The 288,358-nt window shown below is 37.3% G+C and overlaps 9 protein-coding genes, 3 long non-coding RNA genes and 3 other non-coding genes across 24 annotated transcripts; 4 read left to right on the top strand and 11 right to left on the bottom strand.

The window, feature by feature from the left end:
* Positions 1-43,905: 43,905 nt before the first annotated feature.
* lmo4a (LIM domain only 4a) lies at positions 43,906-57,546 on the bottom strand. The gene is made up of 4 exons (XM_051894921.1): positions 57,149-57,546; positions 51,389-51,634; positions 47,351-47,447; positions 43,906-44,070 (listed from the first exon to the last, which is right to left on the bottom strand). The coding sequence occupies exons 2-4, from the start codon at positions 51,625-51,627 to the stop codon at positions 43,906-43,908; spliced, it is 501 nt and encodes a 166-aa protein (XP_051750881.1). The 5' UTR covers positions 51,628-51,634; positions 57,149-57,546.
* Positions 57,547-62,394: 4,848 nt separating this feature from the next.
* ccn1l1 (cellular communication network factor 1, like 1) lies at positions 62,395-67,998 on the bottom strand. The gene is made up of 5 exons (XM_051895439.1): positions 67,781-67,998; positions 66,993-67,206; positions 65,572-65,919; positions 65,139-65,341; positions 62,395-63,511 (listed from the first exon to the last, which is right to left on the bottom strand). Exons 1-5 carry the CDS (start codon positions 67,886-67,888, stop codon positions 63,200-63,202), a joined length of 1,185 nt encoding a protein of 394 aa, XP_051751399.1. The 5' UTR covers positions 67,889-67,998; the 3' UTR covers positions 62,395-63,199.
* A 12,107-nt stretch (positions 67,999-80,105) lies between these two features.
* pole3 (polymerase (DNA directed), epsilon 3 (p17 subunit)) lies at positions 80,106-81,848 on the top strand. Of its 2 annotated transcripts, XM_051893120.1 has the most exons (5): positions 80,106-80,289; positions 80,485-80,565; positions 80,726-80,811; positions 80,896-81,014; positions 81,122-81,848. In XM_051893120.1, the coding sequence occupies exons 2-5, from the start codon at positions 80,500-80,502 to the stop codon at positions 81,295-81,297; spliced, it is 447 nt and encodes a 148-aa protein (XP_051749080.1). In that variant the 5' UTR covers positions 80,106-80,289; positions 80,485-80,499; the 3' UTR covers positions 81,298-81,848. The 2 variants fall into 2 exon arrangements, with proteins under 2 accessions (XP_051749080.1, XP_051749079.1); XM_051893119.1 differs by having other exon boundaries at positions 80,106-80,565.
* Positions 81,849-82,470: 622 nt separating this feature from the next.
* rpl12 (ribosomal protein L12) lies at positions 82,471-85,985 on the bottom strand. The gene is made up of 7 exons (XM_051893118.1): positions 85,799-85,985; positions 84,288-84,361; positions 83,933-84,031; positions 83,765-83,846; positions 82,994-83,080; positions 82,601-82,713; positions 82,471-82,517 (listed from the first exon to the last, which is right to left on the bottom strand). The coding sequence occupies exons 1-7, from the start codon at positions 85,833-85,835 to the stop codon at positions 82,512-82,514; spliced, it is 498 nt and encodes a 165-aa protein (XP_051749078.1). The 5' UTR covers positions 85,836-85,985; the 3' UTR covers positions 82,471-82,511.
* Positions 82,796-82,922, bottom strand: LOC127513738 (small nucleolar RNA SNORA65). Its single transcript, XR_007930492.1, has one exon. It is a non-coding gene; the product is annotated as a small nucleolar RNA SNORA65 (small nucleolar RNA).
* LOC127513736 (small nucleolar RNA SNORA65) lies at positions 83,555-83,681 on the bottom strand. Its single transcript, XR_007930490.1, has one exon. It is a non-coding gene; the product is annotated as a small nucleolar RNA SNORA65 (small nucleolar RNA).
* LOC127513737 (small nucleolar RNA SNORA65) lies at positions 84,099-84,225 on the bottom strand. Its single transcript, XR_007930491.1, has one exon. It is a non-coding gene; the product is annotated as a small nucleolar RNA SNORA65 (small nucleolar RNA).
* Positions 85,981-99,700, top strand: lrsam1 (leucine rich repeat and sterile alpha motif containing 1). 2 transcript variants are annotated; one of them, XM_051893117.1, is made up of 25 exons: positions 85,981-86,118; positions 86,452-86,609; positions 86,759-86,815; positions 86,971-87,015; positions 87,106-87,183; positions 87,277-87,345; positions 87,874-87,958; positions 88,201-88,322; positions 88,464-88,554; positions 88,691-88,800; positions 88,912-88,941; positions 89,026-89,148; positions 89,750-89,889; positions 90,030-90,074; positions 90,984-91,054; positions 91,290-91,389; positions 91,740-91,827; positions 92,021-92,095; positions 94,522-94,602; positions 94,885-94,980; positions 95,483-95,581; positions 95,668-95,799; positions 95,904-95,973; positions 96,060-96,223; positions 96,662-99,700. In XM_051893117.1, the coding sequence occupies exons 2-25, from the start codon at positions 86,538-86,540 to the stop codon at positions 96,782-96,784; spliced, it is 2,166 nt and encodes a 721-aa protein (XP_051749077.1). In that variant the 5' UTR covers positions 85,981-86,118; positions 86,452-86,537; the 3' UTR covers positions 96,785-99,700. The 2 variants fall into 2 exon arrangements, with proteins under 2 accessions (XP_051749077.1, XP_051749076.1); XM_051893116.1 differs by having other exon boundaries at positions 86,062-86,231.
* A 2,192-nt stretch (positions 99,701-101,892) lies between these two features.
* Positions 101,893-113,587, bottom strand: fkbp15a (FKBP prolyl isomerase family member 15a). Its single transcript, XM_051893114.1, has 24 exons — positions 113,451-113,587; positions 112,669-112,775; positions 112,469-112,547; positions 112,306-112,375; positions 112,128-112,202; positions 111,921-112,019; positions 111,602-111,751; positions 109,227-109,295; positions 108,477-108,614; positions 108,245-108,375; positions 107,689-107,737; positions 107,473-107,592; positions 107,289-107,379; positions 107,102-107,181; positions 106,565-106,649; positions 106,320-106,426; positions 106,137-106,235; positions 105,951-106,045; positions 105,770-105,824; positions 105,415-105,586; positions 104,426-104,562; positions 103,686-103,751; positions 103,501-103,608; positions 101,893-103,383 (listed from the first exon to the last, which is right to left on the bottom strand). Exons 1-24 carry the CDS (start codon positions 113,495-113,497, stop codon positions 103,255-103,257), a joined length of 2,358 nt encoding a protein of 785 aa, XP_051749074.1. The 5' UTR covers positions 113,498-113,587; the 3' UTR covers positions 101,893-103,254.
* A 1,523-nt stretch (positions 113,588-115,110) lies between these two features.
* crata (carnitine O-acetyltransferase a) lies at positions 115,111-122,551 on the bottom strand. Of its 2 annotated transcripts, none has more exons than XM_051895010.1 (14): positions 122,384-122,551; positions 121,466-121,744; positions 121,245-121,363; positions 120,104-120,157; positions 119,809-119,974; positions 119,470-119,644; positions 119,010-119,188; positions 118,320-118,420; positions 118,093-118,212; positions 117,877-117,999; positions 117,615-117,750; positions 117,184-117,246; positions 116,924-117,061; positions 115,111-115,869 (listed from the first exon to the last, which is right to left on the bottom strand). In XM_051895010.1, exons 1-14 carry the CDS (start codon positions 122,408-122,410, stop codon positions 115,654-115,656), a joined length of 1,896 nt encoding a protein of 631 aa, XP_051750970.1. In that variant the 5' UTR covers positions 122,411-122,551; the 3' UTR covers positions 115,111-115,653. The 2 variants fall into 2 exon arrangements, with proteins under 2 accessions (XP_051750970.1, XP_051750971.1); XM_051895011.1 differs by having other exon boundaries at positions 122,286-122,427.
* A 410-nt stretch (positions 122,552-122,961) lies between these two features.
* On the top strand, positions 122,962-240,480 carry ptpa (protein phosphatase 2 phosphatase activator). Of its 6 annotated transcripts, none has more exons than XM_051892916.1 (11): positions 122,962-123,113; positions 124,583-124,692; positions 126,945-127,031; positions 127,148-127,273; positions 127,537-127,654; positions 129,615-129,714; positions 129,933-130,057; positions 130,615-130,715; positions 132,221-132,328; positions 150,358-150,514; positions 240,389-240,480. In XM_051892916.1, exons 1-11 carry the CDS (start codon positions 123,089-123,091, stop codon positions 240,463-240,465), a joined length of 1,134 nt encoding a protein of 377 aa, XP_051748876.1. In that variant the 5' UTR covers positions 122,962-123,088; the 3' UTR covers positions 240,466-240,480. The 6 variants fall into 6 exon arrangements, with proteins under 6 accessions (XP_051748876.1, XP_051748880.1, XP_051748878.1 ...); XM_051892918.1 differs by having other exon boundaries at positions 123,093-123,113; positions 126,942-127,031; XM_051892915.1 differs by lacking the exon at positions 122,962-123,113 and adding an exon at positions 123,120-124,310.
* Positions 138,845-141,161, bottom strand: ier5l (immediate early response 5-like). Its single transcript, XM_051892921.1, has one exon. It carries the CDS (start codon positions 140,979-140,981, stop codon positions 140,073-140,075), a length of 909 nt encoding a protein of 302 aa, XP_051748881.1. The 5' UTR covers positions 140,982-141,161; the 3' UTR covers positions 138,845-140,072.
* On the bottom strand, positions 182,564-188,794 carry LOC127512213 (uncharacterized). Of its 2 annotated transcripts, XR_007930154.1 has the most exons (4): positions 188,664-188,794; positions 188,496-188,567; positions 185,474-185,612; positions 182,564-184,116 (listed from the first exon to the last, which is right to left on the bottom strand). It is a non-coding gene; the product is annotated as an uncharacterized LOC127512213 (long non-coding RNA). The 2 variants fall into 2 exon arrangements; XR_007930153.1 differs by lacking the exon at positions 182,564-184,116 and having other exon boundaries at positions 184,724-185,612.
* Positions 240,481-243,084: 2,604 nt separating the features above from the next.
* Positions 243,085-271,493, bottom strand: LOC127512215 (uncharacterized). Its single transcript, XR_007930156.1, has 3 exons — positions 271,096-271,493; positions 244,349-251,139; positions 243,085-244,239 (listed from the first exon to the last, which is right to left on the bottom strand). It is a non-coding gene; the product is annotated as an uncharacterized LOC127512215 (long non-coding RNA).
* On the top strand, positions 253,942-258,470 carry LOC127512214 (uncharacterized). Its single transcript, XR_007930155.1, has 3 exons — positions 253,942-257,751; positions 257,832-257,897; positions 258,170-258,470. It is a non-coding gene; the product is annotated as an uncharacterized LOC127512214 (long non-coding RNA).
* Positions 271,494-288,358: the final 16,865 nt, after the last annotated feature.

Here is a 288,358-nt window from a genome sequence, read left to right as displayed (position 1 = left end):
AGAAAAATGTTGATTTTATCCCAAATACATTTTATAATAATATTCAGAGAGCTCCCATAGTGTCCATAACTTAAAACAATGACCAATAATAATAGGGATTTGATGCCTAAGATGGGAAAATGTGTTTTTTTCTGGAAGTTAAATATGTCATTAGTGTTGTGGGGTGTTCAGAAAAGTAATACATTTTGGTAAAAAATCTAAAAATGTGTAAGTCTAAATCATACCGGTTTGGTGGAATGACTCATTAATATAAACACCACATATCTGTTACAGTCAAATATTTAGATTAAATCAAATTTCGTAATGGGCATTGAATTTATTCATTTGGCAAACGCTTTTATCCAAAGTGACTTACAGTGAATGGTGGGCCTATACATTTTTAACAGTTATTTCCTGGCAAACTAATCGATGACCTTGGCGTTGCTAGTGCTACTCCACTGTTTTAGCTACAAAGATTAATATATATATATATATATATATATATAAAACTTCAGACTGCAAATATGAGAAATTGTTTATTAATGCAGAAATGTTACTTTGCTGGTGTTTCACATTTCAATTGATCATTCAACATTAAACACAATACTTCAATGTGAAATATAATTCCCTTTACATGGACCCTTTTCACAGACTGTGATGACGCGTTTTCATGTGTTGTGCAACCGAAATAAACATTTTTCAATTATTTTAACGGTCATCAATATCGTAAATAAAAGTTTTTTATATTTTCATTTTTTTTTAAAAACGTATGTACATTTATAACACTATACTTAGTATTATATTACCTTTGCATCAAATTACAAAAAACTAGTTAACGCTGCTGTGAGGGTGTTTCTAATTCAGCGGCTATGGGAGTGATGGTAAAAATGACATCTTTCTCTTTTCTGACTGCCATTATCAATCGCTCTCTATTTTTTTTCTCTTTTTGAAAGTTGTGAAAACACTATTGTGGAGTTTTTCTTTTGCTATTTGAGCAAATGGAAACACAAAAAAAATATATTTAATGTATTCTCTCATTCGCCGCTATACAGGTGCTGGTCATATAATTAGAATATCATCAAAAAGTTGATTTATTTCACTAATTCCATTCAAAAAGTGAAACTGACTGACACAGACTGATATATTTCAAATGTTTATTTCTTTTAATTTTGATGATTATAACTGACAACTAAGGAAAATCCCAAATTCGGTATCTCAGAAAATTAGAATATTGTGAAAAGGCACCTGGTGCCACACTCTAATCAGCTAATTGACTCAAAACACCTGCAAAGGCCTTTAAATGGTCTCTCAGTCTAGTTCTGTAGGCTACACAATCATGGGGAAGACTGCTGACTTGACAGTTGTCCAAAAGACGACCATTGACACCTTGCACAAGGAGGGCAAGACACAAAAGGTCATTGCAAAAGAGGCTGGCTGTTCACAGAGCTCTGTGTCCAAGCACATCAATAGCGAGGCGAAGGGAAGGAAAAGATGTGGTAGAAAAAAGTGTACAAGTAATAGGGATAACCGCACCCTGGAGAGGATTGTGAAACAAAACCCATTCAAAAATGTGGGGGAGATTCACAAAGAGTGGACTGCAGCTGGAGTCAGTGCTTCAAGAACCACTACACACAGATGTATGCAAGACATGGGTTTCAGCTGTCGCATTCCTTGTGTCAAGCCACTCTTGAACAACAGACAGCGTCAGAAGCGTCTCGCCTGGGCTAAAGACAAAAAGGACTGGACTGCTGCTGAGTGGTCCAAAGTTATGTTCTCTGATGAAAGTAAATTTTGCATTTCCTTTGGAAATCAGGGTCCCAGAGTCTGGAGGAAGAGAGGAGAGGCACACAATCCACGTTGCTTGAGGTCCAGTGTAAAGTTTCCACAGTCAGTGATGGTTTGGGGTGTTATGTTATCTGCTGGTGTTGGTCCACTGTGTTTTCTGAGGTCCAAGGTCAACGCAGCCATATACCAGGAAGTTTTAGAGCACTTCATGCTTCCTGCTGCTGACCAACTTTATGGAGATGCAGATTTCATTTTCCAACAGGACTTGGCACCTGCACACAGTGCCAAAGCTACCAGTACCTGGTTCAAGGACCATGGTATCCCTGTTCTTAATTGGCCAGCAAACTCGCCTGACCTTAACCCCATAGAAAATCTATGGAGTATTGTGAAGAGGAAGATGCGATATGCCAGACCCAACAATGCAGAAGAGCTGAAGGCCACTATCAGAGCAAACTGGGCTCTTATAACACCTGAGCAGTGCCACAGACTGATCGACTCCATGCCACGCCGCATTGCTGCAGTAATTCAGGCAAAAGGAGCCCCAACTAAGTATTGAGTGCTGTACATGCTCATACTTTTCATGTTCATACTTTTCAGTTGGCCAAGATTTCTAAAAATCCTTTCTGTGTAAGTAATAAGTAATATTCTAATTTTCTGAGATACTGAATTTGGGATTTTCCTTAGTTGTCAGTTATAATCATCAAAATTAAAAGAAATAAACATTTGAAATATATCAGTCTGTGTGTAATGAATGAATATAATATACAAGTTTCACTTTTTGAATGGAATTAGTGAAATAAATCAACTTTTTGATGATATTCTAATTATATGACCAGCACCTGTATAATTTTACCCAACTATACCGCTTCTCAGAAAATGTGAAAAGGGTCTATAGTGTCGATTTTCTGTCCTCACCAGCAGGTGGCGCTGAAAATTTACTGAAAAGGTCGCTCATGAGATTTGAGTGTTAGATGAGGGCAGAGTTGATGTGACTGGTTCATAGATAAAAGATTAAAAAAAAATCCTGTGATCTTTAAAAACCTGATTTCTGTTGGAATATTTTCTCTATAAACTTGAAAGGTATGTGAGCCACATTTACACATGTATTATCTGCAGTATGCAGGCTATACATGCATAGAGACAATATAGCGTGATATGAAACGCCTATAACGCTACATAAAGTTTTGCAAAACAGTAGCAAAACAACTCTACTAAATCGCGTCCACACCTTTCTTAATATTAGATTAGATTTATTGAGCTAAATGTCATATAAAATCTTGTCACCAAGACGGTCTAATTATTAACTTGAAGCTCTTTCAATGCAACGAGGATTACATTAATTAACGTGACACAACAATCTGGCCCAATTTCATGGAACATTGAAGGAAGGAAGCTCCGAGTTGAATTGCAGTCGACACCAGAGCAGAGGGGGAAGGAACATTAATTGAATCAACTAGCTGTGTTGTGAGTTGAAGATCGCAGAGGAGGGCTTCATTTACTGCGTAATGGTGTCTTCAGTTTACAGTGTCTAGAAGCTTCCAGTGACCATTGACATTGCTTTTCTTTAAATCAACTTACTGTAGTAGGTTAGGTTGACAGACTCATACTTCATACGTCTACAGGCGTTGCATTAGTGTCCATAATCCCTGTCAGCTTATTCTAGGGATAGGAAGTGTATACCATATCTGTTTTTAGATTTATATCGACCAATATTGGATATTTAATTTTGCATGCTAATTTCTCCTACTTTTACATTTACATTATCTTTACCATCATTTAACACCTGAAGTTTCACACTTTAAGTTAATCTTTCAAAACATAAATTTTCTAACACTGTAAAATGTAATCTTCAGAAAATTTTAAAATGAATATTTATTTGTCATACTATTTGTTTAATGCCTAAAAACTGTAACATTAAAAATGACTGATTTTAGTTTTACAGCTGTTTTTAATACACTGCTCAAAAAAAATTAAAGGAACACTTTGAAAACAGATCTCAGATCTCAATTGGGAAAAATATCGTGCTGGATATCTATGCTGTTATGAACTGGGTAATGTGTTAGGAACAAAAGGATGCCACATCGTTTGATGGAAATGAAAATTATCAACCGACAGAGGACTGAATTCAAAGACACCCCAAAGAAAAAATGATGCAGCAGGCTAGTCCATTTTGCTGAAATTTAATTGCAGCAACTCAAAATGGTACTCAGTAGTTTGTATGGCCCCCACGTGCTTGTATGCATGCCTGACAATGTCGGGGCATGCTCCTAATGAGACGACAGATGGTGTCCTGGGGTATTTTTCTCTCAGATCTGGACCAGGGCATCACTGAGCTCCTTGACAGTCTAAGGTGCAACCTGGCGGCGTCGGATGGACCGAAACATAATGTCCCAGAGGTGTTTTATTGGATTTAGTTCAGGTAAGCGTGGGGGCCATTCAATGGTATCAATTCCTTCATCCTCCAGGAACTGCCTGCATACTCTCGCCACATGAGGCCGGGCATTGTCGTGCACCAGGAGGAACCCAGGACCCTCACCGTAGTCAGCCGGATCCGGGCCTTATCCAGGTGAGATCGAGGACCTGCGCCTTGACGCGACGACAACACAGCCCTGAAGTGTCAGCAGAGATTGAGACAAATTAGATCATCCACTGTGAAGGCTTCATCGACACGACAGCCAGTGGCACAGTTCCTCAACAAACCGTCCATACCGGCGTGACAAATACGATCCTCAACTGGATGGAACTGGAATAAATACTTTGATTGTTGCGATCCCAATCGGACTTATGAAAGCTGCCTGAATCATAATAAAGCACTGTTCGCTGTTGGCCAGAGGAGAACTGGCCCCCCGACTAAGCCTGGTTTCGCCCAAGGTTTTTTTCTCCATTTTAACACCTGTTTGCCACCTGATGTCACCTTTTGGAGTTTGGGTTCCTTGCCGCTGTCGCCTTTGGCTTGCTTAGTTGGGGACACTTGACATTTTATATTTAACAATGTTTTGATCTGCCTGCATTGACATCATTGTATGCGAACTGAACTGAGCTGAATGATGACATCACTGTTTACTCCAGTGCTGGTATAGATAAATTAACTAAATTAATAACTATTGATTCTTACATTGGAATGAATCAATACTGAATTTACTTAAGATGGATAATGACACCATTTTCTTTAAGAGCTGCTGTGCAGCCAAAATTATATACCAGTTATCACTGTAAAGCTGCTTTGACACAATCTGCATTGTAAAAGTGCCATATAAATAAAGGTGACTTGACTTGACTTGACCCACTGGACCAGCGTAGGGTCTGACAGTGGGTCCAAGGATTTCATCCAGATACCTAATGGCAGTCAGGGTGCCATTGTCTAGCCTGTAGAGGTCTGTGCGTCCCTTCATGGATATGCCTCCCCAGACCATCACTGACCCACCACCAAACTGGTCATGGTTCTCCACGGCTTCTCCAGTCAAGTCAAGTCAAGTCACCTTTATTTATATAGCGCTTTTTACAATGTAGATTGTGTCAAAGCAGCTTTACATTGATAACTGGTACATTGTTTGGCTGCACAGCAGCTCTTAAAGAATAGTGTCAATGCAGGCAGATCAAAAGCACTGTTGAATATCAAAATGTCAAGTCAAGTGCTCAAGTCCAGACCCTTTCACATCTGTCACGTGCTCAGGGTGAACCTGCTCTCATCTGTGAAAAGCACATGGCGCCAGTGGCGGACCTGCCAATTCTGGTGTTCAAAGGCAAATGCCAACAGAGCTCCACAGTGCCGGGCAGTGAGCACAGGGCCCACTAGAGGACGTTGGGCCCTCAGGCCACCCTCATGAAGTCTGTTTCTGATTGTTTGGTCAGAGACATTTACACCAATGACCTGCTGGAGGTCATTTTGTAGGGCTCTGGCAGTGTTCATCCTGTTCCTCCTTCCACAAAGGAGCAGATACCGGTCCTGCTGATGGGTTAAGGACCTTCTACGGCCCTGTCCAGCTCTCCTAAAGTAACTGCCTGTCTCCTGGAATCTCCTCCATGCTCTTGAGAGCAAACCTTCTGGCAATGGCACCTATTGATGTGCCATCCTGGAGGAGTTGGACTGCCTGTGCTGTGCAAACTCTGTAGGGTCCAGGTATCGCCTCATGCTACCAGTAGTGACACTGACCCTAGCCAAATGCAAAACTAGTGAAAAACAGTCAGAAAAAATGAGTAGGGAAAAAATGTCAGTGGCCTCCACCTGTAAAACCATTCCTGTTTTGGGGGTCGTCTCATTGTTGCCCATCTAGTGCACCTGTTGTTAATTTAATTAACACCAAAGCAGCTGAAATTGATTAACAGCCCCCTCTGCTACTTAACTGACCAGATCAATATTCATGGAGTTTAACTGACTTGATGCTATTCTCTGATTAAAAAGTGTTCCTTTAATTTTTTTGAGCAGTGTAATTTATTTATTTAGACAGAATTGTGTAGGTAATATCCACTATTTATCAGGTATCGGTCATAACATGACAATAATTATCAGCATACAGAATTTTTATAATGGTGCATCACTTATTATTTTGTAGCAAATATTTGGTAAATCTGACTGAATACTGAAATCGGCTTCTGGAGTGCATGTGCTTGAAAGTACCAGGGTCCAGAACCACAGCAGTTTCTTATAAGAGCTCAGTTCTATTTTAGAATCTCAGTAATTCATATCTTGTTCAAAAGTGGTAATATAAGCACAATACAATAAAATGAAATATTCCTGATCAAAAGACTACAGCAATGGCAAGACTTTCATACCATGAAAAAAAAAAAACAGAATCGGTTTTGTGAACGGTTTGAAACAGATTGTATTCCTCAGTCTGATACTGTGAGCACAAGCTCATGTAAGAGCTGCTAATGTGATCTTTTGTTGTCTCAGCTTTCACAACCTAATGCATGCATGTTATTCCTTTTAATTGGTTTTTGTGATTTTATACCTCATCCATATGGCACCAGAAAAAGCTTCTGTCTGAGCAACATAAATCCTCTCTGTTTTAGCACTGCTATGTACACAATGTTGATGAAGCGCTCTAAACAGATGATGGATTGCTCTTTAACAGCCAAAGCAACTTCACTGTCACTGCCACTGAAAAGAGAGATGGGGGAAAAGAGAGAGAGAGAGAGAGAGAGAGAGAGAGAGAGCATGTGCTATGAGATAGTGTGGCGGCAGCAAGAGGTGTGAAACATAAATTAGGATGGTTTTAGGCTGCACAGATGGGCCTCTGCCACTCTATACTGCATACAAATGCTTAGAGCCTGAGGAGCATCTCTTCATACAAACAGATTGAATGGGCCACCCGTATAAGCCAGTCCACAATGACACAGACAGTTGACAAGATAGATTTAATGAAAATGTGCTCTATGAATCTCACAAATTCAGTTAAGTTTCCTGAATAGTCTTTTATTTTCCTCCTGAAATTTCTGAATGTCTTTTTGACTTTTGACAAGAGCCTTTTGGAAACCCAACCAAAATCTATTAAATGTGTATCAAAAAATGTTTTTATAAATATGAAGAATGAAATCTAATAATGATAATAAGAAGCAGGTTAATTAACTGCAGACTTAAGTTCCAAATGAAACAAAAGGGGGGGAATTTATAGGAGGTGTATTCTAACAAATTCATTTTTTTAAATATCAAAAAATGGTTTTGGAGAAGACTAAAGGAGAATGTAAGGCAAGGCAAGTTTATTTATATAGCTCCCTTTCAATTAATGAGCTGAATTAATTTGAATTGAACTGACCACACCCCACAGAACGTTGAATTATAATTTGATTTGGAATAACAGAAAAATAAATTACTGAATTGCAATTCAATGCAGGTAATGCATTCTGAGCAATAGAAGCAAAGGCTATAGATGGTTCAGTCCTATTAGTTATGAATGGGAAAAACTGCAATGCGCAATATGGCGAAATAGGTCCCGCCTTCTAAGTAAAGGAGCCAATCGCTGATTGATAAAGTCATTGCGTCACTGCAGCTGCCGTTAGAAGCTCCGGTTCCCATAGACACCTGAGACTTGCACTTAGGACATGCTCATTGGCTCATCTAGCCTGAAAATTAAGCTTTTTTAACACTATTTGAGCATAAGAAACAACATTTATTGGGCAGTTCATGTCAGATTTTGTTGCTGATTTGAAATATGTTATTTAATGGTGAGTTCGCCAAGCAGTTTTTGAGATTTCAGGATTCCCTCATTCAAATAGATAGGACTTGGTCTTAGATGCCCGAAATAGCTGCCCGGAGGCGTTGCAAATATGGCCGCTGAGTGAACAGACTTTCCTTGAAAGGGACTAAAATTGTGTTTTATATATACAGTACACTACACTTCAAGAGTTAAGGCTCAGTACATTTCTTGAAGAGTTTTTTGAAAGAAGTTTCTTAAGGTGCAGTCAAATTTTCTGTTGTTTGCTGAAATTCTGTGAGCGAAATCCAGTGATTTCAATAGGAATCCATGCGATCAGAAGTTTCACGTGAAGTTCCCCTCAGATTTTGCATGTTCAAGTAGGTCATGCAAATTAACCACGTTGACCATCAGAAAGCAGCTTGGTTTAAAATTGACATCTGTTGAATGGTGCTACAAGCATCGCTAAAATATTGACAAGGACTGTACCATTATGCTCACCAAGCCGGCGTTTATTTGATGAATACAGTAAAATGTAAATACAGTAAAAACAGTAATGTTGCGAAATATTATTACAATTTAAAATTACTTTTCTATTTGAATATATTTTAAAATGTAATTTATTGCTGTGGTGGCAAAGCTGAATTTTCTGCAGTCATTACACCAGTCTTCAGTGTCACACATTCCTATATGCTGATTTGGCGCTGAAGTAAAATTTCTTATTATTATCCTTGTGAAAAACTGTCTATGAGTCATATAAACTTTTTAAAACCTTTAAACAAGGCTTTATGAAGCCAATATTCAAAGTTTGCCTGGACAAACTTTGCTTTTTCAGCTAAAAATTACGGTTATATAAGTTTTTGTTTGTGAATTTCAGTTCATTTTAAATCTAAAATCTTAAATCTCTCAGTCTAGTTCTATAGGCTACACATTCATGGGGAAGACTGCTGACTTGACAGTTGTCCAAAAGACGACCATTGACACCTTGCACAAGGAGGGCAAGACACAAAAGGTCATTGCAAAAGAGGCTGGCTGTTCACAGAGCTCTGTGTCCAAGCACATTAATAGAGAGGCGAAGGAAAGGAAAAGATGTGGTAGAAAAAAGTGTACAAGCAATAGGGATAACCGCACCCTGGAGAGGATTGTGAAACAAAACCCATTCAAAAATGTGGGGGAGATTCACAAAGAGTGGACTGCAGCTGGAGTCAGTGCTTCAAGAACCACTACGCACAGACGTATGCAAGACATGGGTTTCAGCTGTCGCATTCCTTGTGTCAAGCCACTCTTGAACAACAGACAGCGTCAGAAGCGTCTCGCCTGGGCTAAAGACAAAAAGGACTGGACTGCTGCTGAGTGGTCCAAAGTTATGTTCTCTGATGAAAGTAAATTTTCCTTTGGAAATCAGGGTCCCAGAGTCTGGAGGAAGAGAGGAGAGGCACACAATCCACGTTGCTTGAGGTCCAGTGTAAAGTTTCCACAGTCAGTGATGATTTGGGGTGCCATGTCATCTGCTGGTGTTGGTCCACTGTGTTTTCTGAGGTCCAAGGTCAACGCAGCCGTATACCAGGAAGTTTTAGAGCACTTCATGCTTCCTGCTGCTGACCAACTTTATGGAGATGCAGATTTCATTTTCCAGCAGGACTTGGCACCTGCACACAGTGCCAAAGCTACCAGTACCTGGTTTAAGGACCATGGTATCTCTGTTCTTAATTGGCCAGCAAACTCGCCTGACCTTAACCCCATAGAAAATCTATGGGGTATTGTGAAGAGGAAGATGCGATATGCCAGACCCAACAATGCAGAAGAGCTGAAGGCCACTATCAGAGCAACCTGGGCTCTTATAACACCTGAGCAGTGCCACAGACTGATCGACTCCATGCCACGCCGCATTGCTGTAGTAATTCAGGCAAAAGGAGCCCCAACTAAGTATTGAGTGCTGTACATGCTCATACTTTTCATGTTCATACTTTTCAGTTGGCCAAGATTTCTAAAAATCCTTTCTTTGTATTGGTCTTAAGTAATATTCTAATTGAGATACTTAATTTGGGATTTTCCTTAGTTGTCAGTTATGATCATCAAAATTAAAAGAAATAAACATTTGAAATATATCAGTCTGTGTGTAATGAATGAATATAATATACAAGTTTCACTTTTTGAATGGAATTAGTGAAATAAATCAACTTTTTGATGATATTCTAATTATATGACCAGCACCTGTACTTCCCTATAATCAAATCTGAATCCCAGTTCTGCATCCTGTTTGCTCAGGTTCAGGAACTGAATTGGGACATTCTAAATTGAATTCTGAATGTCTCAAACCCTCTGTCACAGGCCTCCAAATGCTCCCCAAACCAAGTTGCTTTGGAAAATATCCCATTGCCCTACTTGCTTTGTTCTTGACAGTTCACTTTGACGTGAGAAGATTGGCCAAGCGGCACTTCTCCTCTATTTCCTCCCTCTCTCCAGTCGCTCTCCTCCTTGCCTCAGGCGTGTGTGTGTGTGGTTGTCATCATGCGTGTCTATGTGCGGAGCTGATGGCTTCCGTCGTGCGGGGTGCCACACACGCAAAAGGGGTCCTGTCACTCACTCAGAGCGGCCATATGTGTGCCTGCGTGAGCTCAATGCCAGCGGCAGAGGCTCCCGCCAGAAGACATTAGGGGAGCAGTGGGGCGTCATTACCCAGGCACCATGATTGATTAACCGTGAATCAGGAGCACCAGGGCCCCCCAAAGCCCCGTGCTGATGGGAGGAGGGAGCCCCCTGCAGATGTGGGGGTGTAATTGCATCAAGGCTTGGCAGGAGGAAAAGTAGGCAGGGGAGACAAACACACAGATGAGTGCCCTCATTAGTGGGGGAATGAGATCAGTGTTTCTCCTGATGAAGCCGGTTGGATATGTGGTAGGGATCGTTTAAATATAGCGGTTTAGATGGGTGAGCTGAAATCTCACTGCAAAAACATGAAATCAAATAAGCAAATAGCAACTGAGGCTTTTGATTAAAAGTTAATTATTTCATGTGTATCCACATTTTGGTCCAGATTCATGAGGTGTCACAGTGAGCAGCAGAGCTGATCAGAAACTACTGAAGAATAAGGAATTTTTTTTTTTTCTTTTTTCACCTCCTCTAACACTCTGATCCTTAGCGGTAGGGAAGCTCGGATGAGATGATGATCCCTTAATGGCCCCCTGCCCTTCCTCTCCCTCTCTGCCTCTCCCTCTTCTCCATGTCCCGGAGCCATGCAGCGCATTTGTGTGCTGTGGAGGGGTGACTAATGAAATCCAGTGAGAGGCAGCCAGCCCTGGGAATCCGACGCTAATGTTTTGTTTGGTATTAAGATGCGCAAAGGCAACTCAAACTCCCACTGACTTGGACGCGAAAACATTTGGAATGGGCTCATCAATCAAGCCCCACCACGCTGGAACTGTCTAATCCTGGGGTGCGTCACGCGCCGTGGCGACAATTCGTACACGGAGCGCACACACATTAGATGTCATTCACACATGTATGAATTTAAAGTTGAAAAAGTGACTTACAAACTGACATTAGTGGAAAAGTCTTTTGGTGCTTGGGTTTTCCCTCTGGAGTTTGTGCTCTTCTGAGATGCTGGGATTACTTTCATTTAAGCTTTGTATAGCTTCATCATTTAATGAGATGATAGTATGTGGTTCTTCAGTAGACCGTTAACTATATGAAGTCTGTATGCATATATAGTTGCAAGAAAAAGTATGTGAACCACTTGCAGAATCTGTGAATAATTTTAACAAAATAAGAGAGATCATACAAAATGCATGTTATTTTTTTATTTAGTACTGTCATGAATAAGATATTTTACATTAAAGGTGTTTATATATAGTCCACAAGAAAAAAATAGCTGAATTTATTAAAATGGCCCCGTTGGTTCTTAATACTGTGTGTGGTTATCTGGATGAACTGTTTTTTTGTTTTGTGATGGTTGTTCATGAGTCCCTTGTTTGTTCTGAGCAGTTAAACTGCCCAATATTCTTCAGAAATATCCTCCAGGTCCTGCAGATTCTTCGGTTTTCAAGCATTTTTTGCATATTTGAACCCTTTCCAGCAGTGACTGTATGATTTTGAGATCCATCTCTTCACACTGAGGATTATTGAGGGACTCAAACACAAGGACTCCAGAAGGAAACATGATGCATTAAGAGCCAGGGGGTGAAAACTTTTTGAATTTGAACATCAAGGTAAATTGTACTTAATTTTTCTACTGGAAAACATGCAAGTATCTTCTTTTGCTTTGAAGGGCAGTACCTAATGAAAAAAATGATATTTAAACAAAATAAGAAAAATTTGGACATCTTCACCCTGTTCAAAAGTTTTCACCCCCTCGGTTCATTTATTCTTTTTTTTTTTTTTTTTTTTTTACCAATTTTACATTAAGTGGTCTAGAACCATCTCATTATTTGCCTAAAAAATCTTCTCTTAATGCAGTAGTCAATAGTGCAAGCCAGACGATGATTAGAAAATTGAAAAAGTAAAAAAAAAAAAAAAAAAAAGCTGCATCTCATTTGGAAGGCTACTTCCTTCAGAAGTCACATTTGAAGTCTGCATATGTCATTGATGCTGTCTCATTTAAGAAAAGTAACCGTTAGATTGCAAAGTAAGAACGAAATTACAGTATTTTACACCTCACGAGGAATAACAGTAAATTTTATTACAGTTACTTTTCTTAAATAAGACATCCTTGATGAAGTATGCAGACTTGAAATGCGACCTCGGGAGGACACAGCCTCCAAAATGAGACGCAGCTATAGGTTAAGATAGCAATTAATATGGAAAAAAAATCTACCAAATCTACCAATAAAAAAGTATTAATACTTTATAGTATACTCTATATATTAGAACTCTATGTTGTAAGAAAGTAATTCTTTCTTTACATCTTTATAGCACAGTCTGCCTACTTGTAAATGCATTAATACTTGTGAAATTCCTCAAAGCAATCAGTCTCTCACCGGTTAGTGAGCGAGGGTTGGCGCTTCCTTTGAACCTCAGTCAGCTGAGATTAGGGCTCGTGATGACAGAGATTTAGGTAGACTGGAGCACACACTGTCACACCTCTCTGTGGTGGGCTTTAATCAGAACAGTACACATCACTAATGGCATACATTGATTGATGAGTGAACGTTCTCTGGAGGCTTTTCCTCCTGATTGTGTCTCGCAATACAAAACTGACTTTGTTTTTCACAATCTATTCCACTTTCTTTCACAATATGGTGTAACGAGGACATGATTACAGCGAAATTCTGATTCACATTTTTTGAAGTAAAGTGATTTGGTCAGGGTAGTGGACTTCTTTGGGAGATGTGTTGGTGTGTGTGTCTTGAGACCGTATCTGAATGTCTGCACAGGCCTAAGTGGAGCATGACTCTGTTTCTTTGTTGTTCTTGGAACAGTGCTGGATTGCTGGATTGTTGGTTTGTAGGTCGTGGCTGAAGTTAGGCATACTGTATGTTCAGAGAGTTTATTAGGATTTTTTTTTAATTCTTATTTTAAATTCTATTAAAAAAACAAAAAAACACTCTTATCAGTGGATCATTTTTTAAATACCACAGCCTCATCGTTTGTCTTTACATGCTTATTGCTATCTAGGCATTTTTTATCAGTCTATATGATTGATTATCCCCTGATAAATTTATTAGAAAAACAAAAGTAGATGCTTAATGGACCTTGTTGACAGATACGACTTTGAGGTTGCATGATTTTAACCACCAGGAGGCAGCGGCAGGCAACCACTGGAGCAGGCTGTGGCACACTCTGCTTTTGGTGTAAATTAGCCAGTACTAAACACACCTGGAAAATGATCTGTTCTGGGTTGTTTCTCTTTAGCATGCCCATTTTATAGCAGGGGAAAATTTATATGCCTACGTGCCAAGAATCCTCAATTGCAACCAGCACACAAAACATACTGAGGCCTTCAAAATACTGAACTCATGTTTTAAAAAATTTGTTCAACAGCTTGTAGGAATGCTGTTAGTAAAACCATACCATTTATTGTTTCAGAGATCAAATTTAAAGTCAACATAAATAAATTTACCATGTACATCCTGACGTTGCAGATATGAGTTGGTTTGACCTGTTAAAAAGTTGCTCTAAAAGGGAAATTTTTTTTAATTGGAAAATGTTTCTGTTACCAATTGACGTAATCCAACTGTCCACTTATTACAGTATCCTTGAGAGTTGCTGTGCGTTCAAATGGAAGTAGACACATTTTGGTTTGTAATCAGTTGGAATTATGGGAAATGTACTGTAGGTTGGTCACACAGGTCTGCTTTCTTTGTAATATTTTCTGGCAGGCATTATCATTATTAAATCTTTAAAAAATAATTTACCCTCTGGTTATTATGACTGGTGACTTTCATGTGCAGTTGTCTCATAAATGTGATCATTCCAATATTAAACGCACTGTACCGTTCAAAAGTTTGGGTTTTTTAATGTTTTTTAAAGAAGCCCTTTGTTCACCAATGCTGCATTTATTTGATCAGAAATGCAGTAAAAATGGTAATAAAAACATTTTAAGATATTTTCTATTTTAATTTGGCAAAGATTGGATTTTCAGCAGCCAGCAGTAAAGGATCATGTCACATGATCCTTCAGAAATCATTCTAATATGCTGATTTGGTCCTCAAGAAACAATTTTTATTATTATCAATGTTGAAAGTTGTGCTTAATATGTTTGTTGAAACCATGATACTTTTTGTCAGGATTCTTTGATGAATAGAAAGCTCAAAAGAGCAGCATTTATTTTAAAGAGAAATCTTTTGTAACATTATAAATGTCTTTACTTTCACTTTTGATCACTTTTTTTGTCACTTTTCAAATTTAATAGAATGTAAATACTGTATGAGAATGTATACTACTCTTTCTACATCCTTAGTTTCAGAATTCAACACCTTTATCCTGATAGCCTCAGTGTGTTTCACTTTAACCTTCTCAAGGGTCCTTTGTGTATAGAAAAGTCTCATCTAAGTCTGGTTTCTCATCTCCACTGCCTTCAGACTGTCCAGGGAGAGCAAGAGCCTCATGGGTGAAAACAGAATAATAAAAAAGAGGGATTTTGGCTATTTGACTTCAGTGGCAGCCTTTAAGATACTGCACCAAAGAAATGTCAGACCAGATCTTATCAGTGTAGTGATAAGAGGACAGCGCCCCCTAGGTGGCACTTTTTACTGAAGGTCAGAACGGGGTCAGGCTGGCAAGGCAAAGGGAGATCCAGGTCCAGGACTGGCCACCCACTGTGTAATATCCAGTTTCCGTTGAGGGATGGGAATAGAGGAGACACAGAAGGGAGAGAAAAAGCCAGAGTGAGGGGGAGAGCAGACAAATCTGAAATCATGGAGCATCTCTGTCCTGTATCCATCCATGGAGCTCTATCTCTCTCGCTTGTCTCTCTCTCTCCCACGCTGATTATTTCCTGGTCTGAAGCCCCTGTGGTTTTCCAAATGATTTTAAAATGGATTTCATTTCCTGTTGGTGGGGGAAGGGGGCAGCGATAGTAGTAGGACAAACCCGAATGCTAGTTGTGTGGGAGAGAGATGAGGAAGGGAGATGGAGAGGAGAGGATGTGAGAGAAATAAAGAGAGAGGGGGCTTTTTTCCTGCATATGAGGTTTTGAGTTTTGCCCTCAGGCCTCAACACCACACAGCATTCTGTTACAATGCTCATTTCCTCTCACAGACCCTGGAAGACTTCTCTTCTTTGGCACCATTCTTCTTTCTTACTTTCAGTCGCCTGTTTTTTCTCCATCTCTCCATCTTTATTTTTCCTCTTTTTCGAAGAATTGCCAGCTTTGATATTCCTTGGCTGCTTTAAAGTTTGTAAACTCACTTTGAAGCCACTTAATGGGATAGTTCACCCCAAAAATGAGAAGTCTGTCATCATTTATTTACTTTAATGCTGTTCCAAACCTGTATGATGCACTTTCTTTTTTGTGGGACACAAAAGTTAAATTTGTTTTGAACCCCACTGACTTTCTAAACATTCTAAATATCTTTTTTTTTTTTGTATTTCTGCAGTAGAAAGAAAGTAATTGTCATAGGTTTAGAAAAGACATGAGGGTGAATAAATGAAGAAAGAATTCTCAGTTTTTGGGTGAAGCCAGAATAAGGTTTCTTTTCAGCAATCTGTATTTTGTGAATCACTATCTACTTCAACAAGCAGATGAAGATACAAACGCAATGCATGCACTGTTTCCCAATTCTTTCTCAATCTATTGCTTTCATTCCTTCTCCCACAAGGCCCGGGGAATCGGCATGACATAAGCGCCTTCCCCTCGAGGCGGAGGTCGGAAGACAGAAGGAGAGGAGGAAGAAGGAAGAGAGAGAGACGGGGCTCGATAAGAGCCGCTATCAGAACGCACCCAAACACAGCGTCCGGCTGTTCTCCCTTGTGCACGCGGAGGAAAACAGATACAGGTTTGGGCACTTTTCCATGCTGTCTCTTCCCTCTTTTGTCACCCATTTCAATAGGTAGGTCTCAGAGAGGATGTCTGTTAGGATGTTCGTGACAAAGAGTAAATACGGCAATTGTCTTCCGCGCAAGAGGCTTTATCGTGTGTGAACCTCTACAAGTAAGCTTGGGAGAATAAAGGATTGTTTAGTACATGTTGCTGGCTGTTTTAGACAAGTTGAAATGATAAAAGAAAGTAAAGTAAAAAACAAGGGAAGGAAAATGAAGAGCAAGCATGTGAGCAAATACAGGTGTCATCACCTTCTTGACTTAGACCTTTCTTCAGCTTCACCTATCCCGATTTCCGCTCATCCTGTTTCCCTCACTGAGCTATCACTTTCCCGAGCCCCCATCTCCCCATCTTTCCTAATGAGCAGAGACTTTTTCTTAACCTGAGCCACCATCTACTTACGTCTCACTGCTAATTACCATCAGCTTGTCACAGCTTATGCAGATGAAGCTCACTCATTCCCTTCAGGTATAGCACCTCTCACAAACTAGTGTGAAACAAGGCAATGCTACTGTGTTTGGTAGATATTCTTTTTCCAAAAGTTGTACTTGTTTACCAAGTTTAAAATGTCAGCTCCACAACAGAACAGATGTGGTAGAAATGACAGTGTACTGGAAATGTTAATGACTTTCTTGGTAAAAGGATAGCATTTTAAAAAATGTGTTTAGGAGGGTTTAAAAAAAAGTGCCCATAGTTGAAACACCCATGTACAAAATACACAGTGGTAGCCATTTTGCTACATTACTCCATATGATGAACCCTGGCATTAATTATTGTTTCAGATTATGTCTGACAGTGGAACTCTGACTGTGTGTTAATCAACCTGGGAAATTTCCCTCCTCTATGGCCAAAATCTTGATTTGAATCAGAGTGTACAGCATCTAACCCCCATAGCTTTAACACAGGAAGTAAGGCCACCCTAAAAGTGCCTCTCAAACAATAGCCAGGAGGGCCGTGCACTGGCCAGATATTTTTATATGGGGAATTAGGACTTCTGTTGATGGAAGGAAACCCAATTGGGCATCAGACAGAAAGGGAGAGAAACCTTAAGAGAGGGACATACAGCAAGAGCTAGAGAGAGAGAGAGAGCTCATGTGTGACCTTGACCACCAGCATAAACAGTAGCATCCTGTGAAACCGGATTGCATTCACAAACCGGATCGCATCAGTGGTCAGCAGGCGACCAACCGGAGGTTCTTAGGTTCAGCTTTGTTTATGAAAAATTAAAGGAAAGCAACACCTTTACTCTCTTGTGATCTATGCCTTATGTTCACTCCTTATCAACAGAGATAATGAGCAAGTGAGTGAGAGGAACACAAGCTGTTTTCTCATTAAAGGAATATTCCAGGTTCAGTTGAAAGCACTAATTTCCACTTTTATAAAAAGTAAAAATCCGGGTTAAACTTACAATGGAAGTGAATGGGGCCAATCTGTAAACGTTAAAGTTTTCACTGTTTCACAAGAATAAAGCTACAACTTGTAAATAATATGTGTGTTGACAAGTTTTTAGTGTAAAAATATCCCTTACTAACTAAGTTATGTCAATTTTTTTTAACAAACATATATATATATTTTTATACAACAGTTCTTTCTGGTTCTCGAATCTGATTGGCTGATAGCCGTGCGATATTCTAGTGATAACAGCACTCTTACCTTTTCACCGTTTGTATCACTCCGCTTGAAGTGACCGTCATGGCGGCCGAGCAAATCCACTGTAATTTTTGCGAATACTACACTTGTTGTACCATGAACTGTAGTTTTAAGAGTTTTTTAGGTGAGAATGTAGTTGTTTAGACCTGAATTATGTTACTTATATTTAATCATAGCGCCTATTTTACAATTTGTTTAGATGTTTTTGGAGATGCGAGCTCCAGGCCGTCAACGGCCGTTCAGGGGTCATGTACGTGCCGAGAACAGCTTCATCTCAGCCAGTGCTTCTGGGATTTGCTGCTGGCTCTTATTCTGGTTAAACATGAGACATAATTCATTTTGGGTACATAAAACAGGCAATCTTTGGTCTAATTAATCTATTACTTGTTCCAGAGCAAGTCAAATTGTGCTACTCGTGTGATATTGCTCATATATATCCTCCCACGGAAAAATCATTGCCAAGAAAATTCTATCTCATACGCGAGAGACTGCCCATGAATTTTCTTGGCAATGATTTTTTCGTAAATATATATATATATATATATATATGTATATATATATATATATATATATATGTATGGTAATCATATATGGTATACTACTTATGTCGTCAATTGAGCTTAACTTGTACACTTTTAAAAAAATCGTTGGTTTAACTTAAAAAATTAAGTTACCTGGTTGCCTTAAAATTTTGAGTTCATTGAAATTAAAAATTTGAGTTAATACAATTAAGACGATTGGTTTAATCAACAGAAACTCAAAATATTATATTATCTGAACTACATTAATTATTGAAGTTGATTTAACAAAAGATAAAATGTTGTGATAACAAATCATAAAAATATTTTTTTATTGTGTATATAACCCAGAATATTCCTGTAATTGCAAAGTGCTTCCTTTGATTTCCTCAAGGTGGAGCAGGCGATGGGAAGGAGAATCTTGCAAATGCACAAAGAATTCAGTCAGTAAGTAGGAGGTTTCTGGGATGGATGAAGCCTGTTTGGGGGGGTGGGGGAGTAGAGGGAGGGAGGGATGGGGTTGGCCTTGGCTCCGCTCGGCGGGGTTTGATCAGCCTGGCTCAGGGCTAATCACACTCGCGTTGATTAACAAGCTGCGCAAACACACAGGGCATGATTGAGCTGCCCGGGTAAAGAAAATAACCGGCAATCTACGAGAAGCCCAGGACACACATGCCTTTCACTCGTCTCTCCCAAACAGCCTCATACATGCACACATCAGAAAAAGCTCTCTTCTTCCTTTAGTACCTCTGGTCAGACTTTCAGAAATCTTTCTGTCCTTCTCAATCATTTTTCACCCTCACTGTTTTGTTTTGCTTAAATGTTCGCAGCACAAAGCGCTGAGGTAATCACATATTCTCCATAGTCTATCATATGGCTATTTATAGAGGTGCTCCCTCTTGACTTTTTCTCAACATTGTTGACTGTAACTTGGCTTGTCTAAAGCTCACTGATCACTTTGGGGCATTGCTGTCTGGACATACTCCCATACATGCACTAGATTTCTACTTAAGCATAGTGTTTAGGCACGTGTGGGGGGTTGAAAAAAGGGGGTGCACCTCCACCTCCTCACTCTCCTTCACACATACACACACACACATACCCTCCTGCTTTTGCAAGCTGCAAATGAAACCAGATGGACTCATTTATTGCCAATTAGCTCCAACGCTGTAAGTGAAGCCTCACCTATACAATTTAAACTTTTTTATTGAAACCTCCCAGCACCTCTAACACTGCATCTCAATAAGAAGGCCTAACATCTTTATAACCTCCACCTCCCACCAGTTCCAGGAATCTTTGAGGTTTCCTTCCAGGCAGATGTAAAGATATACAGTGAAAGAAAGAACGATAGGAAAAAAAAAAGAAGAAAAAAAAATATTGAAAAAAAATACTTTTTTTTCTATATATATATATATATAAAATTTTATTATTTATTTTATTATTATATTTATTATTTATTTTAAAATGTAATATATTCCTGTGATGGCAAAGCTGAATTTTCAGCAGCCATTACTCCAGTCTTCAGTGTCACATGATCCTTCAGAAATCATTCTAATATGCCAATTTGGTGTTGAAAAAAATTCTTATTATTCTCAAAATGAAAACCATATTCTTATGGAAACCATGAAACTTATTTCAGAATTCTGTGATGAATATAAAGTTTAAATGAACAGGAATTATTTGAAATAGAAATATTTTGTAACAATATAAATAAAATTAATCTCAATTCAGTATTTCATTTCTACAGATGTTATTTATTTTTCTGGTTCATTATTCCTTACATATCTTTAATTGCTCAATATGTATTACCTTCCTAAAGAGTTTTGTTTTTTAGGATTTATATATAAACACATCAGACCTATTTTGTGTAAATTATGTAATTCAGAAATGAAGAACATGGGGCAGCACTGACGACTCAAAAGGTCTTTACGCAACTTCACGGCCACATTATTGAGCCAACAAGAAACGGCTAAAGAGGGGTGAACACATGTCATTAATCCATGGAGCCACACATTTGGAGGTCCCAAGAGGAGGATTTCCCATTAACATGACTTTTTAGTCATTTAGGCCAGATGTACACTGTGACCTCCATACCGGTCTCAGACAATAATGCTTTCTTTTCATTCTTGTGGCATACTACTCAGTTAATTTGTTAACTGTAATGACGTTAAGGTTGAAGTGTAGACTGTTAGTGTTTCTTTAATCTGAGGGCCATCTGTAGGTGTTCATGTAGCTCAAACAGTAGAGCTTGGTGCTAACAACACCAAGGCTGTGGGTTTGATTCCTAGTAAATTCATGTACAAATTCACAGACAAAGCAATAAAGTCTGAAATTTTGCACATGTGAATATTGCCCCTTGTGTGTTTGCTTATTAAATATTTGGGCTTAATTGATTATGCATTCAGCTAACAATGAGTGTAGTCAGCTCTGTTTAAGACATTTTATGATGCTTTTGTCCATTTCCCCCCAAAATCAGCCTGACAAATGTGAAAAAAAGGACTCATCTTCACTTTTCAGGTTTCAGTCTGGTTGTGGAATTCTTGCTTCAGTACTTAGGGATGACCTCTGCACAATGTACATGCTCCACATACAATCCAATTTGTAATACCTATGAAACCTCATATCTGATACACGTCTCATGACCTTAATTAAGTTGCCACATAACTCTGATTGACTCTCCCTTTAACAAATCATATACTCGTCCCACTTGTTTTCTCCGTTCTAAATGTGTGTTGATGGACATGAACCATTAGCCTCACGTTCCATGTGACTTCTCTTATGTTTTATTTTTCTCTCCACCCTCTCTAAGCAAAGCCATATGTCTGCTGACTTGCATGTCACATGATTCATTGGCACACAGCCCCGCCCACCTCTTACCATGTCCTGCCCCCTTTCTGCTTTTCTCCAATCAGTTTGCTGCTAACTCAAACCACATTCAATCGATACTAGTTTTCTTGTCCATATTTTAATGAATGCTACTTCTTTTGTTAGCAAATATATGTGCTTAAAGAGAGAATGGAAAGTCTGTCATGTGTCATCCTTTACTCACCCTCATGTAATCAGAAACATTAAAAACGACCTACACATGGAAGATCTTTACAGGTGCCCAAATAATCCAAAAATGTTCTGTGAGGGAAGGCACATGGATGAAACTTTCACGTTAATTATGTCTAGGCTGATGGAAACATATCCAGTCAATTTGTGTGTGTGCTGTTTCAGTGGACTGAAAATGATGAGGAAGGGGTTATTTTCAGTACTGCTCATTGAGAGTGGCGCTAATTGTCCCTGCAATGCTAATCAGTTCCGCCAATCCCAAGTGGGCCAGAAAGAGAGACCAATTTTCCTGTTACTGATCTCATGAGGGTGTGTGTATATGGGTGGGTGGGTGAAAGTATTTGTGCAGATGTGTACAAATATATATGTGTGTCTTCACATTTACAGGTGCTGGTCATATAATTAGAATATCATCAAAAAGTTGATTTATTTCACTAATTTCATTTAAAAAGTGAAACTTGTATATTATATTCATTCATTACACACAGACTGATATATTTCAAATGTTTATTTCTTTTAATTTTGATGATTATAACTGACAACTAAGGAAAATCCCAAATTCAGTATCTCAGAAAATTAGAATATTACTTAAGACCAATACGAAGAAAGGATTTTTAGAAATCTTGGCCAACTGAAAAGTATGAACATGAAAAGTATGAACATGTACAGCACTCAATACTTAGTTGGGGCTCCTTTTGCCTGAATTACTGCAGCAATGCGGCGTGGCATGGAGTCGATCAGTCTGTGGCACTGCTCAGGTGTTATAAGAGCCCAGGTTGCTCTGATAGTGGCCTTCGGCTATTCTGCATTGTTGGATCTGGCATATCGCATCTTCCTCTTCACAATACCCCATAGATTTTCTATGGGGTTAAGGTCAGGCGAGTTTGCTGGCCAATTAAGAACAGGGATACCATGGTCCTTAAACCAGGTACTGGTAGCTTTGGCACTGTGTGCAGGTGCCAAGTCCTGTTGGAAAATGAAATCTGCATCTCCATAAAGTTGGTCAGCAGCAGAAAGCATGAAGTGCTCTAAAACTTCCTGGTATACGGCTGCGTTGACCTTGGACCTCAGAAAACACAGCGGATCAACACCAGCAGATGACATGGCACCCCAAACCATCACTGACTGTGGAAACTTTACACTGGACCTCAAGCAACGTGGATTGTGTGCCTCTCCTCTCTTCCTCCAGACTCTGGGACCCTGATTTCCAAAGGAAATGCAAAATTTACTTTCATCAGAGAACATAACTTTGGACCACTCAGCAGCAGTCCAGTCCTTTTTGTCTTTAGCCCAGGCGAGACGTTTCTGACACTGTCTGTTGTTCAAGAGTGGCTTGACACAAGGGATGCGACAGCTGAAACCCATGTCTTGCATACGTCTGTGCGTAGTGGTTCTTGAAGCACTGACTCCAGCTGCAGTCCACTCTTTGTGAATCTCCCCCACATTTTTGAATGGGTTTTGTTTCACAATCCTCTCCAGGGTGTGCTTATCCCTATTGCTTATGCACTTTTTTCTACCACATCTTTTCCTTCCCTTTGCCTCTCTATTAATGTGCTTGGACACAGAGCTCTGTGAACAGCCAGCCTCTTTTGCAATGACCTTTTGTGTCTTGCCCTCCTTGTGCAAGGTGTCAATGGTCGTCTTTTGGACAACTGTCAAGTCAGCAGTCTTCCCCATGATTGTGTAGCCTACAGAACTAGACTGAGTGACCATTTAAAGGCCTTTGCAGGTGTTTTGAGTTAATTAGCTGATTAGAGTGTGGCACCAGGTGTCTTCAATATCGAACCTTTTCACAATATTCTAATTTTCTGAGATACTGAATTTGGGATTTTCCTTAGTTGTCAGTTATAATCATCAAAATTAAAAGAAATAAACATTTGAAATATATCAGTCTGTGTGTAATGAATGAATATAATATACAAGTTTCACTTTTTGAATGGAATTAGTGAAATAAATCAACTTTTTGATGATATTCTAATTATATGACCAGCACCTGTATATAAGTGTGTGTGAATCTACAGAGTCAAAGTGCAAAACACCTAAAGAGTTCTCATGGGAGTTTCAGTATAGGTGTTTGATTAGTAAGCCTAGCTCTTGTGCTGTTGACATGTTTGTCATTTTTATATTAAATTTTACATTTCACAAGCTCACCTGCCTATTCAGTCTGAATGGTTAATGGTAAAACAAACTTGGCTTGCTGTCCTCAAAGGAGACTCAAACCCGAGGCTTGGCTCGAGCTGCGAGTTAAACCCCTTTATAACTTCAGCAGAGGAAGAATAAAGAAATAGAGGAGGAGGAGGGATGCTGGAAGAATTGTCGCTGGGATGACGCAGTGACTGCTGCTTATATATGCTCGTAATGATGATTGACAGTACTGAATGTTTAGGCTCCTCCCAAACCTACGTTTGGAACTAAATTTAAACCCTGACAGCAACATAGTGTCAGCCCAGGTTTGGCCCATATCCGGTCTGCATGTAATCCACATGTACCAGATGTAGGCTGGATCTGGGCTGCATTATGTTGCTGTCTGGGAAGTGCCCCTATTATGCTTTTTCGAATATTAACTTTCATGTAGGGTGTAATATAGCTGTTTGTGTAAAATGTAAAAAGTTCTGCAAAGTTTCCAAGATCAAAGTTCACGAAAAGTTATTGTCTCCCAAAAGAAAGAACTGCTTCTGAACTGCCTGAAATGAGTCATCAGTAATTCCAGTCTCACTGTCTCTAGGAACCTAGGCAGGTTGTAAAAAAATTGCATATTTTCAGCCTGGTCTTCATTGGCTGTCTGTGAACATCTGCTTTGACCCGCCCTCAAACACTGTAGTTGTAGCTGGAAATGTTTGGTTCATGTTGTCAACATGTTGAGAAGGCAAGCAACATGCTGTTTTCTGCGTTGTGTAAGCAAATCCGGTACGGTGAAACAGACACCATCATTACTGTTCATATCACTGTGAATACAAGTACTGAGCAAGCCTCTGAAGCTTCCGAAGGAAAAGAGGCGTTTAGAGAGACTGAATCCTTGATCAAACCGTTTCAGGCACTGTGAAAAAAGAGATGCTGCTGCAATGTATATTATGAGAAATATATATATATATATATATATATATATTTTTTTTTTTTTTTACTTTGGATGCATGTAAACCTATTGTAGGAGACGTCCAAAACAAAATTTCAAACTTTAAAATAGCATAATAGGGGCATTTCAAAGTATGTCAGCTGGTAGGAGTGTGATTTTCATCAGCCTTTTACAACCCATTTTAATGTCATAAACTAATTCTTAATAATGGCCAATCGGGGATTAACCTGATCTAAGAACTAAATTGTTCTGTGGTGGTACTGAATAGCACATGACCAGATGGATGAGATTATTTCTGTTGTGTTTACAGTTTCATTTGGAGATTGTGCATGGGTGCAGCTAACATTAAATACTTTAAGTGTGGGTACACCATAGCGGCAATTTCAATCTGGCCAACCAGCTGGATTCTCCCTGGAGGATTTAGCCTGGCAAGTGCAATTTATGTCTGACAAACTATCACAACACATTACATTTGACTATGTGGTGCTACACAACACGCCCGGTGGCTACTGCACAGATGTTAGAATCACAATGGAACTTGTATATCTAATTTTTTGTATTCAGTCTTTATGAAGTCCCTTGAGTCATACTAAGATGAATAGTATGGCTTGAGTATGTTAACAACACAATCAACTAACTTAACATTTAAATAAAATTTCTGCCTACTACTGTAGAAAGATGTAAACATCTTGCCTACATTCCAATATTCTCATACTTAATTACTCATAAAAATAGCAAATAAAAGTTGCCTGACAGATGGTGGAAATGAGACCTAAGAATGGGCAATCATTAACAGACTGGATTTCTTCACTTAAATGTTTTAAGAAGCAAAACATAATGCTTACATTATACTGATACTCTAAACATTTGGAGTGATGTCTGGGCCATTGGAAATAGCATCTGTGTCCTTTATTTCTTTAATTTGCTAAATTATTTCAAATAGGATCTACTTGTGTGATGGTATTTAAAAATCACACTCTTTTGGACACTTTATACTTATATGGGCCAAATTTAAGATCTAGATTTTGTGATTATTTGCTCTTTAACCATTATTTACCTTCATGTTGTTCCAAATCTGTATTCATTTTGCATTTCTTTCTTCCGTGGAACACAAATGACAGTGGGGTCCTGTGTTGACTTTAATTTTATGGACAAATACTGTTCTTTAAACATGCTTTTGTGTTTTGCAGAAGAAAGAATGTCATACAGGATTGAATTTTCATTTTTTAGTGAACTAAATGAAAGAGTCAAAGTTAAGCTCTGCTTTATTCAAGTGTAAAGTGTATCCATTTCATAATACAGTGTGTGGCGTAATATCTTCTCAGAAGCATATTTATAGAAGCAGTGTATATAGAAAACTGAAACAGGTGATGTGATCTCAGCAGGACGTTTAAAGTGCGACGTCTGACCAGTCTTTTCTGCCAACAGTAGCCTTTTCTGGATGAAGAGCGCTATGGAAATGTGGGAGGGGTGGAGGGCTGGAGGGGGTGTCAGCAGCCCTAATCAACAAATGACTGTAACACTATTGTCAGCTCCAGCCCCCCTCATTAAAACATTCCCCAAACTGCCCACGTTGCCCGTAAAGTCCCCTCTTTATTTTTAGGTGTCTAATTAGGGGCCTTTGGCTTAGGCTTCTCGCACTCTGTGTCGACTTTAAAGGGGTAATTAGGGAGATTATGTCTAGGCTGCTGTGAGAGTTTAGGGAAAACAGACCAAATGGATGGATGGATCAGGCTGGAAGTTTGGAGCAGGCAGAAGAGCATAAGGTTGCGTTTCTATTCGGCACCAGCTTGGCATTGTGAGGCTGGCAAGTCAAACATGTCTCATAAACCAGACCCAAAAGACAGTCTATTGAATAACCATGTTTTCCTTTACAGTTCTTGAAAATGAGGTAGCAATCGTTTTCACATAAATCATTTATATGATAAATTGCTTGTGATGTGCCTAAGTTAAATATAAATACAAAATTTTGTAAATTTATAAAAAAAAATTTTTTTTAAAAAGTAAAAATATTAGTGCTGATTAAATAAATCAAACATTAACATAAAATCAGTAAAATAATAAAATATTTTTCTTATTAATGGATTAGCACATTCAGTCACTTTTTTTAAAGGAAAAAAATAGTTTTGGATTCAGCAATTTGTTTGGATGACACTTACAGCATAATATGTGTGTAAAGACTTTCTATGGAGGTGATATGATATGATATATGATATTTATTCATCTCACTTACACTCCTCCAAAACAATACAATAGTATTTCCTTTTTTTTTTTTCTTTTTTTTTTTCCTTTATTGCCCATGCTAAGTTTGAGAAGAAGCTGATTGAGGAGTCTGTTTTCCCTCAAAGTATTGATTTTTTTTTTTTTGTCATTAATATATATTTATTGAGCCATTATAATATTAGCCATTTTCACATTAATGCAAATGCAGAAGATATCCAGGATGCATTTCCGGTGTCAGTGAATGAATTACTGATGGAACTGTATAGAAGAACATGATACAAAAAAGGTTTGGAAAAAACTGTGATATGTGATATTGAAGGTATAATTAGCAAATCCAGTAGAAATTCCTGGCTTGTCTTAAACAGCATGCATGCTGTTTTCAAATAACCAGATAAAAATTCCTAGCAATTTCCTTTAAATTCCCACAGGGATGTCTGCGGAGGCACTCATTACAAACGCATACACGGACGTTATTTAAGAGACAGCTGAGTCAGGCTAGATTTGGTGCAAAATCTGAAGTCCATTTCGTTTCTAGCTCTAGTCCTTAGAGAATGAAACTATTCATTATAAATAAAACCCGGTTCTGGCTTTAGGATGGAGAGAATCGGTGCGAGAGACAGACAGAAAAACAGAGGGCGATTTGGGAGGGTGGCACTGGACCAGCGTGGTGTAATGGAGTTGGAAATGTCCTTAATTACACATGTGGCTCTGTGACTATGTAAGTGTGAGGTGAGTGAATCTGCTTGAAAGAGACATAGACACACAGGCAAAAGATAGCACAAAAATCCAAGTATCACTTATCAAAATCATACAAAACATCTAAAAAATGAAGAATCTAGAAAGAGAAACACAATGATTCTGTAGGCAGACAGAAAAGAAAGAAGAAGGAGATAAACAGGGAGGGAGGAAGAGAGAGCAGTGCTGCTTGGTGTGGGCCCCGTGCTGTAAATTGCATCTGTTCCTAATTAGGGAGTGCTAATGAAGGCCCGTGTTCGTCCCGGTCCCACCGAGAGACGGGCTGGCTCACAGCCTTCATCACAGAGAGACTGAAAAAGAGAGTGAGAGAGATTTTATATCATTTGGTTACTTAGCACAGTACCAACTTTATTCTAAATGAAAGACTGAAAGGAAATATGTCTGTAACTGCAGACAAATTCAGCTATTTGGATGCAGATTCCTACAGAACTACTCTAGTGACTGTGTCTTGTGTCTTTTTAGGCGTACGCACTTGGCTGTGTCAGTGTGTGCGTGCACGTTTGTAAGCAGCAGGCGTAATTAGCAGGGATTTCTCAGATAACGAGTTTTTCCTCCAGCAGCAGGGGACGCGGTAAGGTCAGGCCGAGTCGGACATTCCCACACCCTGCAGTGAATACAGGTGGCCTTCCTCTCCACGACGTGCACATGCTCGCTCATTTTTGTTGACCACGAGTCCAAATTCACCATCTCACACAACTTTTACAGGAGGTCCATTCTAGTCTTTCCACTGTAAAACTGAACAGAGAAATTAAAGGGATAGTTCACACAAAAATGAAAATTTAATGTTTATCTGCTTACCCCCAGGGCATCCAAGATGTAGGTGACTTTGTTTCTTCAGTAGAACACAAATGATGATTTTTAACTCCAACCGTTGCGGTCTGTCACTCGTATAATGCATGGCAATGGGAACCTATAATACACCACTATGTCCAACTGCCTTGAGCATCCGGTGTGTGAGGTCTGAATGCACTCTGACAACGGAAGTGATGTCTCGCACTCATTGAAGTATAAGCGCGAGAGATCACTTCCGTCGTCAGAGTGCGTTTTCAGACCTCACATACCGGATGCTCAAGGCAGTTGGACATAGTGGTGTATTAGAGGTAAAAAATGATATAAATACTGTTCGGTTTCTCACACAAACCGATCGTTTGTGCGAGAAAATAATACATTTCTTTGTACTGAAAAGAAAATATAAATGTGAACTCAATAATTTATATTAAGTTGAACTTAAACTGAATGAGTTGCAGTAGATTTCTAGTTCCCAGCATATGTTGCATCAGTCTTTGTGTATTTTTCCACAAGATTAAAATCAACATGAAATCAAAATGGATAATTCTTATTTTTTTATGGAATATTGCAGTATTTATTATACATGATTGGTCTTTGCACATCATTATTTTTTTTCATTAATGTGCCCTCATAAGGGTACATAACAGACACAGTTTCCACCAATCTCATGTTAATCTTGAGTACCTATAGAGTAGTAGTGCATCCTTCATATCTCCAAAAAGTCTTTAGTTCTATCATATTTATAAAAGATACCAACTCTTTCCAAAAGAAGCAGAGCTCCTGGAGGCGTGCCTGTCGTGGGCAGAGCTAAAGAGTCACGAGTATGCGCATCTTTTGTGTAGCGATCATCTGCAAGCTGTGACATTATAAATAAAAAGGGAACAAAAACGTTTGTGTTGTTTGCATTATATGCACTTGCGCGCCGATTGCCAACAAAACGCAGACATTTGATGCAGTTTTACTCACCACCTGTGGTTCTGACTCATGACCGGGATCTATCGCTGGGACTCCGATCTGCAAATTCAGCATCGAACTTGTTCCCGGATTTTCGTCACCGAAATTCCGGGAACAAACAAACATACGTGCATAACACCATTGCTGCCCTGGAAAAACAAACTGCATCCACTGTTCCCTTAATGCTGGGTTCTTTGGGAAGCTGAAAAAGGTTATCTTTCCCTCACAACCAAAAACACACTTCTTTGGTGACATTGTCGAAAAATCTCTCGGCTTCCATAATCTGAACGAAGCGCGTTGATGGGCGTGCTCTTGATCTGGGTGATGTGTGCGCATGCTTATCAGGGAGAAGTGCCCATACAAGGAATTCTGCCTTTTATGACGTGATACAGGGCCATACTCGATAAAAACTTTCCGAAACTTATCCGAATCCAGAAGGAGTGTATTTGGCACAAAAATACTCTGTCATACATCCAACTCGTGCTTTGAAACTTTAGCCATGTTTAACATGAGAATGCAACTTTTTAACAGTGTAAATAAGTCAGAATGCATGAAATAGCATTAGACCCCCCCCTTTAATCAAAATAACTTTACCTCCCTATTGCATTAACATCTCTTCCTTGATGATGTGTTTACTGGCTCGAGGGTGGGACAACCTGTCACTCACATGAGATCGACCAATAGCAAACCATATTGTTCCAATCAATTCCAGATGGACAAAATCAAGTCCCGGCCTACATATTTTTTTGTTCAAAAAGCCGTTTCACTTAAAGCCTGTGGTAAACATAACTTGACGATACTCTGATGTTTTGTTCTATAACGTAAACTGCACGCACTCACTCCAAGCTGTCTTATCTAGTTACTTATAAAAAATGTACGTTTTCAGAAATGAACATAACTGCTTCAAAATTCACGTTTTAGCTATGGGGGTGTGTAATTTACATTGTAGAACAAAAAGTCAAAGTATTGTCAAGTTATGTTTACCACAGACTTTATTTTACACATAAATGGAAAAACCTCATTGTAAAACCCCATAGGAAAATCTCGAAGGAGCCAGTGGCGAATCAGATTTCTGAGTTCTGACATCATACCTGCACCACACTATAGTTCAATTCAATTGTACTTAATATGCTTGTATAGTACAAAATTATTTATTTAAAGTTCTACTAACTTATTTTCCCACCCCGGAGTAACTACAGATTGCGCCAGCTTCAGTTTGGATCCAGCCTTTGCAAGGTTTTCAGGCAATGCCAACAATTGTGATTTCAGATGACAGCAATTTTGGATCAACAAGCAAAACTTTCAAATATTATCCTAATATTGTAATATTGTCTTTACATTGTAATCATTACCAGCACAAGTTGTAATTGCTGCCTAACATGTTCGTTGTGTTAGCTTTAAGGATTAGTTCACTTTCAATGTGTATATGACTTTCTTCTTTCTGATGAACACAATCGTAGAAATATTAATAAATATCATGATGCATCCAAGCTTTATAATGGTACTATGCGTTACCAAACGAGTCTGAGCTGAAGAAAGTGTCTCCATCCACATCCGTACATCATAAACATATTCCACACGGCTCCGGGGGGTTAATAAAGGCCTTCTGAAGCGAAGCGATGTGTTTGTGTAAAAAAAAAAAAATCCATATTTATCAAGTTATGAAGTAAAATATCTAGCTTTCACCAGACCATATTCCATGTTCTTCAAAAAGCTTGCACTGTACATAGTACGCCTTCCCTATTCAACTTACGAAACTGACGCGACGCCAGTTCCATTTTTTCCGTAATTTGAATACGGAAGGAAGTCTGGCAGAAGCTAGGTATTTTGCTTCATAACTTGTTAAATATGGATTTTTTTTTTTTTTTTTACACTAACGCATCACTTCAGAAGGCTTTTATTAACCCTCCAGAGCCGTGTGGAATATGTTTATGATAAATGGATGAGGATGGAGACACTTTCTTCAGCTCATACTTGTTTGGTAATGCATAGTGCCATTATAAAGCTCGGATGCATCATGATATTTATTAATATTTCTACGATTGTGTTCATCAGAAAGAAGAAAGTCATATACACCTAGGATGGCTTGAGGGTGAGTAAAGTTTGGAGTAATTTTCATTTGAAAGTTAACTAATCTTTTAACTGAATACATGACGTTAGTTAACAATGTATTATATTATAGCTGTATATAACTGCCATATGGACATTATTTTTGGCTGATAACACTGAATTGTAACACTGAAACAAGTATTTTATGTAAAGCTGCTTTGAAGCAATATATATTGTGAAAAGTGCTATACAAATAAACTGAATTGAACAATCTTTGAGAACTTAAAAAATTGATGTAACATTTGATGTAACTGATTACCTTATTAGGGTTTACAATGAAGCTTACAAGAGAAAAAAAAATCAGGAAATGGTTTGGAAGGGGTCAGTACTCCCTGACTGGAAACACCATTTGACCAGAGAATGGAATGCAACCAATGTGTAAAGCTATTGGCGTGGTCCACTCACAGTCCGCAGTGAAGGTATTCAGCTCGCACAAAAGGAACAGCTTGTGCACCTCCCCTCCCAATTACTGACCCTGACAGGGGTAAACAGAGCTCCCCTCCAATCTCTGCTACATCTCCCACCACCCAGGCCAAGCTGCGGCCCTTTGATCAGACTGGAGCTCATTAATGCTCTTATCTGCTTTAATTAGCTCCCAGGGTCACGGCGGCCCCTCTAAAGCTGACCCTAGACCAGCTGTTCAAGAACTCAAATCAGCACGCCACGGAGGGCAGATCTGGGTGGGAGTTGTATCCAAAAACAGATACAGAATCAGTTTTTCTGGCTGCAAGTTCTTTATGCCATTATGCGTGTGGAAGTGAAACAGGCCCTGGATCAGTAACTTTTGAGTTTTCACTAGTCATCGCTTTAGATATGACAGGGTCAAATGTAATTCCATATACCTTATTTATGTTTTAATATGACTGCATTTGTGACAAAATCCTCATTAAGGAGTTATTTGGAAGCTTAGGCCCAGATTAGGTCATCCCACCCAATGTTAGCCATCGGCCAAGAGCTGCACGCTATCAAGTTTCATGAGACGATTCATAATGAGGTCCACTGGCTATAAAAGCTTACAAAGTAACTCGAGCATTCAGCTGTGCTACTGGAACTGAGGACAAACATTTGTGTCATTTTAAATTTGTTGTGTTAATGCATACATGTATACAAGCAGGTGTGGGTCTATTGTTGTATAAAGTAGCACACAGCATCTCTCCATTGTACTCACAAGAGAGGGGAATAGTGCATCAAAACCAAAGCAATTAATCCACAGCATGCTCTCCTGCTGCTTTGTAGGACAAACCGCCTTTGAGGCTAGTCAAGGTAACCCAGACAATTAACTAGAGGGATCAGGTCTGGACAGGGACCACAGATGCAGAAACATAGGGAACTGAGACGACACTATGTGAAGTGCTCTAGACGTTTCTAAAATTATTAAATGGGTCATTCTTATTATGCAGTACATTTTGAGAAACTTTTTTTTTTTTAAATGTATATCCTCCATGTTGGAGTTATATTTATATTACCATTGAAAATGTTGCATTTATTTGATAAAAAATATATAGTAAACAGTATATTGTGAAATATTATTACAATTTACTGTAAAACAACTGTTTTCTATTTTAATATATTTTAATATGTAATTTATTCCTGTGATGGCAGAATTTTCAGCATCATTACTCCAGTCTTCAGTGTCACATGATCCTTCAGAAATCATTCTAATATGCTGATTTGGTGCTCAAGAAACATTTCTTATTAATAACAATGTTAAAAACAGTTGTGTTGCTTAATATTTTTGTCGAAACCTTAATACTTTTTAAAGATTCTTTGATGAAAAGAAAGTTAAAAAACAACATTTATTTGAAAACGACTACACATATTTTGTAATGTAAAACTGTAATCAATTGAATCCATCCTTGCTAAATAGAAGTATTAATTTCTTTAAAAAAAAAAAAAAACATACTGACCTCAAACCTTTGAACAGTAGTGTGTGTTTTTTTATTTATTAATATCATAGCAATAATTTTATTAAAGAAGATGGAATGTTTTAGGGTGCAGCAAACTAATCTAGCTAAATCAACCACGGAATCCATTATATTCATAGTTAGAATTTATGTTTGTGTTGTTCTATTACTGCCAGGAGGATGATGTCATGAAAGAATTGGCTTTTATTAGTTAAAGCAATTTACAAAAGACTAACAGGGTGAGGACACAGCATAGCCAATAAAATGACAACTAAAAAAAACAATATTCACATTTTGTTTAAAACATTTTGATTATACAAAGTGAACAAAAATTAACAAACAGTATATTGATTAATAAATTGCTTTTTTTTCCCTTTCTTTCTTTTTTTTTTCTTCTCATTTTAGAAGTGCAACACAGCAAACACATACAACAAAATATTTAAATCCTCTCTAATCCAAGTAGTGAAATTATTTAAAATTCAAATACATTCACTTAAAAGGTAGGGTATGCAATTACAGAGAGGACAGCAATAGAAAACTAGCTTTGAAAGCATGAGATCCCACCCTCCCTTCAGAGCGCTCTCCAAAGCCACGCCTCCTTCAAAACACATGCACAGCAGAGTCTGCAAAGTCTTGAGAGACGGTATTAAATTACTTCACGTCGCAAACCACATAACATTATAATAATAAGGAACCTAAACAACTTAAAGAGCTCTTACTCCTACCACCTGACTGCTGCAGATTCATTTCAGCGTTGATAGAGTTGACATAGAAATGCATAAATCCAAGTCTGAGGACGTGAACATCTCCGGGTAGAACGTCATGGGTTGCCATCTCATAATTACGGTTAGGACATGCCATGAACGCAGCATAAGCTTGTGGTTTTGGTTTCTTTGTGGCACTCGGTGACTGTCTGTCTACAACTCTAGCCTTATGAAACACACTGATGACGCATGATATCTGCGCAAGCAGGTGCGCGGAGGTATGGAAATACATATGTTGACAGGGAGGTAGGACATAGTATGATTGGATGAATATTTTTTGGTCCGAGACTTACAAAAGATGTATGTTTTAATATTTAGACCACTTCCGTTATTGATTGCCATCAGGTTGTGATGAGAGTTTCAACCAAGTATAACAAAAAGTGCTTATAAAACAAGTTGCCTAAGCTACCTGTAATTCTGATTTATAAAAAAAATAAATAAATAATAAAGTAATATTTTATCCAATATATTATGAGATATATGATTAGGACATGAAAATATACAAATAAGCACAAATTCCATAAAACTCTTGATCATGAATCTACACCACTTATCAGCAGTTTGTTAGTCTGTTTAGTTGAGTCTGTTTATAGTAATTTGCCATAGTTTTTCAAACCTCGGTGCTCAGTTAGAGCAGTTATACAGCAAAAATTTTCCTCTTTTTACCTCTACTGTAACGTAAAATCTATGTATACAATATCAGAGCAAGAAAGAGCGAGCAGCAGCCACACAAGCGTACAAATATGCACACGCATACATGCTGCCGCTGAGGTGAGTCTACACATTGCTCATGGTATCTGCAAGAACCTGTAACTGTATAACAGTGTATCAATAATGATTCATTTCATTAACAGCAGACGTGTCGGGTACTCGAATGTGTGCATGCAGCATGTGCACAAAGTTATTCGTAGAAGTGAAGGTGGGTTGTTAAAAAAAACGAAGCGAAGACCCTCGATGTTGCTAATTCATTTACAGATTTAATTAGATGGATGGAGCCCCTCGCAGTTATTAAAACAGAGGGGAGAAAATGTTGCCAGCACCACAGCACTTTTTAATTATGACTCCAGATCCCTGCTTGCTGACGTCTGGGGAACTGCTTAATTAAAATCCTCATTATTTTACTTTTAATTAGTTCCCCCCTCTTTTGTTTCCTCTCACCATATGGCCATGTTCCATGGTCAAATCAACTTAATTGAGCTAATTAAGCTGATCAGTTTAATTATTCAAAGTCTTCTGATTGGATGGAATTGCTGTCCTGCATCCCTGCACCCCCCACCCCCCTCCATCACCCCCCTAAGAAAGCATTTTTGTCATTTCCTTCTCCTCTCATTTCTTCTTGGTTATGCTCAGATCATGTTCAGATTTATTTATCAGTGATATACACAGTATGTCTAGTGACCTCTAGTCACACGTACGAGACCTTTGCCTGATGATATAAGGTCTAGACTCCTTAGCAGCTGAATTTGGCCAAGGACTGCCCACTTAGTCAGAAAGTGGCCATCTGACTGACATGCAAAGTGACCATTCACAGTTTTTCATGTTTTATCAATATTTACTCGTTTACCTGAATATGATAATCCCTTCTCAGTGAGGTACTTTTATCTAATCTTCCATTATAGATGTAAGAGGACACACAACTAATAAAATGAAAAAACTCAGGAATCTAAAAGCTCACGGAAAACGCGTAGTCATCGAATCAGATTTAGACTTTTGTCTTCATGAAAATGTTTCCACTTTAGTGTGCCATATGCATCAGAGTGTTGCTGGTCCGTGGGCATGGCGCCAGAGGCTGAGAGACTAACCATGCATTCGAATATGCCTACTTCCTATATAGTAGGTGAAAAAAAGTATGTGAGCCGAGTAGTAATTTCTGAAGTAGTAAGATCTGAATTCATAGTTCATAGAAAAATAACCTGATAACCTACTATTTCCAGCAAGATTCTGAAGTGTGCATCCAGTGGACACTTTACTATCCATGAGGCCACAGGAGAGGATTTATGGTAGTGAAGCGACGTAACTGATGCCGTAGGTCACATGACAATGACAACATGGTGGATGTACTATGTCTGAACTTCAGCCATATTACACACATTCATACCACATAGTACATACATTTTTAGCGGTCGCAAAGTAAGTTTTAAACCAAATGTAGTACCTACTATACAGTATGTGATTCTGGGTGCAGCTTAAAGGGTTAGTTCACCCAAAAATGAAATTACTGTCATTTATTACTCACCCTCATGTCGTTCCAAACCCGTAAATCCTTTGTTCATCTTCAGAACACAAATTAAGATATTTTTGATGAAATCCAAGAAATTTTTTTTGATCTCCCATAGAAAGCAACGAATTACCACATTCAAGGTCCAAACAAGTAGTAAATACATCGTTAAAATAGACAACGAGTCTACAGTGGTTTAACCTTAATGTTATGAAGCGACAAAAACAAAACAAAATAACTTTAACAATTCATTTAACATTTATTTAACAGACGTTATTTTTGTTTTGTTTTTGCACACAAAAAGTATTCTCGTCACTTCATAACATTAAAGTTGAACCAATGTAGTCTCGTTTAACGTCTCGTATAACAATTTAACAATGTCTTTACTACTTCTCTGGACCATGAATGTGGTAATTTCGTTGCTTTCTATGGGAAATTAAAAAACCTCTCGGATTTCATCAAAATTACCTTAATTTGCGTTCCGAAGATGAACGAAGGTCTTGCGGGTTTGGAACGACATGAGGGCGAGTACCTAATGACAGAAACTTCATTTTTGGGTGAACTAACCCTTTAAGCAGTGCTTGAAGTGGGCATGTACACACATGTACGACACTTCTATATTTTAATCTTTAGTGTACCATCACTTTTTCTTGTGTTCTGCCACTTCTCAGATGTTGCCGGTACTTTGCCTCTCAGAGTCAGTGTTTGGGTGATTGGTAATGACATCACACTACCCAGGGGGCACTACGTGAATTACCTCTCATCAAATCACGTGAATGCAAGCAGAATCGGTCAAACTAATTGGAATAACCTGAATGAATGACACTGATACCTAATTTAAAAAAGTTGCAAGGAATTCTGTATTACTATCATACAGTTCTGTGATTATGCCTCTTCTGATGGATGAGGAGCACCATTGCAGACCTGATGTCTGAGGACTTCCATTATCTCTCACACACACACACACACACACACACACACACACAGGTTTGTTTTGCTAGTGAGGACATTCCATAGGTGTAATGGTTTTTATACTGTACATTCTGTACATCACAGAAAACATTCTGCATTTTTACATTTTTAATAAAACATTGTTTAGTATGTTTTTAAAGCTATTTTAAATATGAGGACTCGTTAAATGTCCTAATAAAACATGTTTACGTCGTAATATCAGTGTAATACCCATGTCAAACACACACACACACACACACACACACACAAAATAGCATCAAATCAGTTTTTTGGCAAATGGTTCCTTTTGTAAATAAATTTATATTGTACCAGCAATATCTCCAAGTATTTTTTTTTTTTTTTTTTTCATTGTAGAAATTTCAAATGTGATAATGATTTGCAAATGCTAGCCAGTGCACAAGAGAGTACCGGCACTTTTTTTCCCCACTTTAAGCACTGAGCTTAAGCAACCTCACACCCCCTGCTGCTGGGACAACAGTGTCTACTGAGCCTATTCTTGTGTCCCTGAGGTGCAATACCGCCACATAAATCCCTTGGTACTAAGATGAGCTGACAACCAAAAATGTACTCTGACCATCAGTAAATTATATCTTTACAATATTTATCTGTGAATAAAAACAGACACTTGCTCTCTGGTGTTGTTTGCTGACTCTGGCTGGCCTGCCTGAGTAAAGCAGTTATGGTCATTAGGAACAAGAACTGCTCTGCTAAGTCTGCTAATGAGAGCCATTAATGAGGGCTGACCTGTCTTTCAATTTTGCCAGTAACACCTCAATCATTACCCTTTTTTCCCTGGTTTATTTCTCTGTTTAAAGCAAAAAAGGACACTGTTGTGTCTTAACCAGCCGCAACCATGATAGACAATGAGTGACATTATATTTTATTGATCAGAATACTACATTGCCCGGCCAAAAAAAAAAAAAAAAAAAAGTGGCTGTTTGGATTTTAATAGGCAAATACTTAAGAGTCTATGATTGGATCATTATTACAGTGATTATTATGTTTCTAGCATGTTATATGTTTGGCAACGGTTCTTTTAACCCTAAAAGATGGAGTGTGTAGCTTTTCATTTCTTAAACAACCATGTATTAAGATGTATCAAGGCCATATTCCAGGATGACAATGTCAAGATTCATCAGGCTCAAATTGTGAAAGAATTGTTGGGAGGGAGCATGAAGAATCATTTTCACACATGAACTGGCACTGACCTTAACCTCAGTGTAAGTTTTTCGGATGTGCTGGAGGAGACTTTACAGAGTGCTCACCTCTTGCATTGTCAATACAAGATCTTGACCAAAAAATGATGCACCTCTTGATGGAAATAAATGTTGTGATGTTATTTCCATAAAGAGGTACATCAATTTTTGGTCAAGATCTTGTATTGACAATGCAAGAGGTGAGCACTCTGTAAAGTCTACTCCAGCACATCCCAAAGACTTTCAATGAAATTAAGGTCTGGACTCAGAGGTGACAATTCATGTGTGAAAATGATTCTTCATGCTCTCTGAACCATTTTTTCACAATTTTAACCCTGGTGAATCTTGACATTGTCATCCTGGAATATGGCCATGATGTGTCTACATAGTTGTTTCAGAAATGAAAAGCTACACACTTCATCTTTAAGGGTTAAAGGAACCGTTGCCAAACATATAACATGCCAGAAACATAATAATCACTGTAATAATGATGATCCATTCATAGATTCTTATGTATTTGAAGTATTTGCCTATTAAAATCCAAACAGCGATTTTTTTTTTTGGCTAGGCAGTGTATATTCCTGCAATACGGGAAGCTGCAGTTTCAGGACTGCATATAAGATTGATATATCAATTAAATTTAAATAATTTAACAACCTAATCATTCCTGAAAATGAATCATATACAGAATTGAATAGTAAGTACTCTAAAGCTAGTACATACAAAAGCCACTAGTATTGCAGGAATACCCTTCTCTGTATTTCTGCAGCTTCACGCCAGGTTGCCCCACCCTGAAATCTCATTGGACTCATGTATATTAAACGTCAAACATTATGACTTGAATCTGATTGTGGAAGTTTAGTTATAGGATATAAATTCCACAAGTTCCACAATCAAGAATACAAGGATACAAGGAAGGATACAAGGAAGGATACCGCCTAAAAACCACATCCATAACTTGTGGCGAAGCATCATGGAAGTCATGAACATACACCTTTTATGCTCTTCAGCTCCGATGCGTTGCGAGCACAAGTGCATTCAGTCGGATCTACTGTACTGATTGGCTGATTGATAGCTTTGTGTCACGGCCCATTTCTCATGAGGTGTAAACCGTGTCTAAAAAAACACACGTGTCTTATTAATGTACTAAGACCAAATTTATTATACACCTTACTGATGATGTGTTTACACCAAAATACATTATACACCTTATCAATAAAACATACTATGTACAGGCAAGCAGATAAACCTTGAATTATAAGGCAACATGCAGTTTCACGTTAAGCATTTTTCCATAGACAACCATTGTAAAGAAATTTAGTGCGTTTGCGTTCATTTTCTGGGCTTATCTTCTTGCCTGTGTAAAGTATGCATCATCAATAAGGTATATACTGAATTTGATCTTTTAATAGCACTGTCTTAATACATTACACAGTACGTAGTTTCATCCTGAGGTTTTGCTGTAAGATGTTTTTGAAGAAGACACTGTACAATCAGCATTCAGGGAGTCTAATCTGATTGTAAAGTTTCCTTACCCGTCTTCAGCCTCTCTCCCTGTCTTTCTTTCTCTCCAGTATGCTGTTTGGCACTCTTCTCCACTGCTTCTCCACCACTGAAGCCAAACAGCTGTGGAGTTTATGATGCTGGCAGCTTAAAAACAGAACAGAGACAAGTAAGGAGGCCTAGCCATACAGTATATATCAGAAGCAGACAACAGGATCTGACTCCATAGGCTGCTGAAACAAGAGATAGCAGAACACGAGAGTTTCAGGTCACTGAAATGCACTGAAGTAGCACAGGCAGGGTATTAAACCAAAAGCCTTCTCCTATGACTTATTATATTAAATGACTGAGCATTGGATTAGATTTTCAGATTTGTGTGCCTTTGTGTGACATCTCTGAGTTATTAGAGTTAGTTAATGCGGCTGTGGTTAACACACACTTAATGACACAGGGATATTACATTGGGCGTCTTGCAATGTGACAGTGCTCTAATCCACTTGTGGGAGATGTTACTTAATGATTAAACTATGCACAAAGAACTATCTAAACTGGTTCCAAACTTGCACTATAGGCAGATGCTTTTATTCAAAGCAACTTGGATTGCATTCAAGGTATTCATTTATATTAGATAATTCAGTTCTGAGCCTTTATTGTCTGAATATTTATCATCACATAAACTGCACACAGAGTAATAATTCATTTTTATAGTCTTTGTATGTTATCACAAGGTGTTTGACCCACTGACCTGTAGTCGCAGTACTAGCCTATTGCCGTGATTTGATAGTTGGTAATGTAGAAGTCTACAGTCTCTGCCTCCTTCACTGTCTGATAAAAAAAATATCCCTTCTTCATCTGTTCTGCTTTTTCCCCATCTTCACACAACATGAGGTGAGGAAACAATGTAATTACACCAATTTGCATGTGTTAATTGGATTAATTAGAGAATTGAAGAAAGAAGGGGGAAGACATGCATGTCCTCACAGACAAGGGTTTCTTTAAATCAATGCACTTAAAAATAAAGTTTCTCCTTCCTTTACAAGTTGGCAAAACCTCGTGGTAGAGCTCTGATTTGAGAAACCGTTAATTGGCTTTTGAATATGTCAGACTAATTAGAAATGCACAGTTGAAGCATGATCGGTTTGAATGCAAAGAGCTACACGAATGGCCAAGGGAGTTCTTATTTTATTTTTCAAGATTCACTAACCCCTCCTCTCACTTATCAAGATTCGAAGATAATTGCAATTAGGATCATTTGCATAAGTTAATGAATTTCTCTGCTACTTTCCTTAACGATCTTGGGCCACAGATTATTTACGGAGCACTGAATCTTAAGTATAGTAATATGGGCTCAATACTGTAAACTTTCACTATAAATACGTTTACCATAAAGCAGCTTTCATTTCAAGCTGTTTTTTCTGATTTAGGTTCAAGATGTTTTTTTCTGATTTCTATTTCTTTGAACTTTTTGATGCCACTGACCCGCAAATATGAATCTAGGGCGAGGGACTATATATCTTAATGTACAAAGAACCACTTATACAGTGAAAAATAAAAATATGAATGTCTATTTACCAAGTTGACTCCACCAGAGTACTGTATATACTCACTGTATTAAAAAAAAATAATAAATAGTAAAGTTTTTACATATAATAAAGTTTATATTCAACATTAAAAACAGTAATAAGATTAAATCACAATTATTTTATTCTGTTGACAAAAGTGTTTTGCACTATGACGACATTAAAAAATAACATCTGGCTGTGCCCAATACATATCTATTTAAAAGTAATAAACATGTCATAATATAAAAAGGAAAATACACTGAACATTGTTTTTTTTCCCGGTGTGATCTAACCTCCGGACTTTTAAGATCCCACAAACACACACAGAATTCTTCAATGGGAAAAGTCACAGCTGGCTTGTACACCCCCTGCCCAACATATACACACCCACCACCAGCCATAATGAGGTATGCTTGGCTTCTATTTTTCCTCATAAGAAACGCAAGGGAAAGGAACATTTTTTTATTAATCGTAAAAGTAAATTGGAAAGGAACACCTTGTGATTGCAGGCCAAAGGTAGTTGAGAAAAAAAAAAAAAAAAAAAAAAAAAAAAAAAAAGGAGAGATGGGTTTAATTAGCTAATTAAATAAACAAGATATGGGGGAGTTTAATGCCAAAAAGCAATTACCAGAAATGCCATAATGAGAAAACTTCTCAAACCTCGGCAAATCAGATCAGAAAAAGGCAGATTTAGAAGTAAATTAAATCTTGAGAGGAGGGCCGGATGAAAGAAAAAGGCGGGAACGTAACGCTCATTTTTGTAGCGACGTTCACAAAGATGCACAAGACCTCCTTTTAGCAAGACCCACGGACTGAAATCACGGCAGGAGAAAGAGAAAGTGCCAACTCAAATGCCTTTCATTACTTTCTGTAATGATGTAGACGCAAGAGTTTGTGTTGAAATCTGGAGGGTAATGAACCATGTTTTTGGCCAAGGACTATTGGAGAGCCGTCTCGACTTCCAATGAGTGTCCAACACACCAAGCCAAAATCATCAAATGTTGATGTACACTGAGCAGAGATGTCAAGACTGCATTTTTGATGGTTATAGTTATTTAATTAAGTACTTTTTTCTTTTACAGATACTTATTTTTGAATGGTTCCTCCATTTCTCCAAACAGAGGACACAAGGAAACAGGTCAACCATTAAACACGATACAACAGCACATGAAATATGTACAATTTTACTCTCAATCTCCCTCACTCTCACAAAAGTCTTGGCAGACACTGAATAGCAATCTCTCTTAGAGAATATGCATACAGACATATAATTTATTCTACCAAACCATTGGGGGAAAAAAACATGCCGTTTCCTCTGGAGACTATGACCCTTTCAAAAAGAGCGCTTCATACGTCAAACTTGAGAAGACGAAACAATACATGTTCACGTATCTGTACTGTGCATGTGTATTATTACTTACTAATAGGAAGTAAATGACAAAGGAGGGAAAACTGGACATAATGTTTTAGGCACCAAAGACAACAGGACATTTTCAAAAAGAAAGAATAAACTTGCACTTGAAGTGAAAAGGGCCTGTAAACAAAAGGCAACCACCACTGCAAAAAAAAAAAAAAACACGGTCTTTTTATATATGGACATCGTTTTGTGGGCAAGAAGTGATATCTACCATCATCTATAGACCCCCACAGTCCAAAATGTCGGGTAACGTCCACAACATTTCTTGAGAAACTTCTCAAAGCGGAACAAAATCATGTTGAGCTTCACCCCAGCTTTAGAGAGCTGCTCTTTTATGGAGTCTAAGGATTTCAGGGTCAGGCTATCCCAGCCGTAACCACACAGACCACATATGCGTGCGTATGATCATTTTTTGCTTCTGTGTCTTTCTTCGACTTGATTACGTTTCCCTCGTTAGGGGTGATTGTCTCGCAAGTGACTCAGTACTTGCGTGGTTCTGAATTCTTCTAAGGTGGCTGAATGCACAAAAGTGGCGTGGAAGATCTTGGTTGTGGGTGGACATTCACAATGATAGATTGGAGGGAAGAGGTGAGGAAATATATGAAGAAAAGGCACACCGCAAATTATACATCCATGTTTCCTCAGCAAACCTGTGTAAAAAGAACCAAGTAGCCGATCAGTTTGTTTCTTTCTCTTATTTTTTTTAATCATATGTTTTTCAATCATCTGGTACCATAAATGTACATTTACAAAAATGTACATTTACATAATGTAAGTAACTTTATGTTACTGTTTTAAATGCAAATTGAGGGATAGCACTGACAATAATAGGTTTGCACAAACGATTTCAATTCACAGTGTTTTCATTATACCTTCTGGTCGGGTAGGAGGGTGTTGCTCTGCAGGGGGGTCAGGTGACTACTGAGCAAAGCTCCACCTGGTCGGTCATGCTCACAAAAGATGGTGCCGTTGACGTAGTGAAATCGGTCACCAGGCACCAAGCGATTTCGACATGTGGCACAAGTGAAACACTGTGGAGGAGAAAAAAAAGGAAGAAGAAAAAAAAAAAAAAAAAAAATTGTTATTTCATTGGTACTCTGCTCTGGTGTCTACGGAGCACCCAAAGGGACCTTTGCAAAAATAAAAAATTGACAGTTTCGCGTGCTCACAAGAAACGTATCGCGTGCGTACGCATTACAATTTCCGGTTTGTGTATACTATAACCCATTTCATTTGTGCGTCACTGCCTATGAAGAAAGCGAGAGTATGGATGCACATGAACTAATAAAGCTGTATTTGCTCAAAATCTGGCTTTCTTGGACCAGTTCGTCTAGGATGAATACAGCTAATTATTCGTTTTAATTTTTTTAAACGTGTGCCTTCCTTTATATCTAAAGTCCTTTACGTCTATGGCTCTACTTGCAATGAGCGCTGTTAGAACTGAATGAAGAAAATAAGCATTTCTCTGCCACCTGTAAGGATGCGTTAAATCCGACAAAGTGGTTTAATAAAGGGCCGTCTGATCTTGTGAAATACGTAATTTTAGTTGGCCTACATTTTACAGTTCCAGTATTTTTATATGGGACAATATAAATATGGCCTACTGCCCTAACAAAATACAAAGTTTTATCATTTTTACTTTACCAGTGTTTTTTCATGAACCATTAAATGTGGCATTATCACAATGCACACTGAGCCCATTTCTCAGCGCGATTTCTTGGATGCCACAGAGTTAAATTCGTTAAAATGGACATAAGTCCTTGAAATATGACGCACTGCCCTAACGAAAGCCACATTTTAAGCACTTTTTACTGTATCAGCCTTTTTTTTTTAAACTTGGCAAAAAGAACAATGCACACAGCCATTAATGTTGCGGTTTCCTGGCCGTCACAGAGAATGCTTTAAAGCAGACATAAGGCCGTGATATAACTGCCCTATGAAAGCCACATTTCAGCAAACAGATTGTTATTAATTCATACACATCCATACTCTCATTTTCTTTATAATTTTCAGCAAATAGATTTTTATTCATGCGCGTCCATACTCACGTTTTTTTTTATAATTTTGAGCAAATAGATCATTATTAATTCATCCATAGGCTACTCACATTTTCTTCATAATTTTAAGCAAATAGATCTTTATTAATGCATGCACATCCATACTCGCATTTTCTGTATAATGTTGAGCAAATAGATCTTTATTAATTCATCCATACTTGCATTTTCTTCATAATTTTGAGCAAATAGATCTTTATTAGTTCATGTGCATGCATACTCTTGCTTTCTTCATAGGCAGTGACGCACAAATTAAATAGGTTTTAGTATACACAAACCGGAAATTGTAACGGGTGCGCACGAGAACCATATCGCGTGCGCACGCGAAACTCTGTATATTTTTTATTTTTGCAAAGGTCCCTTTAGGGGCTCCGTAGGTGTCTCATTTAATAAGACAAGTCAATTTTTCAAATAAAAAAAAGTATTAAAGTTGAGATGAAATGGAAGTTCCATATAGTAAAAATAAATAAATAAAAAAAAAAAAAAAAAAAGGATGGATAGTTTACAATAAGATCAATGAGATACAATTGCAAAGTAGATAGGTGCTGCATCCGAAATGGTGTACTGTAGAGTAGGTATCAAATTTGGTTTGAAACTTACTTCGTGACCGTTTAAAAAAAGTATGTTCTATGTAGTATGAATGTGTGTAGTTTGAATGAAATTCAGACGTACGATATCCTCCATGTTGTCATTGTCATGTGACCTACTGCCATTCACAAATCCTCTCCTGTGGCCTCATGAAATAGTAAAGTATCCATCGAATACACACTTCAGAATCTTGGTGGAAGTAGTAGATCAGAGTAGAATACATACTACTCGGCTCACATACCGTTTTTCTCTTACTATGTAGTAGGGAAGTAGGCATATTTGGACACAGCGACTGTGAACTTTCATGTCTTGTCAACTTTAAATAGACTGAAATTAATTCATAAATATAAGCAGAAAAAAGTAGTTTTCCACTACTGAAATAAATGGGGAAGTGAGCGAGACCAGAGTACCTACACATATGGTACATTTGCATTGTTTGGAAAAATCTATTACCCTATAAGCTCACATTTCTTCAGATACTCACAAATTAGAAATTGTCAGGATGTAGTTACCCAATTTTGAAAACTTATGCAAACATGGACCACTGGGAAACCAAACCGATCCTCTCAGCTTAATCAGGGAATGGTTTCCTTTTCCAATCAAATATTATTAAGACAGGTTGACACCTACACCACTATAATTAAGGAGGAATGTGTGGTGCATTTGGGAAAATGGTTAGTTGATGAGTTTCGGTAGGCGTCTCTTGAGACTATCCTGCTATCAGTGTTCAGTAAAAGCAAGACTTCAGCTGACAATTCAAAGAGAAACTTATTTCCCCAAAAAGAGACTGCTTTAGGTCTTTACAGATGTTTCCATTCCAACCAAATAATGAGAAGCATAAACACATACTTTAATACAATAATGCCTCTAATTCTCATTCTGGAGATATGGGATGTGGGTCCAAGTCATTGTTTTGCAAGAATTATGCATTTCAGTCTTTCGACTTCCAGTCTTGAGGGAGTTGCAATACAATACTCAAAAAGAAATAAAATTTCATAAATCTAACTATTAAGCATTGTCTCAAGCTTATGTTGAGCAATTCCTGCTGGCGTTCATGGCAATGTCAAAGGGAATTAGGTAATTGCAATGTACAAAACAAATTCCCTTATGTTTGGGACTGGTTCAGAAATTGTAACCTTGTAAGTGTACAAGGATGTTGGAAAAATTCTGCAAATGGTGATTTCCAATTGATTTTCAATTTTATTTAATTTATTTTATATTCTAATCTTGTTTTGTTTGTTTGCTACAGATAAGATTTTGCATTATTTAGTTTAGTTCTTTATCCTGTTTGTTTTTTAATATTTTGTTTTTGTATATAATGGAAGTAAGGACAGATATTTTTTTCTTCCATATTGTGACACATTTGTGTAAAACAGATTATAGAAAAAGACAAAAAAAAAAAAGTAGGACAGGGACTTGGTTGTTGACTGGATGGAGGCAGATCTAAATGTGAACTTGCTTGCAGTCATTGTAAGAAAGGGCCGGGGTTTAAGTGGACAAAAATGATTGGTGAAGTTTGACATTTCACCAGAAGATTGAGTTATATTTTGTTTAAAAATAAGGAGCTCAAAAAATAATAAAAAAATAAAATCAATGAAAAATGCACATAACTTTTTTGTTTTTAATACAGACAAAGATGAGCATTTGCTGACAACAGACTATGGCTCACCTTTAGATGGTAGACGTTACCCTGGGCCCTCATCACCATCTCACTGGCAGGGATAGACTGTCCACATGCACTGCAGGCTCCACTGTGACCAAACAATCTGCACAGTGGGGAAAAAAAAAAAAAAAAAAAAAAAAAAAACAGCAATTAATTCAAACAAGAATATTTTAAAAGAGTAGGAAGAAATTAGCTGAAAGTCAACAAATACATGTTTATTAAGTGATGTTCTCACTCATAAAAACGGTTTACCATATTGCATAACCACCCTGAAAATAAAACTTCTCATTAAAGGGATAGTTCACCCAAAAAATGAAAATTATCCCATGATTTACTCACCCTCAAGCCATCCTAGGTGTATATGACTATTTTATGTATATGACCCCCCCCCCACCCCCCATTATAAAAAAAAATAATTCACAAGGCTCCAGGGGGTTAATAAAGGCCTTCTGAAGTGAAGTGATTGTTTTTTGTAAGAAAACATCCATATTTAAAACTTTATAAAGTAAAATAACTAGCTTCCGGCAGATAGCCGTAAGCATCAATTTGCGGTGGAAGAGTAACCCCTGACCCGACACATGGCGCAAAAGACGAACGCGGAAGCTCAGAGGCTAGAGCAAAACAAAACACCGGTCATGAATTGGAAGTCTAAAACGAGAAATTTTAAAGAGAAATGTCGGAGGATTTCGATATAAGAGATGAGGAGCTTGAGTTTGTTGCCCAGCCTTATTTGTTTAAACTGCGAGAGAGGTCTAAGCTTATTATACTCCTACATCCTGCGTCATACATCATGTCAGGGGTTACTCATTTGGCGCAAGTCCACTTGTGCAGTATGCGTACGGTCATCTGGCGGAAGCTAGTTATATTACTTTATAAAGTTTTAACCCCTTAGCATTCCTGCAAAATTTGCCTAAACGGCTAAAGGCATACCCAAAGTAAATTGCATGCTGTTGCATGCTTGAACCATTTGGAGTATATGCATGGTTTTGGTCTCTTTTGAAAGGTATGTGTACCACAAGTGGTACAGTGGAACACTAACAGGTTAAATATGGATATTTTTCTGACAAAAACCCATCGCTTTGCTTCAGAAGGCCTTTATTAACCCCCTGGAGCTGTACGGATTTTTTATGTATTTATGATGGATGGATGCATTTATTTGGATGCACACATGGGGAAATTCATTTTTATGTCCATAGCTTTAAGTTTGAGTGCTTCGCAATGTGTGTGTTTGTGCGTGGCTTGGCTTGGATGGCAGGGCACCAAAGCCCCTCTAGTCCTTAGACTGCAGCCTATCAGCTAATCTGGAGTGGCAGTGTAATTGGTGGCAATGGGTGGGGGGTGGCGGCTATAGGAGCCTCTGATCCACCCTTGGCTCCTAATTAGGGTGCACTTGATTACTCTGCTGCCTGAGCTTGAGGTTGTTATGAACAATTTTAGGAGAACACTCAAATGAGTTCAAGTCGTGCTCTTGATGAGCTGAAAGAAAAAAAGCATCCACACACTAGGTTGTACAGAGATAAAACCCAGATGCAAACAAACAAACTGCAACATACAAGCATTCCACTCGCACACATGCACACAAACAAGTTGTTTTCATTCAGAACACCTGGAGCCACCGTGTCACAGTCATGTTTCAGTAGGAAACATTTCTTCCACTCCCTCTCAGGGGTCTTTATTGTGACGGTAACCAGACCAGTTTGGCAGCTAATTCTCACCGCTTCACTTTCTCCTCTTCCCCTTCCCCTCTCTCGCTCTCTCTCTCAACCCCTCCTCCGCTATCACTGTCCCAGCTCTGACTGCTCGCAGTAATGAATTTTTGATCTTAATCCAAACAGTAATTTAATAAGAGACGGCAGAAAGGAGCCCTGTTCTCCCTAATTAATGCACCCTACTTTTATCAGACCTCAGGCTCCATGCTGTGTCATTTGGTAATGAAGCTCTGCCCTTTTGATTAGCTGTATTATACATATTTAATACACTGCAGATTGAGTACACCTTACATGCACTCTTAAAGGAAATATCCCCAAGACCACCCTTGACACGTATAACATGTTTGCTGAATTATAGTGCTGTAAGAGATGTCCTTTGTGAAGAAAGTATTTTCTTTCTCACTTGAATTGTGTTCCAAAGATGAACAAAGGTCTTATGGGTGTGGAACGACATGAGGGTGAGTAATTAATGACAGAAATTTCATTTTTGGGTGAACTAACCCTTTAAGGAGGCCTAAACTGGTGAAAAATAATACAAAATTGGCAAAATACACACTATATTGAATAGCAACAACAACAACAACAACAACAATAATTTTATTATTATTTTGTATTATTTTTCAGTTCAGTCAGTCCCATGTCAAACTATTTTTCATATTATATTAGGTATTTTTAAAAAGTAATATATCAATAATATGAATACATTAATATTTAATAAATTAATTCATATCAATATAAAATGCATATAAAATAAAATTAATATTAATAGCTAATAATAACAAAAGTATTTGAATATACATGATAATATATTAATATACATAAATATGTATATTAAAAAAAAAATGTGGGAGAAATTCAAAATTATTTTAAAACAAAAATCCTGTTTGTCATTAACTCTTATAAACTCTTGCAATAAACTCTTAACTATGACAATTATTTTGTATCAGTAATATTTGTTTCAAATATGGCAGGACTGCACTGTTTCTTTTTGATTTTGGGGTCAGAAAGATTATTTGACTTTTAAGCAGGCATCTCTGGCACTTCTACAGCAATCACAGGCATACAAAAAAAACCATCTGTGTGGCAATGCCAAATAGTCAGAGATCCCTGGTTGAGGTCCAAACAGACCAGTGTGGGTCTAACAGGCAACAATGCCGTGCCGTCATGGACCAATGCATCACTGCACACATCCAAACACACAGAGGTCAATTTCAAAGCCTCAGTGATTATAAACAAATCTAATCTCCTCACCTCTGGAGCCTTCAGCTCAAAATATACAAGGGAATAGAAGCCAAATTCAATCAAAGAGTTATGTAATCATCATATGGCACATATGCAATCATAGACCTCAGCGAAAACTGCCATAAAAATAAACGATCAATTGTTAGGGTTTGCAAATCAAGGTTACGGTTGTTTTGTAGACTGGTCAAAATTTATGACAAAATGACAGTTCTGAGTGGAGTTCTAATTTGATCACTGACTGTGTGGTTAAACAGTACAGCCTGAATCTAAAGCGGTGTACAGCACATGAAAAACATGTGGGGAGTCTTTGAGGAATATGGCTGCTCCAGATGCCATGTTACATGCACCCACACACTTCCTGTCATAATCGGTGAACTTTTCTTGTCCTGTTACAGTTCACGCAGTAACATATATTCCAATGAGTTGCCACAGAAAAGATGTCTAAAATAAATGTCAGATGCTGCACTGCATTGATTGATTTTTCTTTCTTTCGGTTTTACGTTTTACGTACTCGCCCCGAGTAAATATCCCAATCACAATGTAGTGCACTAAAGTTAGGGGGCGCATAACCATGCTTGCAATGCTGGTGTCAGATTTCACACTTTAACATGGCAAATGGTGAAGTGAGGCTGCAATATGAGGAAGCACCACCGTCTTTCAAATATGTGGTTTGTGGGTCATTTCGGTTCTGCCGAGGTATGTATTGAACCATGGGCTAAATGTATTGTTGCATACCTAGCAGTGTGCAGGATTTTATCGGTTTTCTTCTGCTTAAATATGAAACAAATTTACAACAAGTCTGTGGAAGCCCATCTAAATATCCTGAGCATTTCAGACCATTCACCTGAACTTAAAGCACTACCAATTCTAGAAAGGAGATATGGATATGTCAAATGATATAAAACGACAATCAAGTTCAGGAATCAATAACATTTTATTGATTCGTTTCCAGTCAAACCCAGAGATTTCTTATCCTCCTAGTCTAACACATTACGATTGACACTGTGACCAGGAGGAACATCATTTATTTTCTCTTATTCAACGTTTCTGTCTCAGTCCCACCAAATCCCTGACTGCACGTTTCTTTTAGTACCTGATGTAATCGTTCCTGCAGAGGATCATTCCTCCTTTGCTGAAGCAGGTGCTGCCGATCTCTCCCAGTTGAGCCTGGCAGCAGGAGCACTTAAGGCAGCGCGTGTGCCAGTACCGATCCATGGAGAAGAGCAGGAAGCGATCCGAGATCCGACCTCCGCAGCCTGCACAGGAGCGCACTGCACCGCCACTACCTCCCGTTACCGCGACAGCAGTGGTTTCCACACGGCTGTTCACCATCGCCTGCCTGCGGGATAGAACGGAGAAGCTCGTAAATCAGCATATCTGGCCTGTGTTATCCAGAGACCAGATAGTTCTGCCATTATCAGAAGATCAGCCATTAGAGATGTTCCCCCAAACCTCTTCAAACAAATCAACATAATACATTCTTATGATCCTAAGAAAACATCATAGTAGATTAATGGGACAGATATATATTCTCTCTCTATTGCTGATTTCATTTTCAATGTCCCAAACCAGAGACAAGAGAAACTGACTGACCAATTCGGATTACAATTTTACAGTATATTTCTACAATTTATTACAGAAAATAACAGTAAACAAAGCCAGGAAAATGACTGATGTAGCAGCACAGTATACTGAAGTATATTTACAGATTAAGTGTAATAAAATATGTTTACAGTACTATGCTAGTGCCTAGGTTCCCCAAATGCAATGCAACTTGAATACATAATGTGGCTGCGTAATGTTTTCTCTTTTTTTACCATTTGTCATTTTATTTCTCTGTGGTTGTGCTCACCTTTAGGTTATTGCTTTGTAAAGTTCAGGGTTTTATTACATCTAAAATTATCTTTGTTGTTTATCACCATTCTTTTGTATTCTGAGTTTGGTATTCTGAGTGAGGAATATTCAAAAAAAAGTTTGCCAGAGTAGCAACTAGTCAGCTCACAACAACAGTATTGCAAGCCCCCAACAGCAGAGGTCTTTTAAAGCACTGAAATATCATTTATTTTTCATTTTCTTTAAGTTATGATTACATATAAGGGCCAGTTATAACGTTTAGCTTATTTTCTTCATGTAATAGTGCAAACAGTTGTATTCTGTAATGTTTTTATACTGGCTAAGAGAAAAGGTTTCTAATCAAAGGAAACAATCATAACTAAGACACTATTTACAATATTTTTATCCCACAATGCAGTGCAATGAGAGAAAAAAAATGTGGTTGGATATAGCAGAACTGTAAGCAGTTAATGAAACGGTACTCAATGTAAGTCTTGGCAGTGTTTCACCAATGAAGAGGTACACAAGTCTGTCTAGAAAACAACCTGCTCTTGCACAAGAACCTGTGCTTCTAAAATGACTGGATAATGGACAGAGCCTAAGGCACTGCTAAACAACCTATGACCACCATAACACCATTATGAATGTGATATTTTATTAACAATAGTTAGTTAACATTATGAACATCATCAAATCCATTTTTTATAGTTAAATGCATTTAAAATGTGTTTGTACAAACAATGTTATATGAAGTACCTCAAGAAAAGTTAGTTAAAAGAAAAAGAAATTTATAGTGCAAAGTTATTGCCACGGAACTATAATAAAACTAATGCTGCAGGCAATTCTATGGAAATTATGTAGTCCACAGATTTTTATATCTGCCTTAACATTATCAGTTTATATCTACAGCTCATTTCCAGAACTTTCATTGCAAATATGAGTGGAGATCAAACCCAGCTGGAGGCAGTGCAGCTTTCAAATGGCAGTAACTGAAACCATAAGGACAAAAACTAAAGTCTGTTCCCTTTCAGAGTACCTTATCTCAGAGTGTGAATGTTGATCCGAGAACAGGGGTCATATCAATATGGCATCTCCAAATAAGAGCACTAATCTAGAAATCTAGCTATCCTTATCTGTATGAGACTTTACAAACACCACCTTGCTTTACCACGGTTTTCACAGTACATAAACAAAAATAATTGGGGGCCGGAACTCAACTACTTTTCCAAGACTGATTTTTAATATGTCCTAGTTTGCAGTCAGAATGTCTTGTGGTAAACAGCCTTCAACCAACACGAGAACTCAATCACAACACCAACCACTGTTAATGATGTTTTCCAAATGAAAGTGCAGCTGATTTGTCATTCCCTGTCTGATGATTTTAGTTCGAGTATGTTTTCACTTATGTCGAGTGTATTCCCTTGATGAGTTACTGTTCACCAGCCATTTCCCTGCGAGCAAGCAAACTATTCCCGCTCTCAATAAACAGCCTTATGCAGTTCCAGAAGGATGAATTCAGTCTAACCACTAACCATCCTCACCACACACACACACACATACATTTTTAGTATGTCTAGCTTCAGGCCAACATATTACCTTTTTTTAAACATTATCTAAAATAAGTTATAAAGTTGTGGTTTGAGAAGGTCAGACCATCCAACTAAGCAAAACACATTCAGACTCGAAGTACAATACATATGCTCAGATGCATTAGGAAATGCTTGCACATTTTATTTCTAAAAATAACTTTGTATCTCTGCATTGTTTTCTGAACAGACACGAAAGTGAGCTTCTATGCAGCATTTGGAGAACCTCAGGAAAATCCCATGAGGACCAGACTGTGCAGTTTTCTCCTTTTGGAGACTACAGGCTGCAGCAATGTGAGGAAGAGGCTTTGGACATCTGGCTGAGGCTATATCACTTGTTATTTCCTCCCTCTGTTGTTCTAAAGGAGAGGTCAGTCAGCAGCAGCCTGGAGACGGAGGCCAGGTTAGAGGTCACAACTGAGCCCTGTTGATTGGTAGGGTCGACCTGGGGTCAAAAGAGGAGAGGAAAGCAACAGGAAGGCTCTTTGTGCTTTGCTGCAAAGGAGTGGGAATGCTTTCCTCAGGTCATATCTGTCTTCCCAACCTTGTGCCGGACATAAGATATCAACCGCCACGCGCTTTCCCACAAACAAGAGCATGAACAGTGCCAACAGGTACAATAGGCTCCTAAAGGGACAGTTCCCCCCAAAATGAAACTTACCCTAACACAAAAATAGGATATTTAGAAAAAATTCTCTGTTTTTTTTTCTTTCTGTCCATACTTTCAAAATGTCTTCTTTTGTGTTATACGTGCCATACAGGTTTGGAATGACATAAGGGTGGATGAGGGTGACTAAATTATGACCTTTTTTTTTTTTTTTGGAGGGGGGAACTATCCCTGTTTGTAAGCACCTTACAAACAGTTTATGCAGTGGTGCGGTGGAATTATGAAACGGAGCTTTCAACATGAAAATGGAGAAATCCTAAAGCTAAGCATTAGCAATCTGCAAAAAAAAAATAAACTTGAAAGATCTTGTGCACATGTGTGGTTTACATTCCCTCACCTTACCTGATAAAACAGGTCGAGCAGGTCTACAACACTCAGAGAGCTGCATGTGCATTTCCCCTACAAACAGAGTGACATCCCGAAACTGACATGAACATGCATGCCTGAATTCTTATTGGAGAATTTGCCAGGCACCAGTTTAAACCAATTTCCGACACTCTTGGCTCTAATCTTTTCATTGTCATGTCAGAGTTGGGCATATTTGTAAGTCTTACACAAACTATGAGCCTGATATCTTATTAAATGCACTGGGACCAGTTGTATGAGATTATAAATCTGAACCAAAGGTAAATTTATTCAGCGCCCCTACGCAAACAGATTTCGCCTCAGGACTTTTTTCTCCATAACTGACACCAGTAACAAGCACCATACATTGTCATTCCCGCACACCTGCAGAAGTGCCATTCCAAAGCAGGTTGCCAAATAACTTTGCAACAGTTAATTTCATGAAAATGCAAATCCCCCATTTTTTAATCATCCTTCTCCTGCAGACCTGAGAGCTAGAGAGACAATGCTGCTGAATGGGACCCTGGGGGAATATCACAGGCTTTGAGGCTTGGCTGTTTCAATACAGAACAATTACATTATCCCTCTAATAACTTAGGTAAGTTAATCCTTCACTGGAAACGTTTGGCGACAACCTTTTTTAAGCTTTGAGGCTTAATGTAGTGTCTTATCACAGGGTAGCAGGAGTTGTGACGCTGTAGGCCTATCTTTGGCAGTCTGCATTGTGTTGTGACCAATTCCTTACTTAAAAGGCAAGCAAAATGGCATACATACTACTTAAGAGGAGTGCAAAGTTTGTTTAAAGGTCACTTATAACTTAAAACAGGCAAATCTGGGCATATAGGTGATTTATGGGCAAACAGTTGTAGATCAATGTGCAGATTATGAGATAAATGAGTGGAGAATGTCGTAAAAGCTCTTCAGACCCATGTTAACTATTTTTTATACTTAGAGGGGCTTCTTAGTAAATTATATCCTATATAAAGTTAATGGAGTAACATTAGATTAATAAAACATACATACAAATAAAAAAGAATGTACCTCAAGGTCTTCAAGTCGAGAATTCATCCTGTTTTCCCAAACGTATGAATAAACTGAACTATTCAACCAAAGTACTGCTAGTTTCGAAGTGAGGAGCTACTCTGGAAATAGACCAAACTCTTCTCTTTCTCTCTCGTTATTTAAACGCTGTCATCAGAAAGGTCATCGAGGGGGAGGCTCGTTCAGTTCCACTCGACTAACGGGCTGATTGATGAAATAAGAGGCAAAAACAGAAGCTAATGAAGAGAAACACAATACCGTCGCTGTCCGAGCGCAGACTGATGGATTGGTGTCGGCTTGACGGAGCAAATGATGGGTCTACACTATTAGACAAATCACATATCATCAATTACTAGCCTAATGGTGTAGGAGACTTAAGAACACAATGTTATGTTTTATGGTTGTGCTTCAACTTTTCCTTCTGTGGGGCGGAACGTCTGTTGAGAACTAACCGCGCGGTCTCCATAGAAACTCGCTAACGCGAGAATAATTTCGCTTTTTTAAATATAATTTGACTTGTGCTGTAAATGTGAATTTTTAGTGTCATTTACACGTCGGTTAGGAGAATAATAACTGCGCACAAACCCAGTGTAAGTCGGTGATAATTAAAATAAATGAGCGTAACACCATGGTTCGCAGCCTCTAAAAATAGTAGCGAGTCCAGTGAGCAAATGACCATACCCTGGTTGGCACCACCGCAGATTAGCAGTATATCCTTCTCTTTTAATAATGCGCTCTGGGGCCATATAACTACACGCTTCGCCGTTTCATTAAAACGGGTCTCTTTTTAATTAACACTCTGCGCACAACTCCCCATTGTGCACAATTCTCCGCTCCAGTGACAGCACACATAAAGGCTGCGTCTCGAAACATAATGTGCTGCCTACCTAGACAGCATTTTACCTAGACACCAACTCAGCCCAGCTGTCTAGGTTGGCAGCTCACGGTGATTTGAGATACAGCCATGAGTGAGAGTTACTGTACGGGAAAGTTGCAGCCAAGATGAACCAATGTAAAGTTTGGTTAATGAAGTATTTCAATAAAAGGTTGGCAAAAAACAAAAAAAAAACAAAAACATAACACCTACACACAACTTTAAATAAAACTTTAATTTTTGGTCTGTAACTCAGCTGGTAAAGTACAACGCTATTTACATCAAAATGTAGAGTAAACTGCCTTGACGTCTGCTAAATTACACATAGCTACAAAAGTGTGATAAAATACAAAATAATGACATCTTATAGGAGCAGACGTTTTGATATGCGTGTTTGAACACGCACAGAACTGACTAGAAACTGTTAAAACAGACAGACAACGAAACTCTCTGAAAACAAGTTCACAATCGGTTTAGTGATTAAATGTTTACTAGATTTTTACTCACCGTTATTTGTACGTAGTCTGGAAAGAAGTCAAAGAATCACTCTCAAAGTTATTGCGCGGTATTAAGCAGTGAGAGACTGGTTGTCTCCTTGTTTTTGTATTTTTATTTCGTCCACCCAAAAATCGTTGAAGAAAATGGTCTTTTGATAATCCGAGTGTCGCGTGTTCCAACAAACTTCAAAATCGTCCCTCTTGTTAGAAGCGCTCCGCCACAACCGTCAAATTCATGTTAACGTTGAGCTATTGCACATGATCTCGCACGTGGCGGGTTCTTAAAACTAGTATCTATTATAACTCGCTTTCTTATGAATTGGTGCCTAAAACCTCCTGTGAGCTGCAAAGTCTTATTTCTGGCGTCAGTTTACGCTGAAATTACTCATGAACGAACAGGGAGAAAATTTTAAAGTCACTCCTCTGGTGACGTGCCATAGGTGCAACCCCCGCAGCCAATAAACGACGAGGGGGCGTGGCATTTGACAGAATGATGGATGGCTGTTTGGGCAACTTCAAATTATTTGAAACTAATTTAAATGGCCCATAATCACCACGGCTGAGTTCTGCTGAAAGGACTTAAAAGGCCTTCTTTATCCACAGCATTTAAACCTGCTGCAATTTAAAGTAGTTGTGTTAATTATTCACCTATGCGCTTACACAAATAGACAATTTTCTAAGCATCAATCTATAAATAAACCGACAATAGATGCAAAAACACAGTCCAAATAACAGATGTGCTCACGCGAGAGGAAAACAGGCATCTGTTAAATTGAACACTAGCACGTGCTCTCACCTTATATTTGCTGCGTCTCTCGGCACTATCGAAGCTGCGAACATCTGGCCAAGATGGAAAGCCAATTACCTCTGGCGCCGTAAATCTTTATTTAACCAATGCAATACTGTCCAATTTGCCTTGATTTACCATTACAGGCTTAAATGAACTGGCCTTGGCCTCTCTCTTACAAGCAGTGCTAACACTAAGAAATGTTGTGGCTTATGATGTCAACTACTAAACACACCCGTGAGGCAGTAGCAATGTCTAAACTGTTAATGGCAAAACATAATGTGACAACTGTAGCCTAACACAGTCTAGGTACTCTGTTCATTATTTAAGAGATGTACAGAGCAGTCTTTATACAGAAATGAAGCAAGGATGCCCTGCTATATTGTATAAAATTGAGTGTTTTTGCCTAAATAATAGGCTTGTACAGAATCATTAGTTATATACTTGTATAGGCCTACTTATAATTATATACTTGGATAACTTAGTATACTTGTACTTTTTCCATGTAGTAAGGACAATGAAATATTTAGCTGAATTTAACTTCACAAGTGCTTTGGTTCAATTTAATATTGTATTTTTTTCACAAAAAAAAATATTTGAGGTCAAACAATAATCGATCGCCATTCTAATAAAAAGTATGTATAAGGCCCTAGCAAAAGCTACACAAAGTTCAAACAACACATTAATTTTCACAAATGAAGCAGAGCCAAAATTACTTTTTAATACAATGTTCATATAGGAAATGTACACATACTCATGTATACCGTACTAGTCAAAGCAGTGGGGCCTAGTGTTTAATAGAAGACTTAGCAATGGTGATATTATTCCTGCTCAGGAAATAAGGGTCTGGCGGCATCTAGTGGAGGATTGTATGAGCTATTTTGTTTGCACGTGAGGCTAGAACTAGAAACAGCAGCAGCAGCAGCAGTAGCAAAAAACAAAAAACAAAAAACAAAAACAAAACAAATAACATTAATAAGTTTGACCGATGATTATTTTTCCTTTCTAAAATGAGAATTCACTGTAAAATTATTCTCTCTACTTTTGAATTTGCTTGTGCGTTTCACCATATATTTCTCAGCAAAAATGTGAAACACTGATTTCATTATCCTGTTAGTATCATAAGTACACAATTAATTGAATTTGAGGGGTCAAAGATGGGTCATAGAAGGATCTACCAGTTCTATTCTGATGTAAGGCAATGTCATTTGTTTAAAAAAGGGGCAGTAGTGTGATTCTATTCAAATCCAGGCTCTGCATATACAAAGACTTCAAAGCAAGCAGCTCTTAGACACACACTCTCTGCCTTGGGGATCGCCTGAGCAGACTGGTCTTTGATGAGACACTGTGGAGTCCCTTGCTACTCTTACAAAGGTAAATGTATCCACCCCTTCTTCCCCCCAACCCCCTGGTACCTATCTCCCTGGTGTCCCCATTGTTTCATAGAAACTCAACACTTTGCATGAGATAGAGAAAGGAAATAGACCAACAGAAGCCCAAGAAAGATGAACAGAGCACAGCAGTGCGGGTGAGGAAATATCTAAGCCAGGGAGGGAAAGAGATAAAGAGGATGACAGGACGAAAGGGAAAAAGGGGGAATACTTGGAAAATCAGAGGACACTTGGGCACCAGTCGTGGACATTGTTTTCGTGCTCCTTAATAAGAATCTATTTGAATGGATATCTAGATTTTTTTAAGAAAGAAAACTAAATATACTCACATTAAAAAATATTATTTTTTAGCTCAGAAGTGTTTTTGACATCTTTTTTACTATGTTGGCTATAAAAAGGGGTTAGAATTAAATTATCAAGAAGGTTAAATGATGTAATGGTCAGTAGCTTGAAATTTTCTGATTTAATCAAAGAAGAAATATGATGGAAATAATCTACATCTGTCATCGTTGTCTTTAGTCAATTTGAAACTAATTTGAAAATAATTTGTTATACACAACAGTATAATATTGTACCAGTCAAACTCAATTCTTATTCACACAATAAAATGAAGCTTAACAAATCCATGTTTTATGCAATGCAAGGATACAATATGATAATGAATATAGGAGTTTCCACTGTAATAAAAGTCCTTTGTTGTCATGTAACCAATAGAGGGTGCTAATGTTCACATTTAACCTGGAGCTATTAAATAGATATACTGTACAATTATACAGGTGCTGGTCATATAATTAGAATATCATCAAAAAGTTGATTTATTAGAAAGATTTATTTCACTAATTCCATTCAAAAAGTGAAACTTGTATATTATATTCATTCATTACACACAGACTGATATATTTCAAATGTTTATTTCTTTTAATTTTGATGATTATAACTGACAACTAAGGAAAATCCCAAATTCAGTATCTCAGAAAATTAGAATATTACTTAAGACCAATACAAAGAAAGGATTTTTAGAAATCTAGGCCAACTGAAAAGTATGAACATGAAAAGTATGAGCATGTACAGCACTCAATACTTAGTTGGGGCTCCTTTTGCCTGAATTACTGCAGCAATGCGGCGTGGCATGGAGTCGATCAGTCTGTGGCACTGCTCAGGTGTTATAAGAGCCCAGGTTGCTCTGATAGTGGCCTTCAGCTCTTCTGCATTGTTGGGTCTGGCATATCGCATCTTCCTCTTCACAATACCCCATAGATTTTCTAGATTTTAAGGTCAGGCGAGTTTGCTGGCCAATTAAGAACAGGGATACCATGGTCCTTAAACCAGGTACTGGTAGCTTTGGCACTGTGTGCAGGTGCCAAGTCCTGTTGGAAAATGAAATCTGCATCTCCATAAAGTTGGTCAGCAGCAGGAAACATGAAGTGCTCTAAAACTTCCTGGTATACGGCTGCGTTGACCTTGGACCTCAGAAAACACAGTGGACCAACACCAGCAGATGACATGGCACCCCAAACCATCACTGACTGTGGAAACTTTACACTGGACCTCAAGCAACGTGGATTGTGTGCCTCTCCTCTCTTCCTCCAGACTCTGGGACCCTGATTTCCAAAGGAAATGCAAAATTTACTTTCATCAGAGAACATAACTTTGGACCACTCAGCAGCAGTCCAGTCCTTTTTGTCTTTAGCCCAGGCAAGACGCTTCTGACGCTGTCTGTTGTTCAAGAGTGGCTTGACACAAGGAATGCGACAGCTGAAACCCATGTCTTGCGTACGTCTGTGCATAGTGGTTCTTGAAGCACTGACTCCAGCTGCAGTCCACTCTTTGTGAATCTCCCCCACATTTTTGAATGGGTTTTGTTTCACAATCCTCTCCAGGGTGCAGTTATCCCTATTGCTTGTACACTTTTTTCTACCACATCTTTTCCTTCCCTATGCCTCTCTATTAATGTGCTTGGACACAGAGCTCTGTGAACAGCCAGCCTCTTTTGCAATGACCTTTTGTGTCTTGCCCTCCTTGTGCAAGGTGTCAATGGTCGTCTTTTGGACAACTGTCAAGTCAGCAGTCTTCCCCATGAATGTGTAGCCTATAGAACTAGACTGAGAGACCATTTAAAGGCCTTTGCAGGTGTTTTGAGTTAATTAGCTGATTAGAGTGTGGCACCAGGTGTCTTCAATATCGAACCTTTTCACAATATTCTAATTTTCTGAGATACTGAATTTGGGATTTTCCTTAGTTGTCAGTTATAATCATCAAAATTAAAAGAAATAAACATTTGAAATATATCAGTCTGTGTGTAATGAATGAATATAATATACAAGTTTCACTTTTTGAATGGAATTAGTGAAATAAATCAACTTTTTGATGATATTCTAATTATATGACCAGCACCTGTACATCTGTATATATCTCCCAAATTTATTTATTTATTGGTCTAGTAATTAAATAAAGAAGTCACATACATACATACTACACAAAACATGCCTAGGAAGACTGTGCACTCTATCATTTAATAGATTATCTCATAAGTTGTGGTTGTGTCACAAAACATGCAGACAAAACATATGCTGACTAATCAAAAAGCAATAAATGCTCACAGTATGTGTGTGGCTCAAATGTTCTGTAAGCACTGTGGGATTGTACAGTGATCACATATTTCAACCTGCCATCCTGCACATTCTCAACACATTTAGACATTTCCTGTTCACTCGTCATGGCAGTGCTGAAAGTCTCAGCTGTCTGTGAGAGAGTAAGAGACAGAGATAAAGCAATAGAGACAAACTGAGTGAGAGAAGAGGTTGCCACTGATATATTTTTCTCAATCAGTCCTTTAGAAATATTGATCTGGCTGGTGCACATAATATTGTACATTCTAATGAACAAATTGGTGAGTATTTTGTAACTCAGAAGACAGATCTTTCCTATGATGATTAAGTAGCACTAAAACAGCATAATTATTATTGCATTGTTGTTGCCCAGTGTGTGCTCTATTCTATTCTATTCTATTCTATTCTATTCTATTCTATTCTATTCTCTGTTGTTTGTTCAATGTTTGACATACACAAAGCCAAAACGTAACATATAGTACATTTTATTTTACAAAATGAAACTACTAAAATATGCATAAAATGTCTTTGCTCCATATTTGTTATTTGCCATTCACCTCAAAAAATTGAAGTTTGAATATGACACTTCACAAGAACTGAAGTCTGTTAAATATTATAAAATAAAAACAAACATATCAGATATGTACAGTAGGACAGAAACATATTTACACTATATACAGTAAAAAGGGGTATGAATATTGAATTATAGTGAAAATGGTAAATATATATATATATATATTGTGTGTGTGTGTGTGTGTGTGTTTGTGGTCTTGATAAAACCTACATTATGGGGACAAAAAGTCTCCACAAAGATGGCAATATTCAAAATCCTTGTGGGGACATTTTGTGGGCCCCATGAGGAAAACAGCTTATAAATCATACATAATGATGTTTTTTGAAAATTTAAAAATGCAAAAAGTTTTCTGTGATGGGCAGGTTTAGGGTTAGGGGATAGAATATACAGTTTGTACAGTATAAAAATCAGTACGTCTATGGAAAGTCCCCATAAAACATGGAAACCCAATGTGTGTGTGTGTCTGTCTGAAACAAACTTTACAAGCATAATTTACCTCTTACTTACATATAAATACCATATATCCCCTGTATCACATACCTAATAAAACAGCAATCTATAAGTTATATACATATTATTGATATATTGAGACTATTGTTGTATTGTTGAATGCTGAGCTAAAATGTTTCCACAGAAAATTGGATACAGTAGATCCATAGAAATGTGAGAAAATGCTTTTGAATGTGTTTTTGAGTTAATGTCAATGTGCGTATGTGTGAATATCGTTTGGCAGATTGAGGAACTCTGCTTGTGATGTCAGGCCTTGTCTGCTGTTTCTTTGACTGCAGCTGCAGCGCTGTATCCACATGACTTTGCGGGTAAAGTCGTCTCGTTCTGGCTCAGGACAGTGAAAGTGTAGACGGACCGTACGCGTCACAGAGGGAACACAAAAGCGACCGTCTGAGCAGGATCCACATGAACGTGGCCGGTATCGGCGAGCAGTAAAGCATCCTGCAAATACCATCTGCACAGGTTTCTGTGTTCGTGTGGTCCTCTGACACTTCTTTCCTTTCTGAGTAAAGGAAGGGAGAGGAATAGAGAGAAGACATTTAGATATGCCTGTAATGTAAATCTACTTCAATAACAGAGCAGAAGCCACTGACCAGCAATCAAAATATTTAAATTATTATTATTAGTTGTAGTAGTAGTAATAAAATTAAAATAATATAAAATTATAAAAAATATAAGCAGATTCAGATTCGCTCGTTTCTCATTAGCAATCTCTCCAGCGGTCTTGTTGAGCTCCAACATCACTCGCCCTGCTCTGCTTCATATTACAGTAACTTTAATAATCTCATCCATGAACATGATTTCTGCCCGAGTCCCGTCCCGATTCTTTTCCACTGGCTGTAGACATGAAAACAACACATCCCATGATTCTACAAAATCAAGGATAAGCGACTGAATAAGCGACCTCTAGCAGCGAAATTTACATATTATTGCTTTAACAGATCAAATATTCATATGTGATCTCCCAGATGAAGGTTAGTTTTAAAGTATCCAGCAGTTTAATTTTTAACAGTTTGCAAATGACTTACAATTGTATCCTAATTTAGTTACTTGGTGTTTGGTAATGAAGGGCCTACTTTGCATCAGTAACACTGACTCAATGACAAACAACTGATGGCACCTGTATCATATGGATTTGTCATACCAACTAGTATCTAACTAATTAATCAATTGATTGTTAATCATAAATATAGAGGGCTGCTGCTTGGTATAATTGTTTTCAAGAATATTATGTAAATTGGTAAACTATTTAGCATAGGCTACTAAAACAAACACCAAAACTTAACATCTGTTCTGAACTCAGCAAGTCTGGGCAAACCACTGAGTAAGTACCAATCAGAGGCTGCATTTTTATGATGTCATCATGTAGACTTCTTACAAAGTATTTTACAGTATTTTAAATACTGGCATTGCACATCCTCGTACTGCCGACTGTACTATCGAGTTTATATTGAATGGGCATTTCGGACTATAAAGGTAAGAATGAAACGGTCTCTTCTTCACTCAAATTGTCATATTTTCTGTCAGCATTTGACATTTTTCCTCACAAACCCTGAATTTACTGTTTATATACAACGCGCGGTGTTTCTGTGACTGTTCAAAGGAGACAAATGTGAGGCACGCGATTGGTTGTCTGTTGCTAAGCGTCTAGCTGTAACATTCTAATACTGCATCGTTTCACACTGTACAAGATTGGCACCGCAATGTGGGGTTAACACCGCAAAGGCGGTGCTAAACCTGCTCCGGAGCAGGGTTTCATAACCTCGGGTAAAAAGCGGTGCTAACCCCGCTTCTAAATTACAAATCTTTTACCCGGGGTTAAAAGCGGTGTTTAGAACAATGATAACCCAGGGTAAATCGCAGTGTGAAAAGCCCTATAGTGTCGGCCCAGATCCGGCCTACATCTGGTATGTGTGGATTCCACGTCTACCAGATGTGGGTCGGATCTGGGCCGACACTATGTTAATGTGTCTAAACATAATTTTTTATTATTATAATTATTATTAATAATAATAATAATAGTAAAAATAAAATTATTTTTATATACTTTATTTTTGTATACTTTTGAATTATTCATATATTATATTATTTATGTAATTTTGCAGATCCGACTACAGCTGCCACTATACCTTGTGTGATGGTGCAAGGTTGATGCCACACTCTCGTATCTGACAAAGCCTAGTTTCGCTGACGAGCTGACATTCAGGATTACTATTGGTTACACGGCTGGACACGCCCATTCCACAGGTGGCTGAGCACGGGGACCAATCAGTGACCTGCAGTAAGCAGGTGGATGGAGGGATGGCATGGGACTTAGAGGATGAAATCCACTCTAAAGAAAAAGCAAAATAAGAAGGTAAAATATGAATATGTTGACTAAGCTTGTAATTCAAAAACTATGAGCAACATATAAAACCGTAAAAAAATAACCAGTGTTTATAACCATATATAACCAATATTTTTTTTCAGTTAGTGAAAGTTGAGAAACAATGCTGTGTTGGCATACTTTTGAATAGAAATGTAGGGGTGTTTATGTCTCTTTTATTACTTTTATTCATCTACCTTGATAAGGGGCTCCTGCACTGCTGTCCCAAGAAGGAGATGGAGCTACAAGTAACTCGTTGCCTGTGAGGTAAGTGTGCTTTTGTGGAGGTGCGTCAGGCAGCGGATCCACTTCAGCAATGCGGTTGTCATCATCACACACCCACTCCTGGCAGCAGCGGCCAGGCAGTTTGGTGAGGCGGCGGCGGGAACAGGGCCAGTCGGGTAGAGAAATGCGGTGTGGGCACAGTGGGATGCAGCCGACTACTCCATCAACACATGTGCACTGATGCTCACAAGTTGGCTGAAAGTCCTCGCCGTGCTGATAGATCCGTCCATCCAGCTCACATGGGCGACCTTGAGCCTCAGCTAGACGTCAGAATGAACAATAATACTGCTTGATTAGCATGACAATGATGAGTGCCATATTCATCATTGATAAATATTAAACAATAGTGCAGTTTTTCTGTTTATTATTATTATTATTATTATACAATTATAGGTTAATAAGCCTGTTGAAAAATCATCTTAAAGCAGCCTAAAATGGTAGGTCTATGCTGGTTTTCTTAGCCTGGTCTGGTTTATGGGTACTTTTCAGCTTGGCCAAGCTAGGAGACCAGTTTAAACCTGTTAAGACCAGTAAATCTTTTAAGATGTTTTTCAGTACAATGTAAATCAGTTGTTCGCAGCGCCAAAGTCACGTGATTTCAGCAGTTTGGCAGTTTGATACACGATCCGAATCACTGATTCGAAACAAAAGATTTGTAAAGCTTCGAAGCAGTGTTTTGAAATCTGCTGTCACTAGATATTGTTGAAAAGTCGTTATTTTGTTTTTTTGGCGCGCAAAAAGTATTCTTGTCGCTTTATAATATTAAGGTAGAACCACTGTATGAACTGTTTTAAATAAGTTTTGAGTACCTTTCTGGATCTTGAGAGGTTCGGTGACATTGCTGGCAATAGAGGCAGCACTGCACCATCGGATTTCATCAAAAATATCTTAATTTGTGTTCCGAAGATGAACACAACGACATGAGGGTGTAGAACGACATGAGGGTGAGTACTTAATGACATTATTTTCATTTTTGGGTGAACTAACCCTTTAAATATTATATACGGTAAAATAAGATTATTTTATTTATATACTATTATAATATTTATTAATATTTTGAATGTGCTTTTATTTTTATAGTTTCATTTTAGTTTAAGTTTTGGTAATTTTTATTAATTTCTGTTTTTTATATTTGTTTTTAACTTTATTTTTATTTCAGTTTTAGTAGGCCTACATCAGCTTGAACATATTTAATTCAGTTTTTTTTTTTTTTTTATGTTTACATTTTCCATCGAACTTTTCATTTTATTTAAACTTTATTTCAAATAGTTAAAACGATTTTAAATAGTTTTACCAATAACAACACTGTCTAAGATTTCCTTATTCCTCTTACCTCTACACAAGCCTTTGTCAGGGTCTCCTTCGGCCCCTAGGTGGCAGCGCAGTCCTTTGATGTGGTCGCAGGGCTCAGTAGGGCTGCAGTCTTGGTTAAACTGCCTGGCACAGACCCGACAGCACCCACATGGGTCAAGAACCGAACTGATACCAGCAGGACACGAGGGGGGAGATGAAGGGCAAGAGCATTTCGATGGACAGCCACCCTGCACCTGAGAAAGCACAGAAGGAAACAAGTAAGGACTTACGTTAGATTAGACTAGTTTATATGAGACGTTTCCCCTCTTCCATTCCATAAATCAAGACATAATAAGTTGCTTTCACTTAAGAATTTAAACGCCATAGTTATGCAATGAAGCAGATAATTTATTGCAGTAGGCTACCCTCTTTAGTCACTACATTATAAATTCATGCAGCCTCTATATTAGACCACATACAAAAATAGTACTGGCTCTGTGAGCCAAAACCTGACACAAATCAAGCGAAAAAGTGGGTTCAATGCCCTGTAACTCCCTATACTAATATGCTTAATGTAACAGAAGCTTTTATCTGCAATCAAAAACTGACATTGAGAATAAGCAATTTCATACCAGTTCATATTACATGAAGTGAAAATTAATAAAGGATTAAACGTTTTTATTTAAATTATTGATCAGATCTAAAATAAGTTTATGGAAGAGCAGTAACACTTTTTTAATGTACTTAAAGTCAACCTGGATGTCAGATAATGAGTGTATAATGGTACACTATCAGGTTCAAATCTTCAAATAGAGCACAAAAACTCACCTCCACAGCGACCCATGACAGCAGCACCAGTGTGAAAAAATGTCCTTGCCTTAGTATGCTCCTTAGAGGTGACATAGTTTTATCCAAAATGTTTGTGTTCCTCTGCATCTGTCAGTTCAAAAAGAATTTGGTTGGTTGGCAATCTTCACTCACCCCTTAAAGTCTAAGAATTGCAATAAAACTGTAAAGCTCTGCTCCACTCAATTCTCTTAGTGACTGCCACTTTTATAGACAGCTGTGCACAGCCCCCTCTGACATCACACACACACACACACACACACACACACACACACACATACACAGATATGACAGGCCAATTTAGACATACACACTAAGAAAAATATATACGTTTGAAATGTTTTGGTTTATATATTGCCTTTATCCCTTTTATTGCTATATACTTCCATTACTATCTTACTCCATATCATACTTTAGCAAATAAAAACTAGTAGTTCCCATCATGGGATCATTTTATGAATGTAGATTTACTTAATTAAATTAGGTTTTAATTCATTTTAAATGTTACGAATTAAACAGCTTGTAAACATACTTTATCACTAGAAAAAAAACAATTAAAATACCCTTTTAAACATGAAAGTATAATGCAATCATTTAAGGCATTTCTCCTTATACAGAACCTTTTTGGCATAAAGGGTTCTTTAAAATTGATTCTTCTATATAGAACCAATTGAACTTTTTCTCTAAGAGTGTAGAGCTGCTAAAAAATATTGTGTTTGTGTCTGATATTAGGAACTAGTCTGGGCTGTTATGAAATACAGGAAAGGTAGTCTAGCACATTTTCGTCAGAGGAGAGTCCAGTGACACACACACACACACACACACACACACACACACACACACACACACACACACAGCAATCCCTCTCACCTCCCCTGCAAACAGCACAGACAGTATGTCAGACGGCACTCGCTCTCACCGCAGTGGCGGCGAGACATCACACACACATGGCACATAGCTGCCGGCCCGCTCAGTGACGTACTGCATCCACTCACAAAATCTGAGCAAGAGAGAAGGAACGAAAGAAGGAAAATCATCTGTATGAAAGAGTAGGCGTTGTGGAAATATCACTGTGTGGAGCTTTTCATTCATTTCTTTGAGGAGAAGAGAGCAGCTGGAATGACATTCCTCTGATGATGCACTGATGTGACATCTACAGGGTCAGAGGTGAAGTCTGATGGAGATTAGTCACAGTATATATGCAGCAAATGGCTGTAATGGCTGATAATAGAGTCATACGACATGAATAACAAGTGCAATGAGGCACTCAACAGGTGAATCTTAGTTAGGACACATACTGTAAGGACATATTTGAGGCACCATGACGCAAATGCTCGAGCTGTATGCGCAATTAATTATGAGACCAACAAACGGTTAGAAAACTGTTTAAGGAAGTTGAAACTGAATATTGGTCAAACCCAAGCTTATGATGCTGTGGGGTTTTGAGATTTCCTATAATAACATAATAGTTCTGTGGTAGATAGCATGTATGAATTTAACAAATCCATGGCACTAGTTCTTCTCTTCAAGGGTTAGTTCACCCAAAAATGAAAATTCTGTCATTAATTACTCACCCTCATGTCGTTCCACACCCGTAAGACCTTCATTCATCTTTGGAACACAAATTAATATATTTTTCATAAAATCCGTTGGCTCAGTGAGGCCTGCATTGCCAGCAAGGTAATTAACACTTTCAGATGCCCAGAAAGCTACTAAAGACATATTTAAAACAGTTCATGTGACTACAGTGGTTCAACCTTAATGTTATGAAGCGACGAGAATACTTTTTGTGCGCCAAAAAAAACAAAACAACGATTTTATTCAACAATATCCAGTGATGGGTGATTTCAAAACACTGCTTCATGAAGCTTCGAAGATTTACAAATCTTTTGTTTCGAATCAGTGGTTCGAAGCGCGTATCAAACTGCCAAAGTCACGCCCCCAGTGGTGAACTATTGAAATTTCGAAACACTTATGATGTAACAAAGCCTCGTTTACTGAAATCACGTGACTTTGACAGTTTGATACACGCTCCGAACCACTGATTAGAAACAAAAGATTCGTAAAGCTTCAAGCTTCATGAAGCAGTGTTTTGAAATTGCCCATCAGATATTGTTGAATAAAGTTGTTATTTTGTTTTTTTCTCGTTGCTTCATAACATTAAGGTTGAACCACTGTAGTCACATGAACTGTTTTAAATATGTCTTTAGTAGCTTTCTGGGCATTGAAAGTGTTAATTGTCTTGCTTGCAATGCAGGCCTCACTGAGCCATCGGATTTCATCAAAAATATCTTAATTTGTGTTCTGAAGATGAATGAAGGTCTTACGGATGTGGAACGACATGAGGTTGAGTAATTAATGACAGAATTTTCATTTTTGGGTGAACTAACCCTTTAACTACTCACCCTCATGCCCTGTAACCATGTGTGAATGTGTTTTGAAACACAATAGAAGATATTCTCAAATATGTCTTATAGTATTATTATTGTTTTAATACAATGAAAATCAGTGGGGTCCAGTGTTGTTTTGGACCCCATTGACTTTTATTGGACTGGGACAGTTGAAACCCTCTTCAAAATATCTTCTTTTGTCTTCCTTAGAGGAAAGAAAGTTGAATAAGTTTGGAATAATGTGAAGGTGAGTCAATTTTTAGGTGTCAATTTAACCTAACCCCCCCCCCGGTTATTTTTAATTTGTCTTTAATTTGTGCATCACAAGAGAATTCTGTAATTTTTGTATTTTTTTTCTGAAAGCCATGAACATTTCCATCACAGTGTTAGCTGTTCTGTGGTGGAAATGACATTTTAAATTATCCCTTTAATATTTTTTTTCTCCTTGTCTTATTGGTCCAATGCAAGTCATAATAAAGTGCTTTACTCAAAATAACATGAGAATAAATAAGTTCGTTCACATACAAACATAAAAATATCTTTACAAAGAGTGCAAATACACTCTTAAAAATAAAGGTTCTTTATTGGCATTGATGGTTCCATGAAAAACCTTTAACATCCTTGGAACATTTAACATTCTATTGCACAAAAGGTTCTTTATAGCGGAAAATGGTTCTTTGGATTAAAATGTTCTTCACACTAAGAAAAAATGGTTCTTTTAAGAATTGTTCACTGAAAGGGGAACAAAAATGGATCTTTTATGGCATCACTGCAAAAAATAAAAACTTCTGGAACTTTTATTTTTAAGATTGTAAGTGCAAATTTGGGATATTGTCAGCATAATACTTCAGACAAACAAATGAGACCTCAATTCCATGATAATCCAACTGTGAACTAGAAATGTGCACATCAGATCTTGGGTTTCCCTTATTACTCAATATCCCAGATTACCTTAATTCACCCTATGACTATTTGTCACACAAAACAGATGGCCATCCTGAATGCTAAAAGAAGGAAAAATAAAAATAAAAACATACATTTCTGTGTGTTGACCATCTGTCAAGCGATGTCTAGAACATCTGTGTTGCTTTGCCATGGAAGCAGTCAAGTGAGGGATCAGCAGCTCTGCACATTAGCAAGAGAAGCATGTCAAAACTGCACAGTGGGAAATCAGTGTGTATATATTTGTCTGTCTGGCTGAGGACAGGATTATAAAAGTCTTGCCTTAAAATAGAAGTAAAAAGCAATAGAGATTGAAATAACTAATAAACTAATACCATGGTAACACTTTGAGTTGCCACACATAGTCTGCAAAGAAATGGAAACTTCATCTGCTGAAACCAAAACAATTTCAAAACAGTATGAATCACAAATCATTGAAAAAATTCATCTAAAGACAAGTTTTTATACCCCAAAACACTGAACTAATCCCTTAAATGGTTTTTAATGTGGAAAAAGAAAATTTCACTCAAAACCAAAACGAAAACATAAAGTAGTGATATTTTGCATACGTGCTTAAGAATAATCTTCTCTTAGGAATCTTAGATAACTTTTTTTGCATTGTGGCATTGGCAAATGACATTATACTCCCCAATTCTCATTATAATGCATCTGGCATTGTATTTCCCATTATTTTTTATCAATGACTCTTATCATACAGTCATATAAATGACAGTAAATAATTGTTTTAATGTTTTAACAATTAAAATCAATTCAGTGAAATTATTTTTTTGTTACAGTAAGACTATTTGCCATTACACTCATGAGAATTGGGGGGTATAATGAGTTGAGGTAAAATGATGATGTTACAATGCAAACAATCTTAAGGGTCCTAATAGTAGACTTCTTTTCTTTTAAATAAATATAAAAATGTAACCTTGACACCTCTTTGTGAGATTGTTTTGTACATCCTTAAGCCTAAATCAAACACGAAATTTCCATTTCGTAAGTGACTTTAGTAAGAGTTGCAGCTGGGAAGTCTGTGAGAGAGAAACTGCTGGGAACCGGAGTGTATTTGTGCCCCTAATGTGTTTAGCTTTGCTTTTTAATGCAGCATCGTCTTTAAAAACTATGTTCCTGGAAATAATTCCCTACACACACAACCAAGATGGAAAAAACTAAACCACAAGTGCCAATATTAACTCTCCAAATATGTATCTTTCTCCTCTATACATCCGTTTTTCAACACAAACTTGCCTTGTATCAATAACAGCTCTTTTATGATATTGTTCAGAGGGCAGCTGAAATATGCCACTTTCAGGCCAACATAATCAAACAGACGTTTCACCCCTTGATGAGTCAAAAAAAAATAAAAATGAAATGGTTCAAAATACTGGCATGCAATACCAGACATGGTGAGAAACACTGCTAGCAGATACCAAGGATACCTCAGGGTTATTCATGGGACGGTTTTCAGGATTTGACGATTCGCTTAAGAATGCACAGAGCTCATAAATCACACGGGGGGAAATCATAGAGCGGTGGATATAAATTATTTTTGCAGTTGAGATTTTGCAAGGGTTACAGTAGCTATGTTAGGTCTAGAACGAGTAGACTTAACAGGAACTCAAACAAACCTTTGTGTTTGCATACGTGCTTGTGTTTGTGTGTGCACATTCTTGTCTGAATATTTGGAGATTCCTTCAATTTCCACTTGCAGCACTCAGAGAGTGAAGGTCAGTTTATTGAGTGTTTGTATGTCTGAGCATATGCACATACACAAGATTCAGTGTGTATGTATGGTAACCTGCTTGTGATGGATAGGGAAGTTCAGGTTCCGTCTGACCCTACACTGGCTGGTCTGTATTCAGTGCCGGGCGCTCTCTGACAGGCTCATGCATCATCACAGAGCTGCCTCTGTTTGTTTGCCTCCGATGAGCCCTGTGCCCAATGTGTACAGAGCATCCCCACTTTTTCCACTGCCAGTGCTGTGCAAAAAGACATCTCTCAAATGATGTCTGTTCAGAATGCTTCATTTCATTTCAAAACTGCCACATTGATCACAACAAGGTACATTTATGGAGTCAAGCTGCCTTGAGTAGCCTATGAAAGCATAAAGGATTAGTTAAATAAGCACTTAATGACTAAATAAGTTGGATAATATGCCGATAGTTGTTCATTATTGCAAAATATTACAGTAATATCACTATTGAAGTCCTCTGACATCATTTTCACTGAGATGCAAGAGGAAGGCAGTTGCATTTGTATGAAAAGAAAGAACATTAGGCTGTGATGTGATACGAGAGACTCATTCATTGCCGGTGGTCCCGCCTAGCTCCAAGTCTCCTTCGTCTCCGTTGGTCCCGCCTAGCTCCAAGTCTCCTTTGTCGCCGTTGGTCCCACCCAGCTCCGAGTCTCCTTCGTCACCCCTACCTAGCTTCAAGTCTCCTTCGTCACCATTGGTCCCGCCTAGCTCCAAGTCTCCTTTGTCCCTGCTGGTCTTGCCCAGTTCTAAGTCCGAGCTCCGGACTTCACCTCTGCCCTCCGACCTATTGGCTCCCCCTTGGCCCTACACTTCCTCATCTCCACCGTGGTCTGTCATCCCTCAGGCTCCACCGGGCTCCCTCGACCTTCCAGCTTCGCCTTGGTCAGGCATCACCCTGGTTGTGCCACGGACTTCCGGGCTTCTGGCTATGCCTCCTCCCTCCACCCCTTTGGCTCCACCGGGATCCTCCGCTTCACCGTTGTCCTCAGTCTCAGTCTTCCGAGCCCACGTCTCCACCTCGGTCCTGCGAGCCTGCACTTCTGCCTTAGACCACTAGTCCAGCAGAGTCAACCTCCGGGGTGTTCATCTCCTCAGCTCTGCCTACGTCTCCACCTTTCATGGCTCCACCTCTGTTGGTCAGATTCCTGGCTTCACCCTGGCTCCTCCCTCCATTGGTTCCGCCGTCGCCCTTCGTCCTAATGATTCAGCTCTGGGTCACTCTCTGGCTCCTCCCTCCGTCATCTCCTCTAAGGTCTCATCTGTCTCTAGCTCCTTGCCTACCACCTAAACCTCCTCCCTCCCTCCCTCCCTCCACCCACCCACTGTTGGACTCTTTGTTATGGTGCGAGGATGTGCCTTCAAGGAGGGGGGAGTTATGTAAGAGTTGTCATTTTATGCTTGTGCTTTTGTTTCTTGTATTGCCTTTCAGTTTAGTCCCTGATTATTCCTTTGTTATTTGCTGTGGTTACTGATTAGTTTCACCTGTGTCTTGTCTAGTTTCCTTTGTTTGCCCTGTGTATTAGTTACTCCTTGTCAGTTCTCGTTTGTTTATATGTGGTATGTGATCTCTTAATTTTCTGTTATTTATTCTCCAGTGATCTCCTGCATGTTTTGTTTATTTAAATAAATACTGTTTTTGTTTTTCTACTCCTGAGCCTTCTTTGTACACTTTGGCTACCACACTGCCTTACAGTGCATTGTTTGTTCATCTTTTTATAGAAGAAGAATTAAAAATCTAGCAGTATTTTTTGTAGTTAATAAATAGAAGGTACATCATCATCTTGCTCTGACCAAAGTGACAAGAATCAAGACTGCGTGAATGTACCTGATGCTGTGCACCACATACAGCGTTGCCTTACTTACCAATCATAATGAAGTATTCCAGAAAAGCTGTGTAATACCAGGAAAAAGAATGTGTATGTTTGAAATCTTTCATGTGGAGAGATATTTGTTTCATAAGATTTTTCTTGCATAACCACTAATGTGTATCAGCTGGGTTGAATATGTTTTAGCTTACAGCATGGAGCTTCTTGTCCCTTGCATTGCAGCATGTGGCCCCTTAACCTCCTAAATAGGTCAGAAGTTCAAACAGGTGAAGGTGGTGTTCTCCACAGGTGTGTTTCAATGAGGTTCATTCAGACATTCACTTCTCATCACTCACGTGAGACTGTTAGTCATTCAGTTTGAGTTCCTTCACTCTTTCAAAATCGAGGTGTTGACAGCCGTAGGGAGAGCAGCACCACCCTCCTCCACTTCTACACTGTCCAAACCTTCAACAACACAACTGTCCTCTGTGAAAGACAAGATCTCCAGGTGTGCAGTAGATATGAGGTGTAACAGATGCATGGATGAAGATGAGGTCCCTGCTTAAGGGAGGATTAGAGGTGAGGCTGAGGTAACTGTTGATGGCAACTTGCAGGCAATGGTTTGGTTCTGCTCTTGGAAGCTAAAATATGTTGTTATGACAGCACGAAACTCAGACTGCAATAAAGGTTTTTATCTGTGCAGAAAACTAAGTCAATCAATGGAAAAATGTATTAATAGAAAAATGTAAACAGTCCTTATGGTGATCATTTTGAACTGATATCCAGAAACATGCAAAAGCAGTAGATTTCATATAAAAATTCCATTATATACTTGTGCTTTTAGCAGTTAGCCATGATTCTTTTTTTTTTTTTTTTAATTAGGCCACTGATAAGTGCTGTTCATTTCTTTATGTGTAAAAGTTTAATGAGGAAAAATTACTGACTTTAAGAGTGTACCTTACAAACATATCACAAAGCAATACAAATGAAAGTTATCACAGTTATGGATTACATGTCTACAGACTCAAGCATGCAATTGTCTCTTTTATGCTTTTATGCTATTTACAGTTTGTATAAAGGTATGCAAAAAGTTCAGTTGTAATCATGAAAAGATTGTTTCCACTCATGAAAACACTTTTTTCCCACATGGAAAAAGAATGCAGATTTTTGTAATATAATAAAAAAACGCAAATGTTTATGATCTTTTTAAAGTCTCCATGGATTGAGTTTTCATGTATTTTGAATGATTACAGACTCAATGAAAATAATTGTGGTGGTCAAGAGAAATGTTTTGTACTGTGTTCTTTGTCAAATAAAGAACAGATAAAACAAAACTGTAACAGATGGCTGAGGAAAAAAGCATAATGAAACACAGGTCCAAACAAACAGTGAGTAAGACGAGCATCCAGTTACACAAGCACAAAATGCACAAATCGTTTTTAAAGAGTTCACACGTCCATCTAATCCCTAAAAGTATATTGAAAGGAAACAGATTTGGCTGGCTGTCCGTAATAGGGATATGTTTGTCATTTTACTGACTTGATTAACTTGACTTGCATACAGGTATGAAAGCCAATCAAAATGGTGCTAGGCCTAAATGAGGTCACATTCATTTAAGATGAAAGTATGTGGTGACGTGCCATATATATCAATCATATACAAAGATTTAAAGTACAGCGCATTGATGCAAGAATGTAAATACTAAAAATGTCCAGTGTTGAAACTTTGAAGACAAATTCAATGCAAACCATGAGCCTTTGGGTGACCTTTTGAGAGATGTCTGTCCATATTCAAGCAGAAACAGACAAATGTCCAGACGGTGACGGCAGTATTTATGTGTTCTGTTGGTTGTGGCCTTTCCTGAGAACATCTATTGAAGTGGGCTGGTGGATGGATCTTCCTGTTTCTATTCAAAAATTCTTGGTTGAACCTTGAGAGGAAACAAATGAGACTGGGCAACTCAGACTTCCTATCCTTCCTTAGGAAATCTGACCTGTTGAAGCATGTGACTAGGTGTTATTGCCATAATAAGTGATGGCCTTTGGACTTAGTGGAAGGTGATTTTTTTTTTTTTCTTTTTTTCTTTTTTTGGGGGGGGGGGGGGGGGGGGGTGCATCACATTTTGATTGTTTTTGTATAGCTCAACTATACTTGTCATCAACTTTTATTTTCTTGTTGGAAATTTCCATTTAATTAAAACAACGATTTTGTGGTCTCAAATCCCTAATTATGTCTACATCTGACCAAGCTTATACACTTCTCTATTTTTGTCAAAGTAATATCACTGTATTAGTCATCTGAATTATGGGACAATGGGTTCCATTGTGGAATCCAGATTCTAAAAAGGATTTAATTTAGTCATTTAAATTTACAAATTCTATGAAACTCCTAAAGACTCTTAAATGAAGTCATGATCAACTTGTTAAAAGCAACGGCAACAATTACACATCACCCTTAAAAAACATCACTTTCATCTCTGATCCTTACATTCCTCCCACTACACACACACACACACACACACTCGGAGTTAGAAATTACAGTAGAATAGTTGAGAAATATCTTTTACTTTTGAATTTTTATGAAGTCCCATGAGGTTTTATACTGCTGTCTTAAAGCTCATATGGAAATAAAATTCATTATTTCATGCAGAAAATTGATAATCCTAGTCAAATGCTAGTCATGAAAATAACAGGTAAAAAAAGAACTCTGCATAATATATATATATATATATATATATATATATATATTAATAGAAATAACATTGACTTCTATAGCCTCCATGTCACATAAAATAGTAAAAGTTGCAATTTGTACTGCTGTTATGTTTATAGCTTGAAACTGAAGAACTGTTCCTATGGAGGTGACACAATGACTTTAAAATTACCATGAAATCAAAATTGACCTTTCTTATTTTTTTTTATGAAATATTATTCTTATGGAGTATTTATTATAAATGTGCCCTCATAATCTTTAATCAAAATAACTTCCCCTCCCTCTTGCAACAATTTCTTTTCTCTAAAAACATGTTTACTGGTGCAAGGTTGGGACAACCCGTCACTCACATGAGATCACAGCAATAGCAAACCATAATGATCCAACAGTCCAATCGTAACCCCTCCTGTTTGAACTGCCCGCTCTAAGCGGGACTCGAACCCAGGTCCGCCGGCATGGGAGTCAGGCGCTCTAACAAGGAGGCTGAAGACCAGTCTCTAGCATCATTCACACAGCTCTTACTGGCCTACAACCGTTACACAATCAATTTCTGATTGACAAAATTAAGTCCTGCCCTGCATTTTTTCTTGTTCAGGAATGCGTTTGATTTGGATATACATCACAATAGGGAAGAAAAGATTATTGCAACTTCTTTTTCTTGCCATCTTTAATTATTGTGAAAATAATTAAGTAATTTAACAATGGAATCAGGAAAGTCCTGCACTGCCCTAAGCAAAATAGTAATAATATGGTCTTAACTATAAGAGAGAGGGAAAGCGATGAATCACTGCTGCCTTGAAAATCCTCCAGAATTATCAGTATTTGTAGTGACACCTGGTGTTGCTATCATACACTACCGCCATGATACCAAAGTTGCATCCACAAATGATCAGTCCTAATAAATGCCTTTCAGGTCTATCTAATGATTTTCCATTGACAAAGAGAGATGGCCAAGTAAAAAGAATACTTCAGAGTCAGACTCTCTTTCCATACTGTGGCAAATTTAAATGTATGAGTTGTGTTATTTGAATTATTGAAAAATAAGACTTTTACCCCATTTGAGGTTATATCAAATACAATTCCATACATTACATTTAATTGGCTCCCTGTAATTAAGCTAGGTTTATCCTAATAAGTCAAAAGATGCTTTTATAGTTCACAGGCTATGGCTATAACTAAAGTCATATTCAGACAAAGACATATTCACTTAAAGTGAACATCTGAATGACATCATCTGCAAGAGGGTGAAGAGAAAAAATGAAACTTTACCAATCTCTATAAAAGACAACATGGTGTTAAATGTTAATTGCTTTATGAGCTAATGAAGCTAACCTCAAGACATTTGATGAGCTTCAAAGAAAGAGGGGAAAAATGGTCATGGAAAGTCTCTGCCATTTACCACAAATGAGGTTGAACTTGACACAATTGCATGGCAAACGATAAAGCGTGATGAAGATGTTTAAAAAAAAAAAAGCCACGCCCACCAGCAGTTCATTTTTATGGGTCTGTGTAGATTGAATTCGTTATGGAAAAATCCACATGCAATTTGTTATAAATCCTAAACTATTATTTGGGGGGACCACACACGGAGACGAGAATTTTCTGCCTTTATACACTCATTTATACAAAATAAACCCTTATAAGATATCCTTCTTTTCATATTCCATTATAAAGCCTCACTATTAATAATGTGTAACAGTTTTGCACTTTTAAGAAAATAAATATATAGATTACCTTTGCTCAGTTCAGGTAAATCAGGAAAATGTCATGCTACGGAAAGAAAGAAAGAAAGAAAGAAAGAAAGAAAGAAAGAAAGAAAGAAAGAGAGAAAGAAAGAAAGAAAGAAAGAAAGAAAAAGAACGTTTGAAGTAGTAACATTAGCCTATTCCAGTATTTGCTTCTGGTCCAGCGAGGCAGTGCATCATGTTTCACATTCATTCTCACGCAAGCAGTACTTTCAAACACTTGAAACATATGCTATAAATGGAGATGATTTGAGAACATTAACACTGCTCTAAACGCGCTTGCAAGACCATGAAATTACTACAATATACATTCCGTGTAAATGAGCAGTTGCACTATGCTATAGGCCTACGTGACCACTGCACATGCTTCAGAAAGTCCCGCTAATATGAAAATAAACACATTATTCATGTAGACTTGTTTTGCGATAAGATGAGCAAAAGGCAGAATTTCTCGTTCTGTTTGTTCAGAGGTCCATTCTGACGTAGAGTTTAGGCTATACTTCACACGATCTGAGATGCAGATAAACAGCTGTTGATTAAATTGCCATCTAAATGGTGCTCGAGTGGCCCAAAAACAACACTAAATCAAACACTAAAACAAACAAAACTGTGTCTTTCCCCTCTCGTTTCACTTTGATATATATATTAGAAAAGCCATTTTTAATGAATGACTATAATAAGGTCTGCGTTTTTTCGGGAACGAATGTTGCTAACTAAAATAATAGACTAGCCTACACCCTGACAGGACTACAACTACTACCAGGATGTGGCCTGTTAACAACTTACATTAAAAAAATAATAATAAAGCACCTTTGAAATTCACATGTAAGGCTATCTGTCTAATTTATGATATAGAAAAACGTGAAAGCGTCGTCACTTAATGTGCAACCGCGCGTATAAATCTCAATCTGGCGTTTATTTCGGGTAAGCCTACAAATTGACGTCATGACTGAACGTCTGCATTGGTTGGCGGGCCAGAGCGGTGAGAGGTGAAAGGTTACCGCATGGGTTTGGATGATCAAGCGGGCTGAAAAACAGTGAAGCACACTAGCTTTTGTCCAGATTCACCTGTTCCATAGGGAAGTGACTTGCAGATAAATAATCTATTTACACATCTAACGCATATGCAAGAAAGGTAACGAAATTTGTTATTCAGCGCGCTTAAATCGACTGTATCTGGTGTCAGTTAACCCTCAGATAAGTTAGACGGCTAGGCTAACACAAAGTTTTCGCGGTTGTGCAGTTGTTCAGTTTGACATCTGATCACGCATTTTAATCGACACAAATCTAAAACAAACAGATTACATCTTCGTTTTGCATCTCATTTAAGTATATATTAAGTGTAATGGCCGAGAGACCAGAGGACCTCAATCTTCCCAATGCTGTCATCACGCGGATTATAAAGGAGGCAGTAAGTCATCTAGTAAACTTAATTCAGTGCTGTCTTTATATAGCCGAAAAGCAGTTTAAGTGAAAACCATATAAATGTGTCCAGTAAATTGTCTCTTACCGAAACGTCACTGCAGTCAATTAGCTATATTGTATGTAGTCAACTTGTCTTCTGTCTTTAGTTGCCAGACGGAGTAAACGTGTCCAAGGAAGCAAGAAGAGCGATATCTCAAGCAGCCAGTGTTTTCGTTCTCTACGCAACATCTTGGTAAGTCAGAAGTTTAGTTTTGTTTGAGAAATTACACTCTGACAACCTACCCATATGTAATCTCCACTGCTTTGTTGATACCAGTGCAAACAATTTTGCTATGAAAGCAAAAAGGAAGACTCTCAACGCTGGAGATGTGATGTCAGCTATGGAGGAGATGGAGTTCGAGCGTTTCTTGCAACCCTTGCGGGAAGCACTTGAAGGTATATTCTGTATGGACCAGAGAGATTCATGGTCTATTGAGATTCACGTTTTCATAAAATCATCAGATTAATGTATATAACCAGTTTTGTGCTTTTGTTTTTAACAGCATACAAGAAAGGTCAGAAAGGCAAGAAGGAAGCATCCGAGCAAAAACGAAAGGACAAGGAGAAGAAGAACAGCACAGATGAGAATGACAAGAGTAGAGATGAAGAGGAAGACGAGCACATGGATGATGAGCAGGAGGGAGAAAATGAAGGAGAGGAAGAGGATGTGGAGAACTGAGAAGCAGGATTGTTTTATTTGGTCAGTCCACCCTGGTTTCCATCAACCATGGCAAATGATGGTAGTTTCCACTTTGATAGTGGGACAGGTGATATGTGGTCTGGACAAACCCCCTGGTACAGAATATGCTTCTCTTTATGATATTGAACAACTGTGGCAACATTCCTGCAGAGAGCTCCTTTGAATTCAGCGAGGTATCTTTGAAGATAAACTGCACATTATTCAAATTCAGTTTAATTAGTTACATATAACACAGTAGTGTCCATAGTTTTTGAGCACATAAACACTGTTACTGGGGTTAAGAAATGGGAAAAATGTGTTGGATGTCAATTTGGGATAAGGAATAAAAAGGGAGCAGCTTGAAGTACCTATAAAACACTTTGATGCAACCCTTCTACCATGGCAGTTTTTTTCCCTCATTTTAAAACCAGCTTTTGTTCCAGGGCAGCAACACATACCTAAGCTTAAATACTTTTGTACATTGGGTCTACAACTTGGGGATATTTGAGAACATGTAGCTATTTTTCAAATAAATTGTCATTTTAATAGTTTCTTTTTGTCCTCAATTTATATGCATAATGTCATCCAGCTTAATATTCATAACTTTATATGTGTCTTAAAAGGATAGTTCACCCAAAAATGAAAACTGTCTCATTCACTCACCCTCAAGTTGTTCCAAACCTATGTAAATTTCTTCGTTCTGCTGTACTTGGAAGAATGTAACCAAGCAGATCTCATCCCCATTGACTATCATAGTTTTTTTTCTTTTCCTTTCTGTGGTAATCCACAACAGAAAAAATAAATTTACACATGTTTGGAACAACTTGAGGGTGAGTAAATGACAATTTTCATTTTTGGGTGAACTATCCCTTTAAGTCTGCATTTGCATCTTCAAAATAGGTCACTGACTAAATATAGTCTATACTTACAAATGATGAATTTGAATTTAACTGAAACTGGATTTTTATTTCATTGTGAGACAGATTCTGATTGTGTTTTTCTGAATCAATTCAGTTGTTTTGTCTATCATTAAGTTTTAATTTTAATAAAGTCATCCTTTGGAAGTTTGCTAAGGCCCTAGATGAGACCCGCTGCTCTACATGAAAGCACATGCAGAGAAATTCTAGAAATAATTAGATGCCAGAGATCATGACACAAAACAAATCACAACACTTGGACTTTTATCAAAGTTTTATTTGTCTTCAATCCTCATTTTACTCCTGCAAGAAAGAAAGAGTCCAATTAAAACAGGCAAAATGTTTAAAATGCTTAATCCAAAGCATAAATGGCATTCAATACTTACAGCTGGGCACTCAATTTTGCCACTGTTGATGTCATCGATGACATCATGGGGAGGGCGACCATCAATGGTGCAGCCCACAGACTGAGCTGTGCCAAGAATCTCCTTGATGGTACCTGAGAAGCAAAGGACAAGATCACTTTGTACCATTGTCTAAAAAAAAAAAAAATCAACAGAACTCATTCATGCCTAGTTATAACATGTTCCAGGCCTTTTGGCACAGGGTTAGCCACGGAGTTGAGCAGCCCTGCTTCCTAGAGCTGGGTTATTATCAGCCTCCTCTGGACAGTACACTGTCACTTTAACAGACAAGCACAGTGGCGGAAGGCTGATCAATAAATATTGCTCCAAGATAAATACATTAAGCATTAGGTAACAATTTGCGTAAATACAAACCAGAAAGTTCCCTGGCAATAGATCGTGGCCTCATGACACGGGCAACTGTGATGATCTCATCGAAAGTGACACTTCCAGAGTGCTTAACTAAAAGAGGAAAAACAAACATCAGAGATATAGAATATGCTATTCATAAACCATTACCAATCTACAACCATTCAAAAGTTTGGGGTCAGCAAGAATGATTTAAGCACAAGTCTTATGCTCACAAATGCATGTCATCCAAAACTATGAAATACTACAATTTAAAAACTTCTATTTTAAAACGTAAATTAGTTCTGTTAATAATTGCAAAGCTGAATTTCCAGCATCATTTCTCCTGACTTCAGTGTCACATGAGCCTGCAGAAATCTTTCTAATATGCAGATTTGGTGCTCAAGAAACTTAGAATAAAATGATTGTGCTGCTTGGTATTTGTGGAAACTGCAATACTTGCAATCAGGATTCTTTGAATAAATATATATATATATATATATATAAATAAAAAAAAAAAAAAAAAAAAGTTCAAAAGAACAGGCAAAACTAACATTTTTACTGTGACTTTTGATCAAGAAATGCAAAACTTGTTCCAGGCCTTTCGGCACAGAGTTACCCATTAAGTTGGGCAGCCCTGCTTCCTAGAGCTGGGTCACTATAAGCCTCCTCTGGACAGAACACAGTCACTTTCACAGACTTGCACAGTGGCGGGAGGCTTGCAATAACCACGAAAGGTCAGAACACACAAAGACAATTCCTACAACTGTGTATTGAGGTGGAAGAAGAACTACTTACTGTTCTTGACCTTCTTCCTGTCACGGGGAGGTTCTTTCAGGGCCTTGATGATGAGGGCAGAGGCTGATGGCACCACCTCAATCTGGAGCAACAACAAAACCTGTAAGCGTCTAAAGGCTAGATGACCTCAAGAGCCAGTATACAGACTGAAAGGCTTCAAGGGCTTACCGCTGCTTGCCTGTTCTGGATGGTCAGCTTCACAGTGATTCTCAGGCCCTTCCAGTCACCGGTGGCCTTTGCAATGTCATCACCCACCTTTTTAGGGGACTGAGGGAAAGAGAACGAAAGATGAGCATACAGCATAGAACAGAGTCAATGTTCTGTGACACTAGCAGTTTGTTCCAGGCCTTTCGGCACAGAGTTGCCCATTAGATTGGGGCCGCCCTGCTTCCTAGAGCTGGGTCACTATGAGCCTCCACTGGATTGTACAAAGACACTTAATAGACTAGCACAGTGGCGGGAGGCTGCTTTATAATATAGAGCAGGACAATAAACGCTACAGACCGAACTTATAGATACTTACAAGACCCAAAGGTCCGATTTTGGGGGCCAGCGAGGAAGTGGCACCGACCTCTCCACCTGTGCATCTCATGTACACTGGAGGGGGGGAAAAAAGCCTTAGTGTGCTTTTAATAAATGAATGCAAATACAGACAACTGGAATTAATACACTTCCACCACAGATCAAACAGATGCTGATAACAGTGTGACCCTATATTTTTAAAAGCTGTGCAAAGATAACTTAAATGAAACCCCATTTATTTAGAATTGTGCACCATGGTGGCAGTTTTTTTTTTTTTAAAACACCATGCCAACTTCTGTTGCCATTTTTCATGACAAGAAAATTTTTTGTAGAACTACATCAGGTTATTAATCTTTTTTTGCTAAAAACCGCAAAACCACATTTTGTTCAACTTTGTTAATCTCTTTTAAAGTGTTAACTGAATAAGTTTCTCACAAGGTTAAACCCAGCACATATAAAACATGCTTCACAGAGAAAGGACTGACCAAAGAGAAAAGCTATTCGAATATCCCCTCTAAAACGATGACTAAATGGTCGCCAGAGCATACTGCACTTAAGTGAAAAACAGGAATGTGGCATTAATTCAATCTAATCTTTATAGCATTCGTTCTAGTTGGGGCCAACAGTAAAAACCCCAATATGGCACATGCTGTGGCGATCTGAGGACGGCAGGAAGAGGCACCATCAGATGATTACACAGGAAAGATGCCTGTTAGTTCCATCAGATATCACAGATGACAGAAAGGGTTAATACTCAACTCAGCCTAACCCTGAGGTATGCATTGTAATCCATAATTTATGTAGTTGTAAGCTTTCAAATGTTGTATCCTTCCCTAATTAGTGCAAATATCTACATAGTGTTGATGGGTAAAAACAAAATTGCAAATGCTACAATCTGACCTCACTAAGCTAGTCAAATTTTAGTTCACCTTTTCAATAAATAAAAACCGCCAAATCAAATGTTAAGTTAATGTTGAGCCTTAAACTGACATACATATTCCAATTATACTGTTTAAAAAAAAAAAAAAAAAAAAAAAAAAAAAAAAGTTCAACTCCTTGTCCATGAACCAAACATGTTATTCCCAGATTATGACGCTGCTAGATCTTCCTGATGTTCTACTGCGAGGCGCCGTTACAGCAGCACGTGAACATTTGCCCATGAATCTTAATATCCCGGGAGCTATCAAACCACAGCACGCAAATTGATTTTTACTCGTTTCAAAACGCCATATCGAATCGTTCAAAACTCCGCGTGCACGGACTAGCAGCTACCGCTAGCACTCCTAAAAACGCTATGGATAGCATTTGAAATTCACGCCTCGCAGTTAAGTTACACGTTGTACATCCAAAATTTAGTTTAAATGCCTTAACTAAATTATATGGTTCGGTAAAGGTTTGTATTTGTACTCTACTAATTTATTAATACCAGCACGCGAGAGGCCAGCGCGCAGGCATGGCCGCTCACACACAATCAGAAATCCGTCAAAGGGTTACCGTATTCCACAAACATACCAACTTTAATCTCGGTGGGGTCGAATTTAGGAGGCATGGTGTACCAGACGAAGTTGAGCTCAGCTCAGTTCAATTTGAATTGGTGAGGGTGTCGGATGAACCCGAATTCGGGACGACCGAGAACTGTTGCACCTTCACCACCAAAGTGAAAAAGGAAAAGGCCGATAGCGTGTTGCGCCAGGAATATAAAGGCCACGAAGCATCGCGAGAGCTGAGCAACCTTTCACACTGCGGCGACGCATTACGTCATTCACAACATCCGAGAAGTTGTTCCTGTTGTGTATATGTGTGTACTGCCAGAGAGGGAGGGAGTATACAAGGTAACAAGGGACAATAAATTGATATTGAAATATTTGAAGGAGCCCATGTTTTGATCAAATAATTTAGCTATCGCACTGACGGTTATTCGCATATATTCTTCGTTTCGTGTAAGGTATGTCCTTTTATTTATATCGTTTATGTTGCTCTATTTGGTTTTTAAAATCTGGTTTCGATATCCATCAAATTCTAATGAAAATGGGGCACTTGTAAAGTCTTATGAATATCGAGTGATTATCATTTGTATTTTCACGTTTTTACTTCTGTGTTTCTTGCCCTACTTGAATTTGTCCATTCTGTCCCACTCTGTTTCTTTGGTGCTGTCAACACCACAGTCAGTCAAGTGTCACGCTAACATCCAGTGACTTTTGTGGATGTTGTGGGGTTTTAACTAGACCAACAGAATCTCACTGGCCTCAGGATGTTTCTGTTCTCCAAAAAGAAGAAACCCAGTGAAGATTCCAAGAAACGACTTGAGTACCAGCTTTGCTTGGTGAGTTTCTAGTGTAACTGCATTGAAACGCCCCCACATTTGTTTATGTTAGAGATTATAAGTATCAGCCGTGAACCTTTTTATAGCAACATCCTACTGTCACAGTGCACTGTTTCTGATCCAAACCCACATGCCTATGTTTTGTGCAGGCCAAAGAAGCAGGTGCTGATGATATTCTGGACATTTCTGCCTGTGAGCTTACTGAGGTGAGTCACTGAAACCCTAATGAATGGCAATCATTATTTACATTTTGGAGAAATTTTCATTCAAGAAACAGAAAGAGGTTGAATTATTGCTAGATACCTGATTGCTTCCATCCATATCACAGCAGTTTTTACATATTTGAAATGCATATCTACAGGTTCCCTCCAGTGCCTTCTCAATATGTAAAGTGCTCCAGAAGAAAGTGAGTCAGTTTACTGCAGTGTTGTTTTCTCTGAACTATTGTTGGTCGAAGCAAACAGACTTTTGACAGCAGTTTCCACTTTCATTGCAGGTGTTAATTCTTCATGGAAATGACCTGAGGTCACTTGTTCCTAAAGGTTGCTGCACTGGTGCCTTAGCAACTTTAAAGGTGAGAGAAATTGATCGATGACACCAGTGCCAAGCACATAACTGTCTTACATTTCTCTCCAGTGCAAACATCTCATGTGTGTCCATTCTTAAGGTGTTGGATCTGCATGAAAATAAGCTCACATCACTTCCTGATGACATCGGGCAGCTTTTGTCCTTGCAGGTATGTTTATTGTATATGAACAAAGCTAATGTTAATTGATTCTTATATGACACTTGCAAACAGAATACTGTTCTGGATGCTGATTGGTCAATACACATATAAAATGCATAACATACTGACAGATATATATTGCTTTGATGCACTAGGTACATTTATGTGTCATGGTGGACTACACTAATTTTCAAAAGATTGGGGTTACAATATTTATTTTGTTTTGAAAAAATGTTTTATTCAGCAAGGACACATTGATGATAATCAGAAATGTTTCTTGAGCAGCAAGAAGGATTATGTGACACTGAAGACTGGAGTAATAATATTTCACAATATTATTGTTTTTACTGTATTTTTAAACCATTAAATGCAACCTTGGTGAACATAAGAGACTTCTTTCATAAACATTACCAAAAATTGTACCAACCCCAAACTTTTGAAAGATCATGAGCATGAATTTTCTTTAAATATTGTTTCATTGATAATTAGTGTCTTTTATATTTATTGCTTACATAAAATATAAATTTCTTCTCTAAGGTTCTGAATGTAGAGAAGAACCACATAAAACAGCTACCAGACTCTATAGGGGATCTACGACATCTACAGACACTTAATGTGAAAGGTTTGTTTTGTGCAAAAAAATATATTTTTGCGCATGTTTTAATATCCGTTTTTAAATATCTTCCTTAGAGCACTGCAGTAGATTCCAGATAGTTGTTAAACCATTTCAGAGAGCTAGTAAAAATTTGTCAGTCATTTTACTTTTTTGTTAAAAAGTGGAGTTTTTAGGCACATTGTACATAAAATTAAATGGTAATAAAAGCCTAAACCGCTTAAATTAACAAAATGTTTTGATGATGACAGGGAACTGCCTTACTGTGATTCCTGTGTCTGTGGGTCGCATGAGCAGCCTGCGTACACTGGACATAAGTGAGAACAGCATCAAAGAATTACCCAAAGAACTGGCCAGTGTTCGCACTCTGGAAGTGAGTATCTTAGATGTTTAGCCCACTTAAGTTAAAGATTTTGGAGCATATTTGTGTCATATCATATCAAGCTCATAGGCAATGTGACCACTGCAAAGACATTCTTACAGTATATCTGTATGTGTATATGTGGTGTGGCAGAGCCTGATCCTGGATGCACAGGATATGAGCTATCCACCTGCGTCAGTGTGCATGGGCGGCACAGAGGAAGTGCAGCGCTACCTCTGCTCAGGTACAGATCTTTTATTATAGTCTGGTTAGATGCAGACCAATGAATACAGATTGTATACAGTACAGATTATGCACGAGCCTTGATGGAACAAGGTATTTCTGTGCATCTGGTTTGTTCATATTTTGATGTTGTTTAGAGATGGGTCTGGATTATTGCCCTCCATCCCAGTATCTTCTGCCTGTGCTGGAGCATGATGAAGGGAAGCAGGAGGTGGATTGTGTTGATGGTGAGGAGCTGGCCTGGCAGGTCAGTCTTCACTATTTATTAGTCATTTCATACAGTGCCTAAATGTGTTGGTGTGGCATTTTCTCTGTTAATGTAATAATGACTCGCTGTTCTCTCTCTGTGACACTGCAGAGCAAATTCATGGACTATGAGAAAAGAAAGGTATGTTTGATTTAGTTTCTTTTTGTTATTGTTGGATCATCCAGTGAAGTAGTATTTACATCTCACTCTCTTTTTCTACACTAGGAGCAGAAACAGCTGGAAAAGTTGAACTTTGAAAAAGTTCTTGAAGAGAAGCAGAGAGAACAGACTCAGCTTCTCCTCCTCAACAACTCCCGCAAAGAAGACATCCTGCTGTCTGTCAAATTGGTAACCATTTTGATTTTTGATTCACTTGAGTGAGCTACACTTCTGTACTCACCAAGGCTGCATTTATTTGATTGAAAAATACTGTAAAACAGTAATGTAGTAAAATATTATTTCAATTTAAAAGAACTATTTTCTACTTTCATAGAAAGTCTTCATTGTCACATGAGCTATCAGAAATCATTCTAATATGTCGATTTGGTGCATTTCTTATAATTATCAATGTTGAAAACATTTGTGCTGCTTAATATTTTTGTGAAAACCATGAGACATTTTTTTCAGTATTCTTTGAAGAAGAAAAAAGTTCAAAAGAACAGCATTATTTGAAATATAATTTTTTTTGTAACATTATAAATGTCTTTACTGTCACATTTGTTCAATTTAATGCATCCGAATAAAAGTGTTAATTTCTTTCAGTCACTACACTTACCCAGACAGCAACATAATATGGCCCAGATCTGGCCCACATCATGTGGATTACACGTGGACCAGATGTGGGCCGACACTATGTTGCTGTCTGGGTACCTAGCTTACAAAAACACGTTTTCATTTACCATGCCCTTATTATCAGAAAGACAAATCTCTGTGCTTTTCTGTCTCACAGGAGCAGGAAAGGTTGGAGTTAGGTGTGTCTCAGCAGCAGAAGGCCCAGGAAGCAGAGAGGCTGAAAATGCTGGATAAAGTACGTCAGGCAGAGAGCACTGTCATGGGCCGCATCTCTGACCTCTTGCTTGATAACAAACGGTGAGGCCACAATGTGAACCATTTTTTAAGTGTCTTGCTTTTCTGTAGCTATTACTGTCACTTTAATCATGCTAAATCTATTAGTATTGTGTAGTTTAATGGTGGTTATTTGTTGTGTGTTTGTGCTCATTTGATTATAGCCAGGCAAAGAGTGCTGAATTTCTGCAAGCTCTGGAGGAGGACCGGTGAGTAGATATTACACATGGGTCGAACTCTAATGGAGTATGGGCTCCTGCCATCAATGCAGCTCTTGCTAAGTGAATTTCTCTCTATCTAATGGCACCACTTAAGAAATCCACAGTCCAGAGTTACTGCAAGTACTGAGCTGTTTAAACTGCACTACACCACAGAGTGCTTTTGACCAAACCCATATTAGCTCAGTGTTTACGGGTCCGTTCAGGTATTTTTGGAGATCAGGTCAGGAAGATGAGTTACTTAAACTTGGTTTCACAAACACTGCAGTGGGGTGTTAGTTCTGTATCAGAATCTGTTTTTAGATATACAGACTAAAAGTTTGGGGTTGGTAAGATTTTTTTAAAGAAGTCTCTTGTGCTTACAAAAGCTGCAAATATTTGATCAAAAATACAGTAAAAACAGTAATATTGTGAAATATTATTACAATTTTCTATTTTAATATATTTTAAAATGCAATTTATTCCTGTGATGGTAAAGCTGAATTTTCAGCAGCCATTACTCCAGTTATCAGAGTCACATGGCCCATTATAATATTCTGATTTGCTGCTAGTAACATTTCTTAAGTTGTGCTGCTTAATGTTTTGTGGAAACAAAGTAGAAAAAATAAAGTTCAGAAGCATTTATTCTAAACAGATTTTTTTAGATTTTTTTTGTAGCGTGATAAATGTCTTTGCTGTCACTTTTAAGCTATGTAATGTATTCTTTCCTGAATAAAAGTAATAATTTCTTTGAAAATAATCTTACTGACCACATATATAGAAGTATATAGAAGTTACACACACAGCAAATATATAGAAGTTACACACACAGCAAATGGTGACATCTTAAACTCAAACTGTTTTTATTTTTGTTTTATTTGAATAGAGATAAAATTATGAATGTGTTGTTGTTGTTTTTAGCATACGAATGGAACACCTTACCGCCATCACGCAGGAAGAAGCCAACTCTCTTAGGAAGAAGGAAGTGGCAGGTGATGTTTTAGAAATTACATTTATCTTTAAAATGACCTTATTGTTTTATAATTTAGAAAATTGACTTTGTACTAAATAGGCAAGTCATTAGAAATCTATGCTTCAGACATGTTTAGTACTTGTAGTTTGAATCATACCTGCATCGTGTCCCAGTCCCACTCCCCCTCTTTTTCCCCAGTATTTTTTTAAACTCCTCTACTGTCTATGTAAGTCTATATATACACATGTTCGCAGGTGCCATGCAGAGGATGCTGTCAGAGAGCTGCTATTTAAGGTTATTGCAGGAGGCCAGGGAAGCCAAGACACAGATTCTGGTGTCTGAGACCTGCAGGAGGTGCTTTACGTCCTATCAATACATATGGTTTTGAACTGTGTCCAGCAACTTTTTGACTCTGTTTACACCTGGTATCAATATCCGTCTTGTTGATCTGATCACACATGATGGTCAAGCAAGACGGTTTAGTCTCTGTATTAACATTCGTCTCAAAAGTGTCACTTGTGACCACTTGTGAGCAGATTTCAAGACACATTCTCTGATTTTAAGATTACATCCATCACTTACTATGTCAATGTGCTGCTTGTTCATGAACAAAAAACTAATTTGAAACTGCAATGCTTGATTGTCAGGTGAGTAGACAGTCCTCTTTTGTCCTTCGGTCTGAATCTCTCTTTTTCTTAATTTAGTTTGGACAGTTTGGATAAGAAATTTGACCAAGTGTTGTCCCTGCAGCAGCTAGACAAAAGCAAAGCCATTAGTCAGATCCTTCAAGAGGTAACTATTCAATTTATTAACTTACAAAGTACATAATCTGTATTCTGTATTAAAAATGAGTCTGCACTCCATCCACCCATTCACTCCACAGGCAAAATACATTAATAAACTATTATAAATATTACAGGTGGTGCATTGCTGGTCTAATAGGTCTAAAAGGATTAACTAACCCTTATTGGCTCTTTGTCTGCAGGAGGAAATGCAGAAGGCCGCCTTTGAAGCTCTCCAGCTTCAGAAGGACAGTGTGCACGCTTATATCCGTAATCAGGTATGATGATTGAAGTTTCCCTTAGGATTTAAGAGCCAATAAGACTTCACAGATACAGGGATTTACAGTGGGTACGGAAAGTATTCAGACCCCCTTAAATTTTTCACTCTTTGTTATATTGCAGCCATTTGCTAAAATCATTTAAGTTCATTTTTTTTCCTCATTAATGTACACACAGCACCCCATATTGACAGAAAAACACAGAATTGTTGACATTTTTGCAGATTTATTAAAAAAGAAAAACTGAAATATCACATGGTCCTAAGTATTCAGACCCTTTGCTGTGGCACTCATATATTTAACTCAGGTGCTGTCCATTTCTTCTGATCATCCTTGAGATGGTTCTACACCTTCATTTGAGTCCAGCTGTGTTTGATTATACTGATTGGACTTGATTAGGAAAGCCACACACCTGTCTATATAAGACCTTACAGCTCACAGTGCATGTCAGAGCAAATGAGAATCATGAGGTCAAAGGAACTGCCTGAAGAGCTCAGAGACAGAATTGTGGCAAGGCACAGATCTGGCCAAGGTTACAAAAAAATTTCCACTGCACTTAAGGTTCCTAAGAGCACAGTGGCCTCCATAATCCTTAAATGGAAGTGTTTGGGACGACCAGAACCCTTCCTAGAGCTAGCCGTCCGGCCAAACTGAGCTATCGGGGGAGAAGAGCCTTGGTGAGAGAGGTAAAGAAGAACCCAAAGATCACTGTGGCTGAGCTCCAGAGATGCAGTCGGGAGATGGGAGAAAGTTGTAGAAAGTCAACCATCACTGCAGCCCTCCACCAGTCGGGGCTTTATGGCAGAGTGGCCCGACGGAAGCCTCTCCTCAGTGCAAGACAAATGAAAGCCCGCATGGATTACTCCAAGATGGTGAGAAATAAGATTCTCTTGTCTGATGAGACCAAGATAGAACTTTTTGGCCTTAATTCTAAGCGGTATGTGTGGAGAAAACCAGGCACTGCTCATCACCTGTCCAATACAGTCCCAACAGTGAAGCATGGTGGTGGCAGCATCATGCTGTGGGGGTGTTTTTCAGCTGCAGGGACAGGACAACTGGTTGCAATCGAGGGAAAGATGAATGCGGCCAAGTACAGGGATATCCTGGACGAAAACCTTCTCCAGAGTGCTCAGGACCTCAGACTGGACCGAAGGTTTACCTTCCAACAAGACAATGACCCTAAGCACACAGCTAAAATAACGAAGGAGTGGCTTCACAACAACTCCATGACTGTTCTTGAATGGCCCAGCCAGAGCCCTGACATAAACCCAATTGAGCATCTCTGGAGAGACCTAAAAATGGCTGTCCACCAACGTTTACCATCCAACCTGACAGAACTGGAGAGGATCTGCAAGGAGGAATGGCAGAGGATCCCTAAATCCAGGTGTGAAAAACTTGTTGCATCTTTCCCAAAAAGACTCATGGCTGTATTAGATCAAAAGGGTGCTTCTACTAAATACTGAGCAAAGGGTCTGAATACTTAGGACCATGTGATATTTCAGTTTTTCTTTTTTAATAAATCTGCAAAAATGTCAACAATTCTGTGTTTTTCTGTCAATATGGGGTGCTGTGTGTACATTAATGAGGAAAAAAAATGAACTTAAATGATTTTAGCAAATGGATGCAATATAGCAAAGAGTGAAAAATTTAAGGGGGTCTGAATACTTTCCGTACCCACTGTATATCATACTACCGGTTGGCTGGGCTCCAGTTTATTTCAGAGGATAAGCCAAAGCAAATACATGCATGAAGGATTTGTTTTACTTTATCAACACTGTCATTTATTAACATATATACTACTGTTCAAAAATATGGGGTTAAATTTCTTTAAAAAAAATCCTGAACTTTTGTACAGTGGTATATTCATTAACAAAGCAATTCAGTGGGTATTTTGTGGTCATCTTATAGACCTTATGCACCAGAGAAACAAGTGTGCAGCCATCTTTAGAATTTTGTGTTTGAACTTCCGTTTTTGCAGTAGCTATGTATATTTCTATGGCATCGCTGTCAAAGAGTAATTTGCTGGTGAAGTGGATTTACTTATTGTAGAGTTAATGAAAGTTATCATGAGCATTGTAATGTTTGAAGCAGATGTCATAATAAATGTCAGTAGATCGGGAAGTTTTTAAAGTGAGTGGTTCATTCATAAATCTTTAAGATCTAACCTTCGTGCTGTGGAAATAGAAACCGGAAGACAGAACACAATGAGCACAGTGCTGAAAAAGGCCGGGGCTACATAAGGTCTATAATATAAAATGTTTAAGATGGTCTTGTGTAGTCATTCTAGCCATTAAAAGCTTTTTTGGTTTCAGCCAGCCCATGCTTCTCACATTCCACCTTTCATTGGATGCAGAGCCCCAGAAATGGCAGTTTTATCATGTCTCCATGGGGCCATTCACACCCCCACTGTATGCTTGTATCCATAGATTAAACTCATAGAGGCAGAGTTATTGCAGTTGACAAAGCTGGAGGTTAAGAGGAGGAATTTGGACACTGAGAACCTGCAGGTACGTAGCAGCAGTAGATGATGTGGTGCTTTCCTTTCAGTGCTTCATCATGCTGTGGAGTGTAGAGAGGAGTAACCATCACTCTGTTTGTTGTCGCACATCACTTTTCTTGTTTGTTTTTGCATCTCTCTTTCTCTCTCTGATTACTTAGCCATTTCATCCAATTCCTGTTTAAGTATCATGCTCATGCCACCTCTATGAGTTATCACAGCGTTCTGGGAGTATGTTTCTTTTGTATTGTTTGAGTGTGTGTATTTACTGTATTCACTGTGTGTGTGGAAGGAGGTGCTGGCTGACCAGAGGACCGCTTTGACTGACCTACTGCAGCAGTTACTCAAACAGAAAGATCAGAGGGAGGAAGAGCTCAGGCTGGTCTTGGTGAGTGATTCTGGACTAGCTTCCTTAATTTCTCAAGTGGAGGCACTGGAAACCGGATCAATCGATCTATCGAGAATTGATCCGGATCAATCGATCTATCGAGAATTGATCCGGATCAATCGATAGATCTATCTATCTATCTATCTATCAGGTTTATGTATTATTCTGTTCTAATTATCTATCTATCTGTAGTGTATATGTATTGTTCTGTTCTAATTTTATTTTATTGCTGTGTATTTTTTTTTTTACTGGTCATTTTAATATCATGTCAATTAATGTCATTTGTTGGGGCATTGTTAATTTGGGAAATAATATTCTACAATTTTCACCTGAGGCAAATTTTTCCGTTATCTGTATATTTGTTATTCTGTGTAGGGGAAAAAAAAACATGGAAAAATGTATTTCAGATAATGGCATGATAAATCATAGTGTTATATTTGCTTAGGACTTTTATAAAATTTATAAGAAATGATACTAAGGATGTTTATTCTTTGCTCTTTAGATGGAGCTGGAGCAGAAGAGCGAATCCAATCAGCAGAACTACTGGATGATTCAATATCAGAGGCTCCTGGATGCTAAACCGCTGTCTTTGCGTATGCAGGTCAGAGCAGCTCTTCTACAGGCCTCGAGATCCTGTGTTTAAATCACTAAATCACAGACACTTACTGTCCTCTCCTTCCTCCTCAGGAAGCGGCTGTGGATAGGGATCTGGGGAATATGCTGTGTAAACTCTCTGCTCAACACTACCTGCCAATCATAGCTCACCACCGAATCACTGCTGAGGCCTTGCGACACATGACCGCCAAAGACCTTAGGAAGGTCTGCCATCTTTCCCTTTGTGTTTCACCACATATGTGAAAGTGTGTGTTTGTCTAGGCATTTTAAAATGTTCTTTTATGAACTTCTTTTCTGTTTTAATACAGTTGGGCATCAATGAGGTTGGCGTGCAGAAAGCTCTTCTCCACTGGGCCAGAGAACGCACTCTGTCTGACCGTAAGAGCACACGTTTTCTCTTGACGACATACTATTTTTAATTTAGTGACATTTGTGAATTCTACTCAACATGTTTGTCCCTTCAGCATTGCCTAAAACAGCGAAAGAGATACAGGAAGCTGGTCCATCCACTCCAAGCGCCCCACTTCAACAGCAGCTCACTCCTCCACTGACCCCCAACACCCCTCTCACCCCCACTGCCCCTGATAGATTCAGCAATTCGGAGTGTGTGGTGTGCATGGAACGTGAGGTAAAGCCTTCACTAATTTGCTAAGTAATATATCCCTTCATTTAAAAGCTTAATTATTAATGCAAATATTAACAAGTTTAATTAAAACAGTGGAAAAAGTATTCAAATAAATATTTAGAAATGAAAACAATTAAAAATTTCACTACTGTTTAAAAGTCTGGGGTCGGTAAGTTTTTAAAAGTCTCTTATAATCACAAAGTCTGCATTTATTTGATCAAAAATACAGTAAAAACAGTAATATTATGAAATATTACAATTTAAAATGCTGTTTTCTATTTAAATATATTAATTTATATATTGATTTTTTTATTATTAGAAAGTATTTATTTGAAATTGATTTTTTTTTGTAACAATGTAGTCTTTACTGTCACTTTTGATCAATTTAATGCATTCTTATTGAATAAAACATAATTTCCTCTCCTGTTCTGCTTTGTGTAGTCACATGTGATCTTCTTGCCGTGTGGGCACGTATGCTGTTGCCAGACCTGCAGCGATGCCCTGCAGTCCTGCCCTCTGTGCCGTGCTTCTGTATCTCAGCGTGTCCGTCTTTACCATGGCTGAAGCCGGCGAGCGTCCACCAAGTCCTTCTGTGGTCAGGATCATACCTCACGTGTCGTTATTGGTCCTTCCTCCCATTTGCTGCATGAAATAGTAGTCTGTGAACCTTCAAGCACTTTAGAAGTTACTGGATTTTCTCTTCCACTCCTGCTACAACTAAGCCAATCAAAGAGGAACATAAACAGCAAGACATTTGTTCAATGGCAAAAAGGTTTATTGTTTATCTTAAGCTAGTCACATTCCAATAAATTAACAGTAAGAATCTATTTGGTAACGGTTCATCTAACTAAAAAAAATAAATAGAATATATATACTAATATAACGTTTTGAGTCGGAGTATTGCCCTTGATGTACATGCTTAAAGCACTTGTGCCTTTTCTGTATTTAATGTCAACCTGCCCCCCCACCAAATTTTAAATATTTGCATGTTCTCCATAGTAAAGCTATATCTTTATCCACACAAGACAGTCCCCCCATGCCTAATGTTATTCTAGACTCATTGTCATACAGTAGGACCAAATTGCATAACCGTTAAGGGCTGTTCGCACTAAGGACAATAACTATAAAGATACATTTTAACCCCGTAAAAGCCCGAAGTGTCCCGCCGGCGGGACACCACCCCCTGCGAAAAAATTCATAATCAAATTACAATGAGTATAATTGTTTTGAGTTTTTGTACGTGAAGCCCCGCAAGACCCATATGTAAATAATAAACCGATGCAGCATTTATGTCACGTTTTGGCTCGTAACTTCATGAAACATGCTCCGATTGTGGAAAACTGGACATCATTATTTACAACAGATTAACGATTAAAATGAGTCCAAAGTCAGCATAATCCAGTAAGCTGATCACGAGATATTGATCATGCAATTACAACACATAAAACCCCACAGGCACACAGATGCTAACTAAAACTAAAATGTAGCTTTCATGTGACATTTTAGCTTATAACTTCATGAAACATGCATAGATTGTAGAAAATGGCACATCATTACTTATAGTGGATCCTCCTGATTGAAATGAGTCCAAGATCAACAAAATCCCATGCGTTGTTCATGAGTTATTCAATGTGAAAGAACAATTTTAAAAAATGCCCATCAGGGGGTGCCAATGGATAAACAAAAAGGCTACCTTGGTTCCAAATGCTGCAACTTTGGATTTCTTTATGTGTTCACCACAAAATTTGATCCAGATACAACTCACATATAGAGAAAAAAATCACCAAAAAAGAATGATCTCGCTACCATATTTCCTTCATTTTAAATTCCATTTTAAATGCGTAAGATATATACATTTTCCTTTTCCTTTTCCATTTTTTTTTTTTTTTTTTTTTTTTTTGCTGTTTATTTGAAGTTTCTCAGCATAAGAATGTCCAAATTTAATTATTTTTTTATTTAAAAATATAACAAGTTTCCTTTTAAATGGTACCAACCTTTTAACTCTCCTTGCTACAGTTTTGGAGTTACCGGTCTTTACTTTTTTGTGCGTCACTCAGAAAATAAAACTCTGAAAATACCCTCAGGGCTTAAGGGGTTAATAATTCTAATTCTATGAGAATAGGAAAGTCCTCACCACAACTATAACGATAACAACACAGATGAATGATATCACTAGAATCACTTTCAGAACAATTTTTATCCCAGGAGGATATAAAATTTTTTATAGCCAATCAGAATCTACCCCAAATTAAAGAGTGGCAGCTGACATAACTGCAGCTTGTGCCGTGCTTATAATGAACAGAACACCATCGTCCGTTGGTGTGGATGCTAATATAGTTATGGTTATAGTTGTCTTTATACTTATTGTTCTTGGTGTGAACGGAACTTTACTCTGCAGTGCCATCTGAGAGGACCAATTCAGGGTGTTAAAGTCATTTTTACAATTTAAAATTTTAGTATAAATTTCAATCTTAATACTTTTTTATTTTTTATTTTAAGATTTAGAGAATAGAGCCTTCTACATTTAAATGGTTTAAACTGACTTGGCAACACTGCAGAATAGGAAATAATAGGTTGAAAGTGAAATCTTTCTGAAGGCACTGTACTTGCTATATAACACTCAAAACAATCAGCCTCACAAATGTTCTGCCAGTCCTTTTACTCTGTCATCTGGCCAGTTTCAGCGACTTCAAGTATTGCACACACGCAATAGTGTTTCCTAAATTACTTCTGTCTTCATCCAAGTGCTCTTATATGCAATTCTGCTTCTCTCGTCATATGTACAGAATGAAAAAAGAACTTAGTGTGTCTGTAGGTAAAACAATGTTCATTTAATTTTGTATTCATTTATATTTCAAGAAATTATCTTGAAGTGTTTATTAGCATAATAATTCACATCAGAACCTTTTAATCTGTGTGCTTTGTGTGATTCAGTTATGCTGTATGGACTGGACTGGACAAATATGTCTTTTATTGGCTGTGCAGCTCGAATTGCATTTGTCATTAAAGAAAAAAAAGCTGAAAGCTGAAAGATTTTTTTAGCAGAATGTGCAATCAGTACATGACAGTGTACCAAAAACAAGTAAAAAAACAACTCTTCTAGACCATAGTAATAGTAAGAGTTACTGTATAAACTACCCTCTGATGGCAGGTTATTATTAACTTATGTATGCACTGTAGTCCTCCTGCTTTTATTTTGTTATAAAAACTGATAGTTGTGGTCATTTGATACTATACATAAGGCACCATACCTGTGATGACCAAGTGAGATTGAATCTCAATGTTACACTCATTTACCACATACATGCTGCGATTACATGTTTTCCTTTGTTGTCTGCATATTCATAATATAATGTATTCTTTTTTAGCTTTTATAATTGTACCCAACCAACCACATCCAATGAAATGGTGCCTGTTCATTTTTAAGAGTGCGAGTTATCACGCCTGTCATACATCTGCAAAATAAACCTGCTAAAATAATGTGTTCTAGTGTCCTTTTATAATTAAGAGGGCTATTTTTACATACTGCAACTGCATATGACTTTTATAACACACACAATATATATACTGTATATACATATACTGTATGTTTATATGTGTATATATATATATATATATATATATACATACACACACACACACACACACACTTGAGCAGTCAGTTTTTTGCAACACCAGTAGGTCAGTGACAATGTTCAATAAAGGAACAATGCAAAGTTTCAACATATATATAAAAAACCTATTTAATAAAAAGCAATAAAGAATTACATACATGCGAATACAAACTTTTAGACATTAATTCTTTGGATGAGTTAATGATAATAAAGATAACTTGAGAAGTAACTCAATGTGACAAAGACGATGATGAGGATAATTACAGCAAAGGCACAAATAATGACAGCAGCAATATTTAGGCATCGAGCTCTACTGCCATAAGACCGTGCCGATGTGAGGTCTCCGAGCAATCTGCTGTCCCTGGCCTGACACACATAAAATATATAATAAGCTTAAGGTATTTATTAAGCAGCAGGATAATTATATAATGAAATATATTTATATTTATTGCTTACCTTTATTGAGTTGTAAAATGCTCCAAACCCAAGGCAGCAAGGGTTACAGAAGTGAAGATTGAATGTGGAAAAAATTATATCATCATTGAATTTTTGCTCAGGCATGGACAGGATCACTGGCTGGGCATTGTAGACTCTATTGTCCTGCACTGGAATCCTCGCAGGCGCTGGGTACGTCTGCATCGCCATGTCAATTCAAGACCAAGAAGTTGCTCTCAGTGATGTCTGTAAGTGTTCAGCTTTCTTTTATAGAGATCTCCAACTTGTGTGTGTGTGTGTGTGTGTGATTTATGAGGACACAAATTTGTATAATTACATGGGTATTACACTGGTATTACGACATAAACATAAAATATGAGGAAATTTCATGAGTCCTCATATTTAAAATAGCTTTAAAAACATACTAAATGTTTTATTATAAATGTAAAAATGCAGAATGTTTTCTGTGATGGGTAGGTTTAGGAGTAGGGGTAGTGTAGGGGGATAGAATATACAGTTTGTACAGTATAAAAACCATTACGCCTATGGAATGTCCTCACTAAGATTGCAAAACAAACCTGTGTGTGTGTGTGTGAGAGAAAAAGAGAGAGAGAGTAAGAAAGGGAGTAGAAACCTGCTCTCAGTTATGTGGAAAAATAATCTAGCTGTGTGTGTTGTCCTTGGTCCTTATCTATATCTGGAGAAATCCTTGCCTGGTACTCTTTATGTTGGAGACATCAATGCCTAGCCCGCTTGAACCTTTCCTTGAACATTATTTACATTCTAGCTCATGACTTGTCTACAGTTGAAGGATCTAAGGATTCTCAATAGCAACCTGTGTGTGCTACTTTGAGAGAGAAACCATACATCTGTGTTGTATTCTTTGTTTGTATTTTTTTGTTTTTTTTTATATGAATTATTTTTATAATAATTTATAATCCGTCATTTATGTAGTTGTCATTTGATTTATCATAATCATTTTATTATTATTAATTTGTCATTTTGTTTTTATATTTTATATTACTTATTTCCTTTCTATTGTTGTTAATCTTATGATTGTATGGTTTCAAGGGATGTTTGTCCTTAGGAGTACTTTGTGATTTTGTGTTGTACTAACACAATTGAAAATATGCTGAAATGTTTTTAAAAAAGTGCACTTTTGATGATCTGTTGTGATATTAGTCATAGCATTAGTTTTCAAAATTTACCACTTGCTTGTAAAAACTGTGCCAAAGCAATAAAAAAAAATGTTATGTATCCTTGGCGTATAAACATATCTGAACAATAAACCTCTGATGAAGCTTGAACATGAAACATTGTCCTCTTTGTCTGTGTCTTCCAGCGGCGGTGCATTCCTGATTGAAGGGACTTAGGTTATTTCTCAGCGCCCCAAATATTCTAACAGTGTGTTTTGCAATGTTTGGGTGGAGTTAAAAGGGTGTCTCTGAGTAAATGAAAAAAAAAGAAAAAACTTTTTTTATTTCTGCAATGCTTTCATTTTTGGGTGAACTATCTCTTTGAGAAACTACTAAATGTTTTAAACAGACACACAACAAAAGATGTTTATACATACACAAATAAAACATACATTAAGATTTTTCTCAGCTACTCTCAGACAAAGGAAATCTGTAGTTGTGTTATTATTGTCTGAAATCATCATAGTTGGGCTATTTTAAACCCAATATTATTAAGTGAGAATTAAATGTTAAAATGATGGCTTTCAATTATACTGTTTATGTTGTTTCAACATTAATTTGGAGATTCAATGTGAAATTATTACAATATATAAATATTTAAAGTTTTAATGTTAGGTGCAATTAATCATGATCAATTACAAAAAAATGTGCAATTAATTAGTTAATTGTTTTTTAACTGATTGACAGCTCTATTATAAATACAGCCCAAATATCAAATTAGAGGATGTTCTTTTAAGACAATTGTTCAAACATGTACAAGTAAATATTGCATCTAGTTAACTTACAACCAGGGCCTAAAATTAACACTCACCAAGCGCCAAATGCAAGTAAAAATCAGCATTGGCAAGTATATGAAACAGTGTCAATCAAGATGCGAAAAAGAACTCAATTCCTTAAAACTGCATCTCAGACAGTGTGCGAATACTGAATTGAGCTCTTTCTCGTCATTTTGTGCTTGAAAGGACAAATTCACACTAAATATTATCAACAAATGCCTGTCTCAGCGAGTACCCTAGTAAACATTGTCAGTTTTGGCTTAAGTGAATGTAAACAGTAGAGAAAGACAAAGCACGTGTATACACGCATCAGTCTTAAAGTAACAGCAGCCTAATATTTCTGTTGATGTCTGTGTTTTTAATGTTAATCAAACAACAAAATAACTTATCTAACTTTAACAAGGATTAATCTAGTTTAATTTATACAGTGAAGACTATCCAGTGTTATTTTACATTTGATTACTTTATTCAATGTCTGTACCTGAAAACTATTGTTACTTGTCTTTAGTAATGTTTTAAATTTATATTAGTTAGGCTAGTAGTTTTAGCTGTGGAATTGGAATAGGGAATTGTGAATTTTTACTGGTATGTAAAATTTTGGTGTCACAACTGCCTGTTCTTGCAAAAAAAGTTTCATGGCCGGTAAAAAATATTAAAATTTTCTTAAGTCATCGACCATTGGCAGGTGTGGCGAAAAGTTACTTTTAGGCCCTGCTTACAACCTTGTCAGTCATATCACTGTTGTGCTGTTGAAGGACGCTGTTGTTGTGAACCAGAACTAATTAGGATTCTTCAAGTTTAATGACTGAAGAACCATTTGTTGGACATTATATAGTTTCATAAACTGTGATTGGTTAGTATCAATTCTCCTTTCAGGGTCTCAATATGTGAAGCAATGCCTGTGGTTCAGCGGTGCAGTATCCACATGTACAGTAAATGCAGGTGTCCTGATCTACAGATTGTTCTGGTCACAAAAATACCTTCCTTTTATTGTTGGACATTTTTCCTTCATTTCATGGTTTTCCTTCTGCATGTTTTCCATCTGAAAGTAGATCAGCAGATCTCAGTTGGTACTCTTCCTCCACTTTATCTATGTCTGATTCAATCTCCCAAAGTTCTGAGAGGAGTTTCATGGTGATACTCTGCAAAGGAAAAATAGATGTCAACAAGATGGAAACCATTATCTAATTGGTCATCACACTAGTTATGTATTGTGTCTTTTGCAGTCCATAGGCTTCTCCTAATTGGTTGGACAATACCTTGATGGTGTTTTGGAGAATGCCGCACACTATGTGTCCACTGTAAGACTCCTGTGAATCAAACTCTGTCTTGAGAGACTGAAACACTCCATTCATCACTCGCTTCACCTGCACATGATACACCAGCTCATTTTTAGGTTTAGACTTTCCTACAGCAAAATAACAGCTTATTCTTTACCCCTCACCTGAACCGCCAACTGGGTCTCAAACTGCTTTTTCTTATTTTCTGATGTCTTCTTTAAATCCTCATACTAAAATACATAAAATGAAGGTAAATGGGAAATTAAAGGGATGCTCCACTCAAAAATAAAATATTCTCTTAATTATTTACTCGCCCTCATGTTTGTCACGCTGTGGCTGTATAAGCACATGACGAAGATGAAAGGAGAGAACTATACCAGTATTATAATCCACAAGGCAAACACAGGAAAACATAGAAGAGAAAACACAACCATGTAAAACACTAACGACATGAAACAAAGAAATGAATGAACCGAGGGCAAATATACACACAGAGATATAATGCAGATGTATAGGACCTCCAAATTTTATCTATTTCTCTAAAAATCTTAGTGTTCATCTGAAGAAAGTCATATACATCTGGTAAAACATGAGGGCGAGTAAATATTGAGAAAATATTAATGTTTGGGAGGAGTATCCCTTTAAAAACGAAACATATTTTTGGCAAACTATTCCTTTAAGAAAAGTTTTTCAATTGACAGAATACACCATATTATTTACGATACATTTTTATGCCCTGTCTTTTCAGAGTGGACATTTGGTCATCTTATTAAGCGTGACGTTTTTATACATGGCCAATCTTGCAGCACAGTAAATGTTCCTTCCAGCATCATCTTCTCTTCTGTCAGTGCAGCAACACACATCCCTTTCCAGCTCAACTCAAACTACTACAAACTATACACACCTGATCCAGATTCTCATTTTCAGCCCTCAGATCTTGCATCTCCTCATCCATGTTTTGTATAATTGTTTCCATTTCTTTGCACTTCTGCTTCTCTGCCCTCCACCGCTGCTCAGACTGTTCTCCTTGCTTCACAAGCTCTAAAAACACACATTATCTAGACACTCTTGCAAACTGCACCAAACACTTCAGATCAGTTGTCTTACATTTTGTCTATTTTAACAGTTAGAAATTGTGAGTAAAAAATATTTTTTAAAAATCTTTATCTGTAATCTTTATCCAGTAAATCAAAAAGAACTGGAAAAGTCATGAGGCCTTTGAATATTATTGCAGACAATAGAGGGCCTTGGAGCCAAAAAGGTTAAGAACCACTTAGAAAACTCTCTTAGGATTTTTGTCCTACAACTAACACCATTTTTATGGTTAAAAGTACCCACATTTGAATATGAGTTAAAGGGATAATTCACCCAAAAATGAAAATTTGATGTTTATCTGCTTACCCCCAGGGCATCCAAGATGTAGGTGACTTTGTTTCTTCAAGTAGAACACAAATGATAATTTTTAACTCCAACCGTTGCGGTCTGTCACTCGTATAATGCAAGTCAATGGGAACTCCATCTATAAGGGTCAAAAAAAAAAACATGCACAGACAAATCCAAATTAAATTCTGCGGCTCGTGACTACACATTGATGTCCTAAGACACGAAACGATCATTTCGTGTCTTAGGACATCAATGTGTCATCACGAGCCGCAGGGTTTAATTTGGATTTGTCTGTGAATGTTTTTTTGACTCTTATAGATTGTGTTGCCATTGACATGCATTATACAACTGACAGACCGCAATGGTTGGAGTTAAAAATCATCTTTTGTGTTCTACTGAAGAAACAAAGTCACCTACATCTTGGATGCCCTGGGGGTAAGCAGATAAACATCAAATTTTCATTTTTGGGTGAACTATCCTTTTAAAATTTGAATGAAACTTTGGGATCACCTTCCACTTGTTTCTCCAGAAGGCTGATCTGAGCACAGTGGTTGTGTTTGTCCTCCAGGGCCGCACTGAGATCAGTCTGAATCTTTGTCACCCTCTGCTGGAGATTCACCATTTCCTGCTGCAGCTGATATGCTTGTGTGGTGGAGGAACTCAATTCCTCGGATAAATGAACCTGAAGAGAAAGGAAATAAACAATTCAAGGCCTTTGCCTCACCACAAAGTTCACACCTGCAAGATGACCAAAATGAAACACAGCAACCAATTAAACATAAATCAAATAAGTTTAACATAAATAACATTATAATATAGTGAGACAATAAACCAACATAGCATAATTTAGCAAATCTGTGTGTACCTTTTCCTGATCATCCTGAAGGCGGCGAGTCTGAGTATGTCGCTGCTCCATATTCCTGCACACACAGAGTAAACCAGTTAGTTGTGTGTCAATGTTTGGGTATACCAGTTTTTGTGGGCTTTTTTGCCTTTAATCTGATTGGAAAGCAGGAAATTGCAGTGTGAAGAAGGGGGTAGGACACCTCTTATTCTGTCCACTCAGCTCCCCTATTTTGTGGTTCTGTTCCTCCACCTGAGAACTCTTCTCCAAAACCTCCTTCTTCAGACACATGTTCTCCTTACACAATAAAACACAGATGTCATTTAAAAGGCAAATCATATACATCTAAATACAATTAAAATGCTAAAAAATATCCTTAAATCCAAACCTGAATGATTCTCTGAATGTTGTGCAGGATCTTGTTTGTTTCTAAGGAGACAGAGGAGAGTCCAAAAGAGAAGTGACCCTCTTTTTGCAACTCGTCCACCTAAAAACAATTTTAAAAATTTAGTTTTTTACTCTAATCACCATAAGAAACAATATAAAAAAAATCTATATTGCACAAATATACCTTGCAGGTGAGTTGGTCCATCCTGTGTGCCACCTTTTCTATAGCCAGCAGGATTTCTGCGTTATGCTGGCGAGCCTCAGACATCAAGAATGTTGTAATATCAGGTGCTATAGTTTAATACAAAACTCTTGCATTTAGTGAAAAACAGGCAGTGACAACATACATGATAATCAATTGATAAGAAAAATAAATTAGCAAGTATTTTCTTTATGGAAGTGTGAGAGAGTTCATGGCTCAGTTCTTACTTTGGTATGGAATGTGGGATGGGCAGACTGAGGGAAATGAATTTAGCTGTGATGAAAAATATGGATTTTGTCTGAAGGAATATGGCTGTTGATCCCCAAAAAATGAATAGATAAATAAATAAATTCTTACGAACACATACACTATCATTCAAAAGTATGGGGTTCTTGAAAGAAGTATCTTATGCTCACCAAGGCTGCATTTATTTGATCAAAAATGTGATAAAAAGAGTTTAATAATATAATATTATTACAATTTAAAATAAAGGCTGTTTTCTATTTTAATATATTTTAAAATGTAATTTATTCCTGTGATTGCAAAGCTGAATTTTCAGCAGCCATTACTCCAATCTTCAATGTCACAAGCTTAAGAAACATTTCTTATTATTAATGTTTTGATTAATCCTTACTAAATAAAAGTATTAATTTCTTCCTAAACAAATCCAACTGACCCCAAACTTCTGAATGGTGGTGTATAACATAACATAATATATAATATAATCAATAACATTACTTCTAAAATATAACAATGGATCTCACCTGAAAGCCTTGAGTAGTGTTCGAGTCTGCGTGAGGTGGTACTGCTTCCTGTTTCTGAGCATCATCAGGCTGACACAACACTAAAACAAAGACCAGTACATGACAGCAAAGAACCAGTCAGTTCTAATATAAGGAAGAGTAAACTAATACTGATTAGGAGATTATTTGTGGTTGTTTTCACACATACAAGATGGAGGACTGCATGGCATTTGTGCAGGTTTTGAAGAGGGTGAATGTGAAGGAGAGTGATCACAGGTACGTACAGACTCACTGGCATCCTGCACAGAGACATATCTGGGAGTTATAGTTCTACTTCATAATACATTCAGGAAACAAACCTGAGATTTAAATAACTCTCCAATTCTCCTGACCTCTGTTTCTGTATCACTGGGGTCGGGCTGAGCTGGAATGGCCCCAGTGAGAAATGGAAGCATGGCTTGACCCATCTTGGCTATACGTGAGATCAGCTTGGCTTTGGATGCACCTGAAGTCTACAAGAAAGAAAAAATATAGTTGGAGCTTCAGCATTTTGGCCTTTACTTTAGGCATATGGCGTCTGTCTAGTTGTTAAAGGAAATACTACTCACTGTCAGGTTTTCACTTACAGATTCCACCTTCCCCTTAGAAGCTTGGTCTCTAAAAACAAATTTTCAATAAATTGTATAAATTCATAGGAATCAGCTCATGGATGTGTGTATAGAGACACTTAATTAAAACACCCTTATCACATAATCTTCATTCTTGCTTTAACCTCTCAATATGTACACAGCAAAAAAAAAAAAAAAAAAAAAAATCATTGTATTAATGAGCATTTTATCTTTTTTTTTGTTTTGTTTAATTTTCTTTCATTTTTTCTTCTCAGCATAAACCTTTGATTAATCGTGACCAAATCAATTAATCGTGATGAATCACTTCTAGCATAAAAGTTTGTGTTAAAATATGGCATATAAAAATATGGCAGATAAAAAAACCTCTTGGATTTCATCAGAAATATCTTAATTTGTGTTCCGAAGATGAACAAAGGTCTTGCGGGTTTGGAATGACACAAGGGTGAGTACTTAATGACAGAAATTTCATTTTTTGGGTGAACTAACCCTTTAAAAAATCTAAATTTAGTGCATAGGTTATGCTATCTGTACACACTTTGACTCCTCTGTATCGATTGTGACCAACTGGCTGGTGTTTTCTTCACTCAGAGTGTCTGAACAGGTTCCTGGAGATGTACTGAAGGTGTCAACTGATCCCCCACAATGTCGCTCTTTGGAGAATTTAACCTACATGCAGATAAATAGACAGATTTTTAAAAAAGCGGTAAGAGAGAGTAGAAATGTTTGCTCTGGTATCTTAAATTACATTCACGCCATCAGTGCCTTACTCTATGAATCTCTACATCAAAGACCAGAGTGCTGTCTTCTGGCACACGGTTAGGGACGCCCTTTGAAACCATACTAGGAGGGACAATAAGAAGCCGTCGACCTCCTTTCTGCATACCAAGCATACCGTCCTCCCATCCCTGTGAGTAAAGGCAACGTAAGAGCTTGATGACACAACAGTTGACAGAACCACCAGTTTGCATCTGCTATACATTTTCTTGTACCATCATTTTTAAAGTCCCCCTGCAGTCAATAATTTTATCCTTTAAACTCATCTTTGATAATCAAAACTGACATTTAAACTTTTTTTTTTCCTGTAAAAATAATTTCCTCATGCCTTAAAATAGCGTGAATGTAACTCTGATATGATTAGCCTTTGGCTTGACTACATTATCAAACAGATAATAATGTGTTGCTAATGTTACACAAACCATGTTACCGTTCACTATATCAGAATCAGACTTCTAAAAATCAGCATCCTTAGAAAGGCTTTGAACATCATAGAAAGCCAGTGGAGAAAAGCCCCGCCCCGCACATTGACAGGGATTGGTTACATATTTGTGACAGTAGGAAACAGGAGTTTTTGAGAAACAATGTTTTTGAGACTGTCTTTGGTACACTGCAGTGTTAAGAAGAAAATACTTAGCAATGGTGTTGACTGATGAATTTGCACATGGTTTGTCTTAAAGCATATTAAAAACACCACATAAACATACAATATAAACATCATTAAAAACTTAACACCCTCTCACCCTCAGATCTTTGCCTGCTCCAAGTTTTACTCGCTGCAGCTTTTCTTTTCCCAGATTGGAATCAAATATCTGAAAAAACAGACAGAGACACTGAACTTTCACATTTATAGATCTCCAGCTGCACAGCAAACATTCCATTTAAATTAGCAGTGAGTTGATTAGTTCAATGGGGGCATGACTGTTGTTGAGCCGTGACTAATCAACAAGAATGTGCACACTGAGCTGCTCTGTGCTAAATGTGATCAACTATGATTAAAGAAGTTTAACTAGAAAGTCAAGACCATGATGTGCAAATTAAGAAAAAGCAGTGATTCCTTTTAATGTATTAAGAGTAGGAATATAGTAGGAACACTATAAATATTTATTTCATCTTACTTTGTTTTTTTTAAACATTGATATTAGGATCATAACAGACTTTTGTCTGTACATATGTAGCATTATGCATTTAAAGTCTGATTTGAATATAATGACAATTAAAGCTGCAAGCAGCATTTACCGGGGTTCAAGCACTTTAAGGCCTTTAAGCACATAAAAAGGTATTATATTTTATTTAGCAAGCATGTAAACTCTTAGATCATAGATGGAAAAGACCATTTACAGCCAATACAGGCAATTTAGTAAGGAAAAATATGGTTTTTAAAGGTTTTTGGAAAGTTATAGCGCCCGATCTCCACCACTTTTTTTGGGTGTCCTCAGAGTGTGCCCATACATATGTGTGTTAATTTTGGTGAAAATATCTAATTTCGTTTTGAAGATACTTATATATATGAGAGCATAAAAAATGACCCAAGAACATCTTTGATTGGATTTTTTTGCCATTTCCTATCAAAATTTTGACATTTGGGTTTAAACATTTATTTAATCAACTTAGGTTCCGTGTTTCCTACACTGGTTTCGTCTTAATCGGATTAACGGTTTTGAAGATATTCGCAAAAGTTTTTTAACGCTAAATCACAACGTGGCACAAACCATAAGCCGAAACCTGACAAGTCTGGTATCGTTGGATTTTCATCCAAAACCATTGAAAACATATGTTTTTTAAAGATTTTTAACAGTTATAACGCCACCTATGGTCTGATCTCCATAAAAATTGGAATGCTTCTTTAGAGTCATATGCTGCATGTGCTTACCTATTTTTGTGAAGTTCTGAGTTTTCCTCTAGGATTTATAGGCTTTTGAGTATATTTTGCCACGCCCATTTTCTAATTGACCCTGTTATAGTGACCCAAAGGGTAAAGTTCAACTTTTTTTGATAATTATTGATCTAGAGAGTCCAGAGAATTGTCCTGCACTGGTTTCATTCTGATTGGGCAAAAAACCTAGGACTAGTTCGCAAAAGTAGGTTTTTCACATATTCGCTAATAATTAATGAACGATTTGATTGACAGCATTGGTTCTTGAGGCAAAGTTGTTCGGCATGAGAAGGTCTATCAAATGATATTCATATTGTGGATCTGTGAAATACCACGTGATTACTGAAGCATAAAACTCGTTTGCACCAACTAGTGGCCGATTTCTTTCAAAATTCTTACAGACCTCTAGGACCATGAGTCCAACATGCCCACTGAGTTTCGTTCCGATCGGCCTCCGTTAACCTTGTCTAATAGGTGCTCAAAATTCATTGGCCGATGGTGGCCATGTTTTTTGAGATACGGCAATGTCCTCACAGATTATCATGCCCCCTTGGACCAAGACACTGCATGCCAAATTTCAAGTCGATCGGACTAACGGTTGCATAGTTACAGCTGTTTTCATGTTTTTTTCAAGTTATAGCGCTACCTAGTGTCCACATTTTTTTATTGTGACCAAAGATTGAGCCCCTACACATATGTACCAAGTTTGGTGCAAATATCTCATTTCATTCTTGAGTTATAGCCATTTTAGTAAAAGTGGCTCCGCCCACAATGCACATTTTTTCGAGCCCCTTAGTGACCGTGAATCAAAATTTAAACTTTTTTTTGATAATTATTGATATTTAGACTCCAGAGAATCTTTCTGCACTGGTTTGATTCCGATCGGGCAAACAACCTAGGACTAGTTCGCAAAAATAGGTTTTGGACAAAATTCAAAATGGCGGAACATTTTTCCAGGCGGAAATGAAAGATATAGATTTTGTTCGTCTTGAGCCAAGGATTCCAATGATATAAGACACTTGATTTTGGCCCCCTATTGGCCGATTGGGGTCATCTCTTGTGAGGTTCTCCCCAAATTGAGGACTATCATCTGGCCAAGTTTCAAGTCTCTAGGCCGTACGGTTTGGTCTGCACGATTCGTTTTACGGCGGAAGAAAAATAATAAAAGTCCTTACAATTACAATAGGGTTTCAGCACTTCGTGCCTGAACCCCTAATTAAAAGTTTGTGTAAATGGTCAGACCTGTCCTAGAGAATGGTTCTGTAAAAGCCATCCAGAATAGGCCACCTCCACTGTGTCCCCAACATCAACAGTTTGACCTTCGCCTTGGACCAGGTCCTGAGTGACCAGAGAGTCTGATGAAGCCTCACTGTTCCACCTGGCCACACACACCTGAGACAAACAGGATCAGAGGTCATTTAATTAAACAATATTGTCTGTAATCTGTAAAATTTAAAAATGTTGGAGCTTTGAGAAATAGAATAATTTTATTTTAAAACCAGAATTTTCGTTGAATGCATCGATTTTAAATGTTCAGCAAAGAATTCAGTTCAAGTATTACCTCCTTACAGAACTCAGGCCTGGACTTCTCTGAGTCAAACATTAAAGACCAGCTCTGTTGCTGGTCATCATAGAAAGTGACATAGTTACAGGGCTGAACCTGTGGACAGGTATATGTAGTATAGATCTGATGAATGCAGCATTTAACAGAACAAAACACAAGACAACACAATAGAATAGAAAACAGAATAAAAACATGAACACTTACTGTGAGGACAAATCCACGATAAATTCTAGCCGTAGTGATCTGTTTTTGTTTACTGCCGTACAGCAGAATCTTGTACTATAATTGCAGATAGAAAAAAATTACCAAATGAAATACACACACACACGCTCACACACATATAGTATATATATATAGAGAGAGAGAGAGAGAGAGAGAGAACCTCCTTGGTGACATGGTTCCCTAAAACAGCAGCTCCTATCTTGCCTTGCTTCACATACTGTCCATTCACACTGGTGGAAAATCAAAGCTCATTTAAGAAATGTGAGAACTTATGCCAATTCAAAGTCTTATAAACATCCTTTAATTGCTATATTTATACTAACAAGCAGAATGCGTGAACAGCTGTAGCAAACATCACAGCTGGAGCACATGGAGGAGGGGCTGGCTTCTGAGGAGGCAGACCTTAAAAAAAAAAAAAAAAAAAAAAACAAAACATTAAAACATGACAAATTAATGTTCAAAATAAACAGAACACATGGAATTGTGCCAAAAAGGCTACATGACAATCTGCTGTACCACATACCTAATATGGTGCAGGTCTTTTTTGGCTGTTTAGGGGCAGTGAATTGAAAGGACTCGTTTCCCTGACTCTCTGCTCGGTCCAGACCAAAGAGAGAGGCCAGCTTTGCCCTAAAGGAACGCAAACTCACGTTATATCTTCACTAATTGATATAGAACTAAATTACTTTCAATTTAATGAATACAGATTTATTCTCATACTATCTGGTATGTATGAATGCTTGTTTTCAAAAATGTGAATATATATCTAACGTTACTTTATTTTAACTTTTTTTTTTGCCTATTTTTTTACTTTAATGCAGAATCAGATTTCCATATATATCCAATATGTAGCCATTTTAAATCCCAATGTTATTGGAAAGTACGATGTTTCAAATGTATCAAAACAAGCTTTGCGTTAACTATCCTGTTGAAAATGATCTATGTAGACTTTCAATCAACAAAAACAGCAAAATAATTATTTATGTGGTGTTGAAATTACACAGCTCAGGCTTTGACAGAACACTGGAACCCTCCACAGATGCCATTGCTAAAATGCAACCTGTTGAAAATATGCTGCCAACAATGTTGCAAGTGAAAAGTTTAAGATTTTAAAATGTTGTTTATCTTATAGACAAAATGTCAACAAGCTTCTACATTAATGACATGCACACAAGAATCACAGGACCAGCACCAATCAGACACCTTTAGACTTTTCAAACCAAAACTGCAGTTACAGGACAGCAAGGTCCAGTCTAACATCTATAATTAAATCCACATGAAAGAAGACGACCTGTTTGCACTGACCCTTGGACCTCCCTCCACAGATAGTCAGTGTCCCATACAGCTGACATGGCCGCCAGCTTTCTATCACTGATGAGCAGGCTAAGAAGCCTCAAAAAAAGAGATATAAAAAAAATCTTCCTCCTTTTCCTGTTTTTTCTTCTTCCTATCTTGCCGTTCAAGCTACAGTGGGTAACCAGTCCAGATTTTGAGCAGCCCAAACTTAAACGTACTGTAATCACTAACATGTGAATGAAATTACTGAAGGAGGAGTCTCACCTCATCAACGCTGCATATGCTTTCAAAAGTGGTTTCAACAAGCAGAAAATGAAAAGGGCAAAATATGTCTGTTAAATGAAATCAGAACATTTAACATGACTAATCCAGTCACCATAAGATAAATTATACTTTTTTTATGCTTACCTTTTTAAAATGTCTACCTCCTTCTCTTCTCAATCCTTCTTTTATGTAAATAGGTAACTGACACAAAGTCAAGTTAACCTAAAATTTAAGGTTAAATACCTCAGAATACCTCATCTTGACATCATGTCTGAAGTGAGAGGTCTTATTTATTTTCATATACCTATGTCTATATTGCTTTTATCATTAACATTTGACAGGACTGAAAATGCAAATATGAAATTATTGGTGTGTAATCAGGAAAAAAAAAAAAGTAAAATTTGTTTGACAGGATATGGAGTAATTTTAAAAAGCTTTCAAGGACACCTTAGCCTTCATCACATTTTGACAATTAATCAAACACTAGACTGTATTCCCATTCAATAAAGCTTGTACGAGATCACAATTGGACCTCAATGAGACAAAATCAAAGAAAATCAAGTAACAAAAAGAAGAAATCACGAGATAAACTTCTTAACTCGTTACAAATGTATCATTTAAAAAAAAAAATAACAATGATAATTCTTTGAAATAATTATTTAACACTTCATGTCACAAAGATTAGGCTAACCTACAATGAGTGGGACAAAAACATATATATTATATTCTGTCACAACACTTACCCACTTTTAGGGCACAGAAAGTCCCCATCGTGATAATCAGGAATAATGTCTTTAATTTTTTCCATACTCTAATTTCTGATGATCGCACAGCGCTGGCTCCTGTGAACAGGATGAAATGCACAAATATTTTGCACTTCTGCGTAACTTAATGAGCACAGGTATAAGCGCGAAAACACAGCGGTCACTGATAACACACACACACACACACACACACACACGATAGCACACATGAGCACGTGATGTGACAAGTATTGATAATATGAACACAGCTGGACGATGACATCACTGTTTTCTGCAGAACTGCTTGTAGATTAAATGAATAACATGTATAAATAATAAATGAGACTTGACTATTAATTGGAGGACCTCTAGGGGTCAATGATGGAACTGCAGCTTTGACAGATCGTTATAAAAACGTATAAAATTTAAACTATTATTTATCTTATCAGCGATGCATATAACAATATTTTAAGCTGTGAAAATTATGTTTCTCCAATAAACGTTCATCTTCTGTATGCATGAGAGAAAACCATTCCATATATGTTATAGATGTCCAGCATGACATTAGATTGGCCCAAATAAAGTAGGAAACTGACAAACATTTTTATGAACAAGAACAAATTGATGAATAATAACCTCAGCAAATTCTAAACAGGATATAATTCATGTTATTAAAGACTTAATATTTATTAAAAGCATGTTAATGCGATTGTGCAAATTTACAACATTATACAAAGAACTAAGAAAACAATGCTCTGCAAATGTCACTATACACATAATAGCATTTAAAACTATTTTTTTTTTTTTTCAGTATTTGATTACATTTAATATATAATTTACAATGTACAATCACATGAGCTCTTTTAACCACAGGTTCACCATAATGCACATATTAGGTACATTTTCTGTACTGAGAAAACTCAATACAAAGAAAACACAAATCAGCAAAACTTGATTGACAAACCTAATAGATTTTTTTTGTCTGTTTAAACAAACAGAAGCCATAGCACATAACATATAAAAATTTAAGGATTACTCAAGGCGTGTCAAAAACCACGGCCCAATGGAGTCCAGGCAACTGTGGTCCGGACTGGTCAAATATAAAATAAAAAAACTTCTTAAAATTCCTGTCCTCGATTACTGTCGTAAACTCAAATGTCTTGACTGAACTGGTCAAAGATCAAGTCTAACTGACATAATCGGCCTTAAAGCTTGGCTTTGGGCGTCTGCTCTAGGAGGTTCTTCATGTCTACCAGAGAGTCCTCCAGACCTTTGGCCAGACGTGCCGCATTAGTGTCCTGGCAGCTGTTGAAAGCAGAGACTGCAAAGTTAATGTGAGTATCCATGGGGTTGTAGCACACGCCGTAACCGTCAGGTACCACCGGACCGAAGCACATCACACAGTCTGTTTTAGCTGGCACCTGGAAAATTAAAAGTACAATTCAATCTTGTGTAAGATTATACGTTTTAGATGATCTGATGATTTTAGTTTCACAGTAATATCATTTTAGCAAATTTGAAGAGCCATCTATTTCAATTATCAGTTGATCATCACCAAAAATGTGTACAGTTAAAGGCTTAGTTCACCCAAAAATGAAAATAATGTCATTTATTACTCACCCTCATGCCGTTCCACACCCGTAAGACCTTCGTTAATCTTCAGAACACAAATTAAGATATTTTTGTTGAAATCCGATGGCTCAGTGAGGCCTACATAGCAATGACATTTCCTCTCTCAAGATACATTAATGTACTAAAAACATATTTAAATCAGTTCATGTGAGTACAGTGGTTCAATATTAATATTATAAAGCGACAAGAATATTTTTGGTGTGCCAAAAAAACAAAATAATGACTTATATAGTGATGGCCGATTTCAAAACACTGCTTCAGGAAGCTTCAGAGCGTTATGAATCAGCGTGTCGAATCATGATTCGGACCGCTTGTCAAACCGCCAAACTGCTGAAATCACGTGACTTTGGCGCTCCGAACCGCTGATTCGACACGCTGATTCATAACGCTCTGAAGCTTCCTGAAGCAGTGTTTTGAAATCGGCCATCACTATACAAGTCGTTATTTTGTTTTTTTTTGGCGCACCAAAAATATTCTCGTCGCTTTATAATATTAATATTGAACCACTGTACTCACATGAACTGATTTAATGGATCTTGAGAGAGGAAGTGTCATTGCTGGCTATGCAGGCCTCACTGAGCCATCGGATTTCAACAAAAATATCTTAATTTGTGTTCCGAAGATGAACGAAGGTCTTACGTGTGTGGAACGGCATGAGGGTGAGTAATAAATGACATTATTTTCATTTTTGGGTGAACTAACCCTTTAATGGTTAAATGGTACTGCTCTGTATGTTAAACTGCACATCATACTGAACACAATGCAAATAAGCATCTATTTCAGTTCACTTCAGTTTCACTTGTTACCTCTGACCCTGGACCTGAGAACTCTATTTGGCATTACCTGGCTGGTGGAGAGGTTGAAGTGCAGTGCCACAGCATATGAGGTATCCATGAATATCTCTGGCAGGGCGGCCAGGTCCTCAATAGCCTGCAATTTCAGTCCGAGCAAATGTCTGTCGATGGCTTGACCTCGGATGGCCTGCAAATCCACACACAGGATGAAGAATGTTCAATATATTTAGTGCAGACCAATGATTGATGCATATATTTACAGCAGAAACACAATGATGAACTGAATATCCCCAGCATGCATTTACTCACCATGTCTGTGTAAGCTCTGTGTGCTTTAATAGCTTTGTCTAGCAGAGCCACTTTCTCTGTGTTCTGTCAATCAAAATGAGATTGATACATTTTCTTTCATGCCAGAACAATTTTACAAGTGCACTTGAAAAAGTAGGTAAAAGTTTGGGGTCGGTAAGATTTTTTAATGCTTTTGAAAGAAGTCTCACCACAGCTGCATTTATTTGATCAAAAATACAGTAAAAACAGTAATACTATGATATATTATTATGATTTAAAATAACTGTTTTCTATTTTAAATAGTATAAAATGCGATTTATTCCTGTGATGGCAAAGCTGAATTTTCAGCAAAATTATTCATTGGAAAAAAAAAATTACTGACCCACAAACTTTTTAATGCTAGTGTGTAAGTATACGGATTCAATTCAAATGTGTACTAGAGGTGACCGCACATGTTTGGCCGGGTCATCCATGGCTTTGACAAATCTGGCAGAGTCAACTGAGGTTGACCGTATAGTGTCAGTTCGGCCCAGTCTGAACATGCGGAGAGAAGCGCTCTCATAGGTCGGACAACAGCGCTTGTAAATCCTGAAACAGTGAGTTTGTGCATCAACTGAATAATCTAAACTGATCATCAATTTCATAATAGCAATATGTTACAGTTAATATATAAATATGGGAAATAATATTAATGGCAGTGCTGGTGAGGTTTACCTGTAGTACGCCAACTGGAGAGCTATCTGAATAAAGGCATCAGGGCTCATCTTCTGTGACTTTGGGAAATCTTTGCCAAAATGGGAGAACACATTGACTTTCATGTCCAAGTCATGAACCATGCTGTAGAGGAAGAGAAGAGAGACTTTCAAACATTCAATATTTAACATACTGTAAATATTACCTGTGAGTAAGAGGAATATCTCAGCTTCTCACATGTTCATGTTTTGTTTGGCCTCCTCAATGTCTTTTTTGATTTCTGGTGTGATGTTGAAACGAAGCTTCTGAGGCATTCGCAGCGGAACCATTGGGGTACGGACCATCTCTGACTTCTTCCTGTACAAATATAACAAAAAAAGTGGTAAATCTTAGCTGTGTTATCCATGGTTATAATCTAACCATGAAAAAAATTTTTTTCCACATTTAGTCACTGTTAGTCTTACGTATATTCCACCACATGGTCGATCAGTGACACGATAGGAGGGCCCTCAGCGGGGGCGTGTTCATAGATCAGCCCACATGTCCCATCCTCTCCAATGATAAACTACAAACACAACAACAGTATCAGGATCTTGTATATGATATATTTCTAACATTTGATTTGTCAAAATTATGTTCATTTAGAGGTTTATAGTTTTGTTTAGGTTGTCTACTAGAATAGGTTTACATGATTTAATGCTCAAATAATTCATTATTTTTCTTATAATTTACATTGTTGCAGCACCTGTTTTCACCCTCTGTCTAAACACGGTTTCAGTTTCAATTTCTTTAATGCCCATCTTCAGAAAAGCCCAGTCTGCCCCAGTCTGTTGTGACTGGCCTACCGCTTCCTGGCCTTATAATTACTAATGTTTGAGGGCAAGCCAGAGTAGCTAGCAGGCGGGCATTATGCAAATGTGCAACATGTTGACATAGTTATGTTATTGGCAGGACTACAAACGAGGCGTTTCAGACATGTGTTTTCTGATGGAGCGATTAACTCCCTTTGCCGTGGACTTTGTGCCTTGTAACTTTGCAGATTGTTTACATACACAAAAAGCTACATTACACACTACAGGAAAGGTAAAAATAAAAAAAAGCATAATAGGTGCCCTTTAAGTTTAAGGACCCACACACTTTCTCGTGGGTCTAACCTGCAATGTTTTGTCGAACCAGCGATTTCCACTGTTCCACCTGCTGCCCCCGCCATGCAGCATCTGAACTCCAGCTCGGGTGCGGTACATGTCATCAGACGCGCGCGGCAGGGCAGCATCCAGACAGACTGTGAAGATACTCTTCTGAATTGCTCTCACCGACTCTTTATTTGTTTTATCTGAAAGGGACATTAAAAAAAATTAAGGAACAGCATAGAAAAAAACATATGCAAAACAGGTCTATAGAGTAAAGTTTGAAATTAAAATCTTTTGTAACATTATAAATGTCTTTACTATCATTTTTGATCAATTTAACATGTCCTTGCTGAATAAAAGTATTAATTAAAATCATAGTGATCCCAAACTTTTGAACTGTAGTGATTTAAATGTTTTATTTTTAGTTAGGCATATTAGTGTGCTGGTAAATAAAACTTTGATAAACTATGTTAGCATTGCCCACCCTTAATGAGGTTGTTGTAAGCTTTGCCCCAGCTGTTGCGGTGGTTGGAGGTGAGGATGCCAATAGGCTCTTTGTTGGATTGTAAGGAGGAGTTCCAGATCTTCTCCAGCTGAATGTAGATCTGGTCTACGGTCAGTGGCGTGCCGTCACTGTTGTATACATCCAGCACAAAGAACTACAAGTTTAAAGAATGAGTTAAAAAGACACTTATTGCTGTACATCATCAACTATCAAGTCAATTGCATCGCATTTTTTCATGGCAGGTTAGAAATATTGTAGGCTGTATGCTACTGGAAGTTACATTTGGACGCTGTCTGGAACTTTGTAACAGGGACTGACCTGAAAGTTGTGCACTACAGTGATATGTGTGGGGGGTCTTTTGTCCAAGGCGTAGTTGACCACTGTGTCCCTCTTTGTTCCAGGGATCCGGCAGGACGAGAGCACCTGATAGTACTGGTTCATACAGAGTGGCTTTCCACCCAGATACTCTACTGGCAATGTTTCACTAATCAAAGAGCAAAGACATGATGTTTGACTGGACTATTTTACTGAACTTTATACACTCATGAATTTAATCAATAGTAATAGTCATGGTCATCTAAAGCATATGCAGAGGAAGGAATGTTTCACTTACTTGTCAATCATGCTCTTGAAATCTAAAACGCCAGCGATCAATTTAGCAGCATATCTGTGAAGAACAAAAAGATTATTATTATTTTAACAGTCATTTTAGACAAGTTTCACATCAAGATACTGCCTATAAAATAATCTACTATTAATACTGTAGCACATGCTGTGCCATGTGCCTTTGACTTGTATGGCTTATGATATGGACAGAACACACTTTGTTGCTGATCTGTGATCAGTTTTAGCTGTCATATGTGAGGAGAATGGCTTCAGGCCAGAGTTTATTGAGAGCAACAGTTTATACTCTCTGAATTTGCAAAGCTCAACTTGGAAAGAGAGGGTTAGTCTGTACAAAGGTCACCATAGAGGTAACTGGAAACAACTGCCTCACCCTGTGTACGCACTCTGGGTTAAACCGTTACACACAAAAATAGTCTTCGTCACTATTTCTGTTTTGTACCCCCTTGGGAAAAAAGTTTTTTAAAGCATAAATAAAAAAATAAACAAACAAAAAAACCTTTTATGAGGTCTAAACATAAAACAAGAAAATAATATTGCCCAATGGAGTAAGAACAATAAACCTAATTCATGATATATGAAATATATCTAAAAAGTATTTTTATTATTATTTATTATCACAGGTTTGCTTATCTTATTTTAGGAATGGTTAGATATTTAATTGGAAAACATAAATATAAAATATATTTATATGTTAAAATAGAAACATTTTAGTAAAATATATTTAATAATTTTTAGTGTATGACTTTTAATTCATAAATATCTATAAATATATATTTATGATAAAATATAAAATAAGTAAATAAAATAAAAATACAAAAATAAAGATTTTTGTCAGGATATAAGTTTAATCAGGTTCATATATATATAAATCTATATGTTAAAATATATCTATAAATCTCTATGTTAAAAATATAAAAGTATTTTATATTATAAGTAAAACATATTAATAAATTAAAAAAAAATCATTGTATGACTTTAATTATTATTTTTATTTTATTTTTTAAACTATGTGTAGGCAGATTACAGCACACGTTTAGTTTTAAAGGGCAAAGTTTTTGAACACCTAAATGTCCCATGTTAAAATTAGTTGACACTTCCTATGATATCTGAATCCACACTGGTCTGACCTCATTTGGCCTTGACGATCACTGAACACCATACGGGGAAGGACGACCCCAGGACTCGAATGAATAACAACAGGCATCCGGTAGTCTAGGTAGGCTGTTTGTAACCACCAGTCAGAGAGCTAGAAGATAGAGAGACAATGAGAGATAAGAAGCCCTTGAAAAGAGTTAGTCTGCCCAATCACACTAGGCTCCTGAAAAAGCATCACCTAACAAGTTTTTACCCAGTTCTGCATCTTCTTTGCTCGTTGTTCCAGGCCCTTCTGAAGTCTCTCTCCTACACCGCCTGGCTTCTGAAACTCCTCCAGCAGATGCCGGGTTTGATTCAGCTCATCTGGGTCCACGATGGGATCCAGGGCAGCTAGATAGCGGTCACATGTTTGTTTCAGGGGTGGCACTGGAAGCTTAGGCAGACCCTCCTGATGGGCCAAGTAGCGACCCGTGATCCGTGTCACTGACACTGGTTTTACCAGGCCGGAGGGTTTCACCATGCCGGCCTTGACCTAAAAATATTCCAGATAATATTTTTTTGGTTCTTGATGACTAACATGTTAAAAGCTAAATCACATTTAAAAAAAAAAAAAAATCAATTTCAACTTATAATATATATAATATATTATAATAATATGATACTTTGGCATTGGTCTCTGCCAATATTTTTGAACATGATATCATGTTAGTACCTAAAAGTGACCTATTAATTCACACAAATGCGCATTAAACAAGCTAATCTAGTCCAACATTTATAAATAACTGGACATGTTAACTGTAATAATCAAATATAAGACACATGTGTCAGCATTGCACATGACTGCCAGTAATGTAACATGCAATAAGACTGTTGCGAATGTAATTTACAAATTTAAGAGCTTTATTAGTGCCCATTTACACATTCACACAATGTGTTGTTAGTTACCTCCATTTAGTATTTAAAAACTGTCAGTGAACACTGTTTTCTTAACACTGCCATGAACGATGTACTTCCTACTGCCTTAGCACTACCGCTATCCAACCATAAACAACCTGTATTTTAGTAAAACACACCTCATTCAACGCCGCTCAGACTGTCAGCTACCCTTGTTTATGTCACATAAAAGATCAGACTATGTTTAAAAACAGGAACATATGAATTGCTTACTCACCATCGTTCTGGCAAGAATGCCTAACATAACTGAAGTTCACTAAAACGCCCCCAAACCAAGGCCTGAGAGGAGGGACAGAAGCGGTCAGAGTCCACTGAACGTGAGCTGCAGAAAACCCCTGAGCGCCATCACTGCTGCGCTGCTCCACTCCACCGCTAGACGGCGCGCGAGTGACGAAAACACACTCCAAGCCCAGCCCCCCTTTACGTCATCTTTCTACTGAATGAAATACATTTTATTTATGAAAATAAAGAAGATGAAGTCTTTAATTTCTTGTTAAAATCTTTTAGAACTAAATTTCACATTCATAAGATAAATTTGCACACTTCAAGGTACAGAATTTTCAACTCTTAATAGTTTTTTTGTCCTAATTTCATTTTACTTTACTATAAATGTATGCGACAATGCAACATTCAATTATTTTTACTAGTATGCTATGTTTATTATATTGTATTGTACTATAATGTACATATATTGTACTTGTATGTAAATAATAAATAATTATACATCACAAATAACACAAAAATCTAAATAAAAATACATTGATGATAATTACATAGTTAACAACACGTCATTTTATTCTTACATTTTAAATCGTGAAATAAAACCACTTGCTAAATTTACATATTATGCAATAACAAGTATTATTTTCGCGAAACTGCGGGTGAGAGTTCAAGGGTTGTGTTTTCATGTTCAACGGTAAACATGGCGGAGACTGAGCAGTTGTCAGGTAATTCATATCAATCAAATCTTCATTCAATCACGGATAATTCAGTAGCGAAGATACCAATAATATCAATGTTATTATTATATATGTTGTCGTTCAGCCTCTGAAGCAGAGAAAGGGATGTACGTGTGTGCTTTATTTGTGGTGTCGCCGCGCCTCATGTTATGAATCAATGATAGACTGACAGCTCTGCGACATGCACATATATTTGTTATTACGCATTTTATGCGATCATATGAACCGAGATTATTATTTATTTGCAATATTAAATTACTTAAAATGCTCTTTTAGATATATTTAGCGAAAATAATTGGCCTAGCGGTTGAACACATTTAGTTTCAAAGTTGGCTAACCCATCTGTAAAAAGAGCATCAGGACTTGTCTTTAAAAAAAATAGAGTGCAGCATGTTGTTATTTTCAGATATGTTTGTGTATAATGGAATGTAAAGTTTTTGCTCAAATTTTTTTTTTTTTTTATTTCTGACAGTATATTCTGGGAAATAGTTGGAATAAACTTTGTATTTAAATATGATTTATTACACTTGGTTATAGAATTATGACCATTATCCTCTTTAGTACAGTGATATAGGCTCATATGTTTCCTGAGCAGAACCAGCCTAGGTCTTTCAGGTTTAGGTACACCCATAGACTACCTTGTATATTTTCCTTTAGGGTACCAAAGAAACCTCTTTGTGTAAGGGAATTATTGTAAGGGGGGTTTATTGCAAGTGGCTGCTGGTCCCTCATTCTTCCCGCTATTCTTTAAAATGAAGTAGAAAGAAATGGATGTATAGAAATTAATAGTAAATTAAGTACTTTAAGTATTAAGTATGCCAAAAAAGGGTCAAACCACAGAACTTTGAGTTTATACATTGCTATTAGACATTTATTTCGATATCTTTACTTTATTTGTACCCCAGCATTTACACACATTAAAGTGTGGTGTTCATTGCCACAAAAAGTCAGGAAGGTCTCTTATCAAACCACAAGAAATACAAGTTTTCAACTGCCAATGTGTAATTAAGAATTATAGTTAATGCATTAGAGTTCTCATCCAGTTATTTAAGTGCTTTAACCTTGATGCAGAAAGGGCTCTTGTCTAGATAACATAAACACAATCAAAACGTGGATCAGAACCTGTGGAATGAGTGCGTGATTATCAGCAATGCATGTGTGATTTCGTAAATCTTATCTATCAAGGTAAGCTTTAATCCTTTCTGTCAGATTACCATAAATATACTGGGATTATAACTTTATGTTTGATGATGATGATTACTTAATATATTTAAATATTTAATTATTAAATAAATATAAATCTTTTAGACATAATATATATTTTAAATAGATATATTCTAAAATAGTTTAGAAACCAGATTCTTTTCTGATATTTTTAGTTTTTATTAGTTTTATTATTAGTATCAATATAGTATTAATTTGACACTAAAATTAGACATGTTTTGTCTCTTGCACAGGTTCGTCCCATGAGGATGACAAGCTTCCCAGTCCTGTCAATTTCAGCTTCATAGTGCCAAAGAAGGAGATCAGCATGGTGCCTGATATGGGAAAATGGAAAAGATCACAGGTATGTTGTACAACCCACTATGAAAGTAGTTTGTCTGCTACATTGAGAGATATAGGAAGTATAGCTCACTTTCAGTCTTATTCCCCCGTATCCTTAGAGTTTAAAGATAATAATAGGAAGCTCTATTCTTTACACAATTTTTCTTGTGCAATTAGTTGCAACAACACCATTACATTTTAAAGAGACAGTTCTAAAACATAACCATTATGAGAACCTCTGCATATACTACTCCTGTTAAAGGTTCACCCAGTATTTTTCCTCATTGCAAATGTTTAAAATACAGAAATGAAAATCACTGGCCTAGAAAGAGCTATATTCCAAAGTCAGTAGTAGGGCTGGGCGATATGGCCAAAAAGTCATATCTCGGTATTTTTTGGCTAAATGGCGATACATGGTATATATCTTGGTATTTTCTACATTTTTCTATTTGGATTTAGAAAAAAAATATCTTTATTTACTTATTAAAAATCTTAATTTAACATCCTGCCTAATGTTGTCCTAAAAACAGTGTTTATACTGAAAGCTATTAATACAAATATATATAATATATATATACATATGTGAATGTAACCATGTAGTCTGGCCTACAGTATGTGCAAAAAAGAGAAAGTTACTTTACATTCTAACATTGTAACATTACAATCTAAAAATAAAAATAATGCTTTTTAAAGCAGAAGTTAAATTCACTAGACTAAAAATTAAAATAAAAACAAAAGCACAGACTAATTAGCTATATATTTATATATTATAAATATATAATATAATTATATAAACATAGAGCGGCTCGTTCACGGAAGTCTATGAAGTTTAGAGGAGAATGAGATTCGCTAGCAGAAGGCTTGTCCACTCCTGACAGCAAAATGGAAATATTTGTATGACTTTCTAGCATTTACAGGTGGAGAATATACCTGTGAAATGTAAGTTATGCACTTAGGAAAACACCACATCACAAAAGCATTAAATAGCACAAATATCTGTCCGCACATGAATCAGTCAGAGCATCTGACGGGGCAAGCCGCTTTAAACGACAGGCCTACGTGTTAACTATATCTTAATCTTACGAGTTATTTTTAAAGCCCTTAATATTAAGCATGTCTCATGTTTAAGCCAAATTGTATTATGCATTTCCCCCGCAGCAGCACTCTGCGACGTCCACCGCTGTTTTTCAGATGCGCTCATATAAAACTACTGTATATCGATATAAACGGTATCGCCTCATTCCGTATCGTATATTAAAAATATATCGGTATATCGTACAAACTCGATATACCGCCCAGCCCTAGTCAGTAGGTCACTGACTCCTAGTGGCAGTCTTGATGAAATCACACAACCAAATGAATGACTGCAAGTTCGAGTTACTAACCTTTGATGTTTACAAATATAAAGTGTTTTTTTTAAAGGGATTGTTCACCCAAAAATGCAAATTCTGCCATTAATTACTTAACCCTCATGTTGTTCTAAACCCGAAAGACTTTCATTCATCTTCGGAACATAAATGAAGATACTTTTAATGAAATCTGAGCGATTTCTGTTCCTTCATTGACAGTCTATGCAACTACCACTTTGGCACTTCAAAAAGTTTATAAAAAGATCATAAAACTAGTCCATATGAATTGAGTGGTTTTGTCCAAATTTTCTGAAGTGACACGATCACTTTATATGATGAACAGACAGGCTTTTATTGACATATAAACATTGATCAGTGAACATAAACAGATTCTCAACCGAACCTGCTTGACGTGCGAGAACAAACCTCTTTTGAAAGCTCAAATGTGCTGCGTAACACACGAGAATGAACCTCATTGGTTCTCACATGTCAGGCGAACATGCTTGAGCTTCCGTTTACCACAGCTGATGTGTGCGTTGATGAATATTTATATGTGAATAAAAGCCTAAATTAAATCTGTTCGGTGTATAAAGTGATTGAGTCTCTTCAGAAAATTTTGACTAAACTGCTCAATTCATATGGATTAGTTTTACCATCTCTTTATGAACTTTTTGAAGCGTCAAAGTGGTAGTTGTGTAACTGTCTATGGAGGGACAGAAAGCTCTCAGATTTCATTAAAAAGATCTTCATTTGTGTTCCAAATATGAACGAACATATTACGGGTTTGGAACAACATGAGGGTGAGTAAATGATGACTGAAGTTTCATTTTTGGGTGAACTATCCCTTTAATACTCAAGGTGTTTTTCAAACACATCTAAACATATATTTACATTATTTGAGCAAGTTTCTGTTTTGTGTAAGTAGGCATACGCAGACTACATGGGATTCATTCTGACCATGAATGAGGGCGTGAAGGGAAAGAAACTTACATGTGAATACCAGGTGTCTGAGGTGGGTCACTGTTCTACTTCTCTCTATACTGTTGTATGTGTATCTGTGTGTAACAGATGAAGTAACTGGTATATATGCTCATAGAAATGTGCTTGCATACTTTTCTTTAATATTAGACAGTGGAGAAGTTGCTTGCTATGTTGGGAACATTAGATCACTGGATTGATGAGACGCCACCAGTAGACCAGCCTTCTCGCTTCGGCAATAAAGCTTACCGCACATGGTATGCCAAACTGGAGCAGGTAAACACTCGTATGAAATCAAAAATGTTTACCTTCAAAGTGTTTTAACTTGCTTTGGAATCACAGTGCCTTCAGAATGTATTAACGGCCATTTGATAATTACTTGTTCTGTTGTGTTTCTATTCTTTTCAGGGCAGTATTTGAATAAAAGTAAAAGAATTGGTTTAGAGAAATGCTTTTTCATGGCATTGTATAATTTGTTCGGTGCTGTTTTGTATTTCAGGGCAGTTGATTTGAGGTGAAATGATGTTTTATGTGTGCAGGAGGCAGAGACACTGGTCAAGACCGTTCTGCCATCAGACCGCCATGATGCTGCTCCAGAGATAGCCGTGTACCTGAAGGAGTCTGTGGGCAACTCCACCAGGATCGACTATGGCACAGGTCTGTGTTTATGAATATATGTGTTTATTGTAATTGCATTTCTTATATATTTGTGTATGTATGTTTCTCCATGGTTGTCTTTGAACAGAAATGTCACTTTTATGTATTAATCCTTAGTAAATTCAGCTGTCACATCAGAGAGAATAACAGATAAGGGCTTTTCACACTTGAAATAGTTAACCCTGGGTCATTCTAAACCCCTGGTAAACGAAATCCTGGGTTATCTTTATTCACATTTCACACTGCTCATACTATACACGGGGTTGACAGGTAATCCTGGGTATTCATAAGCTACCGTTTCACACTGCACATACCTAAACCCCGGGATAAAGTCCTTATCTGCATATTTGTGGTGTCAGTGTCACTCACTGACTGGACAAATGCAGCATGTTACCTGTTTACATCCTCATATTACACATTGCTGACTGTAATATCATTTTTTTTTTCTGAGTGAACTTTTTGAACTATTAAAGTAAGAATGTTGGGTTTTCCATCATCGTTTGACATTTTTCCTATCATACGCAGAAAGCGGTGTTCCAGAGCAGGGTTTCATAACCCCAGGTAAAAAGCAGTGCTAACCCCGCATCTAAATTATAAGTGTTAAACGCTCCTTTACCTGGGGTTAAAAGTGGTGCTTAGAATGACGATAACCCGGGGTTAAGCGCAGTGAGAAAAGCCCTACAAAGCATCAACTATACTTTCAAATTTTTACTTTAAAAAAGTCTCCTGTTATATGGGCCATTTTCATAGACTGTGATGATGTGTTTCCGTGGTTATTAGCATCGTAAATATAGATGCTTCTCAAAGGGAAGGTTGTATCCTTCCTAGTCCAGTCCTTTGGAGGATAGTAGACTAGATTTATAGCTAGCTTTCTATTAATACAGTACAGTGAATGACAACCATCTGTGTTCTCCCAGTGGTTTACATTATTGGCAGTTTAGTGTTAAGTGATTAATTTACACTACCAAAACAAAAGATAAAATGTCTGCCTTCATCTCTGAAAACATTTGTGTCTTACATTTCATAATGAACTCAGACAAGCTCAGCGCCAACTCATTTTCCGTCAGTTCTTTTTTCATGAATTTCGTGGCAGCCGAGATATGTGGCCTTCCGTTTGAGAAGCACCAATATATACATTTTTTATTTTCATTCTTGAAAATTGAATGTACATTTATAACACTGTACTTTATGTTATATTACATTAGCATTAAATTACAGAATACTAGTTAAAATGCTGCTGTGTGAGTCTTTCTAATACAATGGCTGATGGAGTGACGAAATTTGTCATCTTTCTCTTTTCTGACCTATGTAATCAGTCTCTCGTCTTAATATATTTTCCCTCTTTTTTTTAAAATAGAAACACTATCGTGAGTTTTGCTATTGGAGCAAATGGGAACGCAAAAATTATATTTTTTTTATAGTTTCCGTCGTAGAAGTTTACCAAACTATGACGACTTCAGCTTCTGAGAACCTTGGAAATGTAAAAGGGGTCCATTATGTACCTGTGAAAGTGTCCAAGTATAGATTTAATGTAATTTTTCACAAAGGCCACTAGAGGGTGCTGTTGAAACACAAAAAATAAGATTATGTTGAGAGCTTAACATGATTCAGATACTGATTTAAATGATTTCAGACCTTAGAAACAGTTCTTGTTTCATTGACAGTCTGGCATGTTTCACACTTTTGTGAGTCTTTTTGTGAGAATAATTAAAAGATCCAGCTCATAAGAGTCATTAATTTGTTAATTTAAATGTAGCCGGCAAGGACGCTGCAATAGAAATAGAATTGTCTTGACATTATTGTGTAGTACAGTGCCATTTTATCTAATCACATTCAGTTCAGACTGTAAGCTCACAAATTAGGCAAAATCCAAAGTTTTTTGCAATGGTGCTGTAGGATGAGCAGCAAAAAATTCTGAGTGCATTATTTAGCATAAGAAATAACATGTTTCTATGTGCAGGTCATGAGGCCGCATTTGCTGCGTTCCTCTGCTGTCTCTGTAAGGTGGGAGCACTGCGCATTGAGGACCAGCTGGCCATCGTATTTAAAGTTTTTGAAAAGTTAGTGAATCTTATTGCTTTACTTCTTATTTTGAATATAACTTTCATTGTTCTCAGGTGAGATCTGCAACCACCAGCAAGTTTGCACTTTACTGCACACTAAATGCCAACAAAACAATTTTGGCAGTGTATTTTACAGTTGCATTTTGTGGTTGGTGGTGTAAAGATGAGCTGTGGAGAACTCATTTGCATCAAGCATTGTGATCTGATTGGTGTAGGTATCTGCGAGTGATGCGCAAACTGCAGAAGACATATAGGATGGAGCCGGCAGGGAGTCAGGGTGTGTGGGGCCTTGATGACTTCCAGTTTCTTCCCTTCATATGGGGGAGCGCACAGCTTATAGGTAACGGCTCCTTCTTCGTTGCCAGGTTTGGCTCTTATTCTGTAATGTTTAGTATTAATTGTCCTGGTCGGGAGATACTGCCATGTTTAGTCTTTAACAAGACCAAGCTCAACTATTTGTTAGACCTATACAGTTATATTTAGTATTATTTATATACTATCATAGCATTTATTCATATTTTTGAGTTAGCTTTTATTTTTACATTTTCAGTTTTCATTTTAATTGTGGTTTGTTTTAGTAATTTTATTATGTGCTTTTATTTCTGTTAAGATTAAAAATGTTTTTCAGTTTTTGTTTTAGTAATTGCAGTACAACTTATTTGAATTTAGTTTGTCGAAAGGCAACATTTTCATTTTAGTTTAAGTGTTTTGTGTAATATTTGTATTTTATTTTATTTCAGCTTTATTTCAATTAACAAAAACTATTTTAACTTGTTTTTTAATTGGTTAAATCCTGATTAATTGTTGCATGCAATGACAAACATGGAGACACCTAGTGGTCACACTAAGTAATTGCACTGTGTGTTTGTTCTGTGTGTCTGTTCGTCTATTGTGTAGACCACCCAACCCTGGAGCCCCGACACTTTTTGGAGGAGAAGGCCGTAAACGAGAACCACCAAGACTACATGTTTCTGGAGTGCATTAAATTCATCAATGAGGTGTGTGTTGTCTGGCGTCTGGTCATGTTTTGAGCGTGAGATGGCAAGACCATTTTTAATGTCATTTTCATTTTGATGGGAGAATAAAATTTTGTTCACACACAAACAGAAACTCATACGTTCCATTCATGTAAATACTTACAATATATAGCTTAAAACTCTCTCTCTCTTTCTCTCTCTCTCTCTCTCTCAGGGAGGTTGTGTTTGGCCTCCACTCACATGAGTCATTTCCTTCCTTCCCTGCACGTTGTTGTGAATCACTCCTAAGGCCCCTAGGGCCCACCCCCTCCTTTCTCTTTCTTTTCCTCTCTCTCTTCTTCTCTCCATTCCTCTGTGAGGGGCTAGTAGGTCTCTGGAAAGTCCGGCTTGACGAGAGCAGTGTGTGTGTGGAGTAAAGCTACACAGCACTACCATTCATAAAGTGCTCTTTCCCAAGGGCAGTCCACTAACCCTCTCTCTCATAAACTCTTATGAATAGGCCTCATAGTACAGTGACTTGATGATGATCAAGTCAATTACCACTACTACTGAAGAGTTCATAATCTTACGATAATATTCTCATAATTCTATTATTATGTTTGTTTATGTTACACACATAAACTATCATTCAGAAGTTTAGGGTCAGTAATTTTTTTTTATTAAATAAATAAAAAATACTTTTATTTGGCAAGGATGCTTTAAATTGATCAAAAGTGTCAGTAAAGACATTTATGTTACAAAAGATTTTAAATAAATGCTGTTCCATGGAACTTTCTATTCATCAGAAGGATCATGTGACAACTGCTCATGTGATCAACTTTGAAATAAAGTACATTTTCATACATTCATATATTGAAGTAGAAAACAATTATTTACAAGTGTAATAATATTTCACAATATTAGTTTTTTTTACTGTATTTTTGATCAAATAATTGCAGCCTTGGTAAGCATAAGAGACTTCTTTCCAAAACATTTAAAAATCTTGCTTTTTTCATCCTTTTACATTTTTGTTATATATAACCCTTTTTTTTCTCTCTCTCTCTATCTTTGCCCTTTTCTCTGGTCTGTGATCACCACACACAAGATCTTACCACAGTTAAAAGTGTGGCTGTCTTATTCTAAGTAGTTTTGTCGGGTTTCCATACACCTCAAATCAATCATGTGTAAACATCTCTGAGATCAGAATCAGAAAGAGCTTTATTGCCAGTTTACCTTGGTATTGAACCTTCCAGTACACACATAAATATAACAAGAGACATAATAACATTTAGGAATAAAAAATATAAAAAAAGTATAAAGACACAGATAGGTTTAGTCAGAATATACATTTACAGATAATGAACAAATTTACAGTATTGTAAATAATAATATGAATAAATAACACTAAATAACTGTACTTTAAAATGCAGTTATTATTATAACTAATGTAGATGATTGTGCATTTCATTATGCTCCATTAAATCCAGCTTTAATATCTTAAGTTTACTATCATCTCCTTAATCACTATGTATATTTCCTCTCTTTAGATGAAAACAGGCCCTTTTGCTGAGCACTCAAATCAGCTTTGGAACATCAGCGCTGTTCCTTCTTGGTCCAAAGTCAATCAAGGTCTCATACGAATGTATAAAGCGGAAGTAAGTATCATGCTATTGTAAACATTAATACATGTCAGCAGTTTTTGATGTTGTAATATATTAAAATTAGTGTGATACTGACTCCTTATATAGAGTACGTAAATGGTACATTTGGTAGTTAGTGAATTAAATCCTTTTTTATCATAACAGAAAAATATTAAAAAACATTCTATTCAAAAAGCAGTATTTTGCAAGCTACCCACTCATACAGTCTGCATGAGACATTTGTAAATGCGTCATTATAAATGCCAAGCCATAGATTCTCGGATGTGAAGTTTTAAGAACGGAGCTGAAGGAGTTAATGGGGCAAGCATGTGTTCGAGGGGAAGAACCGCGTGCCCCACCCCCTCCTCCAAAGCCCACATCCTGTGTTGTTGAGAAGACGCCGGTGCTCCCTCCTCCTCCTCTCCCTTTAGCACAGAGCAAAGCTGAGGGGCCAGTCTGTCTGCAAATTCCCCTCCTCCTTCCCTCTCTCTCTCTCACCCTGTCTGTCTTTCCCCACCCCCGTATATATCACACTCTCGTTCTCTCTTTGACTCCATCAGCCGGGGACACATGACTGTTACTGATGTCTTTTAAGTTAAATGCTAAGAGAGTATGAAAGCGATTCATATGGAAGTTTTATATATGAAAGTTTTTAATTCTGTATCTGCAACATTTCAATGTGCTTTTGTCTCAGTTTCATTTATTTCTACATTGAAATACATGAGAGGCTTTTCCTTCTCGTCTCCTTTGGCCTTATGTGTAGTTTGAAGATCCCATACACTTCATAGTCAATCGTAGACTTTTATTCAGCAAGCATGCATTAAACTGATCAAAAGAGACAGTAAAGACTTGTAGGGCTGCCCCCATCTAAAGATTTTCCTAGCTGACTGCGAGCCGTTCATTTAAACCATCAGTCGATTAGTTGGAGGAGAAATAACAAACTATAATAATGAGCATTTAAAATATAAATTAAGCGCTCAGGCGTGCGCATAAAGCTTGCCGCAGTGACACCAGCAAACATTGCATAAACTTTTCTGAGATCAGAACGCAAACAAAATAAATAACACATTAGGCCTATATAAAAACGAATAAATAAATAGCAGCAAACTGAAACTCTACAACTATTTGGACAATTAGGCTATATCCAACTCACCGTCACTCCGATCTCAGTCTTCTCATATAATGAGCTCCGCGTCTTGCTCACAATGAAGCCGTAACACCAGCGCTTGAGAAGATGTGCTCTGATGGTGTGGACGTGGAAGTTAAGTTAAACATGGCGTGCAGTAAGTGCACCATTTAGCTTCCACACTCCACACGAACACTTGGACATGCAGCTATTAGCACACATTCATCTAGGTTAAAGATAACGATAGAGCAAGCGGCCATGCGAAGTGGCTATAGGCTACTACTTGCATGTTTTAAATGATAAGTCATGTTTGAGGTCGTACGTCACCTTTTTGTGGTCATTCTTTACCCTCTCCACATGTTCCCACAGCACTTTGGATTTTCTGCCCCACATATTACCGCATGGACCAGCCGTGTTAACGATCTGTCACTGCGTGACTTCGCCAATTCCTGTGGAGCTTTCTTTCTGCGACTAACCGACTGATTCAAATTTAGTCAACCAACCCTCTTCTCGTCGATTACTGTTTATTCGACTATATGGGCCAGCCCTAAAGACTTGTAATGTTACAAAAGATTCCTATGCTGTTCTTTTGAACTTTCTATTCATCAAAGAATCCTGAAAAAAGTATCACGGTTTTCACAAAAATATTAAGCAGCACAACTGTTTTATCATTGATAAGTTTTTTGAGCACCAAATCAGCATATTAGAATGATTTCTGAAGGATCACGTGATAGAAGATAGAAAACAGTTATTTTAAGTTGTAATGATATTTCACAATATTGCTGTTTTTACTGTATTTTTTTTATTTAAATAAATGCAGCCTTGGTGAGCATGAGACTTTTTTTCAAAAACATCAGAAAAATCTTACTGACCCCAACCTTTTGAACAGTAGTGTGTGTGGAAATATACCTCTGTATATTTATAGTTTTACTCTGTTTGGACACCATGGCATTATTAGACATTTTGAAAGCTAAGTAAATCTATTCTCTTGCTGCGGAGTTGATTGATACTAGTAAACTCTTTCTGTGTCGCCCTCTCACAGTGTCTAGAAAAATTCCCCGTCATCCAGCATTTCAAGTTTGGCAGCCTGCTCTCCATCCAGCCAGTCAAACCATGAGAGACAACAAAAAGAATTAGCACCTTGTCAGAGAGTACAACCAAAACTCCGACTTTGGACAAAAGCGCTTCAGTCATGTTAACAAAGCTCAATATGCATTCTCTTCACCAGAGGTGCTTGGTCTTACTCCTGTAGATCTACTTTCCTGGAGAGTTCAGTCCTAAACCTGTTCTAATACATCCTATCCTAAAATATTTAAGTGAACCTGAAGACCTTGATCATCTGGTTCTGGAGTATTTGAGTTGAGTTGAACTAAACTCTGCAGGACAGTAAATCTGAACAGCCCTGCTCTTCACAATCTACTAGTTGTGTATATGAAATCACACTTCTGATATTCCTCCTAGTGATGCAGTTTGTCTTTATGGTTTTATTTATCTATTCCCTGCAAGCAGGAAGTTGAACTGCTACTAAGACACCTGCAGTGAGCACTCAACTCAGATATGCACATATACATTTTCATCTGGATTGGCATTTATATTTATTTATGTGTATATAAAGAACAGAGCTTGTCACAATGAATGGTTGAAGGCTTGGTTTTGGTTTAATGGATTCCATTTCCTGTGTGCAAAGATCTGAGGCCAATGAACAATAATGTGTGTTTGTGTGTGCGGGTGTTGGTGAGTTTATGGAGCAAAAAGCACTTCTTGAGTAACTTGCTGTTCAGTTATCAAAGATCGCTGAGGCGTGTTTTTGCTGTGAATGGTTTTGATGAGTATCATCTTTATGTAAAGACATTTATAAGTTGTCAACCACTTTAGTTTTACAATTTTGGCTGTGCTTATTTCTTTCATATTCATTTAACCGAAAATAGGACGAGTAATTGGTGTATAAAAATGTCAAAAAGGCTTAACCCTTATAGTTTGTAAGCAGCCACATGTAGCTAATGCCATAGTCTTCCGTTGCTAAATGAAAGCAATGTATTTGGATCCACCAGTTCGGCATTATGGTAAATCAGTCAAGCATTTTTGATTTCTAAACTTTATTCTGTGTAAATAAATGGTTTCAGTTTGCTTCAAGAGATGGTATCATTTAAAGAACAGGTTACATGCATGTTAAAATTACTGAAATATTAGTGCAAAGCTTTTGTTACTCAAATGCGGTAACTTGATGCTGTTAGAACCCAGCAAAACATCTATGAACACTTTTTACATGGGCACAAATATCATTTAGAGTAAGTTTTCATTGTTCTGCACATTATCGCGAGCACACTTTACATTGCTGAACGTGTCCTGGATTGACAATGAAATCATTTTGAAATGAGAGGCATATTAAAACAGTATTTAATCCTGGGCTACCTTTCTGGTTTAAACAATTCAGCGTTTTTGTTTATCCTGGGTTAACATGGAACTAACAGACCTGGATTGCCTTTTCCTAAAAGCTTTGTAGGCCTAAGTAGATCATGCAAACTATTGGCACCAATGGTCTCAAGATCTACTTAGGATTACAATGCTTTTTGGAAATGCAGCCCTACTAGGTGAAAATAATTTACAAAACAATTCCTTTAGCTTGGAATCTAGCAGCTGGTTGCAAAGAAACTTTGTGACAATTCATTTATAATCATAACTTAATGGTTTGCTTAGTTTAAGGGGTTTGTGGCGACCAACCTCAAATTGAAGTGTCTTAATTTCACAGTACTAACCATTGTCAAAATAGTTAGTGTATTAAAATTGGCTTTTTGAGTTGCTAGTATTTAATAAAAATGTGTTTTAATTTTTGAGATGCAGTGGAACTACTGGGTTAATAATGGGACATAACACTTGATGTTAATCTAACCACCACAATTAAGCTTTAAGTGAATCATTAACATTGTGACTTCCAATAGTAGAGGGTTAACGATTTTTGAATTAGGTTTCTTTTCCTCATCAAAATATACAGTTTACTGAAATTCTAAGTAGTTTCAGCAGTGTCCTGTTATGTGACATGCTATAATTAAATTAAAACTGATATATAATGCAAATAAAAGGTTTAATTACATCATGTATAAAAGAAAGGGGTAACACTTTAGTATAGGGAACACATATATTAACTATGACTTTTCCCTCAATAAACCCCTAATTTACTGCTTATTAATAGTTAGTAAGGTAGTTGTTAAGTTTAGGTATATTGGGTAGGATTAAGAATGTAGAATAAGGTCATGCAGAATAAGGAATTAATAAGTACTAATAAATAGCCAATATTCTAGTAATATGCTAATAAGCAACTAGTTAAAAGACCCTAAAATAAAGTGCTACCAAGAAAGAATATGTAGACTAACTGGCAAATTAATTAAGTTTATGGTTTTGGGGTAAATGGTTATTATATAGATATATATGTACATTTAACATAAATATTGATGTTGAATAAAAAAGAAGAAAATGGACATGGTTTTATTTCAACCAGCCCGGTGTATTTATATTGCTTTTGAAAAGGTGATTTTAATTGTGGTATATAAAGTAAGGTGTTTTTGAAGCAAATTAGAATCGGGTTTTTTTAATCTACAAAGTGCTCCGCTGGACCTACACCCAGGACAGGCCGATTCACATTCTGTCTTTTCAGTTGAGTCATTTTCAGTGGTTGGCAAATTCAGCATCTGCCCAGTCACTGTAGTCCAGCCGCCCCACTGTGAAACTCCGCACAGCTTGCTGAGTAATTGACATGAACGCATGTCGAATTTACCCCCAACACCCATCCGCCTCCCCCGTTTCTATTCAGCTGTATTCAGACGCAGGCTCCACTGCTGAGTTCAACAGGCGCAGTTGAGATAAGATAAGGTTAAAGTCGTGCCTTTTGTCTTCATTAACATTTGATGTTACCGTTTCACAAAAGCTGCTCATTTTGGAGAGTGTAAACAGAAGCGTATTTAGTACATATATCACGTCCACTGGCTAATGAAACACGTGCTGTCTATGTTGAATATTCTGTGTACGTGTATAATTGACGGCGCATGGATCCTTCCTTCACGTAAAAGGAGAAAATCTGCATTTGTTTCGTGCGCGCGCTCTCCATGGTAGCGTTTCCCGCATTTGCCACGCGGAGGAGCTCGCCACACACCACAGACTATGTCTTACATAGCCTGTCAAAAATTAAACAAATATACAAACGGTCTTTTTATAAAATAGATTTGGTAACGTTAGCACAGACTCCTTTTCCCTAATATGAGTCTATTCAGAACAAAACAAACAAAGGGCTCAAATGTAACTTTTACGCTCATTAAGCCGACATCAATTTAACCTTGTTGAATCATTCAGTTATTTCAAAGACGTGTCCGTCGCACAACAAACCAAGCTGGAACGTATTTTAACGGTTTTAAATGCCTCGTCGTAATGTAGTACAAACATACCGCGCGACCGAATTACTTGCGTTTTTAGCGACATTTAAAAATACGCGAAACGGCTATATTCGTCGAAAACAGCCAAGACAACGACCTGATAATAGCCTATGTATGTTGGACGTTGATGTGTCGGGCGTACTGCGGTGCAGTATCAGATTGAGAGGAGTCGAGAGGTTTCGGCTACAGATGAGAGAGAGAGAGAGAGACCGGAGAGAGGACAGGGAGGGGAGGGGTGGAGGGGGTTGCAGGGAGCAGCGGATTCGAGGTCAGCCCGAGGTGCCGCTACATAGGCGCTCTAATACCTTCATTCATTGATTTTGAAGAACACCACCATGTGGCATACAGCAGAGATAACACAGTCTGCAAGTTTAGCGAGAGTTTCTGGCTAAAAAAGTGCGCGCGCCTTGAACACAGTGCCCGCCAATAAGACGTGACGCGTGTGTCAGGCAAAAGTTTGCTTTTTGGGGTAACGATCTTTGCTGCGAAACTTTCATTTTGAATGTAGGGTTTTCTATATTTTATGCTTTGTTTTATTCTGTTAATGGTGCGTAGGCTATACTTTCCCTTCTCATTAGATGTTTTATTCTTGGCCTACAGGTGACAGTTTAATATCCCACAGGTAAGGGCAAATTCAATTTCAGGTGATACAAAACAGGTAAACAATGCTGAGAATATTCATTTTAGTATCTAAAATCGTACATGCACAGTTTGGAGAGCCATTGAGTGAAATGTTTGCCCTTTAGTTCTTGATTAGAAATCTAACTAACATTAGTGAGATATGGAAAATGTGGCAAATATATAATGACTTTGACCTTAATTGCTGTGGAAATGGCAGATGAGATGTGCTAAGGATGTTGCACTTTGTTTATAAGATTTCTGTATTGCTTTGAGTCAAGCTCACTATCACCAGTTGAGGCCTACATTTTAGTGGAGCTGTAATTGACATTCTTGATTCATCAAAAAAGAGGCAATGCAAAGTAAGTTTCATTTTTTATTAAGGTTATAAATTTTAAACAAATACTTTCTAAAACAGTTTTACCCGGTGATATACAATTTAATATGCACAAAAATACAAGAATACCAACAAAATATGGAGAATACGTCTGAAAACGTCTTTAATTCAGTACACATAGTGCTTATATAATGTGAGGACGTATGGCTAATTTATGAGATTGCCTTTTTAGAACAAAAGGTCTAAGTTTGTAGAAAATAAAATCAAACCCACAAAACCAAGCAAATGCTGGCATCATGAATTACTGTGAAGGCTTTAACTTTTTCTGAGAGCAAGGGGGCGGGAAATGGTTAATGCTGGAGACTGGATAGTCAACAAAAATACCTGGCAGATTAAATCACGGCGTGCATTATGGGAGTTGTAGTGTTAATTAATGGCCCCAACTTTCAGTGTTGATGAGGTGACTGGCATAGGTGAACTACAAACACACTCAGAGGAACTGGAGCTGTAGGTCAGTGCAGTCAACAAAACGCACCAGTCCTCGCCACTTTCAACAGCACAATTCATAATACAGAAAACAACAAACTCAAGACAGGGAGGGGGTTCAAATATTGCACCTTCATTAGCCTACTTGATTGCCTTGTATGATATTACAGAATGTAGTCTGTTTAAGCCAGTCCTCTTCCTGTAGCTCTACGTTAACAACAACACTAGCTCAGATGTAGTCTTGTTGTAGTAGCCTGTTCTACTGGTAAACTGGTGGTAGTTAAGACGTTAAAATGTTACAAAATATGACACGACTGCTTAAAGTGTATTGTGTCTGTGAGAAATAAGCGTGCAGTGGGTAGGCTTCTCCGTTTGCAGCCTGTTATTCCCAACATTACATGACTAGTAATGTTATTTTACAATACATCTTTGTGAAAGTTCCTGGGAAGGGGAGAGAAAAGGGAAACAATCCACGAGCGAAACATTCAGAGACTTTCCATGTTTGTGGCCATAGCTAGCAGTCTGCGTTGGGTTTAAGGCAACGAAATTCAACTTCGTATTAAAACGTTTGTTGTGATATCGACATTTGTTTTAAAGGATACATCACAAGTGGTAGGCTACAACCACTGTCCGCCTCCCCCACTGAAACGAAACTAAAAACAAACCAAATAAAAAACGCTTAAATAACTTTGTTGCAAAAATAAAAGTCAATTTGTCTTAGACTTTGTACAATTTCATAAAGTATCTGTATTCGCATTAACCACAGAGTCAAAAGGCTACAATAGCTCTCGTCCAAGCCCCTAAACTCGCCAGGGCTTGTTTGCTACAGAACTGTCCGTTTAAGGCTTGCTCCAAGTCCGCTTGTCTGCTCACCAGTCCCGTAAACCCCGAGCCGAAGATCGAGATGAGGTTGGAAATGTTCGACGTGTCCAAATGCTCCGTGCTCACGTATGAAGAGTCCTCGAATTTCGCTCTTTTGCACGGCGTAAAATCCGGTACCTCCTCGATCTCGGACACGTAGTAACCAAAGTCAAGCTTGCGTTTCTTGGCTGGGCTCTGTGCGCCCTGGCAGCACTGTTGGAGCGAAGCGCAGCAGTCCTGGTGCAAATACCCGTTCTCTACTGTGGTAACGACATGCGTGTCCAAATCGAGCACTGTAGTTTTGTTGCAGTGCATGTTGTTTACCGGCGAAAAGTCACAGTTGGACACGGGGTAGGCTTCCGCGCAGCAGCTGCGGTAGAACGAGGGCTCCGGAGCTTTGCAGACCTCTTCGTTTTGGAGAGCCAGGGGCACCGAGCAGGCGCTGCTGGGCTGGATGTGCTGCACCGAAGGAGCCTGGTGACTGACGGGTAAGAGCGCGCCGCAGAGGCTCGCCGACTCGTTCGCGCTGCCGCAGCAGTCCCCCGTCTGCTCCTCGCAGTCCTCCATCAAATCGAGCGGGTTTAGCTCCTGGATCTCGTTGCAGACGGTCATCACCTCCTCGTACTGCTGCATCCTGTAGATCTCGGCGTACTTCTCGTTCATGTAGACTTGCCTGGCGTTCCTCAGTACGTAGGAGACCAGCAGGTTTTTGTGCAGCTTGATTCCTCCTCTCTGCGTACGGGAGTTGTGGATTTTCCGTAAAGATATCGAAATGAGACTTTGTGCATCTACTGCACACTCCATGGTGTTGATCATGGTCGGGGTCGTGATGTTTTCCCACCGCTCCGACGAAGAAAACAAACTTTCTTTTAGTCAGAATCACGATATTTCGCACGGGGACGAAGGCTTAAGTCAGCTCTGTGGAGAAACATTGAACGTGGTCGTTTCTGCCTCAACGTGTGAGCGTAGGCAATCATTAGCCTGCGCTTGCTGCCATAGTATATATATGGCGAAGAACTTTACGCCCACTTTACCTTCGGCCAATCAGGGGCCGAGAATATCGTTGAGTGACAAGCAAATTCCACACAGAGGTTTCGATCTCGTCCAATCACAGAGAGGCGGTTCTTCTGTGCTATTCAAATTCCAAACTGACTTTACCAAACTGGAATGTTCTCATGAGGCGCATTGTACATCTGAGTGCGTGCTCTTGTCATGTGTGCCGGGGAGACTCTACTTGAAGGATGACACAAAATATTTTTTAATAAGTACTAAAACACTCTGTATTAGTTAACATCCCTCGCCGTTTTACCAGACATTAAAACTGACTGTTTACTGAATTTTTTGCAAGCTATATTTTAAGAACATTATACCCATTTCCAACTTACATACAACTCATACCAGCAGATGAAACGTTAAACTATTGATCATAAATATCATAATAAATATAAGTAAATATATCTATATAATTTATTTTTATTTCATATGGATTAGGCCTATATGTAAATGGGAAAACATTAATGTAATGGAGGATTCAGACTCAAACATAGCAAACGCAATGAACATACTATGTAATATAAGCTACACTACAAGTACATTATATATACATTACTCTTAAACTACATGATCTATTATGTTTTTTTTTCTAATATGCATTACAAGAATATATAGGCAAGACAATGCAATTGTCTAAAATGTCAATGATGTAGAATATCAATAATCTCAAATAATCCAGATAAAGTATCATATAAGTAACATAGAAGACTACAAATATTTAGTGTGAATTGAATATTATGTTTTTAGAAAACAGTTATTGTTTAGATATTAATGGTGATACACAAAGTATTAATTAAGAAACAGACAAATAATTCAAGGCAAACTATTTACTTTAGAATATGTTAAGGTTTATACATACAGTTCAGACTCTAAATGCAAGAACACTGTGGACAACTCTGATATAATTTGGATGTCCAAGATGCCAGAGTCAAAACTGATGATGAATTAAGTTTTCTCTGGAGTATTTATTTCAGCACAGATATTCATAGATATAGTAACAGAAAATAATTTACCCTTTGGTCTGTAAGATAGATGTTCATTCACCCTAAGTTTCTATCAACAGATGACATATATATTGTTAAACTGCTATACATGGCTTCAGGACAGAACATATTCTAAAAACTTTCTATTTTCACTATCTTTATAGATTGTTTCAACACAAACTTTTCACCTTTGACTCAATAATATTCTAGAAGAATACATCTGAATGACCCCTCTCTAGTAATTCACTCTGCACCTGCACAATATGGAAAAAAACAAAAACAAGCTGTTAAATTTTCTAAATATCAGATTTGGTTCTGTGCATGTCAAACATTTGCTGCATTCCCTAATTGCTGTACATTCTTCCCCTACTGGTGTGATAGATTACAGTAGTGTTTGAGAAAATCAGTCAGATATTCCTGATCATCCCCCCACCCCACCCCACCCCCTCACACACAGACACACACACACTTAAACACAACCTTAGATTTTACAGCTCTGCATCTTAACAGTGCCCAAAATCAGAAACACACAAATCTTCATAATGCATTGAGAGTACAAAAAAAATAAATAAACAAGTAGAATCACCAACAAGAGTATTACAATCATGTATTAAAGACCGAATGGAATATGAAAAACATAAAGACACTGACAGTTAAGCTGTTTTACAATTTAAGGTGAAACTTATGACTTATAGGCCCGGTTTCACAGACAAGTCTTAGCCTAAACCAGGATTAGGCCTTAGTTCAATTAGTAACTTTTATAAACGTGTCTTAGAAAAAAATATTACTGATTTGCATCTTGAGACAAAACAATTGCACTGACATATTTTGATATCTCAGAGCAAGTTTCTTGTAGTTGAAACAGTTCAAACATGCATTTTAGTCTAGGACTATAGCTTAAGCCTTGTTTGTGAAACCGGGGGATAATCTTATAATAAGAGAAAGATAAAATTGTCTTTTATCTGATAGAATCTTTATGATGATAAGAAGTGATAATCTGCAGGTTTAGAGCACAGTTGAGTTGTGTTTGGCAGTGGGTTTTGTAATGCAACATTATTTTCAGAAAAGGTAAAGGTATGTAATAGTTTACCGACGACATTTAGAAAATGAGTTCTAACTAATTTAATAATAAACCGCTGTAATGCAGCATGAAAAAAAGGATAAGATATATCTTGCACTAAAGAAATACATGCATATAGTTGCTTTAGACCAAGACTGCAGACATATTCAGATGTTCAATTATTAGTAGTGAAAACTTTATACTGACTATACCTAATAAATCTGCCAGTGCTGCGTCAATTTTGTTCTTTCATGCAACACATTGTGCAGCAGTGCATCCATCCACTCCATATTACTATTTGGACACTTAAGACACATTTAAAATGTATGAATGTCATTGCATTAGAAAACAAAATATCAAACCAAGTGGCATCTGCAAAGAAATGATGCTAGACTGTTTCTCCAACTAACATTTCATTTTTGTAATTACTTTTAATCATCTAAAATCAAGGTCATTTTGGTGCTGGGTTAAAAATAACCTAAGTTGGGTTAAAAATAGACAAACCCAGCGGTTGGGTCAAATGTTTGACCCAACCTGCTGGGTAGTTTTATTTAAGTCAACTAAATAAAATAAAACTGCCCAGCAGGTTGGTCAAAAAAACCCAAACACTGGGTTTGTCCATATTTAACCCAACATTTTTTAGAGTATATATGAAGCCAGTTTTCCTCAATGTCATATGGTCTCCAAGCAGAGTAGTTCCTCACATTAACCCTATGAGATTTTAATAATTTACAAATAAGCAGACTTTCTACCTTTGAAAGAACAGCTAAATTTTATCCTGTCACTTTCCAATAATGCCAAAGTATGTTTAAGACATCAAAATTCTACACAGATATTTAGTGTGTGCAGACTATTAGTCTTAATGCAGGCTAATTTTGTCTAATGGGCCTCTAAACATAGAGCTGGAATAAGATGTTCACCTCTCTTTTAGTCATTATTTTATATGTTCCCTATCATAACAGAATCTTCAGAAGTGACAAGTCTAAGCAAACATTTACAACCTTGTATGTGCCATTCTTATATGTACCATTCTATCTATCTATCTGTCTATCTATCTATCTATCTATCTATCTATCTATCTATCTATCTATCTATTCATCCATCCATCCATCCATCCATCCATCCAGGTAGAATAATATGCTGACATTACATGTCGGAGGCAGTTTCAATAAATTTGATCTGAAAATAGCACTTCATCATGGGGAATTAGTAGCACACCAACATTTACAGATTTTTTTCAACTACAAGTTTCTAGGCATTCTCACATTTTTTCAAAGCAAACTCACATTTTGTTTCGAGCGGGTGGGGTAAGGGTGTCACTTTCAGTAATTGTGGTGTAAATGGCCCTATAAAACTCTTGTTGGATAATGAATGGAGATTTCAAGATCAATCGATTTAGGTTTCATTATAATTTAAAATTTAAATGTATTTAAATGTTTTTATATATATATATGTTTTTAGTAAAACATGTTTGTGCATAGATCATATATGTAAGATAAGCAAAAGTTGGACATGTTATATGTTGCATTTAGTTTTTATTTTTCAAATACAAAGTTGCTATCTTATCCTTCTAATGAAATAGCCATTACAAGAACGAAAGATTGTGATGTATTCACAGATTAACTTGACATTTTATTTTAAATCTTTAACTTTTATATTTCATAACCAGTAAATATTAAATTAATAATTTAATAGTAAATAACTGGCTACTGGGCAAACTGAGAGATAATATAATACATATATTACAAATAATAACATATATGAAAGGTCATGAGAACAATTCTTCTATTTATATAAAAATGCTTAAAAATTTATAAAATGACCAAAGATAAACAACATTTGGAAGCACCTAACGTCTCACCTGAATCTATTTTAACTTGGCCGCACATAAACATTTTCTTAAAAGATTTCAGATTAAGATTTACATTCTTGCATCTACCTTCAGAACACCAGAAAATATGGGTGAATATGAGAAGAATATAGCGCTGAACTGCTCTGCTGTGTGAGTCTTGTAACTCTCTTTTACAGTGACATAAAAACATTTATTTACAACACATGTTCTGTTATGTCCTAGTCTCATGGTAAACAGAAAAAGCATAAACACTGGCCTACTCCAGCGACAGTGAATCATCAGTCAATGCTATCTCTCCGGTTGTGATAGAGGTCAGTGGCTATAAACTTCCATCATCAGAAAGAAAATTAATTCTCTTCTAAACGCCTCATAGAAAATATGGGATTTACTATTTTCTTGTTAGTTGAGGTAAGCACCTCTTTCTTATTGTCTAATATAGAAGATGATTGCTCAATAACATCCTTCAGTGGGGTCAAAACAAAGATTACAAAAACACGCTCATGCAACATTGCATTTGAAAATAATACTTAGCCTACTGATTTTTTAATAACTTACTAGAATGTCACGCATGAATAATAGCTTCAATTTTAATAAAATCACAAATTTTATTTTTTTTGTCTTTTACTACGAAGTTTTGCATTTGAATGCCAACTTTGTTTTAAAAAAAAAAGTTTTAGGTATTTAAATGGCCTATTACTTTATGAGACTTTCCTAAATTGAATCTTCATCATTTTTTTTGTGGACTGCGGAAAGACGCTTTAATAGGCTATTGACATAAGCCACTTACTCTAATTCTTCAAATCATTGTTCACCTACGGCATTTATTTTCTTTTCTGCTTAGTCAAATAAAACAAACTCAGACATATACAGAATTTAAAAATATAATTTTTAATTAACGTCAATCTAAATTAAAGTGAGGAAAAACTACATTCCCCGGTCTTAAGGCGTCACTGAAGTACTTTTATCAAAGGAGGAGCATTGTGGGATTTGAAGTGTGATTTGCGTTGCTCAGGACACTCGCGGGCATTCCGGTGGCAGGAGGACCAGTGGGTGAAATATCAGGGCGGAGCTTTCCCCGCTTGGCAGATGGATGCCTTGTGAACTTAAAGGCAAAGTAATCAACTTAACATAAATCGCAAGATGCAATTTCCCAGGGTCGGACGCCACCATACGTTCTAGATTGTAGTAGACATTTTTTGACAATAGTAGGCTACTATAGCGTAACAGACAAAGCTGCTGAGGTAAAAGTATATTCTGACACATCTCAAAAGGCATAAATGAATAACCCACAAGGCAAGTGCACTGATCTGTAACATATTTTTCTTAATCGAAGTGTGGTAGATTATTAAACTTGACGCGGTATGACGCGATGGTGCTTTGCACGGTAAGATGTTTCTGTCTGTGGATACTTTTGAACATTATGTTTTATCATACGAAAATGAGTTAAGTGTGTTGGTGCTTTGTTACATTTGGCCACGTTTTCACGTGCGCTTTTAGGCTAGTGACGGTTCAAGTCTTTGACAAATAAACAAAACGTTAATCTATAGCCTATTTCTCGTTTTGCAAATTGGATTATTAGCCTACTGATCTTTGTTTTTAATAAGAAAGTATTCTGTAGCCTATATTCTTGTAGAGGAGAGTTTTTTTTTTTTTTAAAGACAAACACTTAGTCTTTAAGTTTTTATTGCGCTAGCTGCAGAATTATAGCCTGCTACTAAACACAAGCTGTCCCTTCTGCGTTTGGCTGTTGCGCAATTCACTTTCCAGTTTTTTGGTAACGTCTCGCAGAAGCAACAGTCAGCGACCAAATAAGACTGCATACCCTATATTCATGTAACATTTTGACTTATCCTTTGCTAAAGTATTTTTAGCCCGGGTTCACAAATTGTATTTTATTTCCCCTTTAAGAGCACGAACTGTGTTGGGAGGGAGGTGTCAAGCCCAGAGGCTGAATTTCGGCCAATTAAAGTCGTCGACCCCCTTTGCAATACGTCAGCCCGCTAAGGGAGGGCTCTGAGCGTGAGCGATGTGTGCGGTTTCCAAGGCAACCACTTGTCCTGACCTCCCCATCCCCATCCTCCTCAGGCAAGATTGGTTTCCATGGTAATGATTGTATCTCCCCGCATGTTTCTATTCCCGTAAAGCAAGCTGAGTGAACGGTCGGAAAGTAGCCTGATTTCCTCCAAAGTCTGTCGGACAATTTCTATTTGCATTAGTTCTGCAGGAAAATGTGGTAATATGAACATATATGATAAATAAGGCAGGGTAAAACCGTATGTGATTATTTTCACTAACCTAGATAAACTAACGACATTTATATAGACTATACATAGTCTAAATACAGAGTTGAAAGCATTGAATAATTGTGAAATAAGCTGGTTTGAAATGCTCCTCTATTCAGGCTGGCTAATACTATTCTCATATGTGGAAATAAATACACAGAACACCTTTAATGATCTTCTTAATTAAAAATAAAGAGCCCTGCTTGAGGTGTAGCAAGTTCTCACTCTCTTTTTTTTTTTTGGTTGAATCAACGACTTTCTTAAGAAATGTTTGCGCGTTGATGTCATATGTGACAAATGAACTCACTTGAACAGCCTCTCCTGTCTGAGCCTTTCTAGCTCTTCTGGAATTTCAGCTTCCTGTAACCTGTTGAGACTCATCTGCATGCCACGGACTGAGGGTGTGTTCACCAAAGGGATGGGGGTGAGGGGGTGGGGAGGGGAACTGGAGAGATACAGAGAATGAAAGAAAGAGGGAGCTGTATCTCTCCCTCACACAGGTACACACACACACACACACACACACACACAAACTCTTTTTCTCGCTCTTTTTATCTCCAACACAGCACAAACACATACGCATACACAGGGTATTTAGTTTTTTGCTCGTATTTTTTTGTAAAGAACGCACAACGTTATTGCTGTCCTGGCTATCTTAAAAATATATTTGTATTTAATTACATTTTATTTAATTTTAAGTCCGTTTAGTAGTATTTTACTAGTAGGCCTATAACCTAGATATGAAGTGTGTTGTAAAGTGGTTTCTTCTAACAACATGATGTGTTTACTTTCTTCTTTAGTTCTATCTTTGAAGTTACTCTTGATATTTTGTTGCTAAGCAATTATGATTATGTATCAGATTATATGCATCAACATCTGTCAAACACATATCAAATAAATCAAAAAATGAGCAGAAATCATCAATATGATTTTTTTCAGAGCTGTCACGTTTCAGGAGCAGGAATATCTGCAAAATGTACATTTTCTCTATAATATATATTTTCAAAAGTTGTGTACATCTCATTAAAGGGATAGTTCGCCCAAAAATGAAAATTCTGTCATCATTTCCTCACCCTCAGGTTGTTCCAAACATGTGTATATTTCTTTGTTCTGTTGAACACAAAGGAAAATATTTTGAAGAATGTGGGAAACTGAACAGTTCTGGAGCACCATTGACTTCCATAGTATTTTGTTTTCCTACTATAGAAGTCAATGGTGCCCCAAAGCGGCCTGGTTACAAACTTTCATCAAAATATCTTCCTTTGTGTTCAGCAGAACAGAGAAATTTATACAGATTTGAAACAACTTGGGCGAGTAAATGATGAGAGAATTTTCATTTTTGGGTGAACTATCCCTTTAAGTCCAAGATCTGTAGCCTTTATTTCAGAATTTAGAAACTCAGAAGACCACGAACACCGAGAAAAACAACCACCTTACCAATCTTAAAGGCTAGAAATAGGGTTTTTCTTCGGCTCTGTCCTTGATCTGGTAATCAATTTCATTGATTTCAACATGAATGACAGCCTTGGTTCAGACCAAAGTACAAATAATGACCCCAAGGATTTTAAAAATGCACATAGACTTTGTAGTATTTTTTTTTACTTTAGGTAGGCTAGAATATCATCTGGTTTCATTTAAAATGAGATTATCTTAAACGCGGCTGTAGTTTTGTGCCGCTGCTCACAGTGCCAGAAATTATTCTCCTCACTACCCTCTTCAGTCGAAGGGGGGTGCATTTTTGATGGCTTCTAGGTGGATATGGACATCGAGGTGCGCGCGCACGGACGCATGCACGCACCATAGGTAAACCTTTGCGCATTCACGTGGAATTCAACCAAAATAATACTTTTAAATAAGCAAGCAAACAAGACAAAACCATATATACTTTAAGCAGGCTATTTAAAATGTTTCATATTAACGTTAAATGATTACATTTAACAGTTGTAACAGGCTATGAAGGACGAAAGCATATCGTGAAAATGTCTCTTAAAATATTTGATAAAATACATAAAATATATCGTTTTTAATAAATTACGTTCTATAGTGCGCTAGCGACACACAAGTTAAATGTTCCACATGTCAGGATGCATGTTTTACTTGCGTGCCTACTCCTCCCTCCAGCTCAACAGAGCTTGCGCGGGCTCGCCCACGTGTGCGCGCTGCAGGGTGACAGCGGAAGACAGAGGTTGTGCCTGCAGCACGCACTACTTTAGAAGCATAGGAATGAGCGAATTCACAGCAAATGTTTTTCTTTCTCCAAACTGAAATTCGTATCAGTCCGTTTCCACAGAAATATAAGCGCCGTGGAAGTGTCAGGTACACGGGCATTCTCAAGAGTGTAGCTTGTGCCCTATTTTTATCCTTCAGCTTATGTGCGTCATGAATCCAATGGATGGTGGTGACACTTTGCGTTGATTTCGAGGTTCGCCTACTAATGCTCTCCTGCAGAGGGCCCATTTCTCCTTGAAGTGCTTAGACCGCTGTGTATGTATGTGTGTGAGTGAAATATTAGAACTAACAATTTCCCCTGAAAATGCGAGCGTCAAATCAGCTCTGCCAATAATGACATGCTCAAACGGCCAGCAGAAAAAAAGACATAGAAGAGATATGAACAGAATTTTCCCATTTTCCTTTTCTTTTATATCAGTAAATTTATCTACATGGTTCTTTATTAAACATAAAAAGTGTTTTAAAATCGATTATATAGAAATAAATGGTTAATTAACATAGAATAATGTGTATTAGAAATTGCATTTTGCAATTTATGCTATTTGTGTCATATATGCTTATGAGAATACAAAATTTCACAGTCTGATAATGTTATCAACTATATTTATCTTACATGAGAATTTAGATTTTTAGTTTAAACAGACACTGCATGTGTTTTGTATATTAGTAAACATTTTTAGCAGTGTGTGGCTGGATTTTCCTTTGTTTTTCATATGTTCTTTGTGTCTTATAGGCTACACACACAAGCTCAGACGTACAGCAGTATGTTTGGAACAAGTGGCCTGCTCTCCTTCAGAAACCTGCAGTGTTGGTTGCTGCTGGATGCATTATGTGCCGCTGTAGGGAGTGTCTCTGTACCGCGGAAACTCTTCTCAGGAAGTGGCGTATGGGTTAGTTACATGTGCAGTCCACTCTTCATACACTCCCTCTACTGGTGTCCACTCTGTCACTCTCCTGGTCAGTATTATATGGCTGTTACCTTACAGAACGCGAGGGAGGGGGATTGAGAGAATGTTTGTATAGGCAACAATTGGTTGAGTTTTAGACACCTTGACCTGTTTATTTGACCTTCCTTACATTGAAATGATTTTTTTAAATCAAACTTTCTCATTTTAAATATTTTTTTTTAATGTAATTATTTAAAAAAAAAAAATAATAAAAAAAAGCTTTGACTCCAATTATTGTTTTGTTTTTAGGCCAATATTTTAGAGAGGACCGAAATGTTAATGACATGCTTAAAGGGGTCATGAACTGCATTTTTTATGTTTCCTAAGGTGCACTTATAATGCTAGTATGATTTTTACATCAGAAAACTGTCATAATTTAGAAGTAAAAGGCCATTTTTCTACCCTGATTTTAGCTCCCTGATTTGAGTCTCTGTGAGACTTCAATGTAAACGCCCACTGCTGTGATTGGCTAACATCTTTGAATATAAAAAAGTATTACATATGACTCTAGAAATCTTTTACTACAGTTTTACTATTACAGCTGTCGAGATTAACTAATCATGAAAAGTGTTGATTGTAGTATTACATTTAGATCTACTCCCATCACATGAAAGGTTGCAGTGATGAGCATTATAGCTAATGACAGTCACGTCTGTTTGACCGCAGCGATCTTGTCAATGCAGCTCAATTTCTGCACTCTCACGAATGCTTTCATTATAACTAACAGTTCAAACGATGTAAATATGAGTATAGACAGTGTCATTGATTGTAACGGGAGTTTTGGTGAGAGTGTGATTGACAGCTCCAGCGATTATAAAGCAAGCGTTTGACCGCTTTCTGTATATAATTTAATAATATAATTTAATCAATTTAAGTAACAGATTATTTTCATGCTACTAAGAGAAACAATGCGAAGTTGATCGTTTAGTCGCTAGCTTGATTTACTGACACATAAACAGCAATAAGCAATTTTGAGACAAAGAACCTCTGACTGTACATGAATCATTACATATCAGAAATCACTGATCTTAGGCATTAGAATTATGCCTTACATGTTGTGGCATTACTGTCGGGTCCATATCTTACAGTATAAATCTGTTTGCAAAACCTGTGCCAAAATTGCAACTGATTTACCAAAGAATCCACAGTGAAATTTACCAAACAAACAAATAATGCTGAGACTACTGAGACATTCACATAGTGGAAAATAAATAACCAGTTTCCTAACATTAGGATCCTTTGGAAGGTAATGTTATTTTTAGTCCAGTGATTGTATATCTCTTCTCTCCATCTCATCTTACTAATGTAGAAGTAGCCGTTAATTTGATTCTGCAGAAGTGATCTTTCATCACACTATTACATCATACATCATGTGACAAAATCCGAAACGAGTCATTTTCAGAGCTTGGTTTCAATGAGCTGTTTTTGGACTAATGAGGAAGTTTTGAGTTCTGAAACTTACACAATATTTTTATAGTACAGTGACCTCTTATATGTCAAAAGATCAAGGAATATTCGATTTGTCTAGCCGTGACCCCTTTAAAAAGCAGGAAGAAACAATGACATCTAAGAGATATAAACAGCCTTTTCCCATTTTTCATTTTGTTTTATAGCAGTAACTTTATCCACATGTCAGCAGGTTCTTTTTTAAACATAAAGAGTGGTTTAAGATCGATTATATAAAAATAAATGAATGGTTTTAGGCCAGCATTTGAGAGATGACCGAACTGTTAAAAGCCGGCGATGTGTCCAGTGCAAAAGAAGCATTTCCTGTTCATAGTTTTGAAAGCCAAGAGGATTAACGAGACATGTTTGTCTGCTGAGAGAAGTAGAGAGAGGAAGACGGAAAGAAAGAGAAGGGAGGGGGGGTCAAAAGCAGACACATAGTTGTGTTTCAGACATTTTTTTTTTTGTAAATTTGGATTCTTCTCTTTGTTAGCAGAAATGCTACGTTATATATTTAACATCTCATTTATAGAGTTAAATTTCTGCACTTTAAAATGGAGAAAAAAGAGAGATGTGGTCTTGGAGTTGGTGGAATCAGGTCAAAGAATTCCTGAACCATGTTCGGGAAATATGGAACACCCGGAATTCCAGGGGTGGGGCCATAGCGAGAGAGAGAGCACTCCATAAACAAATACTCCGGCAAATGTTAATCGAACACACATGCTCTCTCTCACGAAGAAGAGGGGGAGAAAAGGGAGGGTGCGGGTACTTTCCAAGTCTCCAAGAGAAAATCTCCCTGAGTTTGCAAAGTTCTTGTTAATAATGTGCGCCTCGTTCTGTTCTGCGAAGAGTGCAAACCTATGCGATACTTGAAACACATTTCATTTTTTGCTTTATACTTTTTAACAACCACCCCTTTAGGCCTTCTGACTGATCCACATCTAAATAAAGCCTCATTTGAGTGAAAAAAAATTGCTGTTGTAAACATATTTGACAAACTGAACCGAAGACCCCAGACCACATTGGAAATTTTGCGTGCATTGATATAAAGTCACTAATGCTCATTCAGGTGAAGCACTGTTTTTATCATAAATGACTGCCGAAATTAAATGTCATTCACCTTTTTCTTCAGTGTCAATATCTAAAGCAATTTGCTCAGAGCTGGCGACTGTATATAGAGCTCTAGTGTGGGTTGCCTGAATCTAGGGCAGAGAGTAAGTACTCCACTGAAGTCAGCACTTAATGTAGCACTAGTAAGCGCTCTTATTCTCATATGAGGGCAGACAATCAAAATTGTGCTATATTAGAGCTGCTGTCTATCTCTTTTTTTGAATAAAAGCCTGTAAAGCCTGTTTGAATATTTGAAGCATGAAATGTTTCACCACAAATAATATACTCTGTATGTTATTTGTATAAAATATATGACACAAAGCACTCTTACTACATATTAAAAATGTTAAGAATAAAATTTTTGTTAAATATTATTTCATTAAGCGAATTCTTAAAAGCATAGTTCAACCAAAAATTTACATTCTGTCCTCATTTACTCATCCTAATCATATTTTTAGTTATGTGGAACAAAGGATTTTTTTTTTTTTAATTCATGCAGTAAAAGCTGAGGGGTCCAGGGTTTTTTTTTTTTTTTTTTTTTTTTTTTTAAATATTGTTCAAAACGTCTTGTGTTTCAGTTTGTAGAAGAAAGTCGTCAGGGTGAGTAAACAAAATGTTTCAAAACTATTCCTTTAAGTAACATCCTTCCGCTAGAAGATATAGTCCCTGACATAACGTTGCTATGCAACAAAAATAATGAAACACACACACACACATATATATATATATATATATATATATATATAGGAGTTATCAGAATAGACTTGTCATGTTTGTTGTTATGTATGTTTGTTTGCCTTGGTTATTTCTTATTTATCACATGTATATAGTTTCATTGTTTGCAATGTTTCTATGAGTGCTGCATATTGACTGAAATGTTGAATTGATCAATCAGAAGCCATATTGTTTTATAATGTTTTAGTATTTTACTACCATAACTGGCACCTTTTCCACAAATCATGGTTTCCACAAAAATATTAAGCAGCACAACATTGATAATAATAAGAAAAGTTTCTTGAGCAGCAAATCAGCATATTAGAATGATTTCTGAAGGATCACGTGACAAATCAGCTTTGGCATCACAGGAATAAATTACATTTTAAAATATGGTAAAATAGAAAGGAGGTTATTTTAAACTGCAATAGTCTATTCGAAAATTAGGTCAAACAGCAGAGTCCGTCTTGGATATGCCGAAGAATGAAAATTACTACCATGAAGTTTTCCAGAGCAATTTCAGGAGAAAGTTTTGAAAGACTGCATTCAGAAAAGTCTCAGAAGAACATTATTATGAAGCTCTGTGCAAGTTTGTGCATGTAAGTTTGTGTGTTTGTGCCTTTTGTGTGCATGTATCTGCTTGTGTTTGCGCTAGTGTCTGTCTCTGTGCTGTGTGTGCAGCTCCTCCAGTCCTCAGCTCACAGGGTGTGGGTGAGCTGTTTGAACTCGGTGGTTAAGCTGGTAGACTGAGATGAATGCAAGAGGAGCTCAGTCTCTTCTTTGAAGTTTGACACGGGGGGTTACCCCTCCCACCAGGAGGGGCTTCAGTGGAGACAGAGAGAGAATGAGAAAGGGGGAGAGAGAAAAACTTTACTCTTGTTTTTTGTGAGAAACACTAGAGGTCCAGCTTGACTCTCAAATTGTCAGAAGGCTTCTGCTTGTTTTAATTACTTTCTCAGAGAATAGCTACGCTACTAAGCTACGCTTTCTCTTAGTATCTCGGTATCAGAAAACCTTTCAAAGCCAGTTGTTGAAAAGCTCAGTTTTTAATACTGTATTACAAACTTTTTTAAGTGTTTAAAGTCATTGTAGTTTCTGGCTTTACATGGTGCTTTATGTCTATTAATAAGACACTGGAATAATGTAGTGGGAAAGTCCCTTTTAAAGAAATTAGCACATTACTTGAAGACCTCCCACTCTCTCTGTCTAACACACACACACAAATAAGCATGCTGTGTCGTGTCTGTGAGACACCTAAAAGGGAGGCCAGGCCAGGTGTGCAGCAGGGACTGAAGATGATACAGGTATGAGCAAGCCCTTGACGGATCCAGCAACAGACTCAAGGACTCTGCTCTAGCTTGTTATCCCTCATCTGTCTCCTCCTTCTCTACAGTGTTTTTAAACATGTGGCTATATCTTTAACATTTTTCGATTTCAAAAATATCTCCAAATGTATAATATACAGTTCCACAAAAGTGAAATTATTTGGCAAAATAATTAGCAGAATTTGAAATTAACATTTTTTCCACTATATAATTTATAGATATTTTTACTCTTTAGATACTCTCTTGAGTAAGTATTTGTTTTGAATAAGAAATTGCTTCACAACTGCTAAAAAAGTATGTTGTATATAGTATGAATGTGTGTAGTATGTATATAATCTGGGCATACTACATTCACCTTATTGTCATTATCATGTGACCTACCAGCGTCAGTTGCATCGCTTCACTGTCATTCTCAAATCCTCTACTGTGGCCTCATGGGTAGTAAAGTGTTCATCGTATACACACTTAAGAATCTCGCCTTAAGTAGGAGATTATCCACGGACTTTTTGCCTACACTTTTATGAGTACTGTGAATTCTGACATACTTCATTTGTGACCTACTGTTTTTTGCCTACTATATAGGGAAGTATGCGATTTTGGATACAGCCATAGTCTCTATTGTCATGTTTTTCAGAGAACAGTGGGGAGAGGACAGGAAATATTTCAAGCCAGATTCAAAACTTGTGTCATACATATGACGTGACCGCTTATAGGTAAAAGCATTTAGCACTAGGCCACAGCTCTAGGTATAATGTAAGTTTTTGATAAATAAAAGAAGTAGATATGGGAGTTCAAGAATTTCATGAAAATGTAAAAAAAAAAAAAAAAAAAAATTTACATAAACACTACCTTTCAAAAATTTGGGGTCGTAACATTTTTTTCAATGTTTTGGAAAGAAGTATTTTATGCTCATAAGGCTGCATTTTATTTGCATTTATTAAAAATACAGTAAAAACAGTACTATTGTGAAATATTATTACAATTTAAAATAACTGTTTTCTATTTTAATGCATTTCAAGATTTAGTCCTGTGACGGCAAAGCTGAATTTTCAGCATCAGTCTTCAGTGTCACATGATCCTTCAGAAATCATTCTAATATGCTGATTTGCAGCTCAAGAAACATTTATTATTATCAATGTTGAAAAAGACTTAATATTTTTGTGAAGACCGTGATACATTTTTTTAGGATTCTGTAATGAATACAATGTTCAGAAGAACAGCATTTCTTTGAAATACTGTAAAAAAAAAAACATAAATGTGTTTACTGTCACTTTTGATTAAAGTAATGTGTCATGCTGAATAAAAGTGTTAATTTCTTTAAAAAATAACCTCTTATTGACCACATACTTTTAATCAGTAGTGTAAATAAATACATTTTAAAGCAAATACATCCTTCAGCTCTTTTGGTAGAACTTGTTGGTAATAGTGCTGAAGTCATGGGATAGATTCACTTGAACTGATAAAATGTGTATCTTAACCATGCTGTCAGTTGCTTTGGATAAAAGCATTTATATTATAGCACATTTGACCTGTACTCAGAAAGATCTAGTGTTTTGTTTTTGGTTGCAGTACCTGACCAACAACTACCAGCATTGTTTCCCGAGCTCTGCCACACCCTCACGTAGCCCGAGGCCCTACTGGTCACTCTATCCCACTGTTCTCATAGAAGACAAAGACTTCCCCAGGATACCTTATTGTATGACACATGGTATAGGTCTCAGTTTTCATGTTAGATTCGGTAGGTGTGGCCTTAGAGGATGTTTTTGCCAACTGACTGCATCAGGGCATCTAAAAATAATAGCAGACAACCGTTGTCTTATACACCGATCAGGCATAACATTATGACTACCTTCCTAATATTGTGTTGGTCCCACTTTTTCTGCTAAAACAGCCCTAACCCATCGAGGCATGGACTCCACTAGACCCCTAAAGGTGTGCTGTGGTATCTGGCACCAATATGTTAGCAGCAGATCCTTTAAGTCCTGTAAGTTGTGAGGTGGGGCCTCCATGGATCGGACTTGTTTGTTCAGCACATCCCACAGATGCTCGATTGGATTAGGATCTGGGGAATTTGGAGGCCAAGTCAACACTTCAAACTCGTTGTGCTCCTCAAACCATTCCCAAACCATTTTTGCTTTGTGGCAGGGCGCATTATCCTGCTGAAAGAGGCCACAGCCACCAAGGAATACCGTTTCCATCAAAGGGTTTAAATGGTCTGCAGCAGTGCTTAAATAGGTGGTATGTGTCAAAGTAACATCCACATGGATGGCAGGACCCAAGGTTTCCCAGCAGAACATTGCCCAAAGCCTCACACTGCCTCCGCCGGCTTGCCTTCTTCCCATAGTGCATCCTGGTGCCATGTGTTCCCCAGGTAAGCGACACACACACCTGGCCATCCACGTGATGTAAAAGAAAACGTGATTCATCAGACCAGGCCACCTTCTTCCATTGCTCCGTGGTCCAGTTCTGATGCTCACGCGCCCACTGTTGGCACTTTCGGCAGTGGACAGGGGTCAGGATCATGGGCATCCTGACTGGTCTGCAGCTATGCAGCCCCATACACAACAAACTGCGATGTACTGTGTATACTGACACCTTTCTATCAGAACCAGCGTTAACTTCTTGAGCAATTTGAGCTACAGTAGCCTTCGCTCCCCACATGCATCAATGAGCCTTGGCCATCCATGACCCTGTCGCTGGTTCACCACTGTTCCTTCCCTGGACCGCTTATAGATACTGACCACTGCAGACCGGGAACATCCCACAAGAGCTGCAGTTTTGGAGAAGCTCTGACCCAGTCATCTAGCCATCACAATTTGGCCATAGAAAACTGGAAATCATTACCTGGTTTGATGAGTATTGATTTCTGCTGCAACATTCAGATGGTAGGGTCAGAATTTGGTGTAAACAACATGAAAGCATGGATCCATCCTCCCTTGTTTCAACAGTTCAGGCTGCTGCCGGTGCTGTAATGGTGTGGGGGATGTTTTCTTGGCACACTTTAGAACCAATTGAGCATTGTTTAAATGTCACAGCCTACCTGAGTATTGTTGCTGTCCATGTCCATCCCTTTATGACCACAGTGTACTAATCTTCTGATAGCTACTTTCAGCAGGATAACGCCGTGTCACAAAGCTCAAATCATCTCAAACTGGTTTCTTGAACATCGCAATGAATTCACTATACTCAAATTGCCTCCACAGTCACAAGATCTCAAATTAATACAGAACCTTTGGGATGTGGTGGAACGGGAGATTCACATCATGGATGTGCAGCCGACAAATCTGCAGCAACTGCATGATGCTATCATTTCAATATGGACCAGTATCTCTGAGGAATTATTCCAGCACTTTGTTGAATCTATATGCCACAAAGAATTAAGGCAGTCCTGAAGTCAAAAGGGGGTCCAACCCAGTACTAGCAATACACTGGCCCGTGCCACTTATTACTGAGAGATTCCTATCTGATATTCATGACTCTTTAAAGCCAAGACAGTAAAACAAGGCATTTGCAAATGTTACATATTTTGTTCTATATGGATCTTAGTAAATGAAGTAAATCAATCAGCTGTCCGTATTCTTTTTCATGTTGACATCCTCTACTGCTTTTTTTTTTTTTGTTCTTCTGAGTAAATTCTTCCGTTGATGTGCATATAAATAGTTTGCTGTTTTCCCATGACAGTCATCTGTATGTACATGTTTCTGTGTGTGTATGTGTTCAGGGACGTGTCAGGTATTTACACACACTAGATGCAGTGACTTTGGTGCCTCCAGTGGCAGATTGATGATGGTGTGTTTTAAGCAGTGATTGTACACACAAACGCACGCTGACAAACTGCTTTGTTTGAGGTTTGATTAGTTTTGCCTCCTGCTGTAAAAATGACATTTAAACAATCTTGAAATTTTCTTCTAAATTGAGCAAATAGCAAACAAATATCATCTTTTTTTTATTTTATTTTTGCTTTACAAATATATAACTCATCTATGTATGTTGAAACTATAGTGTTAATAATCTGCATGTTTGTAGGTTCATAGTCTTTTGAGCACTCCAGCAGGCAAATATGTTGAAATGTGTATCTTGTCTGATTGAATGCAGTGCAGGCACAGTACACAGAATGACTGGGCTTCTGCTCCTTTATGATATGACTGACATAAACACTGTGTGAGTACAGAAGTAACACACATGAGTCTCTGTGATGGTTTCTGAGAATTCAACCATAAAGTGAAAAATGTCTGTCTGTCTGTCTGTCTATTAGTAGTATTTTTATTATTTGTGCAATATAAATACTTTTTTTAATTATATATTTATCTTAGCAGCTTGAGTAACCATGGGCTACAAAATATTGTCCTCATTTGAACTTTAGTTCAGAGGAGATATTTGTATTGCACAGTTGTCTGTTGAGGTTACTTGGATGGATGGAGAAATGTTATTCTAACATGTGTTACATTTAGCAAAGCTTTAGCAGAGTGCATATTTGCATCTTAACGTTTACCTGCTAACGGTAAACGTGATTTCACCAAGTAAAACATGTTCCTGGATTAACATCTTTGTTGATCCTGGAACAACATTCCAATCAACCATTCAGATTTGAAGGACAAGTTTACATCAAGTTTAGGCTTACAACCAGGGTTAGGTGCTTCTACATCAGTGTTATTCACCTATCAATTCCCTCTGATTTTAGGGATAGGTTATGGGTAGGGTTAGGTATAGGCTTAGGACTAAATTTTTGGACAGGAATGTTTGCCAGGATGAACAAAATATGTTGATCCAGGAACACGTCTTACTTGGCGAAATCATGGTGACCACCTACTAACCACAGTTGACAAAGCCAAAGCAATTATAAAACGATGATTTACTGAGAGGTACAATTTACAGAGGAAATGGCTTGTCTGTTTCACACAAGGTACTTGTGAGTGTGTGTTTGTGTTGCACTCATAAGAAGGGCAGGGTCTCATTAATCCATTTTACAAGCCAGAGATGAGGAGCGATACAGCACAGATCCTGATTTACAGCCTGTGAGCTTCAGTGAGTGATAAAATATGTTTACTATCCTCCTACATGTAAACCCCAGCACTCCACCCCTCCAACTGTGCCCAGACAAAACACCAGTTACACTGACAAATGCTGGCATACTGAAAGACCCATTATCAAACAGTTATTCATCTAAATCAGAATATATATGTACAAAATTAGAATTAATAAAATTTCAGCTGACCCTTAACCCTAGTGTACATAGTGTTCTACTCTAATTTCCATTTAATTCATTCGGCCCACGCTCGTCCTCTGTTTTTAATCTCAGGCCTAATCACAATTCGTTGGAGAACACTGATCTGTAGTATAATTTCCACTAAGAAACATCCATCCTGACCTGGACTACCTTTTTCTCATTTTGAATGGATAATTATAAGAGAAATTGAACAGTCATGCAGCAGAACCTGTTAAGAACTAAGACTTCAGGTGATTGTCTTGATTAAAAACTTCTTAGTAGCTTGTGAAATGAGGCATAGATGAGCTTCTGATCTAAATACACTTTCCTGTTATATATTACTATGGGACTTGGTAGATTAGACCGGTAACAGCCCAGTCCATTGGCACCGTTCATTTAAACAGTTTTTGTCTTTTCATTAAAATGTACTTTACATTTAGTCAGTATTTTGCCAATATTTGCACTACTTTTCAGAAGTTTTTAGAAGAAGTTTCTTATGGTCACCAAGGCTGCATTTATTTGAACAAAAATAGTCAAAACAGTTTTATTGCACTTGTAAATAACTCATCACCACTGTGTTTGGCAGTTGTCACTGTATTAAAAAGGTACAAAACAGTTATTAGTACTTCAACTGGTTGGTAACTTAACATTATATCAGTTAATGAAATACGTTTTTTTACCGTAAATTTAATGGAATGTTAAAATAAACAGTTATGAACCGTAATTATTACAGTATAAACCTTCAAATTATACGGTTTTGAACTGTAAAATAGACAGTAAAAAAAGTGCTATGCCATAAAACCTAAAACATTGCTACTGTATTTTTTACGGTAAAGTTCTGGCAACCACAGCTGCCAGTTTTTTACCGTAAATTTTACAGGGATTTTTTTTTTTTTTTACAGTGTAGAAAGTTCAAAAGAAAAACATTTATTTAAAATAGAAATCTTTTGTAACAATGTAAGTTTTTACTGTCACTTTTGACCAATTTAATGCATCCTTGCTGAATAAAAATATTTGCTTAATTTACAGTTGCAAGAAAAAGTATTTGAACCACTTGCAGAATCTGTGAAAATGTGCAAAATTTTAACAAAATAAGAGAGATCATACAAAATGCATGTTATTTTTTTAGTACTGTCCTGAGTAAGATATTTTACATAAAAGATGTTTACATATAATCCATGAGACAAAAAAATAGCTGAATTTATTAAAATGACCCCGTTCAAAAGTATGTGAATCATTGATTCTTAATACTGTGTGTCATTACCTGGATGATCTACGACTGTTTTTTTGTTGTGTGATGGTTGTTCATGAGTCCCTTGTTTATTCTGAGCAGTTAAACTGAGCTCTGTTCTTCAGAAAAAATCTCCAGGTCCCAAAAATTCTTCAGTTTTCCACCATCTTTTGCATATTTGAACCCTTTACAACAGTGACTGAATGATTTTGAGATCTGTCTTTTCACATGGAGGACAACTGAGGGACTCAAACACAACTATTAAAATGGTTCAAACATTCACTGATGCTTCAGAAGGAAGCACGATGCATTAAGAGTCGGGGGGTGAAAACTTTTGAACAGGATGAAGAGGTCCAAATTTTTCTTATTTTGCTTGAATATCATTTTTTTTTTTCATTTAGTACTGCCCTTCGGAAGCAACAGAAGATACTTTCATGTTTCCTGGAAGACAAATTAAATACAATTTACCTTGATCTTCAAATTCCAAATGTTTTCACCCCCTGACTCTTAATGCATCATGTTTTTTTTCTGGAGCATCAGTGAATGTTTGAACCTTTTTTAATAGTTGTGTTTGAGTCCCTCAGTTGTCCTCAGTGTGAAAAGACGGATCTCAAAATCATTCAGTCACTGCTGTAAAGGGTTCAAATATGCAAAAAATTCTGGAAAACTGAATAATCTGCAGGACCTGGAGATTTTTTCTGAAGAACAGAGCTCAGTTTAACTGCTCAGGACAAACAAGAGACTCATGAACAACCATCATAAAACAAAAAAACAGTCATAGATCATCCAGGTAACCACACACGGTATTAAGAATCAATGGTTCACATACTTATGAATGGGGTTATTTTAATAAATTCAGCTATTTTTTTTGTCTTGTGAATTATATGTAAACATCTTTTATGTAAAATATCTTACTCAGGACAGTACTAAATAAAAAATAACATGCATTTTGTATTATCTCCCTTATTTTGTTAAAATTATTAACATTTTCACAGATTCTGCAAGTGGTTCACATACTTTTTCTTGCAACTGTATTTAAAAAAAAAAATCTTACTGACCTCAAACTTTTAAATGCGTGAACTTGTGAAAAACCTACATTTTTGAAATACCATTGAGTACACCATGTTGTGAATTCTTGAGGCTTTAGTTTTTCTTTGTCAAAAAAATCATATTTTTTCTCTATTTTTCTTCTTCGAAAACATTGCATTATTAATATCCTGTGGTACTTTTTTCTTGTCATATTTTCATCAGTATGTTTCAATTTAAATCTATTCATTATCATCATGATGCACATTTTTCATATTTGTCTCTTTTATCATTGAAAAAAAAAACTTGGGGGCTATATGCTACACAGACCTAAAACATATCTTGTTTACTAGTTCTGCCATATAATGATTTCTTTCTCTTATTTGTTCTTTTCCTCTGCCTTTGGCTGAAGAGACAACTCGTCCAGCTGGGCACGAATCACCCGTGAATCTCCAGCGGTAGTGAGAGAGCAGGAAATAGAACGGGAGGCGTTAACCTGATAAGACTGCTGTTGCAGAGCGGGGACACTCTCTCTCTCTCTCTCTCTCTCTCTCTCTCTCTCTCTCTCTCTCTCTCTCTCTCTCTCTCTCCCTCCTTCATTCTCTCTCTGTCACCCTCTATCTCTCCATTCTTCTCCCTCCTTACAGTTGCTACAGGCTCTTACATAAGCCAGTTGGATATTTTCAGCCTCTCAGCACAGATGCAGTCAAGTTGAAGAGAACACATTAAATATTTCATTTTGCCTCCTCCCAGACCTGTCTAGTTGGGATGAATCAACATTATAATACTACGTTGTTTTTATCTGCATCTCAGTGCCTTGAATGGCACAGAGAACGGCAATCAATCTGATGCTTTTTCCATTAAAATGTGGGCCAGTCTACGCAGAAAAAGAAAATGAACAGCAAATGGGCAACAATCGGTGGGAAACGCCCTTAGAGATTTCCTCTATACCATCTATTTAGTACACTGACCTACATTTAAATATCAAAAAGCCACTTTAAAGGTTGTGTTAAAGCTCTCAGAAATCTTATGAAGTCTAGCAAGGTGATCTCTGTATATAAGGACTGAAGATGGCTGGGTCAAGAGGAACATGTCATGTAGCCTATACATTATTGTAGCCATACTAAACTGCTTCAATTGGGAATTCAGTAGTGGGTGAATATTACTTGCTGTGTCTGTGTATAGTACTGAAAGTCACAGATGGCACATGGAGTTAAGCAATGCAAAGGGTGGGTGACGTCCAGAGGTGAGGATGAGGAAAATATGTGTGTGTCAAGGTTTTCAAGTGTTTTGAGGATGTTTTTTCAATTCATTTGTGCCTCATATATGTAAATATACCTCATTGCTTGACCAGCATGCACCATGGCATGACTAAATCATGCAAATCGCTACTATTTTTACTGTTTGTTTGTGTGTTGTCGTTCCATTTCTGTTATTTGTCGTGGTGATAATGTTTTACCATCGTTGTGTGAGGAATGCTACGGTTGATGCCAGGTTGAAAATCTTGATTCATTATTGTTTTAAATCATATTTTTAATGATTTTAAAATACAGGGCATGGTGGCATCTTTTACACAAAGTTTAAATTATTTTTTGTTCCAATTTCTTATAACAAAAAGCAACAAAATGACTGGCATTGTGCAACCTAATAAATAGCATCCGGCGAAGCACAAAAAATCATTTATCTGCCTGGTTCAGTTGAGTAGCAATACAGCTTATAAAAATTTTTTTGAAAGAAATTTTTATTTTTATTAAGCAAGAATTAAACTGATAAACTTGACACAAGGAATGCAACAGCTGAAACCCATGTCTTGCATACGTCTGTGCGTAGTGGTTCTTGAAGCACTGACTCCAGCTGCAGTCCACTCTTTGTGAATCTCCCCCACATTTTTAAATGGGTTTTGTTTCACAATCCTTTCCAGGGTGCGGTTATCCCTATTGCTTGTACACTTTTTTCTACCACATCTTTTCCTTCCCTACGCCTCTCTATTAATGTGCTTGGACACAGAGCTCTGTGAACAACCAGCCTCTTTTGCAATGACCTTTTGTGTCTTGCCCTCCTTGTGCAAGGTGTCAATGGTCGTCTTTTGGACAAGTGTCAAGTCAGCGGTCTTCCCCATGATTGTGTAGCCTACAGAACTAGACTGAGAGACCATTTAAAGGCCTTTGCAGGTGTTTTAAGTTAATTAGCTGATTAGAGTGTGGCACCAGGTGTCTTCAATATTGAACCTTTTCACAGTATTCTAATTTTCTGAGATACTGAATTTGGGATTTTCCTTAGTTGTCAGTTATAATCATCAAAATTAAAAGAAATAAACATTTGAAATATATCAGTCTGTGTGTAATGAATGAATATAATATACTTTCACTTTTTGAATGGAATTAGTGAAATAAATCAACTTTTTGATGATATTCTAATTATATGACCAGCACCTGTATAATATGGTTCGTAGAAAATAAATAAAACAGACAGACAGAGTAAGGCTAATGTATGTTTCTGTTGATGGATACGCATTCTGGCTTCCCCTAAAGTGCCGTATGCTCTATATGACCAGTCTTTTCGCCGTCGTCACCCGGGTGTTGATAGCGCGCGAGCGCAGGTGAGACCTGAACACCACACGTTGCCATCTGCATTTAAACTAAACTCATTTAAGCCTTGCCAGTTTAAACATTCAAGTGTAAGGTGCGAAAGAGAACTTACACGCACGCTGTGAGAAGATTTGTGCACTCATCCGAAGCGCGCACGTGGAAGCGCGTGTACAATGCTCAAATATTGAGGTCTCTTTCAAGTCTTGTGCTTGAATGGACAAATTCACACAAAATTATGTCAACATGCCCGTCTTGGCGAGTATCCTAGCAAGCATAGTAGGTTATGTCTTAAGTGAACTTATACACTCGAGAAAGAACGCATGTGTTCAGTATCAGTGTACTGATCCGTGTATTGTGTCTTAAAGAGACAGCAGCCCTTGCATTCCTGCTGTCTGAATATGCCTTTAATGTTAATCAAACAACAAAAGACAAGGAAATCACTCATTGCTTATGACTGAATTGTAACTTAATAATTAATAATGATTGATCTTTATTTAATTTATACAGTGAAGATTACATGCAATGTTGTTTTACATTTTATTAGCTACTTTATTCAATTTCTGTACCTTAAAACTGGATACATGAAAAACCGGAAAAGCTTTATTTGTTTGTTTCTTTGCTTGACTGTATTTATTTGTGCTGTTTGATTATTTGTTCTTATTTTCTTTATTTTTATTTGACAGTAGTAATTTTTTACCTGAACATAGCACATACCAAACCGTACCGAAACCGTGAGCCTAAAACCGTGATAAAAACTGAACCGTGAGTAATCTGAACCGTTGCACCCCTAATTGGTAGTAGTGTGTATGCAAGATCGGTAGTGTATTTGCAATATTACCCTCTCTTGCTTTTGAGAAGTATACATTTGTTGAACATTTGTTCATGTGTCCATAATTATGTGGACCCCTTGAATCCAATTCAAATATGAATTTATGCATGTACTTTTCCTTTCTGTGCTGCTTTATTTTCTTTACCATGTGGCTTTGTTATTAATGTTGCATTCAATTTGAATCCTGATTCACCAACAATAGGAAAAAACAAAACACTGTTTCAAATGACTCATTCTTATTCTGAGAGGACGTGAGGGTTTGGACTAAATTCACATCTCTTACTCAAAGGTGTAGCTAATTAGTTCTATGAATCATTGGAAAGTGATAATTAACGTTAACATGTTGTGGAGAATTTGCTGCTAATTAGGTCAAAGAGTTAGAAAAACAGATAGATGAGATGAATTTCTTATAAATAAAATTAGTATTTTTTCATTCACATTCTCTCACCTCAAATTCTCTATTCTCGCCTGCTTTAGAAAATCTGTCTAAATAATATATCAAAGCATGCATGTACTTTATGGGCTTGTACTGTATCTTAAGAAAGCATTTCTAGAGATCCTGTGTGGGAGATACTGTCTACATATTTGGTCTGGTGGAGGCAATATCACAGCATTTGATCATATACAGTCATTACAAAGACCTCCATCAGGTCACCAAGGACTATTTGTTTGAGAACAGTTGAGTGTGTGCATGATTTGTAATCTGTACTATCAGTAATCAGCACTCACAAATTGAATATTTCAGTAACAATATAATATAAAATCTTGGTACGAATTGTTAAAATTGGTTTACATATCTGTGATATGTGCATTTTATAAATTGAAAGTACAGATTATAAAATCGTGGGCACAGATTCTCAGTTCTCAAAACAACACCTGGTGACCTGAGGGGAGCTGTGTAGTACGACAATCACATGAATCACTGTTCATTTTCAAACCTCTCATCCAAACAAAACATGAATTTTGACAAGTATACATTTGATCTGTCTATGCACCAAGGTAGTAATTTCTTCAAAAGAAGAACACAGAACAATATAGAGCATTTACATCAGAGTTATCCAGACTTTTCAAGCTTTTAGGAGACAGCTATACCTTTTGAATGAAACATCATTGGAACAACCAACAATATTTTCTCTGGTGTCTGAAACGTAGATGTAAATGTGTGATAAGGATTTCAAAAGCAAGGCACGCTCAATCTGCTCTCCTCTTCTGCTGTGTGTTTCGCACATCATGGCTGGTCTGGCTTTCCTTGTCTCTTTGCAATTTTCATATTCTTCAAAGGGAGATGGTTCACACTGTGGGCAATTGTAATTAGGTCATCTTCTTCTCTCCCCCGTTCTCTTTCGGCCTCGCTCTCTATCTTTTCACTCTCTTTTTTATACCATCTATCACTCTTATTTCTCTCATCCTTGCACCTTCCACCCTCTGCCTTCATATTTTCTTGGATCGGTTTACAATGCAAGCGAGTGGTGAAGAAGAAAGCAGATTAGATGCCCCCTTTGCAAGACAGCTGAGGGGGAGGATACGCGTTAGAGCTGGGGAGCTGGAAATAGGCGGCTATATTTGGTGTAGCAGAATGTGTTAGGCAGGAGATGGAAAGAAATTGCAATTCTGTTTACAAGGCATGAAGGCTGGGTACCAATGTGGGGTCTAAGGAGCTTTAGGTCCTGGGGGCCCCTCTGGCAGTCTCTCTCTCTCTGGCTGCTGTAGGCCTATGGCTACTTGCAACACTGCCTTCAACAATGAAAACCAGAAACCGCTGGGTAACCTGCAATATGTGTGTTTAATTGACAAGTATTGTACTTCAGCTTTAGATGCTGTTTATCTAATTGACTTAATGTACAATACAGTCGCACACTTACTTGAGGGACAGTGGTAAAGGAGCAGTATTAGGTAACACTTTATTTTAAGGTGACGTAGTTACACATTACTACATGTACTACTTACTATAGTAATATCAGTTAATTATGCATAATTACAAGTAATTAACCCTAAACCAAACCCTAACCGTAACTAGTAAGTACATGTAGTTAATTAACATTTCTCAGTACTTATTTGAGTAAGTACAATGTAACTATGTCACCTTAAAATAACGTGTAAGCCAAGATTATGGCCACAGTAATGCAGCCATTGGGATTGAATCCACAACCATTGTAAAAGAAACTCAGATGCTTAGCCTGCCACTATAGCCTGAAAAATCATGAGAATCTTATTTAACATTTTAATGTTGATCTGTGATTAAGATGGTGCTTTTGAGATTAGTAGAATCATTTGCTGGTTTCTAATGTTTTCACTGAGGAGATAATTCTCCACATACTGCATAAGCGTTTTGTTACATTGATGTTGTTAGCTGTAGAAACCTGTGTGGACACCTGCATTGTGTCCAAAATAATAATGTTATTTCAGACTGATCGTTTATGAAGACTAACATATGGTAGTTCTAAATGAGCATTATAACCTTTGTGCTACTTTAGGTTGCAGCTTTTTCAGGAATGTTTCTGCTGTAAAAATGGTAAACTTTTTAATATATTTATGCTCTGCAGTTGCTGCCTTACAAAAACCATTAAAAATACAAGTAGAAGAAGATAATATTCTTTCTGTGTTCACGTTGTTTCATATCTAAAATTAAACCAAAGATCGCGTGATTAAATGAACAGAGATAACATCAAAACTGGATGAAAAGCCGCGAACTGGCTAACGCTTTTAAATAAACAAAACCAAACGTCAGTCCCTTAAAGGGGAAAAACACACGCCACAGGCCACTAACATTCTTAAAGGGGAAACCTAACAAGCACTGTATGTGAATTCTTTCACATCTTTAAGAGTATGTCGTCGCCACATAACTTTTTATTCATCAAATAATTCATCATGAAGTAAACACAATGCATTAAAGGAATAGTTCACCCAAAAATGAAAATTCTGTCATTAATTACTCACCCTCATGTTGTTCTAAACATGTTGTCCATAAGACTTTTGTTCATCTTTGGAACACAAATTAAGATATTTTTGTGAAATCTGAGAGCTTTTTGTCACTCCATTGACAGCTACCGCTGAACAGATTTAATTTAAGCTTTTATTCACATATAAACATTCATCAACGCACATCAGTTGTGGTAAACGGAAGCTCAAGCATGTTCGCTGAGGTTGAATGAGGTTCATTCTTGTGTGTTTCACAGCACGTTTGAGCTTCCGCAGTCGATTCATCATATAAAGAGTCTCTCTTTAGAAAATTTGAACTAAACCGCTCAATTCAATTTTGGGTGAACTATCCCTTTAAGAGCTGGGGGTGAACTATCCCTTTAAGAGCTGGGGGTGTAAGAGCTGGGGGTGTAAACTTTTTGAACAGCGATGATGTGTGCATTTTCTTATTTTGTTTAACAATCTTTTTTTTTTTTTTACATTTAGTACTGCCCTTTAGAAGCTACATAAAATAACTAAATTAAATTAAATAAATTACATGTTTCCCAGAAGACAAAATAAGTACAGTTTACCCCGATTATCCCATTCAAAAGTTTTCACCCCCCGACTCTTAATGTATTGTGTTTCCTTCTTGAAAATCTGTGAATGTTTTCATCTTTTGTAATAGTTGCGTATGACTCCCTCACTAGTCCTCAGTGTGAAAAGATGGATCTCAAAATCATACAGTCACTGCTGGAAAGGGTTCAAATATGCAGAAGATGCTGGAAAACCAAAGAATGTGCAGGACCTGGAAGACCTGAAGAACAGTGGGAAGATTAACTGCTCAGGACAAACAAGGGACTCATGAACACCTATCACAAAAATAAAATAAAATAAATAAATAAAAATGTTGTGGATCATCCAGGTAACAATACATAGTGTTACGATTCAAGGGTATGTAAACTTTTGAGTGGGGTAATTTTTATAAATTCATTTATTATTTTGTTTTGTGTATGCAAACATCTGTTTTGTGAAATAGATTATTCAGGACAGTACTAAATAAAAAATAACATGCAATTTTTACGATCCATCATATTTTGTTCAAATTATTAACATTTTGCATATTCTGCAAGGGTTATGCAAACTTATGAGCAGAACTGTATAATAAAATGTCTGTTTCCTTCAAAAGATAGCCAAGTCCTCAAACTAACATCTTTGAGGAATCAACACACAAAAGGCTAACTTATAGCTGTCTATACATATTATATTGGTATAAGAGAGATTATTTTAACACTTAAGATATTACACACTTCACCTATGACCACCTGTTCATTCTAGAAGCCTTGGCGGTTGTTAAAAGCTATGGTTACTGCAGAGTGTAGTCTGGTGAGAGAAAGAAAATATAGTTCTAGATATTACAGAGGCTGCAAGAAGTGCCCTAGATCCTAGATGGAAATAATTCAAGATTAATAGTCTTTACCACATGTGCATCAACTAGGATGCAACTTCCAAGAACTGAACTGTCGTTAAAAAAAAAAAAAGTTTTTCCACACAATGTTTTTTGTAAATGTGTCTGTGAATGAGACAGAAAGGGTGAGAACAGTGACAAGGTTGATATGTATGCATGTAAAAATTTACCGCACTAATTTGAATCATGCCGCCTTGTGCGTGTATTTGTGTGTGGATGTGTGTGTAAGAGAGAGTTGGAAGGAGGGCTCAGAGCCATTTCCGCCCTCCCTACATTTCTGAGGCTCTGGATTGGGTAGCATTTCCATGGCTACGGCGGGTGGAGGTGGGGGTAGTGCTGTGCTGTTTGTGAGAAAGAAGTGTGTGACTGTTCTGCTGGTCTTATGCTCCAATCTACACTCTTAGAAATAATATTTAAAAGAGAAGAAAATAAAGAACCATGTGAGATATAAAACAATATGACTGCTTGAAAAATCAAATCAATTTGTAAAACGTATTAAGTCACTGTAAGCGACTTGTTTTTAATACTCCAGCCAAATGCATGTGCTTATTGTCAATTCCTGTTTATTTTTTTCATAATAATAAATATAAAATAATAAGCACCATAGCTTAAGCTCTTTATGTCCATGGCCAAATTACAGCTGTGCTAACATTCGGTAAAACAACACTCTTGCTTGGGTGATATTGGTTAAAATATTACCTAATCTATATTAAATAATTTAGCTAATACAAAAAAGCACACAACAGGTTACCACAATATTAATGTAACCATGCTATTAACATTTGCTGCCTTTGTTTACATTTTCATTACATTCTACACCAATTTCATAAAATGCTGATAACACTCCAACACAAATTTCTAAATAAATAAATAAAATAAATAACCGATGTCAGTGCCAAAATTAGCGGTAACCACAGTGACGGTGACTATCAAAGATGGCGACCACCATAATGGTGCGAGTTCATCTGTCAAATATTGATTAAAGGAAAGTGGCTTTAAATGCATTTTACTGAGTGTGAAGTGCGGCATTTGGACCACAAAACTGATGGGAAAAGCTCCAGTGAAAGACTGGATCTAAAACCTTGGGTTGACACACACATTTTTTACTGCATGTCTCTGTAAGTTACCACAACTAAAAGACCCAACACACACCAGAGTGACTCTCTCACTGTATGACTTATTTTATACTACTTAAAATGTACACATTTTTTTTGTTCAAAATTAACAACATTTAAATAACGAGTCAATACATCAATAGTCCTTCTTCTAAAATGTGTTTTTTTACTATGGTAAGCCTATTATAAGCGTTTATATTGTAGACTGGGTGGGATGGTTTGCGCAGGAAATTGCGTACATACCTCACTCACCTATGCGTGTCTCGTCATATCTGTAAATAGAGAAATTGCTCCGGCTTCTTTGACGGGTGTACGATGTGGGAGTGCCATAGGTTAGTTGTCACAACGAGTGAGAATCTTGAACTTCTGGGAAATCATCGCAAACACAGAACAGCAGAAAAAAGAGAATGCAATGGAGTTTGTAATAAAACAAGAATCAACATTGGCTTGGCTTTTCGGAGATGGACTCCAAAAAGGGATTTGAATTAATGAGTATAGCTACAGTAACGTCTTCAGCTAGTCAGCTTGAGATCCAAACTGCTTATATCTCTTAAGCCTTAGTATTGAATGTTTTATGAGCAGTAGGATAACCTCTCTCTCTCTTTTTTCAGTTATGATAAAGAACCATAGTCATTCGCACAGTAATGCAGAGCTGAAGCACAACCAAAACATTGTTCTTCCACAAAATGCATGCTGCTTTAGTTAAGTAGTGTACCTTTAACTCTTAAGTTTTACAACTTAACTGTTTTCTGTGTAAATATACTAGTCTAGATAGACGCCTTTGAAAGTTGTGCCGTATCTTGCTGCTTTTTCAGCGTTTTGCACGAGCGTTGCGTTTTAAGACGCCATGATAAAAGTAGGGTATGCGATTTTTTTATAAACACTTTTTGTTATAAAATGTACATATGTCCTCTGTGGAAGTCTCAGGACCAAAAAATTTTCATCCAATGGGATGTCCTACCTGCCTGTCAACATGTACTTCCATACCTCCGCGCACCCTGCTCACGCAGACATTACGTGTCATTAGCGTGTTCCACGAGGCTATGACTGTTTGCAAAGACCCGCCCCCCTTTAGTTACTGTTGCTATGTCCGACAAGCCATAGAGATAGAGCGCATTTAGGCCACGCCCACACCGGGAGGGGGGGAGACAATCCAACCTTCTCCATTGACTTTGTATTGCGTGAACCTGCCTCCTTGTCATTTATTGCATCTAACAAAAGACAGAACATTGTCTAAAAGCTGTTGTGTGACAGGTGTACAGCAAACAAGCTAAAAAACCCAGAATTATTATAAGCTACCGAAACCGTAAAAGCCAGCCTTTAAGGAGACAAAAGTGGATACAGGCAATAAGACATTAAGCATCAGCAGGACGGGGTAAATTGTGGGTAAATTTTAGTTGCTCAATATATCTCCTCTCTGAGGTTCACATAGGTTGGTAAAATAATCCTTTGACATGGTTAAAAATGTATATATATTTTTATTAGCGTATCCTGTCACCGATTATGTTCCCCTCCAGTGGGCGTAGTTCTCAGAGTAATATATATGACACATTGAGCTCTCTCTCAATTGCCTGTATCTAATTTTGTGTCCTTAAACGCTTGTTTTTTGGGCGTGGTTTTCAGATTATGACGCGTATCGCTCAGACTGCGTCCGAAAACTGGAAAATGCTGCCTTTAGAGGACGCATTTCAAGGTAGGAAGGCATCAAGGTACGTCCGAATCCAATGTTAGCTTCACTTCGGCTGCATCCGAAAACCTAGGAAGCTGACTTGTTGCCTCGCTGCCCTATCAGGCAGTGACTCGTAAGGCAGCGTTTGTGCGTGAAGGTACCTCACAAAACTGATTTTGGACAGACTTCTGAGGCAGCGTAACAGTTTAACGATCTACCGCAAAATAGTCTGAGCTTTGGTGAGAACTAAACAAATATTTAATTACTACAGTAGTAATTTCTCGCTAGAAGTGACATCAAAAGTGGAAAATGTTGCTCAAAAACATACATTTACACAAAAACTGACCAGCAAACTCAACTTTCGGACACCATCTTTAATTTTCTAGCTCCACTGTCACAGAATGGACACCCAGGATTGTGGGATATCAGAGGCAGTGAAGGATACATCTATGCAGAAATCGATCAGATGAAGGTATCTCAGGAAACAGGAAGTGAAGCTAACGTTGGATTCGGATGTGCCTTGATGCCTTCCTACCTTGAAATGTGTCCTTCAAAGGCAACATTTTCCAGTTTTCGGATGCGGCCTTCCTGTCTCCTGAGATACCTTCATCTGATCATTTTTGAAGGCAGCATAGATGTATCCTTCGCTGCCTTTGATATCCCACAATCCTGTGCTTTACATTCTGTGACAGTTGAGCTAGAAAAATAAAGATGGCGTCCGAAAATTGCGTTTGCTGGTCAGTTTGTGTGTAAATGTACGTTTTTGACCAACATTTTCCACTTTTGATGTCAGTTCTAGCGAGAAATTACTACCGTAGTAATTAAATATTTGTTTAGTTCTCACCAAAGCTTGCGCTATTTTGCAGTAGATCATTAATCTGTTACGCTGCCTCAGAAGTCTGTCCGAAATCAGTTTCGTGAGGTGCCTTCATGCACAAACGCCGCCTTATTGCCTGATAGGGCAGCAAGGCAACAAGTCAGCTGCCTAGGTTTCCAGATGCAGCCAGTGTCGCTATGGACTCTCGCCACATATGTTGACACGCAATGAAAAATACATCGCGGAGTAAAGAGGACACTGACAACGTGTCGACAGACATGACAGAGCAGGTTACTTTCTATATTAAAACAAAGTCTCAAATGTTGTAATTTTTAAAGACATTTAAACAATAAATACCTTTTAGTGGCTCTTTAATGTGTCGTGACAGATCGCGGCTCGTAAACCGATCATCTCTTCCTACTAGTTAATTTATAGCATCAAATAAACATGAATTAATATAAGAATGAATGTTGTTTCAACCACGGAAAGACGTCAGTACACACCATTTTTCAAGTTCAAGTCCACCGACGATGTTAATCTACGAACTCCCCTGACTGCTTTGTCGGACAAAACGACGGATTCGGCGTGATGATTGGTTGAACACCTGTCAATCAAACTCCAGGGGCTATTTGAAGCTTTTCGCATTTGAAATTTGAAGGCTGCATACATCGGTCTCATTTAAGAAAAGTAACCGTTAGATTGCAAAGTAATAAAGAAATTACAGTATTTTACACCTCACAGGGAATAACAGTCAATTTTATTACGGTTACTCTTCTTAAACAAGACATCCTTGATGACGTATGCAGCCTTCAAATGCGACCTCCGGAGGCCGCAGCCCCTGAATTGGGACACAACTCGCCGAGTACACAGTCACCAGGAACCATAAACAAACAGCAGCCACATTTTACAGTTCCTCCTAAACCAAAACAACAAGCTTATGCTGCATTTACGCCATGTCATAGCCGTATGAGATCGCAAACCGTGACGTTCTATACGAAACTGTTCTCGCCCTCGGGTTTTTGCTTTTCTGTCAATATCAACACCGAAATGAATCTGCAGCAGTCAGGTGGTACAAGTAAGAGCTTCGTAAGTTGTTTACGTTGATTATTATTGTAATGTTATGTTCTTTGAGGCATGAGGTAATTTAACACCTTCTTTCGTGACGCTTTGCAGACTCTACTGTGTGCGTTCATGTGTTTTGGAGAGTGCTCTGAAGGGAGGGTGGGAAATTATGCTTTCAGAGCTAGCTTGCTATTGCTATCCTCTAAGAAATTTTCTAACTTAGCTTTTACATTAAAAGAAGTTCTAAAAGTTGTCTCAAGACTGTTCTTGTGTTCTTTTTCATCACGCTTTTAAAACACAAGTACATGTTCTGTGTGAATGGCTCCTAAAACAGTACTATCAACCGTATTCTGCTGTGTCCGCGCGTGGTCCTGGTGAGGAGAGGATTTTTAGTATGTATTCATAAAATATTACTTTGTTACTCTTGGAGAGTTTGTCAGACTGGAGTTATGATTAACAGTTCTGATTATGTGGTGTTTCAGAATTGTGGAAACAAGCCATGTGCTGTAAAAGTGCTGTTCTCACATGCATGTCTTCAGACAAGAAAAGAGAAAGCCGACAGGTTTCCACAGGTGAGTACTGTTACTATCAAACACACACACCCTTTTTCAGATCTAGTTTCGACATGTCATTGAAGCGAGTTTTTTCGCTCTAGCTTCCTCAAACATATTAACCCGTGTGTATTGGACTTTACAGTGCGTAAACAAAAAAGGATAAAGCAGCAACTATGAAATATAACTCTGCAATCGAGTACACCTCGAAATAACTTTGAAGTGTATTTTTATTTTCCATATTGACTCTTGAGTAAATTGAGAAAAGATTTTGCTGTTAAACATCTTTTTAAAATATAGCAAAATATATAATATGTCATCTGCATCCTGTCAATGAATAACAACATCTAGCATGTTTAATACAGTTCCCTTTCTATCTACTTCAGTTAATTTTTGTACTGTACTTTACTATGGCAACATCTAATAATCCTGTCATTGCTTGAAGGACATTAGTCTTAACATTACTTTTGAAGATGCTCATTTGGATTAGACAAGCAGATGATTTGACAGAACTATTTGTGTGTTTATTTAGTTGAAATCTTGCCTGGTTTTTCTATTTATTCAGATGAAGATGCTGTTTTTTGGTGACGGGTGATGTTTGGTTACCAGTTTTAAAGATCATCACAGCTCTTGTCTCAGTTGTCTGTCTTAGTTTGATATCTCAAGGAATTTCACGACAGGGGGTATTCCAAAGGGATGCACTGAGACATCTTGTTTTCTCAAACCTGACGCTTTTCTGATAGTTTTGAAAGTGGGGACATTTTTGGTAAGGGGGTGGAAGAATTATGGTGATCCTCCTAGAGGAATTTTTAAATAGTCTGTCTGCTTTTTCAAAGAACTCCATAACTAAGTGCATTATCAATTGTAAAGTCGACCCATATAAGATCACGTTTGCTGAAAGACATACCATATTAACGTTCCTGTTTTTGTGAATGAATACCAACCCCTTTAAATGAAGTATGTATTAATATCTTCTATACAGTCAAGTTCAATCTTCAACCTATTTTAAATCTCTCAATTACAATGTTTCTGCATGTGCACAGACATTCGCACACACACACACGTCTAGGCTCCTTTTTATGCGACCCAGTTTCTAGAGCCCAGTAGCATTGCATGCTTCACCTCACTGGTTCCCAGTTTCACAGCTATGTCACAATTTCTCATCTCAAGGCTGTAGAAGTGGACAGGTTATGGGACCTGAGAGAGAAGTAGAGAAAAAGGAGGAATAAAAGTGTCAAGGCATACCATGAGGGAAGGTGAAGAAGAGGGATAAACAGAATATAAGAGAGTGTGTGTATGTGAGAGAGAGAGAGAGAAGATGAAGTGGAAGAATTGAAGGGGAGGGCATAACGGATGACAAACAAATCTAGACATGTTTCCCCCTCCCCTCCTGGTCCACCACAGACAGACTGATTTGCATAAAGGGCCGCAGGGCTTTTGACTGACAGGGCTCCAGACGGCACTGCGCTGCTGCTTCCACTTTAAGTGGGCTGGTGTGGGGCACTGGGGGGGAGGAGTCAGCCTGGACACAAGCCCTCCCCCTCTCCAACTCCAACCCCAGCTCTCTAATTGAGATATATACTAACTCCAACCTATATGGCGCGCTGGAGAGAGGAAAAAGAAAGAGAGAGGAAGAGAAAAAGAGTTGGGGGGGGGGGGGGGGGGGGGGGGAAGAAACACTCACAAGGAAGTGATTTGTGGTCGTGATGACACCTTGTGTGTCGCTGGTGCCTGTACATTGCTGCGGCACTGAAAATGCTCCACAGCAGTGCTGCATGGTTGTGTGATTTACACAGATCTAGTGGCAGTGTTTGTGTGAATCCTTTCTGAATTGAAATACTTTTGTGTATATTTGAAAACATGTAGATTTAAGGTAATTTTCCCACCCTTGCTGCAATAAAATATATGTTAAAGGGATAGTTCACCCAAAAATGAAAATTGTCATTAATTACTCACCCTTGCGTCGTTCCAAACTGTAAGTCTTTCATTCACCTTTGGAACACAAATGAAGATCTTTTTGATGAAATCTGAGAGCTTTCTGTCCCTCCGTTGACAGCTACACAACTATCACTTTGATGCTTTAAAAAGTTTATAAAGGGATCATAAAACTAATCCATATGAATCGAGTGGTTTAGTCCAAATTTTCTGAAGAGACTCGATTGCTTTATATGACGAACATATTTAATTTAGGCTCTTATTCACTTTAACATTAATCAGCGAACATAAACAGAAGCTCAACCGAACCTGTGTAAAACACGAGAATGAACCTCATTGGTTCTCACATGTCAAGCGAACATGCTTGAGCTTCCGTTTACCACAACTGATGTGCGTTGATGAACATATGGGAATAAAAGCCAACATTAAATCTGTTTATCATATAAAGCTATCAAGTCTCTTCAGAAAATTTGGACTAAACCACTCGATTCATATGAGGGGGTGACATTAATGTTAGAATTTTCTTTTTTGAACTATCTCTTTAAATTTAGCATGTATAGTGCACAAAATTTCTGACACCTTACAATGGGCTAAAATACATTTGTTGTGAAGCTTTAGAAAGATGTTTAGGTAGTGACGTTGCATTTATATTCACATTAATTAATGAAAATTAAAGACTAATCCTACTTAAATCAATTAAGGGAGGACAGATGCATTTTCAAGACTCACAAGAACCTGATGGTTTTCAAACTTTATTGTGGAAATCATCCATGATAAAAGTGTTGTCATTAAAAAATGACATCAGTTTGTCTATCAAGTTATTTTTAATGCTAACAGAGGTCTGTATGATTCGAGATGAATTTAGAATGCTTCTTAAATTACAATTCAGTTCCTGAATTTAAATTAAATTTGAATTATTGTACCAAACATGATGCAGCATTGCAATTTGAATTTAAGTGAATTTATAATATATATATAAAAGGAAGTGTGTGTGTGTGTGTGTGTGTGTGTTGCATTACAGTATTTACATGTATTGTGGAGTCATGAGTGAGATTATGAATTTACACCAATATCTAGGAACAGCTGTTTAAGGCATCTGAGTGGATTAACAGTCATATATCGAGTACTAAGTGGTATTTTATTAAGAATGTCTGATACCCTGATAACCAAACTAGCTAGTTAATGTGATGAACTTTAGTCACTGAGCACCACAATTGCCCACACAACATGTGTAACTTGTCCAAATAATTTTCTACAAATTAGACTTACAATGTGCACTTCCTCTGGGATGTGTACAGATTACATTATAATCACATTTGGCCTACAGCCAACACCATTTTCGATTTTATTCCTAAATGTTTCTATCAGTGTCTGCGAAGCAATGTCAAACAGATGGCATTCTATATGCTGTATACAAATTATTTTGTGCAAGTTAGAATAGTGAGCAATTCTCTGTGAAATTACCCTGATAAATAGTCTAGAATTGCTGCAACCAGCAGGCCACTAGTTGAAGTGCAACAACAAATTGTTCTAATTATTCCAGGTGAAGTCCTCCCCCCTTTTTTTAATCTCCATAAAGCAATGTTTTTAACCTCAATTCGAATTCCGTGGACAAATGTTTTGCTATATCTGTAAGCTCTATGTACGGCGTTCCAAATATGAACATGGTTGTTTTATAGGAATTACAGAAAATAACAAAGAGGAGCTGGTAGTGCTATGTGATAGTCTTTCTGAAACAGTCATTTTATGTATACAACCCAGGCTCTCTGATAACTTTGTTCAAGTTTGTTCATGTTCAGAAGATAGAGAATGAGTTATAAAAAGAGAAAGAGGGCGGAACAGGAGAGATTATCAGAAAAATGTCCTAAAGCAACGTCAGCCATGACAGTGCACTGGGACATGAAGTAATTCTGATAGTCTGAGTGGAGTCATCTTTGACTTCTCCTGCATATCCTTCCAAACAGAAACTGGTCGTGTCACTTTTTTTTTGGGAACATCTTAAGACTATGGAAAAGGAGCAGAGTGTTATTAAGAGTGTTCTCTTGAGTAAACAATGCATTTAAATGACACAACCAATCTTAAAAGGTCGCAAAGTAAAAAATTAACTCCAGTGTTGGTGCTTTTTAAAAAATGCATATTAATCTGATATCTCATTCAGTAACATATTTGATACCTCATAGTTCAGTGAGCTTTTCAAAATTAGGTTTAGTAAGTTACCAAAGTTTTCTAATATGGCTTTTGTATCATATCCATCCCTATAATCAGAAGAATTCTTCTGAATGCAGTCGTCTTCCACAAAAAGCTGTTCATTTGACAAAGAAACTGGAAAACAATAATTACATACATGAGCATTACAACATGTCTTCTGTTGTCATGGAAGTTGACATTGTTTGTGTCACAAAACTAAAATTTACAACAGCATCGAAGGAACAGAAAATTGCGGCATTGTTAATCTGTTATAGTCATCATCTGCTGAATCAAATTCTTCTACTGATAGTTAGAGACTGATTCTATGGCAGTAGAGAAATAAACGGCTCAAGAGAGCTTGTAATGGACTGAGAAGCACCAAGCCATTTGATTTGTATCCAGATTCGGTGTGCTATAAGCAAAGTTAGCTCATTGCTATGCTATAATTTTCATTCAGGGTCCAAATTACTCAAAGTAACGACACTACCTTCTTAACCACACAGTGTGAATGTATTGAATCACTCCAAAAGATGACTACTAGCAAGTTGGTCTACTTAATAACCCCATAAAAGCCATATGTAAATGCATGCATATTATATTAACATGCATAGTACTTTATAATTGTAGGTTAACATTGTAAGGCAGAGCTGCAACCAAATGCAGAATCCTAATCTGAATCCTAATGTTATGAGGCAACAATACAAGTTTTATCAAATCATACATTAAAGAAAATACATTAAAGTTCCAGAGGCTCTACAACCTTGAATATACAACAGTAAATTATTTTTTAATAAATGAATACATTTTTAATAAATGAAGAAAAATGAATTCTTTTACAATATCTAAGCCAAGTGTTTATTCAGTGACCGACCGACAGGCCAGTTGAATGTTAGAATGCAGAATTGGATGCAGACACAGCATTATGTCTGCCATAGAGTTATTTTATGTGTGGTAGAAAACTTTTAAAATGTTATAGCTCATCCAATTCTGTCATTATTTACTCACTTTCATGTTGTCCCAAACTTTTACAGTTATTTGTTTTGAGATTGTTTTCAGTTAAGCTGTTGATCTGGATCACAAATCTGGACTGAACGATTTGTTCAGTAATTGAAGGAAGATTTTTAGTCATTAAAATTGTAAAATTGTATCTATTTCTCTCACAAGGCTATATGGCTTCAGAAGACTTGTAATATAAAGTGCATGAGTTGAATGGACTTTTATGGTGCTTCTGCCCAGTCTCGTAATTGTATGGAAAAGAGCAACTGGCACAGTCTTCAGTCTTCCCTTTGTGTTCTGCAGAAAAAAGAAAGACAAATTTTTGGAACGACATGATGAGAGTTTTAATATTCAAGTGAACTATTTGTTAAAAAAGGTTGTTTCTTTCTGATTACTTGATGTCTTTTTTTTTATTTTAAAATGTAGAAGTTTATCAAAACCAGGCAAAAGTGAAAGAACTCAAATAGATGGATTAAGAATATCGCACTAGTGGAGAAAACGAGCTAGAGATTTCTAGTTTCTAATCGCCCTATAGCAGACCACCACCACATAATGATTCCTGTGCATCTGGAGGGGGAGGCACAGAGCTAAAAATAAAAAAAAAATCACTCTGTGTGTGTGTGTGTTTGCATGAGGGAGAATGTGATAGAAAGAGAGAGAGGAAGAGAGGTAGACGAGACAATCTATGCCTATCTGTCAGTCGATTGGCCAGTTAAAAATGCATACAATTACTTCCACCGGCTCAGAGGCAGAGCCATTTACATATGCATACGTGAGGGTACTGCCGGGGTGTAGAAACGAAGAAAGAATGCAGGGACGGATAGAGAGAGGGCGGGAGGGAGAGGGAGAGATGCAGAGAGAGAGAGAGAAACATTAATCTTTAAACGCTCAACATGCAGATTTATTGCCGACAGCAGGAGGACAGAATAAAAAAAATCACTCGAAATGAGGGGATAAAAACTGTGAATTGTTAAGGCAATGTTTGATTTAAAGTTCATAGATGTTAAAGGAGTAGTTCACTCAAAAAATACATTTCTGTCATTGTTTACCCATCCTCATATCTTTTCAAACCCATATGACTTTCTGTCCTCTGTGAAACACAAAATGAATCATCTATAAGAATGTCCAAGCTGCTGTTTTCCATGAATGCCCATCTTAAGTGCATTAAAGGGTTAGTTCACCCAAAAATGAAAATTCTGTCATTAATTACTTACCTTCATGTTGTTCCACACCCGTAAGACCTTTCAGAAAACAAATTAAGATATTTTTGATGAAATCCGATAGCTGTCTGACTCCTCAATAGACAGCAATTTAACAACCATTTTCAAGGTCCAGAAAGGTACTAAAGACATCGTTAAAACAGTCGACGTGACTACAGTGGTTCAACCTTAAAGGAATACTCTGCTTTTTTTGAAAATAGGCTCATTTTCCAACTCCCCTAGAGTTAAACAGTTGAGTTTTACCGTTTTCGAAACCATTCAGCCGATCTCCGGGTCTGGCAGTACCACTTTTAGCATAGCTTAGCATAGTTCATTGAATCTGATTAGACCGTTAGCATCTCGCTCAAAAAAATGACCAAAGAGTTTCTATATTTTTCATATTTAAAACTTGACTCTACTGTAGTTACATCGTGTACTAAGACCAACGGAAAATGAAAAGTTGCGATTTTCTAGGCCGATATGGCTAGGAACTATACTCTATACTATACTATAGCCATATCGGCCTAGAAAATCGCAACTTTTCATTTTCCGTCGGTCTTAGTACACGATGTAACTACAGTAGAGTCAAGTTTTAAATAGGAAAAACTCATCATCATTTTAACTCATCTGGGCTAGGTTTTCTTGTTTGTTTTTTAATAACAAAAAAGTTGTACTTTGGCAAATGAAAAAGGCCCTTTCACACCAGAAGTGAAATGAATAAGGCTCAGGCTGTAGGAAATGCAAATTCATGTCTGTAGAGTAGAGGGTGCAGCTCAAACAAACCTTTTAGCTGTGCTGCTATTGTGGACTGCAGAACAATAGGACACAGGAGAAGAAAATTCAACACTCCTCAGCAATAAAAACAAAAAAATGAAGCAAACGTGATCTTAATCTAAAGTCATTTTTGCTTAATATTATGGTTGAATTGGATCATCGAAGATCAGCAGCAAAGACATTGGTTAATAAAGTGAGATTAAATACATAAAGTATATTTGTGCAATTTAACATATTTAATTATTGCAGGTTTACGTAATATTCTGAGTTTGCATTTCACCATTATTCATTTTAGTGAATACTGAATCTGTTTTTGTGCAAGTGAGATGAGTAGATGCCTGCTTACATTTAGCCTAGAACTACAAACATGATGGTTTCATGTTTACATAGTGCTCACAACACCTCTGCAATTACTCCCGATTTCTCTCAACATGGGGACGAGAGCCGTCAGTCAATAAATGGGAAAACAAAGTAACTTGTGTTACTTATTTGAAAAAGTAACTCAGATATTTTGTTGTAAATTTATAAGAAACATGTTGCTTTACTAGTTACTTAAAAAAGTAATCTGATTACATAACTAAAGTTACTTGTAATGCATTACCCCCAACACTGATTGCAGTTTTCCGAACAGTAGATTTTTATGGTTAGTTAAGTTGTTTTTGAGACATTATGATATACAAGGGAGCACTTGTCCTTGATCTGAGTTTAAGATTGACTGTATGGCAAACAGCCATGGTTGTTGTGGACCCAGGCCTGTTCATATGCCCAGCAGATGTATGTAACAAGGAACACTCTAAGTGCATATGTTTAACTTGACACATATGGATAGAGAGAGAGCAGAACATGGATGGCTCAAGTTGATGATAAATGTTAAACCGAAATTGTTGATTTCTGTTGGAAAGGCCTTTTTATATCCTTTGCTGTAGGAAACTTAGTTAAAAAATAAATTAGTCCCATTTATTTTAAACTGTCATCCCACAAGTATGGATAAATTGTTTTTAAACAATAGATCAGAAATTATGAGTTTTTAAGCATTCTTGTTGTGTTAACATGGTAAGTATTGTTGTGGTAATGATATTATTTTTGTTCCATGAATAAGTATGAGTAAGTTTCAATGCTGATTTTTTTAACAATCTATATAGGATTTTGACTCTTTGCTTAATTTCTACATTACCCCTTCCTTTATTTTAATCCTCTTCTTCCTGTATACCTCTCACTAGTCATCAGAAAATTCTGTTGGTTTTTTCCACATGCTGCTTCCATTTCCATTTTTTTCTATTTCCTTCTTTTTTTCTGAGAGAAACAAAGAAGGATGTTGAGGGTCCCTTGGTTCTTCAGCTCCAGTTAAAGCAAGGGGAAAGAAGGGGCCTCCTGCTTTCTGTGGCACAGCCTGTGGAACCTATTATGGGATGAACAGGATAGACAAGCGGTTCACTCTAAAGCACCAAAAACATAGACCTTTGAAGCTGAATGTGATAGCCATGCTCAGCCATTTAGACATGTCCATTATGTAGGAATAACCCAAGCATGATAAACTTCTGCTCCAGCATTAGTGAAACTAATTTGTTTAAGAAAATAGACTGATTTGTGCTTCTACAAATTTGTAACCTATTTAGCACAGTAGAAAAATACTTATTAGTAGGGATGCACCGATACCATTTTTTAAGGGCCGAGTACGAGTACCGATACTTTTTTTCTAGTACTCGCCGATACCGATACCGATGCCTATACATTTATTAATTTCTCTCTCTTTTTTTCCAAGTTGCAGTTTTCCAAGCACAACACATAATGAATGTAGGACAGCTTCTTTATTATTAATCTAATGAAAAAAGTAATAATTTGTATGTGCTTGTCACAAACTTAAAGAACAAAATTTTACAGTGTCCAATAACCTTCAAAGGGCATAATTACCAATATATAATTGTTGTTATATAAAAAGAAATTTACAAACAATACAACAAATACTATAGAGATACAAATTAAATAAACTTATTTTTCAGATACAGTAGGTTTATTTACCATGTATACATTTATTTAACATCTTTTGTTGTTTTATTAACATTAATGACAAATATTTAATTAGGCTACGGTCCCTTTAAGCCCGAATCCATGGATACTGACACATATCCTGTTTTCACCCAAATGTTTACGTCCACTTAAGCCATAACCGACTGTATTTTCGTGAGATACTCCACACGATGGACATTTTGACAACTATGTGTGCATTTGACCATTCAGGCGCGAGGAGAACTGATCGCGCGCAAGCAAGAGAGAGCGCGTGCGAGAGAGAGAGAGAGAGAGAGAGAGAGCGCGCTTCTGGTCTGTGTCATTCAGAGCGATTCCGCCTATCCCACCTTCACTAATTGATAACGAATTGTGATTGAAAGCATGCAGTTCGCAATGTGTGGGTTATCATTAATTTTGAAGTATTTCCACACCTCTGCGGCTGACATTTGTTTCTGCTGCTGCCACCGGTGTCTCTGTGCACGGAAAATTCTGTCAGTTACGTCACGTGAGGTATCGGTTTTTGGTATCGGGGGTATTTTTACAAGTATGAGTACAAGTACATGAGCTTGGTATCGGCCCGTGCATCCCTACTTATTAGCATTTATTCTTTATACATTCATACTTCCACCAAATGCTAGTTTGTGCTGTTTTTTGTTTTTTTGTTTTTTTTTCGCATATTCAATCTGGTTCCAATTTGCAGAATATTTATCAGAGAATATATACAAATCAACCAGAATTCTGGAAAATACCTTTTTTTTTTCTTAGGGCTCCCTGTCCTTTTGGCCTGTGATGACCCTTGACCTTTCACATAAGACACAAACAAGGTTCCCTTCTGTCTGCTTCCTTGAGTGACGCAGGTCTCACAAAGCTCCTCTTTATCTGACTAGGCTGAAAGAGAGTGACTGATTTGAGGTCTGATTGAATTCTCCCTCTCTTACATTCTGCATTATATCACATATATGTATTTCTTTTATTGTTCCCACAAATACTAGAAACAGTTAGTTGAGAAGTTTACATGTTTAAAAGGATAGCTCACCTAAAAAATGCAAATTTTGTAATTATTTACTCGATCTCATGTCGTTACAAACCTGTATGACTGACTTTCTGCTGTGGAACACAAAAGAAGATATTTTGAGTAATGTCTCAAAGGTTTGGTTATCAACATGTTTCAAAATATCTTTTTTATGTTCCACAGAAGAAAGTCATTCATCACCCTCACGACATATGTAAATGATGACAGAATTTTCATTTTTAGGGAAAACTAATTCTTTAAATTGGTTTCAATTCTGATTAACTGAACTGATGGTTGGTGAAGTGTATAATTTCTGGACTAGTGCCATTAATGGAATTGCCGGTTTTCAAACAGGTTTCTTAAACACGCCCCCTTTCCTCCATGGGTCAGAAAAACAGATAGCCCCATTTCAAAATCATTGGTTGAGCCAGTTGTTACTCTGTCAAGCTACTGAAATGAATAGATGTAATTAAATAGATTGAGTTGAGTTGAGAAGTGCACAGTTGTTTTATGTGAAGAGGTCCTGTAACTAAATATTACTCCTCCAGATACTGTTGCTCCAAACCACCATTTTATTCTTGAGGAGGTTTAAAATGTTCAAGCGTTGGATGGTTCAGTGAAACCCGTGGAGAGAAATGAGGTGTTAGAATCCATTCAATGCTGCAATCATGTGCCTTGACACTAATGTGCAAGCTGGAGGCAACAGTCTCATTCCATGGATTTCAAGGCGTACAGAAATTTTAAAATTTAGTCAAAAGCACCAGTAGTGTTCAGAATCTAGCGAAAAGAATCTAGTCTAAACCCTTGTTTATACTTTCGCCTATCTCAGCACCGCGAGCCTCCACTGACTGCGCTTACCTCCCCAAAGGATGTGAAGCTTTTGTATTTTTCTTTTAAACGACAGGGGGAGACTCTGAATAATTGTCCGCTAAACCATTCGGGAAGCAGCGGTGAGAAGTAAGGTACACATGTGACGATGTTTGTTTTTATTACACTTCACCAAACCTACATAAAGAATCAAAGAATCGTTAAAAAACCCAGTAAACCTTGAGATTATTGAACAAAATATATGGATATGAAAGCATAATTATAAAGCTAAATTAAACAACAATCTCTTTAATATGTTCTAATTTCATTAAACATTTTCATTTATTTCATGAAAATCTTTATTTTCATTAAAAAGTCTTATTTCTGCTATTGTATTCATTTTGTAAATGTAAGCAATTTAGACATGCGCAAACTGGGTGCCAGTAAGATACCGGTAGTAGCCTTCCTGCTTGGCCAGAATCGCCTCGAAGTCATGCGTCTTCGGAAGTGGAGCCACTCAAAAAAAAAAAAAAATGCAGCCACGCGAAATGGGGTTTCCCGCGCGACCTCCCACACAATGACATCATTTATGCCTCGCACACTTTAGTGCTGACGTGGAAAGTTATAAACCAGGCTTAATTCTCACGCAGCCTACAGCTAAGTGGAATCTACTTTAAAGATGCATGAACACTTGAGTTCAAATATAAACTTGTGTTACAATGAGGGATAAGTTGTAGAACAATAAAATTGCAGATGGTTATGGATTAATGCTAATAATGTGTCATTTTATGGTTTATAGTATTGTGTGTCATTCTATTCCACCTTTTTTTTAAAAAAAATGTTTGCAGTGTTTTTCTGCAAATCATTTCTTTTGTCATACTTCTCTTAGGTTGTCTGGAAGGAGCTAGTGAAACACTGGCTAAGAGGTTTATGTGTATCAAGTATAATGTAGACAAAGGAAATTTCTTAAAGGGCTAGTTCACCTAAAAATGAAATTTCTGTCATTAAGTACTCACCCTCATGTCGTCCCAAACCCGTAAGACCTTCATTCAACTTTGGAACACAAAGTAAGATATTTTTGATGAAATCCGAGAGGTATCTGAACCACACATAGGCAGCAACTTCATTGCCCTTTTTCAAGGCCCAGAAAGGTAGGAAATACATTGTTAAAATAGTCCACATGACTAAAGTGGATCAACCTTAATGTTATGAAGTGACGAGAATACTTTTTGTGTGAAATACAATGCTGACTCAGGAGCTGGCCAGTAATGAGCCAGCGTTCTGACGAACAACCCGGAAGCACTGCACTGTGTTTACTATGTAAACAGCGTTTTTATTAATGCTGAATGCACCTTTTAAATTAACATGACATGGAAATTTAAATTTTATTAAATGTTTTTGAAAGAAGTCTTTCATGCATTTATTTGATCAAATATAGAGAAAAACGTGAAATATTATTATAATTTAAAATAACTTTTTTTCTACTTTAATATATTTTAAATGTAATTTATTCCTATGATGGCAAAACTGAATTTTCACCAACATTAGTCTTCAGTCACATGATTCTTCAGAAATCATTGTAATATGCTGACTTGCTGCTCAAGAAATATTATCAATGTTGTTAACAGTTGCACTGCTTAATATTCATGTGGAAACCCTGTAGCATTGTTTTTTTTTTTTCAGGATTATTTGAATTGAATAGAATTTTTTTTGTAACATAGAAGTCTTTACTATCACTTTTGATAAATTTTATGCAGCAAGGATGCACTGTAGTATTAATTTCTTTCTTTCAAAAAACAAAACAACTTGCTTACCCCAAACATTTGAAAAGTAGTGTATGAATATGGTATGATACAATATGTTTTAGTACCATCGTTGTGCCATGGAGGAGCACTGGTTTGTAACTGTGCTAAAAAATGGAAGAAGATTCTCAGTAGTGTACTTCGTCTGACCTCTGCTGCTGTGGGATGCCCATCTGCTTGATGTCTTTATATTTGTCCTTGTGCTCTGGACCCTGCCACTGTCTGGGTCAGATAAGCATGAGTAGAGCCAAGTATAGAAAACTCATGGTAATTTGGAATGACTCTTAATATGTTACAAACTATAATACTATTTCTCACCATTTCTTGCTGTCCCAAATTTGAATGAACATGTGAAGTCTCATATTTAATAAGCGTGGATCCTAGCAGATACAGCTACGGAACTACATCCCAATGTATGAATGCGTTTGGAAATGGGGAGAGGAAACAGGAGACCACAGCTGAAGGAGCTCTAGTTTCAAATCCTGTGGCAGGAAACTCTGCCGGAGACTCACCCCTCCCTCTCACACTCTGTGTGCGTGTGTGTGTATTTTGGAGTATATAAAAGTATAAAAGCATCCTGTTTCACCTATCTGTTACCAGTTTAGTTAATGTTTTCATTTTTCACAGAGTTGGATATGAAAGTATGAGTCTGCATTCGAAAAGATTGCTCTTCTTTTGAATCTCTCTGTGTTGTTGTGTATATGGTCACGTCTGTATATTTTCTGTTTATAAGCTTCCTCGTACTTGTGTCCCAGGCTATTGCTGTGACTCTATTTTTGCAGTGTTTACATAGTTAGTCACTGCTCGTTTGCGTCAGTCTTCCTCAATGCCCGGCTCAGTTTAGTGCTGGAAATACAAGCACGCTAACAGATGCACGACACAGACAAGCTCTGAATTCTGAGGTAGAACAGTTAAAACCGAGCTTCATCCGCATCCTGTTTTGTCTACAGTTTCTCCGTATCCCTCTGCGCTCGGACAGGAGAAACCTCAGTGTCGCCGCTCTATCTGCTATGGATTTCAAAACACACACTTGCACACAAAAAGTGTACACAACCATGCACAGCTACACAAATGCTCACACGTGTGCACACGCTCACGGCCTCTGAGGTTAGGCTGGAATGTGCGTGATGTGTGATTGTGAAGGTTGGAGGTGGTGGAGCAAGTTCAGCTTGACATAGCGAAGCAGGGCCTCTCTCATTACAATCTAAACCAGCTCCCACTGCATTTTTCTGTCCCTCTCTCTCCCTTGCAGTCCCTCTCTGCTCTTTCTGCCTGCAGTTCTCTTTTGCTTGCTATTTCTAACCCTATTTTTTTAGACTTCTTTCGTTCTCTATCTCCTATCCTCCCTCCCTTGGTATATCTCTCCCAGCTCTCTTTAAATATCACTCACTCTCCCCTCTCTCTCTCTCTCTCTCTCTCTCTCTCTCTCTCTCTCTCTCACCAGTTCTGCCACTTTTCTCACTCTATCTCTGCCGCTCCGACATTCTCTCTCTCTCTCTCTCTCTCTCTCTCTCTCTCTCTCGCTCCTCATGGGCTGCAGAGTGCATTGCAGCGACAGCTGCTGTTATAGCCATCAACTGCAGCCTCCACGGCAACCGTTACTGTGGAGGAGAGAAGACGGCAACAGCACTTTGTACTGCAGACCCCACCTTAGTTACATGGTTCAAGACAATTACAAAGTGATTATGCCTTCTCTGTTGCTTCATAAGTATTGTGCCAAAAGTTTCACACAACTGCACTGTCAGAAAAAAGTGCAAAATATGCACCATTTTATACCGTGGTAATAATATATATCATCATACCACCCAGCCCTAGTTTGCAATAAGATCTATAACATGGATTTAGAAAACAGATGGATGTTATTATTCAGCCTAACAGGTAGGGGTATATAAGTTACAAAGGTGCCCATGTTATAGATCTTATTGCAAACTAGGGCTGGTTGGTATGATGATATATATTATTACCACGGTATAAAATGTCTATCGTTAGAAATTTTGCTGTATTGTGTGTATTGTGGTATATGGCACTATTGACTTAAGAGTGATGAAATGCATGAATGAGAATATAAAGAGTGGGATGATCTTGATGTTAAAAAGAGTTATAAGCGCAATATATCCTGAAAAAGAACTTGGTGTGGTGCTCTTGCTGACTGACAGCGTAAGCGTGTGCACAGAAAGCCACGTCTCTTAGCATGCGATCGCAAATTCAGTTTTCTTTCACATCTTATTGTGCTTAAATAGTCGAATACACACACAATTATGTCAAAATGCCCATCGTGTGAAGTATTCATGTAAACACAGCTGGTTATGTCTTGAGTGAAAGTAAACATTTGTGAAAACCGGATGTTTATCGGTATAATGGATCCATGCGTTTGGTCTTAAAGTGACAGCAGCCTAATATACTTTCCTACTGCTTTGTCTCATTAATGTGAATCATACAAGAGAAAATAACTTACTGATCTTGACTGAATAACCTTAACATAACTGAATATAACAATAAATTTATATTTAATTCATAAATTTATATTTAATTTGATTAAATTTCTGTACTAATTCTAACTACATGTTAAATAAACCTATTGTACCTGAAAAACTTAATTTGTTTAATTAATATTTTTGTTATATTGTATTTGTCCTATTGTTTGTAATTTGCTTTTTTTTCTTTTTGTTTTTAATAACAGAAATGAGATAAAACAACACAAAATAACTATATTGTGATATATATCGTTATCATGAAATAAAAATTTGCAACAGGGGTGGCCGATATGACCAAAGTCTTATATCATGAAATAAGACTTTGGTCATATCGGCCACCCCTGTTGCAAATTGTTCATCCATGTATGTTTATTTTTTTTATTTTAGTTTTAATAACTGGATCTTCAGGTCAAATTGACAGACTCTGGTGACCTTTGCAATACTTCTCCAATTAATTTAGAGCCCGTACACACGGAGACGCGTTTAGCTGTATACGTAAAAATTTTGTATCGTATTGCCGTTTTGTCCAGACGATTCCAGCGTTTTGGGAGCCTGAAACCACTATTTTTTTTTAAACCAGGTCCCAGAGTGCATAAATCTGAAATCGGCACCCTTGCGTTTTCATGTGTACAGCCAATACATATATTTTGTGAAACGATGATGTCATGTCAAGTCACCTTTATTTATATAGCGCTTTTTACAGTGCAGATTGTGTCAAAGTAGCTTTACATTGATAACTGGTATATAGTTTTGGCTGCACAGCAGCTCTTAAAGAAAATGGTGTCATTGTCCATCTTAAGTAAATTCAGTTTTGATTCATTCCGTTGTAAGAATCAATAGTTATTAATTTAGTTAATTTATCTATATCAGCACTGGAGTAAACAGTGATGTCATCATCCAGCTCAGTTCAGTTTGCAAACAATGGTGTCGATGCAAGCAGCTCAAAACATTGTTGAATATCAAATGTCAAGTGTCCCCAACTAAGCAAGCCAAAGGCGACAACGGCAAGGAACCCAAACTCCAACAGGTGACATCAGGTGGCAAACAACCTTGGGAGAAACCAGGCTTAGTCGGGGGGCCAGTTCTCCTCTGGCCAACAGCGAACAGTGCATGATTATGATTCAGGCAGCTTTCATAAATCCGATTGGGATCGCAACAGTCAAAGTATTTATTCCAGTTCCATCTAGTTGAGGATCGTATTCGTCACGCCAGTATGGGACGGTTTGTTGAGAATCTGTGCCTCTGGCTTTCGTGTCGATGAGGCCTTCACAGGGGATGATCTAGTTGACTCAATCTCTGCTGACACTTCAGGGCTGCGTTGTTGTCGTGTCTAGGCGCAGATCCTTGATCTCACCTCGATACGGCCCGGATCCGGCTGACTACGCTGAACCTCGGGATAAACAGAGAGACTAATATTAGCGTAGATGCCATTCTTCTTCTGATGTAACGAGTACATCTGGTGTTCTAGGAAGTGTTCCCGGTTCCGGCTGACCTAATTTATGCAGCCTAACAATCCTTTAACAGATTTGAAAACATAAATTGATAATGTGTTATGTGTATGCCAGGTTAAAGAGATGCGTTTTTAGTCTAGATTTAAACTGACAGAGTGTGTCTGTTTCCCGAACAATGCTAGGAAGATTATTCCAGAGTTTAGGTGCCAAATAGGAGAAGGTTCTACCACCTGCGGTTGATTTTGATATTCTAGATATTATCAACTGGACTGAATTCTGAGATCGCAATAGATGTGAAAGACTATAATGCACAGAGACACACCCACTACATCACGTAAAAGCAACAACAACAACAATGGCAGACTACATGCTTGTGTTCGTGCTGCAGAAGCGACTGAGCCTATTAGCTTTACTAAAGTAAAGCTTTATTACTAAGCTTTACTAAAGTTTGTATACAGCACGCAAGGTTTATGCACATGCTCCAACTCTTCTTCTCCATTTTTAGTTTTTCTCTGTGGCAGAATTACAGCGGCACATATAGGTCTGGCATGTGTACTACAGATATTTCTTGAGACGATGCCGTGTTTACAGAATGTTTTTTTTTTTAGAATGAGAAAAAAAAAAGATCGGATAGGGAAAGCTCTGGCTTCGTGTGGATGTGGCCTTAGTGTGCTTAAACCCCGCCCCTGCAAACTTGTGATCTTTATCTCCATTTTTGTGTGCAACACTCAAAATCCAATCTGCAACCGATGTATAAAACAAAGTCCTCACCCTATATTTTTTTCTTTTTGATAATCCATTACACTTGATTGTATGTCACAACATAGCAGAAAAGATATTTCTTTGTGACTTTAAAGGGGTATTTCACCCAAAAATGAAAATTTTTGTTACATCTCAAGTTTTTGAAGATGAACAAAAGTCTTATGGGTTTGGAATGACATGAGGGGTGAGTACTTCTTTTTGAGAACTATCCTTTTAAGGGTGGATATTTAAAGTAATAACTTGCACCCCTTAGGGGTAGATAAGGCACAGGTTTCCCTTTTGAGGGTACTGCACAAGTGACAAGCTATGTTTTTCTAATAGTTTGAAATAAATGTAATTGTGTTTATATTTTGGAGCATATCCATGAAAGATCGATGCTGAAAAATACTTTACAGATACTTATCATGTGCTCTGGACAATGAACATTGAACATATGTAACGGAGGCCAGCTTAGTAGTCGCTGTGCGAGTAAACCTCACTCCTCTGATCTCAAGAGATGCTCTAGCGACTGACGCTAGGGGTTGCAGCCTTTAGCCTCCTCGTTAGAGCATCCGAATCCCATGCCAGAGACCCAGGTTCGAGGCCCGCGCAGAGCGAGGCGAGTAGGACCTGGGTAGAGGGGTTACATTGGTGCCGTGACCCGGATGGGAGTGAGGTTTAGGGGGATGAGTGTAACGGAGGCCAGCTAGTAGTTGCTGTGCGAGTAAACCTCACTCCTCTGATCTCAAGAGATGCTCTAGCGACTGACGCTAGAGGTTGCAGCCTTTAGCCTCCTCGGTAGAGCGTCCGACTCCCACGCCGGAGACCCAGGCTCGAGGCCCGCGTAGAGCAGGGTGAGTAGGACCTGGGTGAGGGGTTACACATATATGGTTGAGTTTACAGCCCGAGCGGATAACTTATATTTGACTTTTACCAGGGAAAAGTTTTGTTTTAGAGATGACAATCTTCTACTCATAATTAATTTCTAAATGCTTCATCTTTGATTTCATTTTCACCATAAAACAATTGTAAATCTTCCATCATGCCGTAAACATAATAGCACATCTACCCACTGAAAAACTTTATTATAAGAGAAAATGATGAAATTAAAAGCAACTTATTGTTTTATTTACTCCCAGTGGATTTCTTTGGGTAGCATCTTGGCCACACTTCTGTCCTCTTCTATCCAAGTGTACTAGTCTGAGACTTGAAATCAAATGATCTCATTTCTACCACCAGTGACTTTAACCTCAAGTCAAGAATTCAATGGGCACTTTCTGCATTACGTCACTGGCATCAGAAATAGGCTAAAATGGTGCAGCAACTTGATTTCTGACAAGAGAGGATATACCATGTTGTTGAATACATTCTGTGGTTATCAGGTGCTTTTGCTGATCTTTAGTGCAGCTCCGCAGTGCCATCTCTACTCTTACCATTATTGTGCCAGACCTTCTTTACTTACTCTGCTGCCCAGACTGAGAGGACCAGAAAGCCTCCTGTTAAAGAGATGCAGATTTATGCGCAAGCAAAGGCGGGGCCCTGTGTGTTTTGATGAAAGAGATCTATGAGAAAGGCTCGCTCATATGCTTCTAGTCACTCCCTCTCTCTCTTTCTCTCTCCTTCTCTCTATCGCTACAACCCCCCATACCCCCCCACCACCACCCCGCCTCAATCTTTCGCCTGCTCCCTCTTTTCTCTTCTATAACGGTCTCACTTTAATATGTATGCAAATGTGCCCGTCCTCCATCCCCTTAATTGTCTGGCTTCCAGCAGTCAGAGTGTGTGTGTGTGTGTGTGTGTTTGTGTTTTACAGTGCCTCAGCTCTCCTCACTAGCCTCTGCTGGCAGAATCACCAAACCTGCACCTGAGCTCAGAAAGCAATGGCAGGGTTATGCCATTCTGTCACTTTGATAAGCATACCCAGTAAAAACTGAAAATGGCTCTGAAAGTGCGTTTACCCTTTAGCTAACATATATAACTGCCCATATCGGAGCCCTGTTTGGAATAAATTGCGTTGTATTCAGAAATGAGAAATTTGTGATCAAATCCTGGTACTAGAACGGTTGGGGTTCAATTAGATAACTGTGATAGGATATGGTAGAAAATGAGACATGAAGTGAAAGTACTATTAAACAATACAATTACCCTTTTAGTTCTTCTCTCCTAATATGCAACTGCAAATTCTGTACTAAATTGGCACAATCTTAGCACTAATCTGCCATAGCCTATTGCTATTTTCAGCTGCTTATAGACATGCCAGGCAACTTTGCTTGTGTTGGTCATACTACTGCTCTACGATCCACCTGAAACCTGCAGGTTCATCAACACCATGTGAGCTGCAGATCTCACGTGATAAGCTACTTCAACACGCAAGCACTTCAAACACGCATAACCTTGAGAGGATGTTAAAGGCGATTTTCTACAATATTAGGTACTTGCCACATACTTGATAATACAGTGCTGATTTCAACAGCAAGATTTGCAATACATTTATTTGTCAGCAACTATTTCTTTTTTTCCTGGAAGAGGAGGAGGTGGTGAAAGGAAACTGTAACTGTGTTTTCTTTTCATAATGGTTGAAGAAAATAATAAAGGTAACAATAAGTTTTGACATTTTTATAGTTTGATAATAACTAAAAACAACTAAAGGAAATCTATCCACAGAAGCTGGTTTAGTTCTTGATTAAACTATAATAATAGTGCCCTGTGTGGTAGATATGTATTTATCATTGATTATGTTTGTGATGTTGAACACCCCTTCATAACAAGTTGTTTCTGGAAGATGATAGTGTTTTGGCATTTTCTTAAATAAATTTTCTGTTTTGTCACTTAGAATTTTTGTGCTGATATAGCACCAGAGTCTCCTTTCACTGGGCCCCAAAGTTTCATTCAAAACATCTCTGTGCACACTTTTTACAGAAATTATTATTTGACTTTTTTGAAAAAGCATAGTTGCCATTTCACTGTGTCTATTTGTTCTGGCCAATTGGATATTCAGTATCTCGCATTCAATAATTGACACTGTTGAATAGTATGGTGTCAGTATGTAGAAATGGCAAGAGAATGGAAATGTAGGGTAAAGAGACGAATCGGAGCTCCAGTCAATTAATGTGTCGGAGTGTTGTGCAATGTAACTTCACAAAAGTATAGCAAACCCAACGTATCTTATTAAAATGATGGGAGATGGATAACAAAGGAGAGTGTTTGACAGGTGGGGGGTGTTTGTGTCAATCAGGCATTTGGATGTAAATGAATATGTCTTCAAATCTGTTTTCATGTTTTCGGATGGTGATGGTTTGTGTGAGTATGTTTTACAGTTATTACAGCTGAGTGCTGTATTGAAAATCCTACTTTTTATTCTTTTAGCTCTCCAAAAATTGCTGCAATTAATTCACCCCATGCCGCTTATTGTACAGACTCTGATCAAACTTTTTGTATACATTTTCAGTAGGTGGCATTTGGTTAAAAAGTGTAGTCAATCATATTGATTACAGTAATCATATTAACCACAATTCTTTGTCTATATTAATGTTTACTGTCAAAAGCCCTCGAATAAAATTAATACAAAGACATTACAAGGGTGTGGTAGATGAGTAAAGTATTGAATAGACATGAAAAAAGTGGCTTTAGAAGTCATTAGTGTTTGTAATGGTTTATTTCCATTCTATTGAACATGAGCTATAAACCTAAGTTTGTCCTTCTGCATTGCAATATTTTTAAATTGTTGGTCTGTGTACATAGGCAGCCATGGGTGTTAGGTTTTTAATATGTTGTATTGAGTTTTATAGTATTTTGTGTTGCCTGCTCTCTTTGTGTTTTAGTGAGGCGACTTGCCTGTGGTCAGTGGTTCATGATTAATTCTGATTTTATGCCATTATTCTTTCTGTTTTTTTTTTTTAATCACATTAAGTTAATGTGTTAAAATGACAGCCCTAATTGTCAGTCTGTAATACCTGCATTTTGATTGTTTTTTTGTTTTGTTTTTGTTTCTTCATTATTTTAAGCATTTAGATACAGGAGGCCCCATCCAACTATGAAGAAAAACACATTTATAGTTCCTTTACCATAGCTGCTCATACATTTCTACAAGGCTATTCAAGAGAAATATCCAATAGATTAGTCCTTTTTATTCTAAGCTACTTGTAGACTGCTTGTTTTTTTTGTTTTTTTTTTAAATAATTGATCAAGTTTTTGGGATATTTCTCTTTATTTTAAATACCAATGCTGGCATGCCATCAAAAGAGTAGTGTTAAAGGGGTGGCTGATTATGCTTTCACTTTTTTAACTTTAGTTATTGTGTAATATTGCTGTTAGAGCATAAACAACATCTGCAAAGTTACGACCCTTAAAGTTTAATGCGAAGGGAGATTTTCTTTTAAAGAATTTACTGTTTAAGGACTACAATAAACGAGTGGTAGGGACTACAACGTGCTTCTTCCTGGGTTAGTGACATCACTAACCCTAAAATTTACATAAACCCTGCCCCTGAGAACACGCAACAAAGGGGGCGAGGCCACGTTGAAGGAAGAGGAAGAGTTGTTGTAGTAGAGTGTTGTTGGCATGCTGTCATTTTACGCCGGACTGCTTCACAAATTCAGCGCTGGATTTGAACAAAAGATTAACATGACGGCACATGCTAGTCGATGAGTTGAATCAACTCCACAGCAACTACATAAATTTATCCATTAACCATTCAGAAACGTCCAGTTGCATTCTAAAAGTTGCAACTTCTTCCTGAGTCTCTCGATTAGTGTCCTGACTCCGGTTTGAACAATGTAAGGCTGAACACCGTTACTGACAGTCGTCATTTTGGCTGCGTAAGATTCTCCATCTTTGTTGTTGTTGAGCAACCGAAGCATGAGCTGTTAAAGCTCTGCCCTCTTTTGGAAAGCGGGCTGGGAGCAGCAGCTCATTTGCATTTAAAGGAACACACAAAAAGGCGTGTTTTTGCTCACACCCAAATAAGGGCAAATTTGACAAGCTATAATAAATGATCTGTGGAGTATTTTGAGCTGAAACCTCACAGACACATTCTGGGGACACCCGAGACTTATATTACATCCATTATAGGTCCCTTTTAAAGTTTTAGGTTGAATTGTGTTGTTTTCTGTTGGCTGTGCACAAGAACCATGCTCAGTCAATGTGAATGTAGTTACTTTAATGGATTTCACTGTATGAAGGCAGTGACGTGTGAGGATGAAAGGATATGTCCTGATCAGACAGACACGTGCAGACTAACAACATCAAACGTCAACAAAAACAGACTAGCATAACATCAGACAAGACTCGTTCCTTCACTCTATCAGATAGGCAGTCAATCATTTTAAATGATCTGCTGACTATTTGGTTGTTTAGTTAAGAGGAAAAGATTAACTGAATCTCTCTGTCTTTTGACACTACCCACAGAGTCTGTTAGTCAGGTAAGACTACTGCTGGCCCAATCAGGTGTTTTTCCAACAAATTTATCAATCTCTCAAGTATTATCTGTCAGAAGTAGGTGTGAAAAGCTGCAGAGAGGATGAGGGCAGAGCACAATAATCTGCAGTCCAGTCAGTTTTATTTTGTGGTTATTGGTTTAATGGTATCAAGACCTCTCACAAATGTTCAGTTGCACTTAACAAAATGCACAAATACATTATACACAGTTTTGAAAGCTCATAATGCAATCCACAAACATACATCAGACATAATGCATGTAATTTAATTTGCAAATAAATGACAAACTGTTTACATATGTACTGCTTCAACCGTATGCATATTTTGAAGCATGTCGTCATTATCTTTTATCATAAAGTACCAAAAACATTTTTTTAGGGTTTCATGACCCTTTAAAAAAACATGTGCATTCTATTGATAATTGTTTAATTTTACAGGACATTTTAAATGCTTTCAGTGAGGTCAGTGACTATTATAATCATGTTTTTTTGCTGGCAAGAACTAGATTCACTAGAATCACAATCGATCATAATTGGTCTACAAGCTAGACTTCTGCAAAGAGCAAGACATGTTGTTTCTTTTGCTTTGCTCTTTGGTCACCTTAATATGGTTTCCTTCTTCCAGATGCAACCAACAGCGAGTGTTACACAACCACAGGACACAATGACTACATGCATTTCGCATGTCATTCCATTATAAGTGGCATCTGGAACATGTAGTTCATTCACCAAGCTCATTTAAGAACATTGGGCTTCAAATGTTAAAAACCGGCTTTCGGTTCTGCCTTCACTCTACCCAACTGCTGTATTCCGGGAATGAGAGGGAACATCAAGAAAGAGAGAAATCTATGAAAAGCCTCCCAAGGGTAGAGGTTGTTTCCTAGGCAACGTTTCATTGATTGGTTGCGCTGGAAAAGAGGCTCTAGGTTCTATGTGTGTGTGTGGTTATGAACAACATTGATGTGCTCTAAGAAATATGTTGTCGAGCATGCGTCTTCGTTACCATTTCTCACTCCGTTAAGACCTGACGATAGTTTGGAAAATCAGTGTGCAGTGTGTCCGTTCAGTCACTGGCGAAAGTACCCTTTTTTTTTACCCATTTTTATGACTTTCAGTAAAGTAGCCTCCTACGATATGGCAGTGCTGCTAAATATCAGTCTCTTTTTCTGTGGTCATTACATTGGTAACATATGATCACTGCAGCTATAACATTAACTCTAAAGCCTTCAAATGATTAAAAGGAATGATTCATATTTTGATTATGTAAAATCCTAAATTTAGCAGATGATATTGTATCCTGGCAGATTCACTACACTTATTACAGGGGCTATTAGGGGTAAATTCAAGGGCACAGTGTTGATGGTTCATGCGTTACTCTGAGCAGGGTTCAAACCTACAACCTTTTGGTTACCAGTCCAGAGTTACAATGTCACACGACCAGGATGTGCATGGTGCCATGACTTTCCACTGTCTTTCAAAAATTGAAGCAAAATTTGAGAAAGAAAACAATTTTAGTGCTGGGAAATTAAGAAAAAGGGATCGTAAGGTCTTAAAATATTTCAAACTTTTCTTAGTCTTAAAGTATTTAAAACTTTCTTTATTACAAAAACCTATCACTTTGCTTCAGAAGCCATTTATTAACCCACTGGAGTCGTATGGATTACTTTTATGATGATTGGATGCGCTTTTTGAGTTTCAAAATCTTGGGCACTATTCAATGCCATTACAGAGTTGAGAAGAGCCAGGATATTATATAATATAACTCTGATTGTGTTTGGCTGAAAGAAGAAAGTCATATACACCCAGGAAGGCTTAAGGGTGAGTAAATAATTGGATAATTTTCATTTTTGGGTGAACTATTCCTTTAAATTTAAAAAATAATGGCTTAAAGTTAAATTAAGTTTCAGGTTTAGTGAATATTTTACTTTTTTTGTAAACAGGAGATTAACCCTTTAAATCATCTGCTGCGCATAACTGAAATATGTAAAGTATTAAATGCTGTGTATTTATGCTATGTATTATTAAATGCTGTACCATCGAGTCTGCACCTCATCTTCTGACCATGATACAGCCATTTCTTATTTCAAGTTGCGTGCAACAGTCATTTAAAGCAAGTCATTTAAAAAAAAGAAAAGAAAAAAAGTCGTGCAAACAAATGATTCTGCAGTGGCTGTTACTGAGTATTTAAATATAGCAGGTTTGGTGTCTCGTGTTTCAAATCCAGTGACGCTGCTAGTGACGATTCTCTCTGACCAATCAGTGATCTGCAGTGTTTACACATCACATTTAGTATCGGTACGGCATGCTTGGAACCTCAACCGAGGTGGTACTATTTAAGCAAGCCGTTCCATACCAAACCATCCCATGCAGTGGAAAAGCACGAAAAAGTGAGCCTTACCTAGCCGTTCCGAACCGTACCATGCATTGGAAAAGCGCCATTACTTTCCTCCTTTCCTCCAATCACCTGGCATCTGGTATGCAACCCCTACTAATCACAGTTAAATAAATTAATTTCAAGTTAATTTGTGGAAAGTGTTCAAACCCAGTGGCATTTATTTTAAAGATAGCACAACCACACTTAGCACAAGTGTAAAAAAAAAAAATCATAAATTGGGGTTTATGGCAATATGTGGTTTTTATTTCATTTAAGCAGTTTGCAAGTTTTTTTTTTTTTTTTTTTTTTTTTTTTTGCTTTTTGTAAGACACAATGATGGCTATAATGAGCAAATTATGCAAGTATTTTGTTTTGTTTTTTGTTTTTTAAAAATGTAAATCTGGCCATAGACTGGAAGTCATTTTAGAACTAATAGATTGGAGTCATTAATCTTAAAGCTTCTTATACCATGGTCTGTCTGAATACTCTATTCTGATTGGCTGGAAGGTGTGCAATAAAACCGCTTAATGCACAGGTAGTTCCAAGTGAGTTTAATCACCGTTCTACATTAATGTGCTGTTTTCGTTGAAGCACACACACACACACGTCACTTGCTCTGTTTTCATTGAAGCACACACACACGCATATGTCATTTGGAGATTGCGCTGCGCACACAGAAACATTCAGGAGCACAAAAAGCTGCCCCACGACTTTTATTAATTAAATGGCTTCGCTACTGAATCGCTACATTATATTTCTCAGCAACGAGGAGGTAATATCGCTGGTTTTGAAGTAATTAAACTCTTCATTGTTAATAGAGAGAGACATGCATCTCTCTCTCTCTCTCTCTCTCTCTCAATAATGAATTCAAATAAATGCTATAATTCATTCATTCAAATAGTTGTAATTGTACGCACTATTTTATCTCTGTGTCTGATTCAACGCAGGCAGAATGCCAGATCTAATGAGTCATAACTGATGAAAATAACAAATTTTTTACTCTTCCGGTCAAAAATTGAGCTGCAAACATCAATAACTGCTTTAAGTTATCAATGCTGGCAAATGACCATGCTATAAGTGGGATAATACACGGCTAGCTGTGTATTAAATGATTTGAATGCACTCCGCGTCAGGCGGTTCTTTGCCTCCATGTTTTGCTTTAAAATCATTTAATGCACAGCTAGCCATGGATTATCCCCTTCTTAATATTTAATTTAAATGAAATATGAAAAACAAGTATCTGTCAGTCAGTTTGCTTGATCATAAAGTTATACAAATATATTCAGAGCTACAGTTATTTTTTCAAATACATAACTGCATATTCAAGAATTACATTTACACAATCAGATTTATAATTAGTTAATATATTTTGATATTTATATATTTGGATTTTTATATAATTAATTATTGTCTTGTGTATATGCAAACCATTGACTGCATTAGAAATGTATCAGTCTAACACAGGCTATACATTGCCAACACAAGTCATCTTCCTGATTAGCTTTACCACCAGCCCTTCAGTACTTTCATTGCATTCAAATGAATTCCTCCACATGTTTAAAACGCAAGCCTCCCCACTAGCCTCACAGCTCTGTCCTCCTGAAGCCAACGCTACTGGCTCCACCATGTGCCTTGTGAAGACTTCACTGTCTCTCTAGAATCACTAATTGGAAAATGCTGCAAGTCAGATCGGCAAACTGTTGTCACATGACCAGAGGGTTTTACTGACAAACAAAAAAATCAACCAATCAAATAGCAGCATACTTTGTAACGTTTACAACTGCCTCTGTCTATTTGTTAATTAGCTGAGGTGGAAAAATTGCAAAATGTATCGATCAGCTTTCTTGGATGTCTCAGGAGACAGGGAGCTGGTGCCGTCATAAAAGAGGGACTGATATGGCATCAAGTCAGGAATCTGTAGTGTAGCGTTTTGATGATGTCTGGCAGGTTTCGTTTATAAGGCACCCCAGTTTCTGTTTGTGTGTCTGTGCATGTGTGTGTACATAACAGAGTGTGAAAGGAGAAAAGGCAGACATCGATTTGTGTCCACTTGACTGCAGATCCCTGCCATCATAAAAAACGGTTATGGAGCACCACCTGCACACATTAAAGCAGAAAAACCAATAGCAGCGCTGTGCAGTTTAGTGGAATGGAACATTGTAATAACAGAGCCATTTTGGGGATCATCACTGGTGGTCTAGAAACCTTAAAACTCCAATAGTTTGGTCTGTATCTAAGAGGAAAGCTGAGATGAAATTGTTCGTATTTGTCTTTATTTTTTACAGACGTGCTCTTCCATGTATACTTATTTAACAGACACTCCTGTATAATAAAACTTAAGTGGATAGTTCATCCAGAAATGAAAGTTTTGTCATTTACTCTCCCTCATGTCTTTCCGAACCACTTTATTTCTTCTGTGGAACATAAAAGTGAGACATAGTTTTTTTTTTTTATACATACAGTGGAAGTCAGAGTGGTTAGTCTTCAAAATATCTTTTTTTGTGTGTGTGTGTGTGTGTGTGTTCCACAGATGAAAGTAAGTCATACAGGTTTAGAATGACCTAAGGGTGAGTAAATAATGACAGAATTTTCTTTTTGGGCGAATTACTCCTTTAGTCTAAAGTATACTTCAGTTTTAATGCGAACGATAAGCACTTGCGTACAGCTGAGTATACTTCCTTTAAGACTGCGTGTGAACATGGATGGTTGACATATGTGAATCTGGATCACAAAACCAGTCATAAGTCGCATGGGTATATTTGTAGCAATAGCCAACAATACATTGTATGGGTCAAAAATATCGATTTTTCTTTTATGCCAAAAATCATTAGGATGTTAAGTAAAGATCATGTTCCATGAAGATATTTTGTAAATTTCCTACCACAGATATATCAAAAATGTATTTTTGTGAGTGGATATGCATTGCTCAGGACTTTAAAGATGATTTTCTCAATATTTTGATTTTTTTGCACTCTCAGATTCCAGCTGTATCTCGACCAAATATTGTCCTATCCTAACAAACATACATCAATGGAAAGCTTATTTATTCAGTTTTCAGATGATGTATAAATCTGAATAAAAAAAAAAAAATTAACCCTTATGACTGGTTTTGTGGTCACATATGCGCTCTAGAAAGTTTCATCTTTGTACAGTGTGCTATTTTTCTCCAGAAGTTATGACTGATAAAATGTATTTCTCAAATTCCTTACACAAGCACTCTTCAACCTGGGCATCTACTGTTGTTCTAAATAGATAGATACTCATTTGTAAATTATGAATTTTTTATTTTTTAATTTTTTTGGGGTGAACTATCCCTATATGAACACTCATGTTCCTGGTCATGCATGAATGTATGTTTCTGTGTTGGATGCGCATATCATTACAGTTTTCTAAGGCCACACCTCACTACGTCTCTCAGTAACTCTAGTAAATAGAGACAGGTTTCGGTGAACCCTTTCACCCCCCACAGAATGAGAACTCTTTCGTTCTGACAATCCCTCTCCCCAGTGACATCATCGCTCTCAGTCTAGCCTCGGATCAGTGATGTGTCAGCAGGCAGCCCTTGAAAACCAGTAAGCATTACTGTAAACTGTCAAAGAGTTTACGCACTGAGATCAATTTATCTAATATAATGCAATGATATGTGTATCAAGGTATTAATTTGAAGTAGGGCTGCACGTTATTGAAGAAAAATGCGATATGCGTTACGATAATGTGTTAAGTGTGTAAAATCAATTTAAATTATATTTAAATGTATTTTAACAGAAATGTATTTAAAACGGAAAATGATATAACCGACATACATGTTTCACGTTCTTTCTGTGAGAAGAAAGCATCCCTACGTCTTCTGATGAGTTGATCCACAGCTGATCAGCTATCTTTAATAAAGGAGACATTCAAAATGTGCAGCACTGGGGAGCCTCCAGATACAGTTTGACAACATCTGATATGTAAAAAAAAAAAAAAAAAAAAAAAAAAAAATTAAAATACCACCCCAACTCTTTTTCCAGCTTGGTAATATATCGTTATATCAACCTGAAAACTTAACATCAAGAACATCCAAGTAAACAAAAACACCTCAAACTAGGGGTGGACGATTATTTTTGCTATTGTACTTTATCTTTGTTATTAAAAATAAGAACACAGATGCAAATTACAAACAATAGGACAAATACAATAAAGCAAAGATACAAATGAAGTAATCAGTGCTCTATGTTTTTCAGGTAGGCTTTAATTAACAGTAGCATTCAAGTACGAAATAAAACGGAAATTGAATAATCAAATATAAAATAAAACACTGCTTAGTCATCACTGTATGAATTAAATATAAACTGATTCTTATTTAAAGCTACAAAAGTTATTCAGTCAAGAGCAATGAGTGATTTTCTGTCTTTTGTTGTTTACCATTAAGGACACAGACAGCAGCTGTTATATTAGGCTGCTGTCACTTTAAGAGCTGCACGGATCCAATATACTGATACAAATGCATTTTCTTTCTCAACTGTGTATGCTTAATTAACACATAACAACTGTGTTTACATGAATATTAGCCAATACAGGCATTTTGACAATTTTATGTGTGTTTGGCCATATAAGCTGCGGGAGGAGAACTGAATGGATTGCACGCTGTCTGAGTAGCAGCTTTCTGTGTATGTGAGTACCACATTAAGGTTTTTTCTTCATGGCTTATTGTGCTTAATAACTCTTTTTAACATTAAGCATGTCACACGTATGTAACAGTCATGTGTCCATTCTATGTCCAGTCTAATTTCTGCTATCTGCCATCTCTGCCATTGACCTAAAACTTTGACTTTTCATAACTTTTTGAAGTATTATCATTAAGTTATCACAAGCTGTTGCAATAAGCATATTGCAATATATACATTTGTGGTATTTCAATAATTTTGTGTGCAGCCCTAATCTGAAGCAATCATTGTTTTAAATGCAAAATCCCAAATTATTATCCAGTGTCACATAATAATAAGGCCCCAGGACCAGCATGATCCACAGGATAGTCCAATTAAAAAATGGTCATACTTTATGCGTTCGTCAGCAAAGGTAATTGACAACAATTTGGGTATTTAAAAAGGAAATTCAGCCATGTAATCTCTCCCAGAAAATCATCCGACTATGACTTTTGGAAATTCCATTTCTAAAAGTGACAAATGTGGTCTTGTGAAGAGGGATCATTGTTTTGGATCTTTTTTTTTTTTTGCATAAAAATTATTTGGAAGGTCATAAGTGCTAATCAAGTTATGTATCATTTAAGTATCTTAAATTGTAAGTAAATTTGCAAAAGAGTACAACATTTATTGGCAAATACTCACGTAGACAAAATATACATATTTAAAAGTATCGTATCATTAGAAATGATATTTTCTATATTTATCACCTTTGGAGTTGTTTCTGTAGTTTATTTGAAGCAAAACACAATTTATTTTAAAGATTTACTTTAAAGGGGTGATATAATGCCATTTTTACAAGATGTAAAATAAGTCTCTGATGTCCCCAGAGTGTGTATGTGAAGTTTTAGATCAAAATACCCCACAGATAATTTTTTATAGCATGTTAAATTTGTCACTTTTTGAGGGTGAGCAAAAATGCTAAATTTTTGTGTGTCCCTTTAAATGCAAATGAGCTGCTGCTGCTAAGCAGAGGGCGGGGTTTCAAGAGCTCCTGTTAGCACAAAGTGTTAGCAGCGCCGATTACCTCACGAAGACTCAGTCAGAAACTTGTCAGCCTTTTATGTTTAAACCGAAGTCGGACAATGATGGAGAGACTCAAAAAGAAGTGAAAACATGTTGAATGCAGCAGGACGTTTCTGAATGGTTAGTTGCTTAATTTATGTAGCTGATGTAGGATATCTTAAAGTCATTGATTAGCATATTCTGTCATGATAATCTATAAATCGCTCGTGTGGGAACTGTTGTAAGATCCTACAGAGCCAGAGGATATATGCTGCATGAAGACAGAACAGGTATAGTTTAGTTTAATTACGGTTATAACTTATGTTGGCATCTTGCTTTTATGACATGTTATTGCATTTGTGTTATGTACTGTATTGCAATAACATGGCCTCACCCCTTTGCTGCGTGTTCTCAGGGGCAGGGGTTTATGTAAATTTTAGGGTTAGTGATGTCACCGACCCGGGAAGAAGCTTGTTGTAGTCCCTACCAGCCGTTTGTTGTAGTCCTTAAACAGAGAATTCTTTAAAAGAAAATATCTCGCTTTGCCTTTGAACTTTGAGCGTCCTAACTTTGCAGATGTTGTTTATGCTCAAACAGCAACATTACACACTAACTAAAGTGAAATCATAATGAACCACCCCTTTAAAAAAGCACATTGTACATTGATCATGTTAATACTGAATAAACATGCCAATAAATAAATAAATAAATATATATATTTGAACAGATAACGGTTCACTTTTCCATGTTAATGACACATTTGATGTTTTAATGTTTTCCTTTTACTTTAGTGTGTAATGTATCTGTTTGTGCATGTGTAAGATCTGCAAAGTTACAAAGCTTATATTGTCCCACGAAGGGATTTATCCTAACAGAGAACACTGTTCAAGACCTGCCTAAAACGAATCGATCGAAATCCAGTTATTACTTACAGGAATGTCTATGTCACAATGTGACGTATTAGCATAATGCCCGCTCAAAGGCATACGCAAAGAAAGGAGGCGAGGCATCAGTGAATCGTAGTGTTGTCGCCATGTCGTAGAGACACTGTGTGTTTGGATGCAAAAGCAGTTTGGCCTTCTGAAAATGGACCGAATTAGGAATCAGTCTTTAATGTATTTATAACGCTGTTCCTGAGCAATACAACCCCAAAATTAGCTTGTGTACAGCGCATTTTACCGAAGGACAGCTTCCAAAGAACAACACTGGCCATACAAACCTAAAAAAATGAGAAATATACACTTTAATATGTTTTTTTAAACTGTATTTTATGTTGTCACTTCAGGACATAAAGTTTTTACAGTGAAGAAGACAAATTAAAACATTATAACACAGAATCTGGAAGGTAAGAGAGTTACAAAATACAAACTTACCACTGTGAAAATTTCTGCTCAAGTCGTGCTGGCAAAATTGGTTCTGGTCTATCTACTTTACTGTATCAGACAATAATACCGATATTTTTAGAGTAACTGGGAATAGAGGAGCTGCAATAATGTACAGTATGTGAAAAATGATGTGTTTTAACATTAAAGCATTTTATCCCATTCTTTTACATCCAATAAACAAAATAATAAACTTTTAAAATATGGTCATATATGACCCCTTTAAGAAATTTGGCACACCTATTCATAGGAAGTTACATGGAGGAAACTGGTTAGATCTTCTTGGATTTACTTGTACTACCATATAAAATGCAAAGTAGGGTAAATATCACTTTGGGATTTTGTTGTTAATCTACAGTGTTCTGAATGACACTATTTAGAGCTAAACTGTGCATGTAAAATTCTGAGATTAGGTTGGTTTTTCAAAATCTGGCAAAAGCAAAGACAATAATCCACACCAATCCTCATTCAAGTGAGAAAAATGCCTATTTAATAAAATGTATTTATTACATATATAACATATGCAAATATTATTTATACCATACTAGGCATACTTCAAACAGTTTTACAGCAATAATACTGATTTGTACTATACATTTTTGCAGTCATATTCAAATATGAGGCTTAACTTAGTGTAGTTTGACATTGTTGAAATATTTTTTAAACTTCACATGTTGTCAGGTCAGGGTCTTTTACTCAGGAGAAAAATCTGAGAAGCAAAAGTTTTTCATTCAAGTAAAGGTTTCCATTTGCTCTTTATATGCAATGCAATTAAGGTATACATATGTATGTATGTATGTATGTGTATATATACTAAAACATTCTCATCAAAAGTAGGACAGGGCTGATATTACACTATTTTGTTACGCTGATAAAATTATAGTGCCACCCTGTAGCGTTTCACATGTGTAAATCAACCCCAGTATGCTAGAATTTTGATCTCCATATAGGTTTAGAAGTAGAAGGGTTCTTGCTAAACAGTTTATGCTTGGTTTCCTGTTCTGAAGAGGAAAAAAGAAAGAGAAGGCAAAGTTGGAAAAGTTTTCAGTTTCCTCTGTAGCCCTGCACATTAGACGGAAGGGGGAAAAAAACGAGTAAAGAAATGAGGGAGGGAGAGAGAGTGAGCAGAGGGAAGTGGAGATTGTGTGTGTGTGTGTGTGCGTGTGAGGCATTTTGTGGCATCTGCTTTTGTCCGGTTCTCTCACTAGATGCTGCTAGCTTCCCCTTTTGCTCTGCTTGCTGAGCTAAATTCTTTTAATCTGTATCCATATGGTGGACAGTCAGACACGCTGTTCCGGTGTACTAAAATGTCTGCATTTTAACTCATTCTACCCAAAGTTCTTACCTTTAGAATATTTTGCGTATTCGTCTTCCGTATTGCGTTGTGAGTGAGTTGGGAAAAATAGAAGTTAAACCTCTATAACTCTCAATCCATTTTAGTCATTCTAGAGCTGTGTGTTTTGACAACCAACCTTTACATCAGAGAAGAAGAGAAGCTCAGGAGTAAATGTATTTTTAACGGATAGACTATGAAGTGTCTGTATAGCACTCCCCTAATGGTCTCGGAGAGCATTACCTGGTGCTGTGAAATATTGGCATAAGAGAGATGGAGGGAGAGATTGTGTAGGGCAATCTCTGTCAGTAGTCTTTCTCTCCACCTTTTGGTGTAAAGGGGGAACGGTGCTGGAAAATGAGTGACTAGAATAATGAGCTTTGTACCCACCCACACACATTTCTCTCTCTCTCACTGTCAGTGGCAAAAAGAAAAAAATCCCATATGCATATCTTAATTTTAGGTTGTTTAGCTCAACATATATTGATTTATATATATGTTTATCTAAACAACCTTAAGATAACATGCATTTACTTCTACAAGCAAAATTGTTTAAGATATTAAGAATTGTTTTTACAGAATATATCCCATAAATGACCCCATTTTTTATACTTTTTGTTTTCTTTTCTTGTTTTAAGCAAGAAAGGTGTTAAGCTTCTCAAGTAAGTATATCTTATGGTTTGATATTTATAAAAAAAAAAATATATAAATTTGATTAGTTGTACAAGTTTCTTCCTCATTTCTCAGTCACTTCACAGATACTTTCCCACTTTTTATTTTGAGAATTTCTCTTTCAATGTGAGCCTGTTCCGCTCATTTCTACCAGTCAGCACTGAAAAGGAAGCACATCATTGGTGTTTAAAGGCATTATAGCTAAAGAACATGTGTCAGAGGACCACCAGCAAATGCTTACACCAGCAAATGACATGGCAGTTGAATGAGATTCGTGGTTTCACGTCAGTACCTTTTAGTCGTAAAGCACTTCTTCTGATATCAGTGAAAAAAGTTTGAAGTTGGGTCTTGTATGGTAATGTATGGTCCCATTGTGAAGATTCACAAATATAAAGTTAGAGAATATTATTGTGAAGTTTATGCCTATGTACAAAAACGTTTACTGACACAACAGAATAAAAACCATTAAAAAATTGGGGTTGGTAAGATTTAAAAAAAAAAAAAAAAAATCTTTTTGAAAAATGTTCACCAAGGCTGCATTTATTTGATTAAAAATACAGAAAAACGGTAACATTGTGATATATTATTACAATTTAAAATTACCAATTTCTATGTTAATACATTTTGAAATGTAATTTATTCCTGTGTTGCATGGCAAAGCTGAAATTTTAGCCTCATTCCTCCAGTCTTCAGTGTCACATGATTCTTCAGAAATCATTCTAATATGACCAGTGGTTCCCAACCTTCGTGCTATACTGCCAACAGTACAAATTTTGGATATCTCCCTTATCTACCACACCAGTTTCAAGTTTCTACTAATGAGCTGGTGAGTTGAACCAAGTGTGTTTGACTAGGGAGACATATAAAATGTGATGTGTTGAGGGAATCACTGCTATGGCCTATCTGGTCTATCTTTATTACTGTTCCATTTAATGAAACTTTATTGCAGTGACTGCTGTTCTGAACCAGAACAAAAGAACTGGTGTACAACATTACAGCTAAAAATGGTTTCATAGAGTTCATATGATTTCAACAGAAGTGGTCAGGCAATTCTATGAGTGAAGGAAAACAGGGGAGTTATTCCATCCTATGTTAATCTGATAGATTGAGTAAATCTCACAGCCATCTGGACCTCCGAGTACAGTCACAATAGTCTCTCTCGCATGCTCTTTCGCTCTCTCTCTCTCTCTCTGTGTGTGATGTAATATTCTCAGATAAGCTGAGCTCACATCACTTCCTCTTTTGCAGCTGTTCTCATAAGAGTAATTCTCTAACACTAATGACAAGATTATAATGTTCACTGCTTCTGATCTTCCAATTGAGGGCCCATGGCTTGACATTTTGTGATGATCATGTCTCCATTATGACCCTGCTATGTGCAATATGACCAATTCGGTTCAACTGGCACAGGATCCGTTTGCAATAAATAAACTTGAAAATAAGGACCAAATCTAACTGCTAAATCCATCTCCGAAGTTAACTGTGATGATGCTAGGAATCATCAGGATAAGTCAGTGTGAAACTGGGGCAAAATGAATCACCAGGCTAGCACAAATGTCAAAAGTATATATCTGCACACAGAGTTCAATAAAATACCAGCAAAGACAACTTTTCATTTTGTCCTTAGCCAAGACTTTTAAACCAGTAGACGAATTAAATTATTTTAAGTGATTTAAGGCAGTTTTATCACCATGTTCTGTTACACTCTAAATATTAATCTTGATAAAATCAGTGCATATGTAATTTTAATATTTTTTATTTTGATAAAAGATAAATGTATATGCATTTTTTTTGTTAAATTTGGTATAATCCATCAAAATGTAATGTGATTAATGGGGATGTAATAAGGAAATTGGCTGATATTCAGATGAAAAATCATAACTTGAATATTGTTACACAATTCTTTGAGTATAAGCTGACTGTGTATGGTCTCATTTAGTGTGTATTTTTGTGTTCAACAATGTGATCCTAAATGTCCTTTAATTATTTTATAACTCTCATTTATAAATACTATAGAAAGAAATTCATCTTATGTTATTTCCATTTGTATATAAATAAAATGTAAAATTTAATTTAATATATTAAATGTATAACAATACTTCCAATATCATTAGAATTACTGTAAAGAAAGTAGAATCCTTCAAAATGGCAGCAATAATAATGGTAAAATATTCTGATTAATTGACCTACTTAAGTAAGAGCCCATCAAACAGTGAAGGTTATGTCTGTCAGGATCACAGTGAGAAGTGGAGACTTAATAATTTATGATTTGGGATGTGCCTTTTCTCTTCTCTGTTTGGGGGGGGTCCAAGTAAATATCTGAGTTATCAATGTTTCATGAGCTCTCTATTGCTCCACTTCAGCTTCTATGAGGAGAAGACTTACTACAAGCACTATCTACTACAAAGCCTAAAAAAACAACTGAAACTTGACACTTTTTTTGCTATTTTTTTTCCTCTTCCATTTTTATGATACTTCTTCATTTGGGTTTCTTTTTTTTTTTTTCTTTTTTTTTGCTTCCTTTTCTGCCTTCCTTTGTGGTATATATTCTCGTTCGTGACATCCCGCAAAAGTAAATGGTAAAGTACAAAATAGCTTCAGTTAGTCCTTATCGCTGCAGCATATAAGCAGCTCCATTCCACTGCTTAACAGAATGATGACACACTCTGGTTGATGGGAATAAGGCTGTGCAGCAATGATGAGGTCATTCTCACATGCTTTCTCAGTGATGATGAGCAAACATGTGATCATCACACTGCTAGCTGAGCTCATACAACAGGTTCTTTAGCCAGGGTCAGGAACCATGTCAGATCTTTTCCTTTCTAGAATTTGCTATATACATTTGAAGTATGAGAAGTAGTTTACAAATCTGTACAAATACACTTGAAGGGATAGATCATTCAAAAATAAAAAAAATTCTTTCATTATTTACTTACCCTCATGTCATTCCAAACCTGCATGACTTTTTTTCTTTTGTGAAACATAAAAGGAGATATTTTGAGAAACATTCAGTGTTTTTTTTTTTTTTTTTTCAATGGTCATGACATTTTTTGGGTTACCAACATTCTTCCAAATAGCTTTTGTGTTATGCAGAAGAAAGAAAGTCATACAGGTTTGGAACAACGTGAGAGTGAATAAATGATGACAATTTTCACTTTTTGGGTGAATTATCCCTTTTAATATACATTGATGTATTATAGACAGAAGAATATTTGATCATGCCACATGATCTCTTTTAGATTCATAACTGAGAGAATATTGTATTGTCTTGTGACAGAAAAATATGATTACGATATAAAAAATTGTAATTGATGAAGTTTCTTAGACTGCTTTAGCCATAGACTTAGTCTTTAGTTTCCTGTGCGAAACAGCAAGATGCTCTTTTCAAAAGCTAAATTGCCAAATTGTGAGTTTAAATGACCTACATTTTAATCATTGAAATGACTTGAAAGGCCCTTGTACCTAAAAAAAAAAAAAAAAAAAAAAAAACTGCAGGAATAATTCTCACCCAGAATACCTGTGACAGTCTTGCCTTTCTCACCTCTCATGTGTTTCCATCCCTACAGGAAAGCCACATTTCTTCCTCACACAGTGTTAGGCTCTTGGCTATTTAGCTGGCCTTTTGTGAACAGTTTAAGCTGTGCACGTCAATACATTGTGTCTTAGTTAACACGTTTAACCAAGCTGTAGCATTGTTTCAGCCTGGCACAACGAGCCTTAGATGGCAAGTCTATGGACCACCCACAGTCTGTTTACTGACCATCTGATACATATTGCACACAGAAATAGCAAGAGCTGGCTCAAATAAACAGTTCCAATATGATTGGCTGGCTTTATGTGTCATTCATATAGTCTCCTCCTGTCTAAGTGGGTGGTTCTTTGCCAGAATAAGCTGCATTGATTACCAGAATTACATTTACATTTTATATATTATAAGGTCAATCTACATCTGAGCAGGTGAACAGTGCAAAGACAATTTGCCAAGATGTACCTTAATTTATCAAAAGTGAGTTGATTTTTAAAAAAGAAAATCAGCATTTTGATCACTGACTACTTTCTCTGATCCTGCAATTACTAGTACTGCTCACCACTCACCATTCTCTTTCACATCGGAGGAACAAACAAGTGTTTAATCATAGAGAGACCAACACAAAAGCCAAATAAAAAAGAAAACACTATAATTTCACACAAAGTGGAGCTGTGTGGGAGCACAGCTAGACAGTTCATTCTTGGGTGAGAAACTCAGCTGTCGCAAAGCACAGAAATGCGTAAGAATAGTGGGAGTGGAGTTCAGTGCATTGAGCAGTGAATGCAGGCCTACTCTGCTTCTGCTAAATTACTACACTACTACTACACTTAGTCTGAGACCACATGCACACTGTAGCTAAATGCGGTTGTCACTCCTCTTGAGTGCTTGATCTGTAAATTGTGCATTCTGTACACAGAGTTTGGATATTCTGCAAGTCACTCACATAAATAAAGTGCATTCTGCAAACAAATCTAGGGCCCTATTTAACTATCAAAGCAAAAGGTCTAAAGCACATGGCGCAAGTGCACTTAGGGCATGTCCGAATCCACTTTTGCTAGTTTAATGGCGGGAAATATGGTCGGCGTGTCCGGCGCATGGTCTAAAATGGTTGTCCCTATTCTCTTAATGAGTAATGGGTGTGTTTTGGGCATAACATGCAATAAACCAATCAGAGTCTCATCTCCCATACCCTTTAAAAGCCAGTTGTGCTTGTGCCATGGCAGATTTGCTATTTACATGGCAGAATCTGCAAGCAGAAAAACTGAACGCTTCTCTAGCGAGGAAACGGATCTGCTCGTGCGCGAGGTTAAAGCACTCGAGCAGACCATCTACAGGACAAGCCGGATTCCACCAAAGCTTTTTTACCTTTATGCACACAATAATAATCTTTTAAATTGTAATCCTTTTATTTTTAATATTTGGGATGTTTGTATGCTGCTGCGCATCTCTGTGTGTGTAACAAGCAGAGTGTTCGCACGTTGTGCACCCGCCTATAGGCACATATTACTAACATGCTCTTTAAATAGCGGAAAAAAAAAATTCTAGTCTAGTTCAGCTGCCTTAAAATAGCAACACGCCGACAATGCGCCTGAACACACCTCGTTTTCAGACCAGCACGCCCATGGGCGCACAAATGGGCGCAAATGCATTTGCTATTTAAACAATGTGGCGCAGGATGTGAAAATGATAACTGCGTCGGGCTGAAACTAGCAAAAAACACTTGCGTCGCGCCTGGCGCCGCATTGCGCCGGGTGTATAATAGGGCCCCTAGTCTTGAATAATGTCATAAAACGTAATGTGTACAGAACCAAATTAAAGTAGGACACGTCACTTCTTGAATATCTATTTCGCTCAGATGGAGGTTTGTGGCTTGACTTGTTCACAAAAAATTTTTTTTTTGCACTCAAAAAAATTTTTTTGCTGCTCGTTTAATTTAATTTAAATCAATAAAATCAGCAAATGCTGTATAAATTTTGAACATTTTGTCAACTTAATTCAATTCAGTCCGCTTAAATTTCTAAAATGGAAGTTTATTTAATCCTTATTGTATTTTGACTGTATAAATCATTTTTGGTAACTGAAACTGGACAGTGGATTTCTAGTTCACAGCATGCTTTGCTGGAGTAGTAAATTTTGAAATTAAGTGTTATGTTTTTGAGTAAGGGGAAATACTTGTTAGTGTTTAATGTTCAGTTACATTGAAAATTTAGAAGAGTTTCTATTAAGTTTTTGTGGTTACCATTGTGCTCAAGCTTGTGCTTAGGTTGAGGGTGACTGACTACAGCATATCAAGCTTTACTCACTGAGCAATAGCTTACTGATAGCGCAGTCACTTTTTATTTGCTCATCTCATACATTACATTGAGTAAAAAAGCTATATTTAGCATGCTAGCATGTACTATTGCATTCCGTTTCTGTTTCCAGTTCCACTAAGAACTTTAATTATGAGTTATTTGTTTGAATGTACTTGTTCTAATCTTGTTTTGCAAACTTAAATTAAGGCTGGAATACACTACACAACTTTTGCCCAGATTTTTGCCTTGATTTTCAGTCTGGAGGAGTTGACTTTAGTTGCCAAAGTCAGAGCCCGTCTGCAGATTTTGGGTAGTCGGAGCTGACCGATTTCACAGAAAATTGCATTGTGTATAATGGGCAAAGCTCTGGTATTTTTTAAGCTTCAGACTATGATATCATCCAGTCGGAGGATATCAGACGTGTTTGACATTTTGAGCCAATTTTTAGAACAAATTTTCATTTGTCATGCATTTCCTAGTAACAAGTTGCATGTTTCTGCATGAGTTTATTTGGAAAGGCTTGAAAATCTTGTTGTGTGTGATCTTTAGTCATTTATGAAGCCCAATTTTTCTTTGAACCATTTACAAAGTTGGCAATTCCAGTCTGTAATTGTGTGGAAAAAGTTTTTTTCTTCTATTTAAAGGGGCAGTTGTGGCCAAATGGTTAGATTGTCAGACCTGAAGGTTGTGGGTTCGATTCTCAATACCAGCAGGAAAACGTAGGTGAATGAGCAACAGTCTCTTTCACCCTCAATACCCATGACTGAGGTGCCCTTGAGCAAGGCACCTAACACGCAATCCCTCCTTTGGGCAACCCAGCAAATGGCTGCCAGTGCTCTTGCTGTGTGTGTCCATGGTTTGCAGTGTGTGTTTGTTCAATACTCACTGCTCCAAATCTGTGTGCACTAACTTGGATGGTTAGAGGACAAATTCAGAGTATGGGTTACCACTTGGCCTTCACGTCACCTTGAGTTCATTAAACAAAATGTTCAAGAATTGTTTTGTTAACTCAATTTAAGTAAATTTTTTTGAATGTACATAGCTTACAGTGTACTTAGTTGATGACTATTTATTTGCATAAGAATTAATTTTTTATGAATTACAAGGAATGAAGCAATTGCACAGGTAAACTACAAAACAAGAGTTAATAGCTAAAAGATCAGGTAGCTTAAAACTGGATAATTATATTAACAAAAATATTCATACTGAACTGAAATTTACTTTTAAGATTCAAGCTGTCCCATTGTATGCTGAACCACAGCAGTCAACCCTATTTTACCATCCTTACTCCCTCCAAAACAACTGTTTATAATATATAACACAGCCTCACGTATTTTTGCACAGAAAACAATGTACGTAGGTGTAGAATCACAAGTGGCAGCATTTCACATCCACAAGCTATACATCATCCTTGGCACATGCAGCTATTTCTCTTATTCTTTACTTATGTGAAAGGAATGAATATGGAAAAACATGTAGATTTTCGTGATATTCCTCTCATTTGGGTTCGAATACAATCCAGATCTGCATATAAGCATAATAATAATGGAGAATGCTGTGGGGTGCAGAGCAAACTAGAGGGGGGGGAGAAAGAGCGACGGGGGGGGAGGGATGGGGGGGGGGGTTGTAGAGGTAGAGAGAGAGAGGGAGGGAAGAAAGCAATGAGAGGATCTTGAAATTGTGCGCTAATAAAATTCGAGGTCATTTACATCTGAGATGGGATTGAGTGGCAGGCGTTACCATGGCGACATTCCCACGGGTCTTCAAGCGTTCTGCGCTCCCTGACAGCAGCGGAGAGAAAGAGAAGGAAGGGAAAGAGGGTGCACATTATAAGGGGAAACAGTGAAAGTAGAGGGATCGTGTAAAACGGGACTGTGGGGCTCAGCCGAAGGAGAGACAGGAAGAAATAGCAGAGGACGCGGCAGAGGAAAAGTGTGTGTGTGAGAGCGAGAGAGGCAATGTCTTAGTGGCTGCATGGCAAAGCCTTAAATTTTTAATCAGCATGCACCAGGAGGCAGACACACCGAAGGAGTGACTTAATAATGCACAATTAAATTAGAAACTCGGCCCAGAATACAGTCAGATCCTTTCAGCCTGTCTGTCTCACTCATTTGTACTCAAATACCTGCTCATTCTCGCCCTTAATCACCTCTTCCTTGCGGTATTCACTCATCTCATTGCTCAGCCACTCCTTCAGTTCAGCCTTTTTTGAGCCATTCATATAGTTTCCTCTGCTTACTGCTGGATTCTTTTCACAGGGCCTCACCCATTCTTGTAAAATAAGGCCAGAAACATACTTTACAGAAGTACCCAGATGGCTGATGTGGTCCATTTGAACATTCTTGACATGTTGGTCTGGCGGTAACAAACCTCAGTACTCAAGGGGGCGATAGAGTTCCCTTCAAATGTCAGTTTCATTTAACCAGATGTGTTGTAATTAAGATAATTTGCTTTAATCATATTAAATTTATTGATGTTTACTTTGCTTAGCAAGATTTTCAAACCATTACTTTGATGATAGTTGAAATAAAGAGAAAACTGACCGTAAAGTAAGATGGTTTTGCTAATTTCCACTGTAGCACCCCTTATGGCAATGCTGTGCATTGCATTTGGACACATTTCATAACAAAATTGTGCTTGCATAGCTGGAAGTGTCTGCATTCATGAAGTTTAGTATGTTTCAAGCCTAGTCAAAATGACATTAAAAATGCTGTTTTGTTAAAATTACCATTCAGGTCAGTGAGATTATATTTATTTATTTTAGAAAATATTATTTTTATTTCGCAAGGATGCATTAAATTGATCAAAAGTGCCAGTAAACACTTAAATTGTTAAAAAATATTTTTTTAGATAATTCCTGATTTTCTATTCATTTAAAAAATCTTGAAAAAAATGTATTGCATATTAAGCAGCGCAACTATTTTCAACATTGATGATTATGATAAGGAATGTTTCTTGAGCACCAAATCAGCATATTAGAATGAAACAAAATTTTTTTACTTACCCCGCACTTTTGAACAGCAGGGTATATTTTGATGATTGCCCAATTAAAAGTATATTTATATTGATTAATTTATATCTGAATAAGAATGTGTTATATCTCTTTAGCTCCGATGTTATTCATATGACCAGGGTCTAAAATAAACTCATAACAAATTTACAATTGCCATTGTCGAGTAAAAATATTGAGTAACTGGCCAGTTGAGCAGCATTATTCTTTTTTTTTTTTTATTACATTATGATTCCCCCCCCTTTCTTTATGTTCTTTGTTGTAACTCTATAATTCCATGCTTTACACAAAACAAAAACTTTATGAACCAAAATCAGGTCTTTGTTATAGAAGGAATCACTATTGTATGGCGCAATGATCTGTGCTTGCCAGAAAACCCATTCCCATCACTAAAATACTGATGAGATGTGAATCGCCGGCCATGTTGCTAGCATACTGGTTAATTAAAGTAGAGGGTGTGGGTCTATGAGAAGCCCGGCTCTCAGGTGTTTCGGTGAATACAGCAGCAGCCCTGATTCCTCCACTGTCTAGGGGGCCTCAGTGGTGTGCGGAGCAGCTTCAGTCTCTCCCTTCAGTAACGGCTGTCCTCCACACACACAAATAGCCATCAGAGGACAATGAGAGCCATGATCCTTTGACGCCATCTGTCACTGGAGGGTGTGCACGCACAGGCTACCAAAACCAGACAAACACACGCACACACACACACAGGCAAGAGGGAAGGCAGTAGTTACACTGGGAATGTACAAGGGTGGAGGACCAGTATAATTTCTTTTCTTTTTAGTGTAACTGCATTTCCAGGGCTGACCATCTTAAATGCTGCATTTAACAATCTGTAGATAAATACAAGTTATTAATTCATAGAAAATGCTGTCACTATGAGTGATTATCAATATTTCTATCTTTCTATATTTTTATCTATGTATCTGTTCTGACGTATCAAAACATAGTAGATCTGATACAACTATTCTGGGGTGTGTTTCCCGAAAGCATCGTTAACCAACTATGGTTGTAAGTCCCATTGAACTCAATTGGTAATGACGGAACTTGCGACCATAGTTGGCTTTGGGAAACGCACCCCTGAATAGGAGTTTTAACACAAGGATTTTATTTTATGATTTTTATATAAAATACAGAGGCTTCAGAAAATTTTCTCAATTTGCCATGAAACATAGGTAACTGAAAGAAATGTTGCATACGAGAATAATTTCACTCCTTTTATTTAGTTAATCTTGAATTATCTAAGCTTTGTACTGTATGTTTCATTAACATTTTACAATAAGTTTCATTTTGAGTAAATGCATGACTATAGGTGTCACAATCAACAATATTTTTTATAACATTTATTACAACATTAATCGAGATTAATGTTTATTTCTAAATATGCTTTTGTTTGTTAAATCATGTTTGTTCATAATACATTCATGTTAATTCATACAACTTTAAACTACAATTTACAACTAGAGTTTATTAGTATGTTGGGTAAAACTTTACAATAAGGTTTCATTAGTTAACTACTGTAGTTAACATGAAGTAAGAACTCTTCTACAGCATTTATTAATCTTAGTTAATGTTAATTTCAACATTTATTAATACATTATTAAAATCAAATATTGTATTTGTTAACATTAGTTAATGCACTGTACTTACATGAACAAACAATGAACAGCTGGATTTGTATTAACTAACATTAACAAGGATTAATAAATACTGTAACAAATCTATTGCTCATTGTTAGTTCATGTTAGTTAATACATTAACTAATGTTAACAAATGAGACCTTATTGTAAAGTGTATCCATATGTTGAAATTTACATTAACCAAGATTAATAAATGCTGTAGGAAATATTGTTCATATTTTTAGTTCAGAATTCCAATTACCTAATATTAACAAATTGTAAAATGTTACCCCTGATTCTTGTTATATATCAGATTTGCTATTGTAAAATGTACTTAAGTTTGCTATTCAAGCAATTTACAATACATTAATTCAGGTACAGCCACCTTGGTGCAATGTGGGGGTGTCTCATTTAGGGTCACAATGGTGGTAGAGTGTCATTGGAACTCAGATTATGGGTCTCCTCTTAACGAAATCAAATCTGCATGTTTGTGCTACCACTCCAGACATTAAACAATAGCACTACCACCAAAGCTGACTATAGATGAAATTATCACAGGGGGAAGAAAAAACATTGGATAAATACAAAGTATTGCTTAACAAAGCCTATAGACACAATCTGCCTTAACAACTGCAAAACTAGTTTGATTAGTTAAAAAAAATATCTAGTTCGGTTGAGTAACAGCTGAGCTCATAGTGGTGACAATATCCTGTCCTTCCATTGTCTGGTGATCCTGGACAGTGTGTGTGTGTGTGTGCGTGTGTGTGCCCGTGTGTGTGCCCTTCAGTGTTCAGGGGACTTCCCCTCTCACTCCTTTCCGTCTCCCTGTGCAGGGAGGAGATGTTAATGGCTCTCTGGATGTGTTAATTAGCTAGAACAGTGGTTAATGAGGAAGGGTGAAATAGAGAAGGAAGAGAGAGAGTGTGTGTGTCTTTGGGTGCTTATGTGTGAGTGTGTATGAGCGGAAGGGCGTGTGTAGTCAAGTGGCACATTGGAGCGGTGGGAGGATTATACAGTGGGTCGTCTCACTCTGAAGGCAATGGAGGTCAGATGAGGGCAAGAATTCTAACACGGTCATTATAACTATGACCAAAGAGATAGAAAGGAGATTGGGAGAAATGTTCTGAATCAAATACAGCACCATCTACAGGCCTGGAGGTGTAAGCTATAAAAAAGATTTTGACTGGTAAATAGAAAGTTACAGCTTAAACTGAAGAACCATTAATAACAATTTAAATGAATTTTTGTTTTCCGTTTGAACCAGTTGTATGTAGCTTGATGTAAATTTTGCTTTTGTCACATGCTTTTATACACAGTCACTTACATTGTACATTTTATAAGCATTTATTAATCTTGCTTAATTTATAAATATTTAATCAATTGTTTATTGTTAATTCATGCCACTTCATAATGAATAAAATGAAAATTCTGTTATTTACTCACTGTCATTTCATACCAAATGTGTGAAGCACAAAAAAAGATATTTTGAAAAATATTTCAACTGTTTTTGTCCATACAAAGTCAAACACTGAGACCTTTTTCTCCCCAAAATATGTTCTTTTACTCTTGAAAAGAATAAAAAAATAAATAAAAAAAAATCATACAGGTTTGAAATTACGTGAGGGTGATGGCAGAATTTTCATTTTGGGATGAGCTATGCCTTTAACTAATGTTAATCTATACAATTTTATTTTGAAGTGTTATGTTTTCCCAATGCTGACCCTAAACTTAGATGCACACCCTAGTTAGAGTAAAAGAGTAAAATACGAAATACAGAAAAAAGTGAGTGACAGAAAAAGTGTGTGTGTAAGTAAGAGAGAGAGAGAGAGAGAAAGAGTAAAAGAGAGAGTTGCGGGTGCGAGTGAGCGAGCGCATTAGGGAGAGAGAGTGAGTGAGCCTTTATTCTGAGTGGAATAGCTAATGAGGGCCCTGCGGAGCCTAGCTTTGCTGTGCGCGGTCGTAATGAACAGTGGCAGCCTGGCACGCCGCGCCCATGAGCTTTATTATTCACACGCATACATCAGAATACGGCAGAGAAATTATGCAAATACTGTGGAGAGAAAGCTAGAGAGAGAGAGATGATGATGGAGAGAGGAAGAGAGACTGAAGGGTGGGGGGATTATTGGGGGAGAGAGAAGGAGGGAGTCTTTACAGCAGGTTGGAATTTGTTTTTTAATACTGAAATAAAAAGAGGCTCTGCTTCAGAGAGGAAACACTCTCTAATTTCTGAGAAGGCTGATTTAAAATGTATAGCTGCCATGTGTGTGTATCTGGATGCGAGTATTTGCACATCTCCTTTACAGGAACGAGCGAGGCTATTGCACTGTATGTAAATCCATCAAATATGTTTGAGAGGCAGATATCCTCTGTGCGTCTTGGTGAGCGTATGTGCATGTATTTTCATAGAAGTGTAGGGGACACAGAACTGAAGGGAAATTATACTCATTTTTAAGAAGACTGGCAAGTCTTTCATGTGCTTCTTTCAGGACCCATCACGCTAAAGACGTGCGTGAGCTTGCTTTGAGGTAGGCTTAACACAAGTGGCCACTGCAATTCGTCCCACACTGTTGTTGCTACACAAATGAATCCTCAAATCATGTGGTTTGTTGATAAGAAATGTGCTATTACTTTTCTCAGCAATCAAACTTAATGATTTTTGGGTCCCACTTTATATTAGGTGTCCTTAACAACTACCCAACATTTAAATTAATCATTTCAGACAATGCACTTATTGTGCACATACATGTTTTTACATTGTACTGCATGTAATTACAGCTGTAATACATTTCTGTAATTACATCTATAATTACACTGTTGAGCCTTCCCTTACACCTTAACCCACCCTTAAACCATACCACCAAACCTGTCCCTAAACCCTAATGCTTATTAGGATTTACAGTGAAGTAAATAACTCATTTCATTTGCAAGAACTCAAAATAAAGAAGTTAATAACCTAAACCTTTTATGTTAATTGCTATCAAAATGTATGAGTTAGCTAACTCAGTACTTCAAGTTATGAGCAATTAACATGCATGAGTACTACAAACTCAAAACTTGATAGTTCTGCTTACTTAAAATTGGGAACATCATAACTCAAAAAAATTGATGTAACTGATTACCTCAAATTTTTTGAGTTAGCCCAACTTATTCAGGTTTACAGTGTAACCTTACCTGTATCCCACCGCAATAGCAGCAGAAGTGTTTTGCAATACAATATGGGCACAATAAGTACATATGTACATTGTACTTATTGTTGATGCAAGTACATAGTAGTTAAAATTCCAGCAGAAATTCCATATTCTTATTTTTTTAAAGGAATGAACCGAGTCATATGAAGGACCAGTAATCATTCTTTTGCTTGAGCTAGTAAGGAAACTCCTAAAACCAGTAGCACCCAACTAGCAACACCCTAGAAACCACCAGCAATCACATAACAATGCACTAAAAACACTCAGAACTCCCTAGCAACCAAATCACAATTCGTTAAAAACACTCAGAACTGTTTAGCGACCACATAGCAAATCGCTATGATCACTCTAGCAAGCACATAGCAATGTTTTCTGTTTTCTTTTTTTTTCCAACACAACTCGTGACTATTAAATATCACTGCAAAATGCTGGTAGTGGTTATTTTGGGCCTAAAAAGGTATCATCTTTTGCACTGCATTATCAATGAGCTGTTGGGAACAGTGGAAAATGTTTTGCAGTGTAGAGGTCTTAAACACTTGCTTACGTTCCTGAGGCTGCTCTCCTCCTTCAGACTGGCCTTATATGGACTGACTGGGTCTGCTTCAGCTTCACCTCTCATCTACACCCTTTCTCTTTCTTTCTCCTGTTGCTCTGTATTTCCGTCTCGTGTTCTGACTCTCAAATCTCAAATTCATGCTTCTCCAAACAATTCTCTGTAGTGCTGAATGAGGTCATGTTTTACAGTTCTTAAAGCACTTTCAACAGTTGTACCTTTTAAAATTAGTGTATGTATTGACTTGGTGTTATTCTGACTGATGTTAACATCAGAGTAAAATATCTTTTGAGAACCTCTCAAATGTAGAGCAGGTTTAATACATGCCAATTCTTTTTAAACCCTTAAAGAGTATTGCAATAGAAAAGCAAACCGCTGTGCAGATATGTGTTTTAAATGAGCTGTTACCATGTCTTAAGGCAGAATTGAAACCGGTAGCTTGTGCCACTAGCAGTGGTATTTCAATAGCATACTAGCATGCATGGTTTGTGTGGGAAAGCCCATTATGACAAAGGTCAGACTGGGAAAGCCCCAGTTGCTCGGGGGAAAAAACATGTCTGGGAATTTAGTAATCCTTAAATGGTTTTAGGGCCTACTCAGGATTTTTTAGGTGAATTTTTGACTTGAATGTGTCTTAGGCAGATTGATTATTTGCTAGGTTTAGATTATTATTAACAAGAAATCCTTATTATTTTGGACTAAAAAAAAAATGAGTGCGCACCATTATAATTTTAAAGTTTTTAAATATTTGCTCACCACTTGTTTGCCTGAGTGGCTTCATTTGCTTTGCTGCCAGAGCTCCACCTATTTAGATTAATGACTAAATGGCACTGGTATAAAATTATTTGTCTTTTAGGAGGTTTTTGTGTGTGTGTGTGTGTGTGTGTGTGTATGATCCTTTTAATTTTTAACTTTTTTTTTTTTTTTTTAAGAAAATGATTTATTTGGCAATGATGCTTTAAATAACCAAAAACTTACAGAATATACTTTTATCTTTTGTTATTTATTTTTTTACTTTCTATTCATCAAAGAATCCAGAAAAAAATGGTTTTAACAAACATATTAAGCAGCACAACTGTTTCCAACATTGATAATAATAAGAAATGTTTCTTAAGCACCGAATCAGTATATTAGACTGATTTCTGAAGGATCATGTGACACTGAAGACTGGAGTAATGATGCTGAAAATTCACAGGAATAAATTACATTTTAAAATGCAGTCAAATAGAAAACGGATGTTTTAAATTGTAATAATATTTCACAATATTTCAGTTTTTACTGTATTTTTGGTCAAAGAAATGCAGTCTTGGTGAGCATAAGAGACTTCTTTGGAAATCATTTAAAAAATCTTACATCCCAAACTTCTGAACTGTGTATATTTTCATTTATAAAACAATATTGGTAAGGGTTATTTGGTCTCTTAAGTTTGGTGTAAAGACATTTCCCTATATATTCCCTCTATACTTGATTCTACACCTTACACTTAAACTCAAGGTCCCCAACAGACACAGTGGAAAAAGTCAGGATGGTGGAGGAGTAGGAAAATAGTCGGAAGGTTTGGAGTTCTTAAAAACATGGTTGTGTGGAGTTTATACCATCTTACAAACATGGTTGTGATTGATGGTTATGAATATGCTCCTCGCTCCTTTGTTAGGCATACCATTTAAATGCAACATTAGAAACAAAAGCAGTAGAAGCAGATTCTGTAATTTTTACATTTTTATTAAACATGCCGGTCAGTGTTGAAAATCATGATTCTCCTTGTGTACAAAAATATTTTATTTTTAAAACTCCCTGCAAAAATAAAATAATCTAGATTATTTTAAAAATATGGCTTAAAATAGTAACAATGAGGTCCTTTGTGTAAATATACGGTCCTTTGTTTTCATGGCTCATTTAAATAGCTTTCCTGCTTATTTGTATTGTGAATTGCATGTCTTGGATGGGATTGAACTCATTTTGAACTGACGCAGACCACGGACTGTCCAGAAGCAAACACTGTATTCTCGTACTGTCAGGGTGAAGGACAGCGAACCGCTCGGTCTGTTTGAAATCTGCATGTAGCGATAGCTTATGAATAAATAATCCCCATACGGCATCTCATGCAAATCCATGCAAATGAGGGCTCGGGGCCATACAATTTCTCAGTGTGTTTGTGTGCAGGGTGCATGTGTGTTTATATGTGGAGACGAGAGGGAAGAATTGGGTGCGTTTGTGAATGTGTGTGCAGGAGGGCTTCTCAAATATAAGCTTTACTGTGTGTATCCACACCGAATTGATGACTTTGCAGTTAAGACTATTGACATGCTTTTCCATTTACCAAGACTAGCGGCATTGTATCACGATTCTGGTGCAGTATGTGTCTGAGATGTTAAGGACAAGGTCAACGAGGGGTTTAGAATATAGAGACTTTGTTAAATATAGTAGATATATTTATTTATTTATTTATTGAATTTCTGTTGTTGTTCCTCCTTCACAATTCTAAAGGGATAGTTCACCCAAAAGTTAAAATGATGTCACTTAAAACATGTATGACTTGCTTTCTTCTTTCTCAGTGTATTTTGTCCATACAGTAAAAGTTTGTCCAATGATTTTTTGGACCTCACTGACTTCCAAAAACAGCTGAAACATTCTTCAAACACTCTTTTTTGTGCAGGTTTAGGACAACATGACAAGGAATGACAACAGAATTTTTGTCCTTGAGTGAACAGGCCCTGTAATTCTTTCATCTCACAGTGATGTTTTTGAATCACAGAAAAATAAACTTGATTCTGGAAAAGACCAAAAAAAAAAAAAAAAAAAATTAGAATTGCTTCACCCTTTCTTGTCTACTCACAATGCCTTTCTCATGCTGTTGAGAAAGACCCATCATTTTCTCTAGAACTCGAACAGAACTCACACTCATTGGATGCATTTGCTCATGCTTTTTTGCACTTGTTTTACTCGCTTATTCTTAATTTATTGCTGCTAGACTCACTCTATTCAATTTATTATTGCACTTTATAGTTTGGTTTCAGTCCTTGCTTCTGATTTGTTAATTCAGATAGCCAGCTAAAATCCAAAAATATAGCAAAAGCCTTGAAAAAAATATAGCAAAAGCCAATATTCCATTTATACACAAAATGATGCAAAACAACATTCAGTATATGCATGATAGAAGCAATGAGGTAGGAGAGGTCATACATTCTGTGTATGTTTTCTATATTGTGTGTAATGTTCCACTACCATTTAATAGTTTGGAGTTGGTTAGATTTTTTAAATAAGAAGTCTCTTATGATCACCAAGGTAAATAAAATAAAAATAATTATTCCTGTAATGGCAAAGCTTAATTTTCAGCAGACATTACTCCAGTCTTCAGTGTCACATGATCCATCAGAAATCATTCTAATATAAAAAGTTGTTCTGCTTAATATTTTTGTGGAAACGGTGATACATTTTTTTCAGGATTCTTTGATGAATAGAAAGTTCAAATGAACAGCTTATAAATAAAAATCTATTGGAACATTATAAATGTCTTTAGTGTCACTTTTGATCAATATAATATGTAGTTGCTGAATAAAACTATTTAAGGCTTAGTTTACACAAAAATGAAAAATCTATCATTAATTACTCCCCTGCAAGACTTTCGTTCATCTTTGGAACACAAATGAAGATCTTTTTGAGGAAATCTGAGAGCTTTCTGTCCCTCCGTTGACGCCTACGCAACTGAAATTTTGATGCTTCAAAAAGTTCATAAAGAGATTGTAAAACAAATCCATATGAATTGAGTGGTTTAGTTCAAATTTTCTGAAGAGACTTCATCGCTTTATATGATTAACAGATTAAATTTAGGCTTTTATTCACATATAAACATTCATCACCTCACACATCAGTTGTGGTAAACAGAAGCTCAAGCATGTTTGCTTGACACGTGCGAGAACCAATAAGGTTCATTCTTGTGAGTTGCGCAGCACGTTTGAGCTTCAGCAAGAGGTTTGTTCTCACGTGTCACGTGGGTTCGGTTGAGCTTCTGTTTATGTTCGCTGATCAATGTTTATATGTAAATAAAGTGATCATATCTCTTCAGAAAGTTTGGACTAAATCACTCAATTCATATGGATTTGTTTTACGATCTCTTTATGAACTTTTTTGAAGCGTCAAAGTTTCAGCTGCGTAGCTGTTTATAGAGGGACGGAAAGCTCTCAGATTTCATCAAAAAGATCTTAATTTGTGTTCCGAAGATGAACAAAACTCTTACGGGTTTGGAACGACATGTGAGTGAGCAATTAATGACAGGATTTTCATTTTTGGGTGAACTAACACTTTAATTTCTAACAAAAATTAAAGTGTTATATTAGTGTATATAAGAACTTGATATGTCCTATTTACTGTGTCCTTTGGAGCAAGTCAAATTTTTGTAGGCGTAACTTGTCCAATAGATGTGAATTTTGAACACTTATTAGTATTAGCTCAGTATCTCCCCTGCTTGTTTTATTTTCTGCAGTGGTGAGTAGAACTCTTAGTGGATGATGGGCCTGTGTTTGTGTGTATTGATGTGTGTGTGGCCTTTGGCTGGATCAGGCCTGTGTCTGCTGCTGTCTTGCTGTTGAACATAGACAGTAGGCAGAGTAATTAGCCTTCTGGCCAGTGTGTGCGTGTAAGGGAGAAAGACAGATATAGCGGCGGAAAGAAGCAGTAAAGTGTCTTCAGTTCTCCCTCTCTTTCTCTCTCTCTCTGCCTCGTCCTTCCTTTCCCTGAAGCTGCATGTTTTACATGGACTGAAGCCCATTTTACATGGTGTCTGCCTCTCATACAGACATGCGAAGGCTTCCACACATAAGTCAGTCATGCATGTGTGTGTGTGTGTGTGTGTGTGTGTGTGTGTGTGTAAGGAAAAAAAAGTGTGAGTGTTTGTGGCACCAGCAGCCTTATTATCCCTCTGTCCCCTATCTTTTCATCCACTTGTTCAACTGACTCTCTCTCTTGATCTCTATAGTGTTCAGGCATCAGTATAGCATAGAAATAATAAGGCAAACAAATAATAATTTGAACAACAAAAACATTCATGTCACACCGCAAAGCCATGCAACATATTTCTTCAAATGCTTTGTTGTATGTATAACATTAACACTAAGGTCTGGGGTATTAGTATTCACTCTTTTTTTTGTCAGATTAAATAATATAATATAATTATTTATATATTTTTATTTTAATTGTATATAATTCTATCAAAAAATAATTGAAAATGAAAAATAAAAAAAAATGAATTGGCTTATATATGTTGAACAAATTGTTTACTTAATAAAATTCTATTATACATGTATAATTATTATTTTTTTCACAGATTTGTGACATTGACATTGTAGAAAAGGTGAGATTTTCATGTTCGCAAAAAAGCTAAAGTTTTACTTTTTTCACAAATTTTTTATGCATTTTCAGTAGTCCCAAATTAGTAGTCTCACATATTTAGACCCCATTGTATCTGTTTAAACCATCTGTAAAATGTCAGATTCCATACTCAAAAGATTTAGTAGGTAGAAAATCTCATGCAGGTCCAAATGAAGAAGGTTGAGTTTTTTTTTTTTTTTTTTTCTAGGAGCTTTACGGTTCCTAACGTTCAAGTCTTTGTTTGGAGTTGTAGCTGTAAGGAACCTTGTCACACTCGCATCTTTCATAGACCATCCAAGAATCAATGATTATATGTCTGCAGAATCGATCCAGAAATCCTGGATGGAGGAACCACTGTCAGACCCTCCTATGTCAGACTCTCTCTCTCTCTCCCCACACCCCTCACCTCATAAATTAGATAGAAAGCATTGGTTTTTCAAGCCTCGAGTGCCCACCCCCCAACACTCTCACGCACAGTATACACGCTCGCACACACGTACGTCTAATCGTCATTACCGGCTTGACTCACTGTAGCGTGTGGCCTCGATTGGAGACAGTGGCTACAAGTGCCAGACAGCCTCTCTGAATGTGTTTGTGTGTTTGTGTGTGTTCGCATGCATATGTGTATGTGCTCTCGTGCCCCCACCTGCTGCCAATTCACTCAGCCAAAGAGTACGAGAGGGAGACGGAGACAGAGAAAAAGAGGGTCTGTTCCCCTGGCTGGGTCATGGGGGTCCAGTGGAAGGACAGCCGTCCTCTCTCATTCATATTCATTCATTCTCCCTCTCCCTCGTACCCTTCAGCTGCCACCTCTGCGGTAACATTACCCCCAACAACAACCGCCCACCCACCCCCACCCCAAGCATCTCTTTGTGCCCGGCAAGAGGCTCTCCTTTCCAGCCACGCTTGCCTTTTGTTCCCTCCTGGTCCTCCCCTCCCCTGGTTCTCCTCAGCAAGCAGCAGACGGTTGTGTTTGGGACCCAGCTGAACAAACACACACCGGGGTCTGAGCAGGATGAGAGGGGGAGGAGGACACACCTGACACCTCCATAGCATCCTTTAAGCATTCTGTCTCCACGTTTTCTCTTGTAGGAGGAGTTTCTTGTTCAAAGATTTGTATTTGTTGAGGACATGTCTACCTTGTTGTGTTTTGGTGGAAATGTCTGTCTTGTTTTGCATGTTATGTTTTAAGTATATCCTGGATGTTCTCTATAAACCAATTACCAATTTATCTAGTGCAGTGTCCAATCCTTAACACTTTGCTAGTGGGTTATCTGTGGTTCTTGGCTCATCTTTGATTGTGTTCATTTGAACGCAGATGTTGTGAAGTACATAAGCTGCCTGAAGATTTTTAGCTGTTACCCATGGGTTCTTGATCACTAATGTAAGAATTCTACACGTGCACTGGCTATGATCTTTCATAAGACAACTGAGAAGAAGAAATTTTTACCACTTGTTAGCTATCTACCTGATGACAGATGATGAACCAACTAGCACATGTAATGATTAATCTATTATCAATTATATTGAGTTTGTTTGCTTTGGGTTTTTAATAGCAGTGGTGATTAGAGTTGGTTGAGCATGTGTGTGAGTAGTTTTTTTTTTTTGTACCACCCCAATGACATCTTTTGTGTCTTTTTTCTGAGTGTATAATGTTCAAAAGTTTGGGGCTAGTAAGATTTTTTTTAAAGAAATCAATCAACATTATTAAAAAAAATGTCCACAATATTAAAGGGTTAGTTCACCGAAAAATGAAAATAACGTAATTTATTACTCACCCTCATGCCGTTTCACACCCGTAAGACCTTTGTTAATCTTCGGAACACAAATTAAGATATTTTTGTTGAAATCCGATGGCTCAGTGAGGCAATGACATTTCCTCTCTCAAGATCCATTTATGTACTAAAAACATATTTAAATCAGTTCATGTGAGTACAGTGGTTCAGTATTATAAAGCGACGAGAATACTTTTAGTGCGCCAAAAAAACAAAATAATGACTTATAGTGATGGCCGATTTCATAACACTGCTTCATTAAGCTTCGGAGCGGTATGAATCTTTTGTGTCGAATCATGATTCGGATCGTGTGTCAAACCGCCAAACTGCTGAAATCACGTGACTTTGGCGCTCCGAACCGCTGATTTGACACGCTGATTCATAACGCTCCTAATATGCTGACAAATCAGCATATTAGAATGATTTCTGAAGGACACTGAAGACTGGAAAATGGCTGCTAAAAATTAAGATTTGCCATCAAAGAAACAAAATAAATTACATTTTAGAATATATATTTCACAATATTGCTGATTTTACTGTATTTTTGATCAAATAACTTGCCTTGGTGAGCAGAAGAGATATCTTTCAAAAACATTCTTACCAAAATCATACCCACTTGACACTTGAATGGTAGTGTCTGTGTGTGTGTGTGTGTGTGTGTGTGTGTGTGTGTGTGTGTATGTATGTATGTATATATATATATATATCATATTTTTACTGTTGCTGTTGGGTAAACAAGTAAACACACACACACACACACACACACACACACACACACACACACACACACAAAACGTGTAGGCAAGAGTCAACTATATAATAAAGGTATATTTTTTATAATTGAATTTTAAAAAAACAAACCCTTAGAAGTTTCACAACTTGCCCTTATCTCTTATTTATATACATCATACTGCTCTCATATCATGATGCTGTATTTGTATCTGACAGTGTGCTTTATTTTTAAGAGTAGTAATGGTGGTGTACAAGGGTGTTTTGTGTAATTTCTCCCACTGGTAAAACCAGCAAGCAAACTGATTTAGGAGACCTTACCTGTTCCCCATAAACACTAGACCTGCAGATGTTTGAGACAAAAGAGCTCACACCACAACATGAAATACAACCTTGAGCCGAGTGTCCTCAAAGCAGCACAGATGAACAGGATGACGAGGGGAGATGAAGCACATGGAAGATTAAACCCAAAGACGAGAGTAAAAGAGAAAAGCAAAGCAAAGATATTGATGAGACTATAAAAAACAGACACCTGCAATTATGGTAATTTTATACTGTGCAGGACATACAACTGCTTAAATAGAAATATGGGTCAGATATGGCCTATATATCCGACCCATATATCTATCTATTAATTTATTTTTAATTAGTGACATACACTACGGTGTCATTTTAAGAAGAGATAATAAAATGCGATGGAGGTATATGCATATTTATTAGTACCGATGAGCAAATAAGAGAAAAACTAACAGAGTCACCTTTGTGTGTTCATTAAATACTATGAGCAAAAAAGAAAGAAAGAGTTTGAGAGAGGTGTTCACCTTAGACAAACAGAAACACACAGTCACTGGTTTGGCACTGAGTGAATATGTAACCAAAAACAGGTCTTGACTTCTCTGAGTTGGAAACTTTTCTTCTTCTTTACAGACACAGACACATGGTCATGTATCTTACACACTTTTGAAAGAGATTAAAGGGAATAGTTTGCCCAAAAATGAACATTCTGCCATCGTTTACTCAACCTCATGTAATTCCTTATGTCCACAAAAGATGTTTAATACCTGAGTATTAAACATCTATTAAGAACTGTTTGTACCTGTTAATGGGGTCCAAAACAACATTTTTGGAAAAATCTTGTTTGGTCAAAAAAAGGGTTAGTTCACCCAAAAATGAAAATTCTGTCATTAATTACTCACCCTCATGTCATTCCACACCCGTAAGACCTTTGTTCATCTTCGGAACGAAAAATATTCTTGTCGCTTATTATCGGATTTTATCAAAAATATCTTCATTTGTGTTCTGAAGATGAATGAAGGTCTTACAGGTGTGGAACGACATGAGGGTGAGTAATTATTGACAGAATTTACATTTTTGGGTGAAATAACCCTTTAATACAGACTTGAAATGACATTAGGGTAAGTAAATTATGACAGAATTCTAATTTCTGGGTGAACTATCCCTCTAACTCATATAAATTGATGAGCTCAAGAAAACCATCAACAAATAGCACCTGACGTGGGGTGTTTCGTAACATCATTAAGCTTTCGAGTGACACAATATGACCGTCAGTGCTTGAAAGCCCAATGCTGTCGAGTGAATGAGCAGCCAGTGGCTCGACCCCACCTCCCTGTGATCTCTGTCATATGGCCTTTGATTTACAATGTCATGCTCAATATCCAAATGAGCAGCTGTAGTCCAAAGAAGTTTGTTCAAGTTGACTGATGGACCTTTGATTAAGATCAAAATAACTTTCTTTGAGAATTATTCTCTGTGATGATGTAAGAGCAGTTTACAAAAATAACACAAACCGTTGATTTGTCTTGGAAAACTAAGTAAATTGAACTAAGTAAAAGCTTTTCAAAGAAGTTGAAATATCCTTGAAAAATACTGTATTTTTATGTGAGGCGGTATCATAACTAGTATCTATTAAACCTCACTATATGAGGTTTTAAAACCACCTCATTTTAGCTGTAAGATCAATGCAAGATCATATCGTGAGTACTATATTGTTTGTGGACCTTGTCAGTTAGAGAAGAGATCTACCTTGAGTACTTACCACCACCCCAACACAGAATGAAGTACCAAGAAAGAAGTACATGAAGTATAACGATGCACTGTGAACAAAAAAACCACACAGGGTCTTACAATGTGGCTCAAATAGAACTACTTCAGGGAGCTGGCGCTATTGAGCAAGAGACCCTGAAGAGTAGACATGAAGCAATGTTTATGCACATTAATGGCTACAAAGATGGAGAAGAATTTGCTGCCTTCTCATTGTCATTGACCTTTGCCCAGTGACTCATGCGGCGTGTTGCACAGGCCCCGTTTTAGAATGAATGTCATGCCTGTTGAAATCCATTGCAAGCGGTGTTGGTTGCCTCTCCCTGTCAACGCCAAGAAATGTCACCACGCTCCATGTTTGTGAGTGTAACTCAGCAGGTGGTTGGTTTGGTGTGTCTCAGTAACAGAATAGAGGTCACGTTTTTTCTTCTCGCCCTTGAAAAAGCTTCTTTCCTATGTATGTTGGTCTCAAACAGCTGACAGAAACAAAAAATGGAGGTGAAAGGACAGTTACTGTGTCTTCTCTCACTGTGTTTCTTTGTATATTGATGCTTTGGTAATATTGCATGTATAAAATACTTTGAACTTTTACTTTGAAATTGGAAATTGACTGAAAGAGAAGACCGTATGAAATGTCAAATCAATGAAATGGATGGGAGAAAGTATAACGGGAGAGAGGACGTTCAGGAGAGAAAAGAGAGTGAGGGAGAGGAGTCCCAAAGGACACGGAGAGCGAGAGAGTGCAATGTAACGAGAGAAGACACCAAGAAATGGATGGACGGAGTGATATAAATATAGAGAGAGTGAGAGATAAGAGTGAAAAAGAAATAGAATTCTAGAGAAAGGAGAGTGATAACCCTGGCTCCTCTTCCATGACTGAGGAGGGAGCGGCCTCTGTGGGCTCCTGCTGTAACCATAGAAACGGTTGGAAGAGGAAGAGGAAGTGGCAGAAAATAGAATGTGGCTTTGCTGAGCCCTGCAGTCCTGCAGCAGCGCTCTCCTCCCCGTACCAGAGAGAGAGAGAGAACGGATGAAACGAGGGACGGCGTGCAGGGTAAATAATTGGAGGAAAAGTATGGGCGAGGGAAAAGTGAGAATTAGTTTAAGTCCAGAGAAGAGGAGAGGAGAGGAAAGAAGAGAAGAGACTAGAATAGAAGTTACAATTAAAGAGGAGAGTAAATGAGAGATGGTGAACAGAAATAAGACTAGAACAGACCAAAAAGATTTCGAGTACGGGAGGTGAAAGATGTAGAGGCTTGATAAGAGAGATGTGTTTTAGTATATCTCAAACATGTATACGATAGGAGAATAAAAAAGAAGCGTGAAACAGACAGAGAGAGAGAGAGAAGGAGTGAGGAGTAATTGCAATGACCCTGGAGAAAACAGAGGAGAGGAAGAGGAGTGAATGTAGAGGAGACAGAGAGAGGGAGGGAGGGTGGAACGTTCCAGAGAAAGAAGGAGAAGAGCGAGTACACAGTGCAACCAAGAGGGAAGAGAGGGAAGGAGAGTTTTTGCTTTCTGAAATATAGCATGGTATATAGGTTCACCTTTGACCTATGTGCTAATGACATTATTTGGGCATAGTTACTATGCTAAAGAAATTGATTTAAAAAAAAAAAAAAAAAAGGTAATGAAACTGCACTAAATTCAGACACTCGTAGGTAAACTGCTGTTCCCATAGACCCAAAGTGGACCATTAGGGTCACATTAAGGCAAAACACTTCCTCTCAAGTTAGGCCAGTTTATGTTTTGAAATGTATGTTAGATTTGCTTATTATAGCCATATACCAACATTTAATTTGTTTTGTAAATGATCATGTCTGTACTTGATTGGCACCAGTCATGCATATTTCATTGGAAATTTGTGTAAAGTTGTTTGACTAATGATTGATTTTTTTTTTTTTTTTTTTTTTCTATTTTACACTACCTTCTATACACAAACGTTTGTGGTCAGTACAATTTTTTAAGAATTTTATTTTATTTTTTAAGATTTTATCTTTTTATTTTTCAGTTAGATTTTATTAAATTGTTAAAAAGTGACAGTAAAGACTTTAACAAAAAAATTCTATTTAAAATAAATTTCAAAGAATCCTGAAAAAAAAATGTCATAGTTTCCACAAAAATATTAAGCAGCACAACTGTTTCCAGCATTGATAATAATAAAAAAAAGTTTCATAAAAATATTCACCAAAATATAACCTTTAATTGAAGTTAATTTACACAAAATATAAATAAAAATATAAATGTTTTCCTCCAAAATATTAATTTATTTTTAATACACACCTACACATTCTAATGAGATAAATATAACTGGAGTATATTCCTATTTATATGGTATGTTTTTAAGTTCACCTTAGTAATCAGGAACACTTAAGTGATAAGTTATAACTTCCTGTTTTATTGGGCTCTAAATATGAAGTGACACACGGGCCAAAATCCTATAGTCAGTTATCCATCACTATGAGAAAGACCTGAGAATACAGGAATTATGTGTGATAAAAGGTTGTTGTGCTGCACAAATCATGAAATGGCTATAAGATTTCATTGTTGGAATACTCATTTCCACTATCTGGGCAATAATTAAGGATTAAATCAACTGGAGATAGTAACAATCTACCTGGAAGTGAATGTGTGTCTAAATTAGCCCCACATACACTGGTTTGAGTTGCTAAACAAACTGTAAGAATAAAAGTTAGAGAATCCCAGATGGTAGTTGGGTCTTGGGGTCAGAAAGTCTCCAAAACTATGATCAGATCTTACCTATGTAACCACAACTTGTTTGGGAAGGTTGCAATAAAAAAGCCTTTGGTGACATCAGACAGCAGTCTCATGTATCTACAATTTGAATGCCGTTACTGGAACTTTATGGTCAGATGAGACCAAAATAAAGCTTTTTGGAAAAACACCAGAGGTGGGTTTGGCATAGACAGAAACATAGCCGAAAAGTACCTCATCCCCACTGTGAAGTAATGTGGTGGATCTCTAAAGTTGTAGGGCTAATTTTCTTTCAAAGACCCTGGGCAACTTGTTAGGATACAAGGTATCATAAAATCCAAGTACCAGCAGATATTAAATCAACACATAACTGACTATGTCAGGAAGCTTAAACTGGGCCGTGGTTGGATCCTCCAGCATGACAATGATCCAAAACACAAAATCAACAACAGAACAGTTCACGACCACAGAATGAAGGTTTTGCCATGGATATAACAGTCCCCTGACCCAAACCCCATAAAAAAAAAACAAAAAAAATACTGTGGAATGAGCTGAAGAAAAGAGTCCACAATATATATATATATACACACACTATATTGCCAAAAGTATTGGGACACCCCTCCAAATCATTGAATTCAGGAGTTTCAATCACTTCCATGGCCACAGGTGTATTAAATCAAGCACCTAGGCGTGCAGACTGCTTCTACAAACATTTGTGAAAGAATGTGTCGCTCTCAGGAGCTCAGTGAATTCAAGCGTGGTACCGTGATCCATTCGTGAAATTTCCTCACTACTGAATATTCCACGGTCAACTGTTAGTGGTATCATAACAAAGTGGAAGCAATTAGGAACAACAGCAACTCAGCCACAAAGTGTTAGGCCACGTAAAATCACAGAGTGGGTCAGCGCATGCTGAGGCGCACAGTGCGCAGAAGTCGCCAACTTTCTGCAGAGTCAATAGCTACAGACCTCTAAATTTCGTGTGGCCTTCAAATTAGCTCAAGAACAGTGCGTAGAGAGCTTCATGGAATGGGTTTCCATGGCCGAGCAGCTGTATCCAAGCCTTACATCACCAAGTGCAATGCAAAGCGTTGGATGCAGTGGTGTAAAGCACGCCGCCACTGGACTCTAGAGCAGTGGAGACGTGTTCTCTGGAGTGACGAATCACACTTCTCTATCTGGCAATCCGGTGGACGAGTCTGGGTTTGGCGGTTGCCAGGAGAACGGTACCTGCCTGACTGCATTGTGCCAAGTGTAAAGTTTGGTGGAGGGGGGATTATGGTGTGGGGTTGTTTTTCAGGAGTTGGGCTTGGCCCCTTGGACAATTTCATGCTCCCAACTTTGTGGGAACAGTTTGGGGATGGCCCCTTCCTGTTCCAACATGACTGCGCACCAGTGCACAAAGTCCTGACCTCAACGATAGAACACCTTTGGGATGAATTAGAGCGGAGACTGTGAGCCAGGCCTTCTCACCAACATCACTGCCTGACCTCACAAATGTGCTTCTAGAAGAATGGTCAAAAATTCCCATAAACACACTCCTAAACCTTGTGGAAAGCCTTCCCAGAAGAGTTGAAGCTGTTATAGCTGCAAAGGATGGGCCAACTCCATATTAAACCCTACGGATTAAGAATGGTATGTCATTAAAGTTCATGTGCACGTAAAGGAAGGCGTCCCAAAACTTTTGGTAATATAGTGTATATATAATATGTTTGGCAACAGTTCTTCTAACACTATTGATGGAGTGTGTAGATTTCAAAAACAACCATGTGGGAAAACAATGGAGTAGAGCTAGAGTAGACTTTACAGAGTGCTTGACTATTGTGCTATTGCATTGTCAATACAAGATCTTGACCAAAAATTGATGCAGCTCTTGATGGAAATAACATCACAACATTTATTTCCATGAAGAGGAGGTTGTGTCTGACTACATAACCTGGCCACAAAAAAAAAAAAAAAAAAAAGTTCTTTTAGTCTTACTACTGGTTTTGAGAACATATTTTAACAATACAGCTTGTCAGGACCTCCCTCTTCAATGGAAATGCACAGAGTGGGTTTACATTGGTCACCAGCTCTGGTTCCAGCCCCGTGTTTATGAGTGTGTGCATGAAATCCAATGCTAATCTTTGTTCATCATGTCCCATTGAGCTGCATGTATGTGTGTCTGCTGGCTGGTTTGGCAGACTGATGTCTGGTCAGCTGTCTGGACACTTGGCCTGCACACAGACTTCAACACTGAGACACGTGGCTGTCAATGACTGCTTTATCTCACTGAGACAGCGTTGGGTGGTGACTACACGGGGGGTCTTATTGTGTGTGCGTGTACGTGTGCGAGCGATTGGAAAGGGGGGATTAAACAGCTGTGGTCAAAAAAATGGATAGAGGGAGGTACCAGATTTAGCTTGGCAGATGGATTGACTGATGACCATTTCTTTCTTTAAACCCTTTTCTCTTTATTTCCCTTTTCTTTCTGATCTCTGTCTGTTTTGTGGAATACACATTTTTTTCCCGTTTCAGTTTACAGATCAGTTGGGTAATGCAGACTTTGTTTTACACAGGTATTTTCAGTAGAGTGCAAAAGTCTGAGACCACATTGAAAGAATTTAGTTTAAAATTGGAAATGAAGTTGGATTGCAAACTTCAGAAACAAATTTTAAATGAATAAATGTTTGAGATAGTTATCCCATCAAATCAACAAATGTACATGTAGTGTACCGTATGACTGTTACCATATGACAGTCCAACGTTCTTGCTTCCATTAAAGCACACAATATTCTTTGGATCATATCAAATCATGCTCAAGTGCTGCTGTCATTTAAACAAAATAGGGGCAGAAATTATGTAATTTGTGTATGTTTTTCAATTAAACTTTCCATTGAAATACTTATTCTAGATATATAATAAAACTGTATCAAATGAGAAAGTTTATAATAGAACAATTTGAATAGTGGTCTCAGACTTTTGGCCTCCATTTTATTTGTCATATACACCACCGTTCAAAGGTTTGGATTTTTTAAATGTTTTTGAACAAAGTCTCTTATGCTTACCCAGGCTGCATTTATTTGAGAGAGAATATAGTAAAAACTGTAATATTGTGAAATATTTAAAATGTAATTTATTCCTGTGATGACAAAGCTGAATTTTTTGCATCATTTCTCCATTCTTCAGTGTCACACGATCCTTCAGAAATCATTCTAATATGCTGATTTGCTGCTCAAGAAACATTTATTATTATTATCAATGTTCAAAACCGTCGTGCTGCTTATTTTTGTGGATACATTATTTGATGACAGAGAACAGCACTTACTGAAAATATAAATCTTTTGCTGAATAACAGCATTAATTTCTTTTAAAAAAAACTTACTGGCCCTATACTTTTGAACAATAGGGTATTATAATTATACAGTAATGCAGTGTATTACTATTTTTGATCATCACAATAAAGGCAAATATTTTACCTTAATGACATTACAAACAAGAGTTTGGAAGGAGCATGTTAATCTAATCCTGCTAATCATCCCCGTAACACTCACATCTGCATTCTTCTTCCTGCATCTACCTAGACCACTTGTGAAGCAAAATGTTTGTTACTGTTGGTTGTCTGAATTTTACAAAACACCAACTGCTTGTTTGCAACATCATGTTCAAACACAGGTGTTTACAGATGTCCAACAATACCACGAGCAAGGAATGAACAGGATGTCTTGTGGAAAGACCAACAAGGCTGGTAACCGGCATTTGTTGTCGGTGATATTCGGTTAGTTTTGTGCTTTATCTCAAAGGAAATACATATAATAAGACTGGCTTGATATTGTCAGATATAGTCTCAACCTCAAATAAATTTAGATAATAATAAGTGTTTTTTTCTATCACAGGACCAGTTCCACTCTGTGACCTTCCTGGAGTAAAACCAAAATCCTCCTTCATCTACTCTTTTAGCTGTGGCTTCTTGAACTGGGACGCAGGAGTGAGTTGCTGGGAAACCAGGCATACACAGCCAAATTGCTCAGTTTTGCCAGATGTCTTGTGGAGTGAATCATGTAGCACTGGTGTCTGAACCAGCCTCACCACCTCCCCCAGCACACGCGGAGGCACGAACACATACACAGAGCTACAGCTTGAACTTCATACGGTTCTAAGGCCCTTTCATTGTCAGTCTTAGACTTGAGCTCCAACTCTTGCCAGAGGCTGTAGTGACACAATGGAGGCTCTGTTTTTAAACCGAAAAGCATAGGGCACAGAATAAGTTCTCTTTCTCTCTTTACATACAGATTTTTCTGTCATGAACACAAACCCACATAATCAATTAAATCTCCTCAGTTCCCCATAGGCCTTCAAAGTGGATCCCCTCAGTCAAGGAGACTGTGTTTTTATGCCTGTGACCTTGTCTGGGGTCAAAGAGCAACTGGTCCAACAGACAAGTGTGTGTGTGTGTGTGTGTGTATGTGTGTGTGTGCACGCGCGCTGCATTTATTTGATCAAAAATACTGAATAAACAGCAATATTGTGAAATATTATTAAATTGTAAAATATCATTTTATTCTGATACGCTGATTTGATGTCAAGGAACATTTCTTATCATTATCCAGTGGTGAACAGTAACAAAGTATTTTTTACTTTGTTACTGTATTAAGTACATCTTTTCAAGTATCTGTATATTATCAGAGTATTTTTATTTTGTGAAACTTTTACTTTTTCTTCATTCCAAAGCATTATATTGTACTTTTTACTCCACTACATTTTATAAAAAAATGTCCTTCCTTGTTATTTTGAACTGAAGAAATCGTCACCCTCTCCGAAAAGCGATAGTGGTGTCCGATTCATGAATAAGTGAATTCTTTCCAATGACCCTGTTAAATAATTTTGCAAATCGCACTGAACGATTCAATCATGAATTGGACTGATCCGATTAGGTCTGTTTTCGCGTCAACAACTTACTAATGATAGAATTGATCAATCAAATGATAGAATTACTCAAAATGAGCCAAGAATGAAAGATCCTCGGATCTTAAAGTGCGCACGCAACTGAAGGCGTGATAAGTATGTTACTAATGCCGAATTTTAGGATTGAAATGAAAATCATATTTAGGTCATAACTGTCAGGTGTTTGTGAACTAAAAGGGCGAGCTGTTTAAGCCCATTGTATGACATGCTTGAATGTAGACATTTCCATATTTGTGTATTACCGTCTCAATGGGGTAGGTGTTAGGTACAATCTAAACAATGTTAAAATAATGCAAATTCATGCCCATGTATCTTCTGCTGCCATAGCAGTTTCAAATTATATAAAATATAGTAGTCAACATTTGAAGTGGACTGTAATAATATTACAGTTACCATCCATAGACCAACTCATTACTTAGTTACTTTTGATGCCTCAACCCCTACTTATTTGAAATCCAACAATCCACATTAAGTCACCAGTGCAGCAGGCAAGCTTGGAATATGGAAAAGCTTATATTCAGTGGATGGAAATATTGGCATTACATAGATTTTTTTCAGGAGAAAACACCATTGTGTAAGCTGTGGCATTACTTTACTCTGGCATTACATGGCTTGCCCATCCCTCTGATCCCGATATAAACTATATTACTATAATTAAACATCTTTTTGGAAAACAAAACAATTTTCTTGCAAACTTATGTGATTTCTTTTGATAAAATACATCATGAAATATAATCATATATGGGTAACAGAGAAATTATAGCTACAATTAGCTTCAAGCTACACATGACAATTAATGAGATTTAATACAACACTTTTACTTAAAAGTCACTATCAATCACCATTGAGTGTTTGTAATAACTTCTGACTGCGATCCAATGTAGATTTCGGTCAAATGATGAGGCAGAAATATGTTAATAGTAACATTTTAGAAGAATTTTTTGGGGAAGATACACAATTACAACTTATTTGGGGCGTGAAGGGAAAGTCATATAACTAGTAGCGTAACTAATTACTGTTGCCAGAAAGTAATAAGTAATAATTACTTTTGAATGGAGTAACTAGTAAGGAGTAATAAATTAAATTTTTTGAGTAACGAGCCCAACACTGGTCAGCACACATTTACACACATTTTGTTTTTCCTCATTTTTTTTATATACTAGATTTTTTTTTTTACTATACTTTTATATACTATACTTGTTTTCAAAGTATGCTTCCTTCCTGATTAAAAGTATTAGTAAAGTAGAATATATAGAGAACTAAATTACTGCAAAATACTATATACACTAGTATACACTTAATAAATATATATATATATATATATACTATGTTTACTATAGTTTTATTAAAGTACTTGTACTACTTTAAAATATTCATCTCTCCTGTTTGTCTTTTGTCTAGGTGAGGTAACTTAGACTAGCAATTACCTTCCAGCAGAAGGCCTTAAAGGAGAGCTATTGATTGGACCAGGAGGTCAGAGGGGGTCGACAGCTGCAGGAGCAGCATGGACGGGGGGGAAAACACAGCAAATGTGTTGGAGGAGGGGTGGCCTTCAGGTGAGCTTACCCTCAACAATGTAAATGAATGGTTCCTTATGCAGACCTTCTTGTATATGAGCAGGTGTGGTTATAACTACAATTTAAAAAAAAACAACAATTTATCAAGCTGCCCTGGTGATTTAATAGCGGTATATAAGTCATAACAGAAGGCTTACATATATGCACCAACAAAGCTACTAATCAATATTAATACCTATAAAGATGCATCTTACCACTACAAATAACAGTTCAGTAGAGTCTATATTAGATATTGGACACTGGAAATGATAAGCACTTCACTGTGTAGCACTCCAAGCCATGAGAGTGCTGGGTTGCCCAGGTCATGTGGTGAAACGGTGAGTAATGCATGGAGGGATGTCGTCTCAACCTTCAGCCAGCCCTTCTCTCCTATTATTGGAATATTAATCCAGGGGATCTGGAAGGAAGGATGACGTCATGTGTGTGCCAGCGTCGTCCTGTGTGCTTTGCGGTGGATTCAGCTGTCATGGCTAACAGAACCATTTCTGTGATTAACGGTCTTGCCGACCCCATCAAACATCCAACCGTGCTACTTCCTGCCCAATATTTTCCCCTCCTTCTTTCTCTCTCTCTTTTACTGAGTGTCCCAGCTGGCTGGTGTGTCTTTTTAGATAGGCAGAGTCTGTGTGTAGAGGTGTGTGTGTGTGTGTGTGTGTCTGTCTGTGTGATTTGTATGGAAGAGAGTGGATGCTTGTGTGTGTGTGTGTGTGTGTGTGTGTGTGTGTGTGGAGAAAATGAGCATGTGTTTGTCAAGGAGCCTGATAGAGAGCAAGAAAGAAAGTGTGTGTTTTGGTGTGTCCATAGTGTGTCTGATTGGTGTTCAACGAAGGTGCTGTTCATTCTCTTGAGGTTTGCATGGTGAATCCTTATGTTTCTATGATCTTCGAGAAGATGTCCTTGCCGAAGGCTGAACGGCACAGTGGTCTGCTTACTATCAGCAGTCAAAGCTCTACAGAGGACAACAAAGTGCCTCTGTATCCTGTTCTGGAAAAAAACAGCAACAACAACTATTTCCATGAAGTCTTAGAAAGATAAACTAACTAACTTATGCCTGACTGTCTTAAAGGGATAATTTACTCAAAAATGTACTAACCCTTGTGTCACTCCAAAACTGCATTTTCTTTCTTCTGCAGAACACAAAAGATAATTTAAATAATTTGTATTGTCCATACAATGAAAGTCAGTGGGGTCACGACATGAGTAAATGACAGAAACTCTTTAAGAGTAAAACTCTAGTTGTATTGTACTCATAGTGTCTTGAGGGAATGATATTGTGTCCTAGAGAAAATTTTGATTTATAATAAAAATTAATGAGCTGTTATTTGATAATCTTTCACTTTTATTTTACTTCTTTTAGATATTTTTGAAGATAAATTTAAGAAAAATTGCATTTGCAATGTTATTCTTTGTTAGGCTTCAAATTTATTAAAAAAAAAAAAAAAGCAAAATACACTTTGATACAGTAGTAAAGCTTTTTCACATCAGAGTGAAACTACAAGCCCTCATGGCAGCATTTTCACACACAAACAAATACTATACCCTCTCTTCCACTGGCCCGAAAAACCATTAAGAAAGCAGTCCGAAAAGTAGACTACTGCCCCCTAAAGGAAGGAGTGTGAATTGTAGCAGCATTCAGGTTATTGAAACTTCAATTATAAGAAATGATCAAAGCAATACTGGGATCTCTTAGGAATAAACAGACACTTCTGTCTCCCCAAAAAAGCTGGGTTTATGAACCCTCCATACTGTATTCATATAAAAGCTACAAAGAAACAATAGGAGGTGCTCTTGAATCTGTGTGTTTGCGAAGAGAGCTCCTAACTGAATTTTCTCACAAAAACATTAGCATAATACTCATCAGGAAAGGGCAAAGTAGAAACAACTAAGCGAAAAAGAGAATAAATGAGAAACTCAGTGACCCAAACATGACTGAGCTTATACTGTCAGCATGTGTCATCCGTGCCGGGCTCACTCTGTGTGACGGCTACAACATAACTGGGGAGTAGATGTAAACAAAGGTGCTCATCAGCAGTAACCGTTTAGCATGTATTCCACCATGATCATTATTCATCTCTGAGGCATAACGTTCATGTGTGGGAGATTTCAGAAGTGATTATCGTGACAGAGTTTGTGCAGTCATTGGTAGACTATTAGTTTTAAGCTCAAGCCGTATCCAGCGCTGGTATGCCATCAGATCTGCAATAGCTTTTGCTGCCAGCATGTTATTCTTCAACGTGGGAACCATCAGACCATAGAAAGGCTGCCGTTGGGTTTATAAGGTTCTTTCATTCAAGCGGCTTGAGCGCAAAGCTCATTCCTCTTTTCCCACAGTTGGCCCATCTCTATCTCTAGCTATCTCTTCTAGCGCCGCTGCGTCCCTCGTTCCCTCCTCTCCCTCTCAGCCTGTTTTTGCGCGCTCTGTTCGTTATCTAACCAAACCCAACGGATTCTTCTCAGTACTGCTAAGAGAAAATCAGTTTGCTTTTTTCCTTCTCCTCTTTTTCTTGTCTAGGTCCCCACTGCCTCGCTCCGCTGCTCACCAGTTCTCCACCCTCCCTTCCTCCCCCCGCCTCTCCCTGCTTTTGCTGGCTCTGCTTTCATTCTAACCTCCCCCTCCTCTTCCCTCAAGGGAATAAAGGTCATTGCGCAAATGATTACTCAGACCTCGGTAGCCATGGAAACGCGGTCATGTGACAGGGACAGGCATGCATCGAGCACAACAAAGGAGCCGATTAGTAAGCCAGCGATGGAAAGCTAGCGCCTGCCTTTGTGTGCCTGCGTTCTCGGTATTTCGCTCTATCTCTCCCTTTCTCTCCCTATGTGTTCGACTTGCTGGGGGAGGGAGGGAGGGGAGAGAGCGCAAAAGAAAGCCTAGCATGCTGCTTCTACAAGCGTTTCGCTTTGTTTAAACTAGCGATTTGTCTTTGGGTTGTTCATTAGAGATTAATGCTGACATTTCATTGGGTTTGCACATGTTTAATGCATCCGTTAGACAAAAGAAGTGTGTCCTAAATTTTAGACCCCAATTGAGAAAGCCGCTTCATTGTGAATTAGGTGAATTCATTGTAGAAGGTGAAATTAGCGATACACTAATGATCGTATAACTAGTTTTAGTTAAAGTCCCTTTCAAGGAAGGTCAGTTGACTCGGCGGCCATATTTGCAGTGTCTCCAGGGCAGCTATTTTGGGCATGCAAGACCAACTCCATCTATTTGAAAGGGGAAATAACTGTTGCCAAATTCACATTTAAATAAAATATTTCAATTCGGCAATAAAATCCGGCATTAACTGTCTCAAATATGTTATTTCTTACGTTCAAATAGCGTTAAGAAAGCATATATTTCAGGTTGGTCCTGCCAATGCGCATGTACAGTACTAAGCATGATTCTCAAGTTTCTATGAGAACCCACACTTTTAACGCCAGCTGCGGTAAGGCATCAATGAGTTGCTGATTGGCTCTTTTATTTAAAATATTACTAGAGCTGCCCTGAAGCTGCCATATTGCGTGTTGCAGTTTCTCCCATTCGTAGCAATACAAGTGCGCCACCATCTTGGTAGGCTCTTAGCTAAAAGTTTTTTTTTTTCTTGTAATGTCCTCCCTAGTTGTAAATTCTGCAATTATGTACTGATAAAATTTAGAAATAGCATAAAAGAAATGGGTTTAAAGACATGTTTTACATGAGGTAAAATTGTCGAATTAGGCCATACTTCATGTGCTCCCAATGAGGTAGTAAATGAAAATACTGCCCCCTAGGTGCAGTTTTTCTTGATATAAGTGGCTCTGTAGTAAATTCCATTATTCCTTGTTATATTTACTCAATGTAAAATGAAAGTTAATGTACTTGTTCCCTCATCCGACAAACATACAAAAAACTGTTTGTTTTAGAGACAGCAGGGTGCCTTCCCTCTAAGGGGAACGTCACACTTTTGGTATCTCATTGTCAGCGGTAGCTTTATTTAAATGAAACTGTCAAGGCTTTGAAACTCACACCAGCTTATCTAATATGAGTTACCTGCAGTTAATGAACTCGAGCCAACGGAAACCAATTAAACACTGAAAATTATTGGGAGCTTCTGCAAGTCCTGTAAGCCTGTAAAAGGCATAAATCAGCCCTTTAAAGTGCACTTACAATTCACTCTGCAAAGTAATCTCACCAATTTCATGCCATTTTCTTCTAATTTAAGTCACATGCACATAACATAGCCTAAAATCGATGTCTCTAAATTTAATGTTTTTATTAGCTAGATGCAAAGTTAGATTTTTGATATGCTAGCTTTTTATTTGTCTTGTTCCAGTTTCAACCCTGGTTCATTTCTGCAAAATATTGTGTTGCTTGTTGCACTTTTGCAACACTTTCAGTGTTTTTCAAAGCAACCATGCCATTTTATCTTGCTTCTACAACTCTTTGAGATCTTTTATTGTGACTCATGTTTCATGGGACTCATATCCAAGCACTCCTCATCGCAGTGCTGTACCAGGTGATCTACTGAGCAAGTTTACTTCCTCAGAAAAGCCATACATATGGAGTTGATTATGTGATTAGTTTTCAAATCATGCACTATATGTGTTTTGAGGTCATTGTGTTAGGGACTGTATTTATTAATCAATAATCTGCCCCCATATCATAATTTGTGTGAAAAGTAATAAATGTTTTTGTTGTTGTTTTACTACCACAGTGTTCATTTCAGTTGGAAAATGAAGTGAATTGTATGTATAAGTAAGTTTTTTGCAGTAGGTAAAGGCACATCTTCCCAATGTTCTCCAGTTTATATGCACTTTAAACTTGGAATAATCCTGAAATAAAGTGAATTTCTCTTAATTATGTGATTTTAGATTTTGGCAAGACAGAGGAGTGGTATCCTGAACATTTCATCTTAGAACAATTTGTGCACACTGTGAATATACATGTGGGCAAGCATGTGCGTGTGACTGTGTCTGCATGTTTCAAGGGATGGTGTATCAGATTGCCTTTGAAGCAACAAAAAACATGAGTTGAGTCTGGGCACACACTCTGTTATGACTGCACAGCTGTTTCCAAAGCTCAGCAGCAGACAGAGGCCTGTGGGTTAGTCCGGGGGTCTGTGGGAGGGGGCTGATGGGTACGGCTGCAGCCAACAGGCCCTCATGTTTGGCCTTCTCAGTTATTAAGAGCTTCAGCTGGAACCAGACTATCCAAGGCTGAAGGACTGGATGGACAATCAATGTGGAGTGTTTGAGTTTGTCCATAAGAAAGTGTGATAGATGTGGGGCTGCAGGTTAACTGTTTGATTGAAAGAGATATTCTAACATGGTACTCATCAACAAAGAGACCCTTTGTGTGTGCGTGCGTGCACGTGCGTGAGAGAGATAGATTCATAAAATGAACTATTTTTAGTATCACTCAGAAATTAACAACTGCAAGTAATGCATATATGTTAATATATGAATGAATAGTTTGAGCACTACTTTAGTAATCATAGGGAAGACACTATGACCCTATTATATGATAATAGCCATGATGAAAGTTTAATAATAGCACCAGTAATTCAGTGTATTGTTTCTTTCTACTCTAATTTTTTGTAAACATAGCTGTTTGGGTTAAAACACATGCACATACTAAAATCTGATTAGATGAGCTACTTCTAAGGCTTATGAAAGCTTTGTCTTCCAGTGTCTTCCATGTTACTTGCAGTTGCAACCTAATTAAAAAAAAAAAAAAAAAAAGCGTTAGATTTTTGTGCCTGCTAATGAAAAAGAGGCTGTAAATAGATTGTTTAAAATAGATGTTTGTGTACCTTTTCAGGTATTTGTAGATATAGTTTAGTTTACCTGTACTTTTTTGAACATTTGGATATCTGAACATATTGACAGCATCTAAAATGTAAAAGTATTTCCATATATATATATATATAAACAGGTAATACACTACTGTTCAAAAGGTTGCAGTCAGTAAGATTCTAAAATAAGTCTCACCAAGTCATTTATTTATGCATTTATGTGATTAAAAATACAGTAAAAGAGTTATATTGTGAAATATTATTACAATTTACAATTTAAAAGAACCGTTTTATATTTTAATATATTTTAAAATTTAATGTATTCCTGTGATGCAAAGCTTAATTTTCAGCATCATTACTCCAGTCTTCAGTGTCACATGATCCTTCAGAAATCAATCTTGCTGACCCCAAATTTTTGAATGTACATATTTGTAATTTTTACTATTCTTCCAATTTTCTATTGTTCCGATTTGTTTACACCCGATATTAAGATGTGTTTTGGCCGACCGGATCACAAGTAGCGGGGTCTAAAAGGTTTTGAGCTCGTCCACTTTTGACCACTTCCAGAGGTAGTCGAAAACGCATTAGAACGGATTGCTCTCGTAGTGTAAACGCTCACGTGGCCGATTGCATTCAAACAGCCACAAAAGACCGCCTGCTGACCTAATGTGTAAACATTATGGGAAGTGAGCTAGCCAGACAGGATTTTTTTTTTTTTTTCAAGTTTAGAATGAGACAATATTTACATGCCAGACAGGATTTAAACTTTGTCGGCTGAAGACCCAAGTTTGGTTTGAAGATGAAAAACGTACCAAGCACAGTATTCTCTCACCATTCCTGATTTCTAGCACGGCTGTCAGAGCAAAAATGAAAGCTGCTGCTCTCTGTATGTTTTTCCATTGTCTCTGGTCGCGTTCATATGTGAATTGCGTGAGCTTATTTTGTTCATTAGATCGAAAGATCTTAAAATGACCAACAAGCCTAACTGATTTGACAAAAAGTAGGACAATGTAGTGGCCTCTGTGCGTCAAAACAGAGTGAAATGCTGAAGTCTTTCTGAGTGTCTGTTTGTGTCATGAGGCAAAGAGAACAAACAAAACACAGACAGAAAGAGGCGATTTGGTGTCCCTGGTGGGTTCTCTGATTGACTGAGTGCGGTGGTGACCAGTCTGAGACTAGGTCCTTTAGGGAGACGGGCAGGGGGAGGCTCAGCTGGGATACGCTACATGTAAAAGCCAATTTACAAATGAAGTGACTGTAATGGGGGACAACAGTGAGGGCAGACTCTGTGTTGGCCACTGAGTTTGGACCCCTGTTCCTTGGTTTGAGATGGGAGTGCGAAGATATCAGAATGAGCCGGCAGTGAAAGGGTGATCTAAGTTTGATAGGATGATGGGTAATTGACATTGAGCGCAGGGGTGGGGCCAGATGAGGCTTGGTCTCCTGTCACCTATGATTCAGCTGCTGGTTGGTGGGACGCTTGGAGAGGTCATGATACACTCACTTCCATATTCATATATACAGCCACAACTCTCAATTGTGGATCTTGTGTAGTATAATACAATCATAAAGAATTTAATAAAAAAAAAAGTAAAAAAAAACGGATGCTGCGTTAAATATATATATATATATATATACATAATGTATTTTGTGATCTTTCTTAAAATCTCATGAAAAAGTTAAGAAACAAACTCTGAAAAGCATGTGTGTGTCTCATATTTGGTGTGTGTCTCATATTTGGTGTATGAAGGTACAGTGCGTGAAATGTGCTTGTATGATGCCTGACCAAAGTGGTCAATCAGCACTGAGAGGTGTGTGTACTCGCGCAGTAGGCCGTGGAATGTGGGCCTATTTTGCGAGCGGTTCAGAAGGTGATAAGGGCAAAGGGTTCAGTTCAGTCTGCAAAAATGTTCCATTATGTTCCAATTACCGTTGCAGCCAGTGAGTGCGGCAGCTTCAGACTCTGTTCGGGCGATGGAGAGAAAACGGGGGTGGGCTGGGGGAGACTGTGTGGGGCAAGGAGAGCGTATTCATCCTCTCTCTGTGTCTCATGGGAGCTCTGTCTCTGAGCAGGGACACATAGGGGTCGTCCTGTCCCGCAGAAGCGGCTGCAGTGCTCAGCATCGGTCTGTGTGGGAATAGATAAAGAAAGAGAGAAGAAGTGGTAGTCAAAGTCACTTATTGTTCCAGAAAGAATGAACAACACTCATTTCCAACCTCAAGTTTGCATTTCATGTCCAGTTGATGTTACAGTTTGAGTCACTAGAAGCTTTTGGGATTCTCTGTCTTTTAAAATAAACAAGGGTGTGTTTGTGTCACGCACACTCATGGAGGACAAAAGTCAGAGTTCGTGTAAGTGCGAGCGAGTGAGGGATTGTGGAAGAGTCTGATGAGGAGTGAAGGAACACTTGAGTCAGTGGACGAGCGGATGTTGGCTGTCATTTCTGCCAGTTTGCGTCACATGACTAGACTGCTCGTTAAGACCTGAAATAGATGGATTTGGTCTCATGGGCTATATTTAGCCCAGTTTAACTTCTGACAAGCTATGGCAGGCCCTGCGTTTGACTTTTGGACCTTTTTCTCTCTCTCTCTCTCTTCACAAAATCTGCCAAAATCTGAATTTGGGGTCGTACACACAGAACGCGGTTTTCCATTCCAGTGCACTACTTTTCTACTGTTTTTCTATCTAAATGCAGTAGATGGACGTGTTTGACTGTTGCGCTCACATCTCACGTCTTTTGCAGCGTCTCACGCATGACGCAGCGTTCTAAAAATGTGGCGCTCAAGTTAAAAGAAGTTCAACTTTTTCCGTTTAACCGCAAAAAGCATTTTGAGTGAGTGGCCCTTAAGACAATATTAAATGTGAATGGAAAAATGGAAGTTTAGTCCAGGTTTAAAACATTCACTTAAGTTCATGTTGTAACTCATTTTAAAAGGTCAATAAAACTAGCTAAGAAAATATCACAGAGTGGGATTTTATAGCACTGACCAGTTAAGGCAGTGGAAAGATCAAAGAGTGTGAGCAATGGAGGGGAATAGAGTGAGAGAGAAAGATTAAAACAAAAGAGAAGAAAAAAGGGAAAAAGAAGGGAGTGAAAAAGAGGAAAAATATTGGGTCCTGAAAAGTCCACCCACAGCTGCCTCTTTTTTAAAAAAGAAAAAAAGAAAAAAAAAACTTCATTCTGCTTTTCGACCTGTGTGTGTGTGTGTGTGTGCGCGTGTGTGTGAGAGAGAGAGAGAATCTGTGTGTGTGTGTGGCTCTGTCGGCTTTGTCCCTCAAAGAGCTTTTTTTCTTCCTTTGCTTTTTTTTCCCCTCTCTCTTTTTTTTTCCTGGAGAGAGAGGCTGGCGCCAGCAGTCTGGAACAGGGCTGACAGGATTTGAATTATAGAAGCTGAACGGGAGGGGGAGGGGGAGGGGGAGGGGGGTGGATGGAAGAGAGAGAACGAGCAAGAAATAGGGAGAGAGAGAGAGCAGGCGAGCGGGGGAAAGAGAGAGATTCGGTTGGTGTGTGTGTATGTGTGTGGGTGATTGAGTGTAGCAGAAAAAGGGTTGTTATTTCAAAAGCGACAGCCACACAGGCGAAGCGGGCGGAGGTGTCGGGTGTATGCTAAGCTAGTATCTGCTTTGTGGCCGGCATCAAAAATTAATAAATAAGTAAACGAAGCAGACGACTGTAGTTTTAATCACTGATGAAGCTGACACAGTCACACTATGCTTAATATTATTGAGATTTTAGCTTACCCAGTTTAGTTTTATTTTAGACGAAGCTGCTTTTTTATAAAGCTTTATGCCTACTACACTGCGCACACAGCTTTCATCTACTTCTTTTTAAAGGGACAGTTCACCAAAAAATGAAAATTCTTTCATCATTTACTCATGTTGATTTAAATCTGTATGACTATACTTCTGCAGAACACAAAAGAAGATATTTTGAAGAATGTACTGGTCTTTTTTCCCTCCTGCAATTACAATTAATGGGGATGTGAATCATTTTAATCGGTTTTGAATTAATTCAAATGTAAATGTAAAAATGAATTACTGAATCATTCAAAAGTTTTGTTCAACCCAAAATGATTTGTTCACAAATTGTGCATCACTACTTCTCTCATGAAGGCATCAAGCGGAGCAAGATTTTCAATGAATAATGACTTGCATTTCTGTCTGTTATTCATACAAAGCTATTGTATGGCTTCAGAGACTTATAAGGCACAGACATCATGGTTCTTTTGCATTTTTTGAAGCTTGAAAGCTCCAGTCCCCATTAATTGTAATTGCACTTAAAGGGTTAGTTCACCCAAAAATTAAAAATCTGTCATTAATTACTCACCCTCCTGTCGTTCTACAACTCTAAGACCTTCGTTCATCTTTGGAACACAAATTAAGATATTTTTGAAGAAATCCGATGGCTCGGTGAGGCCTCTATTGAGAGCAAAGCCACCGAACCTCTCAAGGTCCATAAAGGTACTAAAATTATTTTAAAACAGTATATGTGAGTACAGTGGTTCTAGCTTAATATAATAAAGTGACGAGAATACTTTTTGTGTGCCAAAAAAAATAAAAAAAATAATGACTTTTCAACAATATCTAGTGATGGACAATTTCAAAACACTGCTTCGGAGCTTTACAAATCGAATCAGTGGTTCGGAGCGCCAAAGTCATGTGATTTCAGCAGTTTAGCCATGAGTTTAGCCGTTTGATAGGAGATCCAAATCACTAATTCGAAACAAAAGATTTTTGTTGTTTTGAAATCGGCCATCACAAGATATTGTTGAAAAGTCGTTATTTTGTTTTTTTGGCACACAAAAAGTATTCTCGTTGCTATTAAGGTATGTATATATATATATATATATAAGCTATACAAGAAATATACACTATATTATATAAAAAAACTAATGGTAAAAGCACATAATGCTATTACTAAAACTTAAATTAAAATGAAAACTCAAAATATAAATGAATCTAATTTAAAATATAATAATAAATCCTATAATAGAATATAACATAATACTAAAAAACACTGGAGCGAAACATCTATATAATCTTGCACCACAAACATATAGGCTTTACTGAACGTATACATCCAGCATATATCACGCATTCCTCCTCGTTCGCACTGTCAATACGTCCCTCTCAGGCCGTTCGTTCCTCTCCACCCTAAAATTGTTTCAGGCTGCGGAAGACATTCCAGACCCAAGCATCTGCTTTCCCCCCTGTTCATTTCATCACCCACAGTGTGCCGAGGCCTGATGGAGCAAACATGAACACAGTGAACCCTCACTGCACAGCAGAGTCACATCGATGTAAACCTCCTGCTTCTCACTTCTCTGTACTGAATGCACTAGAAACAAACATGCAGTCGAGTTTAGAGAGGATTTTGTGTGGGCAACATAAACAGAATCTAAACAGAGCGCTGTGTGCTTGTGTGGATGTGAGAGACAGAGAGTAGCGAGGGAGGGAAATGGAGTGAGAGAGAACAGCCTGTTCTGGAGAGAAAAGGAGTGTTTCAGTGTGAAACGCCCCGGACCAAAAGTGGTTCCAAATGTTGGGCTCAGACTGAATTCAACCAGAGGACAAACAGAAAGATAGGAAAGGGAAAAAGAGAAAAGACACACACAGAGAAATTGACATAATAAAAGTGAGATGATCGTACCAAAACACACTTTCTGTTTGAGTTTCTTTTTTTTACCTCTGCTTTTTCTTGTTTATTCTCTTTTATGTGCAATAAATACATGTATTTGCAGCCCATATTGTTCTTCTCTTTTTATTGCCATGTGTGGTGCAGTGACTGTGTGACAGATATATTGAAATAGAATGGAATAGACTGAGAAAAAGCTAAGAAAAGGGCCTCCAGGATGAAAAAGGGAAAAGGAATAAAAAGGGGGAGAGGAAGTTTTATAGAAATGTTGGTGTGTCTCGTCTTGGCTGTTTCGATCTAATGAGACAATAAGTGGTCACCTGAGAGACTGCTGTCCAGACCCAGGGTTGAGGTCAAAGTATCACCATTATTGGTGTGAAACAGGGTCAGTTCTGGATTCTCACAGATTCTCTTGTGTTCAGTCACTAAGCTAATATTTCAAAGATCATTGTGAATCTAAATTCAAGGTGAAAACTCTGCTTTATCATTTCACTTCAGGTTAAGTCCTCTAATTTTCTCTTTTTTTAGATTCAGGTGCTTAATAGCTGCTATTGAGTTTTGTCATGTAGCTAATTGGGTCGATCTTAACCTGGTCATTATACATTAAGGAGAGCAAGCTGCAATTGAAGCAGTTCAAGTTCGCATGAAGAGCAGATTTAATGGATAAACAAAAAGACCTAAACCCGGTTTCTTCGCACAACTCCTTCTGACTAAAACGATTTGCCAAATCTAAATCTGATTTTAATCCGCCTGGAGCACCAACACTTTACTCCATACCAACCATTTGAGACAAATGCAGAGAAACTCTAATAATTTAAATCATTCACTCCACTATGGGTGTTCCATCTCCCACACACTTGTAGATTCTGAGTCACTCCAAATATGTAAATTAATGACCAGTCATTTTTGAAAGTCGACCCACATTTAGAAAATGCCTGTCCATATTGTTCATTTTGACATGCTTCTTTATTTTATAGTTCATGATAAGGACAATGATATCGCAAGACTATTTCAACATTTTATTTGAAATTGCTAAACAATGTAAATAAAATTTGAAAAGATAATTCTGTCTTCATTGGTAATAATTTGTGTTTATTTCTTTCCTTTTAAATTATGAAAATACGAGGGGGGAAAATACTGGCTTTTTTCTATGAGTCTGATCCTACAGTTGTCCAGCTTAATATTTTTGTGGAAAACATGATACATTTTTCAAGTTTCTTTTAACTACACTGACAATTTTGAGAAAATAACTACAAAGGAAGAATTTACATTTCCAATATGTCCTGATGTTATCATTAAAGACATGACTGGTAGGATGAAAGCAGTATTTCCCCTCTCTATATTCTCTGCTGTCTGTGGGGTTAAAAGTTCCTCATATTGACGGATCTGAATCAAGAGGCTACCCATAACCCCCTGCTGCCACTAACAATCCCCCACATGCACACACAGTTGGAGTGTGAGGATAAAACCACAACACAGTCTCACACACATACTGTATATATACACTGCAGAGATCCAGACACTCTAATCTGCAACCACAATCCTTTTTGTAATGCCATAATCCAAAAACTCAGGCTGTTTGTTTATCTAGAATTTTGCTAGATCAACAACAAACCTAAACACTTAAACAAGTCACACTGTCCAAGGGCACACCACCTACCCGGTAAAGAATATTAACCAACAGCCTAACCAATATTAACCAACATTACAAACAGACACATAAATGACAAATTAGTAATTAACCTGAATACACTTTGAGTATCTTTGATGCATTTTGTTGATGGCTACACTACCGTTCAAAAGTTTGGGGTCAGTAATTTTTTTTTTTTATTATTTTTATTAATATTTTTATTGAGCAGAGATGCATTAAATGGATCAAAAGTGACAGTGAAGACATTTATAATGTTGCCATTTCTATTTCATATATATGCTGTTCTTTTGAACTTTCTATTCATAAAAGAATTCTGAAAAAATGTATCACACTTGCACAAAAAGCACAAGTGTTTTCAACTGATAATGATCAGAAATGTTTCTTGCAGCAAATCAGCATATTAGAATGATTTCTGAAGGATCATGTGACACTGAAGACTGGAGGAATAATGCTGAAAATTCAGCTTTGGCATTAGCAGGAATAAATTGTTTTAAAATATATTAAAACAGAAAAAGGTTCATTTAAATTGTGCTTAATATTTAACAATATTACTGTTTTTAATGTATTTTTGATCAAATAAATGCTGCCTTGGTGAGCATAAGAGACTTCTTTCAAAAACATAGGCTCTAAAAAAGATGGTTCTTTTAAAGGTTCTTTACATGTAGTAACAGTTCTATTTAGAACCGTATGGTCCTGAAGAACCCTTTATATGCTGTAATGGTTCTTTATGTTACACCGTGTCCTAACCAGACGCGATGCGATAAGATTCTAGCAATGAGCAGTTTGACTGTCCACACTAGACGCAATGCGAAAATGAGAAGCGATAAAATCAATCAAAAACCACAGCCAATCAGAAGAGAGTGTGGGCGGGCTCTCTCAGGCAAGATCACAGCAGACACAATGAAATGGGCAAGTATAGTAAAATTCATAAATTTTACACCATTTAAACATTATTTAAAGTACATACGGACATTACGGAGTGACTGAACCAATCTTTGTTATAGAATACAATTGTTTGTTCGCACTGAGTTGACAGTTTGAACGTTCTTGTGTCCATTTTTTATTTTCAAGATCGGAGGTGAATTAGCCAGTGTTGTTTTCATTACAGCTAAAAAGCTGGGAACACAGAATGATATTCAAACTCACATTAGACGCTTTTAACATCAAATAAAGCACATAAACAGTACCTGATATTATCATTGCCGTACTTTGTGTTGCTGTTCCAGCTGCGGAGAAATAGAAACCGTTTCTAAATTAGAATATTCGCGTGTCGCCGTTGCGGCTGGTTAGGACAAAAACTCTGATTAACGTGTCACGTCTGGTTAGGTCACGGTGTTAGGGTTCTTTATTCCCGCCTTTTTGTTTTTCAAATCCATAACTGTCAAAGCCACCTCATTACTGATTTTCTGGAGCTCAACCATCAAACTACAAAGAACTGTCAACACACTCTCAGGTAAATGATTTCTTTATTAAAATGTCTGTAAATTTTAACTTTCAAATTATAACCAATCATGTTTTTTTCCCCCTTTTTAGTTTAAAAGAATATAGGTGTGACCAGCTCTGTTCAGTTGAGGATACTTCTCTCTTATTGTCCACTAAGTAAGTAACAAAGATATTGAATTTATGATTCATTTTATTAGATTTTTTTTAGTTATTACTTGGGTTTATGCATAAATATACCCAGTTAAAAAAAAAAAAAAAAAACAAGCATTAAAGCTATCCCATGACTTTATATCACTTTTCCTTTTAACATTGTAAAGGGCTCACATACTGTCAATTATTGCTATTTTTGGCCTTTATAAACAAAATTATTTTTATATAAACAAATGGAAGAGACAGACTGTAACTCTAAACTCAATTGTGTATTTCAGATGCTGTCACATCCCACAACCTCATCATCTGCAGAGAGAAAAAGCCACTCAATTACACCAAAATGATGGACTTAAAGACGTGATTGAGGATTGTGAAGATATTTCACTGGAACTTGGTCTTCATTAGGCCTACATCTATTTTCTGTTTCTAATATGTGTTTTACTTCCTTGTGTATTTATTCATGTTCAATGTCAATTGTCATTTATTAATGTATTCAGCTAATAACTGTTATTAGAGCACTGTCACACATTTTTGCTACAATTTCACGTCAATAAAAAATAAAAGTGCATAATTGACACAACATGCTATTTTTTATGTAAACCCTGTTAGAGGCTACAAGACATTATAAGACCAGGCCAGTAACAAAATAATAATAAATAATTAATATATAAAAAAAAATAATATTAATGATACTAATATTAATAATATAAAGATAATAATATACTAATATTAATGAAAATAAACTGTTATTAAAGAGGTTATTTACAACACCATTAAGGTCCTATATAGCACTTTCAAAGCATGGTTCTTAATGGAACCTTAAAAAAGGGTTCTGCTATTGTTACAAGAACCCTGATTTGGTACTGTTTAGAACCATTTTTCTTTAGAGTGTAAAAAAAAAGTACAAACTCCGAACTTTTAAATGGTAATGTATATCACACAGTAGCTTATGTTCATCGACACAATCAATATGTAAACAAGATGCAATGGCTATTATTCTCTATCACATCAGAGAAAAAGATGTGGGGCAGGTGTTAGACCTTTTCCTGTTTGGACACCACTGGGTCCATTATTGATCATCATTAATGACCGACCGCGTCGGTCTCCGGGCCCTTGTCTTTAATTGCTGCTAGTGCATCAGAATGGGTTTTGGAGGAGAAAAGGCAGGTCAAACAAAGTACCTTGACTGCACACAGAAAAACAGTCTCACCAAGGGCACAGCCATCATCCCGTAATGATTGTTTTGAATGAGAAGATGCTTGAAGGACAGCGTGCAGAGTCAGTGAAACAACAGACACTGATAGGACTATTAGACATTTTCTAGAAGGCTGAAAAGTTCAAGTGAAACAGTGAATGTTTGGATTTTACCACATCTTGTATATCCATTGAATTTATTTATTTATTTACTCTTTTTATAAAATATTTGTATTTAATAAGTAAATTGCTTCAAAATAATCTCTACCATCAAGCAGGGGTGCAAGTATTGGAAAATGTTAGTGTTATATTTAGTGTAAAGTGCTATGGGTATGGGCAAATCTATCCAAAAACATACTTGAGTAAAAGTAAAAACATCTCCATATTGATTTTTTTTTTATTTTTTTATTTTTTTTATTTTTTTATTATAAAGTACTGGGAAATATTATTGCATACCAGCAGATATTCTTGCTCAACAAGACTACAGAACCAGGCTTAATAGAAAAATACTGTTAGTCTTATTAGCTTAAATCTGCAGCATACTCTAGTTTATTCTGGCCAAGAACTGTCCATTCAGATATAAAAGGTGTGTCTAACTGTCATTTTAAAGCACCAATCACACTTCATCTTGTTCACTTCATCTTCACAACTTCACTTCATGTTCTTATGTGACATTTTGTGTTAAACAGCACAAATCATATGTGGTAGTTTGGCAAACATGCAATTATCTGCCTCAAAAAAAAATCTTAAATGCCACATATGTAAAATGTTGCATGTTTGAGTTACTACTCAAAATACTACTCAAAAATTTGAATTTGCTTTTTAATATAGCCCTATATATGTTTATTGATTGACACTTAAAAATAACTGTTTTCTGATAATATATTTTATGAAGTAATTTATTTATGTAAAATATAATTTACTCTTCAGTGTCACATGATCCTTCAGAAATCTAATATGCAGATTTGGTGCTCAAGAAACATTTCTTATTATCAGTGTGGAAAACAGTGTCCTTACTGAATAAAAATATTAATTTCTTTCAAAAAAAGAAATGTTACTGAACAGTTGTATATAATATTTTTCACAAGTTCAGGTAAACCCTTGAAATCCTTGTCCCCACAATGATGCTAATATCTGAAACTTATACAATATCTCTGTATACACCCCTCACATTTTTGTACATATTTTATTATATCTTTTCATGTGACAACACTGAAGAAATGACACTTTCCTACAACGTAAAGTAGTGAGTGTACAGCTTGTATAACAGTGTAAACTTGCTGTCCCCTCAAAATAACTCAGCACACAGCCATAAACCGCTGGCCACAAAAGTGAGTACACCCCTAAGTGAAAATGTCCAAATTGGGCCCAAAGTGTCAATATTTTGTGTGGCCACCATTATTTTCCAGCACTGCCTTAACCCTCTTGGGCATGGAGTTCACCAGAGCTTCACAGGTTGCCACTGGAGTCCTCTTCCATTCCTCCATGATGACATCACGGAGCTGGTGGATGTTAGAGACCTTGCGCTCCTCCACCTTCCATTTGAGGATGCCCCACAGATGCTCAATAGGGTTTAGGTCTGGATACATGCTTTAGCAAGGCAGTGGTCGTCTTGGAGGTGTGTTTGCGGTCGTTATCATGTTGGAATACTGCCCTGCGGCCCAGTCTCCAAAGGGAGTGGATCATGCTCTGCTTCAGTATGTCACAGTACATGTTGGCATTCATGGTTCCCTCAATGAACTGTAGCTCCCCAGTGCCGGCAGCACTCATGCAGTCCCAGACCATGACACTCCCACCACCATGCTTGACTGTAGGCAAGACGCATTTGTCTTTGTACTCCTCACCTGGTTGCCGGCACACACGCTTGACACCATCTGAAACAAATAAGTTTATCTTGGTCTCATCAGACCACAGGACATGGTTCCTTAGTCTGCTTGTCTTCAGCAAACTGTTTGCAGGCTTTCATGTGCATCATCTTTAGAAGAGGCTTCCTTCTGGGACGACAGCCATTCAGACCAATTTGATGCAGTGTGCAGTGTATGGTATGAGCACTGACAGGCTGACCCCCCCACCCCTTCAACCTCTGCAGCAATGCTGGCAGCACTCATACGTCTATTTCCCAAACACAACCTCTGGATATGACGCTGAGCACGTGCACTCAACTTCTTTGGTCGATCATGGCGAGGCCTGTTCTGAGTGGAACCTGTCCTGTTAAACCGCTGTATGGTCTTGGCCACCGTGCTGCAGCTCAGTTTCAGGGTCTTGGCAATCTTCTTATAGCCTATGCCATCTTTATGTAGAGCAAAAATTCTTTTTTTCAGATCCTCAGAGAGTTCTTTGCCATGAGGTGCCATGTTGAACTTCCAGTGACCAGTATGAGAGAGTGAGAGCGATAACACCAAATTTAACACCTGCTCCCCATTCACACCCGAGACCTTGTAACACTAACGAGTCACATGACACCGGGGAGAGAAAATGGCTAATTGGGCCCAATTTGGACATTTTCACTTAGGGGTGTACTCACTTTTGTGGCCAGCGGTTTAGACATTAATGGCTGTGTGTTGAGTTATTTTGAGGGGACAGCAAATTTACACTGTTATACAAGCTGTACACTCACTACTTTACATTGTAGCAAAGTGTCATTTTTTCAGTGTTATCACATGAAAAGTTATAATAAAATATTTACAAAAATGTGAGGGGTGTACTCACTTCTGTGAGATACTGTATATCTTGTATCTTGTCCTTTTGGGGATATGTTTTGCTCCCCATGAGGAAAAAAATCATACTAAATGTTTTTTTTTGAAAATATAAAATAAATGCAGAAAGTTTTCTGTGATGGGTAGGTTTAGGGTTAGGGGATAGAATATACAGTTTGTATAGTATAAAAATCATTATGTCTATGGAAAGTCCCCATAAAACATGGAAGTGTGTGTGCGTGTGCGTGTGTGTGTGTGTTTGCGTGCGTGCTCTCTGTGCTGTGTGGAGTGGAGGGCAGAGGCTCTGGGAAAAGGAGGAAGTCATAGAGAGAGCAGAAGGAGAGAGCATTCTTTCCCGCTGAAGTCACCCTGTCTATGGCGATGGGAGAGCAATGCTGTCCACACGCACACACAGCCGCCTCTGTGTGTCAGTGTCAGTACGAGTGGGTGGGAGTACACCACTGCAGGGGTTTTGGGTTGAGATAGAATGAGAGAGAGAGAAAGTGGAAAGAGAGAAGGATGGATAGAGTGAGGCAGACAAATAAGAGAGAAATGAGAGATAGTGATAGAGAGAGAGAGGGTAAAACAAGTGCAGATGAGAAGACTGAAAATAGAGGTGGACGAGAAAGAGAGCAACAGTAAGGCCAGATGGAAAGAGGAAGACAAAGAAGTTTTTACAACCAGAAAGAAATGGGGGTAAGGCAGACTACATAAATGAGGGTGATAAATGGTATGGAGGTATGTATAATGCTGTCTGTGGCATATTTCTTTCATTATTGACACAAGGATATTTTGTATGTTTAAAGGACCAAGACAGAGACTTGGGGTTGGGTTGGAATTTCTGAACTAATTCCATTTTTTAAAGAATAGTTTTATTCTTTACCCAAGAATGAAAATTCTGTTATCATTTACTCACCCTCATGTCGTTCCAAACCTGACTTTCAAACACAGACAGAACACTTAATATAATAAAATATTATGTTGGCGCTGAGCTCTCAAACTAAATATTTGATCACAAAATCATCTAAAAACCTTCAAACCATGTGTGAAAACTTTAACCAGACTGAATAGCCATGGTTGATCACATGGGCATTCTCAGGGATTTTTTAGTATGACATGATTCAACTGCATTGAATAGACAAATTTTTGATAATAAATAATATTCTATTACCAAAATTTTGTTCAATTTTGACTATATAAGAGCAAAAATATAATTTCGGCCTGTCGATCTAGGAAGAGATACACATGATCCTTAAGAAATGTGTAAATTCAGTGATCTTAACATTTTCTTTTGTATCTGTAATTAAGAGGTGATCTTTCTGAAGCTCCATAATGCATAAAAATCTTAGATGCCCCATAATGAGATGCTCATGATTAAATATTTATGTTACTTTTCTCACAGCTTCATATTTAGATTCAAAAGCCCTCCTCCATCTGCATACAGCAGGGAATTTCCTATTCCAGCATGTGAAATTTCTCTTTTCAGCTTCTAGCACAAACCTGAAGATGTAGGCCTGGCCACGGAGAGCCGGTTCAGTAAAACCTTTATATCTTTCACCTCTTTATCCTCATTTCTCCCGGACTCCATAAGAGTGTACTGATTTTCCAAGTAGAAGATTTGGAGGTGAGATGAACATTAAGAGGTGAGATGAACAATAAGAGCCGTTCTTCCAACCATGTGAGCAAATGAAATGTTTGGGTGATAAGGCCTTCCAGTAAACCTCCTCCCTCCCTCCCCTCTTCTTACTGTCCGCTGCCAGGACGGTCCCAGGGCCCTCAAACATCAGGCCGCGGCAAGGCGCTCAAGCGCTGTCTGTAATTGCTTCGGTCTAGACACTGTCTGGTATGGGAAACAGACATGCACATTGAGCATAAGAGGAGGGGGGAGGGGGATAGAGAGAGAATGCAATGGGATTAAAACGAGTTACAAACGGCCTGGATCTCTCCAGTGAAATAAAGGATGTCAGAGCCTGATTGCAGTGTGTGGATGATTTACAGTATGAGAGCTGCATTAGATGGACTTGTTTCGTTCAGCTTCAGTTCGCATGTGGTCTATGGAGGTGATCAAATGATCCTGGCTTACCAGATTTGTTTTCACTCTGATAAAGTTGGTGTCTGAGAATAATGGTCCTTGATTAGTCTACACATCTACAGCATTATTTTGTGTAGCTCTGCAGTGTGTCTGCATTTGTCATGGAAACCCTCATCAATCAGCATATGACCATCTTTTGAGTTCTTATGTTTTATATAAAAACACCTATTTAAATAGCATAAATTTAGGGTCAAATTATTTAAAAACAAACAAACCAAAAAATCAAGATACTTAATTTTGTTAATGAAAAAGGTATTAAAAAATTATACCCTCAAACATCGATTAACACTGTTTTCAGACATTTACTTTGTGTTTTCTGTACCAAAAAAGCTGCTTATGCACTAATGAGCCAAAACATTATGACCAGTGAAGTGAATATCGTTGATCATTTCCTAACATGGCCGTGTATTAAGGTCTGGGAAACAAGATGGTAGATGGTAAGCAAACGATCAGATCTCTTAATCAGCGTGTTAGATGCAGAAGTAATTGGCAGGAATAAAGATCTGAGCTACGGGCCAAATTGTTATGGCAATGCGACTGGGTCAGAGTATCTCTGAAACGGCAAGGCTCGTGGGCTTCTCCCAGTCAGCAGAGGTGAGAATTTACCAACAGTGGTCTGAGGAGGGACAGACCACAAACCGCCAACAGGGTGTTGGGCTCATCGATGGCTCATCGATACAGAAAGTCTACTGTGGCACAAGTCACACTACATTTTAAAGATTGGTTATGAGAGGAATGTGTCACAACACAGTACATCGACAAATATCTTATCTTGTATAATGTGCGGCCTGTACCACTGCTCCCTATACACAGAATACATGTATTCGCGAATTTGAAAGCAAAGTGAAAAGAGAGTGTACGTTCAAAAGCGATTTCAATACCCCGCATATTGATATCGGCTCCCTGATGCCCGCAAATTATATACAGTAGCCCCAGTGGAAAAAGGTCACCTGGTCCGATAAGTATAACACGTACCTGTTACCTGGGGAAATGATGGCACCAGGATGCACTCTGGGATGACAACAAGCCAGTGGAAGGATTGCGATGCTCTGGGCAATGTTCAGCTGGGAAACCCTGGGTCCGGCCATTCATGTGGATGTAAATTTGATGTGTGCCACCTGTGTGCCACCTACCTAAACATTGTTGCAGACTAGGTACACACCCTGGTGTTCCCTAGTGTATGTGGCCTCTTTCAGAAGGATAATGCACCCTGCCACACTGCACACATTGTTCAGGAATTGTTTGAGGGACATGATGATCTCAATCCAACTGAGCATCTGTAGGATGTGCTGGACCACCAAGTTCAATCCACGGTAGCTCCACCTCACAACCTATTGGACATGAAGGATCTGCTGCCAATTTCTTGTGCCAGATACTACAGGACACCTTCAGGGGTCTTGTAGAGACCATGTCACGGCAGGTTGGTGCTGTTTTGGCAGTACACAAAGGACCAACAGCATATTAGGCAGGTGGTCATAATGTTTTGGCTCATAAGCTTGGTGTGTGTGTGTGTGTGTGTGTTTGTGTGAGTGTATATATGTGACAGTAAAGGCATTTATAATGTTACAAAAGATTTCTATTTCAAATAAATGCTGTTCTTATAAACTTTACATTAATCAAAAAATCCTGAAAAATTAATCACGGTTTCCACAACAATATTAATTAACTGTTTTTATAATAACATTGATAATAATAGGAAATGTTTCTTGAGCAGCAAATCAGCATATCAGAATGATTTCTGAAGGATCATGTGGTCCTGAAGACTGAAGTAATGCTGCTGAAAATTCAGGCAATAACTTTAAAAGTTCAAATTCATGCAAAAGCTGTATAAGGTATGAAGTCTTAATGTAATTGTATTAAAAACATTCTTTATCACTGGTTTTAATGAATTGTAGGTTAATATCAATTTCTTTCAAAGGTCTTAATGTTCTCTGATATATACCCTGTTAGCTGTTTTACAGAGTGAAACCACACCAAGCGATTTTTTTGAGTGAACTCCAAAAAAACAATTCAGGCCATTTTTCTAATTAGTTTGACCAATTCTTTGAAAGGAATTGACTCAGAGTGATTCATTCACAATATGAATATTCCTAGTTATAATTCTAAATATCTGAAAGAATATAACAGTGTTTATGTGTGGGTTCTTGTATATATGGAGGACACATATGTGTATAATGACATGGGATTTACAATGTAAACACTTCCTGTGTCCTCGTAAACCAAATGGCTTAAAAAACATACTAAACAGTGTTTTTTGAAATTCAAAAAATGCCAAAAGTTTAGGGTAGATTTAGTGTAAGGGGATAGAATATACAGTTTGTACAGTATAAAAACCATTATGCCTATGGAGAGTCCCCTAAACCACAATATAAGTGTGTGTGTGAGTGAGTGAGGAACAGAGAGAAAATGAAGTATACTGCGGGAAAAGTATGAGAGTGTGCAGGAGTCTTGTGGATGAAGCATGCCTTGCTGTGCTGTGCTAAACTGTACTAACTTCTCATTGGGTGGCTGCAGTGCTAGGACTCAAACAGACATGAAAAGGATTTGGGGGACAATAATTTAGCTTTTCCTCTGCTTCTCGTTCGAACTCTTTCCATCTCTTTCTTTATAGGGATTTCAAAGCCTGGGCAGGAAGGCAGAATGAAGTATTGTTCAAGAAGACTATCCATTCAATATTAAGTTCAAAATGTTTGCACTGACACTTCAGGCCCCCGTGAGTACATACAGTTTATTTTTGGTTGTGCAAGTCCTTTGAAGATTTGCCAGTCCTGCCAGAATTTAGCAGTGTTCTTGCGCTTGAAATACTAAGTGAGTAGGAGTGGGAAGGGTGTGGTGCAGTCCATTCTTAGCAGTGTGCAGTATGCCTGACTTTCTAAATGTCATCACTACTATCATTAGTGCTGGTCTATTTTGTCACAGATTACGTAAAAGAAGGACATGCAAAGATCAGAGCATATCCACAAATATGTCTTATTCTGGCCAAGGAAGCCTCTAATGTAGAGCGCAAGTCAAGCCTTCTGTCATGAGTCAAGTCGAGTCTCAAATCCTTTTGGAAATTTGCTTTCTGTAATTACTCATTCAATACAAATTTCTCATTTTCTGCATAGTAAATGAGGCGTAACTGTGATACTGGAATTTGTTGTCCTTTGCTCTAAGTATTAGTCTCAATTTCAAGTTCTTAGATAGGACACTTTTTTATACTTGAACTGTCTGAACAACATGTAAAACAACTAATCACAATTTAGTTTCTTTGTGCCCCTTAAGGGCATATCATATTCATCATAAAATAGTTATTTCTAAGTTATATACAAAATAATTCAAAATATGGTGTAGCAATCTCTGCAAATGATTGAACGACAACAACAAAAAATGTTCAAGACATTACTGGAAATATGTGTAGACTTTTAATTAGAATTTCTGTCCATCCAAAAAGTCATATAGGTTTGGAACGGTTTGGAATTTGGTCAGATTTTCGCAGGCAATGCGTTCAGACCAATGTGAAATTAAAATTCTCTCTCTGACAGTATAGGTGTCACTTATGGAAATTCTGAAAAAAGTTAGTACACAAGTAAAGTATTGCACAACTTTCCATTTTTGACACTCGGCTGTCACTGCGAAGAAAGGAATTCAAACAGTATTTAAATGTTCTCAAACAGCATTTCGGATTTTTGTAATCGCAATAGTGTTTTAAACAACACTAAATACAAGAGTATGGAGATATTAGAGATATTCTGGATTATTCCTCTGCTATTCAATATCGCTTAGAAAAAAAGTCTGTTTGTAAGTCCCACCATGCCATAGTTTTACGTAACAGCAGCAGCTCTGGTCATGCGACCAAAAGCGCAAATCTTATTGTTTGGCCAGTTCTCTTCGCAGTGCAATGGTAACGAGATTTGAAAAAAAAAAAACACCATCACATTGACACCATGCAAATGTTTTTGTTGGTCTGAACAGACGCATTAACAGTTGTTCATTCAAATTAAAATGTTTATCACACTGAACATTCATCTTGGTGTGAACGGGCTATTTCTCTGCCATTTTACACCTAACTGAGGCTTTTTACTAACTAAATGACTTTACAGCAACCACTTCCTATCTCTATCGGTCTTTCTTCCCACTTTATGGATAGATAATGACAAGGGTGTTTGTTTCCATTATGTATCTACTACACATAAACCAATACAACTGCACTACAGCTCCATTCCCGTAACCAATCAACCAGCTCCTGCCTCTCACACAAACACATACATGCACATGAACACCTATGCACCGACTTCAAATAGGCCAGGCTCAGCCAACCTCCTGTGGCCCTCAGCTAGCCTCCCAGAAAGCCTTTTCATTTCACAGACGCATGGACGGGAGAAAAAGGAGGGAAAAATGAAGCTTGGGAGGAGGAGGGGGCCGTTGCGGGGGAGGAACCGAAAGGGGAGTGTGTGTAGGGGGGGTTGGGGGGGTGTTAGGCAGCATTGTAATGATGGAGAGCAACTCGATACTCTTGCATGCTGAATATTCCCCTGGAGGGCTTTTTCCATTACCCGAGCACAGCAGAATGGTAGAGTCGTTTAGTTTAGCCCAAGCTGCCTAACGCTCTCTCAAGCTCCCCCTCCCTTTCTCTCAACCTATCTGTTCCCCTGCTGCCCCTCCCCTCTCTTTTTCTCCCTCTCTCGTGTTCTTTCCCCGCTCTGTGTTTTTCCATAGGCACATTGTGCAAATGTAACCTTTCAGTAAGCCCCTCCCCTCCAGGAAGTTGGCTGGCCCCTTTGCTGCCAGGAAATATGAAAAACTGGCAGGATGCCCATTTAATCTCCAAACAGAGAGAGGGAGGGAGAGCGAGAAATGGCAAAGCAGTTGAGATGGTGAAGGAAATGTTACAGTTTGACTCACCAGAAGGGAGGGGGAGAGAGGACAATTTTACTTTAGAGAGTCACATTAACTATAGCGATCTGAAAAAAGTGTCTGATTTTCTGTATTTTTGCTTAGTTTTACACTGAATGCAATAAGTTCTTCAAACCTACATTTATGTATAAGGGAGACGGGAGACTGTTATTGACTTGTAACACCGTCAGTTTAACCACTTAGAAATTAGGTAAGAATGAAATATCTAATATAAACAGATATGAGCAGCATCTTCCAGATATGACAGACATTTTAGACATGTTACAGTTTGACTTGCGATCAAGTTAATGGATATTAAATGAGAGAACTGGTATCATTTAATTCAGTAGGTCCTCGTACTTAATTTGATACAGCACTTACTCAAAACTTTCACCTAAATGTAAGAACTAGATAATTCCTAAATGTAAAAATAAAATGTTTGAGTAGACTAAGATTGCAACATTACTTTTCACATTTGCTTATACTGAAGTAGTTTCAAACATTTAACAAAATGGGGCAGTGTATAACATTTGACAACACACAACTGTGAAGGTGACTAAAATGCACACACATTGTTTTTTTTTCATCGTTAGCCAATTTTTTATGTATTTGTTCAATCATTTTTCCTTACTTTGTTGCTGTTGTAGAATAAAATGTTTACTTTTTTTTTTTTTTACTTTTTGAATTAAATAGCTCAAAATGAAATTGGGTAGTTCAAAAATTAACAAAAAAAAGTTCAAAATCGACACAAAACCATTCCCTGTCTTTAATTTGTTTAATAAATACAACAACAACAAAAAATGTTTAAAACAAGCTGCAAACTTTATGGTTTTTATAGTCCTTTACGATCGATGCTTGTCAAACTGTATCCATGTGAGATCTTACAGCAAACTGCGCGACCGCAACACCAAATTTCTGGCAAATTTCTACAACTTTGTTGTAAGCTAAGATTGATCCTCCTTGCAACGTCATGTTTTTTTTTTTTTTTTTGAATTTGTAGCAAATAAATTTGGAAAAATTTAATCAACATCAAGTGTAGACATGGTGTAAAACCATTCCAAACATTCTCCATTCAGATATTATGGCTCTGATCATGGTTCTTCTGAGCCTTATAAATGTCATCGTAATTTTTCCAGGCTGATAAGCAACTTTTTTTTTTCATTCCTTTGGGGTAAGATACACTTGCACAAATTTACAAATGCAGTACTGCCAAATTCACTCTGACTAAGGGCAAATGTCTTATTTAAATTGAGCAGGGCCAGCTTAAATAAAGGCTGCTCATAAAACAGCCAATCAAAATGATCTGTAATTTGGCCATGACATTCTGCGGGCAAAAACTTTTGCACACCTGAAGATCATATGATTGAAACATTGAACACCAAAGAAATGAAAGATGAACCAAACTTTTGTAACTCGTATCTGTGTACAACCACAATCTGGCCACATAGTGTTAAAAAAAAAGAACACAAATTCAGAAATTCTGAAACTTTTTCCCCAGCACTGTAGATAATTAAAATGATATCACTAATTCAAAAGTAATATATTTTGGATTAAATTACCTGCAGCCAGTACACAACACGTGAACACACACACACAAACCTGCCTTGCCACACCCTGAAGAGTCATTCAACCTATTTAGCACATCACACACCCAACACAGAAGGTGATATTGTTACTTGGTGTGGTGTAACCTAGTTAACATACAACAAACTGGTTGTAAAGATTGCTCCATACCACTTTTTGCGAAAGACAGACTCAATCTTATGTAACGTCCCACGTCATTCTCTTCCTGGTAAATAAGAGCTGCGCTGCTCTGGAGCTGAAAAGGTTTTAGAGCTCACATTAAAGCTAACTCTGACAGAGACAGTTTTGCCAACAGTACACAACCATCCAGCTCTTCTTTATGCCTCCATGTTTTGCAAAGGCACTTCAGGTCTGTTAAACGTGTCAAGTGTGGTAGAAGAACATTGTGATAGGCTGAGCTGGAAAAACTTGCGTTCATGAGATTTGTCTGTTTGATGGGGAGGAAAAATATATTCACATGACCCCTATTGAGGTTTAAGTAGTTTAGTAGCTTCTAACTATGTATAGCGATTTTTAAACTTTTTGGAACCATTAAAGGGCTCTTTACATTTTTAAGATGTTAGTTTAAACCAAATTAATTGGGGTTGAATTGAACAACTTGTCCTTGTTCCCAAAACTGTGTAATTTGATTTTCAGTTGGTAAACGGGAACAACGTTGGTTTTTCGTCAACTAAGTGAGGCGGTGAGCGTATCACTGATCTACTTGCTGATAAAAGCATGAGTAGGCTCTAGAGTCCTGCTGAGGCAGATGAAGTTGACTCACCTCCGCTCCCTGCCCTATCTCCTCTGTGATTTCCAGTCACTGAACTCAAGCCCCATGTACTTTTTATGGGCCAAATAGTCCACTTCATCTCTTCCTGTGCTAGCAGCACTGAGTACCTTGCGAGTGCTGGGTCAAGAATACTGGTAAGTGCCCTAACTAACAGTGCCACCTGATGGCTAATGGTTGCTACTACGTTAATCACATGACAGTCCATAGGAACTAGAGCACCACCACAGGCTAACTGCCACAACTGCACAGCTGAGATTTCAAGAGCCTTGATCTTTTTTGTCACAGCACTACTCTGATTTTAGAATTTAGTTTCAGCTATTTAAGAATTTTCAGACTCAGTTAGACCTAAATATTTTTATTCTAATTTTATTTTGTTTTGCACATTTTGATGAAACAAACAAGCAAAAGAAAGGATTGCCATATCTTCACCACATTCATATCCTCCCTCTTTATTTTGTGCTTTTGCTCCATTTCCTGGAAGTACTTCCTTAGTTATGACGCACTTCCTGTCTGTTTTTGTGCAATAGGGGGAAATGGTGGGTGGAGAAGAGAACTCATGGAAGGAGATGACTGTTTTCCTGACTCACATGTTAAGATTCCATCACTATTATGTGGAAGGAGAAAGAGGTTAATCTCAGGACAATAGGTGACATGAAGAAGAGAAGCTGAACCTCATTGTGACTCCAGCTCAGATGGAGATATGACATTATATGCTGCTTTTAATATACACTGCCCGGCCAAAAAAGTCGCTGTTTGGATTTAAATAGGCAAATGCTTAAGAATCTATGATTGAATCATTATTGCAGCGATTATTATGTTTCTAGCATGTTATATGTTTGGCAACAGTTCTTCTAACCCTAATTGATGGAGTGTGTAGCTTTTCATTTCTTCAACAACCATGTAGGAAGACACATCATGGTCATATTCCAGGATGACAATGTCAAGATTCATCTAGCTCAAATTGTGAAAGAATGGTTGGGAAGGAGCATGAAGAATCATTTTCACACATGAATTGGCACCTCTGAGTCCAGACCTTAAATTCATTGAAAGTCTTTGGGATGTGCTGGAGTAGACTTTACAGAGTGCTCACCTCTTGCATTGTCAATACAAGATCTTGACCACAAATTGATGAACCTTTTGATGGAAATAAATGTTGTGATGTTATTGATAATGTGTCTTCCTACATGGTTGTTTAAGAAATGAAAAGCTACACACTCCATCAATTAGGGTTAGAAGAACTTTTGTCAAACATATAATATGCTAGAAACATAATAATCATTGCAATAATTATCCAATCATAGACTCTTAAGCATTTGCCTATTTAAATGCAAACAGCAACTTTTTTATTTTATTTTGGCCGGGCAGTGTATATATTTATTGAAAAAGATCCTGACCTTCCTTTTTTTATTATTGTGCTGAAATGCTCTAGCACATTTTCAAGAGAACTTGATTTAAGGAATAGTCCACCAAAAAATGAAAATTATGTCACCATCTACCCTCATGTCATTCCAAATTTGTTTGACTAACACGAAAGAAGATATTTTGAAGAATGTTGGTAATGGTCCTCATTGACTTCCATTGTATGGTCAAAAATATAATGGAAGTCAATGGGAACCAAATATGTTTGGTTACCAACATTCTTTAAAATTTCTGTTCCACAGAAGAAAGAAAGGCATACAGGTTTGGAATGACATAAGGATGAGTAAATGTTTTTCGTTTTTGGGTGAACTGTGCCTTTAACATTTAAAAAAACGCAAAGGTTTGCAGCACAGTACAAAATCACACATCAAGACCAGCAAATTGATTTCACCATTGATATATTTGCACTATGAATGGCTGCTATTCCTGTATTTTAGAAAACCCTGTCTTTTATTGAATTCTGGAGGTCATTTCTCTCATGGAAGAGAGTGAAGAGCTCTCGTTTCCTATAGATCACCACCAGTCATCTCATCTGTTGAGAAGGACGAATACCATTTCTCTCATAAAACAGAGAGGTAATTTCTCCAGTAGGTGCTCGTAAGCCATTTGTTTTATAGAGCTGCATGTATTACGGTTAATCTGTACTCTTGGTTAGCCATGAGACCAGCTCCTCTCTCTGGAACGTGGGTTATTGGACTACCATACTAGAATTTAGGGGTCTAATGAACTTTACACCAAATGCACACACACATTTACACACAAAGAGGCTAAACCAGAGCCAGGTGATATGCGGTAGGTTCCAGGAAGGACTTTTTTTCCATTTGGGAGAGCAAGTGGGGGATCCCAATAAAGTAAACATTCCTTTCACCTCACCATCTTGCTCTCGCGATGACCCTAATACACCCTCCCTGCCACATCCCACATCCATGCACGCTGTGAAGACCCTTATCGTACCACACTCCCCCTGAAGCCAAGCTGTACAGCTACCCCCGCACTGCAGAGCCCTGACAGACGCATGAAAAGGCGGGGGCTGGGAGGCATTTGGGCAGGGGGTGCAGAGGGGGTTCGAAGGGAGGAGGAGGAGGAGAAGGAGAGGAGGGGGAGGTTGAGGGGTTCCATTTAAATTCCTGCTTTGTTCCCGTGTTCTCCACCAACCCCCTTTACTATTCCCGTTCCTTCGTTTTCTCCTCCTGGAGCTCTGTTTCCCAGCCTAGTGAGATCAGAAGAGAGTAAGAGCGCACAGAGCGCTAAGAGCGGGAGGGCTGTGGGTTAATTGAGCTGAGGTTACTACTTCCTGTTTGACTACAAAATACAACTTCTGCTTCAGTAGAGTTTCTTTGTGGCTTTAGACTCAAAATGGTAAAGCTGTCAGTGTTAGCACTAAATCCAAACATTTTGTAAAACTAAACACTAATTGAATCTAAACTAAAATGCATTTTCATGATGTCAAAACCCCTGAAACTAAAATAAAACAAACAAAAAATCTTACTGATCCCAAACCTTCAAATGATACTGTATGTTCAAATGATATAAACCACCTTCATTAAACACGAAAATCAAATATAAAAACCTAAACAAAACTAAAACTGAAAGTCATATAGGATGCAATATATTGAAAAGGCAAACTAAAAAAATAAAAAATGAGTTTAAAAAATGATAATAATCCTGAAAACTGTTTAGGGGTCACAATTAAACAGGACTGTTTCTGTTTCTTTATTTATATAGCCCTGTATAAATACAACGAAGTTGCCCAAAGTGCTTTACAAAGTGAACACAATACATTAACATAATAATAATAATTAACATTAAAACTAGCACAATCATAAGCCATAAACCATTTTTAAAATACCAGAGAGAATAAATTAATTTTTAACTTAGCCGGTGCCGTTCTAATAGCTATTGGCAACTTATTCCACAGATTGGGACTGGCCACCACAAACGCACGATCACCTTTGTGTTTAGATCTAGTTCTGGGCACTGTTAAGAGTGCAAGATCACTAGATCTAAGTGATCTAAAGAGAACATGACTTAAGAGGAGGTCTTTAGGATAAGATGGAGCGAGGTTATTGATGGACTTGAATACCATGATCAGAATTTTGAACTCAATTTTGTATTTTACAGGTAGCCAATTCAACGAGACAAGAATGGGAGTAATATGTTCATGGTCAGGAGTCTAGCGGCAGCATTCTGCACTAGTTGCAGCCGAGCCAGAGTTGACTTATTAATACCCTGGTAGAGCGAGTTGCAGTAGTCTAGGCGGGAAGATATAAACGCATGAATGATTTTATGAGTATCTGAAAAATGTAAAAACGGCTTAACTTTTGCGATTTGACGAAGATAAAAGAAGCTAGACCGAACCGCAGAATTAATTTGTTTATCCATTTTAAGCTCATTATCGATTCGGATGCCCAAGTTTTTGACACAGGATCTCATATTTGGTTCGAACTGCCTAAAGGAGCCCCTTATAAAGTAAAATTAGAAAAAATAGTCAAAGACTGGAATCCATTTTTTTTTTTTTTTCAGAGGCAAGAAGAGAATTAGAAGTTAAGACTATTAGAAGTTACATCTATTTCTTAGATGTAAAATTTTCCTTTCATTTGTGTAACCTAAATCTGAACCCTGACAAACATGAACAGACAACTGTTTTCCCAGATAACTGTGGTTTTGGTAGCCAAATGGCAGCAGCAGGATAAATGAGCCAACAACATTGTTGCCAAGCAAAGAATTTTCCCCGTTCCCTGACGGAATCACTTAAGTGTACATGTTAGATCATTTTTGTTGTCCAATTGTAATTTGAGCACAAATCATTGACACTTCAATTAATGACCCAATCAGAGGCCAAGTCCTTTTCAAGCTGCCTTCCTGGTGGTGTCTAATGTATATGAGAAAGCAATGCAGTCTGGGAACTCTACTTAAGAATGCCAGTTCAATGTTCTCTCCATATGTTAATGCTCATGTGACTGAAAGAATGAAATTAAGTAATGTGGGGGCCTCTCTCTGTCCTGCTAAAGGAAAAAAAATGAAAAAGAGAATCAGAAGGCAATAAAGCTCCAAAGCAACAGCACAGTGCCACAAAATGGTTTTCATAGTTTTGTGTGATTTAGCTTTTTTATGTGACCCTCTTTTTATTATTATCCACAATGCAAGATTTTCATGAAAAAAACAAAGCAAATAAACAAACAAGGAACACCCTCCCTTTCCCCAACATAATACACACACACACACACACACACACACACACACACACACACACACACACAAATATATATATATATATAACATATGTTCTTTTTTTGTTTGATTGAGTAAGCCAGTCTTTCCATTGATATACATCAAGGCAATTCTTCTATCCAGAGTGATAAAGATGGACCATAAACACTTTTTCAGTGTATGGCAATCAGGCATTTTGCTTGCATTAGACAGGTATACAAACTTCTGTTCATGTATTTTCAAAGATAAGGCAGGTGGAAGAAGATCAAGAATACAGATTTGGGGGCAAACAGGGATTTCTCTACCAATAGTTTTAGATATTACATCAACTACTTCTTTCCAAAAGTACTATAAGTGCTCACATTGCCAAATACAATGAAATAGTGTTCCCTTATGAGTTGTACATTTTCCACAGATATCCAGAATATTTTTGGATTAAATTTATTAAACTTTTCAGGTTTATGTATGTTCTCATTATCCAATTATATTGAATCAGTTTGAAACGGGTCATTATTGATCAATAATGTTTGGGCTTGAACACAATTTTTTCCTTTCATTTTCTGTAACATCCATTTGAAGATCATCAATCCAAGCCAATCTTTTATGATTTGTTGAGCCTTTTGGATGCATTAACAAATTTGCTATACATCATAGAGATTTTACAACTGCCATTGCCGTTGTTTTACAACTTCCATCATAGGGATTTTTAACTGCCATTTGATTTAGACTCTTTAAAGGGGGTGGGGGCGGGGGGTGGTATCACACACAGTTTCTGCCAATCTCATGTTAATCTTGAGTACCTATAGAGTAGTAGTGCATCCTTCATATCTCCAAAAAGTCTTTAGTTTTATCATTTTTATAAAAGATACATACGCTGTACTGAGTCTTTCCGAAAACAGCCGAGCGCCTGGAGGCGTGCCGTGTGAGCGGAGCTAAAGAGTCACGAGCATGCGCAGCTTTTGCGTAGCGATCGTCTGCAAGCTATCAATGGTCAGCTAAACAAACGTATTTAAACACACACAATACACCATTGCATTATCCCTGGATAACTTTTAAATTACTATATTGTACAGGAGAAGTGCCCGTACAAGGAATTCCGACCCCGTTGACGTCACACAGGCCCATACTCGAAAAAAAGACCGCGAAGTTTATGAGGATTTGGAAGAGTATTTTTGCCACAGAAATACTCTGTCATAAGTCCAACTCGTGTTTTGAAACTTTGGCCATGTTTAGCATGAGAATCCAACTCTTTAACAGTGTAAATAAGTCAGTATACATGAAATAGCATTAGACCCCCCCTTTAAAGGAATAGTTAGTTTACATTATTGAACAAACTGTCCCTTTAAACTCATATTCATGGCATGTTAGACACAAATCAGAATGTGTTGTATAACTTATGTCCAATTTAAAGATGAGTTGGCTCCTATTTAACATGTTTTTATCTAGCATATTTTGCTATGTACCTCAATATGGTGATAATATGATTTCATAACTCAGGGGACAATGAAATTACATTCAATGCAGCAGATAAGTCCAGGCACTCATCAAGAGGAAGGTCGGGAGCTTGAATAGCACTCGTACAGACTCTATACAAGCTTTGTTTTGTAGATGACATCAGCCTTAGATTTTTGTTTTTGCAAATGTTATGCTTTTAGAAAATGTAAGATTCAAGTTTGAAATTATCAATGACGTCATTGTAATATTTGCACATGTAGATTATATATGTATATTGGTCAGTATATCCAAGGAAGAACGATTACAATTCTTTTTGCAAATAGATGTAGGAAATGCTTCTAGCAAAAACATTTAAAAAATCTTACCATCCACAAACGTTTGAAGAACACTGTTGTAATTGGTCTTCCTTTCTTGCATCTGTTTAATGATTTATAGCCACTTTGACACTGTAAAGATGTTTTTCGGTACATATTAATGCTTATATACAGCTGACAGAACACAAGGCACACACTGAGTGTCATGACAACAGTATCTCATTTACACAGAACCAAAGCCTTTACTAAAACTTAAACTCACCTTTAGGTTTAACATGATTTTTTTTTTTTTTTTTGCTGTTTTATATTATAATTATATTTTTCAGCTACACCTAAATCTTGATCATATATTAGTGTCTGTCACAATGGAATAATGCGTTTCTGCACATAGTTGTAGTGTGTGTTAGTATGTGAACACATATTTTGTTTTGTGTGTAAATGTGTCTATTTTCTAGGATTATGGCGTAATCATTATGACACGTTCTTAATTTCTTTTCCCCTCACTGCACCAATTACATCTGCATTTATCCCTCAGCTCTGTCTCTCTCCATTTCTCTCTCTCTTTTTCTCTTGCTGTGTCTTTCCTTTAAATTATAACTAGTGTGTGCGGCTGACTGCAGAATTGATGCAGCTGAGAGAAAGGAGGCGAAGATGAGAAATAAAAAGAGAGCAATGGAAAAGAAAGAGTCACTCGTGGATGAGAAAAGAACAACAAGGGAGAACGGTAGCAAGACAGGGTTGAGGGAAGGCAGTGGATGGGAAAGAAAACAGAATTCAAAAGAATGATAGGTAGGTAAAGAGATAGAAGTTATGGTATACGAAGAGAAAGAGAAGGTTAACCAATCACTGTTGAGAGAGAGAGAGAGAGAGAACTGATCAAAACCACGGAAGGCTGGTTCTAGGCAACAAAGGACTGAAAACGTAAAACACGGATGTATGTATGTATGGAACGAAAAGGGGTGTCTGCTGAAAGAGAGAGCCGGGGAATGAACGAGGAAGAGGGGAACAAATGAAAAAGAGTAGGAATCAGCAGAAGAGGCTTTTGTGGTCCCAAAGCGGAGGGGGAGGAGGAGGGCAAGAGAGAGGCAGGTTGGGGATGGGAAGGCAAGATCAATAACTAATTTCAGTGCCGAGCCTCAGTCGGACTGTTTTCCAATAAGCCCTGGACATAACGAGTTAGCTTGAATAGCTGTGCTGCTGCTATTGCTGCTTTCTCTCTCTCTCTTCATCCATCCCCCTCTCGCTCTACCCGCCTCATGTCTCTCAGGGCCCTGGTGCTAGCGATGGCTGGATCGATCCTCTGCACGCACACAAACTCGCACATACTCAGACATACAGGCCTGAGCTCTGCAACAGGATGTCAAGACATGTCACTGCTACTGCTGTTTGAATGCGTGTGATTGTGCGTTAATTATAATTATTAATTATTTCATAATTATTTCCATCATTATGAATCGCCTCATATGCAAGTATGGTGAACTGATGACCATGATAAAAAAAGATTTAATCTGTAAAAACAAAACTTATCTTGTCAGCGATGAAGCAAATCTTCTTTGCACATGCAGCTTGTGAATGACGTAGTACTGCAGACAAAGATAATTCATATCCATATATTTATAACAAATCAAAAGTCAGTTTTTTCAATCTTTATTCCCTTAAATAAATTAAAATGTGTTGTGTACATTTTGACATTAACATGCAAACTTAGAATTAAAAACATTTTATTAAATCATTTCTAAAACAAAAAATGACAACATTAACAATAAAATGTAATTCCACATACAGTGTTTGAGACTCTTGTGCAATTTCAGATTTTATCAGGACATGGTATATATATATATATATATATATATATATATATATATTACAAATAATGAATAAATATATATAAGTATTGAAAGACAAAAAAGGACATTTTGGCAGGAAACCTTCAAAGTATCTGCTCTTAAAGGGTTAGTTCACCCAAAAATGAAATTTCTGTCATTAATTACTCACCCTCATGTCGTACCAAACCCGTAAAACCTTTGTTTGTCTTTGGAACACAAATTAAGATATTTTTGATGAAATCCGACTCCGAGGGTATCTGATCTACACATAGGCAGCAACGACATTGCACCTTTTGAGGTTCAGAAGGGTACTAAAGACATTGTTAAAATAGTCGAAGTGACTGCAGTGGTTCAACTTTAATGTTATAAAGCGACGAGAATACTTTTTATGCGCAAAAACAAAACAAAAATAACGACTTTATTCAACAAATTCGTCTGTTCCGTCATACTGCTAAGCCATTTTTGTTGCAGATCTTCAGTGTTTATGTCAGAACGGCGGCTCAGTATTGGCCAGCTCTGGTCACGTGTGATGCTGACGCAGAATAAAGTCGTTATTTTTTATTTTGTTTTTGTTTTCTTGTCGCTTCATGATATTAAGGTTAAACCACTGTAGTCAAGTCGATGGTTTTAACGATGTCTTTAGTACCTTTCTGGACCTCAAAAGCTGCAGTGTAGTTGCTGCCTGTGTGTGGATCAGATACCCTCGGAGTCGGATTTCATCAAAAATATCTTAATTTGTGTTCCAAAGACAAACGAAGGTCTTGGGATGACATGAGGGTGAGTACTTAATGACAGAAATTTCATTTTTGGGTGAACTAACCCTTTAAGTTATGCCTGCCCCTCTCACTGAAAAATACAGTGCAGAAGAGATGATGTTTTAGCTGAGATGTGAGCTTGCAGTCTGAACCGGGGCATCGTAGACCCTTTTTACTGTGGCACAAGCTCCAGTGAAATACTTCTGTGTCCCAGTTAAATATTACTGATAATTGCTTGTTGTTTGGCAGTGAATTTGACTGAATGCCCACCTGAGAAAAATTGTTCCTGATAATTTTTCCCCAATCATGTCACGTGTGTGTTTTCTCACGAGCTGTTTAGAATCAGAACTAGAATCACTCTTTTGAACAAATCGGTCAAAAGTGTTTGCAAAAGGTTTGTTTGTGATTCAGTTCAGAGAGTTCACTCTCTCACTGAAGTGTCTGCAGTGGTTTCTCACATCCATAACAGGATTTCTTTATACAACAGAAAACAAGAAGAGCACTGGATGAGGTGGATATTAACAATCCAGTGTTGAAAAAACAAAACTTGCCATTATCTTCTGTCGCTTGTTAGCGATAAAGCAGCTCTTTATTGTGCATCCAGCAGTCCTTGAAATGTCCTTCAATGAAACTTCTCTATAGCGTACCGGCAGTTTTCATTGTGTACTGGTGTTCTGACGATTTTTGCTTCCCTGTCAGATTTTACTACCTCCCATTAAAACAGTAGGGAGCAAAATTCGACAACTAAAAATGCTACCTATCAGATTATGCTTCCAGCTTGATATTAATGTAGTTTGAGGCTTTATTAACATCTACACCTACCCCAACCCTAAACCTACCCTTACAAAAATACAAATACAGTATTAGTAGCAAAATTCGATAAGTAGCATTATTTGTTAGAACACCGGCACTTCCGACATGTTGCATGTACGGTAGCCCACCGTGCCCTCCCTTCTTCAGGAACGCATTTTAAAGTTAGCATCGGGAGTACTTTTATTTTGTCACTTCAAGCATTGGCATCCAGAGCAGACTGTAAGAGACTCTATACTGCAAGTAAAGATAATTTATATATACTTTCATAACAGTATTTAAAAAAAGAGTATAAAAATATGGGGTCACTTTTTTGATAGGTGAGGGGGCCTTTGCTTCAGACCTGATGAAAGGCTAGAAACACTCCTTATCCGAACTGAAAATGATTGCAAAGAATTCCTAGGTGTTATGAAATAAATAAGACAATACACAGACAACATATCCTTATATTGTGTTATTATGGTTGCACACGGGAACAAAAACTACAGCCAGTTTGTTCCCATGAGTTATCAGTTTGAATCATTCTAATGAATCTCTTACTGAATCAGACAAACTGGTTGAATTACTCACTGAGCAAGTTAGTTGCTTCATCATATCCAACTTAAAATGAGTTTAAAAGTTAAATTGTTTGTTGTCTTAGCAAGAACTGAACAAAGTGGGCTCTTTGTGTAATTGTTCTTGTATGTCTTTGCAAATATGAGAGTATAGGTGCATTTTGCAATGCAAAATAAACCAAAATGTTGAGTATCCATGAGCACAACAGTTACTTACAGTATGTCATTATCAACAAATTATCTTTTGTACCATTGCCATCAGTTTCTTCAAACGTGTTTCTTAAATAAATACAAAAGTATTGTTTATTGATATTTACATGTGAACTTGTATTTTAAGACGATTTCATTAAATAATTTCTAAAACAATATATGACAACATAAACAATGAAATGAATTCCATATATGACAGTGTTAAAAGCTCTTGTCCAAATGTGATCTGCAATGTTTGATTCACTTTTGATGGCTTGCAGAAAATGGAGGTTTACAGTGACAGAAAAACACTTCACTTGCATCGTTGAAAGCGCATTTTCGTTTGGGCATTTCTCCAGCTTAGCTAGCGAGCTAAATTGAGAAGCTGCTTGCGTGGAGAGGACAGCAGCAGCAAGCGTGTAAAGTTATTGTTATGGGAGCATACATTGCAAAGTGATTTGCTAAAAGACATTCTAGAATGAAAGTATCAGCAAATCAACTTGCAGTGGCAAAGAAACAGCCATGGAGACCCACAAACTATACCAGAGATGGTAGTTAGAAGGACATTGAAGATCGTTTTAAGCAATTGTGTCTAGCAGTTGAAACCAGGTCACATTAACATTTTTAAAGAATAGTCAGGACACACCTTTTCCCATAGGCGTCACAAAGCCTACTTGTAGAGAAACTGATCATGATTTTAATCAAATAATTAGCACTATAAACACAGATGTCTTTACTAGCTGAGTGGGGAGGAAAAAATAACTAATTGAAATAAGAATAAAGGGTCGTTCAGACACTGGCTCACAATATAGTTGTTTGTTTAGCTTGTATCACTAAAATTATGGGACATAATACAGTTTTTTGAAGAAATGCAGAATGATAGAGATGAAATGGCAGGTAATGTGGTTAAAAATAAAATTATATATTTTATAAAAATAAAAACTGTCCTTGGATGAAGTGTACTTTAAAGGGTTACTTCACCCAAAAATGAAAATTATGTAATTTATTACTCACCCTCATGTCGTTCTACATCCGTAAGACCTTTGTTCATCTTCGGAACACAAATTAAGATATTTTTGATGAAATCCGATGGCTCAGTGAGGCCTCCATTCCTAGCAAGTTGATTTACACTTTCAGTGCCCAGAAAGCTACTAAAAACATATTTAAAACAGTTCATGTGACAATGGTTCTATCTTAATATTATAAAGCGACGAGACAAAAACAAAATAACGACTTTTCAACAATAATTAGCGACCATCACTAGATATTGTTGAAAGGTTGTTATTTAGTTTTTTTGGCACACAAAAAGTATTATCGTCGCTTTATAATATTAAGGTAGAACCACTGTAGTCACATGAACTGTTTTAAATATATTTTTAGTAACTTTCTGGGCATTGAAAGTCTAAATTAACTTTGCTGAGAATAGAGTTCCACTGAGCCATTGGATTTCATCAAAAATATTTTAATTTGTGTTCCAAAGATGAACGAAGGACTTACAGATGTAGAATGACATGAGGGTGAGTAATAAATTACATTATTTTCATTTTTGGGTGAACTAACCCTTTAACATTTTAATTATGCTTTGATTATGCTGCTTCATATGTACATAAGTTTACTTGATGTGTGGATATACAGTATACACAAGTTTGCTAAATGTGTGGATATATACACTTCCATTCAAAAGTTTGGTGTTTTCTGATGTTACTTAAACACCAAATCGGCCTATTAGAATGCTTTCTGAAGGATCATGTGACACTGAAGACTGGAGTAATGGCTGTTTTGCCATCACTGGAATAAATTACAATTATTGCAGTTTTTACTGTATTTTTTATCAAATAAATGCAGCCTTGGTGAGCAAAAGAACCTTAAAATAATCTTACCAACCACAAACATAAAATTATGTATTTTTTTAAATTTAGGTCGATGTCTTTTATTCTTTCTAAATACAGTTTGGCCATACTACCACTAGATGGTGCTACTCTACACTATTCTTACGTGGTCAACTAAATTGATTCACTACAATGCAAAGAGAAAATATACATGGTTATGAAAAGAAAAAAAAAAAAAAACGTTCTGCTGTACTGTCAAAAGAGTTTAGTTTACTTGATATGTACACATATTGTTCCAAGTGAGAAGCATAATTCAAAAATTTATGTTAAAGAAACAGTTTCATTAAGAATATTTTTGGTGATTTAAAGCTCAAATGTTTACGTATACCTAGTCTAGCTTGTTTCACTTGATTCTACATAGAACTGGTTTAATAACAATAGTCTGGTCACACTGGAAAACAGGAGTCCATCCCCCCCTTTTTTTAATTTACCACTCTCTTTTCTACTCTTTTAGTCTCTCTCACATTATCTCTCTCCCGCTCTCCCCTTCTCTTAGTACTGCTTGCATGGTTACAGCTGCACTGGTGATAGGGAGCTTACTTGTGTGAAATATTAATAAGAAAATGGCTTATGCATTTTTAACTATGTGCCAGGCAGACGTCTCGCAGTGGAATAGGAGTATAAATTCTCCTCCAGACCAGGTGTGGAGCTCCTGTTCAACTAACTAGTTTGGTAACTCATGGATGAATTGTCTTATACACTTCTTTCATGATATTCAGAACATTATATTCATCTTTCACATGTGAGTTCAATACTATGATTATAATTATAAATTTTAAATGTCCCTAACTGAAACTTTTGTCAGATTTAGCTCACTTGTAGAGGGTTTGTCCCCCAAAACACAGCTAAGTAAAGCCACCCACACAGGACACTTTTATCCTCTCAGTAACCTTTTAGTATTCTCTCTCTTTCTGTTTCTAGGTCAGGGATTAGGAAGAGAAGCAGTAGTGAGCGTTTGCTCTGCACCGCTGTCCACTTCAATCTACCCAGCCATGGCTGATCTCAGAAAATATAGATACAGAGAGAGAGAGAGAGAGAGAGAGAGTTGTTGGCGGTGATGGGGGTGTCAGAGGCTCACATGGGGGAAAACTGAGACATAGAGGAGAAAAGGCAGAAAAAGAGAAGGAAGTTAGCATGGCAAGCATAGCATGGACTTAAAGGCGTGTAGCTGGGTTGTGTAACATTCTATCCTGTTTTGTTCCATAAACACACACGCAACATTCCAACACACACACACTCGCACAGCCTCTGTTCTCAATATGCAAGGCACTGCTGCACTGTGAAACCAGAAACCACATCAGACCTCGGACCTTCAAAGACAGAACTAATCCCGCTCTCACCCAAACCTGATTGTAATTCAGTCATTAAGCATTCAGCTCGACGCACTGCAGAGCTCTGGCTTCGATTAAGAGCCTGGTGTTGACTGCTTGAAGTTTGCTGCTGATATATTGCTGTATTTTACTATAAGGACTATAATGATGCACCTATGCACCTATGTGATGCACCTACTATCACAGTATATATATATATATATACTGTGATAGTATAAATAAAATAACAATACTCATATTTTAAACATCTTATTTATAAACATTATTATATTGATAATAATAAATTATTAATATGGGTTTGATTCCAAGGGATTTGATTCCAAATTATATGATATAAAAAATTATAAATAATGATTAAAAATGTATGTTTATAATATAATATTAGTGTTAACTACTATTTATATACTATTGTAGTGTTAAGATTTTGATTTAGCTTTTATTTTTATATTTTATTTTAAACTTTAATAATTTGTCGTTTTTATCATTTTTTTTAAATCATTTCTATATAGCTTTATTTTATTTTTGTTTTAGTAATTTTAGTACTTCAACTTGAACTTATTTATTTCAGTTAGTCAGTTAATTTTGTTTTTCATCTATTTATATTTTTATGTTTTCAGCTTTATTTCAATTAGCAAAAACATTTTATTCACTTTAGTTTTAGTAAAATATAACAGCTCTAATAATATAATGTAATGTAATATAAAATATAATGTAATGTACTATATAAACATTAAATGGGACATGAATTCATCAATTTTGTGGATAAGCAGTCATTATTCAGAAATATTTAATATAATATAGAAATATAATATATGCCGAGATTGACCAATCAGAATCAAGTATTGCAGATAGCTGTGTAAATAATACCAAGTAAGCTTTACTGCTTCTAAAACAAACATAATACTGAAATCGTACAGGGACATTCAGTACAAACACATGTAAAGGTACAAACACACATTCACATCTATACATACACAGACTAGCATAACTTTACTCTCTTCAGGGGTATGTCTGAAAACAAGCTTGTCTTATTGTTTTCTTCTTCTTCAGGAGATACCTCAGTCCAGCCCTTCTTTTCATCTGTGTATTTTACTATTTTTTTCTATCACAATACAGGTGCTCCCATCCAAACTACCATGATGTAATACAACTGTAATCCCAAACATCAAAGAACCACACAGCTGTCATGTGTCACATACACACATACACACGCACCCTTCAAAGACGTTTGTAATGTTTGTTTGGCTAAAATTTGCTTCTTACTTATTTTTGAGGTAAACGCCAATCATTTTTAAACACTGTTAGTGATTTTTAACATTTGTTAGTTGTTTGTTTTTGCCTTTTGGCTCTGACACAAACATTCAGGCCATATGGTTCCTCCTGAATAAGGCATAAAACCTCCTTGTGACCTTTCTATGTGTAGAAACACAAACATTTGCTTACAAATAAGCACAATCATATGAATGTGTAGCAAATAACACACAGGAATGCAACAGTCTGTATCAAACTTATCTGCAATTAAGTACATAAACAGACAAATTCAACAAACACTGATACATATCAGCTCACAAGCTTGTATCATGTTAGCAAATCTGTGCTATCATACGCACTATGCACACATACACATTATAGTTAATTATTATAGCAAAACTTTGATATTGTATTTTAGCATGCATTGTATATTTATTTATAAAACAGTTAGTTCCTGTCCTTGATTCTGATTGGTCAATAGCTGTGTTTTATTCACGATAAAACATGGCTATGTCCGCTTCACCCAACGGTGAAGCGGTATCATTACACAACACCCTTAGCAACCACTCTTAGCAACGTAAACTGTTTGTTCTCAATTGATATTGTTCATTGAAGCTTACTGTATGATGTAGAAGAATATTGTGAGAAAAAGACTGAGTGAGCGAGTTTATTACTTGCATTCAGATTTAGCATTTTCCTTCAGGTCAGTCCTATGTTCATAATAAAAAATCTGTTTAAATGTCCGATGTATTATCCTGTCCTTTTAACAGTTAAGGGGTTTTCCCTCGACTGACAGCGCTAGTCAAAGCATTTGTCAGTTGCGTCTTGTTCAGTGTTCACAACAATTCAGTCTTTTCAATGTAAAAGTCTTCGCTACTGACTGACACACTCATAAAGACAGTCTTTGCCTGCCATCTAATGGCGTAATAATGTAACTTCTGTTGCTGTTCACAGTCAGGTACTATTTTTTCCGGCGGAAGGAAGGCTTTTAGTGAAAGTTTACTTCATGAAAGTTGCATTGATACATATTTTTGGCTTTAATATTTGTATTGTGTGGTAACCGTTTTATAAAAGCAATAAGATACTTGAGGCTGGTGCTGTATCGTGAATAAGTCACGGCTGAAGGAGTTGCAGGCAACAACGCCCTTCAGCCGTGACTAATTCACGATACAGCACAGCTTCTCGTACCTTATTGCTTACATACAAAATATATAATTATATAAAAATAGCCATCTGCTGAATAAAATGGCTTTAAGCTATACAGCTGTGCATTGTAACATTATATAGATTTCTATTTTAAGCTATACAGCTGTGCATTATAACGTTATATAGATAGCTATTTTAACTGTCAGGTTTAGCATGAGGAGTCCTCATGGTTATCTAACATAAGAACTGTGGAGTAACAGAAACTTATCAGTAGAATAATCAGTCATAATTCCAATATCTTTAACACAATTCCAAGGGTACCTATAGAATATCTACTTTAAATTAAGTGTTAACATTTAACAATTACCTTTTCGTACATTTTATGGTATTGTCTTCAATAAAACATTTAATTTCAGGGTAGTAGGGGAAATAGGACAACATATATCCGAAATTCACCCACTGTGATTTGAGCTCTGACCACTATGGGGCATTGTGTTTATTGTTAGTGTTTGCCTGAGAGAACTATAGATTGACTGACTGAGTGAATGAAGGAATGATTTTAACCTCAAGCTGTCCCACTGAGCTTGCATACAGTACAACAGTGCCATCACGTGGCTACATGAATTAATGCACATGTTTTTGAACACTTATTCAGGGGAATGTTTTTCTTACAGTTAATCAAAGAAATCTGTACATTCAAATACTTATTATTGTAATAACTTGAGAACGTTCTATTATTTTGTGTCACTTTTGTATTCATAAATGACCTAAGCAGACTTTAAGGAAACTTCTGCAGGAGACATTGTTTGGTTCATCTGCTAGTAGCACAAGCTGTATCATGTCATTTTACAATGTTCAAACAGTAGCAGTGAGTTTAACACTCACTTTGAGTGCAATTAATTAGATACTGTGTTTGGTTGCAGTGTATGTGCAAACATGTTCGTAAGTGATATTGTCCATTTTTTTCTTCCAGGGTTTTTTGCATTAACTGAATGCCTTAATGAAAGCATGAGGGTGAGTTCACTTCACTCTATGTGTAAGTAAGCACAGTATATTTATAGATTGATGCATGTGTCCTTGTGCCTGAGTCAGGGTGACTGGAGGT

Source organism: Ctenopharyngodon idella, chromosome 5 (genome assembly GCF_019924925.1).
Source record: "Ctenopharyngodon idella isolate HZGC_01 chromosome 5, HZGC01, whole genome shotgun sequence".
Classification (NCBI taxonomy): domain Eukaryota; kingdom Metazoa; phylum Chordata; class Actinopteri; order Cypriniformes; family Xenocyprididae; genus Ctenopharyngodon; species Ctenopharyngodon idella.
Note: the sequence above shows the minus strand (reverse complement) of the source record. Positions and strands in the feature narration are given on the sequence as shown.

Coding starts and splice junctions, on each gene's coding strand:
- fkbp15a (XM_051893114.1), bottom strand. CDS start 113,497: ATGTCAGCTGTATGGGACACTGACTATCTGTGGAGGGAGGTCCAAGG. Junction 112,776..113,450: donor CTGTGGAGGGAGGTCCAAGG/GTCAGTGCAAAC, acceptor GCGTTCCTTTAG/GGCAAAGCTGGCCTCTCTCT. Junction 112,376..112,468: donor GCTGTTCACGCATTCTGCTT/GTTAGTATAAAT, acceptor ATTTTCCACCAG/TGTGAATGGACAGTATGTGA.
- ccn1l1 (XM_051895439.1), bottom strand. CDS start 67,888: ATGCAGAGGAACACAAACATTTTGGATAAAACTATGTCACCTCTAAGG. Junction 67,207..67,780: donor TGTCATGGGTCGCTGTGGAG/GTGAGTTTTTGT, acceptor GTGCTTTCTCAG/GTGCAGGGTGGCTGTCCATC. Junction 65,342..65,571: donor TGCAGGAGCCCCTTATCAAG/GTAGATGAATAA, acceptor CTTTTTCTTTAG/AGTGGATTTCATCCTCTAAG.
- lmo4a (XM_051894921.1), bottom strand. CDS start 51,627: ATGGTGAACAGCCGTGTGGAAACCACTGCTGTCGCGGTAACGGGAGGT. Junction 47,448..51,388: donor TGCAGGAACGATTACATCAG/GTACTAAAAGAA, acceptor CCCACTGTGCAG/ATTGTTTGGTCACAGTGGAG. Junction 44,071..47,350: donor GTAACGTCTACCATCTAAAG/GTGAGCCATAGT, acceptor TCTCCTCCACAG/TGTTTCACTTGTGCCACATG.
- crata (XM_051895010.1), bottom strand. CDS start 122,410: ATGTTAGGCATTCTTGCCAGAACGATG. Junction 119,975..120,103: donor TTCAAGAGCATGATTGACAA/GTAAGTGAAACA, acceptor CTCTTTGATTAG/TGAAACATTGCCAGTAGAGT. Junction 115,870..116,923: donor TCAACCTCTCCACCAGCCAG/GTAATGCCAAAT, acceptor TTAATTTTCCAG/GTGCCAGCTAAAACAGACTG.
- rpl12 (XM_051893118.1), bottom strand. CDS start 85,835: ATGCCTCCTAAATTCGACCCCACCGAGATTAAAGTTG. Junction 83,081..83,764: donor CAGGAAGAAGGTCAAGAACA/GTAAGTAGTTCT, acceptor TTCCTCTTTTAG/TTAAGCACTCTGGAAGTGTC. Junction 82,714..82,993: donor TATTGCCAGGGAACTTTCTG/GTTTGTATTTAC, acceptor TTTGCTTCTCAG/GTACCATCAAGGAGATTCTT.
- ier5l (XM_051892921.1), bottom strand. CDS start 140,981: ATGATCAACACCATGGAGTGTGCAGTAGATGCACAAAGTCTCATTTCG.
- ptpa (XM_051892915.1), top strand. CDS start 124,280: ATGTGTGATTTCGTAAATCTTATCTATCAAG. Junction 130,716..132,220: donor GCATTAAATTCATCAATGAG/GTGTGTGTTGTC, acceptor TCCTCTCTTTAG/ATGAAAACAGGCCCTTTTGC. Junction 132,329..150,357: donor TACGAATGTATAAAGCGGAA/GTAAGTATCATG, acceptor TGTGTCTTATAG/GCTACACACACAAGCTCAGA.
- lrsam1 (XM_051893117.1), top strand. CDS start 86,538: ATGTTTCTGTTCTCCAAAAAGAAGAAACCCAGTGAAGATTCCAAGAAA. Junction 86,610..86,758: donor TTGAGTACCAGCTTTGCTTG/GTGAGTTTCTAG, acceptor TGTTTTGTGCAG/GCCAAAGAAGCAGGTGCTGA. Junction 88,801..88,911: donor GTGAGGAGCTGGCCTGGCAG/GTCAGTCTTCAC, acceptor GTGACACTGCAG/AGCAAATTCATGGACTATGA.
- pole3 (XM_051893120.1), top strand. CDS start 80,500: ATGGCCGAGAGACCAGAGGACCTCAATCTTCCCAATGCTGTCATCACG. Junction 80,812..80,895: donor GTTCTCTACGCAACATCTTG/GTAAGTCAGAAG, acceptor TGTTGATACCAG/TGCAAACAATTTTGCTATGA. Junction 81,015..81,121: donor CTTGCGGGAAGCACTTGAAG/GTATATTCTGTA, acceptor TGTTTTTAACAG/CATACAAGAAAGGTCAGAAA.